Below are 288,358 nucleotides of genomic sequence, written 5' to 3'. Positions count from 1 at the left end.
TTTTGTGCGATGAATGCCTTGACCCTTGGAGCGTACAGGGACAGGGGAAGATGTGCTAAAGATGGGGTGTGGCCTGCAGACATTTGTGACATCTGTGACCAACATGGGGTGCCACCAAGTCCCAAATCTCAGACACAATTCAAAGACTACCGTTGTGAGTTCAAAGTGCAAGGTTTTTTATTCACAGACTGAACCTTTACAGGCTTCTTCTTTTTAATAGCACAATATCCTTCCACTCCTCCCAGGCGAGCATTGTCCTGCTCCTCTCCCGACTCCCACTCGCCCAGATGAGGTCAAGTGGCTTTCTTTATGCCAGACCTGGGTGTACTTCCGGTGTCACATGATTACACTCAAGAAGCACTTCCAGGGTTAGGCGAAATGTCTTTAAAGTATGAGAGGCCTCTTCCCACAGCTTCTACTGGTGGCTCTTAAGTACCCCAACAAAGCTGTCAATCAGGACTACAATTCCCAAGATGCCTTGCAGGTGTACAAATGAGCTCCATCACAGGGGTGGTGCCACCTGGCATGCTGAGGAATTACATGACCCCAAGAGACAGTCCTTCAATGTCTTTCCATTATGTCTTCCCTACCAGGAAAGGTACCAAGGAACCAACTTGGCTGGGATACCTGTCCATGCCTTTATGGCCTGCTGTCCTGGTAATGGACCACCCACCATCCTGGTCGTACATGTCATTTAATGCTGTTAAAAGCAAGTGTGTGCTTCATGGGGGAATCATCTACATTGATTATGTTTCACACATCACACACGTTTTATGCAAACTTGTCCAAGAAAACATCACGTAAAAATTGCATAATAACATCAAAACAAATACCCAGTTTAGAAAATTACCAGCTATGAAATCTTCCTTTTTCAGCAGCCATACAGATCTGTGTGTTGTCCATAACTTGTAGCAGCTTCACAAAACGAGTGGTTTGAAACATTAGACACGGTAAATGCCGTACGCGTACCCCAGTGTTATTAATGGAGGACTGCTTTTCACAACAGCAAAATACACAAGTAAGTCAAATGAGCTGAAATGACTGCAGAAGGCTGCAGATGTCTTAGCATCCTGCACCTTCCCCTGAAGTATGTGATGTGTTTGTGTTGGTCACTCACTTCTTCAGGGTGGTGAGATACTTCTGGTCCACGGTGCTGATTTTGTCATATGCATTTGCAGACCCCAGTAACCCAGAAATAGATTACATGGGTTGCTGATAATGCGCAAATTAATAAATACAATCTTTTGTCAAGTACCTTCTGACCAGTAGCTGCTTCTGCATGTCCAGTATGGGACGAGGCTTCTCCTCTTTCTTGCTCTGATCCCCAAAAATGTTATGATTTGCTGTTATTCTAATATATCTTGGAAATTCGTCACAGAGTTGGTACCCCGCTTAATGGAATATTTGATTACCCCAGAAACCGTTAAAATAATCACAAAAAGAAGGACTGTCAGGCTGATAAATGTGAGGTTCTTCTGGCAGGGCTGATTTTTGGACAAACAAAAACATCTTTAGAGCAAGCTGATCCTCGAATGAACACCGATGTTTGGTCGTCAAGCTCTTTGTGTAACAGATGTTGTGATTATTTTGGTCTATAATCTTTTTACTCCTTTTTTTTTAATCAAGTACTGGAGCCCAATACTCACGTTTTTGGTTTCTCTTTAGTTTTACCATTGTTAGAATTTATTTTGTGTGTTCTTTCATTGTCACCTACTGCTTGTAGTAATTGCACTTTTTTCTTTTTTTTAAATATGAAGAAATTAACGCTCATACAATCAAATCAAACTCAACAAAACAAAATTCAACCTTCACCCGAGGCAGTAACACGTTTCTGTACATGATTTTTGTGTCTCGTTAGCTTTTGTCTGACGTAAAACCAGAATTTGGAGGTTTATAACCATTTGCGTTTTGTTTTCATAAAGCTTATTTCTTATTTCATTTCATTTTGTTCTTTTGTTTATGCAACAAAGGGGATTTGTCAAGTGACTGCCATTGGCGCATTTGTAACATAAGTGGTAGTCACGCTATAAGCTGTAGCAGCAGTTCCATTTTTTAGTATCCATCAGTTAGAAAACTCCACAAATCTTTAGAACATTAGGAAAATCTGGATAAGGATGGGCCATTTAGCCCAACAAAGCTCGCTGTTCATTTCCACTTAATTCTTCTAAAAAAACAGCAAGTCCTGTTTTGAGGGTCCCTAAAGTCTTACTGTCTACCACACTACTGCTCGCTTATTCCATGTGTCTGTGGTTCTTTGTAAAGAAACACTTCCTAATGTTTGTGTCAAATTTCCCCTTCACAAGTTTCCAACTGTGTCCCTGTGTTCTAAATGAATTCATTTTAAAGTGCGTTCTTCTTTCCTCATAACTCATCCCCCGTAGTCCTGGACTCAGCCTAGTCGCTCTTCTCTGGACCTTCTCTAGTGCTGTTATGTCCTTTTTGTAGCCTGGAGACCAAAACTGCACACAGGACTCAAGATGAGGCTTCACCAGTGCGTTATAAAGGTTGAGCAGAACGATAGACTCTTGGTAGTGTGGTAGACAGTAAAACTTTAGGGACTTTCAAAACTCAATTTGATGTTTTTTTGGAAGAAATAAGTGGATAGGACTGGCGAGCTTTGTTGGGCTGAATGGCCTGTTCTTGTTTAGACTGTTCTAATGTTCCTGTGACTTGTACTCCACACATTAAGGCGCTGTATTACCTGACATTCTGTTAGCCGTCTTAATGGCTTCTGCACACTATCTGGAAGTCGATAGTGTCGAGTCCACTATGACTCCTGATTCCCTGATATGCAGACCTCCCATTGTGTATTGTAGTGGTAGACAGTTAATTTACAGTTCAAGCGGGACAAATGCTAGGTTTCCTTTCATTTTTTAAAAATCTTTTTGGATTTTATTTGTTTTGCCCCAGTGCTGAGTTTGTTTGTATTTCTTTTTTGATCTTCCATGATTGACCTGTTCTGGCCCTAACTACAATTCTCATTTCACTCGCATTATTCCCTGGAGACACTGTCTTGTAACATGAGTGACGACATAAGTAAGCAGTGTAGATAGGACCACGTTTTGTGCTTGAGGATAATTATGAGCAAGAAGATGTAAAGAAAGCAAAGGGTCAAAACCACAAAAACAATCAGAACTGAAGGAAAAAACGAAAGCAACGGTGAAAAGCCAGGAAACAAGTCATAGCCAAAATGTCAGTTGTACCATTAGGGCCTACTTGAACCCACTAAGGAACACACAGATGTGTTATCAGCTAAGAGATTAAGTGATGAGTGATGGTCGCCCCTTTATAATGTCTGCTACAAATTTACTGTGTAACTAATGAAGCTTCAGCTATTGGGCCCCTTGTCCTGGGTGGGGGTGGGATGGCCAGATACGACTTTTGTCCACAGTGCTTAAAAATTTTTAGGTGTCTATTGTATATGAGGGGGTTTTAAAAAATAATAATAATTCCGTTTCATGCTTATTTATAAAGCACTTTAACCCAAAGTGTTCTACAAACATATGCCAGATGACACAATAAAGAAAAAACGTAACTAGCAATAAATAAAAGAAATGACAGCCAATTTTAAAATCTGGACAAAGGGTGAACAAACCACTCTCAAACTGAGTTAAAAGACAAGGAATACAAGGAACTTTAAAGATGAGATTTAAAAGCAGGTGGTGAGGTGGGTATCCTAACATTCAGGGGTAAACCATTCCACACTTACGGAGCCAGGACAGAGAAAGCCCGCTCTCCTCTCTGTTTCATCCCAGGCTTTCGGGCAGTCAGCAGAAACAGATCAGCGGACCTGAGAGACCCTGCTGGGGTGTACAGAATAATCCGGTCATTAAGGTAGGTAGGGGCCATTCCTTTTATAGCTTTGAAAGTATAAATGAGAACCTTAACGTTTATACTAAACTGTGTTGGAAGCCAGTGGTGGGATGCATGTATTGGGGTGATAAGTCACGCTTCTCAGTGCCTGTTAAGAGATGCGCTGCAGCGTTGTGTACCAGCTGAAGGTGGAAGAGGGAAGCCTGACTGACCCCAGAACAGAGGCCATTACAGTAACCGAGCCACGATGAGGTAAAAGCATTGATCACTCTCTCAAAATCGTCAAGAGACAAAAAGGGCTCTACTTTGGATAAAAGTCTTAGCTGGAAAAAGCTTGACTTCATCACCAAGCTAATTTGATTGTCCATTTTAAAATCGTCATCCATAATCACACCCAAGTTCCTTGCATAGGAGAAAATAATAATAATACAGTGGAACCTCGGGTCACGAACGTCTCGGACCACATACAAATTGGGTTACGACCTAAAAGTTTGCCAAACTTTTGCATCTGTTCACGACCACATACTCGGGTGACAAACAAGCCAGTTTCCCTTCCGGTTTGTATGCGCCGATGATTTCCGCACGTGTTCAGTGTCTCCCTGTGCAACGAACGAATGAGCGAGAGAGAGAGAGAGAGCATATATACAGTATATTTACATACAGCTCGTACAGTCCTTAACGGATTAATTGTATTTACATACAATCCTATGGGGGAAATTACTTCGGGTCACGACCAAACTGGGTTGTGACCAGAGTTTTGGAACAAATTACGGTCGTGACCCAAAGTTCAACTATATAGTGTAATTCACTACTACAGCAATTTAATCAAGATCTGAGATGTAGTGGTTAGATTTAAAACAACAAATTTGTGCTGATTGCTATTTTTACAGTCCCAATGAAGAAGATCCCAGTGGTTAACCAGACCTCCCTCCGGTTCACAAAAGGTACCCCCATAACAGTTCAAGCTTCAGGGCCCCAAAAAAACGTAGGCCCACCACTGACATTTTGGCATCAGATCCTTGACCAAACTCAAGAGGTCATTGTCCTTAAAATATTAGCGTGTGGTAACAAATGTAAGTCTTTAAATAATCCAACTGACATTGTGTTTTGCTACAGCTTTATTTACATATTTTTTTGCTGCCAGCAACTCCGTCTGGTTTCGTAAGTCGGACAGAAAGAGAAACCAGCAGTGGAGCATCGACTTTCATGGAAGTCCGTTGGGATTTGATTTTGTTGCTGTTTCTGTCTTACTGGACTTCGTCACGTTTTGTTTCTTGGATTTGCCATCGGATCAGTTGCTTTTTCTCTTTTCAGCCTTTTATCCTTGTTTTTTTCTTTTGTTTAATTTGTGACAGATGGGTATCAGCAAGAGTAAACGGGAAGGCCTACAGGATGGTAGTGAGACCAGCGATGCTATATGGGTGGGAGACGGTGGCACAGGAGACAGAGCTGGATGTGGCAGAGTTAAAGATGCTAAGATTTGCATTGGGTGTGATGAGGATGGACAGGATCAGGAACGAGGACATTAGAGGGTCAGCTCAAGTTGGATGGTTGGGAGACGAAGTCAGAGAGACGAAATGGCATTGGTCTGGACATGTGCAGAGGAGAGATGCCGAGTATAATGAGTGAAGGGTGCTAAGTATAGAGCTGCCAGGGAAGAGGAAAAGAGGAAGGCCTAAGCAAAGTTTTATGGATGTGTTGAGGGAGGACATGCAGGTGATGGGTGTGACAGAACAAGATGACGAGGACGGAAAGATATGGAAGAAGATGATCCACTGTGGCAACACCTAATGGGAGCAGCCGAAAGAAGAAGAAGAAGAAAGAAATTCTTCCTTATTAAAGATACTTTGTGTGACTCCAGGGTTTGACTGTTTTTGGTCATATTTTGGATTTTTTTTTTGTCAGTCAGTCAGTGATGTCCTAACCCACTTTCTCCTAAACAGGGTAGCCTGTCCCAGCCAGCATAGGGTGCAAGGCAGGGAACAAACCCTGGACAGGGCACCAGTCCATCGCAGGGCAACTTTCTGTTGTGTTTTTTAAACATTTTAAGTGAGCTCTCCTGGAAACCTTTTCTTAAAGGAATCACCCTGTGACTTTTGAAAGGGGAAAATAGCATCTTTTACATTAAACGGTTAAAAAAGCAGATAGGAGAAAGCAAAGTGAGGGTCACTATGGACAATAAAGAGTAAAGGGGGGGGGGGGCACTCTGACAGAGAGAATCCCAAGAGCTTCCTCTTTAGAGGGCTCTGTCAGAGACGGTTTTAATTTCAAATTAATATGTCGTCAGCCAAACTAAAGGTGGCATGAGGGTGCATGGAGACATAATCTGGGCCAATAAATCATCTGGTCATCACGGCAGCACTTAGCTCATTGAACAGAAGGTGGTGTGTGTTTATCTTGCTGGCTCACTTGTGCGTGCACACTAAAGATACACTCCGGCCTGCTGACTTGGGTTGTTTTTTTTTTTTTTTTAATATTAATTTGCTGATTAGAATTTTCTAGATTGAATGTGTGGGTTGCACACACCGTTACCGGTTTGCCTCCTCCTCCTCCTTTTCTTTTCAAAGTGTTTGCTTTGCCGGCAATTTGTGCCTCTTTTGGACAAATAAACAAATTCATATTAGAGATTGAGCTGATTTTAAGTACGAACAGGACCCAAAAAAAGAGAAAGAAAAGGAAATTCAAATGGGCCTGGCACAATGGGAATGAAAACTATGCTAATTGGGATAAACGGCATCTCAGAAGACAGAGGTGTAAGCATCTGATTAAGCAGTTATCTTGTGTTCTGCCAACACGCGATGAATGGCAATGATAAACAGAAAAAGGAAAAGTGACGTGCAGCTGCATGAGCACTTGAGGATGGCACCTTCTGTGTAGGCACAGATAAGTAACTGCGCTTAATGCATGGAGCCGGCGCTTTATGGAAAGACGTCTCCGGCATCACCTGATGGGTGGGAGGAGGTAGCCAGGTTTAGGGTACTTACCTTCACCACAGATGCCATCTGCTACCTTTTATACTTTCTTTTTTCTTTTTTTTCAACACTGTAAGCATGTTGACAGTGTTCTTCTTAGAACTGGGAACAGGAAAAAGCCTCCTGAGTAAAACACATCCAACTGTTTGGAAACTAACTATGTCCATGAGGACAGAATATACCTGGTGGATGTGTAAGGCAGAATGTGCTGGAGAGGCACTGGTGGATGCAAACTTGGCATTTCACCAATCATTTCAATGCACTGTCAGCAATACCTTTACTATGCCAATCACTCAGTTTCTGGTATGTATGGTACCTTTCACCATGTGCAACCATCAGCCAGGCACTGTAGAAAGCAAATAAGAGTCAAGTTGGAGACAGCATTTCGCATTGACTCGTAGTAGAAGAACATTTACAAACAGGGTGTTGTATTCAGTTGGCTCACCCTGTGTCATATGATGCACTCTAGACAGCTACTTAGGGTCATTGGTGTCATGTTCATTTTTGCCTTTGAAGTTAATTTAGAACCAGGGGTTCCCAACCTAAAGTGCTGGCATTTCAGGGGGTGTGACAAAGAGGAAGTCTGTGTCGCAATTTGCTATTGTGTTGTGGTTGATTTGAGGTGCTACTGTCATTATTTGTGTCACTTCTGTGGCTTGGTGACAACGTTATAAGGTTAATGACCTTTCCACAGTGTGGTTCCCAGCAATGAAACTGGTCCATCTGTGGAGGTAATGTCATTCCTGTCAAACACAACAGGAAGATAGGAGACAAGGCAACAGTTAACAGATCCGTCTAGTTTGATAGTGGGCAATCCTGGCCCTGTTTGTGGTCCCTGGCTCGGCCTTAAAATCCCCTTCTGGTTATTTCTTGCTGTTGGAAGGATCCAAGTGTTCAACTAAATGGAGGAAGTCATGCCAGGGTGTTCAGGAAAACATAAAGAAGAGGTGAGACAGAGGACAGCAGCAGAGCTGTATTTCTGGTGGTAATAGACAGCTAAGTGCAAAAGACCAGGCTAGTGTGACATCCAGGATAGTCTCTTTAATTTATTCTTTATTTTTACTTTTCCCCTTTACTTATGTTTATTTAGTTTGATCAGAGTTTTAATAGCTTAGGTCTCCTGTGCTTTCAATCTGGATGCAGAGACAGCTCATGAATACCTCCTGTTATTCATAGCAGACAGACAGACATACAGACAAGACAAACTGGTAAATAGATGTGAAAGACACTATATAAATGATGGGTGAATACATAGACACAAAAGGAGACCGATAGATAGTGTAGTGGGCAGGATCAGATAGATAAATAGCGTAGTGCGTAGTTGGCAGGATTAGATAGATAGAAAAGGCACTATATGATAGATAGATAAAACTTTATTTGTCCCAAGAGGGATATTTGGCAAGGGTTTACAGTTTGGAAGTTTTATCTTTTGCTTCTTTTCTTGAATTTTTCCATTACCTGGAGTGACCCACCTTTCTTTACTCTCTTCAAATACACTGTTGTCCAAAAATGTGATACTAGCAACAAAAACGTATAAGAGATTTGTTCTAGTGTTGGTATTTTGAGGGGAATAATATTTCTTAATATCAAGTCACCAGGCCAATAATCAAAAGTCAAGGGACGAAACAAAAAAATGAAAATGAAGTCACAATCAGAACAGAAACCTTTCCTTCCTAATTATTTGCGCAAAATCAATCTCGTGATGAATCTTTGATTTAAGGTATTTCTTTTTAAAGTTCAGATATTAGATGTGGGCGGCCATCTTTTTTTTTTTAATCATGACACTACTGGTGTCCTGCTCATCAACCATGTAACATCGTAACAATAAAATGGCAGTGTCTATGAGGCACAACAAATTCACAAAATAACAATGCCATGACATCACAAAAATGTTCAGTTTTTAGATGGTCCTCCAAGAATTACCCGGGAAGCAGGCTGGAATTCCCACATGGCTGCCCAGAGAGTGTTAACTTGAAGGCAGCTGTAGCTTTTAGTGTAGTGACCAGTTTTGCCCTAAATTGTGCCAAAATGAGCTTAGCTTCAAATGTTCACAAATATAAGTATTGTTTACAAAATACAGTCTAAGCCCCAACAGGAGGAGGATGACTGTAAACTTCTGGTTTGTGGATGGAAGAACAAGCAGTAATTCTTAATAAATCAAACAAAATGGGTAAATAAAGAAGAAAACCTCAAAAGGGCTAAAAAAGAGCAAACCACAGTAAACAAGTCCCCATACGTTAAACAGAAATACAATATTACAGTGCAAAAAAATGCCACAAAGCCGGAATATCCAAAGAGATGCGCCTACACCAGACACATACGGCGTTCTGCTAGAGACTGCAATTTCCGTGGTACAGAGCTGTCCCTCAATGGAGACTGACAGGTGGTATGGCCTCTTGGGGGAACCACCCACAATACACAAGGGACATGGCAGAGCAAGCATTGACACACAGAGACCCAGCAATTAGCAAAACTGACAAAGAATCGATATACAAAAAATGAACATAAATAACAGTGTTAGCATAAATGATCAGAATAGATAAAACTTTATTAATCCAGTGGGGAGATAATAACCACAAAACCAAAAATGGCATGGAAAAAGGCCTTTAAACATATGCCAAGGTTGACCCTAGCTGCAACACAACAGCATGATCTTGGAAGTAGATGCCATGTGACGGTGATCATAATGCTTTCCATATCAAATATTACGCCTCTCAACGTTTTGTGCGCATTTTTACTGGCCATTCTGTGGATGAATGACTTGATGGCATTGATGTAAGGCTTTGTTAAAAGTCACCGTTAAGTGAGTAGCTGCCCATCTATAAACACATCATATCTAATGCACCATTTTCCATTCTCATGTCCTTTCGTTTCCTCCCAAGCACACCTTAGTGGTCCAGCGCTATTGGCAGACAGCATTTTTGAGAGGCTCAAGGTGAGTCTCCAGACCAAGACTCATTTTTCGCACTTTTTTGCCATCTCACTTAACACGATATTCCTCATTAGACGGCCGGCCCGGCATTTGAGCTACTCAGCATTCAGTGTTAACATGGGTGTCATCTCAGTGTGCCTAAGTTTGGAGATTTTCCACACCCTGGCGCCTTCTTGTTGGCAGACTGCTACATTTCTTTTCACCTTCAGGCTGAGAGCTCTGCATGGAGATAAGAGTGTTATCTGTCAGCTCCACCACACATCCACACTTCCAAAGGCCTGTGAGTGTCCCTCAGGCACAGTGCCGAGGGCTGATGATTAGTCCGGAGAGAAGCCTTTTTGAAACTTTCAGCTCTTATTTACCATAGGAGCCCACATCATGATGGCTAGTGAGTGAGCAAATGACAAAGAGACTGAAACAAACAGAGGCTACTCTTGCTTCGGGTCGGTACCAATACATGTTAGACATACAGTACTGTGCAAAAATTTAAGGCAGGTGTGAAAAAATGCTGTAAACAAAGAATGCTTTCAGAAATATAAATAATGATTGTTTATTGTTATCAGTTTACAAAATGCAAAGTGAGCGAACAAAAGACAAATCTAAATCAAATCAATATTTGGTGTTCCTACCTTTTGGCTTCAAACCAGCATCAATTTTTATAGGTACACTTGCACAAAGTCAGGGATTTTGTAGGATTCTAGTCAGGTGTCTGATCAACCAATTCTACCAAACAGGTGCTAATGATCATCAATGTCACACGTAGGTTGAAACACAGTCATTAACTGAAACAGAAACAGCTTAAAACTGGGTGAGGAACAGCCAAACTCTGCTACCAAGGTGAGGTTGTGGAAGACAGTTTCATGTCATGGCAAGATTGAGCACAGCAACAAGACACAAGGTAGTTGTACTGCATCAGCAAGGTCTCTCCCAGACAAAGATTTGAAAGCAGACTGGGGTTTCAAGATGTGCTGTTCAAGCTCTTTTGAAGAAGCACAAAGAAATGGGCAACGCTGAGGATCGTAAATGCAGTGGTCGGCCAAGGAAACTTAGTGCAGCAGATGAAAGACACATCAAGCTTATTACCCTTCGAAATCTGAAGATGTCCAGCAGTGCCATCAGCTCAGAACTGGCAGAAACCAGTGGGACCCAGGTACACCCATCTACTGTCCGGAGAAGTCTGGCCAGAGTTGCAGCCAAAAGCCATACATCCGACGTGGAAACAAGTCCAAGCGACTCAAGTATGCACGAAAACATAGGAACTGGGGTGCAGAAAAATAGCAGCAGGTGCTCTGGACTGATGAGTCAAAATTTGAAATATTTGGCTGTAGCAGAAGGCAGTTTGTTCGTCGAAGGGCTGGAGAGCGGTACAATAATGAGTGTCTGCAGGCAACAGTGAAGCATGGTGGAGGTTCCTTGAACGTCTGGGGCTGCATTTCTGCAAACGGAGTTGGAGATTTGGTCAGGATTAATGGTGTTCTCAATGCTGTAAAATACAAGCAGATACTTATCCATCATGCAATACCATCAGGGAGGTGTATGATTGGCCCCAAATGTATTCTGCAGCAGGACAATGACCTCAAACATACAGCCAAAGTCATTAAGAACTATCTTCAGTGTAAAGAAGAACAAGAAGTCCTGGAAGTGATGATATGGCCCCCACAGAGCCCTGATCTCAACATCATCGAGTGTGTCTGGGATAACATGAAGAGACAGAAGGATGTGAGGAAGCCTACATCCACAGAAGATCTGGGGTTAGTTCTCCAAGATGTTTGGAACAACCTACCAGTCGAGTTCCTTCAAAAACTGTGTGCAAGTGTACCTAGAAGAATTGATGCTGTTTTGAAGGCAAAGGGTGGTCACACCAAATATTGATTTGATTTAGATTTCTCTTTTGTTCATTCACTGCATTTTGTTGATTGATGAAAATAAATGATTAACACTTCCATTTTTGAAAGCATTCTTTGTTTACAGCATTTTTTCACACCTGCCTAAAACTTTTGCACAGTACTGAAACTCACGTTTTTATGGCCTTGTCCTCGAGGTACCTCCAGCCTTTTCCAATTGCAAACAGATTGCTTCCTAAATTATTCCATGGTAACATTTTTTGGTAAAAAGTCAATGGCTGTCTGGCTTTTGTCAATTATTTGTGCCACAAAGTGCTGCGCATTGCCGTTACCTTAGAACCATTCTGATGTAACACCAGGTTAGACCTCAGTGAATACAGTATATCAGTTTGCTAAGCCAAATGTTCGTCTCACTTTGTCAGCCAACCGATCGTCCTTAGATCTTTTTTACAATACCAATGCCTAGTGATGCTCATTTAGCCTTGTGGCTCTGGTCATTTCTCACTCTGTCTGTGAGGGTCTGTCAGTGGTCACTTGCAGATCTTCATCATACACACGCTGTGATGTTGATCTGCTCTTATGTTGAGTTAGATCAGACATTCATTTGGCTCATTTTTGTTTTTGTTTGCTCTTCTCATGTGAATGTGAATTTAGATGTCTGGTTAAGTGCCTTGTCACACTGTTAGGGATGTCATGATAGCAGAATTTTTGTATTCAATACCAGTGAAAATGTACACTTCTTAATACCTTTCAATCTCACAGCAAGAACACAAATGCCATTCAGTGTTTGTTTATTACAAGTATGCCCATTATTCAAGTAAACAGTATGGCGTCTTTTCTGTAATACAATACCCTGCCAATCACCACCAGCAACTGCTCTCTGCCCTAAAATTCTGGATTCGTCTTGCGCAGATCCTGGCGGTTCATTCTGAACGTCCTGGAAGTGGTGCGTTCTTGTGCTTTGTATTTCTTATGTGCTTTCCTCTTCTTTTGTGTATTTTCTGAAGTTCATGCTTTATGATTCCCAGTCACAACAGGTTGAAAAATGTTAAAGGTTTTAACGGAAATTTTGTACTGTAACTTGTCAGTTTATTAAATGGATTTGCCTGCTTGCTCTGCAATCCGCATAGCAGGTCCGAACCGGTTGAAAGAGGGACTTGGGCTCATGTAAGATTAAACATCGAACCGTTGTCTGTATACTTTCGAAATGCATCAGAGATAAAGAGGATTCTCAGAGAAGGACTTGAACAGAAAATATCACTATATGCAGATGATATGGTACTGTATATATCTGACCCACTGCATTCTGGGCCAGCAGTCCTGAAAGCATTAGCATTAAAATCAATTTGAATAAAAGTGTGCTTTTTCCAGTGAATTCTCTAGCATGTAAAAAACCCTCCCATTTTTATCTTAGCAGATCAGTTTAAATATCTAGGGATAAATATTACAAGTGAATATAAAACTCTTTTTCAACAAAATTTTGTTGTCTGCATGGAAAAAATTAAGCAAGATGTAAATATATGGTCTACCCTCCATCGACATTGTTAAGATGACCATTGTTCCCAAGTTGCTCTTCCTATTTCAGAGCATCCCCATATATGTTAACAAATCATTGTTTTAAGAAATTAGACTCAATCATAAATTTTTTTTTTTTTTAATTCAAAATATCCACACAACCAAAAGGGTCACTCTGCAACGACCTAGAGCAGAAGGAGGCATTGCACAACCATCTTTCAATTTTATTACTGGCTGGCAAATATACAAGCTATAACGACCTGATCAACAACACATATTGATGAATATCCATAAGCCTCATGTGCAATAGAAATAAAATTTTACGCTACTTCATTATGTTCCTTGCTCGGTGCCCCCATTAATACAAACTACAGTTATTACACTAATAATCCAATTGCCCGTCATTCTCTCAGAATACAGAACCAATGTAGGAAGCACTTTAAGACAGAGGAGCCTTTATCTGTTGCACCTCTACATAACAACCACCTTTTTTCACCCTCTCAAACATAAACTGTTGAATGTCAGGGATTAAAACACTTAGGGACTTGTATATAGATAGTGTCTTTGCATCCTACAAACGATCTCACTTCAAACACAACTTCTCATCAACACAATTCCTCCACTACTTTCAAGCTGGAAACTTTGCTAAACAGAACCCGCCCTCACCTTCCACCTTGTCCTATTCCAGAAGAAATATTGGTCAGCCTTGAAGACTCAGATAGCATCTCTACAATTTATAAAAATATTTTAAAATCCCTTCCTTTCAAAGACCCCTGAGTATATTGGTGAAAGGATCTGTCACTTAATATTTCAGAAAAGGAGAGGAAGGCAGCCACAGAATATACTTGAGCTCTATATGTGCAGAACATTCTGTCATCCAGCTTAAAATCTTGTATCGAGCACATCTATCTTGTTATAATTGTACAAAATGTTTCCAGGGCAAGTGACCATTACAATCGAGCTCCAGCCTCACTGGGCCACATGCTCTGGGTGTGCACCAAGTTAATGACATTTTGGACACAAATCTTTACATGCCTATCAGACCGCCTTGGTGTCCCAATCACTCCTAACCCATTAACAGCAGTGTTTTGGTGGACTCACAGATGGCCTTAAAGTGGAGAAGTAATTGCCTTTACTACCCTACTACTTATCTAGCTCAAATGGAAGAATCCCACCCCACCACTCTTACGTCAGTGGGTAATTGTTTTATACTACAGTAGAGTCTCACTTATCCGACATAAAAGGGCTGGCAGAACGTCGGATAATGGGAGGTGTTAAAAAAAACTGTGTTATAATTTTACACATTATGAGCCTAATACAGTGGAACCTCACTGAGAGAGCGCGAGAGAGACACAGACAGACACATGCACGCGCAAGAGAGAGAGAGAGAGAGAGAGAGAGAGAGAGAGAGAGAGAGAGAGAGACACGCACGCACGCACACACACACACACACACACACACACACACACACACACACACACACACACACGCGCGCGCGAGAGAAAGAGAGACACACGCACGAGAGAGAGATGCACGCACACATGCACGAGACACACACATGCATGCACGAGACGCACGCACGCGAGAGAGACGCACGCACGCACACATGTACACACATGCGCACGAGAGACATGCACACACACACACGCGCGTGCGTGTGACAGACACGCACGACAGAGAGGGCCAGCCACATAATCCACTGTAATCATGTTTTACAACAAAACAACAGAAAAATTTAACTGAAAAAATGAACTTAGCAACAAAAAATAGACTACGCTCGCAACTTGCAGTTCTTGTTGCCGATTGATGCGGTTTTTTTTTTGTTTTTTTATTGCGGTGGGACGTGGGATAATATAGAATGTTGGATAAGCGAAGGTTGGATAAGCGAGACTCTACTGTACTTGAAATTGGATGAAATCACATTCACACTTAGAGGATCTCCTCAAAACCGTTTTAAGGTATAGAAGGATCTAATCAATAACATTTTAAAATCAGCCTACATTTTGGGCAAAAGGATACCCTTCCTTTCTTGTTTCTTTCATAGAGTAGCTTCGGTTGCTGGCTTTTCTCTCTTTCTCTTGGGTGGGGGTTGAATTTTGCTTTGATTTGTTAAATTTGACTTGACTGTAAGGAATGTTATTTGCTTCTAATTAAAATCAATAAAAATATAAAAATATTAAATAAACATTAACAAAAGGTTCAGGGCTGCAGGACAAAATGAAATGTTTTATACTACGTCAATGCCACAGTTGAAATCCAGATTGGTAGAAGGTTTGAGAGCGAGGGTTGTGCCTAGCCAGGACTTGTACACCGAACATGAGAAGGGACTTGTCCCTTAAACTACAACACCCCATTGGTCCAAGGGGTACCGTAGGGCTGGTTTAAATAAGGGGGCAAGTTAGCAGTTGCTCATCTCTGCCAATCCATCAACATTCATGCAGATGCTACGTCGCACTGAATAGAATAGCACAGAGCCACCTGCTATCCTCCAGGTTGTGCGGTTGTCCCATCCGTTATTGCTTTGCTTTTCCTTTAGACACATCTTGAATGCCAAATCTACAATGAGTAAGCTAAAAGTCTGATCCCGCTGCCTGCTTTAGTCAGTCTTACTGTTTGAGAATATGACGCTTAATGGAAAGGCATATAAGAAACTTCATCAGGGCAGTTACCTCGGTGTGGTCTGAGTGCGTACACAAACAAGCCGAGGGACGTAGACAGAAGAAACCTGTGAACGCTGATTTTGAGGTTTGATATCTTGGCTGGTGAGTATAAATACGAGACACGACACGATTTGGTTTTCAGATATTTAACATTCAGGGCTGAAGACAACCCCTCCACGATAAAACAGTGTGAGTGCCCTGTGAAAGTCTGGGGTCTCTTTCGCGGTGTATTCCTCCTTTACACGCCGCGCTTCTGGGACAGACTCTGACCCCTGTGAGAACTGGATTAACCAAATATGATAAAGAGTAGATAGGTGGTGTATGCGATGTCCATTCACTGATCCACAAAAAGAGGAGCGCCTTTTTCATTATTATTATTATTTCACCCCCCCCCCGGAGGAGGTAAGAAAGCAAACACAGAAATTGGAACTGTAAGCCAGGCAAGGGTTGAGAGACTGGGTGAAGCAGGAATGGGAGTAAGAAGATGCAAAGAATTAACACCAGAAGCCCTCGAACAAAATAATTTGCATTTAACACAACGTGATAACAATGTGACGAGAAACAATAGGGAACAAAACATAAATCAAAATAAAAAATACATCTTAACTGCTAGGGATCCTGACACCTCCCTCTTACGATTGTATGTTTTGCCTTTTTTTTTGAAGCTGCCAGTCTCACAATTGCATTGCTTATTTTACTGAATGTGCAAAAAAGAAAAGAAAAAAAAAAACAAACACAAAGGTTTCAACCTTTATTTTCTTCACCAAATGTGTTCTCATCGCACGTCAAGCCCTTAAGAAATTCTTAAATAGGGTGCCCACAATTAAACACTTATTGTGAGGTTTAAAATATGTAACTGTAAATAAACACATGCTAGCTAAATACAATGAACACGAATGGTGCCATAAAAATATGTAAACAGCTGCATGTGGAATATGAACAGAGCAAGCAGACATGGAAGCTGCTCTGTAAAAGATAAAAATGCACCTATTCACCCGCTTGGACATTTTAGTGGTACACAACATTTCATTTCGCTTTTTTTTTTACTCTAATCGACAGAAAAAGAAGTGAAAAGAGACTCCCGCAGAATGGTCTAAAATAAATAGAAACATCCATCCATCCATCCATTTTCCAACCTGCTCTATCCTAACACAGGGTCACGGGGATCTGCTGGAGCCAATCCCAGCCAACACAGGGCAGGGCGCCAGCCCACCATAGGGCACACACACACGCACCAAGCACACACTAGGGACAATTTAGGATCGCCAATACAGCTAACCTGCATGTCTTTGGACGGTGGGAGGAAACCCACGCAGGGAGAACATGCAAACTCCACACAGGGAGTCCCAGGGAAGTGAACCCAGGTGATTATAAACATAAAACACAAACTCATTGATCTCATAAGTACCCCCCCCAAAAGTTCCAGTCACTATTTAGTCAGTAACAGCCTTGAGTCTGTGTGCTCACATCTGTGTCTTTCTGTCAGCTCTGCCATTTTTCCTCAGTCGTCTTCTTTGCCCAAGTGCTCCAGGTATGTTGATTGTCATCATAGTCGGGAGTGAACAGCCTTCGTCAAGTCTTTGAGGTCTGGACTCTGACTTGGACATTGTTGTTTGGAAGCCATTCCTATGTAGCTTCACTCTTATTCCTGGGCTCATTGTCTTCTTGCAGACTCCATAGGGTTTTCTTCCAGGATTTCCGCATAATTTGCTGCATTCATTTTCCCCTAGGCAGCCTTGAGTCTGGCTGCACAGGTCTCTGTCTTCCAGCTCTGCCGTATTCCCCCATTCATCTTTGTGAAACTCCTGTAGCTCTGTCAGGTGTCATGGTGGTCCTGAGTGAGCAGTCTTTGTCAAGTCCAGCCACAAATTCTCCATTGAATTGCGATCTGCACTCTAACTCGACCACTTCAAGACATTCACATTGTTGTTTTGAAGCCATTCATGCTTAGACTTGTTGTCTTCTTCCAAAGTGCAGATTTCTTGCAGGCTTCATCAGGATTTCCCCCCAGTTTTCCTTGTTCATTTTACCCTCACAAGCCTTCCAGGGCCACCATCCCCATAGCCCAGGTGCCACCATTCTTCATGGTGAGGATGGTGTGTTTTTAATAATGTGTAGTGTAGTCTGATAGCCAGAAAGCTCCACTGAGGTGTCGTCAGGCCATGGAATCTTCTTCCAGCTGATTTTGGTGTCTGCTGAGAAGTCCTGTGCGTTTTCTTCTTTGCTATTCTCCCCTATAAAGCTGCAACTGGTGAAGTCCCTGGGCACAATTGTTGTCTGCCCGGCCTCTGCAAAGTCAGCAGGACTAGCTTATGACTCCTTCAGAGTTCTCGGAGGTCTCTTTGTGGCTCCCTCGCTTGTCCTCTTCAGTTTTTGTGGATGGCCTGTTCTAGCTTTCCTTTTCTTCAAGATTATATTCATTGGATTTTCATTGACTTGGACATTTTCTTGTTTGCATTGCCTTTTCATGGAGTTGCTTGGAGTGTTTTTGTTGTGTCGGTCAGGCCAGCATACTCACTCACCACAAGTTGAACCTTTCAGATACAATCAGTTTAAAGCCCTGGAGAGGTGAACGCCATTGAACTAGTGATGTGATTTCTAAAACGAGAGGTCTGCACCAGTGGTGTGTCATATCAGTGATTTTGTGTTTAATATTTGTAATTAATTTAGACATTTAATTTTACATTAAAGAGTGTTTTTCTGTTGACCAATGTCAAAAAAATTCTATTTAAATCCACCGGGATTGAATGTTGTCAAACAAAAAAAAAAGTTCCAGCGGGGGTGATAAAGGCACTATATTTACAAAGCTATAGAAATAGATGGCTACATAAAGAGGTAATATATAAGAGACAAGGCTTTGCCTAATATGTTGTGAGAAATGCAAAGACGAAGCATAATGGCTGTGGGGCACAGTCGTGATACTCATAAAACTGAAGAACAAAAAGAAAATGACTGACAGCAAGTAAACGCCTTTCCAGATGGGAGTCCAAGATCAGACTGCCATGATACGCTGTAGGAGGTGCTTACTGTATATGGGATCCCTGCAGGAAGAGGCGGGTCCAGAAGGGCGTAGGACGGAAGTGATGTCAGAGTTGGAACAGGTACCAATCTTCTGTCCTGCAGAGGGAGGAGAAGAAAAGTCATTTGTCAAACAGTGCCAACCTCCCCACAGTGAACAATTGACTTCTACTGTATGTGATCAGAACTCGACGGTGGATATATTGCTTTGACACAATCAAAACTTTGCTGGGACCCCCCACTTATTCTTCTTTGTGTTTGGGACTTCATGGCTGTTAACAAGGAAGGATACACCAGGAAGGCTGGAATAAGATGGGAGGTTTTGAAGTCATTTGCTTCATAACCGTTTTGGTACTGGTACTGAGTTTTGAAAGTTGGTATCGATACCAAACAAGAAGACATTTCAAAGTAATATCCATTCATCCATCTTTTATGATAATAAAAAAATAAATCAAATGTATGTGTCTAAGCACGGCTTGATAAAAAGCCATATTTGGGCAAGTTTCCCCTCAAAGCATGGTGACTTGTGTGGGGATAAGCGGCTAAAGAGTGAACAGTAACAGCTTGATGGGATGTCGGGACAGCTTGACAGTGTAAGCAAGTCATGTGTGGATTGGAAGGTCTCCAGCCATTTGTTAAATTAAAATACGATTAATCCTCACTCATCTGCCATCTATCTCTTACTCTTAGGAGACCCTTTTTTTTGCAAAATTGTACCCCTGCCACCCTCCAATCCTCAACGCACAAACACATCACTCCTGATAAGAAAGTGTCACATGCAACATGGAGATCGAGCTGTTTGTCCTGACATGAGCAGGTAGCGCCTTTCTCTTCTGAATGACATGACAGGCACTTCATTATGAAATAAATGTAAAAAGGCTGTGGAGACACAATGTAGGTGTCACAGAGGGATCACAGGCCAAGAAGAATAAAAGAAATGGAGCGGTGACTAAGGGGGCGGGAGTCAACCTGGCCAGGCGCTCTCCATCCTGATCTGCGGGTAGAGGGTGCTGGTCTAGGGGCGCCCACAGCAGCTTCTAGACTTGGTAATGGAGGATCATTTGCATCATCCTATTCATTAATTTCCTTGTACACTTCAAATGTCCCTGCAGTTTAGGCTTTACTTGGCTGGTAAAATGTGGGCACAGTCAGCCAAGATGAGAACATCTCAGGCTTCTTGTCCTATTTAACTAGATTATTAAAAGTAAATTAATAACACAGAATCTCTTCCAGTTTAAATAACAGTTTATATTTTTACCCTGCAGGCATTCTAAATGATAAGTTGCAGCTCTGCTGCTTTATTAAAATGAACTGGATGTTTGCTTGATCCGTAATAAACAGCACAGTAAACAAATCTACTGCATTGTTCCAAAAGACATGACAAAAAATAGGCTCATATTGGTTAACCTAATGAACTCTGCTTCCAGGCTTCAGGGCCAAATATGGGATGGCAAGGAGACAAATCTCCAAAACGACTCATTCACGTGGGTGTTCAGATCCGATTCTAATGAACCCTGTAGACCGGAGATGGATGAGACCTAACCTGAGGACTTATGAACAGTGATGCATAGAACCTGGAGTGCAGTCAGAGGGATGGCAAAGGGATCAGTTGAGCTGAATCCGAGGTTAAAGCACCCATGAGCAAAGGTGAGAAGCTCCGCCATGGAGGAAAATCTCTGGTAGTCTATTAGTAGTTGACCCGCACCCTCCTGTAGACATGACTAAAATGAAAGTCTCCAAAACGCATTCAGCCACCACGAGTCCATGCTTTATGAATGGAGTGTGTTTTCACACACTGCACTTATGTTCCTCCCAGCAGTTTTTCTCTACCTTGTATTGATTTGATGTTTTATTGTTGTTTTTGAATTCTTTTTAATGTTTAGATGTTATTTATATTAGATTTGTTTATGACTCGATATCCGTATGCAGTCTTTTTAAAATTTGCATTGTGGAAGATAGTGGGCGTCACTGAGTCCCAAACCATGGACACAACTGATATAAACCCAGTCACAGGTTCAAAAATAATGATTTTATTTCATTCAGTCTTTCCTCTCTTTTCTCTTCCTCCCCGACTCTGACTCCCTGAGGTGATGCGGAGGGTTCCTTCTAAGCCAGACCCTAGAAGTACTTCCAGTGTTTGAGCAAAATCCAGAGAGAGTACTTCTGGGTCAGGCCAAAATGTCATTAAGTAGGAAGGGTCCATCCCTGCAGCTCTCCCTGGCAGCATCCACGACAACTAGCAGGGTTGCCCCATGAGACTGCAATTTCCAGTCTGCCCCATGGTCTGGAAAATGGGGGCAGTGACAAATGGATGCTGCCCTCTAGTGTGTATATATGCTGAGCAGGCCAACTCTCCCAGTTCTTATGTTATTCTGGACTCCCAGCATGGTTGGGACACCAATCCATCTCTATACTTCCACTCCAGCCTCTCTTCCTGGCAAAGGGCCACCTTACCTCCTGGGCAAGATGCCATATGGCACTTACAGCGTCCATTTCTTGTGTTCTGTAGGTGGTACCCTAAGAGGTGGGGCTGCTACTGAGACCTCCCTCTGACTATATGTTGAATCAGAGAAGAGGATCTCAGTAGTGGTGGGTCACAATTGTTAGACACAGGGTTCTGGAGTTGGTGCATAAAACCTTTGACTGCGACTCCTCAGTTTATGGTACCATTGACTCTTGACTACTCAATTTGGGTACCGCCGACCCTTGACTACTCTCCTCTATTTGGTAATTTAACTCATATCTTTACTACATTGATTGAAAGCACACAAGATACAAGACATTTTATCTCTGCCAACGTGAATCATCAGACTACTTTTTAGCACCCTAACCTGTTAACATTTTGAGTGTAAAGGCTGTATGGATGCTGCTGTCGCTAAAGGGGCTACAAACACTGACTAGCATTAAGCATAAGACAAACCGTACAACATTAAAAAAGAGGCTGTAATTTTATCAAAAGACTACAAGAAAAATAATTTAATTGTATCAGTATATGTGAAATTGGAAATTTTATCTTACTACAGTTTACGTTTAGCCAGAGTTGGTACATTCTTACTGTTTTCTCAATCAATTTCCCATAAACACATGACCATAGGTCAATTTGCTGTCTGTTATTTGCGTTTAGTAATATTCGAGGTTCAATGATCAATAAACACAATACTTTACATTCAATGCTGAATTCTGTGCCACCAGGTTGCTGCAATCTAAAATTGGTTGTATTTCCAGAACATATTAGTCTATATTCAGTATAATTCTTGCTTTCTATGCGCTTCATCATCTCACTTGATTATTCTTTGTTGTTTTTCCTCACTTATTTGCCTTCTGTAATGTGCTTGATGCTCAGCAGATGTCACTGCATTCCTTTTTCTTCCTGCCATTATGACGATTGTCACTTATTTTCTCAATCTGTTTCTCCCAAACACACCAACACAGGTCACTTTGCTGCCTTTTATGGGCACCAGGTTGCTGCTACCTAACCTTTTATATTCACGATTACTTTTTGCTTGTTGGTGTGTCTTGTCACCTCTTCTGCTTAATCTTTCTTGTTCTTCGTTACTTACGCACATCGCAGATGGTGATTGACGCTCAGCAGATGTCCCTTCTGTTCTTTTTTTTTTTGTATTATGATGGATATGACTTAGTTTATTGATCCTTTTGCTATAAGCACAAGACCACAGGTGATGGCCATGAGGTTGCTGCTTGCTAATTCTTTTTGAATTTACTGAACATACCAGGTCATAAGCTTTACATTCAGACCAAGATCAAGGTTTTAGCCCCAGTAGTCCACGAGTAATCACGTGACAGACACTATATATGTAGACAATCTAGAAGAGACGTGTTTAATTCAGTTCAAGGTAGCTGAGGGTCAGAGTCTGTTTTGACAGTACAGTACTGAGCATAAGGCCATTGATGAAATGTAGCATGTGCTTGATTTCCTGAAACAGATTAAGCCTTTTTGATAATGGATAATGGATTAACTTCTATAAGTTAAGGCTGTGCACTTGCAACGCAGACCTGCTGGTGTGGAGTCTATCATTGGTGTGTTGGTGTGTAGGGAGTTCCCCTTGGCAGCGGAAACCCATCACAAGGCATATTGCAAACCGTTCACCATCTTTTCCCATTCGGTCTTGTTGTGATTCACGACTCTGCACGACTTAAGTTCACACATCATGTGACCCAAAGTAGCTTCCTAAACACTGTACTAGACTAATCGGAGACTCCAGATGGTCTGAGTCCACATTTATGTGTGTCAGTGTGTACAGAGATGGTGCCTGCTCTATGTTCAGTAGGCCCAACAGAGACTCTGACTCCCCACAACTCAGTAAAGTTAATGCCCTTTGCCACAGCTTCATTATTTCTCTTACTGTATAACTACTGTAAATCAGTTATATTCCTACATACAAGAGAGTATTCAGAACATCCTTGACTGCAGGCTTCGCTCTTTGTAATTAACCCGTGGGAACTAAATCAGGAGTTCAACAGGAAAAGCTGCGTGCCACAAGATAAAACACTTTAATTCAATTGCTAGGCAGTTTGTGCAGGTAGGCGGCCCGACTGTTGAGAGTGCAGTTCACCACCAGTGCCACTTTTTGTGCGTTTCCTCGCTCGCAGGCTTTCAGCTGGATAAGGTCGCTTTCACTCCTTAATCCATATGAAGTGTTATTTATAGCACACAGTGCCTGTTGGTGAGCTCTACACCTTCAATGTGCTTTTGGCATGCAGGTGTCAGTGTCACTTCTGCCAGGTATGGCAATCAGGCAGTATGGTGAAGTGGTCAAGGCACTGGACTTCAAGTCGCCTGGTAGTTGATTTCCTTGTACCTCACTGTCCAAGTACAAAAACAGCCGTAATGTTTATCTTAGTGCTGTAAGTCAACGTTGATAAAGGCATCAGCCAAACAACAGTAATAATAAAATGCCTTTGATCGCTTGACTTAAGAAGGCAGCATCTTTGCCCTTCATTCTCCAGTGTGTCTAAAACATCTCATTCCTCCTTTCCCTGGCCGAAGTCCTCATGTTCACCTTCACCATCCTTTCGCCTTCTTGGTTTCTCACTTCCTCTCATCCTTTTTTTTTTTCCTTCTTCTCTCTCAGTTCCCCTCTCTCTGTCTACTTGAAGCAAGGTGCCTGGAGTGCTAATTGCGTGTCACACTAATTTCCCAAAGATCACTGAAAAAGACCAGCCACCAGCACGCAGTGTAAAATTACCTCTCGGTGTCACATTTTAATGAAGTGTGATAATGACTGAATGAGGGGAGAAAAGGGGGGCAAAGAGCCAGTGACCCAGACAGACAAATACACGAAAACACACAGATTGTACCATCCTTGGGTTTGATTCTAGCGCCACAGTGCCCACTCCTGCCTCCAAATAGTTCACATTCACATATTTTTAATTTCCTTATATTTACAAGATTTTGTGATGGCATCAGATTGCAACCTGTCCACATTTTAGGCATCTCTGAACATGCATTGGCCACTTTTGGATTAATGGTTGTCTGTCAGGGCATATCTTTCAATCCAAATCAAATCAAGTTTTATTTATCACACATAGTGCAAATTGTTGTGAAATGCTTAGTCACAAAAGATCAAGAACAATATAAATATTTAAAAAAAACCCACACATAAAAACTTCTAGCTTGAATCAGGGGGCTGCTGCTGTTGATCGCCGGCATGAAGGTGACAGAAAGTTGGTCAGATCTGCCCAGTTGTACTGCACAGTGATTAGTGCTGGAAAGTGGCGGAAACCTTTTGATTTTGGGCAAATTCTCCTCAGTAGATTTTGGTGTACGGAGATGAAGAGTTTGTGACTCAACAAAATATAATTCTTATATATTGTTCTTCAATATCTTATTGCTTAATTCACAACTTAGTGTGAGTAAAGTGGTTCCCTGGACACAGTGAGAAATGTAATTGTCAGGCAGTGCCAGTCAAAGTGCGTTTGGAGCTCTAGGTGGGGTGACGCTTATGACGGTGTCCATAGTGGGTACTTCAACAACCTTGTCTCCCTCAGTGTCTGGAATGTGTGTCCCTTCAGTTACATAATTGGGACATCAACGATGTTAATAAACCTCCTTGGAGTCTGAGGCGCACAATCCATTCAGTTGTACATATTTGGCACCCCTCTGTGTACATAACGTGGACTTTATGGAACATGTGACCGGCTCAGGCTGATTCAGACAGACAGCCATTCATTTTGACTCTTAGAGTTCTCAGTGAGAGGTGTAATCAAGCCAATCTGTCCCTTAAAAAGACCCTTAGACACCCTCAGTCTAGTCACAAGGGTTTGTATTCATAGAATAAAAGGGTCTCTGGGAGGTCCACAGCACAAGTTACATAGAGCTTAAACAAAGCACAGTACATGCTGTTCTGTCGCAGGCCTACCCTTCCCTTCCCATCTCTCTCCTGCCTCACCAATGATACTGACAGGTTTCCCTCTTTCTTCTCCTCTTCCTTATCCAGCGAGTCTTTGCCCCTACCTTGATCTCAATTCCAAGCCCACCTGGCCGATGGAAGGTGGATTCTTTTAAAGAGCAAGCTTTAACTGCTTCTAGGGTCTGGACGAATTGGCTAACCAATTGTTCTGGATTACCTCTGACCCTGTATTTGCCTGTAGTCTGAGAGTAGCTTCCTTCTGCCCCTTCGTGACTGGGAGTACTAGTAAGTTGTCTCTTGTCCTCCTTTTTTCACTTACATTACTCCATTACGGTCAGGGTCTCCAATTCCTGGATGGCTCCTTTGTGACCTGTCTGGGCAGTGGTCCTAAACAAGCGCTAGATGGCACATTGGATCAGTGTAAAAATAAGAGCAGTGCTGCTTGTGGCATGGCAGTCAGCACTGATGACACAAAACTCTAGAGACCAGAATTCTGTTCCCAGAGCAGTCATTACCTGTGTGGATTTACATGTTCATTCTCCCTGTGCTCATTATGGAACACTTCTGATCCTCAGGTGTCTCGGGTTAAGTAATTGAAGGTGCATACGTGAGTGTGCCTTTGGGAATCGCTGCTGAGGCTGCTGTGCTAGGCACCCCTTGTGTGCCCAGTGGTAATTCAACATCTGTGTCTTTGGGCTACATTTTGACATGTGGTTTATTGTGGCAGTTCGCTGCCGTCCTGGAGGTAACGTCCATCTCTGTTGATGACAGCATTTTCAGTGTCACAAGTAGTTAAGTGCTGTAGTTTTATTTTAAAGTGCTTCATGTTAGATGTAAAGCTGTTCTGAGTTGATTCTTTGGTCTCTGACTTTTGCACTGTTTTAGTATTAAAGTGGTTTGTGTAGGACTGACGACTGCCTGTCTTGGGGTATTTTAAGCCCATCCGTCACAGATTCCAGGTATTTTCACATGACTGCCTAAGTTCAGCATGTTTATCTTCTTTTCTTTCGTTTGTTTGTTCAGTCATCCGTTTGTTCTTTCTTTTTTTTCCTGAGGTAGGCTCTATTCTTTACTGCTGAAGCTGCCATATCGGTAGTACAGTGTGGATCCATTTGAATTTATGTCATTCTTTTATGTGCATCTATTTGGTCATTAATATATAATTACTGCTCTTCATAGTATTTTTTAGTAATACAGTATATACTCTGAGAAAAAGCAGACTTTATGTAATGATAAAGCACCTAAAAAACACAAACACTTTGCAACTGTAAATGCCAGGTGGTGTCACTTCAGAGACATTTTGATCCAAACTCAAAATAAGCTTGAAAGGTCAAAAGAGAAACCGACTAAAAATTGCTGTTTCATGATTTGGTATGATTGTGGGTCCTCAGTGGCTGCCACTGTTCATTTCCATCATTAGGTCTGTTTCCAGCATTGCTAGGGGCATGGCCTCTGAGGTTGGGACCCATGCGTAATTGACGGGATAAAAGGGCAGCTATGGGCACTAATTGTTATCCAATCTGTGGAAAGCAAATCTCTGAAATATTCAACGTTTATCTTGATGGTCTTTTCTAGCGTGTACTTTCAGTTTTGACCCTGTTGTTCTCTCGACCACGATAACTGTCTCTCGTATTGGGCTAAAGTTTTATTTCACTTTTTCTTTTGTTTTGTTTTTTACATACATCTCCCAGTTTTTGCTCAGAAGCTTATTTGCCAATTTGCTGATGGAACAAACAGCAAGCAACTTTTTGAGTACTATTCAAGTAAAAAGACAATTAAAAATAAAGAAACCTTAGGGACAAAAATGGAGAAATCACTGAAAGTAAGAAGGAAATGGCAAATGAACTGAACATATCTTTCACCCAACTTTTTGTAAAGGAAGAAACAAATGGAATGGTCCATGCAGAAGTCCATGCCCTCGATATGCTGAAGACATATACTGGTGGGATTTCAGCAGTTGTACTGAAAGAAATGAGGGGCATCATCTCTTAAACCCTTATTAGGCCTATTTGAGCAGTTGCTTGAGATGGGAGTACCTGAGGCCTGGAAAGTTGCAAATGTGACTCCAGCCTTCAAGAAGAGAGACAAAATGGACCTGACAATTACAGACCAGTAAGTGTTACTTCTGTCCCTGGCCTACCCTTTCCTTCCCATCTCTCTCCTGTCTCACCATGCAGAAGTATGGAAACTGTAATGAGAAGTAAATTAGAAAAATACCTCAATGACAATAACACACTAAATACCAGCCAGCATGGGTTGATGAGGGGAGAATCCTGCCAAACCAGTCTTTTAGAAATTTTTGACCATGCAGCTGCAATAGCTGACAACAGCAAAGCATACATCAGAATTGACTTTGACTTTCACTCGGTCGTCCCACACCAAAAATGACTTCAACAAGTGGACGCTGGAGGCATCAGAGGTTACCTACAAAGCTGGATCCCAAGTTGGTGACCCTGCAGGAGACAAAGGATACAGAGAAAAGGGGTTCTGTCCTTGAACCATTACTTTTTCTGATTTATATTAATGACATAGACCGGTTTGCAGCAAAAACAGCTCTTGAGGATTTGGACACACTTCAGAATTTCACAAACACTTGGAAAATGCAGTTTAATGTAGAAAAGTGCAAAGCGCTACATGTGGGCAAAAGGAAATTGAGAGACACTAATGGAAATAACCTCTGAAAAGAATTTAGGCATTTATGTTGACAAACGTTAAGGCAATGTGCCAAAGTGATTAAAAAGAGATACGCACAATGTTAGGTTGTATCGTAAAAACTGTTAAATATAAATCAAGGGACATTATGGTCAAACTATAGAATGCACTAGTGAGACGACATCTGGAGTGTTGTGTACAGACAGAGCAGCACTTGAAGCTGTGCAGAGGAGAGCAACCAAGTGCATTATGGGACTCCTACAGACTCAAAGAATTAAACCTGATTAATTTCAAACAGAGGGGACTGCGTGGCAGCCTCATCCAGGTCATCAAAATTTTGAAAGACAACTAAACGGTGGGTCATGTACACGAAGACATCAGTGGCAACTAAGGTGAAATGCGTTTAAGGACTGAAGCCAGGAAGCACGTCTTTACTCAAAGAGTTGTGGGAACCTGGGACAAACTACCGAGTTGTGGAGTTGAAGCAGAAACCTGAAGAACCTTTAAGGAGGACCAGAATGGGGTATTGGGACAGCTGAGTTATAAGCCAAACAAACAAGTCTTATGGACTGAATGGACTGCTTTCGTTTCTCAGACTTCTTATGTTCTGATTAAAAAATTAAACAAGTCAGCAGAACATTACAGTTTTGATGATATGTTGCTTGAAAAAAATCATTGCATTACTTGATGGTAACAGTTTTTACTCCTTTGAATACCATCATAAAGAGCTTTAGGTGCTGCTTATTTTTCAAGAGTGTGCATATTTTTTCTTACAGGTGAAAGCGTAGGCAATGGAAGGGTTGCTGAACGTGGTGCTGTCAGCTTTGTGGGAATTCATTTTGGTATCCCCTGGTAGTTTTCCTTTCCTAGCTAAAGGATGGACTTCTACAGCAGCTGGTATGGGGGTAGAGCTGCACTGACCCCCTCACCTGATGTTTAGGTTAAATTTCTCGCCTACTTTGATACACTACTTGTCTCTTTTGACCGGCTCTCCTTAATGTGTGTTGTTTAATACAACAGCTTGTTTTGGTAGCTTTCGGTTTGGTGGCTTTTCTTGTTCGATGTTTAACACAGGGAGGTATTGACAGTCACAGGAGTCATTATAGGACATCTACTACACAGTGTTGATGTCACATCATACTTCTTAGTAAGCTTAACATGTCGCTAAATCGGTCTTAGATGGAGCCACTCTGTAGAGCTTTAGCTTGTTGTGTTTAACAACCAAACAAGGAGAGTAGAAAAGACTATGAAGTAATGGACAAAAGGGAGATTGCAGCCAAGAACTGCAAAATCAACTGCTGGTCAGGTATTCATAATAACCAGAGAGAGAAACAAAAAGAAAAGCGTCAAGCAGAGATTTTCCTTTTTGCTGTAAGTAAAGAATTTAGTCACATATTTTGGGAGCCGCAGCACACCAGCTCTTTACTGCGTTGCACTAATGATGTCAGTTGTCACACCCCCAGCAACCACGAGGTGTGTCCTGTAGTCCAGTGGACTACAAAATAAAATAAATAGTTGTGATTAAACCTTAAGGTCTGTGTATGGCGCTCTTTACTCGTTTGATGTGCACTGCAATATACACACGATCAGCTCTGTGTGACATGGCAAATACCGGCACAATGCTCATATCGATATCCATGTTTGGATAAACAATAAAACAACCTTTCATTTGTGTTGCGCTTCTTTATTCTGTTTTTCTGGCATGTTGTATTGACTTTGAGTTTGTTTTGGCTTTTCGGCTTAGTCACTTTCACTCTCTCTCTGTCCTCCTGGTAACACATCTCATTTTGTTTGCCAACCTGACTTCATTTCCCAGTTTCAGACCCTGACTCCTTCCGACTAGTGTGGCTTTGCCATAACATAAGTGAATGGCATAACTAGATGTAATATAATATGTGGTCATCCAAGGGAACAAGGGAATCTTGAAAGACAAGATAAACGTTGATGCGCCAACCTGGCACTCTCTGTATACTTCTAAACATCTCAACAAAAATAGAGCATAGTGGCGCAATAACTACTTCTGTTCTACACAACAAAATAAGTGCCTCACTTCAGTTGGGGTTTGAAGGAGCTCCGTCATTAAATGACGCCTCCTTCTGGGTGGCTGGGCTTTTATGGTCCTGGGCTGGAGGGCCGGAATCAGTTGCTCTAATTGTTTGGTTTCTCTGCACTGTTGAGGCAAAAGAAGACAACCTAATTAAGGGGCAATAATCACTCTTAGCACAACAGGGGAACTGGGAGGAACCCGGAGGGTGACCCTCTGATGCGCATGTGTGACAAATGATAAAAGTAAACTTTCCCCATGACACGACAAAAATTACAGAACCCAACCAGAATGATTCTTTACAAGCAAAAACATCATTTCACAAAAGAAAAATTAATGCAAACCCAGGAGAGCTTTGAAATAAATTTCAAAAAACAGGTCATTCACAACATGGCGTAGGTGGATTCCGTTGTCAGCCCCCACTGTGCAGTTTGTTTATACCGTTCTTTCTTTTTCCCGTCTACTCGGGCACCACCAGGACAATTGGTGGGGTGGGGAGCCCTTGTGGACTGCAACCAGCACAGCTTGGGTGGCTGGCCTCCCAGAATTTATTAAATCCTAAATTCAAAAAAGCCACAGCATTGCCATGGGGTGCACAGATTTGCGTATTTATCACTCATTTTTGATTCTCTTTGAGGTGCTCTACAGTAGCACAAGCTGAATGAGGGGCAAGAAGAATAGAAGGAAAAAAACAGACGTAACGACCGCAAGAATGAAGGAAGATTGTACTTGCTCTTCATGACAGAGAGTGTAATAAGGAGTTATTAATTTTAAATTACTTCTTTAATGCATTGCACGATTTTAATTCCACCTATTAATATCAGATTTCATGTGATTAATGTGTAAGAAGAGGGGATGATGAAATGTGTGGATTGCTTTGCTGTTCTCATTAAATTCCTCACCCTGTCATTCACAGACTTCATAGAAATCTCACCTATGAAGCCTCTGGATACCAGTAGGCCTATCAGCGGATGTGGACAAACAACAGAAAAAAAAGAAAAAGGCCGAGGGTGGGGACACTCGTACTCTGGCTGTTTTTTGATTGATTTCCACATTAATAGTAAAGTATTTGAATGCTTTTTCTGGCAGGCCGAGTGTGTTAAATGAGAAGTATTTTAAAAAGTATTCCCCAGAAGAGATCGCTGAGAAGTAGAAACATTTACTAAACTGAAATATAGTGACTTGCAGGTGATAGCTCTTCATTAGAGCTAGACACAATGGAGACTGGAGTGAAGTATGGCATGGAAAATCAGGTGAGAGTATGTGTGTGATTGCAGGAGTTTTGAACCTGTGTTCTGTTTTTGGATTTTGTATTGAGATTGTGTTTGCCTTGCCTTCTCAGTTCCTTTTGTGCTTTGCAGAGCTGCTTGGGCATTTGTATTAAGAATTAATCTTTTATTCTATAAAGATTCTTCAAGGCCCTTTTGTTTCTACTTGGAGTTTTGATGGCAATCTGCTCCTAGTGGGTAATTTTGAAAGCATTTATGGGACTTCTGTGCTTTTGTGCAACAGAGTGTAATAGCAGATCATGGTACCTATGAGGTCAGCCACATAACGTCCCAGCATCACGAAACACCCTCAGCGTCCGTCACAAAATGCCCTTCATATGCCCAGTTACACTGAGGTCAAGCTTATGATTGCGTGAGGCAGTTTGTGACAGACACGTTACCTGACCAGCATCTATAGGTATTCCAGGCAGCAGTTAGACTCATGTTCTTTTGGGACTCCCAGTTCATGATAGATGGAGTGTTCACTGCAGGATCGATGCTACCAGCCTGATTTGTGTCACGTGTGCACACAACTTGCGTACTGTAAGCATACTCATCCTTTCTCTGTACTGCAATGCCTAATCTGCTTTGCAAGCATGCGAATAATCATTTTAGTAATCTGCACAAGAAAATACCTTTTGGTGAATTTCAGCAGGTCTTACTCACTCTGCCCAAAGAATGGTGCACTATAGTGCAACCCTGCAGCGGATCATCCATGTTTGTTTGACCTTGGCTTCAACTAGACTAACAGTACTGTACTATCGCGTGAGTGCGCAAAGAGGACAGCTGAAGGCCCTTGGTGAGGGTAATTTCCTGCCATTCCACAAGATGGCGCTGTGCATTGAAGCCATTTCTCTTCCCCCTCTGCAGGCCAGAAGACTGCAGGCTTTAAAAATCGATCGGTGTCTGTCCACCTGGATCTGCCCCTTCCTGCCAGAAGGACTTAAATCCAAAGGTGCTGCCATCTTGAGCAATCAAGATTTGGACTTGCGTGAAAAGATGTTATTTACTACACGCCAGTTGTACAATGCAGATTTGTTTTTTTGTTTCAGTTTTATGGGGTTTGTCTACTGGTGCCCTAAAACCTGATGTGTCTCTGTCTACCTCTCTTACGCTACCCATAAGCCATTGCTTCAGCTTCTATCCGTTGTGTCATTTTTAAATTGCCTTTACCTTTTTACTTACCCTCATATTTTTACTGGCCTAACTGAGACACAAACATAGGAAGAGCACGTAGGGCTGAAAATATGAAGCACTTCTTTACCTAGGTGGAGACAGGAGCCTATAATGAAGTAGCCAGCCATGTCATTAAAAGCTGTTGTATAAGACTGATAGCGCTTCCTAAAGGTCACACACAACAAGAGCATGTCCACTTCTAAATTCTGGTCTCCACGAAGGCTGTGATGAGCCCTTGGCTTACAGTCCCATCACTGTGGTAGGAATAAAGGCTGGAGAGCTGATTGTGCAAGTGAGAGTGTGACACCACGTGACGCTGCGTGTGGAGCCTGCAGCTGCTTCCCTTCTCACAATTGATCTCCCTCGCGTGCTTTCAGGCTTCCAGGCACTCGTCGTATCGTTTATCAAATATTTATCTTGAAATGGAAGATGGGAGAAACATTTATTTTTCATGTTGGGCCCCTCTGGTACTTCCCGGCATGCACGCTTGCTTTCTTTCACTTTTTTTTGTATTCATTCCCTTTCTTATCTCGCACTCTCACATGCAGTAATGTCCTCCTCTATCACTGTTTTTCTCACTTTGATTTGCTTCCTGCTACCCGCTCTTTATTTATATATTTATTTGCGTATTAACTCTACGGATATGTAATTAATGGGCATCCCTTCACGGAGTGCCGTTGCCATTTTCTTCATTGCTGCCACATTCGGCCCCCTGTTGTTTTTGTGTCCCTGACTAAGCTCCTGAACTTACAACCTCGAGACAAGTAACTTCAGTCTCCATGCGACGTGCTGCAGGTATCAATTGTGCTCGGCGTTTCTTTGAGATCTGCTTCAAGTACAGAACAGGAGAAAGAGCAAATAGGAATCTGATGACTTTAATATTTCATACCTTCCTGAAGAGACCCTGGTCTCTAAGCTGTTGGAAACGTTCTGTCAGCCCATAGTGAGCCATTGTGGTGTTCCATTCTGAGGTCTCCAGGGAAGCAACTTGAGTTCAAAGGATGTGCAACACCCAAACAAACTTATCATGGGTTAAATTGACCTCTTGGGAACAAATAAAGTATTGTGGCCTGTAGGGGGTGCTGTAGTACCCTTGACACAACTTCAGACACAAGACCCCGGTTCAGATAAAAGGCTTATTAACACATGCTCCTTGTAAAACAAGCTTCTTGTTTAAAAACACAATCCATGAAAGTCTTCCTCTCTCTTTCTCTCTTCCTCTACTCCTCCCAGTTGAGCTTTGTACTCTTCCACCTTGGTCCAGATCACCTGGGTAAAAGTGAGCACTTCCAAGTAGAGAAAGTTGGGACCATGAATCCCTGCAGCTCCACCTTAACAGCAACCATGGGCTGCTCCATGACACTATAGTTCCCAGCATGTCCTGCAGGTGTCTGTATGGGTACCAAAGCCCAGGGATGCTGCCTTCTGCTCCATGACTTTGGCCTCCTGACCAGGTAGATATCTTTGATCCATCTTTGCAGAGACTGCAGCATGTTCATTTCCATATGGGCACTTCCTACTATCTCCCACTGGCCAGGATTGGATGTTCTTTGTCTTCCTTCTTGACTATTCCAAAGGCTGGCCTTGCAGTAAGGAGCCTTCATCCTATCTATCTATCTATCTATCTATCTATCTATCTATCTATCTATCTATCTATCTATCTATCTATCTATCTATCTATCTATCTATCTATCTATCTATCTATCTATCTATCTATCTATCTATCTATCTATCTATCTATCTATCTCATTTAACTGTGTTATATAGTGCCTTTCATCCATTCATCCATCTATTTTCAAACTCGATCAACTTTGAGTCACCATTCCACCTAAACCGTGTGTTTATAGGTTGTGCTTGGTCACATGTGACGTGTAACTCCACGTAGACGATGAAAAGGCTGTGATTTGAATCTCTCTCCCAGTCCCTTTGCTGTCGCCTTTACTGTCATGGCTGTGTTTTTTATTTTGCCCTTCATGTTGTTTGTTTATTGTGTGTTCAGCCACAAGAATAACTGATTAATAAGTCCAGATTTGTGAGTCTTCGGGCCTAAGAGCCGAGGTGATATCCACGTTACCAGATTGCTTATTACAACAGAACTGTGAACACCAGTGGGTGTCCATCTTTAATCATCAGTTGAACGTGTGCCCCCTGGACCTTTTCCCGGTGCCTCTGCCCTCCATTGCCTCTCCTTGTACTTCCCTGTTTTATTTTCAAGTGGTGGAAAGGACAATTATATTTTCTGATGAGCAAAATGTGAATCCATGCCCAGAATGTGTTTCACTCTTTTATCTGGCGACCCAAGGGTCACCGTGCTGGAACGTAAGGTTTCGGGAGTGCAGGCCTTGCGTGGGGACACTTGAGCAGTGGTGCACAGATGATGCATATGGCGTATGTGTGTCTGTGTGACTGCTGCCGCTCTAAAGGACTTGGAGATGCAAGCCACTAACTGCTGTTGCTTGATGTGCCATTAACTTGTTTGTGTTTTGTTCACTTCCTCAATTCTCATCTCATTGTCATGGCCATTTTCTACAAATTGGGGAGCTGTGGAACTGGGGTCTCTCCTGGCAGGAAACAGTGCATGGCTGGTTCCTGAATTGTGTTTCACTTTGTTTGTGTGACCCCTCTCTCCTGTAGAATGTCATCCTGTCCCACCAGTCGGCGTCGGCACTGTCATGGCACATCTTTGAAGCCATATCATAGAGCTCTGCCACTGGCCGGGGTGACAGGTCACTGCTGTGTCCACTGTGCACAAGAGCACCATGTCCAGCACACATGGCTGTCGCATAACCACTTCCACTTTTAAATATCACACGATGATGTCCGGTGGCCCCTCTACTCACAAGATCTGACCAGACACAGTAACAGGACAGAAAAGTGATGTACCCAAGTGTCTTGTGGATCAAAAGGTGCAGACGCAGTGACTCACAAGGTGTTGTCACGAGGGAGATGTTAAGATGGCGGAAATTGTCTGTTTACTTGATAGTCCTTTTATTTGTTTATCTCTCTACTCGAGAATTGTACATCTGCATAACGTGAAAGGCGCAGTATTAAGATTGTATTATCATATAAGGTACAGTCATGGGCACGCGTCTAAATTAGATGACTCATCTCAAGTGTATGCCAGTTGAGTCTTAACTCGTGCCAATTGAAGGAGTGACACGCTGGAAAAATGGCCACCTTGTGGCATTGGTAAAGCAAGGAAGACCACCAGGAGGCTGCTGCCTCTGCAGTTTCACACAAGGTTGTTTGCCAGCCCACATATGATGGACAGATCAGTGCCTGCAAGTGCAGCGTCAAGCACCTCTGCTGCACCGGGTGACAGTGCAGAACTCGCCATCCCTGCCGCGTCACCAGATAGCACAAGAAGAAGACCTCCCTGCCATCTCAAAGAGTTTGGGAGCCATTGCAAGGAGTGGAAAATGGTCACTGACTTCTCAACAGGAGGACTATGTAACAGTGCAGAGTCTTGTGTCAGCCGCTGATGATCTGGCATTGAAATGAGCAGCTTCAATGCCAGCTGATAAAAAAGGGGGTGAGCCTGGCACTGCTGCACGATCTCCGGGTAGAGGGGCTAAGGTGGTCTGTCCTAAGGATAGCGACCGCTTTAAAGAGTGACGTAAAGAGCAAGCCGTCCACAGGATCAGTGCTGCTCTATTTATTGTAGTGACATTAATCCTCAAACCCCGACACAAATTGCACTGAAATCAATCTTGATTTAATTTCATCCCACGTTCCAAATATGTGCAGGCTAGGGGAGCTGGCCCTGGGTGTGTTCACACTGCGTTGGGCTGGCGCTTGAAGTTCCATTTCTGTCAGACATCCAAGTGTGAGCAGAGTGAGGAACATTTGAGGAATCCTCAAAAAGTGCAAGTGGTGCATACCAAATGTGTGCTGCTCGCACTGGGATGTTTGGCAGTCAGTCGAACTCCACACTGGCGCCCTGTCCAGGGGTTGTTCCTGCCAGATGACTGCCAGGACAGGCTCCAGCTGCCCCCCAACACTGTGAGTGATACGTGGGACATAAAGTGGTGTCCTAAAATAAATACTGCAGCTTTAACAGGGGCTTATTGTCACATGGACAGGCCACTGGACAAGTATTCTTTCTTCAGTAGAACTCTTAAAAGATAGGTGCAATCATTATTATATGACATACAGTATATGCATACATTTATGTAAAATGTACTGTAAAAATGTTTAAAGTCATTATTTTTATGATTTTATTTGAATAAATGCAATACACAGTGTCCTTTTTTATTTTAAAAACTAAATAATTGAGTCACACATTAAGTAGCCGTTATAAACAGGCTAGTAAGAGTCTATAGACATTATACCAGACTGTTAAGAGCCTATGCACTTAATAATAAATTAAGAGTGTTTTAAGATGGTACTACCCATTTCAATTGTCACATCTTTAAAATGTCTTATTCCAAGGGTGATCAGCGTCAGTCATCCTGCAGGTTTTATTCCAACCCTGTTGTTTAATTAAAAACAGTTCTTGCCAATAACACATCTTATTTCATATCCTGACTTGTTGGTGTCTTTACACAGCTGTGCCAGCTCATTCGTAGAGCGTACATGTTCTCCTTTCTAAGGATATCATATTATGGTTTGAAGACGTAAACAGATGAGCAGTTTTCAGTCCTTCACTTTTTCTTTAGGTTCCTTCTGTGTTTTATTAAACTACAAACTTCACGAGGAGTAAACACAGGTGGAAATGGAAAGAAGCGAGGTGGAGAACTGCTGGCTCCTAAGTGGTTTACTCTTATTGCTAATAAGGAGACGTTAATAACAGTGAATGGAGCAGTTTAAGAGTAAAATAAACAGTTAAAGGTTCAAAATATTAACAAGCGAGACTATTTCTACTCAAGCAGGAAAATGTTATTTGAGCAATAAATGACTTTTCATGATGCACTTTGGTTGGAACACAAAACCTCCAGCCACTGTGACCCTCCAGGACTCATCCTGCTTTAAAGAGTCTGAGTCTTAAATAGCAAATCAATTAAATAAAATTCATTATCAGCAAAAAGTGGTCACTAATTATGAAAATGTTTAGAATGAAAACCTGAAGCTACCACGACCCTCCGAGATCGGAGCTTGACACCCATCCTACTACATTTAAACTGTTAGTAAATAATGTCTCTAATTCATATGATGTGTCTAGCCATCAGTCTGTTTTATACATGTGTAATACATACAGTACAGTATATGCAGTGTTCATGTCTAGAGCCAAGGCAGGAGTTTGTTTTCCCTGTTTGTAATTCTTGGGTTTATTTGAGAGGGGTGTTTGCTGTTTGTTATAATATTCCTCAATCTACCATGAAGTGTTTTTCATATGGACAGATGTTATATAGTGCCTTTTATATAAATCTGTCATAGCCCATTATACAGTGTGTTTAATATGTTTGGAAGTTTCATAAAGTGCCTATTAATCTAATGTGTCTTTCATAACTACAAGTTTGTTATGTTGTGCCTTTTATATTTGCCTTCCTGTCTATCATCTTTAATTTATATAGTGCTATCTATCTATAGATCTACTTCATAGTGCCTTTCATATCTATATTATATGGTGTATTTCAAACCAGTCTTTTTTTAATATACTTTATTAATCCCTGAGAGAATATTGTATTTTCGCATGACCTTTTTTTGTATCAGCATATCTATTATATAGTGCTTTTCACACCTATCTGTTATATAATGCCTTTCATATTGGTGAATCATACAGTGTGTTTCATATTTACATGTTGTACATATCTGTTATATACTGTAGTGCTTTGGATATCAATCTTTCTATCATAACATGTCTTTCTTTGTTTCTGTGTCTCTCTATTATATAATGTGTCTGGATGTTTTCATGGTGAATATCTATACAATACTGTATGTCTTTCATACCTACATGTTTGTTATATTGCTCTTTTTCTATCTATCTATCTATCTATCTATCTATCTATCTATCTATCTATCTATCTATCTATCTATCTATCTATCTATCTATCTATCTATCTACAGTATATGTATGTATATATAAAACTTACTGACACTGTATATATTGTGATAGGTGACAAGGTTGTGTTGGCATTCTGGCTGGGATGGAGCAAATGGGTGGTGTTCCCTTTCCCAGCTGGTAGGCAGTCATAGTGGGGGGACACAGGGAGACTACAGCCATGTTTTCTCCCATTTCGCTGGATGGCAGCATTCCCCAAATTGGTCTCCCATTTACAGACCTGCTGTGCACCCAGTGGTTGGCCCTGTTGGGGATCCTTGGGTGCTGCTTCGGGGGTTTATCCGGACGACGCTCCCCGGTCCTTGGGAGGTTCAGCCTCTTGTTGTTGTTGCACCTTAAGTACTCTCGGGTGGTCACAGCTCACCTGGGAAGGAGTGAAGAGGAAAAGAAAAAAGAGTTGATTCGTGGAAGAAGAAGAAGAAGAAGAAGAAGCCTGTTTAAGGCATTTTCTTTACAATAAACAGTGCTTTGAACACACAGTATGTACACCTTTTGCATAATAAAAATACATTTGTTGATCAAATGGTGAGGATATACATATGTATATAATTGTCCTTTTATTGTATTATTTTATTGGAGTTGAAGCCTTATTGACAACTCTGCTTGCATTTCTGTTCCTTGGCATGGGTTTGAGTGCCAGAGTGACCTGAATTCATGCTCAGCTGCAGGTGTGAAGGTGCCCGGTTTGGTTTTGTCCTTTTCCCTTCTATGGTAAGCCCGTTTTTCACTGCACTCCCAGCCCAGTGTTCAATATCTGCACCACTTTCTATGCCTTCTTCCAGGGCTACTGCTTGGCTACTTAGGGGGGAATTTCTTTTCAGCTTTTAACAGTGCTAAAGCTGTAACAGTGTTGATTATGGAGGTATTAAATTTTTTTTTTTGTCCCTCTTTGTCACAGGGCGATTTCCATATTTATGAGCAATCCAACAAGCTTTGAGCTCCTGTCTTCATGAGCTGGCTGCCAAGCCCAGTTCTGGGCATTACACAGTTAAAGTGTGACACAAACTGAAGTGGCTGTAATGTGCTGAAGCCTCTAATTTGCCAATTTTGCCTGCTAATTACCAGACAAAGGCGTGTGCGGCATGCAAGTGTCATTGTGCACATGGGGTCAGGGCCTGGGCTCTGGGAGCTGGCACAGCTGAGAAGCATGGCACAGTACCAGCTTTCTAAGAGATGAGGAGTGTCAAGAGGGGGGCTGGCGCTTTGGTGACACTGCTGAGGGCAATGGGCACAGCTGTGTAATGCTGAGCCTTAGCAGATGCTCATGCCATCATAGAAAAATCAGTGCGCGAGTGAGTGTGTGTGTGTGTGTGTGCACGCGCGCTTGAGGGTGAGTGAACAGTTTCTACACTGGCATCTGTAGCAGATATCACTATCGAGGGGTACGCAGAGACCACACATGCTTTTCATGAGGAGGCACAGATGGCATATCACCCGCACTCTAGCGGAACAGGAAATGTGCGCTGTTCTTCAGCAGATTTATTTTGTGGACCGGAGAATGAACAATCGATATTTTCAGTCGTCTTCTGTTTTTTTTGTTTTGCTTTTATTCACATTCTCCATCTGTCGTACAGACTCTTTAGAGGAGTGCTATTTAGAATGTGTTCAGACCAACGGCGAGCAACACTTAGTATTGCAAATAAAATGTGTTTTTAATAAATTAAGCTGAGTACTCAACTCTCACTCCCTGTTCATCAGGCTTGTGTCTCTTGAAATAAAGTGTATGGTGATAGTTCAGGGTGTGGTGTGTAGATGGGTGGCTCAGATACAATAAGCAAAGGATGATGGCACGGGGAAGCTCATCAGAATTGGCCAATGTTAAGAGTGGCGCCCAGCAGGGGTCAGTGGTGGGGCTACTGCTCTTTTTAATATTTATAAATGATTTGGATAGGAATGTAAGTGACAAGCTGGTTAAGTCTGCAGATGATACCAAGATAGGCAGATTGGCAGATAATCGAGAATCTGTTGAATCATCACACAGGGACTTGGACAGCAGACAGGCTTGGGCAGATTTCTAGATGATGAAATTTAATGTCAGTAAATGTAAAGAATTACACATAGGAAGTAAAAATGTGAGGATTGAACACACAGTGGGAGGTCTGAAAATCGAGAGTCCACCTTATGAGAAGAATTTAAGAGTCGTAGTGGACTTGACAGACAGAGTTTGTCAGAAGCCATTAAGGAGGTTAACTGAGTGTCAGGTTATATAGCGCCTTGAAGTCTGGAGTACAAGTCACAGGAGACTCTGCTGATAACACACTGGTGAGGCCTCATCTGGAGTCCTGTGTGCAGTTTGGGGACTTCAAAAAGGACATAGCTGCGCTCGAAAAGATCCAGAGAAGAGCGACTAGGCTGACTACAGGGCTACAGGGGATGAGTGATGAGGAAAGATTAAAAGAGCTGAACCTGTTCTGAGATGAAGAGGAGACCTGACTGAAGTGTTTAACATTATGAAAGGAATTAGTGCAGTGGATCGAGACGGTGACTTTAAAATGAGTTCAGCAAAAACACGGGGACACAAGGGTAGATTCCACATAAACATTAGGAAGTTTTTCTTCACACAGAAAACCACAGACACTTGGAATAAGAGACCAAGAGGTGTGGTAGACAGTAGGCCTTTAGGGACTTTTAAAACTCAACTTGATGTTAATTTAGAAGGATTAAGTGGACAGGACTGGTGAGCTTTGTTGCTGAATGGTCTATTCTCATCTAGATTGTACTGAGCTGGCACAGGTGCATTGGCACGGCGTGTGGCATGGCAACCTCATGGGGTTTGACTCCTCTCGGTGGACTGCTTCGTATTAGATGGAACTTTAACCTCTATCCAAAGATGGCTAGGACCTGGAAACAGTGAGTTTGACAAATGGATTGGCAGTTGTGTTTTTTTAATAAAGAACTGGAGTTGCTCTTTGTGTTATTTCTGATTTGTTTGTTAGAAGATTTTATTACACTGGATGAGGAGGACTGTGTCTCCTGAATACTTCTGGGTATATCTTATGGATTTTTCGCCTGCTAATCGCAGACATCACCTTTACATATTCCTGTCCTGTCTTATTGAATTGAAATGGCCTATTTTTGTGATTTCCTCTCATACTCTTAAGTAAACATATCCAGTACAGCAACTACAGCTAAAATGTGTCAAAGTAGCAACACTGCAGCTCCACTGCTCTGAAGACTGCTGATGTGGTGGTCATGTCTCGTAACACTAAAAACATTTTGGCACTTAAATCTCGTGTTGTCCCAAGAGAAATATGAAACCTGGATTGATGAAAAAGTTGGTGAAAGCAATGAACAAGGACGGTGAAGGAGTTTGATATACTAGACAAAAGTTTCCATGAATGGCCGATGCCAAGATTAAGAAAGGCAGTTCTGTCCACAAACCAAGCACGTCATCAGTACTTGAAATCACATGGATGGTGCTCAGGGATGTTGTGACTACAGAGCATCCTCCAACTGCATTCAGGGAACCTTGAAGTGTCACAGTACACTCATTTTTTTGCATTCACAATGGGACTTTTTTTTTTTTTGGTCATTTTGGTTGCTTACATCATGACCATTTTGTATTCTCTGTCATTAGGCTCATCGCATGTTGTTAGGGGGGCATCTTCAGACGTCATAACCTTTGGGCTATGTCGGTGGGTTTATAAAGGTTGTCAGTTGATCTAAAGTCCACTCATCTCTCAAGCACACAAGTCAAATCAAGCAGTATGGCCAAGGCTGGCTACCATAACTTCAGAACAGAGCAAGCAGAAATACCTTTACAGGGGCCAAGGAATGACACTTTCCATTAATTTCCAAAATACCTCACTAGGGCCCAGCGAGATGCCTACTGGATTTCCTTCAGCTGTCCCTCGAGTGTACCCCAAAATGCCTGCACAAATCAAATCAAAGCAATAGAGGCTGGCGGCTTCGCTTTCTAAATCTTAGTGAGGGGCGTTAGAAGATGGCTACGTCATCGTTACCCCTGAAAGGGCTGCATATCATAACAGACCAATGCTAACAAGGCCAGATCACTACCTTTGAAAGAGCTAAACAAATTATAAGTCACTCAGACAAGCCCACTGGTGCAGATGACATCAATAAACAAGGCAGGTTTCACTGAAGAAGTATTCAGACTTTAATTTAATAATTACTTAGGCTTATTTGCAGAGACAGTAGGCATTAAATACTAGAAGACAAAAGTAGAAGAAAGGATTCAACCTGAACGTTTCATATCAGCGTCCAACCTTTGCCGAAAGAGAAGTCCGTGTGATTTAAAGCATCCGTTCTTCCTCATCCAACAAAGGCAGTCTTTAAAAATATGTACCATATACTGAAGCTGGATTGGTTTGCTTGCATTTTCATTTTGCTGCTCTGCGTTCCTCCTTAGACATCATGTTGTTTTTAGTGTTGACTGTATAACTTGCCTTTTCATAGCCGGTATGGTGTCGTCATGTTAAAATCCTGTGTCAGTCCCTCTCCACAGGTGTGTCAAACCAGTAAGCACTTTGCTTACACGTGACTTGAAGGTTATTTTTTTTTAGTAACTGACATTAGTTTACCCTTGGTTGTCATCATCTGTCAACTATAAGTTACTTTAAGCTAATTATGAGGTCCTCAAAAGGCCCCACACCACATTTCCTTACAGGTATATGTACACACTGGTTAGTTTATCTGAGCTTAAACTTAACAGGCAACACTTGTTTGCTGTACATTTGCATGTTTCTCCCAGTGTTCTCTGTGTTAGTTTGTCTATTTGCATCCCAGAATTCAATGCTGTGTTAAAATACATTTTTTCTGTCCCCTTCAGTTGTTTTAGCTGACGATTCAAAGGAATAACCAATCGAATGGATCCTGTTTTGTAAAGTTCTCTCATACTTGCCTGTGAACCTTTTAACTTTCTCACTGGCCCATCAAATAATCGTCACCTGCATCGGGCCCCCAGCCCCCCCCCCCCCCCCCTTGCCCGACTGTCCCGGACAGTGCGGTGTCATCGTTGAGCTCAGTTGCCTGCTCGTCCCCATGTCTTGTCCCCAAACCTTTCTGCTCAGCTCTTGGTTGAAGGCACACAATCGAGCGCCAGGCTAATTTTTGATTTTTGGTTTTCAGCCCTTAATTTTGTATCTGTATAGTCTGGTCACACAGTTCATTCATTTAAAAACTACCTTTTATCTAAAATAATACATGCACATTAAATATTATTAGTCTCATTACATAAACTAAATGTAGCTAAAAACATGTGTTTGTCTTTGCTGTATAAAAAAGAAGCAAACTAATAAGAATAATAATCATTTTCATTTAAAGCAGGCTCATTTGGGTAGATTTCTTCTGCTGGGTTTTCACTGTAAGCTTATGCCCCATGGATTTCATAATTCTGAAGAAATCTATTCGTTTAATTGTAAAAACAAACAATTTGATATCTTAATCAGGAAGCTTTATCCACTTCAGATGTTGTCATCAAAGCCCAGCAGGCCCCGCTGCGGGGGTCCATTCGAACACTCTGTCATCTTACAGTGGAGCAGGCCGAGAGGTGATCTCTATCTGCAGTACTGCCCGTCTGTGCGGCACCTCACGTGTCTCATGGCTGGTCGCTGCTTCCAATTCCTTTACAGGCCCAGTAAAGCACCATGAAACACAGGCTCGGTGGCATCCATGGACAATCTACATGTCTGGAAACAGCAAGCCAAAGAAAGTCTGCCCTCCTTTTAAAAAAAAGCTGTAATCATTCAGCAAATGACAATGCCATCTCAGGACCCTCACCCTGACTGGGAGGACAACATAATAGAAGGGTTGGGGAGGACTATGTACACTAGACGGCAGCACCCCTGTGCCTTCTGTACCCAAAATGGACACACACAGGGCATGCTGGGAACTGGTGTGCCGTGGAGCTGCCCTGTTGTTGGGTTCCATGGGTGTTGCCAGGATTTATGATCCCTGCTTTCAGGGAATTCCACTAGACCCCAGAAATATGGAACCGTAAATACTCCTGGGTCTTGGAAAATAGGAGTCGCTCTGCCTCACCCAGGCAAGCTGGAGTTAGAGGAAGAGAGAATAACAGAGGGAGACTTTGTTGGATTGTGTTTTTAGCAAAAAGCTTTTTTCAGAAAGTACTTGTGCTAATAAACCTTTTACGTGACTTGTGTCCATGCAGTTGTGTCTGGGGTTTGGGGTGCTGTAGCCTCCCCTAGTGGTCCCATCAGACCGTCCTTAGTGATTATTATCCCTCTGCTTAAGATCAGGTCTATCTCCTGATTTCTTCAGGAATCCAGAAACATCCACACTGCTCCTAAACCTTTTCCTGATCAATGCAGCACCAGTCACGGCGAGGGACTTCACAAAGCCCTTTTCAGATTAATGAGGTTCACTTACACAACATTTGAAGCAAAGCAGTGCCTGTGCGTCGACGTAGAGAGGAGGATATGAACGGGACAGTTGGGAACACAAGTAAAGACAGTGAGCATCACAGGCCTTTGTAGAAAATCAGGAAATGCACTGTTTGATTAGTTTATTATACCAATGCCCACAATGTGCAAATTTGATTTACAGAACCAGCCTGCAGTTTGTTCAAGAGGCTTCGTTGAAATGTTACTTTCTGTCTGAAGCTCTTTGTGTTAGATGGGAAAAGGGTTTAGGGGCCTAAGCATTCTTTTTAATTTCCTAATCTGTTTTCCCCCTCAAATTGACTAAACAGTTCAACACTTTTTATTCACATCTGTAGTCTGCTTACGTCTGGTAGGAATAACTACATTCTCTTCTGCAGCCAAGTATACATTTGAAGATTTTGCTGAAACACCTACTATTTCCCAGACTGCATTTTCTTGTTAGGGTTTCATCCCTTTACATACTGTATCTTATTGTACAAAATATTTACTGTAACTTTATATATGAAAACCAAATGCCAGCTATGCTCAGTGATTTCTTTTTCAGCATTGGCATTCCCTTCGTCCACCTTAGGGCTTCATTTTTCTGCAAGGTAACCTTTGAAGGTACCTTTTGCGAACTGATCCACATTTTGTAAAGACACAGGAAGTGAATGCAGAGAAAGGCCTTGTGGGTAATATAGGCGTCCTATGAGGACACTTCAAGTGGACATAAACAAAAGAGGTGGAGTTCATGTCCGGAGCCGCACAGCCTTGCCTGTCTCAAACATCTGACTTGGCAACGTGACATTGTCTTGCTTTTTTTTTTTTTCCTGAGCTAAAAGAGGAAATAAAAAAATAATGTGTTGCGGGGTCTTATTATGAGGCTTCTGAGATACTGAAAAAGATAATAAGGAGATTATCAGCGGCAAAGCTATCCATGAGACAAGCAAATGAGAAAAATGAATTGGAAGGCTTATATAAACCTGAGTGTGATAATTACGCTCTCCGAATGCAGGCTCGACCAAATTACTCCTCACCGATTCCATATTCCCTTCTCCCAGACTTAATTGCTCCTCAACCCATGCTATTCTCAACAAGCAAAACAGATTTGAAAGAAATCACAGTGCCATACCTGAAGAGGCCAGCGGGGGAGTCTGCTGGTAAAAGTCGGGTTTTTCGATTGGCGCTGCTGCCTTAGGAGCAGAAGACGAACAATTAGCTTGAACTTCAGCGCCACATGCGAATGAAAAGTGGGCGATAGAACTGAGAGGAGGAGAAGAAGGCAGAAGCGTCGGGAGACGTGGCAGTTTGAGGAATGTCTCAGTGGTCACCTCTACTATCAGGTGTTGGTGAGGAATGATTCACAACGTCTTCAGACCCCTTCACTATCTGCAACCTTTGTTATTTTATAGATTTCATTTTAAGTGGATAAATTCCACACTCAGTAGCCCACAGTGACAAAGTGAACACGTGTTTTTTGTTTTTAGAAAGATTTGCATATTTAATAAAAATCAAAAACTGAAATCTCTCATTCACCAAAGTATTCAGACCCTTCATTAAGTACTTTCTAGAAGCCCTTTTGGCAGCAATTCCAGCTTTGAGTCTTCTTGGTAAGTCTCTACACCCTTGGCACACCTAGATTTGGGCAGTTGATCCCATTCTTCCTGGCAGATCCTCCACACACAGATGTTCAAGTCTGGGCTTTGGCTGGACCACTGCCCGAGACTTGTCCACTCCGGTGTCATCTTGGCTGAATGCTTCAGGTCATTGAACCATCGCTCCAGTCTGAGGTTGTAGGTTTTCTTCAAGGGCCTCTCTGTATTTGGCGGCATTCATCCTTCCCTCCGCTGTCCCCATGGCATGAGGGTGCCTAAACCGTACTAATTCCTTTCATAGCACATTTGAAATGAACCGCCACAAACTATGGGAGACCCTCTGGTTTATAGGGCGGCGATTGCAGGTGACCCCACCTCGTGGGCGGCCACCCACAAAACACACTGAACATAACCCAGGTAGCTCACATATAAAGACACAGTCAAAAACAAAGAATAATCAACAAAAGTAACGTTAACATAAATAAAAAATGAATAAAAATTGAATTTGTACCCCAGCCAGTGGAGGGAACCCTGGTAGAAACACAACACTACTGGTGCAGATATTTGTGGCTGACAAACACTGGCTTAGGTGACCCACAACAAACCAGCGAGCCAGCAATAGCAACATGTGACCCACCGGTGGCATGACTCAGTGGTTGTGATGCACTGTCTTACACAGACCCTGCGCACAGACACCGAGACTCCACGACTCCATACCTGCAGTTACAGTAGGCGTACCAGTGACCACCACCAGTCTGCCCCCATCACCCTGCCACATCTTTGTGCTTCTGCCTTCTTCTCCTCTCAGTTCAGTTGCCCACTTTCGCGTGTGTGCTGCTTCATACCAGCTGTTACAGTAAGCGTACCAGTGACACCCACCCGATCCACAGTTGCAGTGACCTGTACGCTTGGTGACCATCCATCCATCCATTTTCCAACCCGCTATATCCTAACTACAGGGTCACGGGGGTCTGCTGGAGCCAATCCCAGCCAACACAAGGCGCAAGGCAGGAAACAAACCCTGGGCAGGGCGCCAGCCCACCGCAGGGACGCTTGGTGACCGCCACTCCCAAATGGGATCCTCAGAGGCCTGACCCTCATAAGGGATGATTGAAGAGCACAAACCAAACTCATAACAGATGGAAGCAGCTGACTATTTACAGTTCAAACATTCAGAGATGAAGGGGGGACACGATCCACGTATGTAAAGTTACGAGGGGATTTAATACTGTAGATATAGAGGCTGTTACTTGAAAACAAGTTCAGCAAGAAGACTAAGACACAGTTTGTAAACTTGTCAACGGTGGAGTTTGCAAAAATTTAGAATGTGTTTCTTTTTGCCAAGAACAACAGATGTTTGGAATAAATGACCAAGTAGTGTGGAGTAGACCAGAAGTTCGAATCTCGACAGTGAGGGTGAATACGATGGACAAGCTTGTTGGGCAGAATGGCCTGTTCTCTTAACACAGTTGTTCTAATCTCTGTGTATAAAATGTTTGTCTGTCTGTAGAGTCCTACACCCTTTGACTGATCTGGACCAGATTTGGCATAGTTGCTCTCTAGCACCATATGAGAGACTACTTTGGAACCCCAAGTTTTAGCCCTGGGGGTCCCAGTGTTTTTTTTTTTTCCTGTGTGGTACAGTTTGCACACCAGTGCCACCTGCTGACTCAGAACAAGTGAAATGTCCAACTGCAAACAATCGAAACTTTAACTAAGAGGAGGAGTTTGACATGACAGCATTCATTGTTACAGACCTTCCAGGAGTTGGAATCCAATTGGACTCAAAAAGAACAAATTCTTGACTGACGAGAGCAGAGACGTCGATAGAGGGGCCATGTGTGGGTGACCAATAGAACAGCTAGCAATGACAGCAGGGTCACCATTTCAAAAACACACAAACATTTGCTTTCTTTCCTTAACCCATTTTAGACATAAACCCGTTGTGAGGGCCGGCTGCCCACACCCTCAAGCTGGAAAGACAAGGGGAGACATCGTACACAGGGCTTTGTCTCCCCCAGTATGCTAGATGGCAGCCAACCCAGGCTGGGATCCCCGCATGGGTACTCACAAGGCATGCTTGGTATTATAGTCCCTGGGGGACAGCCCTATTGGGTCCCGTGGAGTTTGCCAGGGGGACCTGTGGGATTTGAGAGTCCAGCCTCACCCAGAACTGCTTCGGAGCCGCAGCCTCATATCACCTGAAGTACTCCTGGGGTTTGGTTTAGAGGTATCCTGAGTCGGAGGGAAGGAGGACAACGCTTGGGTGGAGGAGTGGAGGCAGTGACCGGGACAGAGAGAGAGGAGAAGATAAGACATAGAGAATTGCTGTGTGCTTTACACTGCTCTTAAAATGTCCTTGTGGCTGTGGTAGGAAACACTTGGCAGTACGGAGTGAGTTTCCCATGAAACACAATAAAAAGCCTTTGTTTGTGGCAGCACTTGTGCCTGAGCCTGTCTCTGTCGGGTGTTTGGGGAGCTGGAGTGCCCGCTACAGGCCACACCGGGCAATGCCTGGCACTTCAGCTAGTGTTCTAATATTAATCTTGTAACGACAATTTGAGAAGACTTTATGGACTTTGAAGTCTTGCTATTGCACACTTGTGAATCTTTCCAAACAGAGCCTTGGGACGTAGCAGTAAACTGGCTTGCAGCATTTTTTCTATGAATTATAAAGTCCTGGGATTTCTCCGTTTCCTTCCTTATCTGTGGTGTTTGCTGTCTCTCTCTCTCTCCAACTTTTGAATTCGTCTTTCTCATGGTTGCTAATCATCTTGGAGCCCATATTTACTACGAGCACCGAATGCTTTTTTGTTAACGCAGCAGCCTCAGTGGCTGCTCCTTCATTGTGGATTTGTGCGTCAGCTGTTGTTGAGGCTCTTCACCGCCGACGCTCGCCATTCGTCCTTCCACAGACGACGCACACCTGCTGAAGGGATGTTAAACATTACAAAATAATGCAGCATTTCATTCCAAGAAGAAGACACAAGTTATTCTAATTGCTATTAAAGTCTTTTGAATAGCGTGGCATTTGCCTAATTTAATCACTTAGTCAATTAGTTATGTAAATGTTGTAGCCTGGAATATTAATTTTCAAGCGTGTACATCAGAACGAGGATAGAGTTGATAAAAACATGGCATCTCCTGAAGTCGTCATCTTTAGTGAGGAATTGTGCCACGCACAAGTGGATCTACCATCGTCTTCCTGGTGCGCACCCAGGGGCCCGTGATGGCAAGGGGTCTTTTCACCAATCCACATGACATGATGAAACAATCGAGTCTCCTTGCATCAAATGCGAGAGTGGGAAATAATGTGTAGCATTAAAGTGCTGGCTATCTGCGCCCTGCATGGTTAAAAGTATGATGGACTCTCGGGTTGGCCAAGGCTCTGTGGGGGTCTCACTCTAGACTTGGCCGCACTGGTTAAAAGGTAATTTTCCATGCATATCTTATGATGCACACCAAACCTGCAGGACCGTCTGGAGTTCACTTTCCACACATCTTGGCTACAAAGCATGGATTTCTGGATTTCGTTCTCTGTAGCAGATCTTTCTTCCCTTCGCTCTCCAATTTTAATTTTGGGAATAAAAAGAAGTGCACTGGGAGTGAGATGTGGTGAATATGGGGGCTGGTTGAAGAAACATTATTTTTTGTTGAGAAACTCTTTGCAGTGTGCGAAGGTGCATTGTCATTGGGCCATATCCAGTTTTTAGTGCCAGTGCGTTCCCATAGATGTCGAAGCGGTTCAGCGTGCGAGTATTGCAGCTCGAGGAGAGTTTTGAAGTTGAACGAAAGGGACTTGCTGCAAATTTCTAATAACTTTTTCCATTCCGGGAATTTGTGGGCCCTGTCGGGCTGATACACAGATAAATTTTGGGACTCCTACCTGGTTACACCCATTTGCTCAAAAGATTGAGCAAAAATAATGCTCGATGGCGTGAAGAAGAAATATAAATTGCTGCCACAAAGTAACGTGGCTGTCTCAATAAACCCTGCTTCTTCATGTGCCGTCAGGTCGCTTGTTCCTTCTGGGCGGTTGTGCTCTTATGAGACAGGGACTGGGAGCGGAGGAGTCAGTTGCCCTCAGTGAGCTGTTTCTCTGTGCTGTGGAGGAAGACAAGACAGTCAGCGGCAGCTCTCACCTCTTGGTTTGGGGGGAGGGATTGCATACCTGGGAGGAGCTCAGAAGGTGACCCTCTGACCCGCATGCATGACACCTTGTATATGTTATAGAACAAAGGGTTTCTTTCTTCCTCATCTAAAAGATAGCGTTGCTTGAGTCATGTGATAGGTTGTGTCACTAACTTTCCACAGTCTCTTTTGTGGCTGTCATTTCTTCTCTTTGTCTATTTAAGCTTAGGCACGTCTTTGTCTTGTCAGAATGGCTGATGTAGAATGAAGAATTCACTTGCCTCTCTCCAATAAATCTATTGAATTACAATAAATATCTATAAATCAAACCCTTTCCAGTGTGACTTAAGAACATTTATTTCTAAGAAATCCACTAGAGTGCTGAACACTGTTTAGTTGGTGTGTTTAGTTTTGCTCCTTAAAATTCACTTTCAGGGGATGGGGCCACCAAACGCACACCACAGTTAAGTTTTATCACACACTGCTGAGGTCTCACCTTGAGAACTTTGTGCAGTTTTGGCCTCCATATTACACACACACACACACACAAAAAAGAACACACAAGCACACTCATAGCAGCACTAGAGAAACAGCAGGGAAGAGCGACAAGGCAGATTGAAGGGGGTCTGAGCTAAATAATGAAATTCCAGCGGATTGAGGATAACGCTTCAAAATGAGATCAACAAGAACACGAGGACACAGTTATGGGTACATTTCACACAAACCTTACATCTTACATCTCGCCTGAAGAAGGGGCCTGAGTTGCCTCGAAAGCTTGCATATTGTAATCTTTTTTAGTTAGCCAATAAAAGGTGTCATTTTGCTTGGCTTTTCTCAACATTCATAATGGCTAACACGGTACAACACCCTAGTACTACACAAACCTTACGAAAGTTTTTACTTCACACAGAGATCCAGAAACACACCAACTGAAGGAATTTAGAGACCTTCAAAACGTCTCTTGATGCTGTTATATCTCAGAAGTTGTTCCTCCTCGGCTGGGGTTCACAGTCTTGTTTTCTGTCTTTTTTGTTCATTTTTGAGTCATTGAGGTATGTCAGTGTCACTTTTGTTTATTGTCTGCTTCGTTTTCTATGTCTGTGTCACGTTCCGTGTGTTGTCTCCCAAGGGGTACGGCTACCTGCCAGTTACCGTCAAGAACTGCCCCCAGTAATATAAATCCATAGGGTCATCTGCAGTTCCTTTGAATGCGCTATGGAGTTGGTGAGCGTTACTTGTGGCTTCACCATTTTGATTCATTGTCTTTCTGATCATTTTTGCTTTGTTGAAGTCACCTTCAGATTGTGTATTGGGGACTTCTTCACTTTGGATTGCATTTACTGGCATCTCCTTTTTTCCTTGTGTTTGTGCTACAGAGCATTTTTGTGATAATAAGTCTTTTATTTAAAAAAAAAAAATCTACATCGCCCTTTTTGTGTCTAGCCAGGGTTTTTTGATTTAATTTCCCCCTTTAATGGACATTTTTGTACTTAAGTGCTTTGGGACAACCACTCTGAAATAGAAATAATTATGTGCATAGCATTGAGCTGAATGGCCTGAAAAAACTCGTAGATCCGTCCCAACTTAAATCGCTTCTTAAATCCGTTAACACCTCTCCGTCATCGTCTTTTGTCTTTTAAATGTGCAGATAAAGACAAGCTGAAAGCAGCCGGCTATTCCGTCCCCCCACCGACTTAGAACGTGCACGAACTTCTCCCAGCTCATGCCTTGATTGACTATCTGGGAGTGAAGTGGAGTTTCAGAGTGGAAATAATAGATCATTATTTGGAACACACGCATTTCATATGTGTTTTGTTTTTACAGTAATCTGTGTAAACACATTTTTAAAACAGAAACATTTTTCATATTCTAGTAGTAAATGACAAAATGTAGGCATAAACTATATAATGTATGAAGCCTGAAGTCCAAATATCAAAGAAACACTTTCATGAAAGGTACAAATACAACAGAACAAGTGCGCTTTTATTCAAAAATATAACTGCACAAAAAAAAGCCGCCTTAGTGTGCGACACTGACACTCATTTACTATGACTGCTGCCGTGGCGCAAAACAGTATCAGTTGCTGACTAGGAACCAAAAGGTCATGAGTTCAATCCTACACGACTCCCTTTTGAGAAGTGAACTGTGCTTATTTTTACTATTTTAGAATAAAAAGATACATATTTGTAAAGGTTAGCTTTGTTTTTGTTTTTTTTTTATTCACTTTTCATTTTCTCAGTCACGTTCAGGATCCTTCCCTACCCCATCTGACACTGCTGTTTTCACATAAAGACGCGCTATAGTTCACCCAAGGAGCGCCCTTCCTACATTTACGACATGTTTACGACATGACACACCTCTCTGTGCTATGGTTCCTATTACACTGAATAAGCACCTGTAATTTGCAGCTCTATTCATTATCTCAAAACACCACGCACATTCACAGTAATTCCCAGTTATGTCCACTACTCACACCCACGCTCACAACCATACAGAACTGATTCCACATCAGAGAATTTCCAGTTCCAGCATAAATTCACATCCGATCTGATGCTGTTCGTTTTCAAATAATATTGAATTAGTGCGATGATGTTTTCACATATATTGTCTTTCTTTCAGGTGTGTAATAGAAACCACAGCATAGAGAGAAGTGTGTACATTGTAACAGGTACACACGTTGTAAATGTAAGAAAGACGATCTTTGCGTGTGTGTGAACTGTTAACTGTTAACATTTGAATCTGATGATTGCATATAGCACTGTCTTATTCACTGCGCTTATTCAGTGCGCGCAAGAACATGCAGGTGGCCAGTTGCTGTGTGCTACAACATGCTGGCAGTGATCAACGCACATTTTAAAAAAAGAGACAAATATATGTGACGTTTTGAAGAAATCATTTTATGACGCGAATAGTACCAGTCACAAAAACATTGTCGAAGTAATGCAATATTATTTGAAAACGAACAGCGTCAGGTTGGGTGTGATTTATACTGTGGTGCTGTTACTTAGAGTCAGATCAGAAGCTGAATAAGCTCCTGTTCTGACTGTAAGTAAAAAAGCATGAATTAATCAACAGAAATAACCGTGATTGACATTTTAAACTTAATGATTTACAGGGCATACCAATTTACGAATTTTATGTCCGTTTGAAGCTACAAACAAAAAAAAAACACTTCCTCCCCAGCAGGGAATCGAACTTGTGTCTACGGCACGGCAGGGATGTTGTACTCTGAGTCAACAAATCTTAGCGTTACGCCACAGAAGGTGTTGTGTCATCCTTGAACCTTTTGTGAAAGTGTTTATTTCATGTTTGGACCTCAGGCTTCACGCATTCTATAGTTTATGCCTACATTTTGTAACATTTATTACTAAAATATGAAAAAGTTTCTGTTATAACAATGTGTTTACACAGATTACTGTAGAAACTGAACACACATGAAATGCGTGTGTTCCAAATAACAGTCTATTATTTCCACTCTAAAACTCCAGCAGTTCAGTCACTCCCAGATAATCAAACAAGGCATGAGCTGGGAAAACTTAGTGAACGTTCTGCGACGGTGGGGGTTGGAATAGCCGGCTGCTTGCTGCTCATCTTAATCGGCACATTTAGAAGACAAAAGAGAGGTGAGAATGGTTTTAAGGTGGGCCGTATCTACGAGTTTTTTTGTAGATTCTGGCAATTCTAGTGTTAATGAATTCCATCCATCCTTATTTTAACAAAGCTTATGGACAACTGTATAGTAGTGAGCGCTCCGTACACTGGCGGTCTATTCTGCATAATGACGTGGATATGCTGATGACATCCTCCTGTATTTAGGTGTATTGTCATGGACTCACACTGTGTTCCATCCCTGGTCGCACACTTTGCACATTTGGTAACTGAACCTTCAGACCCTCAAAAGAAATGCCTTTGGAGCAGGAGCAATAGGAGAACTTCTCTTCTTGGCCTGTGTAGACTCTCCCTGTAAGCACTGCTAATGGAGTGCCCCCCAGTGACAGCAGCTGAGCTCTCCTTCTCTCCCTTTCTCAGCCAACATTCATCATACTGCCCAGCATCATACCACACTCCACCTGCCCACGGTACAAAATGTGCAACCTGGCATGGATTGTGCCGTGATTCCATGACAGTACAGGAGATGCTGCTGCTGAGGATTTCAAAGCCTTCAAAAGCACACCAAGCTATTACATTAAGTGTATGAGTGTTGTACATAAAGGTGCTGGTGAAGCGGAGTCTATGAACTGACTGACCTGCTGGCCTACATCCACCTTCTCCTGCTTGCCAGGTCAAGGTCAATTGGAGAGTCCACCATTGGGTGTTTGCCCATCTGGGGCTGCTCCCTGCTGTGGTCAAGTGCTTGTTGCCCTGGTGAATGGAGGAACATGTCACCTTCCTTCCTTAAAGGTATGTCACTGAACTCACCAACGTCACCTTCTTAGGTTTCCTGCTATCAGGCAAGCCCCATTCTCATCCTGGCCAGGCAAAGAGAACCTAAGATGGTGCCAAACCCGATGCATTTTTCTTTTTTGACTACAAATAAAATAATTCAGACTTGGATTATGAGGAAGAGACGGACGGCAAGTGGAGAGCCAGGATGAGGCGTAACACTTGGAGACGCAAGGAAACAAAGAGAGACGAAGAAATTGAAAAGGTGGGGAGAAAAAGCAAGAGGCAGACGTGGAGACAGACAAATGGATCCATGTGGATCAACTGGGAGGAGGAAGAATAGGGCATGTAAAAAAAAAAAAATACGAAGGTAGGCTTTGAATACACATCACCACACAATGCACACACGTCCTCTTTTAATACAATATGAATTTAATAAATATATGCAGATGTGCGCAGTGGTACATGCCGGCTGTAAATCAGGCAGGAGATGAGCTTTGAGCTGTGTGCACACTGAGGCGGAGAGCTGACCCTGGGTTAATCAGTTTTTACTTCTCAATCACATTCAATACAAGCGCGTGTGCGGGCGGCGCCTTCAAAGAATGGACGGCACTGAAGCGCCGCACGCTCGCTCGCTCTTCCCCCTCGCTCCTTCTCAGACGCACACGTGGAATCTTTTACTCTTGCCGTGAGTTGCAGGCAAGCTACAGGGGATGGAGCGTATTTTATATTTATATTCGGGAGACCGAGACCGACGAGCCTACTTTTTGTTCAGTTCAATTTACTTCCATATGCAAAAAAATGTATTGTACTCATTTGTGAGAAAAATTACACACTGCAGTTCAAGCCTAGGGATGTGCACATTCTGCCTTTGCACACTCACGGCTTCTTAATATACCTGGTAGCCATACGCACTCCTTTTGTGTTGTGTGCTTCTTATATATGTACTGTACGTCCACCTTACAAATATAGAAACACGGCGGTCTTAGTCAACTGTGTGCCTCTGTATTGTCACCGCTGGGGGTGTGTAGGCAGCCGTGAAGATCGATAATATTCTGCGTGTCACTGTGCTCTGTGTATTTATTAAGGTTTGCAACTGGATAGCCTGCTTATGACATTTTATTTCTTATATATCATAAAAGGAGCACAAATAATCAGAAGAAAAATTGGGATCTTGAAGGATGTCCTGCTGAATGTCCCGGTTGTCTGTAGGACAAAATGAAAAATTTGCACTGTAACTGTTCTGCTAGAACCGGTCACCTCAGAGGAACTTGAGGTCAGCCAACTTGACAGGCTGTCTACCTTCACACCTTAAACCAGAGGTCAATGCTTGTGAAAGCCAAAAGATGTGTTTTCTTTGTGCTAGCCCCCTGATCACGAGTAGAACATTGACTACTAGAAGGCCTGATCAGGATTGGCTCGACGTCCTGCACTTTGGAGTAGAGTTGGCTTCTAAACTGCAATGCCCCATTGGTCCAAGGGGTATAGTACAGAGGCAGGGTCTCAAGGCCACCCTAAATACCTCATGTCCACCAGGGGACGTCCCAGTGCCCCAAACAGCAGACACAACTCAACCAAACACAATTTCAGGTGAGATAATAAGTAGTTTAATATATATAATAGTTTCTTTACAAGGCTCAATCCGGCCAGCACAACTTCAATCTCCTTCTACCACTTCTCCACAAATGTTGTCTGCTGCCTTCTGGCTCCTTCTATGTTGGACCCAGGATATTACTTCGGATGTTACCACACAGTGTGGCAGAAACTCTTTAAAGTAGGGAGACCTTTTCCTGGCAGCACCCTCTGGTGGCACCCAGGGACCCCAACAGAGATGCATTTCCAAACTGAATGTCCCATGGAACCCTGCAGAATGTCCAAACTGAGACCATACAGGAGTAGCCTTGTCACCTTTCACCCTGGAGGGGGGATAAACTGTCCCCGAGAACCAGTCTCCCTCAGTCCATTTCTTATCTGACCACCTCAACTGGGATAGGTACCTAGCATCATCCTGGCCATGTTGCATCTCTAGTTATGCAGTCCATCCACTATGGCCTCCTGGCTGGGTAAGGTGTTGTTCCTCATCCCAGATGTTCCTCATTTGAACTTTTCTGTGCTATCATCAAGAGAGCAGTAGAGAGATATCTACCTTTCTGCCAGCCCTTATTTTGATAACGGTAACCTGGTCCCATTTCTCTGTCTGCCATGGCCCAGTTGGTATTCAATTCTCCTGCCTCCTGGAGAAGGTTTTACATCCCAGATGAGATGCCTGTCCATCCATTATGGCGTCTACACCATCTGGAGACTTCCCCCCCGACCCCAGATTTCTGTCCATCCAGGTTGTATGGAGTGTTTGCCATGCCTGTGTCACTTTGATTTCGTTCTTGGCACATTTAAAAGTTGAAATCTATATAATGATGTGAGATAATAAAACTTTGATCCCACTCTTCTGCTTGCCTGTGAATTGGAAACTTTAATGAGAAAGTGAAGGGCAGTGCAGTGAAGTCGGAGCCACTCTGATGGTGACTGCAGGTTGATAAGTGTGACTCAATGCTGCAGTAGTCAGAGGCCTGGAAATGCTCAGGTGTACACAGCAAGTCCTAAAGACAAGATCGTGTCACCATTGGACAACGAACAAAGAGACATAGTGAGAAAGACGACGTTGTGATATAAAGTCGATCCCGTAGCTGTTTCTTACTTCATAATATAACAAAGATCACATGGCTTTATTTAACAAGCATAGCTGGGCCGATATAAAAGTCGTCTTATATAACGGCTTTGTTAGTTTAATAAGTATACCGTGCAGTAGTCGGTCTGCACCGTGTTTGTAAACAAAGCATGAAAACCTTCTGCAGGCGCCTTGCTTCTGTGCCACACACATCGCTGATTACACTCGTTCACAGCTTGGTTCTCGCATCCCAGCTTCCTCTTTACTGGAAGTGAGAGTATTCAGTACAGAGTAAAAGAAAGAGCATCCAACCGCAGTTTACAAAGCTGTAACAGAAATGAAGATGACGAAGGTGGAAGATGGCCAGTCAGCTCTCTACGAATGGTGACACAGAGAGCACAGTTTCCCCTTTCTCTACCAGGGGCCTGATTCCTCTGTGGTATTAATGTTCTACAGGAGAGCATCCGCCCTTTGCTCTTGTATGTACTCTGAGTTTGCCATGATTATCATAAACTGTAATTCTTAAATCGCAGAGATTGTTCACGGAAGTGAAGATTAAAATGACACAAGTAAATGTTAAAACAGTGAAACCTACAAGGGAAAGTTCTCCTCGTTAGACACGCCGCTCGTTGGCGTTAGATTAGCAATCAAATCCCCCCGACTGCTTTGAAAGATCTTTTGTGTGTTAATGTATCTTTTCTTCTCAGTCACGATATGTAAATGCTCTTTTTTTTTAAATTAATACGCTAGGATTATATTCATACTGCACACCTTGTTTTTAGGGTTTTGTTTAATCCTATTACGTCTGTTGATTAAAACTCTGTAACTCTGTATTTTTAAAGCTTCAGATTGTCTCTTCTGCTGGTTGTTTCACAAGCTAAGCCGATGCAAACGGTAAAAATGCAACACGAAAAGCACTCGGATTGAAATGGAGTGGAAAAAAACTAAAAGCACATTTAAAGTTTGAAAAACAAATTAATAGAATAATCCGTCAGTTGAAAAAGCTGACTAAAACCCCTCAGATAAACAAAACACTCACATTTGATTTAACAGTGCACACAGACACATTGAAAGGCCTGGTGTGTCATCAGCTCTCCCAGAATTATGGAACTAAAAGGATTTCAAATCGAGAAACTTTCCCCCCCGAGCAAAGCGTAAAATGTGGCTCTTTTAAAGCAAAAGAAAGGACTGCACTTAGCTTGCTTTCTTTGAATGTTGATCACTTACACTCCCCATTAAAATTACACTGAAAGAAGCCCATTAGAAGACAAGTGCCGATACGAAGGTCTGTGAAGTTTCCGTTTTTAATTCATTTGTCTTGTAATAAAGCAGAGAGCAAAATGCTTGATCTCATTTGAGTAAACTTTACTGTTGTTCATGAGGATGTTTATTTAACATCAATTTAATAAAAAGTCATGTGTTTGAGGCTGTTATGGTTTTTTTCATTTTTCTGTAATTTTTGTGTCTTATTGTGAGCGGATCCCGGCAGATTTTGTGTCTTTCTTGAAACTAAAACTGATGTTTAATGCGACTTTGAACTTTTAACTTATTAGTGTGTTTCCCCAGCACCGTTTTGTTTTTCTTTGGGTGCTGCCATTTTATGAATCCCGTCGTCATAATACAGGTCCTAGTTGCCGGGGGTGTGGCCTTAGGGGTCATAACTTTGTGGCGTTCATTGGTGAAAGATTGGAGGGTCATCTCGATGGCTGAGGTCTCCATATGTGATAGAGAGAGAGAGGTTAGGAGCATGGGCTAATACAGCGCACTGACGCACCCACCACAAGACAAACCAAGTCAGGATCCCAGACTAGGACCCGAGTGACACCTCAGCACCACACTAGTTCAGATGGTATGGAACTAATGTGAGGTTTTTGTTATGGTGGCTGGAGTGCCAATTCTGTCACCAACCCCCAAGTTTTTCCCTGCAGGTTGGAGGGCCTACATGCAGGGCTGGGTGCAGATTAACGTCATACCCAGGACGGAGCAATTGCAAGTTAAAGGCCCAACAAAGTAGAGTCACTTCTGGCATTTATGGGATTCGAACTGGCATCCTTCCGATTACCAGTGCTGATCCCTAGCCTCTGAGCCACCACTCCACCCATATGTGATAGTGCTGTATTTAGTCAGTGACATCATCTCTTCTTGGATTTTGCTTTGTAGTTTGCACTATTACTGTTGTACTGTTGTGTTGTGTTTCTGAGGTGGCCATGCTAGATTGGTCATCGAGTTCTGTGAAGAGGCTTACTTGTGTTCTGTGTTGTGTTCACCCCATTTTCTGACACCAATTGCACACCCAACCTACCTGAAAAAGGCGCATTCTCTCTTAATTGCCTCCCCTAAGATACAATTTCTTGCATTTTTTCCATACAAGGGTATTTTTTTGGGAGTTTTTTTCTTGTCTTCTAAGGGAGTCAAGCCTGAGGGGCAGTCAAAAGACAGAGCCTGTTAAAGCCCATTGCGGCACTAAAATCAAGCCCAGACTTAACCGCAGGAGAACTTAAACGGTAAATTGTTGTTGTTGCTGTTTTGTATCTGACTTGTGGAAAAAAATACAAAAGAGTAGCATGTCCTTGTTTAGTTAACGTTCCTGGTAATGCACTCTGCTCTGTACGTTCTTCAAATGCAATTTCAGGCTTTGGATTTTAGCCTGACGACTGTGCTTGGTTGACTTCCCAGATACCTTTCTTTGCTTGCCTTTCTGACTTTTGCCTCTTCTCGTCGCCTTCTTGGTGTCAGTGTAATGACGCTAAACACCTGACATTAGGTCCATCCATCCATTATCCACTGCTTATCCGAGGTCTGGTCATGGGGGCAGCAGCCTAAGCAGGGAAGCCCAGACCTCCCTCTCCCCAGCCACCTCCTCCAGCTCCTTTGGGAGGACCCCGAGGCGTTCCCAGGCCAGCCGGGAGATATAATCCCTCCAGCGTGTCCTGGGTCTGCCTCGTGGCCTTCTCCCAGTGGGACATGACTGGAACACCCTGCTAGGGAGGCGTCCAGGGGGCATCCTAACCAGATGCCTGAACCATCTCAACTGACTCCTCTCAATGCGGAGGAGCAGTGACTCTACTCCGAGTCTCTCCCGGATAACTGAACTCCTCACCCTATCTCTAAGGGAAAGTCCAGCCACACTGCAGAGAAAACTCATTTCGGCCGCTTGTATCTGTGATCTTGCTCTTTCGGTCACTACCCAAAGCTCGTGGCCATAGGTGAGGGTAGGAACGTAGATCAACTGGTAAATCGACAGCCTCGCCTTTTGGCTCAGCTCCCTCTTCACCACGATGGACCGCTGCAGAGCTCGCATTACTGCGGATGCCGATCTATCTGTCGACCTCCCGCTCTATTCTTCCCTCACTCGTGAACAAGACCCCAAGATACTTGAACTCCTTCACTTGAGGCAGCACTGTGCTCCCAACCCGGAGTGAGCATTCCACCCTTTTCCGGCAGAGAACCATGGCCTCGAATTTAGAGGTGCTGACTCTCATCCCCGCCGCTTCACACTTGGCTGCAAACTGCTCCAGTGAGAGCTGGAGGTCACTGTCTGTTGAAGCCAACAGAACCACGTCATCTGCAAATAGCAGAGACGAGATTCTGAGGTCACTGAACAAGACCCCCTTCGCTCCTTGGCTGCACCTAGAAATTCTGTCCATATAACTTATGAACAGTTGGGCAGCCTCCATCTTATGACAAAGGGCAGCCCTGGCAGAGTCCATCTTCAACAGGAAACGAGCTCCTGCTCCTCCTTTACAGGGACTGAATGGCTTGTAACAATGAGCCTTGTACCCTGTACTCTTGGAGTACACCCCACAGGATACTTCAAGGGACACGGTCGAATGCCTTCTCCAAATCCACAAAACACATGTGGACTGGTTGGGCAAACTCCCATGCCCCCTCCAGGATCCTGGCCAGGGTGTAGAGCTGGTCCAGTGTTCCACGGCCGGGACGGAATCCGCATTGTTCCTCTTGAATCCGAGATTCGACCTTCGACTGAACTCTCTTCTCCAGCACCCCTGCATAGACCTTACCGGGGAGGCTGAGGAGTGTGATCCCCCTATAGCTGGAGAACATCCTCCGGTCACCCTTCTTAAAAAGGGGGACCACCACCCCGGTTCGCCAATCCAGAGGCACTGCCCCCGATGTCCATGCGATGCTGCAGAGACGTGTCAACAAGGACAGCCCCACAACATCCAAAGCCTTGAGGAACCCAGGGTGAACCTCGGCCACCACAGCGGCCCTGCCACCTCGGAGCTTTTTAACTACCTCGGCTACCTCTGCCCCTGTTATGGACGGGCCCCCCCGGGGTCCTCCAGCTCTGCTTCCTCTAAGGAAGACATGCTGGTGGGATTGAGAAGATCCTCGAAGTATTCCTTCCACCGGTGAATAACGTCTACAGTTGAAGTCAGCAGGGCCCCATCTCCACTGTACACAGTGTTGGTGGAGCACAGCTTTCCCCTCCTGAGGTGCTTGATGGTTTGCCAGAATCTTCTTGGTGCCAACCGAAAGTCATTTTCCATGGCTCCCCAAACTCCTCCCATGCCCGCATTTTTGCCTCTGCAACAACCGATGCCGCCACACGCTTGGCCTGCTGGTACCCCTCAGCTGCCTCTGGAGTCCCACTGGTCAACCAGACCTGATAGGACTCTTTCTTCAACTTGATGGCCTCTCGAACCCTAGGTGTCCACCACCGGGTTCGTGGATTGCCGCCACGAGAGGCACCGATAACCTTGCGGCCACAGCTCCGTTCTGCTGCTTTGACAATGGAGGCTCGGAACATGGCCCATTCAGACTCAATGTCCTTCATCTCCTTCGGAATGAGATTGAAGTTCTGCCGGAGGTGGCAGTTAAAGATCTTTCTGACTGGTTCCTCTGCCAGACGTTCCCAGCAGACCCTCACTATACATTTGGGTCTGCCTGGTCTGTCCGGCAGCCTCTCCTGCCATCTGATCCAACTTACCACCAGGTGGTGATCAGTTGACCGCTCAGCCCCTCTCTTCACCTGAGTGTCCAAGACATAAGGTCACAGATCCGATTACAAAGTCAATCATCAAGCTGCAACCTTATGGACACCCTTATGCTCGAACATGGTGTTCGTTATGGACAATCCATGACCAGCACTGAAGTCCAACAACTGAACACCACTCGAGTTTAGATCAGGGAGGCCGTTCCTCCCAATCACACCTCTCCAGGTTTCACTGTTGTTGCCGACGTGAGCGTTTAAGTCTCCCAGCAGGACGATAGAGTCCCCAGGAGCTGCACTTCACAGCGCTTCCTCCAGGGACTCCAAGAAGGCTGGGTACTCTGAACTGCTGTTCAGCGTATAAGCGCAAACAACAGAGTCCTTCCCCCAACTCGAAGGTGCAGGGAAGCAACCCTGTCGTCCAACGGGGAGAACCCGAACATGCAGGCCTCGAGCCAGGGGGCCAGAAGCAAGCCCACTCCTGCATGACGCCTTTCACCCACAGCAACTCCAGAGTGGAACAAAGTCCAGCCTCTCTCAAGAGGAATGGTTCCAGAGCCCAGACCGTGCATAGAGGTGAGCCCGACTATATCTAGCCGGTACCTCTCAACCTCTCCCATCAGTTCAGGCTCCTTCCCCACCAGAGAGGTAACATTCCATGTCCCAAGAGCCAGTTTCGGTAACCGAGGGTCGGAATGCCAGGGCTCCCGCCTTCGGCCACCACCTACATCACATTTCACCCAACCTCTATGGCCTGTCTTGCTGGTGGTAGGCCTACAAGAGAGCGGAACCACATTGTTCCTTCGGGCTGATCCCATGGTCAAAGGTCCAGCCACCAGGTGCTCGCCAGCAAGCCCCTCCCCCAGGCCTGGCACCAAGGTGGGACCCCGGGTATCCTTTCCCGAGCAAGGGAAACGCTGATCCTTGATTTGAATCCATGTGGGATCTCAGGATCGAGTTAGTCTGGATCTTCACCTCAGACCTGTTTGCCTTGGGAAGCCCTACCAGGAGCATGTAGCTCCCGACAACATAGCTCCAAGGATCACTAGACTGTGCAAGCCCTTCTGCCACGGCAAGGCCTCGATCCAAGAAGGGCTGACATTTAGATTATGTACGTAATTGGAGATGTTTTAACGGATGTTCTGCTATTGTTTGGTGGTGTTCAATTTGATTCTCCATTGAAGCCCATTTTTATCAAGATTTTTGTCAACTCCGTTCTCCAGGTGTCATGAACAGGGCAGAATTTTGGGGTCTTATCGCCGTTTCCTATTTTAGAAGCCTTTTTGCTTACCATTGTTAGGGTCATGTTCCATATTTCTGGGGCTGTGGTCTCTGGGGTTGTGACCTCGATTACATCAGCAGACGGTGTGAAAGGTCAGCATTTGCACTGATCTTTATCTGATCTGCGGATATATCCTTTACTGAATTCTCTTTGTGATTTATTTTTGTATCTCACCTGAATTTTAACTGTGATTTTTGCATCTCGTCTGGGGTTGTGGTTGTTGTCTTTCATTTTATTTTCGTTTGTTTTGCCTTTTGTAGGCAAATCTGGTTGAAATCAAGAAATTAGCTATCAGGTTTAAGAGCAGCACAACTAACTGTGCTCCTCCACTGAAAGATTTTTACTAATGGAAGTGAGCAGAGAATGTGACATTAAGAGCTCCTTCATGTCTTCGGAATCCTCAGCAACATCAACAATTTAATCCTACAAAAATTCTGTCATCGATGAACTGTGTGCTCACAGACAAGCCGACTGCTGATCACCTGCCGTGGAGGTCACATGAGGTATTGTGTCACCAGGCCGCCTATAAAAGGTGGCCTAGCAGCGCTCCAGAATTCTGGATTTAGGATAAAATTAAAGTATTTGTATGGTTTATTGTTTGAACAATTACTTTTCTAAATTAGTATTTTCTTACCTTTGGCAGAATTTTTGTTCTTAAGTGGTTAGTTTTGTTTTGGCTTGGATGCTGGTCTTTGTTCCTTTTGGGATTTTGAACTCTGATTGTTTCCAGATCACAGTTAAGCCTGCTCCTTTTGCACTTTGTCTTCCGTTTTGATTTTTATTTTCCACTCAAAAACAACACCTTGTGGACATCTTGTCTTCTGAGGTGTGCGATTACACAGGCCTGTTAAAAACACTAACAAGACTATAGTTTGGAGGTTTTAAAAAGTAGGAGGTGATAAGAAAGCTGAAAGACATGGCCAGAAATGAGCTGTGGGTCAAGGCCAGGACGTCAGTCAGAACAAATCAAACCAAACCAAAGGATAAAGACAAACACAAACTGAAAATCCTGTAGCCGAGCGGTGGTCATAAGTTAGATGAGATGTACAGGATGGCAATTAAAAATTTGTATGTCTGAGAAAACACTGGATTTCGTACAGCTCAGTAAGTTATAGAGGCATTTTGAAGACCCCCTCCTGTGCAGGAAAAACATGGAGATTTGACTGTTGTCATTTACTGTAGAAGGGTCCCAGTTCCAGAGGCTTTGTCAGGAACCTCATCCAGCAAGCTTAAAGTGATTAAGACCTGCTCTGAGGTCAACGCTGGACCACTATTGACAGACGAGGATTTCCGTCGAACACAAGGTGTTGCTTGGCCTGCCTTCTTTTCAGAAGTATTGGACAAATTGTCAAAGGAAGTGAGAACGTCGAAACGTAATTGTGTTCTTGTGAAGCGTATTATGTGGTATATTGACATGTGGACAACTGCTTGGTTTCATTCCTTTTTGCCTTCTCTTTTGATCGTACATTTAAATTGAACATGTAAAGTGATGTCTGCATCACACGCTCTGAGTGGTTAGTTCCATTCCTAATGTAGCATTCAGCACTTCTGTTGTGTCTGCACTCCTAATCTCCCTGGCTAAGTGCTGTAAAATCACATCTAATAGTGGGCCCTCCCTTGTCCTCCAGTTTCGCTTCAAGTTGACATTTACAATGTTATGCTCTTCCAATGGTCCTTTCAGTTGGTGTTTCTGGTGAAAAAGTAGTCATGTCAAACTTCTTCCATTTTAGAATGATGAAGGCAGCCAAGCTCTTGGGAAGCTTCAATGCTGTAGCCTTCCCGTGTATCTCAGTTCTTCAGGCAGTTTTAGTTCCTTTGACCTCATGGCTTGGTGTTTGCTCACTGGTGGGACCTTCTGTAGCTGTGTACTTTTCCTAATCACGTGCAATCAGTTGAATAGACCACTGGTGTACTTCAAACATCTCGGTCATGATCAGCAGAACGGGGTGCACCTGAACCAAACTAAGTGTCAAGTGTCAATAGGATATTTCAGTTTTTTATTTTGAATACTTTTGCAAAAATGTCTAAATTCCTGCATTTACTTTGTCATTCTGAAGTAGTGAGTGTTACTTGATGAGGGGAAAAAATGAACTGAGGTTGTAAAGTGAAGGGTTCCAAAGGCTTTCTGGAGGCGATGTATTTGTTCATTCTGTGATTACAGAGCGACTTCTTCATTCCTCTGACATTCATTTCTATGTAAAGTGACTTTTATTATTTATTTATTTATTTATTTTTATGGTTATTATTTTTTTTTACACACCGCATGGCATGTGTGTTGCGCCTCTCTCAGGTTTAGACTAAACTTGTATTTGGCACCCGTTTTGCCATCAGGAGCGGCTGTCAGATGAGTGAAAAGAGATCAACAAAATGAAGTGACCTATCGCAAGTCAAATTTGAAACGGTAAAATAACCTGAAATTGAATTCGCTCTGTTTTAAGACGGACCAGTTTGCAAATTCACCGTGTCTTTTCAGTATGAAATTTGCAAACATTGTACAGCACACTGTATTAATCAAACATTGGACCTTTCTGACAGATTTTCTTGAAAATGTGCAGCAGATTTCAACAAAATGGGCCCACAGGGAGCTAAGTGGTTTCATACAGACAGACGGCTAGAGATATAGCAACTGCAGTAGGTGCCTTTTGCATGAGGTGTATACACTGACCAGTCACAACGTGGAAATCACTGCCAGGTGAAGTGAACAACATCAATTGTCTCATCACAATGGCACCTCTCAAGGGATGGCATACTTTATGAACAGTCAGTTTTTGAAGGAGTTGAGGTGGAAGATGCAAAAACAGGCAAGAGTAAGGATCTGAGCGACATCGACAAGGGGCCATTTTGCATTTTTTTCTACACATTTGTGCCCCATTTCCAGCACCATATATAGCATTTTACAAAAAAAGATTGTTTGGTTTCATTTCACATATTCACCTAACTGTGGGGTACTGGAAAACCTCAGCTTTATGTGGGACATATCTTGTGCTGCACATATCTGATATATTTTTTTTAATTATTGAATGAGCTGTGATGGTTAATTATAAATACAACATGAGAGGACGCAGCTTCTATAAAGCTTTTAGGGGTGTACGCTGATGCAGCATTTTCAGCATCTATGCAGAAGCAGTGAAAAAAAAGACAAATAAAACGTTAGATTAGATTAAAAAAAAACAAAAAAACTGTAGAATAGCCAAACTCCGGAACTTGATGGAGCGTGCGGCCCCCTTGTGTTTGTCCAGTGTTTTGTGTTTTTATAAGCGCCTTTCCCATTAGCCTCCACTAAATGTCCCTAAAACTTTTGTACAGTACTGTATATGTATAAAATGCTAAAGGTTGTGTCGGTCTGTCACATGATTACCCATGAACAACTGGGGCTAGGACCTTGATCTTGGTCTGAACAGAAGTCCTCTGCTCTGGTATGCACTGGTTATCTTCCTACAGCAAAGTGCATTGGTAAACTGGTCAAGAAGGTGATATGGCAGAAAGCAAATGAAGAGTGGTGACATCTGCTGAATGGGAAGCAAATTTTACGAGCTGATTATGTGATAGGAAAGAAGATGAATGAGAGCTCATCAACCGGATGCAGCCCAGCAACCTCCTGCTAGTACTCACAAACTACTGGGGCTGGCACCTCCATCTTGAGGGGCACCAGTGTGTTTCCTAGTTGTCTGTAAGCAGCATTCACACCTGATTCCCTCTTGTGTGGTCCAGGTGAGCCAGTGCAGTAGGCAGGATCAAGGCGATGGCATCCTCTGTGGATCTACAGCAGCAATAGATGAACTCTAATGGATTAGGTGCTTTGGGAAAATTCAAGGACATTTCTAAAAAGGCAAACAAAAAGAAAAGGACACGCAGGGAACTAAATCTGATATATATACTATAGATTTATAGGATGTAGAATAAAAGAAATAGAAAGGCAGTGTGATATATTAAATAAGGACAAGCTACAAGATAACTTGGAAAACACACGTTATTATCTGTCCCATTGTATTTGCATTTTTGGTTATAACTTACACCTCATTAGAACCTCAGGTATCCAGCATTTCACAAATGTCTTCTGATGTGAAAATATATTTGCCCCTTCCTGATTTCCTCTGCTGTTTGAATTTGCTGACGCTGAATTTTTGCTGGTTTTCTTCCAGATTGTAATTTTTAGATAAAGGCTACCTTAGTAAATACTGTATGTACAACATTTTGTATGTCCGGTTCAATTGGAATTCACCCAAAGTAGGAATCATTAATCCCATCAGCACCTACTGGTGGCCCCTACAGAACCCAATAGGTGCCCCATGGGACTACAAGTCCCATCATGCCCTGCAGGTGTCTCTGTGGGAGTCCAGACCCAGGGATGCTGCCATTTGCTTTATTGGAGGACCCTGTCAGGACTACAGGCTACACTTTTGGGATGCCAGCATGCCTACTTCTGTACTGGCATCCTCTGCTACCCTCTGTCTTTCTATTATATAGTGCTTTTCGTGTCTGTCTGTCTGTCTGTCTGTCTGTCTGTCTGTCTGTCTGTCTGTCTGTCTGTCTGTCTGCATCTCACATATCTATCTACCACCCCTACAGTATATGAGCTTGTTGTGCATCCCATTCCAAACCCATGGGCTCTCTAAGTCTGCATGGTGGACCACTGTGTGGCTGAGCTGCTGTTGCTCCTCAACACATCCATGTCACCATAATGGCACTTACAGTTGACCGTGGCACACCTAGCAGGGCAGACTTGTGGCAAAGGTGACATCCTTTGACTGTGCCACACTGAAAGTCACTGAGCTCTTCACTAAGACCCCGTATTTGCCAGTGCACATTGCATGGCTATGTGCTTGGTCTTAACAAAGGGAGCAGCTGAAACAACTGACCTTAGTAATCTGGATGGGTGTCCACAAAGTTTTGCCCATATAGAGAGCAGTGTTGGATTGGGCACGCGAGAGACTGAGTGAGGAGTCTGAGTGTCTGGGCTAGCGAGTGTCCTGATAAAAACCAAAGACCCAGGCCTTTAATGACTTCTTGGGCACGGCCATCAGCAGTGTGTCTGTTTGCGGAGAGAGTGTCGACCTTGTTGAGAGGTTTACTTAACTTGGCAGTGACATTCATGTCTCCCGTGACTCTTCCTATGAAGTCAGTAGATGGATTGGGAGAGCATGGAGGTCATGAGTTTGCTGGAAAGGGGTGTGTGGCGCTCCCAATATCTATGCAAAAGGACAAAGGTCCAAGTCTTTAGTGTCCTGGTGCTTCCTGTTTTGCTATATGGTTGTGAGACATTGACGCCATCCAGTGACCTGAGACAAAGACTGGACTCCTTTAGTACTGTGTGTGTCTCTTCGGAAAATCCTTGGGTACCGTTGGTTTGACTTTGTGTTGCTCATGGAGTCCCAAATGAGGCACATGACCTGCAATGTGAGGGAGCGTCAGTTACGGCACTACGGCTATGTGGCGCGTTTCCTCGAGGGTCTGGCTTGTAAGATCCTCATTGCTGGGGACCCGAGTGGCTGGACCAGGCCAAGGGGTCTCCCACGTAACACCTGTCTGCGGCAGCTAGAGGGTCATTTCCGGAAGGTGGGACTGGACCGCGTGTCTGCCTGGGGGTTGCCAACCGGGATCCCGAGCTGTTTCGACGTGTAGTGGGTGTGGCAACACGCTGTACCAGTGCATGCTCCCCAACTTGACTTGACTTGTTGGATTGGTACTAAAATTTTGGCTTTGGCGTTGATGCCAGCTTTTAGACTTGAAGAAGAGCCTTGAGCTCACCTTGAAAGCGTACCACGCAGCCAGTGAAAGGTGTGATTTTGCTTCACTTCTTATTATTTTTATAAATGCCTAACACAGTACATCTCTCCCCTAGCACCTAAAGTTTGGTAAATGATAGTTTTCAAGCCCCTCATGTTGAGTCATTCATTAGTGCAATTGCATTTGCCCACCCCTCCACCCAAGCTGCTTGAATAGATCTGCGTAAGTGTGGTGTGGCAATGGGGCGGGGTGAGGTGCTGCCCATTATTTGTCTCGGTTTTCATTTTAGTATCGGTGCTATCTTCTGACATTTTAATGCCGATCCAACACTAGTGCCAACTACAATTTTTATGTCACTTCCTGGGCTCCGGTACTCCATTCTGGCTCCCCCAGTGCTGACCTCAGTAGCTCATTTTACTGTGTCCATCTCCCGCTTCCCTTTCTCTGCCTTGTGCAGTCAGAACACTCAGTATCTCCTGACACCTGCCCTGCCATCCTCTGTCACTGAGTGGCTCTTTCAAACTTTGGCTGCAGCAAGGACTTTCTTCTGTTGCCCACAAAGCATCACCAGTCTGCAGGAGCCCGCTGTCACACCTTCACATGCCCCTTTCTTTCTTCTGTGACGCATTAACAGGTCATTGCAGTGTCTGAACTGACCAAGCACAAAGAGGCCATGACACCTTCATGTCTTCATCTTTGAAAGTCATGCCCTCATTTCTGTGTGAGACCTTGTGATGCTCAGATGGTGCCCACCTTTCCCTGTGATGTGGTTATTTTATTTTCTAGCTGGCTCTTGGATGTCAACTCGGCCGCGCTGTCCGTCTGCACTCGTTGTCAGTTTTGAGCACACATTTCCAAGATCTCCTCATCCCGTTTAATGGCATGCTGATGGGCTGTTTAAACGTTCTTTCTGAGAGGTGCTCTGTCGAAGAAACTAAGCAGTCTGCCCTGCACCAGTCCCATTTTTTTGGGGGTAGTCACATTAGGATCACTGCCCACCACCACATTCAAAGGGATTTCTCTGGTAAGAGAGCTGACAACACTTGTAGGCTCTTGACGCTAAATCACTTTAGTCAACACAGCTGTATGACTGAGGGCCGGATTTTTTTTTTTTTTGAGATGGCAAGGAAAACAGCATTAAATATAAACAAAAATAAATAAATAAACAGATGAATAAAAGTCCCGCTGTTTGCTTGCGAGTTTAGCCCCCTGCTGGAGCGCCTGTGCCTGATTATCATCTAGCTTTTCCATTCCAGCAGATTGTGTTTACAGTTTGGCTTTGCTTGTGAGATGTGGTGTGACACTTTCTAATTCCAAGCAATCTCCCACACAGCGGTCTATGTGTGTGTGCGCGCGCGCACGTGGGTGAGCGGGCAGGCGGGCATGCGTGTGCAAAGCAGCGAGGCAGACGGCAGGCAGGCACGTACATCTGCAGCGTCGCGGCTCAACCTCCTTCCTGGGGATCTCTCTATATCTTTCCGTTTCGCCAGTGTCCACATTTGCAGGTTGCACTATTAGAGGAGTCCATTGCGTGGCCCTTGGGAAGAAGACTTGAGTGGGAATCCTGCCGGTGAAAGGTCTTCTTTAATCCGCCGGCCTTTGTTTTATATCATGTCACTTGTAGCACCCACTATCATGTGGCGAGTGTAATTGGTGAAACGTGTAGTCAAACATTTAACAGCTGTAAAGAAGTAAAACGAGAGTGCATTATTTATAATCGATAGGGAGTGCTGGAAAGGGCGTCATACAGAGGGGATTCAGGTGACATCAGGGGAGCTGTCATCAAGTAAAACGCAGCAGAGTCCTTCATAGAGAATGAAGGCCTGGCAGACAGTGCCAGAAAGAAGGGGGGGTGGGTTACAGCCACCATTAAAAGATACATTTAATGAAGCCTCGGCCCACATGCCACAGATGTGCCTTCCTTCTCATGATACGGTGTGGCGTAGGCCTCAACGGCTGAGCTCGTGAACCTCGTTCTTCACATAAGTCTGCCAGTGGCCACGTTCTTCTGGTCCTGTTTGCTTTTATATTTTAGTAAGGAAGCGTGCGGAGTTCCAGTTAAGGAGCTGTTGATGTATCTCATGTCTTCTACATAGTTACTTGTTTCAGTTCCTCCAGAAGTCACTTCTGGTGGCTCGTCTAGAACACATTCTTGGACGGATCTTCTGTCAGAGCCTTCAGGGGTCTTTTCAGTAGTACCTCCCTGCAAGATGAAAGAAATGATCGTGTATCCACGATTTGGAATTTGGGCACCACCGGATGAAACAATGTGAGTATCCGTGTGCCAAAATGACCAAGGTGGGAGAGGGGGACCACCTGAGGGGCAATGAAGCTACTGAGAAAATGCTGTACCACATTGAAGAAGGTGGTGTCCACATGCTGCATTGATCAGTTTAGGACCAGTTCTCTGTTAAGGGGGCCTGTCGGGGTCTTAATCCAGCCTTGAAAACATTCTTTTAGATAGACAGAGAGACCTTTACTGTATTTGTCCCCAGGAGGAAATTTGGCTTTTTACAGAAGATTATTTAAATAAATACATGAATAGGTAGATAAGTAAGTAAGTAAGTAAATCAATAAATATGCACACAGACTTTGGTCTTGGTTTTCAGTGTTAAACAAGTTGGCTTGTCCTCGATCACATCGCTCATGCAACTTTGCCAAAGAAACATTGATGAAAGGATGTAAAAACAACGCTTTCATAAGGTGGGAAGTAAATTTCGGCATCGTCTCGATCGTCGTCGCGCGTTTCTGTCACTTGTTCTCGTTGTTGCTTTGGGTATCCTGGACTTTGTCATGCCTGCCTATGAGCCATCGTTGCTTGGGGCTCAGGACTACTCCTTGTTTGTCAGTGTGGTTCAGCGACTTGTCGTCTCATTCTTTCTAGTGCTTCGTGTGTTAACTGGCCTTCTGCGATTTGCAGCAAATGGACTGAGCAAGAGGACATTTGGGAAAAAGAAGTGCTATCCATCCGCAATGTGGATAAGGAAATTCAACTCCGGCTGTCATGTTGATTACCCTCAGGTCACGACCTCTAAGGACACGCCCCTAGCAACGTGGGTAGTTGTCGTAACGACAGGACTCAAACATGGAAATTGTAGTCAAAATGATGCCAAAAAATTTACAGCCGTTAAAGTAATCAGAAATAAAAAAATGAAAAAATAAATATCATTGATTGGATACAGAACCTCAAACAAAACCAAAACGAACAGCTTGAGCAAAACATATAAAAAACACAACGATTTCAAATCACAGCATGTGCAGGACATTGAAAATAAGAAGTTGACTAAAGAACATTACACCTAAAGACTGATCCGTACTTGGAATTGTAACCTTCAGAGTATTTAGAAAGTGACATTTGGCTGCCACCTGCAGTGTTCACATGAGCCCAGTCACATGTGTAAGCCAGTCTGCTGCTCCAGAAACACAAAGAGCTGACTGAGACTTCCTGTTGCCAGCTTCTAGAAGCTGCTTTCAATAAGGGGGAGTCTGCCGCCCTGGGTCGTTAGATACTTCAGTCAAACACCCTGCCTCCACTACCCCCCCCCCCCCACCAATCAAGCCAGTCTCCCCCCATTTTACAAAATGAAGTCTCTCGTTAAGTAGTGTGCACACTTAATACGACGAGCTGATCTCCTGTATGGAAAGGTCGTGTCACTTGTACTGAAGTGAGTTATGTTGCCAAGCCGTGTAACTGACTAGCACAGGCTACACTTACACTAAAATATTTTATATTACTCCCATGAAAAATCATTTGCAATGTTCACGTGCATTGTCATACGCCGTCCGCAGAGGTTTTTGCATTATGTGGAGGATGTTCACAAATGACGGGTTAAAACGCGTCACTTGAAAAACAAAACACAAAATCATGACATTAAAGTTTAAAATTCACTTGCTGCATATAAACTTCTCATAAGACACAGTCCAAGGACGTACAGGCAAGTTGGATTGGCATTGCTAAATTGTCCTTACTGTGTGTGTGGGGGGCACTGACTGATCCAGCCTTGTGCCTGATGCTTGCTCACATTGGCTCAGGCTGCCCCCCCCACCCCCGATAAGCGGTTTACGAAGTGGATGGAAATAAAACTCTATGTATACCCCAAAATACTGTATAATATACAATTACAGTTACATTTAGCAGTCAAAAAAATGTAGAACAGCGATTGTGCAGTAGAACCGTGGTTATCTGCGCCCGACGTACCGAGGTTCTGCATTATAAGAGGCCAACCTGTAAGTGTAATGCACTACTTTTCCGTGAACACTCTACCCAGCGTGTTAATGCCACACTTTTCACCTCGACTCTCCCGAGTGAGCTGTTGAGGAGCAGGTGACTCACTCACTCACCCCCCCTCATCTATTTTCATTTGACCCTTGTCAACTGTGAAGTGTTGGGGCGCCCGTAGTCATGCCCCATATAATTTAAATAAAATGCAGGTTTATAAACACATTGAAAAGAAAAGATGTTTTTGCAGATGTGAGTCTCCCAAGTAGTAACACAAGCTGAGAAGGACCTCCTGCAGCTAAAGGGGAGTCCAGGGAGGTGGGCACCAGAACTGACATCAAGGGTGGCAAAACTATCAATCTTCCGGTCTGCAGAGGCGTTTGTGAACACCGCCCTCTTGTGGACTGGCAGGAAGTTACCATTATCGGAGCCTTTAAGCTGCCCCCAGTGTGCACTTGTGGGACACGCTCTACTGTTTTGTGCTTATACATTTCAGTGCACTGTTATGAACTGCCAGCGGTTGAACTGCGTCCATCAGCCATGCAGAGTCCGTTTCAGACCGCTTGGAGTAGTGTGTTTCCCAGATGACTTCAGCTGATCTTTCTCTGTGCCAGCTGCCCACCTTCTCTGCGTAGTGTTGCCCAACAGTTTTCAGCTATTGGAGGTGGCATTGGTCTACATTACCTCAGATAATTAGGGTCCTACCAGACACGGACTATAAACTCTTGCCGTGATCTCCATTTAACACTGAATCTCTGCCTGCACCTCGATGCTTTAGGAGTTGTCAATAACAATGACACCGAAATACACTCAGAAAGGTTTGATTCTAATCTCATGAGGCTAAGACGACAACTCCAACTCCACGGAACTCTCCGTGTTAATGCCAGCCTTAGATTTGCTTTCATGCTTAGCTGGAAGTCTAAATCTTTGAAATAAAATTAGAAGAATGAAGAGGAGGAGCACAGAATGGGGCGGGAGAAGATGGCCATCAGTCCTAAACCCCTCTGACCCCATACCAATTATACATGAGCTTCGAAGTGAGTAGGTGGGGCAATGACGGGTGCCTGCTGCCTATTGCTGACTTTGCGATCATTTGAAGGGGGTGTGGGAGGTATGAAATCCTATTTAAATACAAAGGTAACTCACATGGAAAAATCTAAAACTGTTCCCTCCATGGACCTGATTTCCCCTGATAACCCTGAAGCCAACATTTATTGTCCATCTTCATTAAACCTGGAGTGTGACGGAATGATGCCAGTGGTCCTCCAAAGCGTCATTCACCTTTCTAGAAGCAGACAGTGAAAGGGAGTTAAAGCGCGGGTTCAACCCTCAGCCTTCCCCTTGTTTCCTACCTCTTTAGAACCCTCCGGGCTCTTGTGTCTGTTAAAGTGGCGCATGTTTCATGTGTGGACTTGAATTTTCTCCCTTCCTCTAATTACCTTTCTGTTAATAGAAGATTCTTCTTAAAACATTGGGACTTGTGGAGCATGGAGACACGGACATGCTGCCAGTCTACTGCCCACAGGACGCTGAGCACTTGCTGAGCTGTGCCACTGGTCATCTCTGCTCCTCTCAATATGAGACGAGAGGACGGAGCCTGCAATCAATGAGAAGAGTGAGGCGGCTGAGCGGAATTGACAGTTGCAAAGATTTGCCTTCTGCAGAATTCAGACTGACAGCAAAAAGAAGAAGAAAAAAAAAAAGAAAGACGAGCAGAGGGGCCACTCCGGGAAGTTATCGATCCGCAAAATTCAGCACAATTCCCTAAGATGGCCAGATGCCCCCTCTGATGAATTCAAGGGAGTGAGCGTCAGCAAAGCAGCGAGGAAAGCCGAGCGAGGCGTCAGCTTCAATTAGAAGCCTTCAACCAGGAGGGTGTATGGTGTGGTCAGGGGTCTCGTGCCTTCCGCCAGTTGTGTGTGTGTGTGTGTGTGTGTGTGTGTGTGTGTGTGTGTGTGTAGTGTGGCCTATAATACTCTGACAACATGGCCCTGGTTCAGAAGGGTGTTTTATTTTAGAGCAAATACCTTCCACAGACTTGTTCCACACTCAACAATACAATATTGTTTCTCTTCCATTACCTTTCTCCTCTTCTTCTTCTTCTTCTTCTTCTTCTCCTCTTCAGGTGAACTTTGTTAACCCTTCTCTCACAGCTCGCTGAATGAGGGAAGGCCCAGGAGTATGTGTGGCGCCACAACATTGCACTAAGGAAGCACGTCTATTATAAAAATAATAATACATTTTATTTATATAGTGCCTTTCCGATGCTCAAGGGCCAAGCAGGGGCCCCCTTAGAATAAGCACATCCATTCTTGGCAGCTCCCTCTAGTGGGACACTTGACAGGACTACACATCCCAGAGTTCCATGTGCGTTGTGCACATTGGGTGATCTGGCAAAGGGGTCCTGCCACCTAATACACTGAGGGAGAATACAGCCCTCATAGGCAGTATTCTCCATCCATACAGTTTATTGCCCCAGTTTTGGTCAGGCAAGGAGCCAGTCCATCCCTGACTTCCATTACAACAGGAAAAAATCAAAAGTATGGGAGTAGTTTGTGGGATAATTGGAAAAACTCCCAGAGATCAGCTGGAACTAACAATTTGGGATTACAGGGTGTGCTGAGCAGGAGCAGAGCATGCCATCCAAGTCACGGAATATCCAGTTAAATCAGCCACGAAGAAATGGAAAGAGATGGAAAAAAAATGAAGGTGTGGAGTGAGGGAGGCCACCAAGAGACCTCTGAGAACTCGGAAGGAGTCGCAAGCTACAGCGGATAACATTGGAAAGGCTGTGCAAACAACAACTGTGCATCATCAGTTGCAGCTTTATGGGAGACCAATGCACAGGACATGTTGGCAGAAATCTCAGGATTCAATGTAGAGCCCAATGTTAACATTTACAGACCACCAAGCAAAGCTTATGTCTGTTATATATTATTTAGTATGGGATTCATAAAAACAGTGCTAATGTGTGTGATACGCCAAAGTAAAGGCAGATCTCTATAAGGTGGTCAGAATTAATTACAGATAGGAAACACACAGTAATTGTTAGCATAAGTGTTCACCCCTGTTTAGTGTCATCACTAGTTTACTGGAGGTCACCAGTCTGGGGTCCCAGTTGATTGTTTCTGCAGGTCCATCGTGTGGTGAGTCAGTATGGTGGCCTGACCTACACTATGAAAACAAAAGAACACAACAAAAAACTCCATGAAAAGCACAAGTCAGGGGATGGAGACGAGAAAATCTCCAAGGGACTGACCATCCAGTTAAACCAGTCATGAAAAAACAAAGACGGTGGCACAACGAGAGCGGGCCATCCACAGACACTGAAGAAGATGAGTGAGGGAAGCCACCAAGAGACCTCTGAGGACCCTGAAGAAGTCACAAACCATGATGGCTGACATTGGAGAGGACCGGGCAGACAACAACCGCGCTTCACCAGCCAATGCTTAATGGGAGAGCGGCAAAGAGAAAAACAAAAACACGCACAGGACATGTCAGCAGAAGACAAGTAATGTGAGCAACTCCGAAGTCAGCAGGAAGAAGGCTCAGTGGAGCTGATGGCCATCATGTTATAATCCACATTAAAAATATGCAGTCCCCACCGTGAAGCATGGTGGTTCCAGGATCAGGCTGTGGGGGTTCTTCTCTGCAGCAGGACCTGGAAGGCTTGGCGGGGGGAAATGAATGGAGCATATTGCAGGGAAATCCTGGAGGAAAACATGATAGATACAAGAAACCTGTTCCTTGGGAGAAGATGAACCGAAGCTCCACAGGAATGGCCTCTAGACAACAATGTGAATGTCCTGGAATGGCCACGTCAGGGTGGAGACTTCAGTCCAATGGAGAATGTGTGGCTGGACTTGACACAACCACGATGACACCAAACAGAGCTTTAGCAGTTTAATGGGGGGACATGGCAGAGCTGACAGAGGGAGGCCTGAGCACCAAGACTCATGTCATGTCATGTCATGGCTGCCGTCATCTTCCAAATACTGACTTGATACTTATGACATCAATTATTGTGTCATTCATTTAGATTACAGTGCAGACATCTGTTCTCACTTTGACATTAAAGAGTCTTTTTCTGTTGATCAGTATCAGTGTGGTAGAACAAGAAAATTTACAAACTTCCATGGGGGTGGGCACTGTTTACAGGCTCCGCATGTTCTGAGATATTTCTAGAAAGGAAGACTAAAGTCTCAAGGTTGTCAGTTGTTTCAAGCAAAGAAAGCCAAAGTTGTGAGGTCAGGTACTTCTACCCACTGATGATGGCGCCAGAGAGAGGAGACGTGTTGTGTGTTGATAGCACATGCATGGAAGTACTTGACTGTGCGGTTTGCACGTGACAATAAGGACCGTGCAGACCTTTACCAAATATTCACATCAAGATCCTGCGCTGTGTCTAATAATCAAATCTCTGAAAACAAACCAAAAACAGTCAGCCCAGAGGGTTTGGGTACCCCCGTTTCATGACTGAGAACAGGTGGATCAAAATAAAGGGCACAAGAAGAGGGCAAAAGGACAGCTAAAGTCGAAAATGAAATGACATTGGCATGTGTGAGAGCATTTCTGCCCTCTTCTAAAATGAATGACCACTTCCTGTGGTGGATGAATTTATATGGTGGTTCTCCTGTGAGATCAGTCTTCTTCCGGCTGACATCCTTCTGAAACCCCCATGCAAAAAGACAGTGCCCCCCCTGCACTTGGCGTGGCAGTGCTTACCTGCTCAGAGCCCTGAAGGTATCTTGACAGCCATCATATGCAGGGTGTTAAGCACATCTTGTAAAAATGAAAATTTGATGATCATAACATGACCTTCTCAAATCTCCATAATCCAGATCCAGACTGTGCCTTCCCCAGCGCCATGGGGCACAGGACAGGAGCAAACCCTAGAATGAAAGCAACTACATTGAGATGTTTTAGAATTGACTGGTGACATACAACATACGTGTGTCTTTGGAGACATGGAAGGAAAGTCAGAGAACCTTGACATCCCCACTTGCAGACATCTGCCCAATGGAGAACTCAATGGGGCACTGCATCCTTATGTGGCAAGGGGTGAAGGAATCAAATAGCCAGGAGTATTAGATGATCACCACAATGGACTTTATATACAATTCCTATCAATTTAGCTTTTAAATTCAGCTTTATTCTTTTAAGCTGTAGAATCACTTGTGTTGACGGTCTAATCTGTATACTGCCCATGTAGCCATAAAGGCAAGAGTAAGGACCACCCCAAGTAGTTTAAACATCACGAAATATCCAGACTGACACATTATCAACAGCAAAGGGGGAACATCTAAGACGCAGTTCTCATCATATGTGTTGGTGCATTTTGAGGGCATTCATTTGAATGAATTCCTTGTAGACGAAGCTTTATTAAAGTGTGAGGAAGGACCCAGAAAGCTCTGGTCAGTCCAGCGGGGGGGCCTCTGAGCATAGTGCTTGTGGTGGTAGTGAGGTTTGACAGAGTACCCCACATGTCGTTGTGTTCCCCCCTTTCATTCTAAGGAGGCTTCCTTGAAATTTTCAATTTGTTCTGCTATAGTGGCTGAGTGTAAAAGGTTAGTCACAGTGAAAGTTGTAATAAAACTTATTGTAAACGAGCAGGCCGGAGAGCAGCAAAGAATGAAGCACATTTGCATACAGAAAATTGGTTTTGCACAAGGCGGGCCAGCGTCGCTGCTTGGGCTCAGCCGTGCAGAGAGATTTTAAATGCAAAGTCAACGCACTTAAGGAAATTTTATGACGACAAACCCCCCCCCACCACCACCACCCTGCCAATACCCCGTTAGCAAACAGAGGAAGTCCTCGTCGTGTAGTGAATTGACCTCAACCTAGAGCAGCGCAAAAATGGGACTTCTGCATGACCTGAGTCCAAGTAGCGGTGCCAGCTAACACACCTCTGCTGTGGTCAGTGGGCTTTTATAGGTTTGTCACATTCTAAAGAGACATTCTTATTAAAGTCATTTGTTTAAACCTATAAGAAGCCTCCATACATCTTGACACAAATAAGATGTCTTCTGTCTATCGATCTACCATATGGTGACTGTCTATTATTTATATAGTGCCTTATCTATCTATCTATCTATCTATCTATCTATCTATCTATCTATCTATCTATCTATCTATCTATCTATCTATCTATCTATCTATCTATCTATCTATCTATCTATCTATCTATCTATCTATCTATCTATCTATCTATCTATCTATCTATCTATCTATCATATAGTGACTCTCATACCGGTATCTATATCTTTATCTCTCTGTGTTGCTTACTTGCTTGTGGCGGTCTGTCAACAATACAACAACACTTTTGTCTCTCCAATCCTCCATGACACAAGTGAATGTGGCTGAATAGACTGCCTCTGCTGCAGTCTGCACTTTCTGGAACAATCGGGACACCGAAAGGTTTGGTTCATGAGAGCTTTCAGCTGTTGTCAGAAATGCTCCTCACAAAGTTGTGTGCTTGTGGTTTCAAAATCCAAAATCCATTGTGTCATTTTGCACAGACAGTTTTCCAGATTTTATGATCTGCTGTGACTGTCTGCAATTCTTCTGATGAGGCTTTACATAATTTCAGATAGTGTTTGTTGTCCTGCAGGTCTCCTGTGGCCATATTTCAGTTCTCCATACAAAACAACATGAGGGGGATGAGACTGAGGCATCCTTGTGACACGTCCAGCCCACCAAAACAGGCAACAGATGATCATTGACTCCATACTCTGAGATCCTGTTCTTCTGAGCACTTAAGTATTCCAATAGTATTTTGGAGGCTACGACTATAGAAAGCCTCTGGAAGTTTTTTGTGGCAGTGATTCCATTGAGAGCGTGCTTACGTATGGACTGTGTGTGTGGTACGGTAGCTGCACTTCCTCAGAAAGGAAAGCGCTCCACAGGGTCATCAGGACAGCGGAGAGAACAACTGGTTGGACCCTCCCAACTCTGGAACAAATCTACACCACCTGATGCCGCAAAAAAGCAATAGACATTTCACAGGATTCATCACATCCTGGTCATTGCCTCTTCCAGCTTTTGCCATCGGGCAAGAGATACAGAGCAATGAAAACTGGGGCAAAACACCTTAAAAAAAAATAAAATAAAAACAGCTTTTATCCAAAAGCAATCATGGCCCTGAACTCAGAATAAAACTGCTCCATATCATTCTCCCAAAGTGCAATATAGACCTTAAGTCAACCAGTGCAATTTGTATATTTTGTAAAGTACAGTACTTTTATTACTACTGTGTTCAGTTTGTTATTATTTTCTCTCCTTGTCTTTTTAACTCTGATGCCTCACACTGAGTCGACTGCACCTTCAGTTTCGTTGTTCCTTTGTAAAAGTGACAATGACAATAAAGATCCATCTATCTATCATCATCATCCATCTGTAAAAGGTCCAAGTCACTAAGGCATACAGCAATGTGGAGATTCTCACCGCAGTCGTGGTTGACAGATGAAGGTCTTGGTTTGAAAACGTCCAAAGGAGAAAGACACAAGCTTGAACCTATCTATCTATCTATCTATCTATCTATCTATCTATCTATCTATCTATCTATCTATCTATCTATCTATCTATCTATCTATCTATCTATCTATCGTATAGCGTCTTTCATACCTGTCTGTTTTTCTGTCTTTCACCACGTTACTCCTTTCCGGTGCCATGTTTAGTGACATAAAATATCAAAGCGTCTACCTCAGTTGCCTTTAGGGTCTCAGTGCACATTTATCAAAGCCCACTGCCTACAAATTGTTTACCAGATGTGCTACTGCATTCTGCTACTTCTGCCCCTTGCTCTTTAAGTTCCTTAGTCACCCTAAAATCTGCATAAGTAATCAACACCAGTCTGAATTTGAGCAAAGTAAATCACAGTGCCGCCATCTTTTCTTTTAGAGAGACCATCATCTGACCCTAAATTCTGTAAGCAGGTTGGGAAAGTAAATGAAGGAAATTTATATTGTACTGTTGTTATCAAAAGCACTGACTATGTCCAGTAGGGGTATTGTGTCATCCTTTTTCCTTTTATCCCAGTCAGGGTTCTTGCTTATGTTAGAAATCCATTTTCTGTTTATGTCATGTAAAGGCTGCTGGGATTGGCTTCATCTCATTGTGTGTATTTAATGAAAAAGGCAGCTTCAGAAAACCAAAGGTTGGCTTTGCCGTGTGTCCTCCAGGATGTGTATATATAGTGACCTCTAGGGGGCATGTGGGGAAGTTCAGCCTCCATGCAATCCATTATTTTCATTCTGCCCAGCGTATTCTTTTGCTCATTTAATTTTGTGTCTTGGACTTTATTATGCCCCTTTCTCCGTGTCCTGTTTTTCCAGGTTGTCCTTTATTCTATAGGCTGAATTTTTCCTGTTCTTCAACAAAATGAAATCCTGGTGTTGGTGTTAGTGATGTGCAGTATGCAGGCCAGACAGCCTCTCAGAACTCGGCTTTAAGGTGTCTGGCGTTTCCCAGCAGCATTCCAGTCCAGGAAGTGAAAGCTGAGTGTGGCTTGAGGGAAGCAGACGCACGCTATTGGGTGACGGTAGTTGTAAGCCACTCCTCTTTTTTCACTGTGACTGTGTGATGTACACACACTGCAGTCGGATGCAGCAGACATTACACACATTTGAGTATAGTTGTAGTTACATTAGGTGGCTAATGTCTGCTACTAGGAAAATTAACAATTGGTGTTATAGTAGCAATGATACTATAGAGTAGCAATAACTGAAAACTGTTTAGTTATTGAAAAAATGTTTTGCACCAATTCTGTTATCATTTTGAGTTGCTACCATCGTACCGCTGCCATGTCTGCAAAATAACAAGGATTTCAGGGGCAACCAGAAGACAGACGTCTACACAAGAAAGGGTTAAAAGCAGGAGATGACAAAGATGTGCATCAAAGCCAAAAATAACGTGAGCAGCAGTCAAAGGAACATTTATTTTAAAAAGATTGTAGTGTGCTTTGAAAAACTGGTTGACGTTTAAACCCATCGCGTCATTATTTAAGTAAGTGTCATAGCCCTCTAAGGACACACCCCTTAACAACGGGAGACCCTTAAAACAAAATGGCAGCAGAAAATACATTAAAAATAATAAATGAAACTTAAAGTAAATGAGGGATCCAAAAATGACAAGGTGAAGGTGGTCCAGAAAGACCAGTTTGTGACAGACCAACATTGGTCTTTACAGAGCACGGTCCCTGAAGTGACACGATTGACATCATTGGGACTACACTCTCAAGATCAGTGCTTCAGATGCTGTGAGTGTGGGAAAGGCACTATATAAATAAAATATATTATTCTGTCAGAGAAGTGGGGCAGGATTTTTTTTTTTTTAGTAAAGGATCAGAAGAAGAGATTTGAGCCAAAGGACAAGCAAAGATTTGTAACCAGGATACACCGTGTTGTCACTCCAAAAGTCACAATAATCACACACTAAACTTTTTATTTTGGACAAATAGAAAGACTTTTCTATCCTCTGCTCTGCTGTGCAATTCCAGGTCGATCACCTAGGTAGAAGACGGCAACAGTTGCTCCACAAAATGGTGGCGCCTGCGATAAAGAAAATGGCATCACATAAAAGAATAATATTTGATGTAAACCAATGTCAAATGTGGCTTAAAGAAACCCTAACTATATATCGTAAGAAGTAAAGGCAGAGACGACTGTTCATGTTTAGGTGAACAACTGAATCTATGAATTCAAAAGAAGCGCGTGACAAAACACCAAGCAGTCCCCTCACACTTGAGCCCTTGTCGAGGCTGCCCAAGGATGGCCGGTTCTTGCAGTCATATGGCAGCTGGGCAGGAAGAGGCGGGCGGATCCCGGTTAGTGACGCTGCTGGAGGACAGCTGTCGATCTTCAGGCCTACAGAGAGAGGAAAAGGGAGATTGTTACCACACAGCGCCACCCCTTGGATTGGCGGACAGTTACTGTCACCTGAGACCCCTAAACTGTCTCCCATGCGCATGTACGTGATGATATTCAGAAAACACCCCAGGAAAGGCAGAAAACATTAAGAATAAAGGCATTGTCCGAGTTTGTGTGTGTGTGTTTTCAGTGCTCTTTACATCTGAATACTTTACTACCATTTCTTGGGTTGAGATTTAGTTTAGGACTGACTGAAGGTTTTGGTTTTCTGGCTTGTTTCACGTTTCCCCTCCTCGTCACCCCCTTTGTCATGATGACCTGCGCTTGATTTTTCATTTTTATCCTTTTCTCGGCCTCTAGCATTGTGGAGGTTTTAGAGGTCAACAAATGTAACTGTCTGGACTGCTGTTTGTGAAGAATTTTAATTTTGAAATATGTGTTCTTGAGGTGCCATTTTGTTTTTAGCGTCGACAACACTATCGTTCGCTATTTCTAATGCAGGTTTGCCAGGCTTTTGTTAGGTGAGGGAGTGCGTGACGTGCGCCCTAATTACCACGCCGGTGTAAAGATCAGTGTCATATACTCCTTTGCTATCTGAGTTTGTGGCTAAGTCAAAACATCAAACTCTAGCTTCATCGTTGTTAAAGGTCTCTCTGGCAAACAAATTGTTTTCTGTTGTTCGACTTGTGTATTGGCTTTGGCTACGTGAAGAAATGTTCTGTTTTATCGACTCATGATTTGTGATTTTGTGTCCAGTCCTGGCCATTTGAATCTTCTCCTACCCGGTTTTGGCCTTGCCTTGTTATTCCTGTTACGTTCTGTCTCGTGATTCCATCCTGCGTAAATCTGCTGCCAGTCGTTACATCTGTTAACTCTCCTTGTGCAGGGCGTAATAGCGCAGAGTGACGAGATCAAGGGACACGGATCATCTGACGAAGAAAGCAAGCACGTACGGAAAACGGTGTGACAGATGCGACCATAGTAACGACAGAGAGAGAGAGAGAGAGAGATATGAACGGGCAGCAAGTGTTGAAAATGACAGGGTCAGTGGCCCGCCACAATTAACCTGTACTGACAAGGCTAACTTAGCACCCTCGCTCCAGCTCAGCACTCAGAACAACGGCGCCACTGATCTGCATCTTCGGACACTCATTTCCTGATCATTCCTGGAAGTTGTTTGGATTATTGGTTCAACATGCAGTGAGACATCAGAAAAGGAAGCCCCCTACTTTGAAAGCCTTGCTCCGCCACTTCCTTTTACTTATAAATTTAGCAGACCCTGACAACGGTGGAGCACGTCAGCCAGAAAGGTGGGAGCGTTTCGTTGCCACTAGGACAATGTGGGCCCCAGAATATTAGGATCAGGGCTGAGTTTTGCGGTCTGCACAGTGAACTCCATTTTGGCTAACCGTTGTTAAGGTTGCGTCCGGGGTCGTGACCTTGAGTCCATTAGCGAGATGGGATAAACGGTGAGTGGTTGCACTAAGCTTTATCTGCCCTGCAGATATATCCTTCAAACTCCAATAGAAATGCTCTTCTTGCTTCAATTTTGACTAGGACTCTTTCGTCTCATCTGGTGCCATCTTTTATTTCTTGTGCCCCCTCCCGTCTAAAACAGACCCTGATAGGTGGGCGCCGGGGGGCACGGAACAATCTCCCGAAGAGAGGCCGTGTTCTCCTGTGAAATGCGAATCCAGAGCATGCGTCGGCTCACCACAACACTTAATGGGTTAACGCCATTTGTTTTTTTTTTTTGTTTTTTTTCTTTTTCCAATTCCAGAAAGTTTTGCAAAATCAAATGAAATAACAAAGCCTTTTATTCAAGGGTGACTGTTGCCTTGTATTCAGTTAATAGCAATTAGGAATGCTTAATTAGAGATGCAGTGGAAAAGCAACGTAACGCCACGTCTGCTTCGGCACTCGAGCACCCGTTGTTGAGAAATTTTAAAAATAAAACATTTTATTAATTAAAACAATCTGAATGCCTGCGTCGACACCGTACTATATTTCATTTTAGAAGTCGACAAGGGGGTCATATTAATTATCATCCAGACTAATTATTAAATGAACGGAGGGTGCAGTCGTTGCCATCTATGTTGTGTAAGTGCTCGGTGATGGCTGCACCCCAGAAAGAAAGAAAGAAAGAAAGAAAGAAAGAAAGAAAGAAAGAAAGAAAGAAAGAAATGGGGGTCTCACTTGAAATTTGGGCCTGGAATGGGCCAGGTGGTTTTTTTTTTCTTGTCTTTACCTTTCCTTGCTTGTGGTGAAGACGAGAGAAACTCGAAGGTCTCTGTATGCGCATGGTGGTACTTTACAAACGAACAAATTACCTGTTAAAAGCAATGGGGGGCATAAATTGTTATGTCAGGGAGTGTGAGGGGGCTTCATCTGACCCATGACACTCCTGCTCCTACTGGGTGTTTTGAGCCTTCACTGGGCTGCCTCTTGGTGTGTGGGCAGCAGGGCAGATTGTTGGTGGTCTGGGTGCCACTTTGCATTGATTTTTTTTGTTTTCTGTGCTGGATGAGATTTTTCTGTTGTTGGGAATCCATTTTGTGAGCTTTTGACATACTTTTTTATGTATTGGAACACAATTATGTTTTTTATTTTGCGGTTCCCCTCTTTTGTTTATGCAATATGCAGTTGCGCCATCCCGTGACTGTGACCAGCGCTTTGATTACATCTCCCCCTCATTCATTGGTCAGGAGTCCTGTTGATTTCAAAGCACACACTTTTTCTCTTTGTGCTGTATGCTCAACTGTCCAGAAATAATGCTTAGTAATGTCAGTCAGTTACTAATGTCCAAGGTTATGGGGAGGGTGCTGGAGGTACTCCCAGCTGGCACAGGTCACAAGGCAGGAGCAAACCCTCGACAGGGTGCACGCACACACACACACACACGCACACACACACGCATACACCAAACACTTTGCCAGTTTAGCGTTGCCAGTCCACCCAAACTGGGTGTCTTTGGATAGTGGGAGGAAATCAACACAGACACGTGGAGAACATGCAAACTTACGAAGGGAGTGTCCCCAATGCCAGCCCCGGTCTCCTTTAACTACGTGGCAGCAGTAGTAATTTTTGAGCATCTTCTCCAAGCCAGAAGTTTTTGTGTGTGTATTTGGGTGCTGGTGTTGTTTGTTTTTATTCTAATATTTATGAAATTATACTATATATATCTCATGTCATTTTCTTACCTGCTTAGTCCAGATCATGGTCATGAAATGTGCCAGAGCCAATCCCAGGTACCACAGGACGCAATGCACACACATTAGACAGTGCGCCAGTTAAATATTTGTATGTGATATATATATATATATATATATATATATATATATATATATATATATGGGGGTTAAAGGAGCAGAGGAATCCCAAAGAAAAGCTGAGGGCCTCCCCATTTAATGCAAAGCACCAAAAAAGGGAATAAAGACCACCACAGAAAGCAGTCGCTGCTACCGCCACCACCAGTTTGTTTTCTTCCAAATTGTCAGCCCTCACGAGCAGCTCTCTGTGACAGAGCTCCTGCATAGAGGGGTATTCATCCCAACTGAGACACCTTCTTCTGGGGATTTCTTTTTTTTTCTGTAGGGGTCCAGCCAGGAGGGGTGGAGTTTCTTGGGATGATGTGGTCCCTTTATTGGGCGTCTTCTCCGTAAGGGAGAAGGAAAAAGAGACGATACTGTTAGCTGCAGCTCGGCAATATGGCGCAGTGTGGTACTGCATGCCTTAATAGAGTCTGGAAGGTGATCTTCACACACTCATGTGTGGCAATTATACAGTGTGTGTGTGTTTATATATGTATAAATATCGTAATAAATAATCACTCGTAAAATACTCAAAAAAGAGTTGGGGAATGACCCTGTATATTGTCTGACGGACAAAGATAAAAAAATGCGGTCAAATTAATCAAAAATAGATCACGGAAAACATCGTATAGTCAGTTTAAGGCGTTTTTATACACAAAATGGAGGAAGGAACCATAACCAACCCTCTACCTCGTGAAGTAACACTCACCTTTGGACTTGATGGCTGCTTCCTAATCGCGTGTGTGTGACAATATGTATATATACTGTATTTATATGTATGTTTATTATACATAACTTAATGTTTGGACTTATTTGTTTTGGTTTCTTTATATATGTGGATTACTTGGGTTGTTACCGACATCTGCTGAAAATTTCATGTCAATAGCCCCATTAGAAATCTATTTACTGACTAAAACATTGACACTTTTTTTCCCTGCTGTATATCTATACTGTATGTATATATGCTCTTTTTTTTTTAGCTTATGTAAAAATAAAATTGTCCATTGAGGACAAATAAAATATAATCTAATTATATAGTCTGCCATTCTACAACTGGATAATGGACAAGTGCATTTTGCAACATTGCTATTTTTTTCTCTGTGGACGTTTTTCACATTGCTTGCTGTTGCACAGCTTCGGGTGCCATTGGCGTCTATCATATCATAAACATTTTCCTCTTGTTTGGCCTGAAGACAGTAGATTAAAGGTTTTTCTTAGCCATCACTACAAACTGTGGAAGATTATTTGTGCCAAAATGAATTGCACTCCTATGTGTTAACTCCATTGCAGTGCGATACGTATGTATACATGAGGTCAGTCAGTCAGTCATTTCCCAACCCGCTATATCCTAACACAGGGTCACGGGGGTCTGCTGGAGCCAATCCCAGCCAACACAGGATGCAAGGCAGGAAGAAATCTCTGGGCAGGGCGTCAGCTATACGTGAGGTGGCACGGTTTAATTGTGTCGACAGCGACAAGACATCATTGCAGACTTTGTAGAAGTAATATGAACAATAATTCAAAATTGACAATGAAATGTAAAATACAGACACATACATAACAGGCAGCAGGGTGGTCCCCTTTCTTGGGGGTCCACCTGCAAAATGCAAGCAATGTGTCCTTTAAACATATCACAATATTAACAAAAATGGCATACAAACAGCAAACACATGAAAATGATAATTCAACAGCAAACTCGAGGCCCGTAACCTAACAGGTGCCACCCCTGCCTTGGTGTCCTGCTGAGCGCCTCATGGTCACTGTTATGTGGTATGAAATAATCAGCCTCGACGTACACACGAAGGTTTGGGTCAGCCACCTGTATGTTATCCCTGGCTGTAAAAGGACATGAAAAGTCATAGTGACGTGTATTGTATGGAGTCCATGACTGAACTGAGTCCGATATTTAAGGCAGGGAACCGGAAGTGATGTCATTGAGGGCTGGAACCGGAAGTGGCATCAATCTTGGGCCAGGAACCAGATGTAGCGTCTTCGAGGTTGAATCAGGCAGAATTTCCTGTATTTGGTCTGCAGAGACAACAGAGAAAGGTTTACTGCACCCTGCCACCCCCTGGCCTGGCGTGGAATTACCTTCACTTGGTCCATTCAGTTTCCAGCTATGTGCATGTGTGTGACAGCGGTCAGATGGTATAAAGTGTAGTGTTGGGTGGCGCTGTCTGTGTCCTTTTCTCTGGCACTTGTCCCTCTTTTCTACTTCAGTGTTTAATGTAAAAGTCGCTATAAACACACTGGATCAACTCCCCTTCCTCTTTGATTTGCTTAGGGACGGCCAGCAGAACATGCGAGGGGCCTCTCGGCTGTGTTGCTAATATCAGTTTGAAATGAACGCATTCTTTTTATTTCTTGCCGAATGGCGGCCGCCGAACACAAGCCACAAGCGCTGGCACTCACTTGGGAGTTTACTCATCACCTATGGAAACCTTGTATTTGTTTAAAATAATTGACTTGAGATACAGCAGAATTGTCGCTGATTGTCACTGCCTCTTCGGACGCCTACGGAAGGCACCGAGGGGTCTCCTGGGAAGGCTCTTTGAAGGCCGCCTTTTTAATCTCCCTGAATAATCTAACAGGACACCTTGTTGAAATGCCTGACAGGAAAACTGCAAAATGCCACAGAGACAAAGGCGGTGAAGATCTCAATTGGAGCTGTTGTTTTTTTTTTCTTTTTCATTTACATGAAATACAAATATCAACATGAGTCCATGAGTTATCTGTACTTCTTCCTCCTGACATCTCATGGTGGCCATGCTTTGTCTGAATGGTTAAGCTGCGGGAATCAGCAAAGACACTATATATCAGACGTGGACTTTTTCTTCTTTCCTCACCTGCCGTGACATTCTTTTGTCTTTTCGTCAGTGTGCCGCACATGCGGCTCTTTGCTTTCAGTCTCGTCAAGTTTTGCCAAAGTCCTTTTTAGGCTCCTTCATGAATAATACAATCGGCATGTCTGTCTGCTCCCAGTGGACTGCTTTTCTTGAAATGGTACAATTTTTATTGAGATATCTTGAATAGATATGACGTCCAAGTTTTCAGAAATTTCTTACCCCCTCCCCTTTGAAAAGCATCACCGAATTAACTACCGTACATCTTTAAACATGGTGGTGAAGAGAGAGCTGAACCAAAAGGCGAGGCTGTCGATTTACCAGTCGATCTACGTTCCTACCCTTGCCTATGGCCACGAGCTTTGGGTAGTGACTGAAAGAACAAGATCACGGGTACAAGCGGCCAAAATGAGTTTTCTCCGCAGGGTGGCTGGACTTTCCCTTAGAGATAGGGTGAGGAGTTCAGTTATCCAGGAGAGACTCGGAGTAGAGTCGCTGCTCATCTGCATTGAGAGGAGTCAGTTGAGGTGGTTCGGGCATCTGGTTAGGATGCCCCCTGGGGGGGTGTTCCGGGCATGCCCCACTGGGAGAAGGCCAAGGGGCAGACCCAGGACACGCTGGGGAATTATATCTCCCGGCTGGCCTTGGAATGCCTCAGGGTCCTCCCAGAGGAGCTGGAGGAGGTGGCTGGGGATAGGGAGGTCTGGGCTTCCCTGCTTAGGCTGCTCCCCCCGCAACCCGACCTCAGATAAGCGGTGGATAATGGATGGATGGATGGACATCTTTAAACAGAGAAACATTCTGTGTGGCTTTGATTATGGATTAGTTCATCTTGGATCGTTGCCTAATTTTGTTTTTGTTCACTCGCCCAACAGCCACTCCTGAGTTTCTGAGTTCTTCAGTGGGCTCCTACTACCCCTTGACAATGTCCCCCATTGAGGCTGACATTTTCCCGACTCTTGCTGAGCACTACCTGTCCTTTTTTTACAGCTTGCTTCACTCATTTTTGACTCTCTTGTTTATGTTACTGTTGTTCATGTTTATGGTTTGTCGGTATTATTGCTCATTTACTTTCTACGTGTCTATGTGTCTTTCATTGTGTTGCATGGGTTTAACGAGTGCCACTCCAAGAGGCAGGGCCACCAGCCTGTCACTGTTTAGGAATGCCCTCTGCCCTGTAAATGCTGAGGAAAACCCTCAGTGCCTTGAGGCACATTATATGCACTGCCGTTGGTGACTCCTTGTGATTTTTATTATTATCGTACCAATGGTAAGATTTGCATTGTGTGTGACAAGGAGGACAAGATTAGAAATGAGGACATTATAGAGTCAGCTCAGGTGGGACATTTGGCAGACAAAGTCAGAGAGGTGAGATGTGTTGGTCTGGACATGTGCAGAGGAGAGATGCTGAGTGTAACGAGTGAAGGGTGCTACGGATAGAGCTGATAGGCAAGAGGAGAAGAGGAAGGCCTAAGAGAAGGTTTATGGATGTGGTGAGAGAGGACATGCAGGTGATGGGTGTAACAGAACAAGATGATGAGGAGAGAAAGATATGGAAGAAGATGATCTTCTGTGGTGACCCCTAACGGGAGCAGCCGAAAGAAGAAGAAGATCAGATGAAACTTTATTTGACCTTTCTCTTTATTTGTGTATTGGCACAGGTTTGCCTATTGTGAGGAAAGCAACTCCTTTTGTACTTAACCGAGCTTCCTTATGCTACAGAGAAGTTGTGCAAAGTGATTCTTTTTATTTTATAAAGATTCTTCGATTGCCGAATGTTTTTTTTTTAATTTTTTACAAGCTCCTACCGCTTGTGGGGCTTTTGGTTATTATTTTCGGTACTAAAGTACTACAGTTTTGACTTTGGTATCGATACCAGCTTTTAGACCTGAGTACCGGTATCAAAACGTTACATTAGCAAGTAACATACAACCGAACCCCCCCTCCTCCCGCCTCTCATTACAGCCTCCACGTCAATACAAGAAGTGTTTTCCTTTTGGAGTCTCAAGTGTGGTGAAGAACACAAAGGTGGGTTGGGGTTCCACCAGCCCCATGGAGTCTCTAGCACATTGAAAGGCCAAGCGGGGTGTAGGTGTGGTTGATGTTGGATAAACAAACTACATGTAATGCCTGAGTATTACCGAAAATACCAAAATGCATTAACCGTACTGTACACCCTACTGAAATTTCGTACTTGCAGGGTATAAAACAAAAATGTCAATAAAAACAGCAAACACATGTAAAATAGTAATTCAACAACAATTAAAAAGGAAATAAACTGAAGGCCTGTAACCTAACAAGTGTGACGCAGTCTGTTTCTACCTGGAGTGAAATCTCGTAACTGCGGGGTATAACATACGCCGTCTTGATGGGTAGCATTAACCCCATGTAGACGATTGTCGCAAAATTGGTTCAAACTGCTTCCGGCCTGAATGCGGCCGAGGTGGCGTATGTATCCTGCCAATGTCAGTTGAGGTGTATTCAATACGTACTAAGGATTGTATTGGAAGCACTGGTCATGCCATCTAGCAGTCGTAGTGGAAACTACATCCGCCCGATGGAAGTAAAATGTTGGTTTGGTCGTGCACGTGGATTTTGGCTACTAATTTTCGAGAAATTGTCCAAATTAGAGATAAGTTGTGCTAAGATAAAAATATGTACCAGCTTATTGTTTGCTTGTGTGCTATATTCAAATTAACAATGTCCACTTAATTTCAACAGAATGTAATTGCAGACCGCAGTGCCTGTGAGGTCAGTTATCATGAAACGCCCATCACTTTAGACGATTATTAACATTAGGGCCCTGTTACACTATGGTTAAGGTTAGGATTGTAGGAGGGTTATCTGACTCAAGGGCGTTTCGTGACTGACGTTGTGAGGTATTGCAGGCTGCAGCTAGACCCTTCACCTTAACTTAGCATCTGCTTGACAGCAAAAACACAAATAATTTATTTTTTTATATAATTGTAAATAAATTTAGGCAACAAGCAGTTAAGGAATTGATCAATTTGAGCTAAAGATGCACTGATTTAATAGGAGCGCTAAGTGGCTATCAAGAAAATAACAGACAACTCCTGGTCTTGCTTCAGCCTTCATAATGTATCCAGATCCAGATTGCATCAAAGTCCTAATTCTGTTGAAGCAAGGGTGGTGGGGCAGTTGGTTGGTCCTTTGGTCCCCCATGAAGTTCTGACCATGCAGTTTCATTACCTGAACTCTACACAATGGATGTGTTTGTCACAGCTGCAGTTGCGAGAGTCGAGGTGGATTGAGAGAGCCTGTGCTGAATTTTTGCTTTTTACATTTTTCGTATACATAGTTGTTTTGTCTTGATAGAGTAATATTTTACTCTCCTTTCCCCTTTTGTATTATTAATATGTAGCCTTTGTCAGAATGCCTCAAATCTCCCAGACTTACCACTGTTTATAAGGTATTATAGTACATAACTTCTCCCCACCTTCCCTTCTACATCAATAATCTCAGGCAATTAGGTGCAGTAAAAGACAAGCAGGAGTTAAGTTACAATTTAAACAATGTATTATTGATTGATAATATTCATAAATAATAGCAATATGCAAAGTACATTTGAATATTGGCAACCATCCAACCTGATAAATAGTAATGTGTAGTTTCAGGCGGCACACAGACTTGTTAGTTACTTAAATGTCTCTAGTTAAAGCATCATTGGTGGTCAGCTTTCTTCAGAACAGGCCGCATGCCTGTCTCAATATGGCTGCCGAGCTGTGCTCTTCATTGTGTTGTCCTTTTCAGTTCATGGTGTGTGAGATGGTCATTCAGCTCTTTGGTAAGAGAGAAAGAGTGAGGGAGGAAGTGAGCAAATTTATAGACTTTCTGTCCAACCCCTACAACCAATAGGACGTTGTGGTACTAAAGAGCTTTTGATACAAGCCAGTTTCAAACAGCCATACTTCAGACCAATGGGGTGATAGAACATCTTCACACCTGCCAGCCCAGACCAAAACCATATGTAGGTAAAGTTTGGCAGTTAGGCAGCCTGGCTTTCCTGCGGGGGGTTGAGAGAGAGACTTTAGCAGAGAAACACTCACCAACTTGTTTCAAGCACTTCCCCCAACTCTGTTTTAAAATTCACTTTTCTGACTTAGTTTTGCCCAAGTTACAAATAAAGACATACAAAATATTTATCAACTTGTATGCAGAATATCACATCACAACACTTACTGAAACTCCCAAACCGCTGGTGTCACACCATTTTAATATTTGGGTTTTTTGGTACTTTTTCAGGGCCAGTATACCACACAAGCCTAGTTGGGACTTGCACTAGGGTCCTCCCCAGGTCACGGCAGTACCCTGAGTTGCTGAATGGCGTGCCAGAACTTCTTCAAGGCCAGGTATGTTCTGACACAGATGGGTTATTGTGAGCACCTGAACTGACCAGAAGATTTGTAAAGAAAATGCAAAATCTGTGTCAGTGCGCCAGAAGGACCATCAGGAAGACAACAAAACCCAAGGGGCAAAACGAGGAGCAAAGTCAAAAACGAAAAAAAAAAGGTCAACAGCTCCTCGTCTCAAAGCTCCGATAGACCAGACGAGAAGTGTCTAAGAACTGCCATCTTCAGGGTCTCTCCACGTGTTCTATGGGGTGGCTGGGTGACTTGGGGACACTCAGGGACTTGACCCAAAGCCACGCCAGTATTGTGTTATCTTCAGGTCATTGTCTGGCTTGCTTTGAAGAAGAAACTAACCGACACTAACAAGTTGTTTTCTTTATCCAACCGAGGGACAATTCACAATGGAAATGCTGCCGTATTTATACCCCAGTATGTACTCATGTGATGTGACGCTAGTGAAGTATAAACAAAGAACGGGACAAAATGAGAATAACAATAAAACACAAAACCTTTGTTATGAAATCTCCTTTAATTAAAAATACATAAATACAAACATTCTAATGTGACATTGTCAGAGTCGACGTTTGTGGCCTCACACATGGGCTTTCATTTTTTGACCTCCTGGTCAGATCTGGAGATCCTTCTGCTCACTCACACTGTGTGGAAGACCCCGCCTGTACTGGCAGTGCCCACCTACCAAAGACTCAGAAGATGTGCAGGTGAAGGAACTCAAAGGAAACAAAATGCAGTCCTGAGTGAGGATGAACAGCACAGCACGGCCATGACAAGTGTCACACGCGCACAGGTGACAGCATAAAGGCTCTAGTGGTGGTAATTCCCTGGCGCTCCAGGGGTTGGCGCTGTCTTTTAATGCCTTTTCTCTTCCTCCTTCTTCAGACCAGAAGATTGACGGCTTTACTCCACTTGATCTCGCTTTTGGTGTCTGTCCACCTGGACCCGCCTCTTAAAACCAGAGGATCCGCCATCTTGAGTCAGTTGTGTTATGAACTCGCGACTGTGAAGACTTTTCCGCACTTGTTGCTTGTTTTCTCTGCCTTACAATCATTCAGTTATAAGGGGTTAACAGGGTGGTATGCCCATTCTTTATTGTGGTGTTGTCTTCCTCTTACAAAGAAGGCAAAGAAGAAGACAGCACAGTGGATTCTGAGACTCAAGGGAGAACCTCAAAAGTCATTTTGGAATTGATTTTTTTATAACCACGATCATTACGGTATTCGATAATGTGCAGATGAAGATCAACAAAGGCTTTCTAGTGAATGAAATCAGACGAACGCCATCCCCAATTCTGGGGGTCCTTTCTGTCGTACAGGGCAGGCTTTGGCTTCTAATGACGCTGGATTAGGTTGTGCATTGCCGAGGGTCTGATCGTGCGTCATGGCTCTGGTCATTGGCAGGGTGTGTGGTCCCCTGGTTTTTAAATCACTGCGGCCGCAGAGGCCTCTGCTTCATTCCTGAACCTGTCAGCTTGGTTTTACTAGAGGGCTGTGATGTGAGGCTTCTGTATAAAATCACACCTTTGTTTATTTTGTTCATCTTTGTAAAAATTGTAATTAGAAATTAAACCTTTAAGAAACAAACAAACTTTGTGAAGAAGGTTTAAAAGAGTCGTTTTTTAGGTAAAAATGAAGAAAAAAAAACGCCATCTAGACAATCAAAACCTCACCCGGCAAGCTGCCGACTTAGAATGATATAATAGAGTGCTGACGAGTCGATTATGAGGCAGCACTGCTAGAAACGGCTGAGCAGCAGCCCTCCATGTGGGAAGGAAGGAGTGCTTTGGCTGTAATAAATGTGGTCATGGCGGAGTGTGGGGCTCAGCTGAATGACAAGATCAATATGCAAGTTACTCCTTCAACGTCTGGACAATCGCAGGTGCTGGGCAAGCACCTCAGCAGATAAGACGTGTGGAAGTGTGCGTCTGGTTTGAGAAATGCTGAAAAGCTGGTGGCTGGTCCAAGGATTTGGTGTGCAGGGGGCTCCAAATGACCCTCGAAATGAGTATGGCCAGCCAGAGAGTACCTCAAAACAATGATGGTAATGGAGGGCCGCAGCGAAGCTGCGTGCCTGACAAGTTGAGGAGCGTCTCGTGTGATTGACGTTCTCGCAGAAGGACCCACCATTTGCACCCAAAGCTGGCAAATTAGACAGGACCATTAGCTTCATCTTTTCTGTATGATAAGTTCACGGCATTCTGCACATTTACAGAATTAATATGAGCCTGTATATTCTAATTTGTGGTCAGCAGGAACCGTCCCTAAAGAGGATGCCTGCCAGTGTATTTACCTGGCACACCACCATTTATATGGCACCCCTTGGAAGTCTCCATATTTTATTATTACGATGGCAAAACAGACCATTCAGCCCCAATCCTGTGCGTCTAATTTCACTAAAATAACATCAAGTCCAGCGCTGAAGGCCCCTGATGTCCTACTGTCCACCACATTACTTGATCTTTTACTTCACGTGTCTGGTTTTTAGTGTGAAGAAAAACTTTCTAACATTTATGCCAAGTTTACCCTGAGCAAGTTTCCAACTGTGCCCCTGTGTTCTCATTGAACTCATTTTAAAACAACAGATTTGATCCACTTGGCATAGGCCAAGAGACACCAATGAGCACACAGTGGCGGTGTAAGAGCCAATCTTAGAAAGTTCAAGCTTTGAGTGAAACTCATAATAGTGTTTGCCTAATTTGAACAGAATATACATTTCTTTCATAGTCATAGATAATGGTATAGTCTCTTCCCCCTATAAGTTAATAAATGATAGACCTAAGATACGGTGTGATAATTGAGTCAGTTGTTGTTTAGAACACGTCCCAGTACACAGGGGCTTACAAGACCCCTTTACAGCATAGAAATGGGATAGGCTTTTGAAATGATTTGAAATGTAACAAGATTTAAGCATTGAACAAAACTTTTCTTTTTTCTTGCTATTTTAATTTTCTCTTTTTTGTGTGAACTGTTTTACTTTCAGTTTTAGCTTAAACCTTTTAAAAACGAAGATATTTTGTCTGTGGAATCATTTCAGTGTGTCAGGCTTTTGTTGAATCTCATTTTTTAAGCTAGAGCTGCCGAACTTTGGTAATTTTGTGAAAATGCAGCTACAGGCGGTGTTATGTTCTTGCCATTCTTGCCTGTGGTCACTGATAGTTGTTCTCCTGGTCCTGACCCTCACTTCTGTTATTTTATTAAATCTCGTACGTGCTGGCATAACGCTAAAAGTGTAACAAACTTTGCTGCGGGTGGGACTCACTCTCTCCATGCTCCTCTTAAGGTGACTGTTCAGGACATAAATGTCTTCTCTCTGTCGCACTCATTGATCATCAGCTAAGTGAAAACAAACAATCGGAGACATTATCTCACTCATTAGGTTCTCACTGATCCAAGAATATAACAGCGGCACCACACTTGCAGCAGTCCATTCAGTTCTGGTCACTGCACTGCTAAGAAGACGCAGAGAAGTCAGGCACTGGTGCATCACCAAAGCCAAATGGCATACGTTATTCTGTCAGATGATATAAACTTAATTGTCTGCCTCTTAGACTCTGACTTCACGGAGCTTTAATCCCCAGTGTTGAAGTCAGTCAGTCAGCCGTTTTCTTACCTGCTTAGTCCTGAACACGGTCGTGGGGGTCTGCTGGAGCCTATCCCAGACAGTATAGGGTGCAAGGCAGGAACAAACCCCAGACAGGGAGAAAGCCCATTATAGGGTGAACACACACACACACACTAATGCAATTTAGTGTCGCCAGTCTACCTAAACCTGCGTGTCTTTGGACTGTTGGAGGAAACTGGAGCAGACCTCGGGGAGAACATACAAACTCCACCCAGGGATGACTCAGGATGCTAACCCAGCTCTCCTTATTGCGAGGCACCAGCACTACCGGTGTGCTGCGCCACCATGCCACGCCCAGCGAGAATTCAGTGGCGAAGCAGGCAACTGAGTATTGCATCTAAGAAGGGGGAGTCAGGAAACACTTCTTTAGACTGTTGGGTCTGGAATCTTTTGAGCATCTTGATGAACTTCCTCATCGTCTTTATGTAAGCTTAACAGCATGAGCCGCGGGCACAAGCCGAATGTGAAGTGTGGATCACTTGGGGGTCAAAAATCAGCACTGGCCAAGCTCAGAGTAGCTTTGGGCTGACAACACTTCCACATCTTCTGCTCGACATAATATAGCGCTTGGCAGATTCAGCCTTAATGTTGTCACAAATATAATATTGTTTTCTCTTTTAGTGCCATTAGATGATGAAAAGGTAACTGAAGAACATTAAGCTGACATACGCGCCAACGTTCACCTCCACAGCCCAATATACAATAATGCTGATTTTTGCCTGTTAACATTTTGGACCCTGGCACCAGTACTCAGGAGCAGCTTGTCCTTCCACGGGCCCGTGTCACCTCTTTAATCCATTCCGGTCCCATCGGCTGCTTCGGCTGTGACCCCAGGTCCCTCTCTGACAAAAGGCCTGTCTTCCCTCCGCCTAAATGATTTAAGTTCTAATCAAACATCATTTAGGCTCCATCTCCGAGTGCCCTCCTGGGAGCCCCTCCCTCGTGGCTTGTTGCCCTGGCAACCAGTGTCTCATTTCAGAAGTGTCAGTTTGCATTATTGTCTCCACGCTTCCCTGTGATAACCCAGGCCTGCACTGTCCCCTGGAGAAACAAGCTATTTCACATGTTCCCTCCTCTCGCCATCCCGAGCTCGCGCACACACACACTCGCACACACACACACACACACACACACACACACACCTTTCGCCAAATCAGCGCCACCCGAAATCACCAAATTCCCTTTAGACTTTTCATTTAGCCTGATAGGAAAATTGCACACAGATGGATTGCTTAGCAAGCAGTATGGCGTAGTGGTGAGCGTAAGCAGCAGGGAGAGACGAGTGACCTACTAAAACTCCATTTTAACGACTGTTTTAAGCCGTGGGGCTGATCAGAGACGACAGTTTAGCTTTATCTATCAACTTTTCCCTCATCTCACGGGCATCTCGCAGCTTCTGCTTGCTGGCTGCGCTCTGGTAATGGGGACAGGGGAGCAGGAGGAGCCCGAGTGTGGAGCAAAGAACTTAATTTGTCTGATGTTGAAAAACAAAAAAAGCCAAAAGTTCCAATTAAAGGCTCTGGGCCCAGAAACTTAAAGGGGTGCTTGGAACAAAAATCGAGTCTGATGTGGACCACAGGATAGAGCAATAAAAACAAGACCCCGTTATGCTATTTGGGGGCCACTAGTCATTGTGTTTACTTTGACTTCTGCTTTGTGTCTTTGGAAATTGATGGCCATCGATGTGCTCCTTGGGGTTAAGCTGACAGCCCTACCGACAAATGACTCTGAATGCAAATGTATGTAAAAGAAATAAAAATATTCTACCGTGATAACACAGTGGGAGTGCGGCCTGGGAGAGGACTTGTGCCATGAGAGGAAAAGGCTGAAGGGATCACAAGAACAGGAGCAGAAGGAGAGGCGCAGACAAACAAGTGCGCCAAAGTCGAAACCAGGCACCGTTTGAGTTCTGATGAGCTGTTGTGATTGCACTGTTGGGTTTGATTTATTTCGTTGTTTTCTGGTGTGTTTTTAGCACTGAGATACAAATGACTGATAGTCCCCAGGGATGGATCTGCCATAAGGGTGCACTTGGTGCGCACCCAGGGTACTTTTCACCCATTACTCCCCACCTTGTCCCTGATGAAACGATTGAGTATCCGTGAGTCGAAATGACCAAAGGTAACAGGGGAACACTGAAACAATCGTGTATGTGACAGTCAAAATGACCAAGGGGAACCCACTCCCACTCCATGAAACTATCAAGAATCTGAGAGCCAAAATGACCAGGGGGAACCCAGACCCCCCTGCCATACCCCTGCCCCTTGATGAAACGATCGAGTATCCGCAACTTGAAATGAACAAGGGAGACCCGGCAGCTTGATGAAATGTTCAAGTATCAGTAAGTCGAAATGACCAAGGGGAATGTCAACCCCTGCCTGCTCAATGAAAGGATCGAGTATCCACAAGTCACAATGACGAAGGACCCTTTATCAGCAAGTTGCAATGACCAAGGGGTACCCCTTCACCCTGCTCAATGACACGATCGAGTATCCACCCGTTGAAATGACCAAAGGGGCCCATCCACCTGGTGGCGGTGAAGTACTTGAGTCTTGCACTGTAATCTAAACTGAGCCATGACTCGGGCACAGGTCATGAGAACCAGCTGTGTGGGCACGGGCCACGGCAAACAGGAACAGAGCCACGGCGACATCTCCTGTCGATGGTGTGATGCACAACTCTGTACTAGAAAAGCACACTAATGGACAAAGTGACGTTGCAAAAAGAAAAGTGGTGCTGGACCTCTAGACATTTTCATTCATAATTCATATTTTTAAAAAAGTGCCGTTTCTTCAGCTAGAATTTTTTTTGCTTTGGTTTGAAACACAAAAGTTTGAAAGTGGACAAAGTCCGTGGTCAAGCGGGCTTGTTGCTTCACACAGCGTATTGAAGGAAGTCGTCTTTGCACTGCAGTAGCTCACTGGCTTTGCTTTCTCCCAGTGAAGCCCCGATGTCATTTCCATCTCCTCCAAGCTGGCTGCTCCTCCGATGGACCCCCTGCTTTCCACCTCAACAGAAGAGATAGACGCTCATTTTGCACGGCTGCTGTGCCTGCCCCAATCAATGAGGCTGTCCCCGGGTTGGCGCACTGATAAATTTAGCAGATATTAATGAAGAGCCGCAGCACTCCTCTACACTCTATCTAAACCTGCTGCAGCCCACAAGGTTAATATTTGAAGGAAGAGGCCATAAATACGGGAAATGGGACTTTTAATTAAATAAGCTGCCTTTAAAAGGGCTCCCGGGCCCAAGTGCTTTTGTTTAAAGAAGATTGATTGAGCGCTATCTCGCAGCAAAGGGGGCTTCCTTCTGCTGAGCATGTCTCTGTGTGTGTGTGTGTGTGTGTGTGTGCGTGTGTGTGTCTTTGGTGATCCCCCCCCTCCCTTTGCTCAGCCCTGACCTGAGCTTCCCTTCCTCATGATGGCCTGCCTTTTTCTTTTGCTCTTTTATGACCATTTGACAGGGAAGGAAGTGATAACCTGGGTGGGGGGACCTCATTGCCTGGCCTCTGCTCCTTCTGAAGCCATTCTGCCGATTCGCTTTCCGCCCTTCTGCTGCCCATTGGTGTGAGGACTGAGCAGAGTCTGCTGAAAAGTGAAGGGCAGTGGCGACCCCTGCTGGACATTCAATCTAATAGCTGATGGTGTTTCTGTAGCTCGGTTGGTTTGTTAGCTTGCACTCATTGGCTTGCGGTGCTCACTTTGTCAAATTATATACATTATAAAACAATCTCCATTTGTGACCACAGAGTACACGCGCATAACACGATATTATAATATATATCTTACTTTCTTTTTCAATACTCTGATTCTAAAGCGGGTGTTAGTCTTCTGTTAAATGTATTTAAAGGAGCTCAATTATTTTTCTTTTGTTCCCGATGCCCCCATTTGTTGTTGTGATGTGTGGCATGGCTTTGGTGGTGTTGTGGCAGCAGGCTGGCGAGGCTGTTTTGAGTGAATCGGGAGGTGGATGTAGACCGGTCTCAGTTGGCTGTTAGTTAATGCAGATACTGAATACGGTTTTTATTTGAATTATTTCACCAGTCTTTTAAGCTAAACAGTGGAATAAGGGTGGGGATCTTTTATTATTAATATTTAAATATTACTTTTACTATAAGTCAGCGTTTCTCAACCTTTAAGTATTTGCGACCCGAGTTTTCATAACAGTTTTAATTGTGCCCCCCTAACGTTTTTTTTGAAACCCTAATAAAATTTATTCCTATATTTTTTGCTGCCGATACACTGCCACATATGGCAACATTCGCACCCCCTTTTTTGTTACTTTGCGCCCGCCCCACAGTTTGAGAACCGCTGCTATAAGTCATGAATTGATTACAAGTTATCTGTGATGTTTGAGTTGGCATTGATTTTCTTCTGTTTACGGCGGTACTGAACCACTGTGAGATAGCAGGAATTGTTGGGGTGCCACCCCGGTAGCCTGGTTTACTTGTCTGAAAACAAAAAACAAAACGGTGGGCGACAGCACAAAGAGAAAGTCATCCACATTAGAGTCCTTTGCCCTCGGAGGTATCGATTGGATGTCACATGCGAGTCTGTCTTCTCCCGACTCCCAGATCGCGAATGAGTTGCCACCGTCTGGCGTCCCAACTACAAGGAGCGAGGCTTACTCTGAGCATCACAGTTCGGGGCTGGGGGACCTCACTGGGCATCTTCTGTGAGCTGTGGGAAAAGAAGACCATACTGTTAATGACAGCGCCCCCTCTCACCCTGAAGTGGTATCGCTTTCCTCAGTTGAGCCTTGCATGACAATACTCTTAGAAAGAAATACGGCAATGGCTAATAGTCGCCTTCGACTGTTTATGTAACTTTAGAGGTTCAGCGCCGTCTAACTAGCGTGTGCTTTATAGTAAAACCTCCGAGGTTGAGTAGCTCTTTAGCGTGTGTTACATGAATAACAGTTCACTTCAACCTCTGAGGCCAAGCGCCATTCCTTAGTGCGCCTTTCAGGGGTTAGGCAGCCTAATTTATCGGGTGTTACGGTCAATTCAAAGAATACTCGCCAATTAGACCGTGGCCCTCAGAGGCTGAGTGTCCAGTGTGTGCCCGCCGTTTTAAAAGGTTAGACCTTTATAGTGTTAATACTCTTGATAGATCAGGCACAGCTTACAGTAATTAGCCATTTATTAACTAGCAAACTCATGAAAAATCAAATTATGAAAATACAGTGTACAGTGAATCATGGCTTAGAACCACGGTTTTCAAACTTTTTTGAACAAGTACCACTCCGCGAGGACCAGTAAACTGAAGTACCACTGTCAATGAATCGTTAATTTACGCCCGTGTTGTTTTGAAGAAAAAGTCACTATAATCACTATAATGACTATAATTATGACGTTAAAGTGATATTAAACTAATTAAGGAAATGTGTGCCCACGCTAATAAAAGCCGGCTTGGAGTCTTCCATGCATTTACAGTAGTATACTTATACTATATATGATTATATGCAACATATTGGCATTCTAGCAACATCGATTCGTGGAAAATAAAGGACCACACAAGTACCATTTGACATGACTTGAAGTACCACCAGTGGTACGCGTGCCACAGTTTGAAAACTGTGGGCTTAGAACACAGACATCTGTTCTAGGAGGTTGCCCAGGAGTCGCCCCAATTCTCTTGGTGTTCTGGTCTTCTTATATTCTGTAGTGCAGCCTTGAGGCAAGTTTGGGAGCACTAAGTGAAAAGAATACAATTGTGTAACCCTTGGCAGATTGAGGTGGCATGAGGCCTGCATGTCATAGACGTGCAGCTGACGTAACAGACTCATCATCTCAGAAAACAGCTGGGCTGTGTAATCAAACAGTTGCTTTGAAGATTGAGGGCTGAAGACAAATAGGAAGATGAAGATGGAATATCTGAGGTGTAATGATGAACAGGATGCAGAAGTTAGCCAGCAGGAAGATCAACTGAAAACACCGGAAAAGTTTAAATATCGGGGATCAGTGGTAGCCCAGGATGGACAATTAGATGCAGAGATGACCCATAGAGTGAAGAGAGGATGGAACAATTGGAAGAGGATATCAGGAGTATTGTGTGATCGAAGAAATAAGACGGAGGTTCAAGGTCAGGCCTTTAAGACCAGCGATGACATGTGGAGCAGTAAAAGGAGTGAAAAGTAGCTGAGGTAGATGTGTGGAGGTACAAAATAAGAAATGAGACCAACAGAGGGACAGCCAAAGTGGCAGAGACAGCTAAGAAAGTAGGTGGAAGTGGTATGGACATGTGGTGAGGAGAGACAAGGAATAGAGTGATGGAAGTGGAGAAAAGAAAGTGAAGGAGGACAAAGTGGACGTGGAAGGATGAGGTAAAAGAAGGTCTCAAGGAAAATGGTCTGACTGAGGAGGAGCAGCACCAAGCTGTGTGGAGAAGGTCCATCAGGCACGCTGACCTAATGTAGAAGAAGAAGACTTTGTTTATTGTGTTATTTATTCTTGATTGTGCCAGTTATTTCAGTGTTACTATTATTATTGAGATGACACTCGCAGGCTTCTAGGTGGTGTTTCTGCAAAGGTGTATCCTGAGTCCCTGGCGTTACAGAAAGAAGCCTGGGTGCCCTCATTGTTGTTTCTGAGCACCCAACATCCAGAAATAATGGAGGTGACCAGGAAGAGAAACATCCGAAAGTCAAAAATCTGTCTTAACCAAACCACTTTTAATAGCAGCTCAGATTTTTTCGTAGCATTTATTTCAGGCCTCCACCCTGTAAACTTCCACAGTTCCTGGTGATTCATGGTCAGTGTCTTTCGCTGGCTTTGGTACTTTTTGTAAAATTCTGCATTTTTTTTCGACCAGTCTTTGCTCTATCCTAACTACAGGGTCAAAGGGGCTGCTTGAGCCAATCCCAGCCAACACAGGGCACAAGGCAGGAAACAAACCCCGGGCAAGACGCCAGCCCAACGAAGGGCACACACACACCAAGCACACACCAGGGACAATTTAGAATCGCCAATACACCTAACCTGCATGTCTTTGGACTGTGGAAGGAAACCCATGCAGACACGGGGAAAACATGCAAACTCCACGCAGGGAGGACCTGGGAAACGAACCCGGGACTCCTAACTGCGAGGCAGCAGCGCTACCCACTGCGCCACCGTGCCACCCTGACAAAAAATCAACAAAACGAAAGTGTTACGGGCAGACAACTGGACAATAAGCAGTGTGAAGCTTTTTGCATGACGTCTCTGTCAGACATGACATGGTCTGCCAACAAATAAGAAGCATGAATGCAGGTGTACAATATTAAAAACGTGAATGCACGCTTGTGATTGGATAAGACTCGTTTGGGCATCATCAGGAAATCATCACATCAGCCAGAATCCTGCTCCACTCCGCTATGTCAGCCAGGTGAGAAAAGGTGGTCAGACATGTGGACCAACTTTAATTACAGCACTGACAAAAATAAAACCCAGTGAAACTCACAGGAAAGAGCACCACAAACCTGAAGAGGCATCTAGGGGTGCGCCATCCTGAGATTCGTGCCAAGGTACATAACGTTATCGCATGTGGAAGTGACCCCAGAGAACGACCTTTATACCCTGTGATCCTCCCCAATTGCTTAGCAACCATTAAACATAGTGTCTCATGAAGAAACCAAAATGGTGTTGCGGGAGAACAAAAAAAAATTATATCTTAATTACAAAACATAAAATCCCTTTCAAAATAGCCAAATAATCATCCAAAAATGATACATTTTGGAGTATTTGTAAGAAAAGCACCCAACATGGTGACTTTCAAATCTCGACTTAATATTATTGTGGAGAATCAAAGTGAATTGGACAGACGAGCTCACTGGGCTGGACGGCCTGTTCTTGCCTTCTGGCCCCCTGGGATGGACGACATCCTGCCTGCCTGGACCTTTGCTTGTTGATGAAAGCAGATGCTGTTTCAGTAATGGAGCTGAGCGTGTGACACACACGCTGGCTCAGCAAGTTAGGCCCACCAGACACTCGTCGAAATGGTGTTGAGAGGCTTCAGCGTGTACTGTAAAAGCAGCAAGGCCAGGACGTGGAGGTGCAGCTATAGAAAGCCAACGTTCTTTATTAGGAGGACACAAATGACAAACATAATCACCACTCGTGTTGGCTGGCCTCGTCAAGGCTGCTCAGGGTCAGATTTGCACAGCTCCTTCGGTTAGCTTAATCAAAATAAGACACGTTGGACTACTGAAAAGGTCGGTGACCTCCTGTGAAAGGCAATGGCAGCCACCAAAACAAAAAAAATTAACAATAAATGAAGTGTGGTGTTTTGTGCAGGATTGCCTTGAGGCACGGGCACAATGTGTGGACTCCAGGAGTGTTCCTGTGGCTTTATCCAGGCTCACAAGAGCTCTTTGTTGCATTGTTAACACCAAATTGCTTTCCTCCGTTTAGCTTTTTCTGAAGGTTCAGACATTCCTGGATTTGAAGGAGGCCTTTCATAAAAAGGGGGGTACGTGGATTCCGGACCTCGCTGTAATTTTAGTGGTGATCTGTAGGCACTTCATTATGAGAAACATGGCAACCATTCACATCCTTTCAAAAGCGGAAACTGATGTCACTGTCTGAGGAAGCGGCTTCATGGGGCGTCAGGGGTGCTGGGAGCCTCGATTGGTCCAGCCAACTAGCTGGTGATTCTCAGTGGCTTATTGACTGGTACAGCTTAATGAAGACTGAGGGGCATGATCAATTAGATAGATGATGTGACCTGGGGGAGCAACACAAAAGGGATCAGTTAAGTTAATCATAACATCACAATGGCCATCTGCTCTATGAGAAGCAGACACATGACACTGCCACCCTCCACTAAGCTGAAGTTTAGGATTTGATTTTGTGACTTTGCTGATGATGACAGGAGGGCACTCCGACACTTTTGGCCCTTGGGGGTCTTTTTCTTACCTTAGTTTGACAAATAGATATGAAAGGTTCTGTATAACAGACAGATTATAAGATATGAAAGGCACTATATAACAGATTATTAAGAAACATCCAATATAATATACACATAGTTAAGAATGGCACTGTAGGGACAGAGAAAGATAGGAAAGGCTCAATATAAACAGATAAATTGAAACTCGATTAGCCCCGAGAGAAACGGTAGCATTACAGAAGCAGACAAAAGAGGCGCAAATCAAATACAGTAAGTTTCACCCACTGTGTACCTGTCCCCTCGGTGTGAGGTGACAAACATGGTGCACAGCCTTATGAGTTTCAGTTTGACGCTCTTAGGTTACGAGGTTTTTCATGGAAGGAAGATGGCGGTTTTGAGGCCTGGTTTTTACTCCCTAATCGTTGTGCCAGAGATTGATTAGCACATGGGAGGAAGAATTTAAAAGGATAATAAGGACACAGTAAACCTATATATATATACAGTGTGTGTGTATATATATATATATAATATAAACTAGCCATCCTCCGCGGGTCCACCCACGTAGCAGTGAAACACGACAAACTTTAAAGATCAATAAACAAACAGGTGTCACTAGCTAAGCGGAGGCAAGGTACACTCCAAAACACAGAGGTAGAGCGACTCCAGCGGAGGCTGGCATGTGAGTGAGGAAGTCCCTGCCCAGCTCCCCACTCCTGACGTCACGCTTCCCCCTTCCCTTGAGCCTCTGTTTCGAATTAGCGCAAATACATCACTCCAGCAAGCGAACTCTGATTCATATCGCGATGAGAGAAGTCACAAAATCAACTGTAAAGTTCAGGCAAATTCTAGAAAAAAACCCGATTTAAATCTGTTCAGTAGTTCTCTCATTCGCTAGCTAAGCAGAGGTAAGTAAGGTACATGCCCTGAGGCTGGCATGTGAGTGAGGAAGGGACCGCCCCACCCCCGCTTGACCCACAGCCTGTCTCTCAGATTAGCGCAAATATATTGGTACCGCAAGCAAACTCTGATACTTAGTGCGATGAGAGAAGTCGCAAAATCAACCGGAATGTTCAAGCAAATTCTAGAAAAATCCCAATCTAAATCCGCTAAGTAGTTCTCTTGTGAAAAGCAGACAGAAATACAGACAGACAGATGTTGGATTTTATATATATATATACACAGGGTGAGTCAAACTTATGTTAACATTTGAATGGCGGAAACAATTTATTCACAAAACATACTTCATATGTACAAGATGATTTACAGGACTGTCTCATAAATTGTCCACAAAAATTGTATGTAAGTGTATACATAGCAGTACCATTAGTGTTAACATAATTTTGACTCACCCTGTATATATACACACACACACACACACACACACCCCCACTTGTGTCTGGATATATCGCCTTTCGTGTGGCCCTTGAAGGCTTTTTTCAGGTGCATTGTCCTTGTTTCCCCATTTTTGCAGGTTAGATGAGCTGGCGGCGGGACATGCAGGGGGTCAGAGGGGCAGCGGTGTAGAAAAGTGACATTACGCCTTCATGGTGTGTAGTATTTTTTATTATAGAACTCTACACGTGTCTCACTGCCCTTTCAGGACCTTTCATTCATTTTATTGCTTCTAATGCTGGCTAGGCTGCCAGTGGGCATTGGGTGGGCAGTACAGCGTTGCAGTGATTTAAATCCTGCACCAGGTTGCTGTCTGTGTGGAGTCTGCATGTTCCCCCATGTCTGTGTGTGGGATTCCTCCTCCTAGACCCCAAGCACATGTGCGACCATTAATTTGATGACTTTCCGCGGGTCCCCTTAGAGTGTGGGTACAAGCAGGCCCAGGCATGCCACCCAGGGTTGGTTCCTGCTGTACATCCCATACCCTGATACTTGAGATTTTAATATCTTATTGCTTAATTTATTTGGCTGACTCCATTTTTTTTTTTTTTTTGGCAAGGTGAATTATAACATCTGCCGAGAGTGGTTAGAAAGGACAAGGATGACAAATTGTAACAGTTAGGCCAGTGTGCCATGCTTTTGTTATATACAGTAGTTGGTTAGCCTTTTGTTCTTGCACTGTCCATTGTACACCAGGCTCAGGAGTTTGTGGCTCAGCCTCCACTTGAGCTGACTGAGGATTTGTTTGCTACAATTAAAAAAACAGCCTCACCACTCAACACCAATTTAAGATTAGCGGGTTCAAATAATCCCACTTAACGGCTGCAAATCATTTCTGAGTTGTTATAATTCCGCTGTCTGCGTGGCTTGTTTTTAATTACGTGTCTCTCTTCACTCTGCATGTCCAGACAGGCATAGCAAAATCTTTTGACGGATGGAATGCTGCCACCTCGCTTGTGCACTCTGTGTATGTGAGGACGCCACTGCACACACATGACGCTCACTCGTTTTTAATTTCATTGACCTCATCTTTTTCCCTGATGCAGGCCATCAACAAGACTCTCCCAGCATGCATCGGTATTTAAACAGCGCCACCTACAGTGGGTATCCAGCTGGCACTTTAATGCCAGGCTCCTTGGATGAAGGATGAACTCTCAGCTGGCAGTCTGTTTGTTTCTTTTCATTTGAGTATATTTACAGGTCAAATTGTAAGCCTTTTGATTGTCTTTTCATTCGCCAATCATATAAAAATGGCTGAACAAATTTCACTAAATTTAGCATGTGCCTTGCTCTCGGTCCAACTTAAAATACAGGGTATACTTCATATCAGGGAGAGGGGTCATAATGGAAGGGGGGCAACCCAAAAACCAGCGCTGACGTATAGTTCCTATCAGGCAGCAGGAGTGCACTACGTGTGGACTTTAACTGCCAGTCAGAGTGGCATCTCATGTAGGACGGCAGGCACTGCATCTTCTTCTCAGTGAGTCTGGAAAACAGCACATTTCTGTTAGAATGTTTTATGGGAATTGTTTTAAACAGAATATTTACAGTAAACATATCATGAAAGTAAATACGTTTAAGTGCCTTTGTGCATTCAACAAATTAGTCACACAAAACTGAACCTTATAAAAACAACAGTTCTAATTTCTAACCGTTGTTTTGCTTTCACCTTTACTGTGGCATACACTTTTTACGGCTCATTGAATGCTCCAAGCACGTATCATTCATTTCAGTTTCCAGTGATATCATTACCTGAGAACAAGTCATAGGAGTCTTGTTCGTTTCATCTACAAATGAGTCACATGATTCTCACTTATCTGGCTAGCGAACGAGGCACACACATCACGTTCATTTGATTTGCAAATGTGGCGCGTGGTTCTTATTCATTTGATTCCCGAATGAGTGAAGCGCTTCTCGTTCATTGGATTCGTGAATGAGGAGCAAGATTCTTACTCATCTGATTTGCGAACAAGTCACATGATTCTCGTTTGTTTTGTTTGGCAGACCAAGTCACAGCGTCCTCGTTCATGTGATTTACGAATGAACTCACACGGCTCTCATCCCTTTGATTTACAGATGAGTCACGTGATTCTCGCACATTTGATTCGAAGACCTGTCCCACGATTTTCATTCATTAGACTTGCAAGTGAGTCACATGGTCCGTATTCATTTGATTCTCCAACGAGTCTCATGATTCCCATTCATTTGATTTGCGAACGGAATCTCTAAATCATTAATTTAGAAAAGTCTCACAATTTTTGTTTACTTATGATTCTCAAACTTAGTGTCTTATTTTAATTGAGCATTTTCACTATATTTCCATGCTTCTAGCTTTCAAAGAGGCTAATATTATATGAAATTATTATTATATTTCTCAACCTTTATAACACACTGGTGAGGTCCCTCATCTGGAGTCCTGTGTGCAGTTTTGGTCTCCAGGCTACAAAAAGGACATAGCAGCACTAGAGGTGGTCCAGAGAAGAATGACTAGGCTGATTATGGGGGGGCTACAGGGGATAAGTGATGAGGAAAGATTAAAAGAGCTGAGCCTATACAGTGATGAAGAGGAAACCTGAAAGAAGGGTTTAAAATGATGAAGGGTATTAGTGCCGTGGATCGAGACTGATGTTTCAAAATGAGTTCATCAGGAACACGGGGACACAGTTGGAAACTTGTGAAGGGGAAATTTAACACAAACATTAGGAAGTTTTTCTTTACACAAAGAACGATAGATACTTGAAATAAGCGACCAAGTAGTGTGGTGGACAGTAAGACTTTAGGGACCCTCAAAACAGGACTTGATGTTATTTTGGAAGAAATAAGTGGACAGGACTGGCGAGCTTTGTTGGGCTGAATGGCCCGTTCTCGTCTAGACTGTTCTAATGTTCTTTTCTTGGAAATGCATTACCCACATTTTGAATATATAATTTAATAAATACAAATAATCTTCTTATATAATACGCTACCGTGGCTGTCCGTTTGTCTGTCCAGGATTTTAAATCACCTGTAGCGCGCAAACTGACCTGAAATTTGGTACACATATACTACGTGACATCTGCTATCCGCTTTCGGGGTGATGATGGACCTCCAAGGTTATTCCTCTTTTTTTTAAAATTTTATTTTATTGTAGAATCAACTCTCGGCAGCAGGGCGATCATGTGGATCATGTGTACGGGTGCCGTTCTCATCCCTACCACCTTCACCGTCACCGTCACCTCCCCTACCTCTTCATATCTCAAATCATTCTTGAGGCACACTGAGGACTTAGTACATTATCTTTAATTATTTACTTAAGTAATTGCAACACAAAAACTGACTTAATCAGTTTTAATGTGAGAAGATGCCGATGGAAGAAGAGAAGAAGTGGGCTGCTAGGGTGGAGAAAAGGAGAGCCGCTCAGGAAACAGCAAGAGCATCAACCTCTGAGCAAACAAATGATAAACATACAGAGAAAGAGGAGGAAAACTAGAAGTCAAGTGAATTCACTGCACGTTATTGTGCAGTCCGCCGCTACTGGTAAATTATAATTAAACAATTTGTGATTCATTCATAGGGGACTATGACCATTTTTATTATTACTATTGTTGTTATTATTATTATTGATGAATAATATGAATGGATTCACTTAGTCGGGTAATCTGAAAGAATCAAATTTACTGAAGGGTCTGCTCCCAGCTTCAGACTATAAAGGTGGAGGGTGGTCCTTCAGTGGTGACATCAAAGTTGCCCCGCCCACTAAGCACAAAGACCTTAAGAGAACACAGAAGCACAATACATAGATACTAAATAATAAATAAACAACAATATTAACAAAACAGACATAATTACAATAAACATATGGCAAATAATAATTTAAAATAAACAAAGAAGTCACAAAAAAGGAATTAAGCTGGGGAACAAACCCTGAGTGTAACTACACAACAAGTGGATGGCATGAGCCTGGGCCAAGCAAAGGAAAGTAAATGGCCAGGTGGCATTGGGCAGTTGTCTCAAGTAGTGACAATGCACAGAGGCTGAGCAAGTGGCTAGGCAGTAGGGGGCGCTCAGTGTGCCTCCAGTCATCTCAGTGCCCCCTGTTCTGCCCCCTATATTTTATATTATACACCCACTTTCCATTTGTCAGTGGGCAGTCTACCCAGAGTTAAGCAAACTGAATGAAGAGGAATAGGAATGAATACACACCAGGAAAATAAATGGAAATAGAAATCGGAATAAAAAGTACAGCCAGAAACATCCTGGGAAAAGAAAGCAGGGCTGTGTGGCACATGTCCATGAGGCCCACATGAAAAATTCAACAGCCGGGAATTTTCCAGGGATTTGCAGTAATTAGATGACAAAACGGCAGCAAATGTGAGTCGCCGCGGAGATGTTACTGCGGGGTCAGCGGCACGCCGCTCGCGGCTGGGTAATTTGTAAGTGTCAATCACAGCAGAAGCCGCAGAATGAACTGCGATGCCACGCCGGGCCCCTGGGCTCCCGGCCGAGAGGAGCGCCCAGAGAGTAGAGGAGTGTGAAATGGACAGAAATGAGAGGACGAGGCAGGATCAGCAACCATGGGCCTGGGGGGAGTTGTGCTCATCGCATCACAAAGAGACCACTTTATATAGTGCCTTTCACCATCAGCATTATTTCTAATACTCTTCATGATGTAGTGTCTCCTGCAGTATGCATCAACGGAATGAGTAACCCCTTTAATTACAAGCTACTTAAAAGGGCGGGCACAGTTATGACGCCCACTCTGGACCCCCTGGGGGTAAGCAAAGGAAAGAATTAAAACAAAACTGAGTGCCATTATGAACAATGCTGCACATCCTCTCTGTGACACACCAACACTGAGGAGTTTCAGACAACAGCAACAGCACATCTTCATACAAATGATGTAACTCAAAGTGCTTTACAAGATGAAGAAAGAAAAAAAAATAAAAATAAGATTAGGCAATACTAAATAACAAAGAATAAAGTAAGATCCGATGGGCAGGGAGGACAGAAAAAAATAAAAAAACAAGCAGAGGTGTGTCAAGAAACGTGACTGGGGGGGGTCCGTCAAACCAAGCAGCAGTATGCCTGTATAGCGCCTCACTGGGACTGCCAAGTCAGACATTTTCTTTCTTTTTAGTCATTCTTGTGTGTCTTCAGACCATAGTGTGTGTGTGTGTGTGTGTGTGTAATTATTATTCGATTTATCCATCCATTCATTATCCAACCCGCTATATCACTAACTACAGGGTCATGGGGGTCTGTTGGAGCCAATCCCAGCCAACACAGGGCGCAAGGCAGGAAACAAACCCCGGGCAGGGCGCCAGCCCACTGCAGGGCGCACACACACACAATTTAGGATCACCAGTGCACCCAACCTGCATGTCTTTGGACTGTGGGAGGAAACCCACGCAGACATGGGGAGAACATGCAAACTCCACGCAGGGAGGACCCAGGAAGCGAACCCGGGTCTCCTAACTGTGAGGCAGCAGCGCTTCCCACTGTGCCGTCTGCTTTATCAATTTATTTATGTAAAAGCTTCTGTGAAAAGCCAGATTTCCCCCTGGGGAAAAAATGAAGTTCTATCAATCTTTACAGTGAAAAAGAATCAGTTCTACCAGATGACTTTATATAGTGCCTTTCACAGTATTACCCAATAAGAATTCTAATATACTTTGGAAAGTGGACTTTTATATCGTGCCTTTTTAAGGTAACACCAATATAGTTGGATTTTGGTGGTTTGGAAATTGTAGAGAGAGAAGTGCTGCAGGGATTAAAGAAGCTGAAACCTCACAGATTACCAGGACCAGATAACGTGCTGGAGGAGCTCAGTCAGTGAGTGCAGATAGAAACCCTTTGGCACGTATTTTAGGAAAGTCCTCAGGCCTGGAGGCTGGAGAATATCATCCCTTTATATAAAAAGGCTGATCAGGGTGATCCAAGTAACTGCAGGCCAGTAAGCTTAGCATGCATTAGAGGTAAATTAATGGAGGGAATTATTAAGAACAAAGAGGGAGCAGCACAAAGCAAGAACAGTCGGCATGGGTTCAGACAAGAAGGTCGTATTTCTCTAATATGCTGAAATTCTATGAGCATTCTAGAGAATTCCAGAGTGGTGCACACGAGGTGATTTATGTGGAGTTTCATGGGGCTTTTGATAAGGCACCACACGAGAGGTTAGTGATCAAACTAAAAGGGGTGGCCAGTCAAAGCTGGCTCAAATACAGCAAACAAAGGTGTGATGTTAAGAGTGGTGTCCAGCAGGGGTCAGCGCTGGGACAGCCACTCTGTTTAATATGCGTAAACAATCTGGATAGGCATATAATCAATAAGCTGGTCAAGTCGGCAGATAATGGAGAATCAGCTAAACTGTAGCAGAGGGACTTGCACTGCATACAGGTTCGGGCAGACTTGAGGCAGATGGAATTTAACGTACTGTAAGTAACTGTAAAGTATGACATGTAGAAAATAAAAATGTGAGATTTGAGTCCACAGTGGGAGGTGTGAAACCTGAAAGTACCCCTTATGAGAAGCACCTGGGAGTCCCGGTGGACTCGTCACAGTCTATATCCAGATATTGGACACTAGCGATCAAATAGGCTGTTTGATTATGTAGTGCCCCCCAAAGCTTGCAGTACAGGGCAAAGGAGGTTAAGCTGAACTTATATGACATAATAATGAGGCATCAGGTTAGGTGCATTGGCGATTCTAAATTGTCCCTAGTGTGTGTATGTGTGTGCGCACCTTGTGGTGGGCTGGCGCCTTGCCCGGGGTTTGTTTCCTGCCTTGCGCCCTGTGTTGGCTGGGATTGGCTCCAGCAGACCCCCGTGACTTTGTAGTTAGGATATAGCGGATTGGATAATGGATGGATGGATGGAACTGGAGCTCTGTGTTCAGGTTTGGTCTCCGCATTACAAGAGAAAGTTTGGAGGAGAGCGACACAAAATTACCCTGTGAGCACGAGAGACAAGGGAGGTCCTCTTTATTAATCACCCTAAAGGTAATTGTAGAAATAAATCTTTAAACAAAACTTTGAACAATCACTAAGGAAGATTAAATACAGAAACACGACCAGAGTAAACATATTCATTTAGAATTTGGTCATAATTAGCCATAGACCACAGGCGTGGTTAAGGTCTCTGTGTTGTATTATGCAGATTCTAGCAGGGTATCTGGCTAATTTAATGTCTATTATCGGACGTCGACACACAGTTTCCAGATCTGAGGATTGTGTTTTTTCCATTACAGACCCTTTAGCATTTTTCCGTGATACCATTTTGCGAATCCCGTTATGCTGATGCTGAGGGTAGGTGCGTTCACAGAAGTCATCTGCCTATGCCGGGTCAATGGTTTTAAAGGTTGGCTGGAGCAGCCAGGTTTTGTCTTGAGTTTGATGAATAAACCCCTGAGTTGCTGTTACAAACATTTTCTTTTTGTTTATTTCGTGGTTAACAAATCCTTGTACGTACTGTTTTATTTAATCTGAATTTTTGAATGTGTTTTGGTTCTAACAAAAGATCCTCTTTTTTTTTTTTTTTAACGTTTCCTTTGTTCTCTCTGATTCCTGGGTTTAGTTCTTTTTGACCTCCAGTTAATAAAATTGCCACAAATCTTGTTTTAGGTTCAACTCCAGGTCCTCTCTTACTTAAAATATTATCTCTAGTCTTTGAGATGGCACAGATGCTCTCGCGATACTCCATTAGAGGATGTGAGGTTTGGTTAAAGCTGATGTCATATTAAACGACTTGCCAACCACAGTTGCCGATCTCGACGCTGGACCGTGTCAATTTCAATGATTGAAAATCTCTGCCCTCATCACATTTATCGGCCGGCTTTCTAATTTTCCAAACAGCCAATAGTATGCTGCCTGATCAAGCCAGTGCTGTATGAAGGCTTTCCAAGTACGGTGGGCTCAGGTGCAATCTCTGCTCTTTTTGTTTCTTTTTTCCATTCTGTTGTAAGTTAAAGATGAGACATCAGACAATCGTCCACTTGCATTTCTTATCCCTCGTTGCTGCAGTCTATCCAAATGATCACTCAGCAGTTGTCAGCTCCTATGACAGGTTGGAGTGAGTCGCTGGGGACGTCACATGACATGACGGACCTTCACAGAAGCACACCGCCAACTGTCTCCAACTTGCTAAGATTATGTAATTGAAGTTTATGCCCGAAAATCCCTGGAAACGTCACGTCATGTGACTTGGCATTGAGGGATGGCAGTCTGCTGTTCTTCACCCTATGTCAGCTGACCAGGCCCTGCTCCAATCACATTATCTGGCAACTCCACAGCTGGCCAGTATGAGTAACCAATCGTCTCCAGTCTTTTGATTCAGTCAGCCAGGACTGGTTGTTCCTCTCTGAGGTGACCATTCTGTCCACTGCACTCGGTTGGTTTATTCCAAATATCTAAACCACAGAGATTTAAAATTTGCAATTCCAACTCCAGGACTTGACATTCTCATTGTGGGATTTAGCTACATTACCTTATTTCTTTTTCTCCACTGATTTCAGCAGGAGCTCCTCTCATGTCTTCAGACACAAAGCTAGGTAGAATATGACTGAAGTATGTGGCGGTCATCCAGCCCACCTGCTTACAACAAACAGGCTGACCATAAGACATAAGAATTACGGGGCTAGCTGTCCTCGAGCTGCACAGACGAGCGCCGTAGAGCAGGTCCGGTGACACAGTGGTTCGCTAGGCTGCTGTTGCCTCTTCATTCCCGCATGAGCTCGGCTGTTAACATCAGACAATTTTCACTTTTTAATTTCTTTTCAGTTTTCATTGAAATGAATGTCAAGTTGCCACGAGGCAGTGACTCGGTGGTGCTGACTGCAGTGCTGCGTTAGAGCAACACGAGGTAACAAGTGTGACGTGCTTCACGAGGCTCGGGGGACAGCTGAGACGTGCCAACTTGCGGATCTCAGACTATTTTTAAAACACATTCGGAAGTGAAAACTTCTATTCAAATGGCGAGTGCATTTTAACGGCACTTTTGGTTCTTTTTTTTCATGTTTTCGGAGAACGCTGTGTCCTACAAACATCCACAGTGGTTGCTGACAGGTGTTGTGTTAAGCTCCACCCTTGCATGCCACAGACCCCACCCACCTAATTATACATGCAAAATGGAAAAAAACCCCACAAAGAAATCTGCAAATCAAATCAAATTAGCAAATCAAATTAGTAATACACTGAACAATTATTAGAAAAGTAAAGTTGAATAAATCAAACACATCTGGTTAACGGAAATAGCGCAAAAGTTGGTAGAACTCCACGTTTTGTACCAAATACTTGTATGCACAATTTGGATGACCGAAGTGAGAACGTACTCGAGTTATCGTGTTTACACACACATACACAAAATGCTAAAAATGGCATTTTCAGACTCCGAGAGGTCCAAAATGTTGAGATTCATTAAAATCTCGAAATGGGATTTTTGGAAGATTCCGATACCTATACTTTATATACAAAAAAGTCAGGCAGGTCTAACACGTCGAGATTCATCAAAATCTCGACATCAGATTTTTGGATGATTACAATACTTTGTATACGAGAAATTTAAAAAAAAATGTCCGTCAGAACCCCAATACAAAAAGCAAAGCACGACGTCATAAACTTGAATCTCCCAACAATTTGTGCGTATCAAGTTGTTTTCTACTTTAAAGGTACAGCCACATATCTGCACAGCATTGCCCCGTCTGAGCCAGCTTATAAACGATAATCAGGGTCATACCTTTAGGAAAGGTGAAATGTATCACGACAGTACAATGGTGGGCGCTCACAGGAAAGACAAGATGGTGTTGCGGAAAACAATAAACCTTTTCCCGAAAGCGGAAAATAAACTGAAGAAACTGACGAAGCAAACTGCTCTCTGACCTTACGGAAATTTTGCAAATCCACAAAATATCCATCCATCCATCCATTTTCCAACCCGCTGAATCCGAACACAGGGTCACGGGGGTCTGCCGGAGCCAATCCCAGCCAACACAGGGCACAAGGCAGGAACCAATCCCGGGCAGTGTGCCAACCCACCGCAGGACGCACACAAACACACCCACACAGCAAGCACACACTAGGGCCAATTTAGAATCGCCAATCCACCTAACCAGCATGTCTTTGGACTGTGGGAGGAAACCGGAGCGCCCGGAGGAAACCCACGCATACACGGGGAGAACATGCAAACTCCACGCAGGGAGGGCCCGGGAAGCGAACCCGGGTCCCCAGGTCTCCCAACTGCGAGGCAGCAGCGCTACCCACTGAGCCACCCACAAAATATCACCAGGAAAAAAAAATTTAATTAGTCAGTGTGCAAAAAATCCATAATCATAATGCAGTCATAATGAATCGAGGCGGAATCATAAGATGGATCATAAAAATCAATAAATATCCAAGGTTGAAACCAGACAGAAAAGCTTTAGCCAACACAGCCCAGGATGTGAGACAGAAATCGTTTGTATTAAATCATTTAATAGCACTAAAAATCAGAAACCAGAACAGAGAAAAACCAAACCAAAGCTCAAACAGTAACACTCGGTATCGGGTTGAATCCCCAAACTTGGACGAGGACCCTCCATGGCTTATAAATCATCAGCCAGCATGACCTGTGGGAGTCACTGTGTGAGCACATGCCTATCGACAGCTGAGTGCCCCAAACAGTGGTGTTCCTAAAGACCACGCGAGTACAAACTGTATGTAATTTTCAAAACCATTAAAAAAAAATAAAGCAATGTGATGACCAAATTCTTTGACTTCTAAAACTGCCAAACAAATCCTCCATCACGTTTCGAGACAAAGGAGAACCTTTAAGAAATATAAAATGAACGGCAGATCATGACAATGCTCTTCTTCTGTTATTCCCTGATCCCTCGCATCACGTATATTTAACTGGATGAGACTGGAGGCTGGCGGCCAGTGAGTGGCAGGTACTACAAGAACCAGTAGGCACCTTTTGAGTGGACCGAATTCTCTTAGCCGTCTGGCAGTTTTTTGTTTTTGCCTCTAGGTGGCAGAATCTGAAGAGTTTTGTTGGGTGCTTCTCAACCACGGGGCCTCAAGTTGCGACAATCGCACTCGATCACATCCTACTCCAACGATTCTCCATGAGGGAGCTCTCCTCGCTGCTTTGACTTTCATGCTCCAATCCCCAAGTGGGATTTCAGGCGACTGCACTTGATTCACCATGGAAATCCCACCCTCCCTTGGTGGGTCGGGAAGACACCTAGCGATGGAAAAAGTGAGTCATGACACAAGAAAGGTTGCCTTCTTCCAACCTGCAGGCCTTTGTGCACAACCAGTTGCTACTGTTCATCCATCCATTTTCAGTTACCCTTGACGTTGGCTAAGAGAGGGGCTTAGATGGGACAGATGGCTATGAAAGGCACTATAATAGATACCAGTGCTACAAGTGGGCAAAAGGAACGTCAAATAGGTATACAAGATGGGAGACACTGGACTGCAGGAAGCGACCTCTGAAAGAGATTTAGGGGTTTAGGTGGACACAACATTCTCATCATGGAAGCAATGTGCAGAAACCATTAAAAAAGGCAAATAAAATGTTAGGATATATCGTGGAGACTGTTGACTGTAAATCGATGGATGTTAGCCTCTGCACTGGGGAGATCACATCTGGATGTTGTGTGCGGCTCTGGTCACCATGCTACAAGAAAGACACTTGAAGTTGTGCAGAGGAGAGCAAGCACGTGCATCATGGGACTTCAGGTCGTGTCCTACTGTAACTGACTCTGAGAATGAAACCTGTTCGGGCTCAAACAGAGGAGACCACGTGGGGACCTATTCCAGGTCTTCAAAATCCTCAAAAGCATCAACGAAGAAGATTCAGCAGAATTCTTTCATATTAACGGCGAATGATGTAGTGGAGTGCAAATTAAGGGGAAATGCATTTAGGACTGAAGTTGGGTTGAGACGTTCTCTACACACAGAGCTGTGGGAATCTGGAACAAAGTACTGAGCCACAGAGTTGAAGCAGATGCCTGGAGAACCTTTCAGAAGGATGTGGATGAGATGTGGGGAGCTATTAGCTAAACAAACAGGTGGCAAGTGGACTTGTACTTGTGAGGGACGGAGTGCAAATTCACCTGGCGTTCCTATTAGGGCTTCATCTCCAGCGTGGTGATGAACATCTGCCGCCGCCGCTGCCATCTCCATCTCGTGTGCGGCTCCTAGGTGTCGGCACTGACGCGTGCGCACAGCCCAGCCCCTCCACAGCTGTTGTTTGTTTTGATGTTCACGTTCACCCCAGAGCTGTCAGGCCTGAGATCGAGTAATTAGATGTTAAATGCCAAATAGGCTATTTGTGATAACAGTGTGGGGTTTTTTTTTTTTTAGTTGACTTTCTACCGTTACGTTTTCTCACAGTTGAGAGAGGATAAAAAAACGAAAAGGATAAAGCGCATCCTATCCTGCCATTGAAAGCCAGCCATGCTAATGAGATGCTCTGCTAGCCGAGAATGTGACGGACTTGGGGCAGCTCAGCAGAATGGCTACTGGGGCAAAGTAGACATAGTGGAATCACGGCACAGGGAATGAATGAAGGGCACTCGATGTAGCAAACCTCTCATCACCGCCTCTTCGCAGTTCTAACTCTCTAAACCAGGACACCCTTTGGACCTCAGCCAGCAGTGGGGGTCTCCAGTGTCAGGTGAAGGTTGGAGTTGCTTCCCTTTGTTGCGTCAATATGGGGATGGTGAACACACATTCACTCTGGATTAACAGACTACATGGAGTGCAGCCTGCAAGCAGACAAGACCACAGGCATGGACGCTCAAGACCTCAACAAAGCCACCCACTTCAAAGACCTTGGCTCGCTCATCTGTTCTGATGGTGACACTCTGTGACTCGCAAGCCCAAGTCATCTCTTCATGACGACCACATGAGGCCAAACCACCACAAGGAGAAGATAAACTAGACAGTCGTCTGCCCTGTCACCTTGTACAGTGCGGAACGTTGGCCAGCAACAAGCAGACTTCACACCACGGTAATGCAAACACTTCACTGGACTCTCGGCCTGACCCATCTCGACTACATTATGAAAGAAGGTGTGAGAAGGATCATGGGAGTCGTGCCAATCACTGAGAAGATGTGTGAAGCACGACCCCAGTTTTAAGTTTAGTAAATTAAAATTGGTAGCGAAGGCAGCCCTGTCCTTCAGTCCAGAAGGATGGAGACGAAAAGAACAATGGCTGGATCAGCTCAAAGAGGACATGCAAGAAATGAGCAGTGCCTTTGAAGACACTTTAGATCAGAACAAGAGCCAGCATACTCAAAGCGACAAGACAGTTAACAATTCCATTTAAATGATAATAATCAACATCGGCAAAAGGGAGTGATGGTCAGTGGAAGAGGAGATGGAGAGCGGAGTCCATATCAGGAAGGCAGAGAGAATAAATGAAACAGGGCTGGCTGAAGTGGGTGAACACGGGAATAACGCTAAACACAGAACTCGCCAGATGACGCGTGACAAGAGAAGATCGAGATTTGGGCAGTGGTGACCAGTGTCCAGTTGTCCAGTGAGGTGGAAAATCAGAACAGCCTGTTTAGCCCAATGTGGCTCAGGCCCTGTCCTCTTGCTAAATCTCACCCATACAACTTTTACATGTCTAACACCTTACTTCACAATGTAGTCCATGTCCCTTCCATCAGTCTTTCCTCAGAGTTCCTTACCTTATCATCCTAGTCAATCATCTCCGGAGCTTTTATAACAGGGAGACCAAAAGGTCTGAAGAATCATGTTTGCTTTTAGATCACGTGAATGGCCAGGTGTGTGTGTGTCGTCTACCGGGGGGAAGAGATGGTGGCAAGAAGCACTCAGGGACTAAGGCAAGCTGGCGGAGGCAGTGTGGTGCTCTGGACAATGCTCTGCTGGGAATCCTTGGGTCCAGGCACTCGTGTGGATGTTACTGTGACATGGAACACCTACCTAAAGACTGTTGGAGAACACATACACCCTTCATGGCATCGGTATTCCCCGACGGCAGTGACCTCCTTCAGCAGGACACACTGTTTGAGAAACATGACAAAGTGTGACTTGGCTTCCAGTTTTCCCAGATAGATAGATAGATCTCAGTCCGATTGAGCGTCTGTGCAATGTGCCATGCAGGCCCATCCTCACAACTTACAGGACGTAACGTTTTGGTGCCAGACATCACACCAAGCAATGCCAGTCCACCTCACTGCCATGTCTTTGGACTTCACTAGGAACCCGAGGAGAATATGCAGACTCCACGTAGAGCGTGGCCGGGACATAAATGGCGGGCTTCTTCTTGTGAGGCACTAGAGCCACCATGAACATAAAAACTGTATGAAGTGAGACCCAAAAGTAACCAGACTGGGCTTGGGGCTTTCCTGGAAGCTGGACGTAAATCATAGAACTGTACGTGTCGACATGTCGTCTTAAACCACCGACCGGCTCGGTATACCCTGTGAATAGCACACTCAGTATTTGCACAACAATCGCTACTCGAGTTGGCGCAATAATGTCGGGTGAAAAAAAATCAAACAGCGAATCAACATCAAATTTCTTGCATATTTTCACTTTTTTTTCCCGTAAAGCTGACAAAAAACATTCCTGTCCTCGATCATCCTCTCTATTCACCCGATTTAGCTCCCTGTGACTTTTTACTTGTTCCCGAAAATCAAAGTGACCTGAAGGAAACACATTTTTCTTCAGTGGATGAAGTGAAGACAGAAACGGCAGGCCTGTTGAAGAGCTTCAAGCAATAAGACTTCCAGCGCCGTTTCACTCAATGGAAGATATGCATGGAGCGGTGTGGAGATCGGGAGGGGGAGTACACAGAAGGTTTACAATGCAGTAATTCATCAATAAATATATATATTTTTTACCAATCTGGTTATTTTTGTGTCGGTGATGGACCTTTGTGACACATTCTTCATGAAAGACAGCAGTGTAACGGGGAGGGGTGGCATCCTTGAGTTTTTTTTGCTTTTATTCAGAATAAAACTATAGCAGTTAACTGCAATAATAATAAGAATACAAAGAAAAAAAAAGTCTTTTGAGCAGTCTTCTTCCATAACTTAAAAAAGAAAAAAAAAAATCAATTTTACAAAAATAATTAACTCTCACATTGCATCTTTGCTGTTGCTTACTTGAATGAAACCAAAGAGCAGAGCACAGAAAGCACAGATGAAGCTGCGCCTTCCTCACCACCTTTGGACTCAACTTCTTTGCATGGCCGACTTCAGCGTTCTTGGTTGTCGTGAAAAGGATCCATGTGATTGGGACCTTCAGAATTGGTCTGTCGAAGGCGGCCTGTGGGGGGCTCTCCTTGTGACCTGAGGACATAAAAGGTACTGTTAGAATAAGCCATTTTGTATTCTACTAGATACTACTTGAAAAATCAACACCTGTAATAACGGATGCGTGCGCAGATGACGACGCATGGTGCCAGGTTGTGCGGTACACCGGTACTAAAAACACCCCCATATTTCAAAATGGTACAATTCGGTACCAGGATTACGGGATTTACATTACCAGCTTTCCTCTCAATCCCACTCCCTACCCCCTGTTCCCTCGACGCTCGCTATTGCAGTTGTGGGAAAAATGTCCATTTTGTGGACTTTGCAAAAAGAAACTACACTCTCTTCTCTGTTATCCCCACACCCCGAACCACGTCGTCATGTACCCCTTAACTGACCTCTGTTTTGAAGACCCTCCATTTTTTCCCCACAATGGCTTACATATCAAAAGTGTGAGGTGCAAACATCTTGATTGTGAATCAGGAGTGTGGACTGTTGTTTTATATGGCGCCTGTCACAGTCAACACTGTCCGAAGGCAGGTGACGTCTTAACCACCGGCGTCCTCTGCACATTCATCTTTGTTTTCTGCACTGCCTTTCCATGCTGGACGGCAGCTCAGAGTCACCAAAGCACAGGTGGACTCGTCCCATGTTCTCAAATCGTCGGCGCTCGGGTCACACAAGTCCATGGGGAGTGGGAGGACTGAGCCAGAGACCCAGGGGGGCTTAGTCTCGAAGGTCATTCCCAGACCAGTTTATAGGTACAGGCAAGAACAAATGGTCTCCATATTTGAATGGCATGAAGTCCATCTTGGCCTCCTGAACTATATAGTGCCTTATCAAATCGGCCACCATTACATGAACAGTGCAGTGAATGTGAGCACTGGCAGTTGAAGGAAGGAAGTACAGACCACCACCGGTGCAAAATTGTTTGGCCTCTAGGAGGTGATAAATAATAAACGGGTTAAGAAATTAAGGATTCATTCATACGTTTACAAAGAAACACACTTCACAATTTAATTGCCTGACCTTTGTAGTCATGGAAGGGACTTTTCTTGGGTGTCTTCCATTTTTGTTCCACTGCTTGGACAAACACTGCCATGGTGAATCTTATGAAGTACCAGATGAAATGCCCACTCGTGAAGACACTGCCAGCAATTACATCGGCATTACAAGCCTTAATGATTTTTTAATTACGTCACATTCTCAAGCCTGCATGATCCAGTTCAGAGTTGTGACATTGAGAGGGTGCCACTCAGTTGTAGGGCACACTCAATAGGACCCTATGGTGCCAAATCAGAAATACCAGTCGACCCAGCAGGTAAGTCTCTGGGGATGTGGCAGGCAAATTGCTGGAAATACACAGAGACGTGCAAACTCCACACTGACAACAAGCGGGCGCGTGACTGAAACCCCGGATACCGGATGTGTAAGGCAGCGGCGCTACCCACTGCTGCACTGTGCCACTCTAATGACAAATTTAAATAATTGTGGTGCAATTCACAAGGCTGCCACTTAAAAGTGTGAAGCACACTGGAAGAGCAGCTGGACGATGAAGCAAAAGTGTAAAAAAAAAAAAAAAAAAAAAAAAAACACCCAACATTTCAGCGGGTCCCGTACAGCAGCCAACACTTGTCTGGCATCGTGATGATTAACAGTTTGGTTGCCTTTTCCCTTATCAGCAATAATTCGGGGTGGCCATGTAGAAGATTCAATAATTTACCGTCTCTTATGGCATTGTGGTGGTGCGGCAATGTCCCCTTCACCCGCACACAACAGACAATTCTCCTCGCTCTCCTGTGACTAAGAGGATGGCAAACAAAGAATAAAGCGTCAACGCAAGCTGTTTCACAGCTAAGGGGCCGGTCCTGTCACAGGTAGAAACTTCACGTCCCCCCTGGGGAGGAAAGTCAAACGTATTTTATTACATGTGCAGGCGACAGACAGCAAGACGTGCCAAAGGAGTTCTACCTCCATATGTTAGGGAGGCTACGTCTACAACAGGACATCTGGAAAGTGGAAGGAGAGGACGGGCTGTGAAACAATGCTAACAGCTTCATGCCGTCACACGTCCTTCTTTTAATGGTCTCACTTGTGAAGGTGCGGCGTCGACGCTTGTTCTTTTTGTTCTGTCGGCGTCAACATCTGGGAAAGTCTGGAGACTGACGAAACAAAAGCCACTGCCGGAGTACACGGGGTTTGTACTCGCTAGTGGCAGAGTGGCCGTGGTGTCAGGCAAGCAGTTTCAAGATGGATGTGTAGATGCAATCGGATACGAAAGATGGGGGCTTCAGACTCCATCCTACCCTGTTGTGAAGACGGTAAGCAGCCACCAAGACAAGTCAGCCTGGGCGGAAAGATCAATGTCAGCCAGCAGGCAGGGTTTTCATCCCCTATTGGTGATTTCTCAGGAAAGATCCCCCTTGGGAGGAAGGTGAAGACCACACATGCCAGCCTTTCATGATGGGAAGAGACCTTTCATGGGCATCCAGTTCGCTGGAAGAAAATGGAGTGACCCTGAAGGTGACATATCCCTCACTCTAAGGACAGTTTGTTGTGCCTCTGCCGCCCACACACACACACACACACACACACACACAGTCTCTCTCCAGCTTCTCCTTCAGAGGTTACAGCTTCAGCAGTTTATAAATATGTTGGCCCCTCGACAACACACAGCCCATTGTTCAGGGAACTGCACAAGATAAAGAAATGTCATGTCCTTTGCATGCTTTATGTTGAGCGTCCATTTGAGTGCATCTCCGTTTGTCGGCCATTTTCTCTTAAGGTAGCCTCCGTTTTTTTGAGGCCTTCAAAATGGAGCAGAGCAATTGTAGCCCAAGTCCGCTCCACTGTTTCTACAGTAGGTAAATGGTCTCAATATCCCATTCCAGCTCCATTTTGTGGTTGGACTGCGATCGCCTAAGGGCGGAAGTGAATGCATTCAGTAGGAGTCAAATTCTGTGAACCATCGTTCATCACCGGGGCGCAAGTTACTATTGTGATCAATGCTAGTGGGTGCTCTTGGATTTACCAAGGGAAAGACCATCACACCCACCCTGGTCTAATGATCACACTTGATCCACCAAGGAGAAGCCTCAAACCCCCATCTCCCTACCACGCCCACTCTGATGATCACGTTAGATTTGTCAGGAGGCCCCCCAGAGGATTATATCCAAAACTGTGGGTTGAGAAATGCTGCTCTGAAGTACGTGGTACTATGTCATGGGGTATTCACCTTCCGACGTTGCACATACAGAGGAGGCATGTGTCTGATCAATGATGATGATGATGATGATGATCAGCTCTCCTATGGCGCGCACGCCCTTATCAGGGGACCCAAAATTAGCACCACCAACACACGGCCATGTATGGCTGGTTCCATAAACTCATCCTGGTCACCGGTTCATACCAGTGACAGTTGCCCCTCTGCCCATCTCTTGTGTGAGGCTCCATCCGGTCTGCAGCTGGCTGGTGGTCTGTTCTCAATGCACTGGGGACACTGCTGTACAAACCAGTCTACCCTACCAGTGGGCATGTATGACAGAACCAAAGGCTCAATGAGTCCTAGAATGCGAGGAAGTGAAGTCTGGGCAGTCACCCTTCAAAGATCAACTGGTTGACACCTCTGGAAAGTCCCTGCTCATTTACTTTACTGCATTTTCTTTCCCTCAGTCCTTCCCTCAGTGACTGGTGCTTGGGCTGACGGCAAGGGGAACGTTTCTTATTTCTGTCAGCCACTGCAATGGGGGGCTGCCAGCAGAGTCAGATCTTGGATGCAGTGGAAGGTTTCTGTGAGCCTGTCATGGTTTCTTTTCCATTGCAGTATCCTTAAAAAGGAGTTTGATGGCATTTGGCAGACACGACCCAGCCATCTCCAGGGATGCAACACAACAATCTCTGAGATGGTTCCTGTTCCGGTCCTGCTTGTGAGGTCCTCATTTCAGATGGTGCTTGACCAGAAGATCCCTGCTATTCCGACAAGGACACTTAGTCTGGAATTCCTCGACTTTTCTTCCAATGGAGGTGGTGATCTTCCCACGTTCCAAGCCATAGAAAAAGTCAATGAAGATGCTGCTCTTAAATATCCAGTTCTTAGGTTGGTATCTCTAGACGTTCTTCAACACGGCAAAGGCTTGATTTGCTCTGCTAACATTATTTTACTTAACTGCAGCATACATTTTATTACAAAGTCCTCAAGACCATGGAGTGAGGCTTTGAAATGAAAAAACGCACAAGTAAAGATTAGGACAGTGGCACAGATGTGGAAGGCCAGTATGGAATGGTCAGGACTGCTGCTGTTCCACGGCCAAAGGACATCAACCTGGCAGGTTTAGGTGTGTTTGATGGCGACTCGATAATGCAGGCCTTGAGGGGAGCTGGAGGGCACAACGTTACATGTAACTGTGCTTCACAGCAAGGTGCGTCCCCTTTTTGGAACAAGGAATGAAAGTCAATGACGACCCCTAGTGCAGGCTACTGAGAATGTCCTGTGAGCAAAGAATACTGGGCAACCAGCAATGCTATGGGGGAAAAAAAGAACCAAACACGGAAGTACAATAAGATTTTAACAATGGGTTTGCAGCCATACCATAGCGGGATAACAAGAAAAAAGGAGAACAATCCAGACAACAGCAGGCCATCCAGCCCAATAAAGGTCACCAGTCCTAACCTCCAGTTAATTCTTCCAAAATAAAGTCGAATTTGAAAGTTCCTAAAGTCCTCCTTTCTACCATCTACTTGGTCACGTATTTCAAGTGTCTGTGGTTCTGTGTGTGAAGAAAAACTTGCTGATGTTTCTGCAGAATTTCCCACTGTGTCCCCGTGTTCTTGATGACCTCATTTTAAAGTCACCGTCTCGATCCACTGGACTAGTTCCTTTCATCATTGTAAACACTTGAGTCAGGTCTCCTCTTCATCACTGTAAAGGCTCAGCTCTTTTATTCTTTCTCATAACTCATCCCCCGTAATCAGCCCAGTCGCTCTTCTCTGGACCTTCTCTTGTGCTGCTATGTCCTTTTTGTAGTCTGGAGACGTAAACTGCACCAGGACTCCAGATGAGGCCTCACCAGTGTGTTATAAAGCTTGAGCAGAACCTCCTGGGACTTGTACTCCACACGTCAAGGCGCTATATAACCTGACATTGTTTGCTTTCTTAATGGCTTCTGAACACTGTCTGCCAGTCCACTATGACTCCTAAATCCTTCTCATAAGGTGGACTCTCGATTTTCTGACCACCCATTGTGTATTCAAACCTCACATTTTTACTTCCTACGTGTAATTCTTTTCATTTACTGACATTAAATTTCATCCCCTGTAGCCCTGGAATCAGCCTAGTTGCTCTTCTTATCTAGTGCTGCTATGTCCTTTTGGAGACCCAAACTGCACCCAGGACTCCAGATGAGGCCTCACCAGTGTGTTATAAAGCCTGAGCAGAACCTCCTGTGACTTGTACTCCACACATCAAGGCGCTATATAACCTGACATTCTGTTAGCCTTCTTAATGGCTTCTCAACACTGTCTGTGATATGATCTGGAAGTTTCAAAAAATCAATTGTGTTAGTTAGTTAGTTTTAGAGTTATGAGACTTGATTCTGAATCCAACGTTTATTTTTCTGTTTAACAGACTTTGAGAAAGTTTACAAGTTTTATTGTAATGATATTTTGCTTATTCTCTGGGAATGGTCACATTAAACTACTATATCAGACATTTCCACGGTAAGCCTTCTGAGAATTCCCCGGAGTGAGCTCGTTTATGATGGTACAAAGATGGTTATCCAACTCTGATGAATAAGCCTTGAATTCCTCGATGGATGCCTTGGTTTTTCTTGCATTTCCCAGTTAATGAATCACTGCTTTTGTGTTTTGACCTCAAATTTTTGATCACGTTTTGGCTTTTCTGATTCCCGTTTTTGACCTTGGCTTGTTTTTTTGACTTGCGCATCTTCCTGTTATTTTCATTTTATCTCCTGCTGTTTCTATCTATCTATCTATCTATCTTGCATGAGTCAGGCAGTTGAGAGTGTCGAGTCCACGACGACTACTACATTTTTCTCATATGGGGGGGTACCTTCAAGTTTCAGACCTCCCATTGTGTTTTCAAACCTCTTTTTTTTTTTTTTACTTTCTACATGTAATAGTTTACATTTATTTACATTAAATTTCATCATCCGCAGATCAGCTGTGCAAGTTCCTCTATGATGATTCCATGCAATCTCGATTATCTGCCAGTCCACCTGGCTTGGTATCATCGGCCCACTTGACCAGCTTGTTATTTATATTCCTCTCCAAGTCATAAACACTTTCTGGATGGTTCACAAGTGACCTGCAGCATATCTAACTCTAATGTGAACATGTCTGACCTCTGAAGCGGCACGCACGTGCACACATTTGATAGGTCTTTACACGAGTCATCCATGTTACCAACAACCAAAAAGTTAAGACAATTCGTGGTACTAAAACTGACACAATGGATGCGCCAGTAGCCGATGTACACATTTCGTTTTGCTCGGGAGGACGGCTGTACACGATCAGGTCAAGAATCTGAAAAACAAGCCAAACGGTGAGTTTTTACGGTCTCTAAACCTGGCACTGCTGCACTAAGATGTGTGGTTTACAAGAACAGAGCCAGCAATGGGGGGACCAGGACTGTCGTCACCTCCACTGTTGTTTTTTACTGCGCTGCCAGTGCTGGCTGATGATGACCACACTCAGCCCCTGCTTAGAGCCAAAATAACACCTAAATTCAGATCTGACCGTTCTCATCCATGTCACATAGCCACGAATCAGAAACGTATCTGATCTAAGACCACATGTGAAAGTGACTCCAATCTGATTTGAAAAGATTGGATTTCTGTGTCCACACCGTCAGACATTAAGGCCAAAAATTTGGACTGGAGTCACTTGATCACCTTATATACGCTGAAACTAGCAACAGCCCCAGTACTGACCCCTGCTGGACACTAGTTTTACAGCCTATTGCTGTTAAGGCTACTCTCATCATAACGGTTATCGAATTTACTTTCTTCCATCCATCCATTATCCAACCCGCTATATCCTAACTACAGGGTCATGGGGGTCTGCTGGGACCAATCCCAGCCAACACAGGGCGCAAGGCAGGAAACAAACCCTAGGCAGGGCGCCAGCCCACCACAAATTTATTTTCTTTTAAGAAGATACAGGTGATGGTCGACCTCCACTCGTAACAAGAACAGAAGGGGTGGAAAATGCGAGTTTTGTACAAATCCATGTTGTTAACTGATAAGGCACCATTGTGTGTCCTCGGTGTTGATGTGTGGAGGTACCAGCACAGCTTTACGGAGACGAGGCCAGTTGGGTGAGTGGACACTAATTAGAAGTAAATGGCAGCTTTTAATATTTGGTAACTTTGTACATCTGATTAACTGTTCATATTCACTCATTGGTTTAAGTGCCACTTCCAGAGGGTGTCTCAATCTTAACATCAGTTGTTCATAAAAGCAGCAATAAGCTACAAGACACACTCGGTGAAACAACAACGGAAAAAAAAATAGACACACAGGACAGGGCATGATAGGCCGGCGCTGTCTGAAGAGGACACAGAGAAAAGGAGCCTTCACTTGTAGATTTCAAGTATCAAAAAGGAGCATTCTCAACACAATCGCTTTTAAAAATGTGTATGCCAGCTGTAAAACATCTCGGTGTTGTAAGAGGAGGCAACGTGACTTGCGGACTGACACGATTTAAGTTGGCTTCGGGCTCCTGTAAGGTGAAATGATTCATGGAAGCTCGGCACCTTGTTCGTGACCATAAATACGTGCAGCGATGGACACAGTGGGCCCTTTGAGGCCACACTCCTACCCAGCACAGCAACACGATTTTAATGAGACGTTTGCTTTATCGCTCTTCAGTTTGACAATATTTCTGCTTTTAGGGATCGGACTGTGTGCCGTTACTCTACGTGAAAAGCAGAAAACGTTTACTTAATCTGGCAAACAAAAAAAGTCAAAAATCATCTGAATGGCACAAAGGTAAACAATGACATTTACTCAGATTCGAGGACAGGTGATAAATTTTATTAATCCCATGGGGAAATTCAGATGCTAACAAGCACACCAGGATCTATTTACAAGTTATGTGCCCTTAGAACAGGAGAGAGATCTATGTTTTTAGATTGTGGATGCTCTGCCCGAGACGTGGTCCCTTAATACCCCTTTCAGAGTCTGTAATTATATATTAGACACAATCTATTTAGCTTCAGTTTCCACTTTGTCCGGCCCTGAAGAAGAGTGGATTCCTGAAACGCGTCGGCCTGAATATTCATTGTTAGAAGCTTTAACTCTGGACACTCTGGTGTTTCACCTGATCTGACTTATGTTTTTAGAACTTGTTTAAAATGTTAGAAGCTGTGTGCTCCAGTTGTAATGTTATATAAAATATTTTTGAATGTTGTAAATATGAAATGTGTTATACAGGGTTGGGTTAACTAAACTTACTTATTTGACAATTGGCCTTGCTGCTTCATAATTGGTAGACTGAATCTTTGCAGCCAGTTTAGTAGAATTTGAAATTCGGCGTGTAAACAGGATTGAATTCCCACATAAACTACCAATGAAAGAAAGTAAAATTAATAATGTAATGCCAGCTTGGAGGGGCCAAAACCATATGGGGGTTCTATAGGATTAAACAAAATGGCACTCACCGTTTGTTCCTTTGCTAATCAAGTTCACAGGTTCTTCAACTTCCTCCTCCATTTTGCTCCATGATGTCTTCCATTACCTCAGAGTGTTTCTTCTTCTTGACCGTATCTGAAATAAAGAGGGCCACATCTGTTAATTACTCGACGGTCCGTGAATGTGCTGTTTGAGTCCTAGTCTCAGCCGACTGTGAGTGGGTCAGCAGCATGTGGTGGGACACTTCACTTCTGAACTGGCGCTTATGGTGCCGACTTACCTGGCACTCTATAATACCTGTAGATATTCACATCACATCACTTTTTCCACATTTTGTTATGTTACAGCCTTATTCCAAAACATTAATTTTTTCCCTCAGAATTCTACACACAACACCCCATAATGACAACGTGAAAAAAGTTTACTTGAGGTTTTTGCAAATTTATTAAAAATAAAAAAATTGAGAAAGCACATGTACGTAAGTATTCACAGCCTTTGCCATGAAGCTCAAAATTGAGCTCAGGTGCATCCTGTTTCCCCTGATCATCCTTGAGATGTTTCTGCAGCTTCATTGGAGTCCACCTGTGGTAAATTCAGTTGACTGGACCTGATTTGGAAAGGCACACACCTGTCTATATAAGGTCCCACAGTTGACAGTTCATGTCAGAGCACAAACCAAGCATGAAGTCAAAGGAATTGTCTGAAGACCTCTGAGACAGGATTGTCTCGAGGCACAAATCTGGAGAAGGTTACAGAAAAAATTTTGCTGCTTTGAAGGTCCCAATGAGCACAGTGGCCTCCATCATCCGTAAGTGGAAGAAGTTCAAAACCACCAAGACTCTTCCTAGAGCTGGCCGGCCATCTAAACTGAGCGATCGGGGGAGAAGGGCCTTAGTCAGGGAGGTGACCAAGAACCCGATGGTCACTCTGTCAGAGCTCCAGAGGTCCTCTGTGGAGAGAGGAGAACCTTCCAGAAGGACAACTATCTGTGCAGCAATCCACCAATCAGGCTTGTATGGTAGAGTGGCCAGACGGAAGCCACTCCTTAGTAAAAGGCACATGGCAGCCCGCCTGGAGTTTGCCAAAAGGCACCTGAAGGACTCTCAGACCATGAGAAAGAAAATTCTCTGTCTGATGAGACAAAGATTGAACTCTTTGGTGTGAATGCCAGGCATCACGTTTGGAGGAAACCAGGCACCGCTCATCACCAGGCCAATACCATCCCTACAGTGAAAGATGACTGCAGCAATGTACAGAGACATCCTGGATGAAAACCTGCTCCAGAGCGCTCTTGACCTCAGACTGGGGTGACGGTTCATCTTTCAGCAGGACAACGACCCTAAGCACACAGCAAGATATCAAATGTCCTTGAGTGGTTCAGCCAGAGCCCAGACTTGAATCCGATTGAACATCTCTGGAGAGATCTTAAAATGGCTGTGCATCCAACCTGATGGAGCTTGAGAGGTGCTGCAAAGAGGAATGGGCGAAACTGGCCAAGGATAAGTGTGCCAAGCTGGTGGCATCATATTCAAAAAGACTTGAGGCTGTAATTGCTGCCAAAGGTGCATCAACAAAGTATTGAGCAAAGGCTGTGAATACTTATGGACATGGGATTTCTCAGTTTTTTTATTTTTAGTAAATTTGCAAAAACCTCAAGTAAACTGTTTTCACATTGTCATTATGGGGTGTTGTGTGTAGAATTCTGAGGAAAAAAATGAATTTAATCCATTTTGGAATAAGACTGTAACATAACAAAATGTGGAAAAAGTGATGAAGTGCTGGGAATGCTTTCCGGATGCACTATAGATATATATAGTATACTAGCTATGTTACCAGTCAAAGACAAGTCATAGAATCAATTAAAAAATACTTCATATCTCTTTCCATATATTCACCTTCAATGCCTTTCCTTGGTATCCATGTGCATCTGAAACATCTCTACACCGGCGCGCCTCCTCTCAAGTGCATTCCCTTAAAGTCTGCTTCTCATTTTGAGGAGACTTTCTCGCCTCCTGTCCCCTTGTATAACTCCAGTCTTTGAAGGCAACTCTCCTGCACTCATCTGTGTGTGTCTCACACTCACACCTCTATTTTAATGGTGTCTCCAAGGCCAAACTGACCAATCAGATTACTTAGCGGAACCAGACACAAGAAAAGACCATACACACTCTAATGTGTGCATTTAGGGATAGACAGATGTGAAAGGCACTATACAATTGATAAATGGATAGATATGAAAGGCACTATATGATAGATAGATAACAGTACAATCCCTCTTAACTGGCCTTGCATTAACCAGCCAACGGATTAACCAGCCTGTTAAAATAAAATTAAATTTAAAAAAAAAATTTTTTAATCCCGAGTTCTTCTTTATATTATATGTATGCACTTCCTTCTTTCCTGGAAGGTGAGAGGACTCCTACTTTCAGAGTCATTTCCATTTACATATTCCTTTATGAATTTTCCATGGTGCCACCTTCTTTCTACCTGGCAGCTCCCCTGGTTCTCCCATCGGGCTTCGTAACAGGGGAGTCGCCCTACCTGCAGGTGCAGCTGCCTTCCACACTGGTCCGGTAGCCCTCCAATCCCTGGCTACATTGGGCTCCATCCGGGCTGAGACTTGGGTTCTTTCCCCAGGTGGCCAAGGCGCTCACGCTGGGGCTAAACCAGCCCAAAGCCTCCACGACTGCCCGCTGCCTTTCGACAGCCAGTCGTCTTCAATACTGGTCACTCCAGCTCCGTGATTGCTCAGCTGGAGCGACTGTTTTCTTCAGCCCCACCGAGTGTCGGCCAAACACTCATCTACAGGGGCTCACCTCCCAGCTGCCTGCCTTTGCTCCATCGAATCTGCTCTCTCACACTCTCTCGCTCTCCTGCCCAGGCTTTCCTGTACCTGCTTCCTTCTCCATTAACCTCCCATTCTTTCCTGTTCTCCCCCTATCCGCCTCGCGCTTCTATTTATCACGGGGACATGGATCACATGTGGCAATTAGCAGTTCCCAGGAACAATTACGGATGCGGACGACTCCTCACCTGTGCACTTAAGCTAGGATCGCCTGAACGCATCACGAATTCCCCGGGAACTGCCACACATACTCGCTAAGCCGCAAGTGCAGCGATTATTTATTTAAAAAGTGGCCTTTTTGACTTGAGCTGTGGACCCCGCTACACACACACTGTCCAGTCGTTGTATGAGAAAAAAACCCGTGTGCGAAATCGTGGATGAAGCCTTGTGGATATGGTTTCTTCAAGAACGTCAAAGAGGTGCAGTACATACCTTAGAAATATTTTTCTACATAAAAAATAGGTATGTGTTACATTAACCATCCAAAAAGGGCAACCGGCCATGGGTCCAGTCCCGAGGTGGCCGGTTAAGAGGGATTGTACTGTAGATAGATAGATAGACAGATGTGAAAGTCACTAAACAATTGATAAGATATAGATATGAAAGGCACTGTATGACATTTGTCCCCGGTGGAAATCTGCAAATATTAAAAACAGAGGACACTAGGGCTTTGCCAATGCTTGATGATACTGACAAAAGGTTCCCCCGGGGACAAAAACATTTTCATCCATCTTATCTCATCTACCCACGTATCTGACAGCTGGCACACTTTAAAGTAGTCCGTATACCTGGGCGTGGTGTTTTTTAGTCATGCAGTTTGCACAGTAAGTACGTATTTGGCACAAATGTACTGGGCAGAGGATATTTAACAGAGAACCAAATGAAACGTTTGTCTAAATACCAAAATGTCTTTCATCAAATCATAAATGCAATTTTAAATTCATAGTTATTAACAAAGGAAATAATAATAAAACAGCGAAAACATTAAATCTCATAACAATTCAGTCACGGATGACAAGGAAGTACACTACACTGTCTCAATGGTGACGTCTCACATTTCCACTTTGAATCGTATAATCTACTGCAACACAAAATGGATGAAACGAAATGACAAAAGCAAACAGCAGGCTGATGTTAGAAATGAAGTCAGCAGCTCTTAACACCGCAGTATCGATTATCACGTGTGCTCATCGGAGGTCCCGGACACCAGGGGGCGCTGTTGCAGACAGTATCGTCTCTTTTTTTTTTTTTCTTCCCCACCCACTGAGGTCAACTGAGTCCAGTGCTCCCAGAAGGGTCATCTCATTCTGGAGAGAGCAGACCACAGAAGGAAGCTTCTGCCAGTGAAGTGCCCACTCCAGTTTGTTACTACCGGATGTGCTTATTTATTTCTGGACACTGCAATTATTAAAAGCGGTGACCCAGTAGGTGCCCCAACATTTCCTGTGTAACCCATGGGTTGATGACGCTCTATAAATCTATAAAATGAGGCAGTTATATCAACATCTCTGGTAGTAAATGAAACCAAAAAGGCCATTTCCTGGAGTTTTCCTTTTATGTCAGGACACAAGTCATCTTGGTGACACCCTACTAGATAGGCGGTGAGGACAGAACCTGCAATCTCATGTGTTCAGCCCCACAAGCCCCAGCCGGCCCACCACCCACCAGATACTGTTATTTAACAAGTGCCAGCTCTCCATGAGGAATCCACGGCTTAGCAGCAGCATCTGCAAGTCTGAACAAGATCTTCACATTTCCAAGGGATAAGCCGTATGTCTTGAGCGGGAGATCTCGCTGCTTTTTAAACCTCAGCAAGGGGAACAACTTGGAAGAACGGAGTGAACCCAGACGCTTGAAAATGGTGCGATTTCAACAGAAGTTCACAAGCACAAAATGTACAACTTCAACCGCTGGTCATTACTGTTCCATGCAAAATATGCCTGATGTCAGGTTTGAAAATAAAATGAAATGTTGGGCAGTAAGCTGCTGTGACCTGCACGGGGCAGGTGGATGAAATGAACAGTGGGGCGGGCGGCGGTGGCATCGTCCTAATCATAAAATAAAATAAAACAAAGTCCACTATTATTGCCTTTTTTTTTTTTTTTTAGCCCTGTGGTGTTCCTTTCCCTGCAGGCCTCATCACCCCAAACCCCAAACTTACTTTTCAAATCTCATTTGCTTGGACGTAATGAACACAGGCGCACACAGGACAATAGGGCTGGAAATTGGATTTGCACAGAAGTAATAGGCAAGCATCTCGATATAGAACGGCAGCCAGCAAAGCATGAACTCTCAATCACTGACATCATTAACAGCAACAATAGCGGCTCAGACAGAGCGGTGAAAGGGGGGGGGGGATGTGGGCACGGCGGAGGGGAGACGGGCAGGAGAGAAAGGCAAAAAAAAAAAAAAGACTCAGCTGGCGATCAAAACTGGAGGCAACACAAGGTTAGCAAAGCTCACCGAAGAGTCGGACGGCAAATGAAGGAGGAAAACTACAAGACAGCCATCGGCAGCCTCAAGGAGACCCTCAAGTCGTAACTGCATTTAAAGACAAAAAAAAATACGCAGAAATCTGCAAGTCAGCAGCTGCAGCCGTGCCCCCACACGTGGACGTCAGCACAATTCTTTAATTTCTCGATGCAGAATTTATTTATTTATTTTTTAACCACCTCTAAATATCATTCAGCTGTGGGGACAGGCTGGTGCAGAAGACCACCGAGAACCCCTGAAAAGCATTCTGGATTGTTCAGTGGGATTGCCAATAGCACGAACACCAGTTTATAGGTAGTGCCATTTCCCTGCTGCCCCTTAAGGTGATGTCACGTTTCCGCGACTTCTACTTGTAGGGTGTGACGGGCTTGTGAAATCGCTGCTGGACCCACGACAGTTAACACGACTACAGATCACAGGGCATGTCAGATTACGAGACTGTGTGCTGACTTTCCAGCAATGTGACACCTCACCGTTTTTCTGGCAACCAATGGCGTGCTGCTTGATGGCGGTGCAGGAGCTGTACAAAGGGTTAAAAATGTACGGCAAGCTCAGCCTCGATCTCTGCCCCTTTGTATGTCAAAGACAAGGATTCAGGCACATGAGATTGTCTTCTGTCTGTGAGATCCAAAACACCCATGTTCCTTATTCCTCACCATGGCTTTCTACATGTTGTACTTCTGGATGAGCATTCATTTGGTTGTCAGCTCTCATGCACACACAGAGACAACCGCTACAACTAAAGACAAAATCGAACCCGTCTAAGGGGGGGGCGAGTAGGCGATTGGCCTTCATGAGTGCGCACCGCCGACGGCCTCTGACTCACTACAATTGTGTAGACTGCGCAGTGGTAGCACTACTGCTTGGCAGTAAGGAGATTGGGGGTTTGCTTCCTGGGTCCTCCCCTGTGTTGAGAGCACTCGCAATATAAATGTAAAGAATTATTATTATTGTTAAATAAGGGCTGCGTCTGGAAACTGCTGGAAAAGTCGTCTAATGTGCTTTGGCCTTTAAGTGACCAATGAAATGTTTCTGAACAAATCCTGGGCGGTCTTTACCACGCTCCATACTCACCCCACATATTAGCCCGTTACGGGGGCCAAGTCTCAGAGTCTTCACAAGCTCAGCGCAGGCCTGTTTAATCAGAATGCACCGTTTAAACTTCACAACGTCCACACAGGCAGGCGCGTCAGACCTGCGGCTGCTCTACCGACCATCCAGCGAGCTCTCGATAGGCCAAATCTTCATATACAAAACAGGCAGTGTAAAAAACAACCATTTTGGTAATGAGAGCATCATGTTAATTCAAACACCACACTGGCCCCCTGTAGCAGCACGTACAAATCCTTGATGGCTGCCCACTAGGGTTGCGCTTTATACCAGTCTGGAAAAGAACCAAAAAGCCCAAATTTTAAAACAGTATGGTACCAGCATTTTAGGATGTATGATACCATAAGTAAACGTCAACTTTCCCCTCGATCCCACATCCCTACACCTTTCCATCTTTCACACTCCCTCACTAGCGCAGTTGTGGAAAAAACATCCGTTTTGTTGAGATGCTTAAGCGCAGTCAGGGCATCACAGGTATCGAGAGGATACAATACAATACAATACAATACAGTACAGTTTATTTGTATAAACCCCAAAATCACACAAGAAGTGCCGCAATGGGCTTTAACAGACCCTGCCTCTTGACAGCCCCCCAGACTTGACACTCTAGAAATCAAGGAAAAACTTGTAGGGAAAAAATGGAAGAAACCTCGGAAAGGCAGTTCAAAGAGAGACCCCTTTCCAGGTAGGTTGGGCGTGCAGTGGGTGTCAAAAATTAGGGGGTCAATACAATACAATACAATACACAGAACAAATCCTCAATACATATAAAAAACATTTTACAAGTATTTAGCAGAATTTAACAGTAGACGATATCCCATAATATGATTTGGATTTGTTTAGTGTCCTGGAGACCTCAGCCATCAAGCTGCCTCCCCCTATTGGCCATTCCACAGCTGAAACAGCGCTGAGCCAGCCAGTCTGATGAAAGGACCCCCCCCTACCCACAATTCCTGCTATCCTCCATCAGGGATGACTTTACCTTAGGCAGGCAAAACAGCTTTATAGCGGTGTGCAGTGCACCCAGGCAGGCTGGAGTAAGACTGGGGGGGGTATGAGGGGGGTTGGTTGAAGTTATCCGTTATTTGCTTTGTAACCATTTTGGTACTGAGGTTCAAAATCTGGTATTGATACCACCAAAGTCATAATTTTAGTACTGATCCGTCACTATTCCAGAGGAGTCAACGGATCGAGCACCCATATATATATATATATATGGAATCAGGGGTGAGGCCCTGTGCACCTTCTTGACCACTCATTGTCTGGTGATGCCACCTCTTTGTGCTATCAAATTTCAATTCAGGCTCTCTCATGTGTGACTTCTAGCTGGTGGAATATGCTGCTCACCTGCATTTGAACTTCCAAGTCCCTCATTGTTTTCAAGAAGTACTTCAGGACCCTTAATGTCTAAATGACATTAGCTGTTAGGTTTTGTAAATCTGGGACTTGTACTCAGCTCTTTGCTTGTCAGTTTTTCCACCTTGTCCTTTCACACTTGTCCCCAAACAGTCTGTAGACTGATGCTACTCAACTAGGTTGATCTCTTTTGTAAGTCACATTGCATCTGCTAAGCAAATAGATGTACATTTTAAATATATATATATATATATATATATATATATTCCTCAGACTTCTACACACAACAACCCCATAATGACAATGTGAAAAACGTTTACTTGAGGTTTTTGCAAATTTTATTTATTTTGCTAATTTTATTTATGTGTGGAATCTGAGGAAAAAAATGAATTTATTCCATTTTGGAATAGGCTGTAACATAACAAAATGTGGACAAAGTGATGCGCTGCAAATACTTTCCGGATGCACTGTATATATACAGGTGCTGGTCATTAAAATTAGAATATCATGACAAAGTTAATTTTATTTCAGTAATTCATTCAAAAAGTGAAACTTGTATATTAGATTCATTCATTACACACAGACTGATGTATTTCAAATGTTTATTTCTTTTAATGTTGATGATTATAACTGACAACTAATGAAAGTCCCAAATTCAGTATCTCGAAAATTAGAATTTCAATTAAGACCAATGCAAAAAAAGCATTTTTTAGAATTGTTGGCCAACTGAAAGGGTATGAGCATGTACAGCACTCAAATTTAGTTGGGGGCTCCTTTGGCCTGGATTACTGCAGCAATGCAGCGTGGCATGGAGTCGATCCGTCTGTGGCTACTGGTAGCTTTGGCACTGTGTGCAGGTGCCAGGTCCTGTTTGGAAAATGAAATCTGCATCTCCATAAAGTTTGTCGAGCAGCAGGAAGCATGAAGTGCTCTAAAACTTCCTGGTAGACGGCTGCGTTGACCTGGGACCTCAGAAAACACAATGGACCAACACCAGCAGATGACATGGCACCCCACACCATCACCGACTGTGGAAACTTTACACTGGAACCTCTTCGCAACGTGGATTCCGTGCCTCTCCACTCTTCCTCCAGACTCTGGGACCTTGATTTCCAAAGGAAATGCAAAATTTACTTTCATCAGAGAACATAACTTTGGACCACTCAGCAGCAGTCCCAAGGTGAGACGCTTCTGACGCTGTCTCTTGTTCAAGAGTGGCGTTGACACAAGGAATGCAACGGCTGAAATCCCATGTCTTGCATGCGTCTGTGCTGGTGGTTCTTGAAGCACTGACTCCAGCTGCAGTCCACTCTTGTGAATCTCCCCACATTTTTGAATGGGTTTTGTTTCCCAATCCTCTCCAGGGTGCGGTTATCCCTATTGCTTGTCCACTTTTTCTACACATCTTGTCCTTCCCTTCGCCTCTCTATTAATGTGCTTGGACACAGAGCTCTGTGAAACAGCCAGCCTCTTAGCAATGACCTTTTGTGTCTTGCCCTCCTTGTGCAAGGTGTCAATGGTTGTCTTTTGGACAAATGTCAAGTCAGCAGTCTTCCCCCATGATTGTGTAGCCTACAGAACTCGACTGAGAGACCATTTAAAGGCTTTTGAGTTAATTAGCTGATTAGAGTGTGCACCAGGTGTCTTCAATATTGAACCTTTTCACAATATTCTAATTTTCCGAGATACTGAATTTGGGACTTTCCTTAGTTGGTCAGTTTATAATCATCAACATTAAAAGAAATAACATTTGAAATACATCAGTCTGTGTGTAATGAATGAATCTAATATACAAGTTTCACTTTTTGAGTGGAATTACTGAAATAAATCAACTTTGTCATGATATTCTAATTTTATGACCAGCACCTGTATATATTTTATATTTGTAGCTGGAGATCCACAAAGGGAGAAAATGAATCACATATCATAAAAGTAGTTTTTTATTCCTGAGCTTTCAGCTCCTACCAGGAGCCGTCATCAGAGATAACGCTTAGACCATACAAGAGATCAAAAGCAATATATAGTAAAATAAGGTGGGGGGGGGGGGGTAATCAGGTGGGGTTGGGAGGGGGTATTGTTTGTAAAGTTTTATTTATTATGAGGGATGTTCTTCTTAAGTTTGTATATGCTGGGTTCATTATCCTCTGATGACGGGCTCCTGGCAGAAGTTGAAAGCTCAGGAATAAAAAACCTACTTTATGATATGTGATTCATTTTCTCCCTTCATGGATCTCCAGCTTATAAATATGCAAACCGTATCACATACCATATAAATACATAAAGTCCAACGTCCACTTTTCACGAGAGAACTACTTACGGATTTAGATTGGGTATATTTTCTATAATTCGCGTTGAACTTTCCAGTTGATTTTGTGACTTCTCTCGTCGTGCTAAGAATCAGAGTTCACTTGCAGGAGCGATTTATTCACGCTAATCGAGAGAGAGGCTGCGGGCTGAAGGGATGGGGAAGCGTGACATCAGGAGTGGGGAGCTGGGCTGGGCCTCCTCGCTGTCCTGCTTCACTTCTACACAGGCAGAGTTGCGAGGGATGGCTAGTGTGTGTGTGTGTGTATATAAAATATTGTACCTAGAAATCCACAAAGGGAGAAGATGAGTCATGTATCTTAAAATAGCTTTTTTATCCATAAGCTTTCGCCAACCTACCAGGTGTCATCAGAGGAAAATGATTAGACTTTCAGGAATCAAAGGTAATATATAGAAGTGAAGGGGTGGGGTGTGGATCAGTTAAGGTGCGGGGGGGCTTTTTTATTAATTTGGATGATGTTCTTTTTAAGCCTGCAAATGCTAGATTCATGACCAAGTGTCTGTTAATTGTGGTTTCATTTGAGAGCCATGATTCAGCCAGCTCTCTGGTCACTTTTAGAATTAGCCCTGAATTTTACTTGCACTGTGTCCCAGTTAAGACGTGTGTCCAGATGAACTTTAATCGTGCCCCTCAAATTAAAATGTGCATACATATATACACAGATATATATTTTTTTCCACTCTCTCTAGAGTCTCTGTAAACAATAAACATGTATATTTACAATACAGATGTTTTAAATGAAGGGCCTTTTTGCCCCCTTCTCAAATATTAACTTAGTTAGTCTTCATTTTTGAAATGTGCACAAAAATAAAAAAAAAAGACTACTAAATAGAAAAGGCAATGATAAGAGAATGAGCTTCAGCACGGGCCAGACATCCAGTATCACTGTGTAATCTAACAGATCTGACGGACTCTGGTAGATGCCGGTATGATGCATTTACTTCTCAGGCTCAAACGTATTTTTTAACAGATGTGCTGGTGACGATTTTGCACACAGGGGCACCTTTTATCTGTCAATGCACTTCACAGTGCTCTGCTACTCAAACAGAATCGTCTCAAAGCGATGTAAGGACTGCGTCCTCCTCACTCATTTGTTCGTTGCTTGGTCAGCTCGTGGTGCTGCTGCACAAGCCACCGCTGCCAAACAAACACACCACTAAAATCCAAGCTCAGTGACAACCAATTGACAGATTGGGACAAATAAAGTTCACTTTTCTTTGTTTCTCTATTTGTATGTCTATGTTATAGCGTCTTTCACATATCTATGTTCCTTCTCTTGTGGGTCAGCTAAGGTTTATTTTCATGTAAATCAGGTTTTTTGAAAGTGGGGCTCTCAGCCACCAAAACAACTTTCCAAATTCCACCAGTCCATACTGTCAGACTTGCTGATGAAGAAGTCTGCACAATGTACTGAAGAGCCAAAACAAGGGTACAGTATTCATCCAACCCTCCATTTCTAACATCCATACCCGGACAGTTCCCTGGCCATTACCCCGAAACACACACACACACACACACACACACACACACACACAACTACAGCACATATCCACAAAAGACAGCCTGCATTGACATCATTTGAAGTTGGGCACAGGGTGCTTTGAAAGGTTCAGAAGCGGGGGATTGTGAAATCAACAGGCCAGAGATAAGAGAGAACTTCAGTCCTACTGGTAGGACAGGTGTGAAATGATGAGTAATGCTAATAGCACAAGACCCTCTTCCAATTGTAACTCACTGTGCAGCTGGACACAGAGGTGGGCTTCACCCTTTGCGGGATGAACTGATGATCCGAAACCTTTTAATCCTTGCACCCCAATACTCCACTAGTAGACACATCTCCCTGCTCATCTCCCTCAAAGTGCCACGTTTTTTAATATCCACCTGCCAGTCCCACATGCCAATCTGAGTTCTGCAAAGCACTCTGGGAGATTGACATCAAGGGGATCTGTAGCTAACTGAGGCATTCATTGCCTTCTTAATAAGCATTATGAGGTGTTTTTACAAATTGGGTCAAGCAGGGAGCATGCATCTGGTACGGCACGTTGCTGCTCCACCACACAATGAAACAGCTTGGGATCCTGGTTGGCAACCCCCCAGGCAGTTGTTTGGTCCGGAAATGACCCTCTATCTGCCCCTTAATTACACATCCTGCCTTGTGCTAAATGCGATCAGGTAGGCAGTAAAAACGCGATTCCTGACTCACATCAAAAATAGAAAATAAGAAAAACCCAAGAGATGGGCACAGTCAAAAGCTGAGCTGAATTCATCAACCAGAAAGTCAAGATCTTTCTTAAAGCTTTTTAAAAAAAACAAAAATGCAACCAAGAAGTCGTTATGCCAGAAATGATTTTTCGTAGAGCCAAAAGAAAAGTAAACACTACGGAGCTGCTTAGTCACATAACCCACTTCGCCATCTCAGATACTTGAGAATGCACATGCCCAACTAGTGATGCCACACGCTGGCATATTCCCAGAGCCTTCTGGGTGATATTGTCATGGGTAAACCACCTATAGAATAGCATCGACAGGCTGCGTCAGGGCAGTTAAAGGTGCACTCAAAGGGTGGCGCTTCATCCGTCAGGTAAGTATCCTTGAATGAAGGCATCAAGACAGCCTGGACCATAAACCCACAGAGTAACTTGGGAACCTGTGTGGAGTGAGGCCAGCATACGTAGGATACACTACTGTACATCATTCCTGAGGTTACATCCAGAACAGCTGGGACTGACGTCTACACGCTGGAATCCGAGGAGGGCAGAGAGATGAAAGGCTTTCCCTCACTACCAGTCTCTACTCAGCCAACATCAAGGCTGAAGTACTGGCTGTCCAGACTGGTGAAGACCAGTGTCAATATCAGCCCTGACACCCTCCAGTAATATGGTCTTCTTTATGGATGCCCTGCTCTGTCTTGAAGGCACTGAAATCTGCCGGAGACAAAGAAGTGAACATCCTGCCCATTGCCCTCACCTTTCCCATGCAGAGCTCACACAGTCATCCTGTGGTGGATTCTTTCCAGGGCAATGTACAAAGGCAACCAGGCTGTTGACGTTCTAGCAAAGGAAGGATCTACAAAAGGTGCAGGAAGACAGGTCTACTACCTTCAAAGAAGCCAATACCGTCCTCAAGGCAAGTGGGGGCACCAGAAGCGACGGAAGAGAAACAACCCATAACACCCGGTGGGCCATCTTTAGGCTGTGGACCGGGCCACAATCACCGTAAATTACCGAGTTTTTGGATTGGTCGAGTCAGACCAGTGCCCGTGCCAGCCAACAGAAGTAGACTGTCTCTTCAACTCCAGAGGTGCCAGATCTGGACAGAGGAGACTGGATCTGGCAGCCTGGAGGACCTTCGGCTACACTGCAGCATTCATCAGAGAGGCCGGTGGGTCCATTTGAGTGAACGACAAGAAGATAAATGGGAGAGTGCGATAATGGTGTCGTAGTAGAAATGATGAAAGGTTTCAACTTTATTCCCTCAGGAACACACATGTTAAAAATGGGGCAGAACAAAACCAAAATGGATGCCTACGCTTTTAAAAGAGACCTTTCAAATCCATTCAAAAAAAAAAAATGTAAAGGAAATGGCAGATGATACTAGCGACTCACAGACACAGAGTTAGGGGTTCATCATTGTGCCCTGTGAGCCTGCTGGCCACTTACTAGCCGGGGCACTCATCCGGTCGGTGTCACCAATGTACAGGCACACAAAGTCTGTTTTCACAACACGTTAGGTGATAGTCCCATTCCACACTACACGACGCCCATCTGAAGGAGACCATGAATAGGCTTGATCGCGTTGTCACCCGAGTTCTGCACATGTTTATAATCGGGTAGGCACGGACTGCCCTCATTCGCGTTTGGAGTCCTAAATGAGATGTTAAGATGGCCACATTTAGTTCACAGCAGAAAGTAAAGGGACATAAAAACCTGAAACCTTCTCAAAGGCTAAGGAAAGATCAGGAGAACAAGACCCCAAAGCAAAACAAATCATCTAATCAAACACAAACAGGGCATAGATTTTCAACCCGCTACGATAATGAAGCAGGAAAGATAAGCAATCTGTGTTTTAGCCGAGGAGCCGCTGCAAGTTGGCAAGCTCCAAGGGAGCGCCATGAATATTCACGAGGAGGTGTCGCGCTTGCTCGTGGGGATGCCTGCTGTAGGCCTGCAAACAGCCTTGCTAGGGTCTCTCTGGGAGGGAAACAAAGCTGTCAAAACAAGCCCCTCGCTGTAAATATTTATTTAGTGTGCAAGGCAGCATGTTCTCAGCAATGCAACTCTGCAGATCTATTTGCAGCTACGAAACTTGTAGCCTCTGGGTGAAGCCCCACCGAGCTCACTGATCTACCTTCAGAAAACCAGCAAGAAGTCAGGAAACATAATGGCAAATTGTCGAACTGGCATGAGGGAGCCTGTGGCCAATTCACACCAGCAAGGGGCTTCCTCTGAATTCTGCTCATATGGGCTTAGTTAAAAATAATATGTTTTCAAAAAATCTGGCATGTGTGCTTCTGAATTGATGACAGAATGAGGCAAAGAAAAAAAGCAAAGGAGAGGTTTAGAAGAGGCGAGGGGAAAGACATCTGCCACCAGTCAGCTGTGCCCAATGATGCTTGAAGGTCTGCTTGTATGAGCGTCATTTCCATGACAATAACAAGAACCAGGTTTACAGATATAAAGTACATGTTGAACCCGAGTGTAAGTGACCCTAAATGTCTCGTCCAGCTGTCCGGTAAATGCCAGTCAGGAGTCCGACTCCCTCACTTTTCATGGTTAGGCTACGTTTCACCGCACTACGTTTTTGTCTCAGGCTCAGTTTCCGACATATTTAACCTTTTGATAATGCTCTCCAGAGCTTTATGGTCCTAGAAACGTCCAGTGCGAGTGGGTGAAAACGGAGTGTTTTGAAAACGCACACACTGCTCACTCTGATTGGTTCATGCGTATCACATGTCCCCTTCCCCGAATGGATCCCGCTCATGATCTTTTCTCAACTACATTGCTTGCCTCACACTTGTGTTACGCCCAGGAAAAATTCCACCTCGGTGTCGGTCCGTTTTATCGTATGTGCCATTGTGTGTGAACACACACTGCAAACAACAATGACAGCAATAACATTTATTTCTAGAGCAAATGATGTAGCTCAAAGTGCTTTACAAGATGAACAAACAAAAATATAAAAATAAGCTTAGTCAATACTAAGTAACAAAGGAATAAACGTAAGGTCCGATAGCCTGGCGAGGACAGAAAAAAAAGCACTCCAGAGGGCTGGAGAGAAAAAAAAAACAAAATCTGCAGGGGTTCTGAGGCCACGAGACCACCTGGCCAGCCTGCACATCAATGATCTCAATGAGTCCTTTAAATGGTTTTCAGGCTTCATGTTAAAGAATTAGATGACCATGGTCATGTGGACCTCAGTCTAGCATGAAGGACTCGTCCCGTTTCCGTTCCACTGCCATCCAGTGTAGGTTAGCGGTGATTGCATACGCATTTTCGGTTGTGTTAGTGTGGGTGGAGATGTTTCATAAATGACGTGAAAGTGCTAGCGTGGACAGAGCTCACTTTCACTTGAAAACACCTAAAATGGAGTAGTGTGGGTGAGGGTTGTCTTGAAACCCAAATTTCTAAATTCGATGTGATAAGAATTGAAATTCAATACCAATACAGTATCTGATGTACCTCAATACTAAACTGCACTAGTGTATGCATTCAAATCTTTACTTTAATGATAAATAATAGAAATTTTAATCATAAAATGCAAACACTTCAAGCTGGGCCGAAGGTACAAGGTAAGAGTAAAGCTCGGTAAACCATAAAAACATTAAAAGAAGTTTAAATCCCGACAATAGTTATTTTTTCTTTTCACTTTGCTGATACTGAGGTCACACAATAAAATGCTACAAGTGTCATTAAATGTTATTTGAATAATTATTGTAATCTTTTGTAAACGTATATATAAAAATATTAAAAGAAACATTCAAGTGCAGAAAATAATGTTAAAAGCGATACTTACTGATAATTTCAAGACTTCTGACACCCTGAGTGTGGACGTAGTCCTTCATTAGCGTAGGTGAAATGCCATGCAGGCCGCTGTTGACTTTACGCACTTGAAACCACATTGTGCCTCCTCTCCATCCCTGGTCATTCCCATCATTTATCTCAGCCCATGAGTGAAGGGAAATGAAAATGTTTTCAAATCTTTCTCCATTGCTGACATGTAATGGGCCCTGCCATCACAGACCAAGCCCGGCCTTCACCTTTGCAATCAATTTACAAATACGACAAGTTAGCCTAACATCTAGTTTTAGAAAAGTTGACTTGCTTGTATGGAATGTTTTTTGATTTTAAATATATTCAATAAAATGTTTACAAAAAACAAATTAGTGTAACATCCAGGTGTGTTTGGGGACTTATTAATATTCTTTACCAGTTTCCCAAAATAACAAGCGTGAGTAGAATGGAATTACAAGCCTTTGAGTTTATTATCTTCTTCTATAATACGCTAGTGTGGCTGTTGATTTGTCTATCCAGGATTTTAAATCACCTGTAGCTCACAAACCGTATTACATCTCGCCTGAAGAAGGGGTCTGAGTTGCCTCGAATGCTTGCATATTGTAATCTTTTTAGTTAGCCAATAAAAGGGGTCATTTGCTTGACTTTTCACTACATGGCTAACACGGTACAACACCCTAGTACTACCTATGGACCTGAAATTTGGTACACATATACTACGTGACGTCTACTATCCGCTTTCGGGGTGATGATTTTTATTACTGTTTGTATTTTATTTTATTGTATTGTATTGTAGAATCAACTCTCGGCAATGCGCAGCAGGGCGGCCGTGCGGGCGCATGCATATGGGCGCCGTTCTCATTCCCTACCACCTCTGCCGTCACTTCCTCTACCTCTTCATATCTTAAATCATTCTTGAGGCAGATTGTAGACTAAAGTGCCAGCTTAAGTGAAAAATGAAAGAAAAACGTACTTGCAACACAAATGCTGACTTAATCAGTTTTAACGCAAAAAGATGCCGACGAAAGAAAGAGAAGAAGTGGGTTGCTAGGGTGGAGGAAAGAAGAGCGCATCGACCTCTGAGCAAAAGAGAAAGAAAGAGGAGGAAAACTAGGAACGCTCAAGTCAAGTGGATTCACTGCACATTACGCCGTTACTGGTCTAATATAATTGTACAGTATCCTGCCTTTAAAATCAGGGCTCATGAAAGTTTGCGGTGACTCCATAGACGGCAGATGACAACAAAAGTGATGTAAAATGTTGTTTGTTTGTTTGTTAGCGGATGGTTGTTTGTATTTATTTTTATCATAAAACTTTTGAAAGAAGCACCCGCTGGAGAGTTAATATCAAGGTTGAAGTCATGAGCTGAAATTGCTGCCTGCAATGGGTCAATAATGGAAAGAAGGCGATTGTGGTGCTGAATGACTGAATTAGGATGTTTTTAGTGTAATGTCAATACTGAGGGCGCATTTACTCACTGTATGCATACTGGCTTATGGAGCTCTTCTCCTTTTCCTTTTCCTGACTTTTTTCTGCTCTCCCTATTGTGTTTTTATTTTTCTGGTTACGAAGATCATTTACCTGACCTGGTGGGACTGCAGGCAGCTGGGGATGTCAGCTGGCATTACCGAGGTTTGCTCAAGTCGCCGCTGCTGTCAGTGTTTCACTGACTTGTACTGGGGATCTGTTTAACCAGCAGTGCACATCAAAGAGGAAAACATAGCAAAATGTGCAAGCTGAAGTCATTTAAAATGGCAAATAATTAAAGTTGCACAGAATGTTTCAAGACAGATGATTTTGAAATTTTGGAAGTATCTACAGTGTGTTCTGCTGGAGGTATCTCATTGACAAACTGAAATTGCCTCAAAGAATAAGCACATCAAGCTTCAACACAGTTGGCTCACCGAGAGCCGAGCGGTTTTCATGCAGACACACAGACGTGACAACGACAGTAGGCGCTTTTTGCATTACAGGTGAACATGGCTAAAAACGATCGGCCATTGTTAGATGTAACTTACTTAGTGGGGTGCTCAGGATTTGGGGTCACGTGCAAGACAAGTTCAGAAAGGTCAGTTATGGGAACACGAAGGCGAAGTTGTTTTTCCTGTGACTACTGATACGTATTCTTGCTCCACATGCACGTGTTGTTTATTCCATGATTCTTGTTGTATACGCTTTTACATCATCTCATGGAAATCCACATTGTTCTGGGTGCCTGTCTTCACTCTGTAGATCACTTACATGTTCCTCTAACATTAATGTCATTAAGCAAAAGCAAGACCCCCAAAATAAACATCTCTTAAGGCAAATGCCTATTTTCCGTCAGCACATGACCTGTCTTTCCTTTTATTAATTTAGCAAAAATTTTATCCAAAATATCTTAGAAGTTACTTCTTGGTAATTTTTGGTATCAGACTTCCACAGTCTGGCTGTAATGGATCTGAAAGGCCGAGGCTGCCTCACCTTCTCAGAGATCACTGTGTCGTGGCCATCTTGGAAGACGCATCCTAGTTATTTATTCATCCTTTACTTGCATGAGTAGTCACATCAAGACAAAACAAAACAATTCGGACGTGAGCGTCAGTAGGCTTTGTGCCCTAAGAACCGAGTTACCCAAACTATGCTCTAACGTTTCAGTCATTATTTACTGCTCTGATGCTGATCTTTCAGATCATAAAGTCGGTTATTACGATTGCCATTGATGACAAGAACTCATAATGAATTGCAAAATGATGGCTTTTGATGGTATTCTCTTACATGATTTGACTCAAAATCTAAACAGCACATCATTGTCTCATAACAGGCTTCAGTTTCAAGTTTGCTGTTTTTCCGTCCAGTCGTTTTAGCTCTAGAGCCTCCTCAAAAAATAAACCGTGACACACACCCATCATTGAGATATCAAAATTTTCTATCTCAGGGGACCCTAAAACATTGAGATCCATCGAAAACCGAAGACTGAAATTTTTGAGGAATCTAAAGCTTTCACTCCTCCTACGTAGACGATAGGTTATGGTGGTGGGGAGAATGCAAAGCAAAAAACATAACCAGAGACTTGATCCAGCAGGAGATGGCCATTTGAGAATATAACAATGTAACGCAACATAAAGCACCTCAAGGGAAACTAGAAATGTTGTCAAATTTCACTCCATCTGTGTTTGGCAGACACGGACGTCCATGTTCACATCATCCCTACCACACCGCCAGTGTTTTAGATGCTGGACTGCAAGCCATTGACTCCCCATGTGATTGACACAAACTCGTGTCCCCAAAACCAACTCAGAGATAATTAGAATATGAAAGTCACCTCGGGCTGCCAAAGGCAATACAGGCAGACACCTTGGCTGGCAATTGATGTGGGGAGCAAGAACACCCCAACTCTCCAATCTGCAGTATCACATCCAGTCAGCACTCCTGTTCACTGCTGCAGATGGACGCCTTTTTCTGTGTTCCTTCTCCCACTAATGTTGCCATCTGCTAAGCAGAACCGAGCCCAAGAAGGTGAAGGGGTCCCTGCTGTTATGATCTGACCTTGCTATTAACGTTTTACGTGTTTAAGGAGTTGTCTTTGTAACTATTTATAAATCAGTGCTGGCTTATCTGTGGGGCACAGGATTCACTTCTTGCCATTACCTTTTAGCAAGGATCCAATTTTAAGTTTTCAAAAATATTTTGCAACTGTTTTGTTTTTTCCCTTGGAGGCTGTAGTTGCCACAATGCTTCTTCTACTCCAAAGTCTACTGAAGTGCAACAGCACAGATGTCACGGTCACGACAGGATAAGAGGTTGGCGTTGTGCACTTACTGGCCTATCCAAGTTTGTGGATTCAAAGCAAACACAAACCTTCTTGTGAGAGTGTGGTGGATGTTCAGGTTTCTTTTTACCATACTAGACTTCATGTTTCTGGCCTTGGGCTACCACTTCTGGGTTTTGCTTGCGAGTTGGTGAAAGGTAGGATGGGCATTTTTGATAATGAATTTCTGTCCAGTTTCTGGTCAGCCTAATGTCTCATGTTTCCTTGCCTTTGTCAAAATCGGTCAACTGAAATGACACCCTACATGTGCCTGCCCGTCTGTCTGCTCCACTGTTTTTCTTTGTATGCACCCGAACTTGTGGAGCAGGCTCACCGTGCAACCCTGATTTATAAGTAAATACATAAATGATAAAAGTTTTAGATATTGGCATTTTGGGTTATGATGGATGGCCAGCGTTTCAGTCTGGCCGGGACGTCCCTGAAAAAAAAAAAGGAGGAAGAGCAGGCTTTTCAGGGCACTGTATCCCCCCGGGACGCTAGGTGGCAGCTCCCCTGGACGGAAATGGTTCCCCGGATTCCCTCAGGGCATCATGGGACATGGAGTCCGTTTCCTCAGCCCTGTTGGGCGCCGTGTGTGCCGCCAGGGGGAACTCACAAGGAACCTTGGGCAACTCTACTGTTATTACGACCCGGAAGTACCTTCGGAGGCACGAGGACAGAAGCCCGGGCTACTTGAAGGATGATGTGGCATTTGACCCGGAGAAGGAATACTTCTGGGTCATGGACTATTTAAAGGACTGGTCAAAACCCAGCAAGAAGAGCCGGAGTTGGGTAATAGAGGAGGATTGTGATTATTGTTTATTTATTATTATTGATTTGAGAATTGTGCTTTGTGCACTATATTTGGAGAATAATAATTAAATTCTTCTTGGTGCTTTTAAAAGGTGTGTCTTGGACGTGTCTGGTGGGTTAGTGGGGCAACAGCACCTCTAGCGTCACAGGGTATTTTAAGTATTGGCGCCGTCTACCATTTTGTTTCTGTGTATTTTTCGCATGGGAGGTAGCGGTATCTACCCCACAACAGTGCTTGTAGTGTTATGTGTCACCTGTCCGTTGAACCCTGCTTGATCTCCCAGCAGGCTGTGGGGTCAAACCAAAGAGAGTCACTACATGACACACACACACACACACTGTGAGAGTTCTGCAGTGTTATTAAGGTAACACAGTTTCTTGCCATTACAGAACTCTACAAATTGGGACAAAGATCCTGCTTAGACTACCAACAGGCTAAAAAAAATACAAATTCAGATTACATACCTTAAAGTATGTAGAAAATACTCAATAGGAATAAATACAAAAACACTAAAACATAAAATTGCACCGCCAACACAAAAATGCATTTCCAGTGCTTCATCGATCATTCGGGCCCGCTTTCAGAAGTGCGTCACTGTTTACAACAAATGGCAGGCGTAAAATGAGAGGACTGAAGTTGGAGGTGAAACTAATTGCAGAAATAAAGTTGCTCTGCTGGTTATAAACAGTTTGGATTCGGCTGCCAGCCGATTTCTTCCAAATTGTGAACTGGGGCCCACGCTCAACGGCTCCCAACATTCCCAATATTCACTGCCTGCATTTCAAGTGGCAGCAGCTGTGAATGCAGCGCATGGCAGGACTAATCCATAGCCAAATCTCGTTAGGTTTCCTCAGACTTGCAAAGAGATGGATTTGAAATGCTATAAAGCTTCGACAACCTTCAGCCTTCCACAAGGCAGGAAGTGAAATTTTGAGGTTGGTCTTTCATCCAAATTGAGGGCAAACAGCTGCTTAACACGTCGTGACCTTACACTCCTGGCAGAACGCATCTGTGCTTCAAACGAGCGTTCGTATTGCTCGTTTCAACTCACTTTAAACACGCACAGCTTTGTTGCTCAGCACCGGCGTGTGGAGCCACAGCCAGATGATATGACTGGGGGGGGGGGATCACTCGGGGCCCCACGTGTGTGAACCACTCACAACTAATTACTATCAATGGAAGCCAAAAAAGGTAAGACCCCTGGTGTAACGGCACATCACAAATGCCATAGGGCGGACTACTAACACGGCACGGCCCAAACTTTACACTAAAATATCATGGAAGTCCAAAGCAGCGACAATGTGAGCCCCTGAGATAGTGGAGTGGGGAAAGAAACTTCAATTGAGGGATCTGCTCTGTTCTGAAGAGGCAATTTTTTAGATTTAAATGTAAATATATTTAGAAAAAGAATTCTAGATTAATTCCAAATGCATCCATCTTCAACAAGCAACTTTTCATTATTAATCAAATAAAGACATGAACAGATTAACGATCCTTCAGTCAATGGCCATACTGAACCTCATGCAGCTTCCAGTCAAGAATTAAAACCGTTTAGCATTAAACAACGTGCTTCTGACTCCGCTCACGTCACGGCCCAGTCAAGTCTTAAGTCGCAGCGAGCAACAAAGTCAGCGCGCCGGCCATCACACAACGCCGGTCTCAGAAATGCTGTGTGCCCCTCAATCAGCAAAAAGATGATGGAAGCCCTTAAAAGCTTAATAATCGCAAGAAATGGACATCAACAGGAAACAGTCGCTTCGCAAGGATGGGCGCAAACAGAAACCGAGAGGACAAAAAAAAAAAAAAAAAAAAAGGGTCATTTTTATAATTAAGTTTAACATTTTTTATTTTATACCAGATTTTAATTCTGTCTGTGCAACATTAGTATTAGCTTCTCCAAAAGCACTTTTCTTCTTATATAATGATATTATTTGGTGGCATGCTGGCGCAGTGCAGCGCCACTACCTCACAGCAAGGAGACCATGGTTCACATCCTAGGTCCTCCCTGTGTGGAGTTTTCTAACACTGTCCAATGACATGCTGAATTGGGCCGTGTGCGTGTGTGTGTGTGTGTGTGTGTGTGTGTGTGCCACACTATGAACTGGTTTGTTCCTGCCTTGCACTCACGTGAGATAGCAGGTCTGTGGCACGTAAATAGATAATGCGATCACAGTTTTGGGTGGGGCATAGGTAGCATGACAGAGTGGCTCCAGAGGCAGGCCATACCAAATCCAAGTGTACACATGTAGGATTGTCCCTCAAGAAGCGCCTTGAGTATGGGAAAGGTGCTATATAAATAAAAATGTATTATTATTACTATTCGTGCTGGAGCCATGATTGCCGTGCCTGCGTACCACAGGGTTTTTACAAGAGAACTGAGGCATAGTAGAGAGGAAATGAAGAGACGAATAAAACTGTGAGCAAGTGCGGTATTGGGACCGCCACAGCCCAGTGCTAGCTGGGATCGGCTCCTTCGCGAAACGACCCTGATCTGGAATAAGTGAATTGGAAAATGCCATGATGCGATTTTAATGATTTGTTGACCCACCTTTACACATCCAGTTGAGATAAGCATGTCTTCTGAAAAAGTAACAGAGCTGCTGATAACTTTAGAATGCTCATCTAAAACAGCGCCCGCAGTTGTCACACACACACTAACCCTAACCCTGTTTATGGCTGATGCATTCACAATTACAAATGGTTAAGTGACATTCAGACTTCCCGAGCCTGTCACCGACCCCCTCCTCTCCCCCCCGCCCGATCACCTTGATGGATGTGGTGTGCAGTTGCTATGTGTCCTCTTAAACATCTGCACCACTGCTACATAACTCTGAGCTCTGGGGAATGAGTCGTACCAGCGACTGGAGTCACAACCCAAGAGGCCAGCATGAGCTTCAAGTAATCAAGACAGGGACACCCACTGCACGGGCTGGCGAGAGCAACAGACTCTCATGGGCTTCGCCTTTCATCGAGTGCACAGACCTCCACCTTGAAGACTCTGCCATGTGGAGGTCTGTTCAGAGGACCACTCACTTACCGTGAAAGTGCTCGGCAGTCTTTCTTCGTAAGGTTTCCACGGTCTCTTCTGAATCCGCCCACCTCAAGGACCAAGCGGCGCCCATACAGATGGGTACTGTGGCACAGGGCAGTGAATGCTTTCTGTCAAAACAAAGAGTGTGACACTTTCAGTGTTTCTTTATTAGTCGGCTGTTGGCTTTTGCAGATGGTGACTGACTTTGTACAGTTGAAATGTGAAATTAAGAACACTCTCTATGTTTGCTACGTTTTTACACCTAACGTACAATATTGAATTTCTTTAGTCATATGATATTTGCAATTATTCTGTGAGCACTGGGCACTTAAGTGGAATTGCGGTAAACAGGAATGGAACGCATTGCACTATGGAATTTAATGGAGATTTTGCATGACCCATTACCACAACTGTGTGGCGGTGACGTCATTAATGTCACCGTATTAAAGTCACATTACACTTGTCTGTGATCTGGACATTAAAAGAGATTGCAATGTGATTTACTTTGTGACTTCTGGTTTAGACATTTACTTTGCGGTTAGTGTTTTTGGCTTCGATTTTCTCAACCCCTCGTTTTTAGCCTAGTCTTGTGTTCTTGTCATTCTCACAGAATCTTTACTAACGTCTCCTCTGCAGTTAATACAAAGGCTTTCGGTCAGAATTTCCATACCACCCTCATAAGAGGGCAAAATGGAAAAGCAGGAGACGGGCCAAGAGTGCAGCTGTTCTTGGACAACATTTGTACAGAAAACTGGCACCGCCAGGCAGCACTTTTATTAGCGGTCCACAATGCAGAAGCTCGCAATACTTATGGGGTGAAAGAGGAAAACTGACGCTATGCTGCAGTAGTGCATCCCACCATGCCCTGCAACACCTAGTCACATAATCGGACATCTTCAAGGCAGCGAGACCACCAGCTGGCATGACAAGCTCTGTAACGTGGTTTTCAACCTTGGCTGAGTGACGGTGTGGGTTTTTGGCTGCTTGATCAGTGACAACAGACGGTCTACCCCTTGAACTTTCAAGCAGCTCAATTCAATTACAAAAAAAGGTCCGGTTGTTGGTAGATTTATGGCTTTTGCAATCTTGGAGTTTTTGAGCGCCTCAGTCTTTTTAATAAATGCACGTTGCTTTCAGGATTAATACGCTGTGACATTTCATGTACAGCTTTTAGTGGACCAGTTGTAGACAATAACTGCATTAATTTCACAGCCACGCCTGCAATTTCGTGGGCCGATAAAACTTTTCTGCAGATCTGTGCCAGTCCACGGGCTGGCGGTTGGGAACCACTGCTCAATAACTCGCAGTCATGTCATCATGGTGGAACATTTTGATGAGAGCAGGCCATTCAGCCCACCAAGCTCTACAGGTCGGTCATCTTTATTTTTTTTTTGGCACCTGCACACGAGTGACACAGTTGGAAGCTTGTCAAGGGCAGATTTGACACAAATGTTTTATTCACCGCACAAACAAACAGAATAATCGACCAAGTAGTGCGGTGGAGGGGAGGACTTCAGGGACCCTGCGAGTGCCACCTTGATGTTATCTTAGACGTTCTCAGGGGATAGGAAGGAGGAGCTTGTTGGGCTGAACGGCTGGTTTCTTGTCACAAGTCCATCATTATACAACAGTGCACTCGATAAAGCTGAGCTAAGATTAACATTAAGGCAGAAGAGTCGCAGTGGCTGGTGCTGTATGCGTCTGGGAGCAAAACTGACCTTAGCATCCTGCTTGGTGAGGAAGTCAACAAAACCAAATCCTCGATGCGGGCCGGTCCCGCTCATCTTTTTGGGCAGACGGACCGTCTTCAGCTCTCCAAAAGTGCTATGGGGAAATAACAGAGAAAAATCAAAATATATAAAGTAAGTAAAGTCCAGGGCAAGAAACCTCAATGCACATTAAAGAAAGAAGATCATCTAAAATGCAAACCAGCAGCAGGGGATTGTAATGCAGTCTAGTCGTGAAGTCGTCACTCCGAGTCCGAGGGAGGGTTTGATTTCATCTTAAAAGATATAAAGATTCATCAAAGGGAGCCGAGCAGATGAGTCGCTCCCTGTTATCACCACTGTGCTCGGAACGAGAAGCGGAGCTTGTGAAGAGTTAAACACCTGAGCCTCAGCGCCACATTACTTGCTCTCCTGTAACACAAATTGATGTGTGTGCCACCACCCTACTGGCCAGAGCGCACTCGAGCGAGTTTACTGTGTCCCAAGACCTCTGTTATCTATTATTTGTTTCAGTGGTGGGAAAACAGGCCACCGTGGCTCAGTGCGAGTCGGCATTCATTGTGCACATTTCCAAGGACTGACAGTCACTAGGCTGATGGCTACCACAGCTGAAGCAGCACGGCTGACCCTGCGGGGGGGAAGGAGAGACGGGGGAGAGGAGGGATTTGGGGGTGGGAGTTGAACAGCACAAATCTAAAAGCACTGGTCAGAATATGCTTTGAAACAAAAAGCGACTGTTAAAAGGGGACTTTCAAGTAGTGACGTTCTCATTTCGGTATCCTCCATGAAACCGTGTAATGTGCTGCCAGCGGACGTTAACCACATAGGGATCACCTGCTATTTTTATATGTGTACAACTAACAGAAGTATGAGCAAAATGTGCCAATGTGCCAGGGCGTCATGAAAAGAATAAATCATCACAGCGCCACTTTCGTAGTGTTTGATTTTTGGAAAGGTTATATCATAAATTATTGGCAATCGTCTTAAATGCGCTATATTTTACATGTATACAGTGTTTACCTGGGGGACAACAGACGACAAACCTCCGGACAGCATTTAATCTTTACAAAACAAAATAAAAATAAGCTGACCTAATTCTAGAAATTTGAGAGTGGTCTCCGAAAGGAACACGCTGACCGAAAAAAGTGTGCCCTTTCACTAAGTTCACCGAGTCTGGCATCACTGATATCTGGTTGGGGGAACTGCAAGAGGACAATTTTCAACTGTCAGTGCTTTTACATTAAAAGCAAAAGCACCTACTGTTGTCGCCACGTTCACGTGAAACAACTCGGCTCCCACGGGACAGAGTGTGTTGAAACGTCGTCAAGGACATTTGTCGGGATATCTCGGTGAGACGTCTCGAAATGTGCAATTTTAAAAACTCTCATAAAAAAAGAACCCATCTGTCTTAAATGGTGAAAAAATTCTATGTGACGTCAACTATGGCATATGGCACTTCAACTTGAGCAGCAAAATAGTGAAACGCCAGCAGAGTTGTGCCTGGTAGCGGCCCAGGCTGTGGAGTCGGCACGTCAAACCTTCAACTCGGAGATTTTTATCACTCTTTAAATTATTGTTTTTTTATCAGTATGCAAAATTCCCCTGGGATTAATAAAGTTATCTATCTATCTATCTATTGTACCGTTCATATCTATCTATCTATCATATAGTGCCTTTCACTTACCTGTGTGTCAACGCGGGTACTCAGAGACCAAAAATCCTGTTTGCCTAACTAGAATGAGGGATCACATGGCATTTTAGAAACCAGGATTTCTGTACACAACCGGGTTATTAAAGCACATGTAAAGATACTCACGGCTGCGTTAAATCGACATCACAATGATTCAATACTTCTTGGACATCAATGACGTGCTATCCTGCTCAAAATTTGACCTTGAGACTTTTCCACTTCATCAGGTGCTCCTTTCCAAACGTTCATGTATAATAAATTTGAACAACGATTAGCTGTAGCGCTTCCACGATGAACACGAGAATGACTAATTCTATGTCAGTCGATGCAATTTTTTTTACATCACATGGGGTGAAAACTGTGTCCACGAAAGCCTTTTTAGCCATCGCACACCTTTACATCATATTGTAAAGTCCAATTCTTACGTTCTCTACTAATACGAGTAGTTACACTTTAATCTCACTGCTGTTTCAGGTTATTTTCCATTATGACAAAGTACCAATTAACCAAAAATGGAATAATAAATGTCTCACTAACCATTTTACGTTACTTCTGTGTATAAATTAATTGTTGGGGTGAACGATATACTCCAGTATACCTGAAGAAAGTCTTCATCTGGTAAAGCTTTCAAGAAACACTTTAATAGTGCGCTAAAAACTACTGGAAAACTTGTGAACACATTTAAAGTTTTTAAAAAAAAACGATGCAAATGTAGCATGCAAGATGACACTTGAAATGTGGGTTTCTGTTGGTGCATTAATGTCTTAAACATATTGCCCCGAGGGCTTTGTGATTCCACCCGATTGTTGAGTCGACACAGGCCGTTAAGTCAAGGGGAAAACCCATGTCTTGTGCTGTGTTTGCTTGGTGGCGGCAGCGTAATCGAAGTAGTAAGAAGCCGTACTTGAATCAGTTCCAGGGAGGTGAACCAGAAGTGTTGAAGCTGTGTAGCCTCGAGCAGAGGAGACCATATGGAATCCTTATCCAGGTCTTCAAAAATCCTCAAAGGCATCGCTAAGTAGATGCAGCCGATTTCTTTCAACTAAAATGGTGTATCAAGCATACAGTGACGCCCATAGAAATGAAGGGGACCTGAGTTCAAAAGTGACGCCAGAAGCACTTCTTTACATAAAGGGAGTTGTGGGAATGTGGAACAAACTACTGAGTAATGGAGATGAAGCAGAAACCTCGACAACCTATAAGAGAGATCTGGATGAGACACGGGGATAACTTAACTGAAGAAGTGGGCTGGATGGACAGAATGGTCTCCTCTCATCTGTCAAATCTCTCATGTGAACACCTGAGTGGCGGAGCGTTAACAAGCATTCGAGTGGCGACTGTGTGCCACAAGGACCTAGCAGCACATTAAAACATAAGAAATGTGACCTTCGGTCTACTTGTCGCCTGTTTGTTTCACTAATAGCTAAGCTGTCTCAGTAGCTCATCCTGGTCCTTCTCAAGGTTCTTGCATCAACTCTGTGTCTCGGTAGTTTGTTCCAGAGTCCCACACCTGGCTTCAGTTTGAAAGGCACTTGTCCTTCATGATTCACCCTTCGGCCGAAAACAATTTAGCTGGGTTGATTTTATCAAGGCCCTTGTTATTTGTTAAAAAAAAAAAATACATTTCAGTCTAAAAAACGGTATCTACTGTAACGGTCAGAATGTTCAGTAAGACTTAGATATGAAGTTGTTGCCATGCCGCCCACACCTAGCTGATGGTTGACTTTTTGTCTGCAGTTGTTTTAATGTGGCATCCCGGTGTCTCTACCGTCAAGCTAAGTTCCCCCTTTGGGACAATAGGATTGAAGCTGAATTGAAGGACAATTCAGACAGAACTGAAGCGCTCACCCTTCTGATGTGTTCTTGTTTGAGGTCCCATGTCGGATTTTAATGAGAGAACAACACGGGGTCCATACCTGTGAGCTGCTTGGGCAAAAGTGAATGTAGAATGGAGTGCAAGGGTCAAAGTTCAGTGGGCAATATGGCACCTTAGCTAACAGTTGCTGCTCTACCAGGCAGAAAGTTACACCAAAAAAGGATTTTTTTTTTTTTTATGTAACGTACAAACAGGAGGATTCTGCCAACACTACTCACATGGAGACGAGCCAATTAGCATTTGGCTGCTCAAAACAGCTGTCTCCTTTCTTTGTGTTGTTTTCCTCTCTTATTTGCTCCCCGGTTTTTAAAGAGCCTTTAACACTTCACTCAGCTCTGGGAAAAAAAAAAAAATCAAGTCTGCGTACCACTGCTGCGTACATTAATACAACGGCAAGACAAAGAAAACTGCAAAGGAAAGACAGCAGACGCTTTACTCACAAATGCTGCTGTCTGCCGTTACTTTGAGGTAACACGTCCAGGTGAGGAGGGAGAATGAGGGCAAACGACTGAGCTGCGTTTGAAAAGCTGTCCAGTAATCGGTGGCAAGAGCAAGACAGTGGCGTCCTCAGAGGGTCATGAAAGAGCAACAGTGAGTGAAGACAACATCACAGTACGCAACTTCTAGCGGTAGGGGATGTGCTTGTCGCAGGATCGTATCGATTTACATGACTGAAATTACACGACCGGCTGCCAACTTTCCAGCACAGTCCAGTTTGACCCTTTTTACTGACAGCCAACAATGTGCTGCCTGGTAGAGCCGGTGCTGTATGAAGGTTGAACAGGTACAGCGAGTTTAAACACAATCTCAAGTCCTTTACTCATTTTTTTTTTCCATTCTGTAGTGGTACATAAAACATGAGACGTCAGACAGACGAGCTTCTCCTCCGTTTGTGAGGTCCAAACGTGCCTGTTCCTTATTCCTCCTCCTGTGCACTGCCTGTACTTCCGACTGAGCCTTCATTGGTTGCCAGCTCTCAAACACCCAGAGCCCACCCCAGTAACTAAAGACAAAAACAGACCTGTTTGAGAGGGGAGTCGTGGCCTAGTTGGAATGAGTGGCTGGCGAGTGCACTTCCTGATAGCCCACCACCAACTGCCTCCGACTCACTAAGATCATGAAAATGAAGGCTGAAAAAGGCCATCCAACGTGATGTGACAATGGTATGTTCACGGCTGCCCCGTCTTTTCTTTCTTCCACATTCTTTATCTTCAGTTGGCACAGAATTAGTCACGACGGTTCACTCACATATTCTAATATACAAGGGTGATCAAAAACGATCCGCACTTCGCTTATATTAAAATGTCTGTCGGCAGCACTGTCTTTCTGTACGAGGTCCCCGTCTCCCCAGTCACTGCTGTGCAGGTGTGAACGTCTTACACGTCCGATCATTTCTAACTGCGGTGCGAGAAACAATGGCTGCCCCACTTGAGATTTGCATGAAAGAACAGCAGCGTGCAGCAATTCGTTTTTTTTGTACCCGAAATTTATCGAAGACTTTGGGCACAGTGTGGAGGGAGTGTTTTGTTGCAAAGAAGTGTGTATGAATGAACAGAGAAGTTCAAGGAAGGTCGCACCAGTGTCAGCCATGAAAAAGGAGCTGATGACAACATTGAGTGCGCACGTGAAATATGAAATAGACAAGTGGCATATCATCTATGCAATAATCCACTTGGGTTTCGAGGACAAAGATTCACGTATGATGAAGACAGCGGTGCACTTGTGGCCCGCAGCTCAGCCTAAAACATTTTTTAATGAAGGAATACGAAAGCTTGTTGACAGATAGACAAAGAGTATTGAAAAGCAGGGAGATTATGTCGAAAAAAGGATGGATTTGTCTTTTCTGAAAGTTGATTTAAATAAATTCTACAGCTGGAGTGCGGATAATTTTTGACTCACCCTTGTATAAATCAAGTCGTTACTAAAGTTCAAGGGGCAATCCGGGTTCGAAGAATGATTTACACAAATGGCAGCAAAATAAAGCAAGCAAGCGCTTCCTTCTTAACAATTTGGAGATATTAGAAAACCCCTAGAACTGCCGTACACAAGTCAGTCAGTCAGTCAATTTCTGTCCCGCTCAGTTGCTGAACTGGGGCACGGGGTCTGCTGGAGCCTTTCCCAGCTAGCACAGAGCACAAGGCAGGAACAAGGGCGCCAGTCCATCTCAGGGCAACAAACAAGTCAGTCTGCACAAACATCAACTTGACATAACATTTGTGCAAGAACAAGAGTTAACAAAACGTGTTCTTCACACAAAGAACCACGGACACATGGAATAAGCGAGCAAGTCTAGTGGTGGACAGCAGGACTCGAGGGACCCTCACAACTCCATTTTATTTTAGAGGACATTGGTGGATAGCATTACTGAGCTTTGACAGGCCTGTTCTCATCAAAACTGCCCAAATATTCGAGAGTTTGTGATTCTAATGTCTGTCCCTTATGCTGCAGGCGGGCAGTGTCTACCATCCCCTAAGAAATAAAGAGTTTTTAAATGTCAAACATGTAGGAGGGAATTCCTTACGCTACTGGCATGGCACAGCAGGACAGAATATGCCAGCTGCTGCAGTGTTGATTAGTGGGCAGCTTGGCTGGCAATGGTGGGGCATTAATAAGCCTCCCCTGGCAGGACAGACAGGCGGTGTTTGTTAAACTATTGTACCTAGCATAGGGAACATACAATAAGTAACCTTGTAACGTTAACATGATGACAGTGGGACAAACAAGTGACATTTTCAGCAAAAAGACATGGGAATGATGGGGGGGCTAAAAGTGCGTCTGAGAGGGGGGGGGGGGGGGGTAGTATTGTCTTTGAACTGCAATTACACTCGGCACACATCAAAAGCACCGTGAGTTGTGTCTCCATCTGTGCCAATCATCTCAAGTGTCATTGTGCGATATTATCTCTCTCCTGTGCGTGCCAATCCTCAGCTGCTTAACATTGCCAGTCAGTGCTACAAGCACACTTGAAAGCATCGGCACATCTGGGGCGCGGGAGCGCTGCGGTCGCTTCCATGTGGGAAAGAGACGACCTGTGGCTGTGCCCGGTTTGGCATGAGAGGCTTCTACCAGTTTCTCCATTTCTTTTTTATGAGGGTTTTCTTGATAAACATGCTACTGTTAGTCATCGTGTCCATTTGTTCATTTTTATTTTTATTATTACTTTTGTTAATTTAAATGAAAAAGAAGAAAAAAAAAAACCCTAAGGTTCTCAAGACACTCGAGAGCACAATTTATTTCACTTCAAACTTAAGAACCATTTCTGCCAATCCTGCTTTCTCATTGGTCAAAAGTTACTTTAGTGGTTCAGGTCACTCGCTTGTTTGATCGCCGCATGGTGAAGGTTAAGACCCAGCGACTGCAAAGTGAAGAGCATAAGCAGCACAAACGTAACTCGTCCCGGAGAACTGGTTGTGGACTGAGTTGGTCATGGACCGGGGCAATTTATCTCATAAGAAATAATAGAAATAGAATGAATCTGTTCCAAGCTCCCAAGACTCCCATACCTAACCTATTTAATACCCATAATTGAGTTTTCTGCATATTAAAATATTGTTTTATGGAAAAACACATGAATAAAGAATAAATTGTACACTGCAACAGATTGACATAAGAATAAGCATAGCATAGCCTACACAATTTACTGAAACTGGACATTCTCTATCAGCACTCCCAGAAGGATAATCATTCCCAATATCAGCACGTATTGCCCTAGCAGGGCCGTCTTAACGCACGGGCACCCCATGCCAATCTATGTATGTTGTGACTTGCTGAGTGGTTGTGTAGGTAGGGGGCCTATAATGCTGTTAAGACGGCCCTGTGCCCTATAGCCTTTTCACAAATAATAGCCTCCGATAGCCTGTCACCTTTTTTCAACTTCATCAACTGTTGGTCGTCCCGTTTTTAGAGAGTACACGTGTCGCACCCTTAGAAACTTCAGCTTTTTTAATTTCCTCTTTGTTTTTCAAAATCGTGGATAGATTAGATTTACTCAGGCCATAGGAAGCTGCAAGATCAGTCACCCGTATACCTCTCCTGTATTTTCCAATCATTTCTTTCTTCGTTTCTATGGTTATTGATCATTGTACCTTCTTTGGTTTTGTGCTTGCCTCTCTAGCTTTGTTTGGACCCATTATTATTTAGTAAAAAGCACAAAATAAATCACTGAATAACAGTAATATCACAGGCACAGTAAGGAACGTTGTTTACAAAGAACTGGGTAATGGCGCACTTTTAACAATTTAAGGCTTTGTGAGATCAGAACGTGTTTACTTCTTTGGTCGTTCGGATGGAGTTTTTGGGCACAAAAAACCGTTTGTGCTGCAGGTTGTACGTGCATAGGTACGTTCGCGCTGCAGGATTTTACTGTACATTTCTATTACAAAAAGTCTGAATTGGTGTAAATATAAAGATTTACTTCATGAGGTAGACATACCTAATAATGAAGAAGAGCTGCATTATAGTATTTGAAATATTAAAATATCTCCTTCAATCTAACTGTCTAAAAATCTCAATAATCTTGATTCTAATAGAAATTTGTCCATTTATCACTCTCTGCTAGAGGTCCATAGAGGGCTAATAAAGGATCCAAACTCAAAAATTGCCTTGTATTCATAATCAGTGACCTTGAAATAGTCTAAAACAGCAACTCCACATGCTTACGTTTGAAATTTGCAATTCTGAACAGTCTGGTAGTGGCTCTTAGAGGGTGAGGACCACCGCTAAAGAAAGCAATAGCAAAAATATCAAATTTATGATCAGCACCCTCCACTCCACATGCCGCTATTACCAATCCTCCTCAAACTTCTGAGACGTTCACAGGCCAGCTGACAAACCTCTCTCGAGTGTGGCCTTTGTCTGCCCCGAGGTCTCCTCCCGGTTGGACGTGCCCACAACACAGGGAGCTTGAACCACCTCAACTGGCTGCTTTCAAAGCGCAGGAGCGGACGCCCCTTTGAACTCAAATGTCTGCCCTCCTCACCTCATCTCTAAGGCCCCCCGAGTACAAACAACCTTCGAAGAAAGCTTGTATCCACAATCGACTTGTTACAGTCACTACCCAAATCTCGTGATCAAAGGCGAGGGCAGCTCAACCTGGTACATCAAGAGCTTTGCTTTTCAGCTCAGCCCCCTCTTCACCATGACTGACCAGTGTATCTACTCTGATCCACCAGTCGATCTCCCGTTTCCTTCTAAATTCACTCATGGACAAGACTACGAGACACTTAAATTCCTCTGCTTGAGTCCCTCCAGCCAAACTCTGAGAGGGTACTCCACCGTTTTCCAACTGACAACCATGTAATCCTGAAGACGTCCCTGAAAAAGGAGGAAAGGACTTCTCGTTGAGTGGAGGTTAATGTTTGAGGATTCAGGTTTTGGAGTTACAATTAGTGCAGCCAGTTCAGGGTGTCCACCTCTCTCGTCAGCTTCTCAAAAACACAGTTGATTTTTCTACATCCTCAAGCCCTTCCTCAATTTTGCTTCTCAAAGTTGTGTTCATTATTTTCGTGATTATTGTCACCAACTTTTAATCCGCTCTCCCCAGTTTCTCCCTTTTGATTGCCGTCGCTTCAACATAATTTCATTTTTGCTTTATTCACATCCCTCTTTCAATATATCATCTACAAACCATCAAGGATGTCATCAATGTGCCGGGCCTGGCACAGCCGCCACATGGATTTATGCTGGCTTTATGCAGAACCACTTGTGGTATAATTCAGATGATGTCTCTAAAAAAAGAGAATAATAATTTTTTTTTTATATATATATATACAAAAAGAAAAAAAAAACGATTCTCACTTAGTTTTTTTCCACTTTTCTCTTTGTGCAAAAAGTCTCATGGGTTCATGGAAGGAAGTGCTTTATATCTGACTTAATGGTATCCATTATGTTTAAAAACGATGGAAATAAATAAGTCAAACTTCGTTTAAAAGAGACCTTGTCTTTCATCCGTCACCCATTTTCAATTACTCCAAAACAAACAAAAAATGGTTTTGTTACGCAGCGGCATCACAGCACTCTCTCCTCCTGGCAGCCGAGCGTGCAGGCCTGAACTTTGTTCCATCGGGCTCTTATATAATGAAATGAAAATATTCAAATTAGGGGGCATTCAGCCCCCTTTTTCGTTGTTCCTGTAGGTGGCCTTGTAGTTGAAGCTGCAGCAATTTTAAAACGAAAGCGAAGACATTGCTAAATACACAAACCACTGTGCAAGTCTCGCCACCTGGTACAAGAAGCCCCGACACGAGGAACGCGGCCCTTCAAACCCAACTTGTTCACCGATGGCTTATTGTGGGTGGACAGCGCCTTGGTGTGTCTCTCCTCTTTATGTAGATCAGACCACATCTTCAGTATTCATTTCACTTCTTCTTCGGTTTAATCAATTGAGTGAAGAAAGCTCGCCATTTCATCCATCCATCCATCCATCCATTGTCTCCCGCTTATCCGAGGTCGGGTCGCGGGGGCAGCAGCTTGAGCAGAGATGCCCGGACTTCCCGCTCCCCGGCCACTTCTTCTAGCTCTTCCGGGAGAATCCCAAGGCGTTCCCAGGCCAGTCGAGAGACATAGTCCCTCCAGCGTGTCCTGGGTCTTCCCCGGGGCCTCCTCCCGGTTGGACGTGCCCGGAACACCTCACCAGGGAGGCGTCCAGGAGGCATCCTGATCAGATGCCCGAGCCACCTCATCTGACTCCTCTCGATTGGCCTATATAATAAAAGCAGAAGCTTTGAATTCATTAATAACGACGAACTCCTAGAACTCGACTTGACCCTGTAAGTAGACGTGGTATGGCAATACAAAATGCAAGGCAGAAACCAAGGGAGATTTAAAAGCAGGGAAAAAATTATACTTGTCCATTACAAAAAGCAAAAACAAAAATAAAAATCCACACGAGGATCGTGAACGTAACTGAGAGAATAAAACTGAATAACAAAAAAACAAAGCCAACCTTTCCAAGTATCATACATTTACACCCGCTGGTACAAACTGAAATCAAATGTATGCTTTTATTCTAAAATAGTAAGAATAAGAGCAACTCACTTCTCAAAACGGAGTCATGTGGGATTGAACTTGTGACCTTTTGATTACCCATCAGCAGTTCTCATCTTTACACCACCAAAGCAGCCTTGTTAAAGGCGTGTCAATGTCGCACCCTAACGCGGGTTCTTTTTCTGCAGTTATATTCTTGAATAGAAGCGCACTTGTTTTGTTATACTTGTACCTTTTGTGAAAGTATTTATTTGATATCTGGACTTCAGGCTTCACACATTATATGCTTCATGTCTACATTTTGTCAATTATTACTAAAACATGACAAACGTTTCTGTTTTAACGATGTGTTTACATAGAATGTTGTAGACACGGAACACACATGAAATGCATGTGTTCCAAATAACTATATAGTATTTATAAAAGGTGTCATTTTGCTTGACTTCTCACTCTATACAACTGACACGCAGGTAAACAGACTTGAGCTGAGAAAACTGTGCGGCAGTGGGGGATGTGATAGCAGGCTGCTTACTGCTTATCGACACACTTAAAAGACAAAAGACGCTGATGGAGAGGTGCAAAGCGATTCAAGGTGGGACGGATCTACGAGTTTTTTCGTATGCTCTGGTAATTCTACTGTTAAGCAAAACTCGCAATAAATATTTATTTTTCTCTATTATAAAAGGAAATCATGGAACAAGGCTTCCTCGGAGATAATTTCAACTCCCGCGAGAGATAATTTCAAGTTCCTTGTGACGAGACTTTTTGACAAGAGATTTTGACAAGTCCCGCCCTCCTCTAAAAAACATTTACAACCACGCCCACGGTCCAATCACTTTTCATTTGTGTGAATGCTATTATCAGGCACAGATCCTGCGCTCTCAGCTCCAAGCGGGGTCGGAAATAAAAGACAAAGAGTAGACGACAAAGTAGAATGTCGTAAAGAGGTTCAAAAACGTTGGCGCAGTACACATGCAGAGCAGGTTAGAGATAATGAAAGTACTAAAATTCAAAAGTCTCAAAAAAACTGATAGTAAAGATCGCTTTAGCGCAAACAAATGGAAATTATCACTCGGTGAAATAACGGAACAGCAAAAAGAGATTGAATATATATGTAGGTATTCTTTGGCTTTAAAGTTGAAGTCGGAGTCGTCTAATTTGTGTTGCCATCAGGGAAAAGTAGTGTTTCTTCCCAATGAATAGGCATATCTGCGAGAATTAATAGGTTTGTTGTTTGGTGAAAGTGAAATCCACATACGCGAGTGGCTGAACCACAAAGTGGCTGAAGCATAGCACAGGCAGGGGGGTTGGTGAGCGAAGCCCCCTAGTTTTCTGTAAGAAAAAAAATCTGGAGTTACCTTCTAGCAGGTACATGCCAACTGAGCAGTAACTCGGCTGGGTCTGCCAAATTCAATCTTGCACAATCCAATGCAAATAAATGTCATGGTTTCTGCTTGAACTTCGTCAATTGTTTAGAGATATTCAGATGGTGGTGGCTCTACAATTATTTTTGTAAAAAATGTTATCCAAAATATAGGTGATAAAAAAAAACTGAGAATGAAATATTCTATTCTGTGACACCATCATAAATCCAAAGCATTGGTGGAAACACAGCAAAAAAAAAAAATCTTTACATTTACATGTGTTAACTCGTTGTCATTTGACACAATTATATACACTTGAAATGTACTTACAAAGTTTCCAATTTTTGATTTTTTGTGAGGCCCATCTATGATTAGTAAGGGTCCTGAGCTGCCTTCTTACCCCAATTATGCGAGTACCCTTTCAGTTTAGTTGGTGGGTCATTATTAGAAAAAGCATTCTTTTGTCAGAATCATAAGCCAGTCAACAGCAATTCTTCAAAACCTACTGACGAGCAGTCAGCGTCAAAACAGTAAGACAAACGTGTAAAATATGCGATACACATGAGGAGGGACCCAAAAAATCTCGGAATCGGTCAGTAGCATGGGACTACGGTGTAGATCTTGTATGCCACTATGTATCGCGTGCCTGCAGGCCCGTCAATCAGTCCTCTGAGAGCCGAGTTGATCGAGTGCATATTTCTATAATTTAATCTACACGTGATTTGGACATTTTTTGTCTCTTGGTACGAATGGGGGACTGCATACAAAGAAAATCACCCGTTGGTGAAATATGGTAGCTGATCATTGATGCTTTGGGGTGGTTTTGCTGCACTTGTGAAGATTACTCCTGAAACAAATTCCACCAGATAGCAAGAAATTGTGGCCTAAACTCTGGCTGCCTCTACCAGAAGGTTGAAACTTGGCCATGGATGAGCCTTTCAACAAGATCAGGACCCCAAATGCACATCACACTCAGTGCAGGAATGGTTAGAAGAACCCCAAGTCAAAGTTTGGAAATGGTCATCTCCGTCTCCAGATTTGAACTCAATCAAAAACCTGTGGTGAGAATTAAAGACGGGCAAAGCCAAAAATATTACAAAACTGGAAACATTCTGCATGGAGGTGTCAAATTGACTGTTTGAAACTTTTATACAATTCCCTGTCGTTTAGGATGATCTTAGGGGTTCTGAGTACTGTGGAATTCAAATCTACCATTAGTTTTGATATTAATTTTACTTTTGATGTTCTTATTTCTACCATCTTTGTAGCCACCTTACATGGGCACCATTTTTCTTTCCGGTTAGCAGGGCTGCACTAGCATCTCGATGAGTGCGTCTTCAGAGCTTAGAAAGGTCACGTTATGTTCTTTGACTACGTTTTTAGTTTGCTTACTTGGTTTGGTTGCTGATTGTAAGTCTTCCCGATTTCGATCCTGTTTTTGGTATTTCTGACCACGTCTCTTCTCCTGGTCACAAATATAAAAAAAGCTTGCTAGTTTTCCTAGCAGAACATGAGGACTGGGCCAGGATACCTCGACAAGCGATCTCCGTCATGAATTCCGAACAAACATCGTTTCTGAAAGCAATAAAATTTCTCAGCAAATGAGGCTACGTGGGATGTTCTTCAATTTAGAGAACATTCTGGTAAATAGAAAGACCAAATTTTATACGTTACTGTGAATAAGTGGCCTTGTCTTCCTCCTCGTTGGCATACATCTCGACCTTGAATTATAAACATATTAAGCACAGGCACTGGCTGACATAGAAAAAGGCCATTTTACACACTTGGCATGTAATGAATTGTTACTTTGTCATGTCGGATGAAGACTAGGAGAGCCTGGTCTTGCATTACACAGCAGAGCCAGCGCGTGTCCTCTGCCAGAAGATACAAGCGCACACCAGCAAGCATCATCTGGACATAAACCAATGAGGAAGAGCAGCCATAAAGATGTGATGTCACAAACCAAAGGTCCCACACTCAGCTCTGCCACACTGGGGCTTCCTATTCTGTTTGAATAATGCCAAAGACATAGACAACTGGCATCTCTGTTTTTTGTGAGAATGTCGTTTAGTAGTGAAAAGCTGAGGGTGGACCTGGCAGACCCTTTTCAGATTGTAAGAGCTGAGGGGACCGGGACACAAACAAAGTCAGATAGGCAAAGATTACAACTGTGAAGACTAAAATAAACCGAGTGCCAACTTAAAAGAGGAAACCAAAAAGAGGGTTAATCTCCCAGCCAAAGCCTAAGCCAAAAACACTAAAGAACCCTCTCTACTGGTTTGTGAAGGCTAAGCTACCGAGAACTGCAAGGATACGTTTCTTCATCCACTGAGAGAATAAGGAAGTCTGTGAGGTGATGTCACTGGAGGAGTCACATGACTACCAAATGGTATTGCAGAACCCCATAACAACATAATGATAAATAAATAATATATAATGAATATAATATATATATAAGGCAGACTGTAACAATCTTGTGGTTTTGTATGTATGTTATCATCTAGATGCTCGGAACATTTCTGGTGTGCTCCGTAAAACCAGCCGAAATTCAGTAGAATTATTTGTTCGTCTTTTAATATTTGTTTTTGTTAACTATATTTTCATCTTGCATTATTCTTATTGTAACAATGTTGTAGTGGCAATAGAATTAAACCAATCTAATAATAATATCAATTTAATTGACTTTTTTTGTCGTCAAAAATTCTGCATGTAAAAACTTATTACTACACCACAAAACAAAAATTAATCTGTCAAAAAAAACCTTTGCTTTTCCCATCGTTTTTATACGACCTTGAACGTATTCCGTGATTATATTTTGATGAATACAGGCTATCTATTATATTTAAGATAAGTAAGCAATTTGATTTTTTATCTACCATAAACATCCTGTGTTTATTTTGTGGATTCAGCAGCTCTGTTTGCGATTTTTATATACGAACGAAATGTCATTTGTTTCTCAGCATCGTAGCTAACATGTTGGGGTTATACTTTTTTCGTAAAAATGCAATAGGAATTTTTTTTTTTAATATGTTCATAATCAAAAAACTAATTTAATTAAGTTATCAATATCGAAGGTAAAGTATAGACTACATATTTCCGGTTCATTTGGCTTTTGCCAGATCAATAAGTAAATCTTAAACACAATCCCTGAAAATTGCTGGAATCAATTTGGGCACAGCCTGCTTCTTACATGGACAGCTTTATGTGGCGTGCGTGTTCAAGGCTGGCAAGTCCTAAGAACTTTAGATATTGGCTAAAGATGGAAAAACTAACAACATTGTAGAGAACAAGGGCCTTCAGTGAACAATACAAGCACATTAGTGAGTCTTCATTGTTTGTTAATTTATTTTTAGTTTTGAAATTGTGTTTTTTTTTAATTATATTTTTCTCAAACAATTTAAAAAAAAAAAAACAAAACAAAACAAAAAAAAAAACGTATTTTCTTCCCAGGCAACGCTGGATATTTCAGCTAGTGTGTGTGCGTATATTTTATATATTATATATACAGTATATATATATATATATATATATATATATATATATATATATATATATATATATATATATATATATTTGCAGCTGGAGATCCACAAAGGGAGAAAAATGAATCACGTATCATAAAGTAGTTTTTATTACTGAGCTTTCAACCCCTGCCCCTGTGATGGGTGGCTAAGTCAGTATGATCGGGTGTTGTATAGTTTATTTATTATGTACATGTTCTTCTTAAGTTAGCATATGCTGGATTTATGTCCAAGTGTCTGTTGATGGCGTTTTCATTTGACAGCCAAGACTCGGCAAACTCTCTGGCACTTTTAGTACTGGCCTTAAATTTTACTTTTACATTGTCCCAGTTGAATGTATGTCCTGTCGATTTAGTATGTGCATAGATCAATGATACCTGGCACTCACTCCCTTATCACCACAAGGTGTCAGAAGGTACAGCGCGCATCCTGACCAAGTGGGGCGTCAGAATAGCACACAAACCCACGAGCAATCTGCGCACGGTCCTCTTTAATGCCAAAAACAAGAAATCGACAGCAGAAACACGAAACGCAGTTTATAGTATCCCATGCAATTCTTGCTCAGCGGTACACATAGGACAAACTTCAAAAAGAATCTCAACACGTGTGCAGGAACATTGCAACGCCGTCAGAAGAAAGGACACACTATCATTGATCTATGCACATACTAAATCGACAGGACATACATTCAACTGGGACAACGTAAAAGTAAAATTTAAGGCCAGTACTAAAAGTGCCAGAGAGTTGGCCGAATCTTGGCTGTCAAATGAGAACGCCATCAACAGACACTTGGACATAAATCCAGCATATGCTAACTTAAGAAGAACATGTTCATAATAAATAAACTATACAACCCCCCCCCCCCCCCCCCTTGATCATACTGACATAGTCAGCTCCCCCACCCCACTTAATGTGTTGCTATATATTGCCTTTGATTCTTGTAAGTCTAAGCATTATCCTCTGATGAAGACCCCTGGTAGGGGTTGAAAGCTCAGGAATAAAAACTACGTTATGATACGTGATTCATTTTTTTCTCCCTTTGTGGATCTCCAGCTGCAAATATATATATATAGCATTGCTAAATAAAAAAAGAACCAGATAAACAACAAAACTGGGCCCTTCACAAGAAAATTATAAGAAGGGTGTACATAAATGGCCAATAATAAACACAAAATAAAGCACAAACACGTCATTTTCACTTTGGTTGTGTGCTTGCCAGTTTACTTTAGTGCCATGCTTTGAATATTGTCATTGTGCCATCTTGTTTTCACTATTCATGCCACGTCCATGTCCAAGACGATGGCTGCCAAAATCGCCACACCTGACATATCTGTGTCTACTTTCTAAATCAGCCACAGGAAATGCAGTTAGTAAAAGACCTTCTGGTATGCCAGGATTTGTCTTACATATTAGGAAAGGTTATTTGGTGTTTGACCCCCCAGTCTGTTTTTTCATTTTACGATTTTGTCCTTCGTCTGGTTGTCCATTTCCCTTGCAATTTTGGGTCTGTCATTCTTCCCTTCCTTGTGGCAGCCCACTTGAATTTACATGGCGCTTTCCTTCCTCCGAGGCTCTGATGACATGCTGTCCTGTTGGCGGGCATTTCTTCAGAGTCTGGGTGCACCCTAGGCAGCCTGACCCTCAGCAGTCTTCACCACCTCCACATTTACTGCCAGCAGTTCCGCACTTCCTTCACTAACACGTCCAAGTTCCATGTTACTACTGCATGTTGTGCCCTTGCTTTCTAAATGTGAATTCTGATTACAAAGTGGCCTCATTTACACCGCCTGTAATTAACTGGCTCATCCAAATCTGTGTGCGGGTTGAGGTCTGGTCACCTCCCAGTTCCGGCTGAACACGTCAGATTCCTTGTAGTGCTGCTCGTTGCAAGGACCAGCACAGAACGCTGCTTCGGTGCTGCAGGGGTTAACCCCACCCGCCGCACAATCGCACGCTTCCTCAGGGTATGCCAGTCGAGCTATCAGACGGGATACATCCGGCTGGGCCAACTCATTCTGCCTGATAAGTTCAGACCAAATTAGCCAGTGAAATTTAAATGGGGACAAACTCAAGCCAGAGAATTGAGATTCATTTTCCACTTGAGAGGCATTAGAGCAGACCCACTGATAAGGGCGCATCGTCAGTCAAAGCACAGCAACAGCCCGGCCTTTCTAACGCAGAATGTGAGAGCTGCCAGTCAGAGTGAGTGACAGCGGTGGCGTTCATCACTGACGAATTGGAATCAAAGCAAATTAACGGAGAGACGCATCCATTACCTGCCGACTGGTGCTTTGGCTCTAACTGCAGCTCTGTGCAAGCAGCCAGGAGCTCTCGGGCAGTGCCAGGCCAGTGCTGCCACCCCAGAGTGGACATAGCCACATGTCACAAGTAGTAATTCTCAGAGAGATGTTTTTGGGGGGGTTTCATATGCCCCTCTTATTATTCAGTACCAAGAAGGGCATACTTTGAAATCTACTTCTACTTGGCAACCAGTAAAGCTTTCTTCTCAAAAGGTAGAGATTTGGAGAATCCTGTTGGTGGGGTCACCAGTCATTAAGACATTCTTTACATTTAGTGTTTAAGAGTGGGCCGTTGAGGTGAAATCGACGTGTGAGGGTCACACCGGCTAAGAGCGAACAGATCAAATGTTTCGCATCTGCAGACTGGAGGAGAGCAGACCAGCCCATGACGCTCCGTTCTCAGAAGTGCTTAAGAAACTAGAAAGGCTTGTTAAAACCGTGCATCAGTTTCATTTGTGACATAAATAAATGAAGACAAAGAGCCAGGTATAACAAGCTCGGAGGCTACATTTGGAGACATTAGTCTTCGTTTTTGCCTTTTGTCCACACTACCCAGTCGAGTTTTGAAAACATGGCCTCTAATCGCACACCAGTTGGTTTGTGCTTCCTACATGGCCCGTCCCTGATTGGATCGGCTCATTACAACATCTCATTCCCTGACTGGCCACCCTTTGTCGAGGTAAACCACATTCTAGCATATTCCAGGACACAGAGGAGTTGCTTTCCATGGTGCTTGTTGTGTTGCTTACCTGTATGCATCTAAAGCTTTGGGTTGTTTTTTCATATTTGCCTTTGCCATTCTCCTCATACACACGCAAGCTGAAAACGGATGTCTAGCATGGAGGACTCGTCCTCTTCTTGTTTAGTGAAGGTGAATGGCTACGTCCTGTGCACTTATGGCCATTTGAGTGAAGACACTTTAGTAAACTATGTGACAATGCTAGTGTGGAGACACATCCCAGGGAATTCTGGGACAATTACCAAGACACTGAGCAACACAAAACTCCTGAAATGGCTGCGCCCACAAAAAACTAAGATGGCATAACGGTAACCTCAACCTCAAAGTCAATGTATATATTGTAGAAATCCATAACTCTAACCCAGAATTTCTCACAAAAAATGAATAATCACGGTCTGACCTCCAACAGGACAGTAAAGTTTTCCTCAATTTTGCATGCATGTTACCACAAACGGGGAAATCCACCTAACCCCTCCATTTTCATTCTTCAAAGTATACGTGTATTATCGCGCTTGACAATCCAGCTGCAGTTTGTGTGTATCGTACACCACATCATGAGGGAAGAGAGGCTGACAGAAACAGAGAGAGTACTGCATGTTCAGGTCCTTCTGCCTTAAACTGCATTAACAGGCCCTCCTCATTTCTCTCTGGGCACTCAGTGGAAAAAGAGAGGTGGTCCCCTACCCACTTACAGAATTACTATTGACAAATATGCACAAATAAATAAAACACGAGTTGGTTTTCTTTTTTCTACAACCTCATCAAATATGAATTAAATTTGTCCAAAAAGAGAAAAAAACAAAGGGCGATCACGTCTGATTTGTCCCATCCAGGACACTGCCACCCTATTGGTTAGCGTGGCCCGTCAATCAATTGTGCGGCTTCCTTAATTTACTTAAAGCCCCGGGCACGTACGGTAACATAATACAAAAAAAACAATCAACAAATACGAGGGACGTTCAAACTCTAACTCTGTTTATTAAGAATTTCAAAAACAAACATCATCACTTTTCTACAGTCACCTCCCTTTGCAATGCAATTTTTCCAGCGTCGTACCAAGTTTTTAATGCCAGCAGCAAAAAATGTTTTTCCAGTGAAAATATAAAAGTATGGAAACTTTTTGAACATCCCTCATAGAAAATTGATCAACACATATAAAAAAAAAAAAAAAAAAAGGGACAGGCAGCTAATATTCTTTTATCTATAATGTCTCCAACTTTTAACCAAAACAGTCCAAGCACTTTTCGTGTAGTGGGGTTCTACTTCTAAATACTGATCTATAGAAATGTCCTTTCTTAGCGGAGAGTTCCTGTCACCTTTGCTTTATATGACCAGACGGATGTAGATTATTGTCACTTGGGCCCAGTGCTCGAGCCACTGGGACCCTGAACAGGAGTGAGTGACTTCATTTACAGACAGACATGCAGAGTTCAGTTCAGAAGGGATTTGTGTTGACGGAGACTCTGGCTTTGATATAGCGCCTTCCCGTAGTATCAGCTCAATGACATATGTGGTCGCATTTCCACAATGCTAAAAAGCATCTTAAGACAAACAGACACATCCAGCTTTATATATAAGATAAGATAAGAAGTTTATTCATCCCGAGGGATATTCTTTTGTCATTGGCATGTTCAGTGCACCAAGAGAAATAAAGATAGTACAATGAAGATTTAAAAAGAAAAAATAGTAATTGTGCAAATGTACAAAAATATGACAGCATATGACAAGCATATGACAATTGCGCAAATATATAAAAATATAACAGATAATTATTAAATACAGATTATTAGTGTAGGTTATGAAAAGTGACTTAGTACTTGTGCCTAAGTAAAATTAGCTAACGCTTGTGATGACAGGATGGGACTAACATACCGCCATAAAGGCTGAAAAAGATCACCTGCAGAACGAAGAGGAGTTATAAAGTCTTAATGCCACAGGTAGAAATGATCTCCTGTGGCATTCAGTTCTGCATTTGGGGGCAATGAGTCTTTTGCTGTCTGTGCTCTGATGGTCCCTCAAGGAGGCATGCATGGGATGAGAGGGGTTGTCCATGATACTGAGGAGCTTTTTCAGCACTCTACTCTCGGACACCTCTGTCAGATCCTCTAATTTGACGCCTAGGACAGAACCAGCCTTTTTAAATCAGCTTGTTCGGCCTGTTGTGATCAGCTGTCTTCACCGCACTGCCCCAGCTCACAGCTGCAAAAACACCACACTCTCCACCACAGAGTGATAAAATATTGTCAGCATTTTCCTGCATACATTAAACGACCTAAGCCTCCTCATTAGGTAGAGCCGGCTATTCCCTTTCATGAGCACAGTGTCTGTGTTCTTGGACCAGTCAAGTTTACTGTCAATGTGTACTCCCAGGTAACTATAGTCCTCAACTACTTCAACCTCCGTTCCTCTGATAGTGACAGAGGTGGGAGGAGGAGCCCGCTTCCTAAAGTCCACCACCAGTTCCTTTGTGATGTTTAACTGTAAATAATTCTGCTCACACCACCTAACAAAACTTTCCATCACACCCCTATATTCCTCCTCCTGACCATCCCTGATACAGGCCACACCGGCAGAATCATCAGAGAATTTCTGCAGGTGACATGACTGAGACCTGTACCTGAAGTCAGACGTGTAGATGGTGAAGAGGAAAGGTGATAGGACAGTTCCCTGCGGCGTCCCTGTGTTGCTCATGATGCTTTCAGAGCGGCAGCTCTTCAGTTGGACATGCTGTGGTCGATTGTTTAGATAGTCCGTAATCCAGGCTACAAGTGGGGCGTCTACCTGCATTTCTGTGAGTATACATATTAGACAATGTATACTGTATGTCTGTGTGTGTGTTTATATAGCATAGACATAACGATGTAGTAGATGGGCGCCTCATCCGCTGCCACAACCAACTCCTGCCTTGTGCCCCCAATTACTGTGAGTGGATTTTGTTGCAGTTCTGTCTCTTTCAATAGCAAACAGCCTTCACATACAGGACACACACCTGCTACATGGATCTGTGATTTTAAGGTTTCTGTTGCTGTCGGCTCCGTTCCCAAAGGCCCACTTGGAGAGGTGTCAGTGTTCTTTACCGTTCACTTGTGCTCTGTCACATTATCAAACCACTGGTGCAAATACTCTGAAGAACAAGGCAAATGACACTAACTACACTGCCATCGTCTGTGGAAGAACATCGCCTGACCCTTAGACAAGTACGCTTGTCCGCACTGCATGGTCCGGCAAGTGTGACCAATTATAAAATGAACAATTTATATTGTTAATGCTTTCCAATGTGCCAGCTTGTCATGGGGCTGTGACGGCAGACCCTTCTGTAGCAGAGCTGTGAGCCCAAGGGCTACAAGTGAGGGACAAGGGGCACAACCTTGACCTCGCAAGCTTAAGATGCACTAAACAGCTGCTCAGTCTGGGGTCGGGTCAACAGGATGCAGTCCACCAGATCACGTCTGTAAAATTATGGGTGGAGATGAGTGTCAGGAGTGATTTGTGGCAGATGGGTATCAGCCAGAGTGAAAGGGAAGGTCTACAGCTATGTCATATGGGCTGGAGATGGTGGCACAGGAGACAGAGCTGGAGGTGGCAGAGTTAAAGATGCTAACATTCACATTGGGGGTGATGAGGATGGACAGGATTAGAAATGAGGACATTAGAGGGTCTGCTCAAGTTGGGTGGTTGGGAGACAAAGTCAGAGAGGCGAGATTGCATTGGTTTGGACATGTGCAGAGGAGAGATGAGGGGTATAAAGAGTGAAGGGTGCTAAGGACAGAGCTGCCAGGGAAGAGGAAGGCCTAAGAGAAGGTTTATGGATGTGGTGAGAGAGGACATGCAGGTGATGGGTGTTAAAGAACAAGATGCAGAGGACAGAAAGATATGGAAGAAGATGATCTGCTGTGGCAACACCTAACTGGAGCAGTCGAAAGAAGAAGAATCATAAACACTCCCTGTGTCAGTGTGCTCACCAGCTATATGGAGGCCTGGCATGCACATTAGGGCTGCCCAGATGTTTTATCACAGTTTCATCTGAAAATGAATTTTCTTTTGTTGTAAGCGTAGTGCATCAGCATTGGTGTTACTCTGAATAAACAAAATGGCCAATCATTGTGATGTGACAATACGTGAGCCGCTTAGACATGAGCTGAAACTCAGTGGAGGCACTCCAAGATGATGCTACAAGTGGAATGTACAGGACGTGGTACACACACGGTGTCCATCTTAGCGACTTCACTGCGGCTCAGTCTGTGAGCACAGAGCATGGAGAACACGTCGCTTTATTGAGGGCATCACAGCACTTGTCTGTAAATGACACAAAAAGTCTCACGTCTCAAATAAATCAATAAAGCACCTTCCCTTCATCCAGTTTCTGACCTGCTCATCCATGGCAGGCATTTGAAAAGTTGATACACAAACAGGACAGAGGACTTGAAGAGCACCAAACCCACAAGGCACTAGGATGCCAATTAAAGGTGACTGCATCAGATGACACGCTTAGAGGAATCGCACCCACATCGGTGTCGTGCCTCATCTCCATCAGTGATGTGTGCATTGACTGCAAGTTTCTCAGCTCCTGGGGGGGAACGGGGTCTGCCAAGAGCATCACTTAGCATCTATGGAGACGACATTCTACGCCATGTCTTCAAATTGCTTTCTCAACTCACCAGATGCATCTTAAGGACTAAGCACACCACGTCACATTTTCTTTCTGTTCTCCACATTTCACTCCTAAAACTCTACTCTAATGCAGAGGCCAGTACTTGTGTGGGTACAACAGAAATACACGAGGAAGAAACTTTGTTTGAATTACACACGAAAAACACATCATACACTTGTCCTGCCGTCATTTCACCAAAAATCAGACCGGCCAGACACGAGTGACTATCATCAGACTGAGGCGATTCAGGTGACAGGTCAGCCATGAAAAGGCCTTTTGTCAAACACACCAAAGTGACCGGAGGTGTCCAGCTATATTTGTACAAATGAGTTACGGTAAGAAAGCAAATATTTGCATCTTTTAAAACGTTGACCGTCGTGTCACTGCTGGCTACCCAATGCATCATGTCCACTACCTCCGTATCAATTTATCTGCTGCCAATTTGGAATTTCTTCGAATTTTTTCATTTCGTGTGTGATTCGATTCCATAATTGTGCTAAGTCCTTGTTGGGTTGACCCATGAGCCTATGTCTCCACGACTAGAGGTTTAGTCCCACATTAATAAACAGGAAGGCTTCATGGAATTAAGGATGTGGCATGTGTCCTGGGAAAAACTCAAGTGAGCCCCTTTGAAACTCCATAAACTCTCCATGTTACGTACATGCGAAAGGGCACGAGCATCCACTCAACCTCTGGAGCAATGCGAGATTTTTATGGTGTTGGCCCTCCCTGTTACAAATTCCCAGTGAAATTGTTGAGCCGACATTTGAAGTTTTGTGAATACTAAAGTTAGGTTAGGGTTTGAAGAGGTACTGCCCCCTAGAGGGCAAAGCACTAGCACACGGACTATGTAGATCCAAGTCTTACAACATCTCTAACCCCACTTCCATCACTAACTCTAAAGGCCTAAAAACGCAAAACCAACTGCAATAGGTTGTTAATAAAAGTTTAAAATAATTATTTTACAAGCCAGACACCCATGAAGCACGCAGGACGGAGCCACGCCCACCAACTCTAAGACCATTGGATACGACGACAACTCGCAGAGCCACGCCCACCAACTCGGACGCAGCAACTCACAAAACAGGGTGTCATTCGCGTTCGTCTCTGCTACACTCCACATGCACCTCTGAGCCACGTTGACTTTTCATTATTCTTTTTGGTTATGACGCACGACCGCGTCCACCATCGCAAACTGTTTTACACACCATGGTCTTAGAGTTGGTGGGTGGGTCTCCGTGAGTTGCTCTTGCGACCGGGCACATGAGCAGGCAGTGTGTATGCTTCGAGTGCGAGGGTGGACGCGACAGGACCATCTAAGAAAAATCATGTTTGTCGCGGATGTGAATCGCTGAATGAGCGTGCAACGGCGGTCCTCCAATTGTCAGTCGTGGACAATTGTATGCTGCCCTCTCCAGAGTTCCATCTTTTCATTCACCTACAGTCGTATCCTCAAACCCACCCCATTTGGACCACTGTGTCTTTCAGGAAGTGTTCACTGATCAATACATAATTATGCGGCATAGGTTGGCTAGTATGTATTATTTCTCTTATTATTATACTGTGCATAGCTTGCTTTTATTATTCACTAAAAAAAATGCAAAACTGAGACAGCTAAACCAAAGTTTCTAATAAAAACTCAACTTAGTTTCAAAACAACCAAAAGCAGTTTGAAATAGAGCATTTAAAAGCCCATATTTATTACAATTAAAATTAGGGTTCTTAGGGATACCTTCCATTATAGTTAGTGTACGTTAGGGTTAGCCCTTTTTGAGTCGGCACGGTCCCCCATTACACTACGCGCCATCTGTTCCATTGAATCCCTGACATGGAATGGAGCCGACCTTGTAAGTAGGCCCAAACCTAGCAAGATGCCAAATTCATTACCATTGGCTGAACTGACCCTAACCCCCCCATTACAATTTGAGATTTTTAGCTGCGTTAACAGTAATATGCATGAAAAAGTTCATTAAGTGGGAGTCATGCATTTTTGCCACCTCCAGCCCCCCCTCAGTTCCAACTGGCCTTCCTGATTAATTTTTTTTTATGTAGCCACACATTTAAGTTGGTTCAGCTTTACTAGAAATGCAACACTCATTTAAGTTTGGTATAGCTGGCAGCTTTTTGGGTTGTCCCCACCATTCAGACCACTCTCTCTGATTAAATATTTGAAATGCCATACAGTCGATAATTCAACTCAGCCCCATGCCAGCCTACATGCAAAATTTTGTGAAAAGTCGGTTTAGCAGTTTTTACTAAACAGGTGGGCGAACCGCAAAACAGACAAGAGTAAGCAAAATGGAAGGATATTAAATGACGGTGAGAGATTCAAATGACAGACAAAGGAGCGTTAACGTTATTTATTAATGGAGATGTAGTGAGGTGAACAGTATCCTAATTAGGTCTGGGGTCAGTGGCTCTCACGTTCGCATAACTGAACAGGTCCTCTTGACTTCTAAACTCACAGAATCCCAGAAGTCATCCTGGAACTGTGATGGTGGTCGAGTGCAGGACAGAGTGAGGCCCCTCCACAGTGAGCAGGACCCCAAGAGGCTGGATGTAACGGCGAGCTCAGCAGCATCTTCATCATCAGGGTTTGGTATCCATTTACTCCGCACATTCAAACAAATTCATTTCTGTACACCTAAAGCGGCAATTCCTTAATACAAATCTCAGCAACATTTGAACGCTTTCACCAAATAAGAAGAATGTTGATGATGATGGGGTGGGGAGGAGTTTGTGTGTGGGGGGCATGGGATACAAACGAATACAGGCGTCCGTCACAAATGTGCAAAAAATGGAGCCCAGGCCTAGCTGTCACTTCACAGGATTAACAATTAGTAGAGCAAACAGAATGCTGCATACGCCACGAGCTTTAATTTTTTATTTTGAGTGACATATCAAGAAATGACTATTAACGAAAAAAAGATTAAACACATTTCAGAGGCTAACATAATTTAAACTTCACTCTGCTATTTAAAAAGAGAAAGCAAATGTGGAAAAAATACAGCCAGCTGCATATTAATGGACACATTTAGTATCTTAACGCTGGGCGCTGGACACGTTAAAACTGTTGAGCTTTACCTTTTGAGTAAAGACGGCCATTTTAAGTCTTTAGAATTTCTTCAGGACGTTATAATGGAGCCTAAAGAAAGAGGGAGTCTGGCAATTTTGATAAAATAATGGCAGCCACTGTTCATCACGGTAATTGGCCAGAAGACTATAATTACATTTCAGAATTTTGGCTTTAAAGACTCTAGATTGACCGACAAGCTTTGGCCCATTTCATCTTCTGCTCTCTCATTATACTGAGCTGACTTCCAGCCTGGCAGAATACTTTGGGATGCGGGAGGAAAAGCCATTCAGGCACGAGGGAGACGTGCAAACTCCACACACACACACACACACACACACACACACACACACACACACCCCAACCCAGGACATAAAATCTATTATAAGGCCACCACACGAACCACTGCATCGCCACGCTGGCTCTATGAAACTTGTGAGGTCCAATTGCATTTTCAAAGAAAGAATGTCGGTTTCAACTTTACATTACGGCACGTGCCAAGGTGTGCGACAAAACATGCCGTACACTTACGGGGTTGGGGACGGACAGCTTTCCAGTGTGTACCCTCGGCCCCCCAAGTCATGAGGCGCTTGAAGGCGCACACGTACAGCAGGTTTCATTTGGAGACACAGACACACACACAACATGCTGCGCATTAATGGCAGACGTGTCTACAGACGACTCCATGCGCGTGAATTAATACCGCCACACATGCAGTCAGTCTATTCAGGCCCACCGCCGTCCCAAACATGTAGCAGCTCCATTGTGAACTGTTTACTCTGACACCTCGGTGACCTTGACCGTTGAAGTAATGAAGCTGCGAGTCTGACAATTTGCTTTCATTGAATTGCAGAATTAGTGACATTTCTTCCCCGTGGATCCGTGTGTCACGGCTGCCTTGGCTCCGAATCGGAGAGGATTTCTTCCCGCATTCCTTTCTTTATTCTCATGCTGCCAGCTACTAAAGGCCAGTGCTTATTACACTCCACATTTTCTGCTATCAGCCCTTTTCAAAGGAAGCGGTTGAAGCCGTGGGGCACTGGTGTCAAGTGTTTATTGTGCATAACCTTTAAATTTAGATTTTTATTGGAATTTTGCTTGAAGGTGTAATTATTTGGTATTGGATAGAGTTGTGTGTTAAATTAATAACAGACACAAATATAAAGAGGCCTGCAAACACACACACACACGCACACTCACTCACTCTCCTCAGTCAGTAATTAAGCACACATTCCCCGTCTCTCTGGCCGCACGCTACATTTAAACACTATTTAATCTTCACATCTTCATGCTGTGGCGCACACCATTTCTGCACAAATACAATATTGCAGGCACGCCTGAGAGCGCTGAACCGTGGCAGTGCCATTTTGTCCTCCACTATTCCCTGGGCTCCGCTGGCTAAGGTTCACTGCACAACGTGGAGCTGCACTGCCCCCCTCATGGGCCTGCCCGACAGACACACGCACACACTCGGGGCAAACTGACTCGGAAAAAATCCCACACAGGACCGACTCGCTTGGGTCTCTCAACCAGAAACTTACACTTGGGGGCCACTGGAGAGAAATGCAGTTTGGTGTTAAAAATATTTCACCGTTCTTATTAGCCATTGAAGAGCACCAGGAATGGCCCGGCAAAGACAGAACGACAGCGTGGGGCTGGATGTGACGTGCTGGTGTGAAATTCTGACAAACTGATGCAGCTTCACCATGTGGTGCTGGTCTCTGGGCAGCAAATTAAACAACTGTGTATTGCATTTTTAAATAAAATTAACTGGGGGACACACGGATGATTGTGGGTAGCTTGGCAGTTTTAAGAATCTTTAAGCATCTCGGCTCTCTCTGTGATAGTCCTGATGGGTTGCATTTTTGATGTCCTCTATTGTAATGTACAAATCTGAAATACATTAAAACATATCTAACCTTTTATCCATAGCAGAGTCACAGGGGCCATCTTAGCATTGCCAGTTCCCTGGATCTGTAGCAGGGCCATCAGATCGAGCGGCGCAAATCAACCAGAATTCAAAGTTATTTAAACAAAAAGGTCGCACTTGAACGCGAAAGCGGACACTCGATTGTCAAAGTACGGCTGTTTGTTTTACACCGAGTTGCTCCAGACATGCTGGGCAGAGCTGTTATTTTAGTATTTTCACTTCCCATGATCAGCCTTTTGCTAATTCTGAATGGCGAGCTTGTTATCTTCTTTAGTGAAGACCCTTTCACAGAGTATTTTCTTTGTACTAAGTGCTTTTTCTGGTTCCCCGAAAGTCTCATTTTGCATCGGATTCAGTCCCATTCACTCCAGGGGTGCTGTACAATGGCTCTGACCACCCAAAGGTCATATGAAAATATAATGTCCTCTCGGGGATTAATAAATTATATCAAATCACAAAAATTACAAAAAAACCCTGAGGGCCCAGGCTATCGTTTAATGCTGATGCTACTGTTTTATTAAACAGCCGACACACCGAGTCCCACAATTAGTCTCTGTCTAACATGGATGCCGGTTTGACACTTAATGCCTAAAACAATGAGGGGTAATTAAAAACATTCAGGCTACCTTTATTAACATCTTGCTGTATCTGCTGAGAGATTGTGCGGACCCTGACTTGATACCGCGATGACCCCATGAGCCGTTTTTCCAGGTGAGTCCATTGACTGTGAATGCTGTGATGTTAACATTACCCTGCTGCTGCCTACTGGACACCTCCAAAATAACAAAACAAGACCACCCTCAGATTGCCTTCCTTTGTCACCTGCTCTTTTACTTCACTTGTCAACTGACCCGTGTTGTCCTTTTTGATCCTGGGCAGGACGGCGAGCCATACAAGTAGCTTATACCACTATGAGACACACGTGGACGGTGCTCTGCTAATTATTATTATTCATATTTTTTATTCTCTTTTTTCTGCAAATCACAAGTGGTTATGACAATGTCACTTTGGGTCTTGTAGCACTCAGCTGGAGTCCCTGAGCTGTAAATGTATTGTGACGGATATTTGAATTAAGTACTGCTTGAATAGTTTTTTTTGCTGCTGCTTATTCCGGCTGTGAAGCCGTAACTATAATAATAAGGTATTACAAAAGCACATGTAAAGTCCACAATTGTTTATATAATTGAACATATGTAATCTTTTGTCTACTTTCATAGCCCTAAAATCAGCAGTACACCCGCACAGACACAGGAGAGCACATAAACGCCAAACCAGGAACACCCTGGACGTGAAACTTGAGGCCTTTTCTTAAGTACCATGAGACTCTGCGGTCCTGCGCATGTGCTAGACAAGAAAACGTGACCGCATTGGAGGAAGAGCAGTGTGAAGTGATTCATTGCTACCCGCACCTACACAATCCCACATTAAAAGCACTCAGAGATGGCCAATTGTGCACAAAACTATGGCGAGAAGGCACCCAGACCCGATGACCATCTGTGCAGGCAGAAATGGACCAATAGGTAAAGGCAAAGAAAAAAAGGGAAAGTACCAGGATGAACTCTTAACAGAGCAGTGCGACCACATCGGGCCTGAGAGGGAGCAGCACCACCACCGCACCACCGTGCTGACCTCATTTCCTGTCACGGTCACCATCTGTGTGGAGACCTCAAAATGTCCAAGTGGGTTTCTGTCCACTTTTTCCAGACATCCAAGAGTTTGCTGAACTTGGCGTGACTGTGCGTGGTGTGTGCATCACAGTGTCATTTCCTGCCTTACACTTGATGGCCCAATGATCATTTAGATTATGGAAGTAGCATGGACAGGTAAAATCAACTTTTTGAATAACTTACATATTACGGCTGTAGCTGAAGACTATTTTGCTAATGCATTAGTTGCTTGATTATCCTTTTGATTAGTTAACAGCCATTGGTGAACATTTTATTTAAAAAAAAAAGGAAATAATTTTACTATCTGTTCATAACAGTAGTACATATACATTCCTAAATTACATTTGACAAAAACAAACATAATAAAACCAAGCCTTGCCACAAAACAGAGTCCAGCTGCAGCCTCCCAGAGCTCCACTCGGTCCAGGAGGCTGTTGCTTTGCACCACATTGCATACACAATGGGGGGGTCGGAAAATTGAGAGTCCACCTTATGAGAGGTTAAGGAGTCGTAGTGGACTGGCAGACAGTGTTGAGAAGCCATTAAGAAGGCTAACAGAATGTCAGGTTATATAGTGCCTTGATGTGTGGAGTACAAGTCACAGGAGGTTCTGCTCAAGCTTTATAACACACTGGTGAGGCCTCATCTGGAGTCCTGGGTGCAGTTTGGGTCTCCATAAAGACACAGCAGCACTAGAGAAGGTCCAGAGAAGAGCAACTCGGCTGAGTCCAGGGCTACAGGGGATGAGTTAGGAGGAAAGAGTAAAAGAGCTGAGCCTGTTCAGAGATGAAGAGGTGACCTGACTGAAGTGTTTAAAACGATGAAGTGAATTAGTGCAGTGGATCGAGACGGTGACTTTAAAATGAAAACACGGGGACACAGTTGGAAACTTGTGAAGGGGAAATTTCACTTTAACATTAGGAAGTGTTTCTCTACACAAACAACGATAGACATTTGGAATAAGTGACCAAGTAGTGTGGCAGACGGTAAGACGTTAGGGACTTTAAAAACTCAACTTGATATTTTTTTTGAGAAATAAGTGGATAGGACTGGCGGGCTTTGTTGGGCTGAATGGCCTGTTCTCGTCTAGAGTGTTCTAATGTTCACAGGCCTGTGATGTTACGCCAGCGATACTCTACGGCTAGGGCTGTCAGAGGGGCATCTGACTCAAGTGAGCGTCATGAGCATGCAACCCAACTGGCTCCTCCATTGTGGAGGTCTGCAGCTGGACCCTTCTCATGACTGTAAGGAAAGCACAATGCTTTTAACGTCAAAGGATAGAAAGCTGAGACCACTGTTAAAGGAATACTCCCCCCGAAAATGATGTTTTGTTTTTTTTTTTAATGTTACTTACTCCATGTGGTTTGTAGTGAAAGCTGATAAAATGGATGTCTATGGAGACCAACACTGAACAGCAGCAAACTTGAAAAATCTCACATTCCCCGTGTTGCATAATCCAGACGTATGCTCACAACATGCAAAAGGCATGAATTTTTTGCCGGAATGTTCTTAAATAGATACTTGAGGGTTAAAATCAGCAAACACACTGGTCTAACGTTGTGGTTTTGAACTGAATATCAGCCTCTCCCCCCTTTCACTGCTCCCTTAGCCCCAACATGGCAGACCACTAACAATTACTAAATCTGTGACCTGAGGTGCTCTGTGGTGAGAGGCCACGGCAATTAAACACAATTAAGCCTGAACAAAAAAAAAAACGAACCTGCTTTTATCACCTGATCATCCACACTAAAAAAAAATCAAATTCTAAAATGCAACACGACATCCAAATATCGTACAATAACTAACGCCTCGACGAGTAACATTCAAGAACATAAAAGAATAAAGGCCAGTTAAGCGACAGTCGTACGGGACGAGCATCACCGGAGGACAAATGTAATGTGATTATTACCAGAGCACCGCAGTAAGTCAGGTGCACAGTTCACGCGGGACTTTAATTTACCACGGCTCCTCTGTAATTAATTTTTTTTTTTTTTGTAATATGGTGGGCTGTTCCCTGATGGGGTCTGTTCTAGATGTGTGAGAGAGAAGAAAAAGCATCACCGATGGGAGACAAGGCAGCAACTGGCCTCTCCTCGCATTCGTCTCTGCCATGTGTTTTTTTTTTTCTCTGTTTTATTAAATTGCTATAAGCTGATCGATGCTGTATCAGAAAAAATGGTTAATTATAAAAGAATAAAAGGTTATTTCAGAATTTGTTAGAAAAGTACTACATAAAAGAAGCATAACTGTCAAAGCTTACCATTAAAATTCCCTTTTTTGTTCTCTTCGTGGGTACAAGGTGTCCAGTTTGAGTTGTGGAATCACCAGCAGATGTAAACATTTTCCAAAACCTGGCCATTTTTGACAATTTCTGATTATTACAGATGTATAAATTGTACAGTAGAGAAGCACCGGTCATAAGAATGTTAGCAAAACCCTAAGGCTTAAACCAGTGTACTAATTTGATGTTAAAGTGTGAAAACAATGCAGTGAACGCGTTGGGTCACGTGTTCTACACGCCTCAAGAAGTCCGAGAGTGACCCCAAATCAGCACCTCGAAGTGGCTTTGTACATTCAGGAGGTGACACCGAATGGTACACGGTGACAGCAGACCTTCAATGACCAGAGCACTTCCGTCCATTACGCTTGTTAATGCCTGCCCGAGTTTTGGGGTGAAGCCTCTCCTTTGCAGCTTTACACAGATGGGGGGGGACCCAACACTGGATGGGTAACTAGGCACATTCACACACAAAGCGGGCACAAGCATGGGCTTGAAATGTGAAAAGAAATGAAGTTACCGAGAGAAAGACTCACAGAAAGACTTGCCGCTGGGCCAGGGACTTGAACCTAGGGATGCACCGATACCGAAACGGGTATCTGGTATCGGCCTCGACACCACATTTTCTAAAGTACTCGTACTCGTTAAAAGTCCCCTGATACCGGGGACCGATACCACGGTCTGAGAAATGTCTATGTTTGAGCGGCGTGTAAGGGGTTAATCACAGGCGCCGAGTGCCCACCCCAGCTGCAGCTCAGAGCGGGGAGAAGGCGAGGCGAGACATGTCAGCCGTGTGGAACTATTTCAAAGTGAATAAAGACGACAAAACAAAGGCGGACTGCAAATTGTGCTCAGCGAAATTGTCCAGAGGAGGCTCAAAAGGTAGCGCATTTAACACAAGTAATTTAATCAAGCACCTAAAATCCCAACACGACAACGAGTACAAAGAGTTTACCCACGCTTCTAAACCAACACAACCCACGCTGCAGCAAACTCTTGCAAGACGAGAGAAAATGTCCAGAGACAATCCACGTGCTGTGAAAATAACACAGGCAATTATCGAGTACATTGCATTGAGTGACCAGCCACTCTCGGAGGTAGAAAATGTGGGATTCCTGCATCTGCTCCATGTTCTGGAGCCCAGATATGATGTCCCAAGCCGCCGCTACATGACTGACACGGAGCTGCCTAAACTACACGACTCCGTGAAAAAACATATCCACAGCCTACTGCAAGCCTCCTCTGCGTTTAGTTTCACCACGGATATTTGGACAAGCAGTGTTAGCCCCGTGTCGCTAATTAGCCTAACCTCCCAGTGGATAGACGAGAGTTTCTTGTTTTTTTTGTTAAATTATATGACTAAAGCTGTTACCTGTAAATTTAAATCATGTTTTTATTAAGTACTCGGTATCGGCGAGTACTGAAATGCAAGTACTCGTACTCGTTTTCCAAAAAAGTGGTATCGGTGCATCCCTACTTGAACCCATGACTCTGGAGCTGGGAAACTAATTAGGATTCTTTATCACATGGCTTCAGAGCAGAAACACTGACCCACCAGGTCACAAAGAAAAGGCTGACCTCCCTGTTACCTGTGCATGTTTATCTTAAGCTACTTACCTGGGCAAAATTGATTATTTTGTTCTATTCAACTTTGAAGCCATAATCAGCCGCCTTCACTGACGTGCCCGTTACCTGCTTGGCTGGTCTTTGTCCCAGTGCTTTAGCGATGATGCAGTGAGCAGACAGTGAAGTGCTCTTCTGGGAAATGCTTCACCATGTTGTGCTTGGCAACATTCAGTCCCGGTATGACACTAGAAATACTTCTTAGGCACTTTCAACATAATACCTGCTTTTCATTGCTTCTCATTTGGTGTTAACTTTCTGGCATGGACTGAGCCATACACTACACGGTCAAAAGTTTAACAGCACCTCCGTTTTTTCAGTTTGACTTCAGATGTAATCAATTGAAATGCAACGAATGACCTAAAATGGTGAAAAGGTGAGCAGTAAACTAACCAGAGGTTTACATTTAAAGTTTAGGTTAGCAAAAACTGAAATAAAAAGGAAATGTCAGGAATGGGCGTTCTTCAGGGAACAACTCCTAGGTTACAGCTATGGAGGACGGCTGGCTGCTCAACCCGGCCAAGACTACCAAAGACGAGATAGATGGGGGAAAGCTGCTACAGAGGGACACTGTCTCCTCCAAGACGCCAGATGCTGATGTCCCTGCAGCATGGTGGTACCCCAGGTTACCGCAGGGCACCATGGGATTTAGAGTTTGGCTTCTCAGCCCTGCTGGATGCTGTGGGTGCTGTCAGGAGACTTGTATCTTTTTCATAGCCCGGATTTTGCGACTTTTCTCAGTTCGCTTGTGGTAGCGATCTGCTTGCGCTAATCTGAGACAGAGGCGCGGGTCGAGTGGAGGTGGAAGCAGTACCTCAGGAGTGAGGAGGCAGACGGGGGACCTCCTTAGTCACGCGCCAGCCTCCATTCCAGTCGCTCTCCCTGTGGCCACGTTTTGGAGTGTACCTTGCCTCTGGTTAGCTAGCGATACCCGTTTGTTTATTGATATTTAAAGTTTGTCCTGTTTAACTACTACACGGGCAGAGCGTAGTTGGCAGGATTAAAAAGATAGATGTGAAAGGCACTATATAATAGATAGATAGGTAGGTTCAAGCTTGCGTCTTCCTCTGAGACAGATAGATATAGGAAAGGCACTATAAAATAGATAGATATTTAAGTATGGTAGGCAGGATTAGACAGATATTAATTAAAACTTTACAGAAGCTCAAGTGATCAATCGATCTATTTTATAGTACCGTTCCTATATCTATCTATCCCTGCCTACCATGCTTAAATATCTATCTATCTATAAAATGGAAGGGTGAAAACAACTGAGGACAGCGTTCGTAGCCCTTACTGTTTCTTGATGGTAGCCATTTATTCAGGTCCATTTTATCAAGAGGCAGGTATGATTCTCTGCTTTGATGTCAATACAGCTTTGTAGTATATTTAAAGAAATATTGAATAAATCGACACTAAATCATCTCGGTAACATTACTGAATATTGTCACTGTTAATGATAACACAGAGAGCTGCAATATCCCTCTAGTCCCTTCTAATGTCGATGCTTTCTGCAGTCCAAGGACTCAATTATTCAGCAAGCTGTCCAGTTTATTAATGTGTGTTTAGATATCTATTTGTCAAACCACACTAAACCAGATAACACAAAGAAGTAGCATTCATGGTGCCAACCTGGCAATTGTGGAAAGCAATCAGACAAACAGCCGGCAGGTTCACATGTACCTCAGCGATTTCTACAATGCCATGTAAGCCCTCATTCCGGTTACAGAAGTCAGGTAATTGGCCTCTGAGAAGTCAGGTTAACATCTGTAGATTTCACCTCAACCCAAATGTGTGGCCATGTTAACCCTTAACCGGGTGACTGTCTTTGCATGTCCGCTGTGCTCTGTTAGCCCCCAATGTATTTTTCTTTGCGCCACACTCACTTTCAGCAGCCATGGGAAGAAGCATCCACAAAATACATTTGCAGAGGCCAATGATCAGCTGATCGCTTTATACATTCCCGTTGTTGTCTCAATATTTCAGAAATTGATACATTTACATGTTGGGGAACTGAACATGCAATGCAACACTCAGCAGTCGGGTATCAAGTTCAAAACAATGTGTGTTGTGATGTGGTCAGATGTGCGGTTATGAATCGAGCAGCACTGGGTGTAGGACACCAAGCACACGTAAAAGAATGTGCTGTGTGACATCCGGTAACACAAACCTATAAATAAAACGTCAGTTTGACTAAACATATTTATGAAAACACAAGACAGTTCTCGCAGGCGTCATGCTTATTTTCAGATTCATGGCGGCCGATGATAACATTTAACACCTTTTTTTTTTTTTTGTGTGTGTGAAGAGGACTTGTACATGTAAACACAGATTACTAAGACCCCCAGGGTGCTGCATTAACCAGGTTAGGTTTGTGCATACAGAGAGATAGCGGAGATGATGGATGGGACAGCCAGCTGTGACAAAAGGGTCACAGTTCAAAAACATGTACCTGTAAATATTTGCTTTCTTACCTTAACCCACTGTGCAAATATACCCGGGTGACACCGGGTACCACAGTCACTGCCAATATACATAGAATAGCTAAATGCTGAAAACTCTCAGCTTTACTGTTAAAAGGAGAGGATAAAGGTTCAGTGCCCATTTAAACGTCTTACAGCAGATCATAAGACACAAAAACATTTCAGCCTTGGCACCCACTTGGACTATCAAGTATTTCTGAGAGTGGAGGCTAAATGTGCCAGTCGGTATACAGCATACAGTAAATCAGATATTTTTCATTTTACTTCACACTCTATTAGAATTCTGCCTTTGTGGTAAGGTAGGTATTTCAGATAAGGAAGACCAAAGTCTCGGGTTAAGGTCGTGCTGCTCCATGATCGTGGCACCAGAGAGCAGCAAAGTGCTGCAGGTCCATTAGCACAGGGGTGGCACAGTAGGGAGGTGGCTATTGACGCCACCTGAGTTGGCACATTTCCACGAGTTTCTGTGGGTGCTCCTGCTTCGTGGCAGGTTAGGCTCGTGGTGACTTTAATTCGTCCCTAAGTGTGCCCTGTGAAGATCGCATCCCATCCAAGCTCAAGGACGGGCTACAGCCCCCCTGTGACCCCCAAGATATTTTAGAATATAGACTGACGTCATTTAGAATGGACGACTGGACTGCCACATTGTCTGTTTTTCTTTTTAAATAAATCTTCCTCCTGCGTCACTCAGAATTCAGCCGTCAAATTTAATTTCACAGCTTCAGAGGACAACGCGGTACACGCAGCAGGCTTCGCTACCAATAGTTTTCAGTTTCTCTCTTGAGAATCAGTCACCTTTTTAAGGCCTCGAGTCTTCAGTTCTCCATGTCTGAAAGTCATTTAGCCACTGAAAATGTTGTAACAATAAAGTTGCTCTTACCTAAATAACTCCCGGATCTCGCGTACGGTGGCCTGGAACGGAATGTTGCGCACCAGTATCTTGGAACTGGTCTGTTTCTTGGCCGTCTGCTTTTTCTTTGTTGATACGACTGTGGGTCTGTCACACAAAAAACAAAGAAAGCGTTACAAATTCTCTCAGGTGACAGCACAACATTCTCACACTCCTTGAGCAACGCTGCGCCTGATGGATTCCTTTCTGTGGACACACATGCAGTGCTTAACTTGGCAACCGTTAAAATGTGTTATTAGGGTTGTTCTAAAGAGAATTAAGATGGCACTCGTGATTAAAGGCACTACACAAAAAAGACTAATCAAGTTCACGGAGAAAGACAACTATCTGCCTTTAAGCCATCTTGGAACGGCACTTTGGAACTGTCAGCTGGTCTCTTCTCTCAGATTTTCAGTAATGCAAAACATCAGACAACATCAGGAACGTTGGTACGCATTCATAAAAATAAAAAATCTAAATTTCTCTCTGAATTCAGTTTCTTCTTCACGTTATTAGTTATTTCCAGATATTTTCTAACCAATTAACTCAGTGTAGCCACAAGGGCAAGTTGCCAACCCACACGTACTGTATGTATTGTAACTCATTCAATGTGAATACCCAGAATGCAAGGGGAGAGGGAGGAAGAAGAGATCCTGCCATTGGATAACAGAGAGAGAGAGAGAGAGACACTTCTGGTCACTCTGTGGAGTGGGCAGTGAATCAAAGTGCACCCCACAGTAACTGCTGGCAGGGAATGACTATTAAAAATGCATTAAACATTTGGAGCTTAGGTGACACTACACGACAGGGGACATTGCGGATAAAGCACTGAAACAAGGCGGCAGAGTCCCATAAGCTGTTAGGTGACAAAATGTGCTTACCCTGGGGAGGCCATTTTGGCTTTGCTGCCCACCGGCTATGACAGGCAGCACAGTCTTATTTCTAGGTATTTGTACTTTTAACTGAACATCAGAGATCAGGGGTCATGATGGGGTTGTGACCTGCTGATTTTAAGAAAGTGCAGAAGTGAAGCCCCTTCAGTAAGGTGGGGTTTAAAATGGATGCTTTCCCCAGAAAGGCTACATCAAGGCAGGAGCCCAACCGCTGTCTGATGGGAAGAACAGAAGAAGGCCCGAAACTGAAGTCCCCCAAACACCAAAAGGTACACCGGCAGGAGGTCGGAGGAGAAGGCAGACTCACTGCATCTGCTCACGCAGGCCCATGAGATTATTTAGCATTCAAAACCCCGTTTCTTGGTAGCTGTTAAATGTCTGCACCCCTGAGTCCATGTCACGTTTTGAGAGGCTTGGGTAAGCGCACCTCTGTGGCGGTATTTAAAAATAAAGAAACAGAATGGATTCCTGAGCATAACACACACAATTTCCTAAAGTCCTGTTCTCTCTTTGTCATTCTGGGGTACTGACTGTTTGATGAGGGGGAAAAGTGAATTTGAACGATTGTAGTGCAAGGGTTCAGCATCACAAAAAGTGTAAAAAGTGAAAGGCGCTGGATGACCTGTTTCAACTGACACGCTATAATAAATAAATCCTGCTCAAAATGTCAGCAAGTACTTACTTTGTAGCTCTCTCTGATAACTTCACCTCTAACTGATGATCGTCCACTTGGCAATGCTGTGGGAGACACAAATACAAATGTAGATAAAGGCAGCAGCCATCTGCACAGGGCGCGTTCACAATCAGACATTCTTACAAATTATTTCTGTTGCCTCATCCCATTGGAATCTTTCCCCCCTTGACCCTCACCATACTTTTCCTTCAAACCTTCCTATCTTCTCACCCCATTCTCTCCTTACTCCAGGCTGATCACCGGCCCCCAGACCCAGCATGTTCTGATCTCCTCAAGTCTTGCTAAGCTGATCCTGCTCCATTCAGGACAGACATGGCTCCTTCTAACCCCCCAGCCCTCCAGCAGTCTTCCTCTATGCTGAAGGTGCCAGGTCACGTCCTCTTGTTTCTGCCCTGCTTAGCTGGTGTGTAGCTGAAACCTTTTGCTCCAGTCTGAGCCAGCTTGTTTGTGATATGAATGATCTCCTCCGCTGTGACATTCCTGCTGCTCCCACTTCCTCCTTCGCTCACCCAGCATTTAGTTTTACTTTTGACCGGCCTGACACTCCTGCTGCTTCTTTATTTATCTCTCGCTACACTGGCCCACATTCCAAAGGCTCAGTCTCCCCTTTATGGTAACAATTTGTTATCAGTGTGCACTGCAATCTTCAGTTGTGCGCCCTGTAGACCACCTTGTGGTCACGCCATTTAACATGAGGTCTCACTGAGCTCTGTACTGACATCAGTGGGTGACGTCCTCAAACTCGGTTTGGCCAAAGGGTCTGTTGGTGAGCGGCTGTGGTCACCGCAAACACCTCCTCCTCACGACCAAGGAGCCGGTGAAGCTGGGCAGGAAGAGTCAGCAGCTATAGAGAGCCCTGCCTCAGGGCTGGACAGGTGGGCCGTATAAGCGTTTAAAGGAAGACATACTTTAAATAAAATAAATATACAACAGCCTTACACACACACACACACACACACACATTTATGAAATCATTGTCCAGAATTCAGATCAGTGTGCACACTCTGTAGCAGCCCATAAACTGACCTCCACGCTCTCTGATGGTTCACAGATGTTTTTGGACTTCACAGATTGCTGGTATTTGCTTCCTAAAATCTCTTGTGACCTTAATGTGATCTTTTTAGATCTATCAAATATGGATGCTGGATCATTAATTGTGTTTTCACTGCCCAGATATTTTACAATTCTTGTCCATAAAATTTCAAATTCAGCCTTTTCATAGGTTTTAATTTAATTTGGTTTGCTCAGATGTCCGGAACAACAGACATGAACACCTGAGCACTTTGGCCACAGCACACGTCAAGTAAGCACACCTCACCTGGAGCTGGCGGAGAGCCTTCTGGGCAGATTCGGGTTTCTTGTACTCCACAAAACCATAGCCCATCGACAGCAGGTTTCCTAGTGGGGGAGAAGACACCAGGATGAAAACTGGAAACAACTTTATCCCAAGGTGGAAGAAGTCAGATTTTAGATTTGAATCGCTTGAAAATTTTACAAAAAACAAAATAGAAAGGAGCTAAAAATCTCAATTGAATCACATGGAGATGCAGTCTAAGTGTAGCCCACACCGTTCTCAACAGTCTACCAACTGGAGAACATAAGAAAGAAGTTCAAAGCCCGACCTTGCTCCTTAAATGCTGCGTCACCTCTCTTCAGTGCTCTTCCTCCACTAAATATTCACTTTAATATTAATATTAATCAAAACAAACTGCCGCAGCTCCAGTCCTGAATAATCAAACCCAACAAACTCGTGACCCCCAATATCAAATCACCGCCATTGCACTATAAAGCTGTGAACTCCCCTGTCATTGGGTCTCATCCCATACCAATGTGTTAGACAACAGAGACCCTCCTGGCGTGGCCTGCTCAGTTAGTTTACCTTGGCAAGGACTCCCTGAGGTTAGTGGCTGCAGCTCTGTGGACGTCTTCATCACGGCCAACTACTTCCTTTTCTCTTTTGCTATTCAACTCTGCTCACTGGACACAACTTTCCCAAGATGGAAGATGTCAGTTGATTCAGTTGTTTCATTTTAGAGTTTAACAGTATTTTGAATATCTCAAGTGTTGCTCAGTTTGTTTAACAAGACTGAATGCATCTTCATCAAAACAGCTACAACAGCAAAATGAGGAAAAATAGAACTTCCAACAGGTCAAGCCTGATCGATTGCTGACAGCCTATGAATTAGACCTGTCAAACTAACGATGGGACGTCAGAAATCAGAAAATGGGGCCACAAATTAAAGATGTGTTTACTTCTCGTCCATATTCTTGCCTCATTACACGTTATTAAGTGTTTAAGTTAAATGAAGTTCTGTCTTTGACAGTTTCCTGGTTGTGAATTTTGCTTGTTTTCAGAGTATATTATTTCCTGGTCCCTTCCCATCATTCCCCTTACTTTGACAGAACACTTTTTTTTTTATTTTATTTTATTAAAATCTTAAAATCAATTAACATTCCATAGAAATAACTCAAGTTTTACAAAAAATAGATTTGAAACAAATCAACACGCACCCCTGAGAAAGAGAGCTAGGCCAGCAGAGTAAAACTTTAAGCTAGTAAAGATAAGTAAAAAGATAAATTAATAAATGAAGCTGCTTCCTCAATTTAAAAGCTTATTCTAAAATGTTGTTGATTAGATCCTGCCGGGTTTAGTTACAGGTTTGCACAGATCCTCTAAGTGAGAATTTGATTTTTTCCAGTTTGAAATAGTATATAGCATCAGTTCCCCACTGACTTGTATCTTACTCAACTGGAGGAATCCTGTCTACGTGCCAGTATGTAGTGAAGTAAAGGCCATTACAGTTTGTTTATCCTTCTCCACTGTAAGCCCCTCTGTGAGCCCACCAAACACAACTGTTAGTGGATTAGGAGGGATTGGGACATCAAGGCTGTCTGAAAGGCATTTAAAGATTTTGGTCCAAAATGATGTTAATTTGGTGGACACTCAGCACATGTGGCCTAGTGAGGCTGGAACTTGATTGCAACGTTTGCATGTCCTGAAAACATTTTGGACAATTTTAAATGAGAGAGATGCGCTCGACATATAATTTTGAGTTGAATAATTGTATGCTTTGCGCATAAGGAGCTCGAGTGAAGTCTGTGCATTGCTACCTTCCACTCCTTTTCTGAGATGGTGAGTGAGAGATCCTTTTGTCCTCTTGGATCTTTGAAAGGGAGGGACTGTAAAATAGTTTTACATATTACAGAAATACTGTCTGAGTCCTCAAGACTGAGCAATATTCAACACCATCCAACCTCTGCTCCTTAGGGACAAGCTGACATGGATGGGAGTAGATTCATACATGGTGGCATGGATCGTGGACTATCTTACAGACAGACCTCAGTATGTGCGTCTCAGGAACTGCAGGTCTGACATTGTGGTCAGCAACACAGGAGCGCCACAGTGGACTGTACTTTCTCCGGTCCTGTTCAGCCTATATACATAGGACTTCCAATACAACTCGGAGTCCTGCCACGTGCAAAAGTTCGCTGATGACACTGCTATCGTGGGCTGCATCAGGAATGGGCAGGAGGAGGAGTATAGGAACCTAATCAAGGACTTTGTTAAATGGTGCAACTCAAACCACCTACAACTGAACACCAGCAAAACAAGGAGATGGTGGTGGATTTTAGGAGGCGTAGATCCCTCATGGACCCTGTGATCATCAGAGGTGACTGTGTGCAGAGGGTGAAGACCTATAAATACCTGGGAGTGCAGTTGGATGATAAATTAGACTGGACTGCTAATACTGATGCTCTGTGTAAGAAAGGACAGAGCCGGTTATACTTCCTTAGAAGGCTGGCGTCCTTCAACATCTGCAATAAGATGCTGCAGATGTTCTATCAGACGGTTGTGGCGAGCGCCCTCTTCTATGCAGTGGTGTGCTGGGGAGGCAGCATAAAGAAGAGGGACGCCTCACGCCTGGACAAACTGGTGAGGAAGGCAGGCTCTATTGTAGGCACTGAGCTGGACAGTTTAACATCTGTGGCAGAGCGACGGGCGCTGAGCAGACTCCTGTCAATTATGGAGAATCCACTGCATCCACTGAACAGGATCATCTCCAGACAGAGGAGCAGCTTCAGTGACAGACTGCTGTCACCGTCCTGCTCCACTGACAGACTGAAGAGATCGTTTCTCCACCACATTATGCGACTCTTCAATTCCACCCGGGGGGGTAAACGTTCACATTATACAAAGTTATTGTCTGTCTGTTATACCTGCATTGTTATCACTCTTTAATTTAATATTGTTTTATATCAGTATGCTGCTGCTGGAGTCTGTGAATTTCCCCTTGGGATTAATAAAGTGTCTATCTATCTTAGAGGTAGGTGGGAGGAGAGGGAAATCAAGCAGGTTCTGTTTAACAAAGTTTCTGATTTAAAGGTAGTGAAAGAAATGTGTTGCTGGAAAGTTAAATTTGGAATGTAATTCTTCGTAAGATGCAAAGACGTTGTCTATGTACAGATCTCTAAGTGATTTAATCCCAAATGTTTTCCAGACATTGAAAACTGCGTACATTTGAGAGGGTCGAAAAAGGTGGTTATCATGTTAGAGGTGCCACCGATAAAAGCTTCTCCATCTTAAAATGCTTCCTACATTGGTTCCATATTCTGAGTGAGTGAAGCACAACTGGGTTGTTAGTATATTGGCGATGACTTGTATTTATAGGGGTACAAACAAACAACATTTATTTCTAGAGCACATTTTCACACAAATAATGTAGCTCAAACTGCTTTACAGGGGCGGCACAGTGGGTAGCGCTGCTGCCTCGCAGTTGGGAGACCTGGGTTCACTTCCCGGGTCCTCCCTGCGTGGAGTTTGCATGTTCTCCCCGTGTCTGCGTGGGTTTCCTCCGGGCACTCCGGTTTCCTCCCACAGTCCAAAGACATGCAGGTTAGGTGGATTGGCGATTCTGAATTGGCCCTAGTGTGTGATTGGTGTGTGGGTGTGTTTGTGTGTGTCCTGCGGTGGGTTGGCACCCTGCCCAGGATTGTTTCCTGCCTTGTGCCCTGTGTTGGCTGGGATTGGCTCCAGCAGACCCCCGTGACCCTGTGTTCGGATTCAGCGGGTTGGATAATGGATGGATGGAAACTGCTTTACATGATGAAGAAAGAGAAAAAGACAAAATAAGTAAGAATTAAAATTAGGGAACACTAATTAACATAGAATAAAAGTAAGGCTCAATGGCCAGGGAGGACAGAAAAAACAAACAAAAAAAACTCAGACGGATGGAGAAAAAAATAAAATCTGCAGGGGCCACGAGACCACCCAGCCAGCCCCCTCTAGGCATTCTAGATCAGTCCTCATTGTACTCAGGGTTGTGTGCGTTCATCTATTTGTGTCCATGTCCAGGTTTTTATAGCTTGTATACTTGCTGCCTAGTAATAAAATTGAAAATTAGGTGTTGACAGAACACATTTATAGTTGGTGACCTCTCCTCGATTCATTCATTTATTCCAGTGAAAACCAAGAAATGAAACAGAAGTGCAAGTCCTCCACACTTCACTAAGAGGACACTATGAATAAATACACAGAGGGGTCTACAGGAGCACAAAAAGGAACAAACCTGATCGGTCTTTCTTCTTGGAAATGGTGCAGCTTTTTATGACTCCACACTTTGAAAATGTCTGCAAAAAGAAGACAGCTTGTTATATCAAAAATGTAAATTGTATTAAACAAAATAAGGTTATTCAGACTTTTAATTTGCAACTTAAACAAAATATGTATGGAATGGTCCAGTTTAAATTTCACCTTAGTGATACTGCAGATAATCGCTCAACGGAAGATTTTACAATACAACTGATTGTACTGTAGAATAATACAGAACCAAGTACATTAATCTATATAATATTTATTACATACTAGCGTACTAGTGTTGGATCCACACTAAAACTCAGACTTGGATATTGATACCAGCTTTCGGGCATTAGTACTGGTACCAAATAACAGCAAATAACGGCTAACTCTAAAACCCACCTCTCACTACAGCTTACCCGGTGTGGCGCGCTATTACATCACACTACACGCCGCTTCGCTCTTGGCAGTCATGAAGTCACAATTGCCTCAAAGCTTTGTGGTCCTTCCCTGTAAAGCTCCAGTCCATGTACTTTTTGGTATTTGAAATTTCATTTTAGAAGCAAAAACGAAAATAAAAGAAATTTTCAGATTTTGTTTTTTGATTAAAGAATAAAATGAAGGAAAATACAGTATTTTTTAATTCTATGGTAACAAACAGCAGTCATAAACTTAAAATTACACATACTTTTCTAGATTTGTGATTCAGATAATGAAAGTGTTACAGCTCAAAAACAACAAAACAGAACCATTTTCGATGTCTGACACCGGAGGTACTTGTTCTTCTGCACGATTTCTGACGACACGTGCGAACAGTCCTCCTCCTCACAACACATCGAACGACGGCCTTGAAGTTACACTGCATGGCATCAGAGGAGGATGGACCATTACGTTGTTTTTCGGAACAGTAAAAGAGTGACACTGCGGGACGAGGACATGACTGCAGAAAAACTGACTCGCATGTTTCAGGTAAAAATACAAGCTTTGCAAACTTCACTTCACTGATGTAGCAGTTCTTTTATGAACGTTAATGTTGTTACTTACTGTGAAACAGCTAACATTTGGTGATTTCATTTACTAACGCCAATTTTATAGTGCTAGCATTTTGAATGTGTGTGAATGGCTGCTCATTGACAAGTGTAACACATGTTAAGAAAACTTTCTGTAAATCATGTTGCTCTCCTAATGTGTTACACTTGTGCGCACTGTTAATACTCGAAACGGTTACTAGCTATAGTAGCCGGTAAAAGTCAATGAGCAATCATTCAAAATGCTAGCACTATAAAAATTGCCAGACTTAGTGTTAGTAAATGAAATCACCAAATGTTAGCTGTTTCACAGTAAGTAACAACAATAACATTCATTAAAGAACTGGTACGTCAATGAAGCGAAGTTTGCAAAGCTTGTATTTTTATCTGAAAGATGCGACTCCGTTTTTCTGCAGTCATGTCCTCGTCCCGGAGTGTCACTCTTCTCCTGTTCTGAAAAGTAACGTAATGGTCCATCCTCTGCTGAAGCCATGCAGTGTAACTTCAAGGCTGTTGGCCGATGTGTTGTGAGGCGGACTGTTCGCACGTGTCATCAGAAATCGTGCAGAAGTACCACCTCTGGTTTCAGACAACAAAATTGCGTCTGTTTTGTTGTTTTTGAGCTATAACACTTTCATTATCTGAATCACAAATAAATCCAGAAAAGTATGTGTAATTTTAAGTTTGACTGCTATTTGTTACCACAGAATTAAAAAATACCTTATTTTCCCTCATTTTATCCTTTAATCAAAAATATAAATCTGAAAATTCCTTTCATTTTCGTTTTTGCTTCTAAAATGAAATTTCAAATACCAAAAAGTACACGGAGCAGCTCCAATCACATGGACGCATGTAGTTTTGTTTCATGAAGTCTACAAAACTGACGTTGTTCCACAACTCCAAAAGCGAGTGCTGAGAGAAGTGGAGGGGTGAGGGACTGAGAGGAGAACCAACGTTTACTTGCAGTACCCAAAATCCTAAAATGCTGGTACTAGACATTTTAAAATGTGGGTTTTTCGGTTATTTTTCCCGTACCGGTATAAACAAACGTAGAGTAAAATGAACAGGACAAGGAATCAAGTGACCGACTTCCGTAATATTTAGTCTGAAACTAAACCCACTGGGTCACATGACGTCAACAAGCTGCACGGGCAGACTGACTGATTGGTATGGCGCCGTCTTCGGGTCTCTGTGCGGGTCTACTGTGGCACATCTGTGTGTTTACCCAGCATGTGCTCTGGCAGGCAAACAAGCCGGCTGTTACCTTCACTCGGCCATTTCTTTTGTGTACAGCTATCGTTGGACATACTGTGGGTCAGATGGTTTTTGAAGGATTAGGGCCTAACTACTGGAACAAAAACGACAGGCCTGGAACCTGTAATGACGCAAACTCGATGCAGTCCAGAAGTTATCATTGCACTTCGGTCTTTGTGTTCAGGGCTGATATCTCAGGACAGGCTTGTTCTAAAATGTGTTTTCTTTGCTGCGATTTAGTCATCCAGGAGCTCTACACAATGCAAAAAGCACTGATAATATTCTGACGAAAAACTGTCATTTTAAGAAGAGAAAATCGATTTTCATTTTCTACAGACTCATAGACAGACAGGCACCGAGCTAAACTCAACTTTGTTCAAGGTTTTCATCATCATAGAGAAGCAGATTTTGAATTTTGCCCCCATCACCTAAACTTGCACTTACATGGAAGGATCCACACTCCTCATGTCACTCCAAGTCATAAATATTGCTCTGCTGTATTTTAATTACAGGTGGCACAGTGGTAGCCCTGCTGCCTCACAGTAAGGACACCAGGGTTCACATCCCGGGTCCTCCCTATGTGGAGTTTGCATGTTCTCCTCATGTCTGCGTGGCTTTCCTCCAACAGTCCAAAGACATGCATGTTAGGTAGACTGGCAATGCTAAACTGAGCCCTGTGTGTGGGTGTGTTGGCCCTGCGATGGACTGGCAGCCTCTCCAGGGTTTTGTTACTGCATTGCACCCTATGCTAGCTGGGGTAGGCAGACCCCCACGACTCTGTTCAGGAGTAAGCGGGTTAGAAAAGGCCTGACTGTCAAACTCACAGATCCTGCCAGACACGTCTGATTCTTTGCTCTATAAAGCTGTGCCTAATGAATCTATTTTCACATTACAAGATAACACACATTCGTCCCTTCACTGCACTACTGCACGCTCTCCGTCATGTCTACCTTCTTCAGAACATCTTCAGTTGTTGAGAAATTGAGATTCTTAATGAAGAGGGTGCACCCTGGTAGACTCTCTTCTTCCTCTTCCTCCTCCTCCTCCTTTTCTTCCTGATCTTCGACACTTTCGCCACGAGCGACTTCCTCTGTTTTCTTCTCTGACTCCTCTGCACCTTCAGAAGATGATGACATTGGTTATGTTTCCCATAAAAAACATTTCAAATGAGACTGGGCCTTTTTTGAGTAGGCTGGTTACCTTGAGCGATGCCAGGTTTCTCTTTATCGTGTGGCCTTTGATAAGGTTCGGAGAACACGTCCACGGGAGCCCACTCTAGATACAGTGGCACATGCTGGAACTAAAACAGGGAGACAATCGTCAAGTGACTATGGGGGAAAAACACCACATAAAAGTACAGAAAAACAAATATATATATCAGTGTTATATGGCTTGGAACAGCTAAAGGAAATGCACTTGTGAACAGCGGACCCGAGGAGATGTTCTGCCACAAAGAGACCGAAGCAGATCAGGAGAAGAAACAAAAGTCACATCAAGTTAGTTAACCACAAATTAAAACCAACCTGTCATCAAGTCATAAGCAGACAATGTCATAAACACAAAAATGTGCTCTGTAAACTCGGATGAGCTCACCGCTGACATCAGGTCATGTCATCTGAGCCTAGCCATGTTGTAGTTACTGAAACATAATGGCAGCACTCTTAATAAAATACTGGATGATGTTGAGGGAGATTTGTTTTAAAATATTTAGTGAAAATTCAAAGCAAGCAATCCACACAAGAATAAAGAAAAAAGGTTATTACACATGTAGAATAAAATACAAAAAAAAGAAAAAAATGTATCTTCTCTAATCTTAGCTTTTCTTGTAAAACTTTAGTTGTTTCTTTACTTAAAGATTCACAACTTTGTCTTCTGTACACTTTAAACATATGGCGCAGCACTTACAATTAAGTGTTTTGTCCTACATGTTACTTGACACACAAAACACGCACATAAGGTATGCAAGGCTCAAAAGGCACAAGAGGCCCGGTTTAAAACCTTGTGCCCTCTAAACCTTACACATGGCAGGGCTGATCACTAACTGAGAATAATGTTAAGTCAGAGAAATTAGAAATAGTTAGAATATACCAATTCAATTCAACTTATGGCGGTTATAAGACCCTCCCATAGATTATGCGTTATCATTTAGTAAACATTTATGATTCTTATGTAACTAGTAAATGGCTCTTACACTCAGATATGGGGATGGATATTTGAGGAGTAAACCGCAAGACAAGGATTATATTTTTATATTATGTACATTAAAGAACCATCAACAACAAATCAAATTAATAATATAAAAATAAAGTCAAATAAATTGGACTCTGCAGCTGCATGAATAAAAGGTAAAGTACCAGTTCCGGTTTGTGGAAATAGCCCAAAATCTGATAGAAAGCTACGTTTTGTACCGAATACTGGTATGTAAAATTTGGCTGACCTAAGTGAAAGCTTACTCAAGTTATCATATTTATACAGACACACACACACAATTCCAAACATGGTATTTTCAGACTCAGGGAAGTCTAATACATCGAGATTCATTAAATCTCAAAATGGAATTTTTGGAGGATTCCAATACTTTTCCTATTCTTTGCATATGAAAAAGTAAAAAAGGGTTAAAAAGCACAAAGAATGGATTGTAACTCATCCAACGCACACACATTTGTGCTTCATTCAGTAACAACTGAGCAGGTTGTGTTTGTAACTTGTGGACTGATAAAAGAAATACATAAACTGGAAATAATTTGCTTAATTCAAAAAAGAAATTGCTTAAGGGATAAATGAAAACCTGCAGCCATTGTGACCCACAAACCCCCCAAGAGACCAAATCTAAGAACCACTGATTTACAGGACTCCATTTTTGTATGTAACGTTAGGCTAATGTAACAGGGCTTACTGCCGCTTTGCTGCTTGCTCACAGACTGTCCGCTTGTCACGACGGTGTCATTTCTAGCTGCTGTCCTTTTTGAAGTCACTCAGCCATCGAGCCTTTGAACCATTTTCCACCAAGCAGACACGGCTGTAAAGATAAAACCGGAGACTCAAGCACTTAAGTTGCTCTTGGTCCTACTGTTTGGTGGTGATGATGATGATGAGCGGGCGTTGCGGCTGCTTGTTCCAAGACATTAGATGAGTGGTAAAAGACGAGCCAAGTGCCATTACCTTCTCATGCTTAAACAAGGCACAAGAGTACGAGTGCAACATAATGTCCATCGCTTTCCAGATACGAAGTCATGGATTAATACCCTCTTTCACCAGAACATTGCCAAGGAGGAATTTCATCCAGTGGATACTTGCTGGCTTGACATAACAAAAATGCCTTCCCTTCACCATATTTTAGTAAGTCTAAAGGTGGTCCTGCCTGAAATGCTGAGCTAGACAAATAAGCGCTACCTAGATGTACGTGAGATTTCATTCTGAGCTATGAAGGACAAAAAGTGAATAAGTGTCCACTGCAAAAATAAAAAGGGGGAAAATTTATTTAAAGGAGCTCGACTCCTTTAAAATCTGGTCATGTTGGAGGTAGATTACGATTTGGACGTTTTCAGTAAATGCATGTCACGTCTCTGCTGTTAAGAACATAAATTTGACAAACAAGGAGACCATTCAGTCCATCAGTCCCATTGTTACTGGCCACATGTGTCCGTCTTCTTCAATCAGAGGATATGGCAGCCTTTACCACTAACCGAGGTTACCCTGTTATTAAATCCAGGAAGATTAGCGGAAACAGCTGACCTAAGGCTCCACCAACACCAGCGTTTGCACACCATTTACTTATAAAATACATGTGTATAAACTAAAATGACAAAATCTGCATGTGACGCAGCCATTTGCCTGCACTGGGCGTGTGTGCGTAAGCATATAGAGCAGGGGCCAATCAAGGAAGAGGCTTGTAATAAGCACGAACCAATCAGAACACAATCCATTTTCACCCTCACACACTGCAGTACTGAGCCATCATTTTCAGAAACACACAACTCTGGACTGCACTTTTCAAATGTCTCCGTTCTTGGAGGTGAAAAATCATTTGGGGTCATGTGGACAATGGAGACTAATGTAGTAGTATGGACATAGCCTGGTGTTCTTAGTGCATTAAACCGATAGTGACCTGGACATGACAGCAGAACACCACTGTACCAAGTTAAGAAAATTACAGGGCAACTTAAGTTGCTTGTGGGTAATGGACGTGTGCCAAGCAACACCAGTAATTAGGAGGCGCCCGTAGCATTAGCTTTTGACAGCATACACGGGCAGAAACTGAATGGAAGAACACAAACCTTCAGCTGAGCCCTTCACTATCGTGATTACAATGTCGGACTGAATCTGGGCCTGCCTGGCGTCCACAAAGCCAGCCCTGATGATCTCACCTTAGTGTATGCCAGTTTAGTGAAGGTGTGTTTTGCCTCAGTGGGCTCCAGGAACTCGACGAGAGCAGTCAGGCCAGCAGGAGGAAGCAGGACTCGCCCAAGAGTGCCAAACCGGCCAAATACCGCCTCCAGCTCAGATAACTGCACGCCCGCTGGAAGGTTCTTCACCAATAAGACCGTCTTACTACGGGGGCCTGAAGCCTGCAAGAGAAAGGAATGGGATTGACTGGAAATCAGTGTAAGCAGTAAAGACGACCCGTGGAACTTCAGGAGTGGAGGAGCCAAGAAAGAAAGTGTTCAGGAATATGCATCAAAAATCAGTTAGGGGGCTTTTTCTAAATATTAAAAAGATATTTAATTGTATAAGAGCTTATTGATTGTTAAAAAATTTCAAAAAGCATATAACCCACCTACAAATGCAATGACACGAGCAAAAACAATCAAATCACTCTAAGTTTGTGTCTTGCAATTCCTTTTATAGCAAGGACCCCCAACATGAACAAAGTACCACACCAAAAAGGACTTGTGGACAAACCACACACGTGTGTCGCAGATAAAATGACAGCATGGAGAGCCACCTGTGTACTTCCCGCCAGACAGATAAAATGGTGCAGCTATACAATTGTCCTAAACAGAGCAGCCCCCACACACTCTGAAAGAAAAGCGTCTGCTAAACTATATATCTCTCTGTTATAAAAAAAATCTTGGAAGGAGGCAAGACGTGATTTTCTCGGAGAGACACTTGTACATCCCGCGAGATGAGTCTTTGTGCCAAGAGATTTAACAACGCTCAGGGCTGGAAATAAAACACAAAGAGTAGATGACAAAGTTAGAACGTCGTAAAGAATTCAAAAATATTGGTGCGGTACACACACAGAGCAGGTTAGAGGTAATGAAAGTACAGTGGTACCTCTGGACGCGACCGTAATTTCCCCATAAGATTGTATGTAAATACAATTAATCCGTTCCAGACTGTACAAATTGTATGTAAATATATATATTTTTTAAGCACAAAAATAATTATACCATAAAATGCACAGTGTAATAGTAAACTAAATGTAAAAACCTTGAACAACAGAGAAAACTAACATTGTAAGAGTTCGCGCTAGACCCTTACGAACCACTCGCTGTAAACTTTCTTTTAATAAGTTTTAAGCACTGGGAAAAAAAAATTAAATGCCAGGGGAAAAAAAATTAAATGCCACTTCTCTTGCAAAACTTTTCAAACCATCCTCTACTGGCTTTAAATTCCTCAGATTTTTTTTTTTCAGCAAATCACCTTGAATCTTCCTGGCTTTCGTGCATATGATCGTCTCGCTTATGCTATCCCCTGCAAGTTGCTTCTCGTTCAACCACACTAGCAACAGTTTTTCCACCTCTCCCAGCCCTTGAGGCCTTTGCTTGGTTAACATTATAACTCCTTTTGCAACATCAGCTGCTTTGTTAGGCCCTGAATACGCAAACAAAAGAAAATGGGAAACAGAGAATGGGAAATCATTAGCACGTACGAATGTGCGTAGGGAAACTGGCCGCCAGTGTTTTTGTTCGCCACCAGAGCGTGTGGTTGTGAACAGATGCAAAATTTTGGCAAACTTTTTGATCGTAACCTGATTTGTACGTTTTTGGAAACGTTTGTGACCAGAGGTTCTGCTGTACGAAAATTCGAAAGTCTCAAAGAAAGGGTAGTAAAGACCACATTAGCGCAAACAAACGGAGAAATTATTACTCGGTGAAATAACTGAACAGTGGAAAGAGATCGAATATATTGTTCAGATTTAAACTTTAAGTTGGAGACTTGTAGATCGTCTAATTCGTGTTGCCAGTGAGAATGAAAAGATTCCAAAAACGTTGTTGAGGTATGAAGCCCCGTGAGACGGAGACTTTTAACGTGAGATTCTTTCAAGTCACGCCCTACTTACAACTATTTTCAAACAAGACCGTGGCCATCTAACCTCTCAGTTGTGTGAATGCTTTTGTCAGACACACTTCCTGCGCTCTCAGCTCTTATAAATTTTATCTTATAATATATATAATATTTCATACATTCTAGATGACCTGTCAATGACAAAGTGAAGAAGAAACAGCATGACAAACATTTGAAAAAGTCGTTTTATTTATTAGAGAAAAAGAAACATGGAATCAAAATTCAATGCGATCTTGAAAAAAGTTAATTCCAAATATTGTTTTTACTAAAGTTTTAAAGTAAGAGTGAAAATAATGAAATGTAACAATTCCCATGAAAATAACAATCTCTTAAAATTGTATATCCGGGAAACCAAACTCGGAGGTGGGCAAGTAAAGCGGGCAGGGGGTGGAGCTCCCTAGTATAACTATATAAAAAAGGCTTTTCTACTAAGTATTAGATAAAGCTCAGTAAGCATATTCAATACGTATTCCCTGTGTCACTCCACTTTATTACGCATAACTTCATTTATGGACTGATTTGTTTTGATGCCTTTATATGTGTGGATTACTTGATTGTTACCGACATCTGCTAAAAATTTCATGTCAATAGCATCATTAGAAATTTACTGACAAAAACGTTGATGCGTTCAATACTTCTTTTCCCTGCCGTATGGTCTTTCTCACATTCTTAGGTTGCTTTTATGTTTTACTGACCCATAATTGTATCTGCTGGTAATGGTTACTGGTCATTTCCTCCTCTCACTATTTTATGCATACATCTCCAAGGACCTCTCCTGGTTAGATAACACCACATCACTGGCCAAGAAAGCTCAAACCTGCCTCTACTTTCTACGCAAACTGAGGAGAGCACAAGTTCCACCTCCCATCATGTGCTCTTTCTACCGGGGCACAATCAAGAGCATCCTCACCAGCTGCATCTCTGTGTGGTATAGAAGCTGCACAGCCTCCTGTAGGAAATCCCTGCAACGCACACTGGATGTGGCCAGTAAGATCTCTGGTGCCCCACTGCCCTCCCTCAAGGACACACCTGTCTCACCCGTAGAGCCATCAGCATTGCTGGTGACTCCTCCAACCCCTGTCACTCCTTTTTTAGCCTCCTCCTCCTCCTCCTCCCCTCAGGGTAAAGGTACTGGAGCCTCTGGGCCCGCTCCACAAGACTGTCAAACAGCTTCATCCAGCAAGCTGTCAGGATGCTGAACTCTGTCCACTACCTGCCCCCTGCCCCTGGTAACAAGAGTCACCATCTACAAGTATCCTACTTCAGCTGGTATTATGTAAAGACTCCATATTACATCTGCTGCTAACTGTTCGTCTCATAAGCTACTCTAGAATGCACCTTCTCATTTTTTACTGTAATTGGCTTTTGCACTAATGACTATTGCACATTGTGCACAGGTCTACTTTAAAGTTCTAATATTATTTATCTTATACTTTTATACTTTTTATATTTTACTGTACTAAGAAGATGAGAGAGAAACAGTATTTTGATTCTCCTGTATGTTCTGCACATATAGTGAATTGACAATGAAAGGCTATTTGATTTGATTGATACCCCGCTCAATTTTTTTGTTCATCAGGCATAAAATATGCTTTCTTTGTCATGTCTGTGTCCCTTAATTTCAGATTTAGTGTGAATTATTCAGCTATTAATATAAAAAAGGAATTGTTAACATTATACAAATCAAATAAAAAAAAAACTTTACAAATGAATTCTGGTATTTAAAGCGACTTTAAAGTCCTCATTTGCATTAGTTTAGTGACCCATTTCCCATTTGTTTGTGGCCCACCATCATGTGATGTTCTGACTATAGTAGAATAAGAGTGAAACAGAGTCCAGGGGCCACACGCCATCCTGAGGTTTCTTCTGAAGGCGCGTTACCACAGACCCATTTTAAACCTACTGAGCCTGATATTATGGAAAAGAAGTACTAAAATGTGTCCATTAATAGTTCATTGTTTCCTCATAAGCATTTTAGATTAGGAAAGCTAAAATCCAATTGACACATCGATTAAGATGACACAGCACTGCATTGCATCAAATGGCAAATGTCCACCCATGCCAACAGGTTACATCCCAAAATGTCTACATACCTGGCTGAAGGAATCCAGGCTTACTTTGTTGTCAAGCAGGAACTGTCGGGTTTCCTGAACAATCTGCGTTTCTCCCAGTGCCACACGCACAGCCATACTTCCTTTGGCTTCCTGTGATGGAGAAGTGAGAAGGGAGTGAAAATAATTCAATGACTTCAGGCAACTCTCCACTTTAGTGTGGACCTCCTGCAGGACGGCTGAAGTTAAGCTCTCAAAGCCCCTAACATCTTTCAGTTACGCATTTCACCTTCAGTTGTCATTCATGTCATATTTAACATTTTTATTCTTTATTATGTTTTGAGATGTTGATGTGACAACCCTGAGATGATGAACTTGCACACACTGCTTTTAGCATCGCTGTTTGGGCGAGAGTCTCTTTTATATGTCAAGAGGATGGATAGACGGCAATCCAGCCACAGGGGATGTACAGACCAATGTATAAATGGGGAGGGTTACGTCAGGAAGGGCATCCGGTGTAAAATTTTGCCAAATCAATATGCAGACAACAATACAAATTTCCATACCGGATCAGTCGAGCCCCAGGTTAACAACGACCGCCACCAGTACTGTTACCCAAAAGGGTGCTGGCAGAAATTGGGTTACTGCAGACCGAAGAAGAAGAAGAAGGGAGATGTGTCTGGAGGCAGGAGGAGAGGAAGAAAGTAAAGAGAGTGGAACTGAGGGTAGGAACTTTGAATGTTGGCAGTATGACTGGTAAGGGGAGAGAGTTAGCAGATATGATGGAGAGAAGGAAGGTTGATATATTGTGCGTGCAAGAGACTAAATGGAAAGGGAGTAAGGCCAGGTGGATTGGAGGGGGATTCAAATTGTTCTATCATGGTGTGGATAGGACGAGAAATGGAGTAGGAGTTATTCTGAAGGAACAGCATCTCAAGAGTGTCCTGGAGGTGAAAAGAGTGTCAGGCAGAGTAATAATTATGAAGATGGAAATTGGAGGTGTGATGATGAATTTTGTTAGTGCATATGCACCACAAGTTGGGTGTGCAATGGGTGAGAAAAAAGATTTCTGGGGTGAGTTGGATGAAGTGATTAATAGTGTACCCAAGGGACAGAAAGTGGTGATTGAAGCGGATATCAGTGGACATGTTGGTGAAGGGAACAGAGGAGATGAGGAGGTGATGGGTAGGTATGGTGTAAAGGATAGGAATGAAGAAGGTCAGAGGATAGTGGATTTTGCCACAAGGATGGACATGGCTGTGGTGAATACGTATTTTAAGAAGAGGGAGGAACATAGGGTGACATACAAGAGTGGAGGAAGAAACACACAGGTAGATGACATCCTATGCAGAAGAGTTGATCTGAAGGAGATTGAAGACAGCAAAGTAGTGGAAGGGAAAGTGCAGTTAAGCAGCATAGGATGGTGGTCTGTAGGATGACGTTGGAGACCAAGAAGAGGAAGAGAGGGAGGGCAGAGCCAAGGATAAAATGGTGGAAGTTGAAAAAGGAAGACTGCAAGGGTAAGTTTAGGGAGGAGGTGAGACAGGCACTGGGTGGCAGTGAAGAGTCACCAGACAGCTGGGAAACTACAGCAGATGTACTAAGGGTGACAGCAAGAAGGGTGCTTGGTGTAACATCTGGAAAGAGAAAGGAGGAAAAGGAAACCTGGTGGTGGAATGACGAAATACAGGAGAGTATACAGAGGAAGAGGATGGCAAAGAAGAAGTGGGATAATCAGAGAGATGCAGAAAGTAGATAAGAGTACAAGGAGATAAGGCGCAAAGTGAAGACAGAGGTGGCGAAGGCTAAAGAAAAGATGTATGATGAGTTGTGTGAGAAGTTGGACACTAAGGAGGGAGAAAAGGACCGGTGGGCTACAGAGAGGGGCAGAGCTGGAAAAGATGTGCAGCAGGTTAGGGTGATAAAGATGGAAACGTACTCACAAGTGAGGACAGTGTGGTGAGCAGATGGAAAGAGTACTTTGAGACACTGATGAATGAAGAGAACGAGAGAGAGAGAGAGAGAAGAGGTTGGATGATGTGGAGATAGTGAATCAGGAAGTGCAACGGGTTAGCAAGGAGGAAGTAAGGACAGCGATGAAGAGGATGAAAAACGGAAAGGCCATTGGTCCAGATGACATACCTATGGAAGCATTGAGGTGTTTAGGAGAGATGGCAGTGGAGTTTTTAACCAGATTGTTTAATGGAATCTTGGAAAGTGAGAGGATGCCTGAGGAGTGTAGAAGATGTGTACTGGTGCCGATATTTAAGAATAAGGGGGATGTGGAGGACTTCAGTAACTACAGGGGGATAAAATTGATGACCACAGCATGAAGTTATGGGAAAGAGTAGTGGAAGCTCAGTTAAGAAGTTAGGTGGTGATTAGTGAGCAGCAGGATGGTTTCATGACAAGAAAGAGCACCACAGATGTGATGTTTGCTCTGAGGATGTTGATGGAGAAGTTTAGAGAAGGCCAGAAGGAGTTGCATTGTGTTTTTGTGGACCTGAGAAAGCAAATGACAGGGTGCCTGAGAGAAGCTGTGGTATTGTATGAGGAAGTCGGGAGTGGCAGAGAAGTACGTAAGAGTTGTACAGGATATGTACGAGGGAAGTGTGACAGTGGTGAGGTCTGCGGTAGGAGTGACGAAGGGGGGATTACATCAGGGATCAGCTCTGAGCCCTTTCTTATTGGCAGTGGTGATGAACAGGTTGACAGATGAGATTAGACAGGAGTCCCCCGTGGACTGTGATGTTTGCTGATGGACATTGTGATCTGTAGTGATAGTAGGGAGCAGGTTCAGGAGACCCTGGAGAGGTGGAGATATGAGAGGAGAGGAATGAAGGTCAGTAGGACCACCACGACAGAACACGTGTGTGAATGAGAGGGAGGTCAGTGGAATGGTGAGGATGAAGGGAGTAGAGTTGGTGAAGGTGGAGGAGTTTAAATACTTGGGATCAACAGTATAGAGTAATGGGGATTGTGGAAGAGGTGAAGAAGAGAGTGCAGGCAGGGTGGAGTGGGTGGAGAAGAGTGTCAGGAGTGATTTGTGACAGACGGATATCAGCAAGAGTGAAAGGGAAGGTCTACAGGACGGTAGTGATATCAGCTATGTTATATGGGCTGGAGACGGTGGCACAGGAGACAGAGCTGGAGCTGGCAGAGTTAAAGATGCTAAGATTTGCATTGGGTGTGACGAGGATGGACAGGATTAGAAATGAGGACATTAGAGGGTCAGCTCAAGTTGGGACGGTTGGGAGACAAAGTCAGAGAGGCGAGATTGTGTTGGTTTGGACATGTGCAGAGGAGAGATGAGGGGTATATTGGGAGAAGTATGTTAAGGATAGAGCTGCAGGGAAGAGGAGAAGAGGAAGGCCTAAGAGAAGGTTAATGGATGTGGTGAGAGAGGACATGCAGGTGATGGGGGTGACAGAACAAGATGCAGAGGACAGAAAGATATGGAAGAAGATGATCTGCTGTGGCAACACCTAATGGGAGCAGCCGAAAGAAGAAGAAAGAATAAGGATGGATAGCCGGTGAGGCCCTCACACCTCCAATCTCCACACAGCTGTGTGGCAGTGGATGCAATGGGGATGTTGGAGGGGAACATGCAGCGTAGTAAAATGGACATGTTCTGCATATTAACTTAAAAATTAGGTCATTTTGAAAGGTGAAAGCCCAAGGCGTGTTTCATTTTTAAACCAGGCATTTCTTGATGCTCTGGCCAGGTGATGGCCATGTTGTAGGCTTCAGACATGATCTTCTAAAGTTGGACTTAATGAAGAAATGTGTCAGTAAATAAATCAAAACACAAAAAAAATCATTAGATGGGAGGCCTTCCAGCCGTGATGTCGCCGTGGCCTTGTAGTATGTGGATCTGGAGTGGAGTTAAGAGCATTAAGCCTGCAGCAGATGACACCAAAATACGGCAACAGCATTTGGCAGTAGTGGAGACTTTCACAAATAATCTTTTCCAGTAAGGACTCCTTCAGCCCTCTGCACTGATTTGGCCACAAACGAGAGAAAGCGCACATTAGTGGGCAACAGGACCACTGTGGGTTATTAGGAACAGAGTGGAGAAGGACAAGACATGGTTAGCATTAGCTGGACAAAGAGTAGCGAGGAACTTCAAAGAGGAGTTCTGGGGCTGGCAAACAGTCTTTACGCCTTTAATACAAATAAATGAAGGCCTGAAGCATCATTCGGTGTGGTAATCCTGTTTTCCATCCTTGTTCGGTGTAATAAGAAGAGGGCAACATGCAGAAATAAAACAAGAAATTGAATTGAGACGTTGCAGATATGGTGGCTCAACAATAAGTGACACTTTTATGTTAGCAAACAGTAGATACATACTTAAGTGATTTTAAAGCTTAAGTATAACTGACTAAATTAAATGTGGCCCCACAGACCACCTGACTCGAGCATCAGGACCACCGTTTGAGGAGCTCTGATCTGATTGTGGGTTAGGAGAGCCCTCTAGAAGATCTAGACTTTCATGATTTTCGCCACAATTCTTTCCTTATCAAACATTTACTGGTTTATTCCATTTTTCCTTTCATTTTATTCATTTACAAGATGCCCTCTGTCTTCCATACAGGCCCATTCTATTGTTGAATAGTCAAGAGTTGATAAAACCTGAGGAGTCGTATGTCATTTTTTTCAATGGTCAAGGTGGTATCAAAGTCACTTCTGGTCATTTGTTAACTTATAGATGATTTGTGTCACATGTCAACTGCTTTATTGTGGACTGTGAACGCTCCGATAATGTTAATGTTGAAGACTTCACCAACACCTTCAAATCTCGTAAACAAGTTTCATTTTCACATTTCCCGTCTACTGAATGAAGGTCAGACACGCGATGAGGGCCATTTCACAGGTTAGTCAAATACACAGAGTGACGCTACTCACGTGGTCAAGAACTTGGATCTTTGTGGTGTTGTACTTCTCAGCAATGACATCCACAACCGCATTGGTGCCCAGAAACAGAGTGTTCCAGTTATGGGAGCTGAAAGTAAATTAACAAAGAAATGGTCACCTTGGGTATTTTGTTTGTAGTCGCGGTTTAGTGTGCATTGTGCACGGGCATGAAATGAAATGAAAGGGGACAAAGACGTGACTGAGTGTTAAACATCCCTCCATTCCTTACAGTACAAGCACAGTGACGCACAGAAACACAGGACAATCAAAAACTAAAACAGAAATGACAATTACAGGGAAACCTTCTGCACAGTAGGCACGTTCCCACTGCAGGAACTTTGTTTTCACGAACCAATGTGTTCCGGTACCACGTGAGCCCTGGCCACTTTCTTGTGTTGTGGTCCCAGTGCTCAAGAGGAACTCCAACCTTTATGCAAAATTTGTGATGTGCAGTGAAGAGTGAGAACTGATGCAAGTGCAGGAGTTCATGGGGGAGATTACATTTCTTCAAAGTGATCGCACCTTCACATGGGAGATCACTGCTTCGATGTAGTGTGTGGCGGTCATGCAGGTGGTGCAGTGTCTCCAGAGTATGATGGTCTGTGACCAAGAATAACATCCAGCATGCAAGACCATGTGTTGGTTTTTCTAGCAGAACCACTTCCAATATTCTCTTGTTTTAGCTTTTCACAACACTACTTTGCCCTGCGGTTAATCCCCAGTTCAGCCAAACGTGACGACATTTTTAAATAAATGTTATCATTTCAGATGGAGGGTTCCAATTCCCTTTGAATATCACCATCATCATCCCCAAACACAATTAATAAGGCCTGAATCTTGTTATCCTTCCATTTTGTTGCATTCAGCTCCATCAGTTCAAATCCCGTTACTGTCAGAAGGGATCCTACTCTGTTGGACCTTTGAGCAGGACCCTTAAGCTGAAAACTGCTCCGGGACTACTGTACAATGGCTGACCCTACGCTCTGACCCCCAAAAGTCATACAAAAAAACACTGTAAGAGCCAATCTTCAAAAGTTAAAGCTTTGAGTTAAACTCATATTAGTGTTTGCTTAATTTGAAGAGAACAAACATTTCTTTCATTGTCACAGACAATGGTATCGTCTTTTCCCCAATGTAAGTTATTAAGTGATAGAACTTTCTTGCTATAACTAAGATTCAGTGTGTTAATGGAGTCAGTTGTTGTTTAGAGCAGGTCTCGGTGCTAGCAGGGACTCAAAGACCCCTTTACAGCATATAAATGGGATAAGCGTACAGTTTTCTGACCGTTTAGAAATGTACTAGCAAAATACCCGCGCTTCGCAGCGGAGAAGTAGTGTGTTAAAGAGGTTATGAAAAAGTAAAGGAAACATTTTAAAAATAACGTAACATGATTGTCAATGTAATTGTGTTGTCATTGTTATGAGTGTTGCTGTCATATATATATACATATACACACACATATACAGATATATTATATATACATATACACATATTTTATATATATATATATATATATATATATATATATATATATATATACACACATACATACATACATACATATACACACATAGATGCACTTACAATAACATAGAAATCAATATAAACAACATTAACATCATTATCATATGAGAATATGAAGTAATATATAAGAAGCACATTTCATATAAATATAAATTATTAAACAGTAAAATGTTCTTCTATAATTTGCTACCGTGGCTTTTCGTTGGTCTGTCCATGATTTTAAATCACATGTAGCTTGCAAACCGTTTCACGTATTGACTTGAAATGTGGTACACATATAATACGTCACGTCTGCTATCCGCTTTATGGGTGATGAATGTATTACTCTTTTTATGTTTATTTTATTTTAGAATCAACTCCTATCTGCGCACACCAGGGCGGCCGTGGGCGGATGCGTATGGTGTATTCACTCCATGTTATCGTGCATTGCGCTGTCACTGGTATTTTGATAAAAGAATTTGAACAATATATAAGAAGCGTATAAATTATTAAACAGTAAAACATTAACATTAACATTTAAGAAGTAAAGTTACATTGAGTACTACTGCAGTGCCTTCGGGTATACCTCATGTTTTCTTTGCCCATTACATGCTTAAATGTATACATTTTTTGGTGTACCTACCCGAGAACACGCGACATATAACCGACCGTGGGAGAAGCATGGATTTTAAACACGCGTTGAGTTCATCTGCTGGTCTCCCTCGTGGAATAACTGGTACTGTTTGAGTAAAATCTACAGCGAGTAAAGAAATGTATAAGTAACTTAAAGAAACAAAGCAGGATTTTTAAGCTTTAAACAGAACTTTTTTTCTTTGCTACATCAATATTTTGGCTATTTTTTTGTGTGAACTATTTTACTTTGAAATTTTACTACAGTTTTTGAAACAAAAGACATTTGGTCTGTGGAATCATTTCACCGCGTCAAGCTTTTGCCACAATCCCATTGAGCATAGTGAAGCGGCAGAACTTTACTGATTTTGGGTAAACGCAGCTACAAAAGACATCTACCCCTCAGGGATTAACAAAGCGTATCAAATAAATAAATAATTAAAATCTTCACTGCTAACTGTCCAACGTCTAAACTACTAACAGATTTGTAGGGTGGCACCAGTGCATGTAGTCAACCAATCAGCACAATTCATCACCTAAACTCCGCCCACCATACTGAACAAAGAGAAACTACAAAGGGCCCGAGTTCCTGAGGTGGGAATGCTGCAGAAGATCCTGCAGTGGGAAACACCTAATCAGCAACTAATGAAGGCCTGATATGAAGATGAGGGGAAATTCAGATATATAGGAAAAAGACAACAGTTTATTAAAAGAATGAAACAACTTTGGAGTTTAAAAAAAAAAAAAAAGACAAAGCATGGAATGAATTACACTGTGCAGTTAACTTGTTAAACTTCAGTGCCAGTTTTAGTCTCTGCTGGGTGAGTAATCATGCAGAATTAAATACCATGTAGTGCTTCCATACTGTAACAAACAAACACAAATAGCCTTAGAAAGTGATCAGTGTGCAGCGGCTCTACATGTGAGTAACGTCCTGTCCTTCATAATGCAGCAATTCATCCACACACAAGATGGACTGGCCATTTGGAAGGTACAAGAAATGTACAGGTTATGACCTGCCATCAATGATGTACATTGGCACCAGGCAGAAAAATAAAACGTCTGGCCCACTGTAAAGAATTCCCTCAATGATGACTCAAACTGTTGTCATTGTGAGCAGCGCAGCATCAAAACTCCGACCACTTAGCTTTAAGGCTTTTCGTGTCGACTGTCCGACTCTTATTTTAACATGGAGACTCAAGTGCAGGCCTGTCCCAATTTACAGTTGACCGACGGGAGGCAATTCATACTTATGGCTGAGGGCCCCAGGAACACAATGGGGTTAAATAATGTTCTAGAAATTGCCAAAAACAGTTGAACTAATACATCTTTAGTTTTTATTATTTCACAGGGTCTTGTGTGTTTTCTCACTCTTGAGGGGGCCCCTCAATGGTGAGTTTTGATCACACCAGAGTTTCTCAACTTTGATGTTCCCAAAACCCAGTTTTGCTTTTTTTTTTTTTTTAATTCATTGATGACCCACTAGCAACAAGTGCAAACCATCTCCCTGGTGAAATAAGCGCAGTGGGGGGTCCCCCTCGGTGAAAAGAACTGGGAAACATCACACAGTGCCGGCAAGTGCTTAGGCGACCCAACATAGCACACTCGTCAAACGGCAATGGCAATCTGGGTCACTCGAGCTTTGTCTTGCGCCAGCAGTTCAAGTATGCGTGTGTACCAGTGATTGACACCAGACCACCAGAGTCTTAACACGTTGTGACCACCATACGGCCAAATGACCAGTCCTAAATGCTTCTTTTATTATTATTATTACTTTCCATAATACTAGCAGATAGCGACTGCAGGCAGGTAACACTTAAAGTCAGTGAAAGTTCTTGACACAAATCAGCAAGCCAGTTAGAGGTTGTTGCTCGGCCAAATGGTCCCATTCCAATCAGTCAGTGCACCTCAATAGTCATCACTGATGTGTTCTTTTGAAAACTGTACAAGTCCATACAGATGAAGGTTTAAACAACGTAAGGAGGTCAGGTGTCAAATTTGTACTGACAGCCTGACATTTCTTTCAAACAGGGATTCACTTTTATAACTCAAGGCATTTGTGCTAATTTGATTTGGCCCTCTGCTTCTGCACACCTCCATGTCTATGTATCCATTTTCATTTCTGGCCTTTAATCCAGTTTTAGTCTCACACAGTACCTGGGCCTGTCAGGACACACACACACATACTAAGTACCCAGAGCAGGCCAGTTTAGTCCTTAACCAACTGTGGTGGACAGCTGGGACACCTGGAAGGACCGGGAGAGGGACAATACCCCCCCCCCCCCCCCCAGGACCACGAGAGGGCAGCCACCCTGGTCTGCATTGGGGCCACGGGATCAGAGCTTGAAAGCTCAACCCGGTTGGGGCCCGTGGGCACCCAGAGGATTGTGGAGCCCTGGATTGCACCGGAAGAAATTCCAGGCACACCCAGAGTGCTTCCGGGTGCTCATGCGGCACATCCGCCACACCAAGAAGTGCCACCGGAAGATCACCTCTTAGCACCTGGAGCACATCCGGGACGTTATAAAAGGGGCCGCCTCATTCCATTTGTCGAGCCGGAATCGGGAGGAAGAGAGGACGGAGCTTTTGTGTGGAGGAGTGAGGGCAGCAGAAGGAAAAGAAGAGAAGAAAAAAGGGACGGAGTATTGTGCGGATTTATGCATGGTGTAATGTAAATAAGGGAGAATATAATAAACGTGTGTGTTTTGGACATCTGGTGTCCGTCTGTCTGAGTTAGGCGGCTGATCTTCCACACAACATAAACCACACATCGCTGGCACTGGGAAGGTGAAGTCCACGCAGTCGTAGACAGAAAGTGACTGGGCCAGAACTCAAACGTACTCTCCTGCAGTTGGACGGCCCAGGCCTCAACGTGAACGTTCTTACTTCAATGGTATGGTGAAGACAAACACGCTCCAGTGCTCAGCTAATACGATGAACAATATTAGGAAGGCTGAAGCCTTTCAAAGCCATGCTGGGAACTCGGCTCTATGTCTGTGACTGCTCACCTGCCACTGGTTGCTTTCTCCTTCAGAGCTTTTTGCTTCTTGTAGGAGGACACCGCCAGGTTGCCAAGAGTCTCTTCTGCTTTCTCTTTCTTGATTGTTGAAGGAATAAGGTGGATCATTCGGCCCTAAACAGAAATAAACAACATAGCCCGTTACAAAGTATAGAATATGTACTTGGATTCAGAACGCTGCTGATGTCTCTAAAACGTACAAATGCACAAAAGACGTGTACTGGCAAATTGAGCCCACCAGATAAGCCAACGCTGCAGTAGACATGGCCTACCTGAAATACGTGTCCGTCAAGCTCTGCAAAGGCCTGCACGGCATTCTCAGGGATCATGAAGGTGACAAAGGCAAAGCCCTTTGGCTTCTTGGTCAAGTGGTCTATAGGGAAATGGATTTCTGAGATATGGCCTGCATGAAAAGAAACCATTTGTTTTTACTCCAACAGGTGTTTTAACACATTTTAACACGTAAAAAGTAAGACTTGGCCCCACTAGAATGACGTGCGTTATGCTGAGCACCATTACTTTACGAGCCTTTAGATAAAACAAAGGAATCTGAGGGAGCTGTGGTAACGTAACATTCTTAACTTTAAAGCAGCAAAAGTCAACCTATGCAGTGTAAAGTTTGTGTTGCATTTCAACATTCATACTTTCTCACCCATTTGTGTAGCAGTTGATCTTCGTGGCACCGCTACTAGAATGTGAAATACAAGAAAATACATCCAACTGTATACCTTCAGTCCAGATGAGGGCCTTGGCAAGATTTCCTTTTTTAGAATATAACAGTGTCATCTACAACAGATGGCTTTAAATACACAAAAAGCATTGCTGTATAGAACTGTGAATGTTAAAAATGCATTTAAACTGTTTAATGAGGGAGTCTCAACAAACAAACACTTCTCTGGTAAAGACAGTCCTGCTAGTGTTTGATCGTCTTTTGTAAAAATGGATACTCGGCTGGCTTAACTGGCTCTCTGATAATTGAGCTCTATACACCAACGTCCGAAACATCTTATATAAAAACATGCATGTTATAAACAAAAAACTCACAATCCAGTAAAATGAATTGCTACACTGCTTCAGTGACATTTCAGCACTCCGCTAGGGATGAGTTTTTATAGACAGCCATCAACACGGGCTCTGCACCCCAAATGAAGACGACCACCCCTGTGGGACCCAGCGGTTAGGGCTCAAGGGTCTAGTATGACATTATATAGCTAACTTCTTACAGACGACACCTGCAGTTTGAGAGTTTTGGATTACTGCTCACAAGAGGTGCATTTTGTCCCCATTGTCACCATTTTGGTTACATTCCCATTGGCACCCATTTGTGTGACAAGAAACTCAAATTAATGTGACATAAATCCAAAAAGTTACTGACTGTGAACCAGTGGGACGCTGTCAGGATACAACGAGACTTCTGGTGGACACTCTGTATAATGATCACTACTGAGAGAATGTGACAAAAGTAAAATGGATGGTGACAGCCCTTGAAATATGCAGAAGTTCATCATGTTAATAAATGTGGTTGAATTGCATCCCAGCCTCTGGTAAGAGACGGCCTGCTGGACACAACAACAACAACATTCATTTCTAGAGCACATTTTCATACAAACAATGAGCTCAGAGTGCTTTACATGATGGAGAAAAAAAAGACAAAATAATAATTAAAATTAGAGAACACTAACTAACATAGAATAAAAGTAAGGTCCGATGGCCAGGGAGGACAGAAAAAACAAAAAAAAACCTCCAAACAGCTGGAGAAAAAAATAAAATCTGCAGGGGGTCCGAGGCCACGAGACCACCCAGCCGGTCCCCTCTAGGCATTCTACCTAAACATCAATGACCTCAATCAGTCCTCATGGTATTCAGAGCTCTCATGGAAGGACTTGATGATGACGGTCACGTGGACACAGTGAAACTGAAGATGCTCGAGTACCACGAAGGAGACGGGCAACCTCCTCTGCTGCACGGCAGCCACAAATGAAACCAGTTTGTTTATGGAGCGCTGACTGCAGGCACCCAGCAAGTAACTCAGTCATGTTGGAGCTGATCAGGGAGAGTCGGGGGGTCCTCTCTTGGTATAGGATCATAGCCAAGTCACTTGAGGAATTATTTCTGGTGGTGGCAACAGACACGTCTAACATTTTAAAGGGCAGAGTCAACAGCAAGTCCCCGACACCTCAGTGGTGGCCGTAGTTCAGCAGTGATTTAACGGAGAGATGTCACTGGGCTCCGTTTACGTGAATCACTTCCAGAAACCCTTGGTGTTCCCGTGTGTCTTATATGTACTCGGGGTGTATTTTAGTAACTTGTAAAGTTTGTGTTTGCATTTACTTGTGAATCTGTCACAGCACACTGAGCCTGCACTCAGTCAAGGGCGCTACAGCTGAACTCAACTGGTAGTAATCTGTTTGGTTCATAATCAAACTTCCCTTTTACCCCCAAACTATCTTTTAATAAAAATCTGTTTTAACCATTAATTTTCTAAATGTTTATCTAAAAAACTTTAACTCAACCCACTGCATTATTCCCCTATCAATATAAACAGTGCATTATTTTTCCATCAATGCAATCACAGCAGTAGTTCACCTTACGGAGATGTCCCAAACAAGATAAAAAGACATCTTAAAAAGTGCACAGCGAGTGGCAAACTTAACCCCTGCTCTTGGCTGCGTACTTCGCTAAAAGAAACAAAAGTCGAGTATTGTCAAAATGCATTTCCGCGATCTCCTTGGACTCATAAGGACTTGACGCTTATTCTTTCCACCCAGCTTCACACCCACCGTATTTGCTGAACAGGTTGGACACATCTTCTTCTGAACATGTATACGGAAGGTTCCGGACAAAAATCCTTCCAGATTCTGCCAAATCCTCCTCTTCCTCGTCTTCCTTCAAATTTCGACTAAATTCAGTTGGTTTACTTTGATGTTTACCTGCACCACTATGTTTAGGAGCAGATGCAGCAAAAATTTCTATATAGCGCCCACCTAAAAACACAGAGAATGTGTAAGAAATGCAGGGCAGCACTGTTAGAATAGCTGTCACGTACGATTGTATATGGGTTTATATTCGGCTAAAAGGACTCACCCATATAGTCTTTGTTTCTTTGCATAGCCTTCTTGATCTCGTCTTCAGATTTAAAATCAACATAGATACAACCTGGAGGTAAAAGAAGAGGAGGAATACATGAATGACAGCAAACAAGGCAATACAGGCCATCTCTTTGGGTTTTATGCAGTCTTACACAGCTCTGTAAAGTACGTATTAGATGTTATCAGAGGAAGATAATAAAGAAATGCAGCCTGCAGTTACCAAAAGTGCTCAGGCACCACCTGTAGATGAAAAGAGAGCCTGCTGTACTGGACCTCTCTGTTTAGAGCGCGGGTGTCAAACTGTGAGAGCCGCAGTGGCTGCTGGTTTTCATTCTAACCTTCTCCTTAATTAGTGACCAGTTTTGGCTGCTAATTAATTTCTTTTTCCTTTAATTAACTTGACTCGGACCCCTTATTTGTTTCTTTTACCTTAATTAACAGCCAAACAATATTGGGACACAAAACGAGCCCCCACATGACCAGCTAACCTGTGCCCATCACACAATATGTGAAAATAAAGAAAGGTGGAGGTCTCAGTAAGGTTGACAAAACATTCTGACGGTCTTCAAAACAGAAAATCAACAGTTTTAGAAATGTCTGCCGTAGCAGAATGAGAGCAGCAACAAGCCATAGAATTAAATAAAAGGGTTTAATTAACAGCAAGAATCAGCTTCTCATTAAGAAACTGCTTGGAGTTTGAAGCCCCACTTTAGCTGGTCACCTGTCAGCTCATTTCATGTATCATTTCTGTTTGGCTACCATTTAATGATGAAAAGAATCAATTCAGAGGACTGAATCCTTAAAACCAGGCCTGTTAAACTGAAGGGAAAAGAAGTTAATTAACAGCAAAACCTGGTCACTGATTAGGAAAAGGGTTAGAATGAAAACCTGCAGCCCACCAGGACTGGAGTTCGACACCCCTGGTTTAGTGCAATCTCTAGAAATGTATTTCAAATATAAATTAATCAAGCAAGAGGGGATCATTCGGCCCATCACAGTCACTTTACAGACTGATGGTGAGATGGCAAACTCTGCTACCTCAAACTCCCAGCCCACCACACTTGTATGGTTTTGCTGTTCTCCCAGTGTCTTCATGTGTGTTTCTTCAGTTTTCCTTCCAGTTTGGTTGCCTGGTGAGTGTAAATTGGCCCCAGTGGGGATGTGTATCCTTATGATGGGCTGCCGTTCTCAGTTCCCACTGTTCCCAGTGTTTGACGGTGTGTCTGTGTATTAGGGTATCTATATAACCCTGTCATTTCAGTCACGTTAAAGCTCCGTGTTGAGTGAAGATGTGCGTCTTGATTTCTGTCACAACTGCAGTATGGAATTCACTATTTAAAAGAAACAGTTCTGCTTTGAAATTGGAGATGTTTATTACCTGCATAATTCACTCGACAAGTTCCTTCTCCTTAGCCTGCCAGAGACTGACGATTTGATAAGTCAAAGGATGTACTTTGTTGCTCTTCTTTGCATGGCATCAGTTTGTAGGGTCAGTATTGTTACACGTGGGGTGTACCGTCAAATTCGTATACTCCTGTTATGACCTCATTATATTTAAAACCATTTTCTTGCAATCTTGAAAAGGTAGGAGTGGGTGTGCTTTGTTTGGAGTAATTAAGTGAATAGGTTTTAGCTCGTGGAATTCACATATTCACTTATTACACCAAACATATCACACCACCTCCATTCCTACCTTTTCAGGATTGCTAGAAAATATAATGAGATCATCCCAATGTTTCCAGGACAAAGTCATAAAAACGGCACAAGGCACACTTCAGTTAACAATCCCAAAATGGCAGTTTATTATGAACAGTTCAGCCAAAGTGTCTCTGGAGTGTTGGCAGTGGTGGCTTGGAGGCTAAAGATACCTGGCAGGTTGCAGGTTCAAGTCCTGTTACTGCCAGAAGGGATCCTACTCCATTGGGCCCTTGAGCTGTATAATGGCTGACCCCCAAAGGTCATGTGAAAAGACAGTTTCCCCTCGGGGATTTGTAAAGTCTATCAAATCAAAAATAAAAAAGTCAAACGGAATACAGAAATAACATGCAAAATTCATAGGGGAAGTTGACCTTCGTGGGACAGAACCCCAGGGCCAAGCGGTGCAGTGCCCCCCACTATAACACCAGGCTTTGTTAGACTGTAAGGAAACAAAATGTCACTTAACTCACCGGTTTTGTTCCCATGATTATTCCTGACAATGCGAATATCTGCAGGCTTTAGAGGAGTAAAGAATTCTCGGACCTGTTCCTGCAGAGGGGAGAAGCAGACATTTACAGTCATATGAAAAAGTTTGGGACCCCCTCTCAGCCTGCATAATAATTGACTCTCCTTTCAACAATAAAGATAACAGTGGTCTGTCTTTCATCTCCTAGGAGTACTGCGGTGTTTTCCGAAACTAAGATTTTTAGTGACGCAGGATCTAGTCGTATGAAATTAAATCAAATATGAAAAACTGGCTGTGCACAAATGTGGGTCCCCTTGTCATTGTGCTGATTTGAATGCCTGTCACTGCTAAATGCTGATTACTTGGTTGATGAGCTCATTAAGCCTTGAACTTCATAGACAGTTGTGTCCAACCATGAGATATAAAAGTATTTAAGGTGGTCAATTACAAGTTGTGCTTCCTTCCCTTTGACTCTCCTCTGAAGAGTGACAGCATGGGATCCTCAAAGCAACTCTCCAAAGATCTGAACACAAAGATTGTTCAGTCTCATGGTTTAGGGAAAGGCTACAAAAAAGCTATTTCAGAGGTCTAAACTGTCATTTTCAGCTGTAAGGAATGGAATCAGGAAATGGAAGGCCACAGGCACAGTTGCTGTTAAACCCAGGTCTGGCAGGCCAAGAAAAATACTGGTGTGGCATATGAGCAGGATTGTGAGAATGGTGACAGACAACCCACAGATCACCTCCAAAGACCTGCAAGAACATCTGGCTGCAGATGGTGTATCTGTACATCGTTCTACAATTCAGCGCAATTTGCACAAAGAACATCTGTATGGCAGGGTGATGAGAAAGAAGCCACATGCTGTGGGACTGTGTGGCTAGTTCAGGGACTGGGGCCCTTGTTAAAGTCGAGGGTCAGATGAATTCAACCCAATATCAACCAATTCTTCAGGATAATGTTCAAGCATCAGTCACAAAGTAGAAGTTACGCAGGGGTTGGATATTCCAACAAGACAATGACCCAAAACACAAAGGCATTCATGCAGAGGGAGAAGTACAATGTTCCGGAATGGCCGTCACAGTCCCCTGACTTGAACATCATCGAAAATCTATGGGATAATTTGAAGCAGGCTGTCCATCAAACTGAACTGAACTGGAGAGATTTGGTATGAAGAATGGTGAACAATACCTCCATCCAGAATCAGACTCTCATCAGAGGCTATAGGAGGACAGCGTCTAGAGGACAAAAGGAGGCTCAACTAAGTATTGATGTCATATCTCTGTTGGGGTGCCCACATTTATGCACCTGTCTAATTTTGTTCTGATGCATATTGCATATTTTCTGTTAATCCAATAAACGTAATGTCACTGCTGAAATCCTACTGTTACCATAAGGCATGTCAGATATTAAAAGGAAGTTGCTACTTTGAAAGCTCAGCCAAAGAGAAACAAAAATCCAAAGAATTAAGAGGGGTTCCCAAACTTTTTCATATGACTGTATACAAATGTAAAGAATTATTATTATTACGAAGACATTTCAGTACTTTATTATAATTCTTCACCTACTTACTACTTATTGAAATACCACATTTTCCATCATTTGCTAGTGGTTTTTCCTGGGAACGCCAGGAGAAGCTCAGTCTGAGCCGCTGTACATTTTTACAAGTGGCCTTCTCTGTGTTAATGTTGAAGAAGGTTAGAGCTTCTCAAAACATTCCCAATAAATGTCCCTGTGTGCAGCAAAAGTGGAGTCGGTAAAAAAGGAAAACTGTCTTCTGCAGTGAAGTGCACTAAATATAACGGCCAGGTCTCACGTTCTAGTATCTGGGTAAAAAGCACCCTATGGCATGTATAAAAACAGACTGGGACAGAAAAAGCATGGACTTGTCGTTTAATCATTCTTGACAATCACAGGCCTTTTAGAACTTAAGAGGAGGTGATTGGGGAGTAAAGTTTATTACAGTCTGTGCCCATTTCTGCAAATCTCCAAATTCTCTCTGAAGACTCTACTTTACCAAATAATGAGTCCCAGAGGGTGTGTTACCCTTTCAGCATGTCTGTCTTGGACTACTGCAGTCTGTCTCGGTTACGAGTCTGTACTCAGATGAACCACAATGACCTGTAAATTGTTTTTTATAAAACTGGCAGAAAGTTCATGTTTTTATGTTATCTAAATATATGCATACATTCTTTCATTGATATCCAACTGTTTAATCTTCATTTAGAACGACTAGACAGTTTACAACATTAACAATCAAGGGAACAGGAGACAGCAAGAGGTGGCACAGATAAAGCACCCAGGAACAAAGGTTTTAGGCAGAGCTGCTGTCCATCCCCAGTAATTTTTATACAGGTCTTTCATCTGCTACTATTGGTCTATCCTTAATAAATGCATCTTTGCTTCAGTTATTCAAAATATGCAAACAACGTTAGATAAAGGGGCACCTGGGCTGGTGAGATCGCCACTTACTTTCACACAGGATTAGCAGGCTGCGTGGTGTAAGTAGCACATCTTTGATTGGTAACTGGTGTTGTAAGACCTCCTCTGCCTCGGTTATTTCTGGGGACCAAAGAATATCAGCTTTTAGGTTCAGGTCATATCCCAGGACGCCTGAAAGGATATTAGCCTCCATGTGTCAGGGAGACTCAATTACAGTCCTAGAGGGCCGCAGCGGCTGCAGGTTTTTGTTCCATCCACTTTCATAATTAGAAGCCAGGCCTAACAGATTAATGGCTAGTTAGTGCTTTCATTCCTCCAAGACAAAAATTGAATATTTTTGTTTTCAAAGAACTTTACCCGTATATTTTGTGGTTCTTCCCTTCTCTTTCATTTATTTCAAACCATTTCATTAACACAGATACCTCATGATGCATGTACATGGGTTAAAATGGAAGAACGTTAGCAGGAGAGCTGCTGGTTCCTCTGTCATCCGCACCTCATTGTTACCCGACGGCAGGTTAAGAAAATGGGAAACAAGTAAAAGCCAAATGTACCTCTTTAAACTTAAACAGGCAATTAAGAGTTCTGAATTGTAACAAGTGAGTTAACTCCAAACTGATCTCAAAATATACTGTGTATTGCTCTATTGGCAATTAAATAAGTTGTAGTTAAGAAACTGTAAAAGCAAAAACCTGCAGCCACTGCTGACCACCATGACTGTAATCGAGTACCTCCGGTCAAGATTACCACCAGGGACCAAACTATATCAGCCTTTAGGTTTAGATTTCATATGGGGACCACCCCTGGGTTGTTTGTGCCACAGCTAGTGAAACCCTACATGGTGCTGAAGAGAGAAGTTATGGAGGCATCACTCATAATCAGTGCTTATGTGGAGAGATGTGTGTGTCTGTCTGCCTTTCTGTGTATGATTAGTGTAGACCAATCCAAAATCAGACATGTCGAGTTCCACTCGCTTCACGATAATACAACATCATTTGAGAAACCAATTAAATGTAATATGTGAGCCACTAGCAGTGCTGCATACTGGGAAGATCCAATGGAAATGTCATCCTGAACGTGGCAGAGAGAAGCAGCAGTAAATTGGACTACTAAGGAGGTACTGGGGGATTTGGAAATTGTAGAGAGAGAAGAGCAGCGTAGATTAAACAGGCTGAAATCAAACAAATCACCAGGACCAGATAATATTTACCACAGAGTTCTTAAGGAGGCTAGCGAGTACAGATAGAATCCCTTGACTCAAATTTTTAAGAAATCACTGTGCACTAGACTAGAGAGATTCCAAAGGACTGGAAAATGGCAAATATTATCCCATTATATAAAAAGGGTGACCAGGCAGATCCAAGCAACTCTACGGCAGCAAGGTTAACGTGGATCACAGGAAAATTAATAGAATGAATTTTTAAGGATAAGATTGAGCAGCACATGGCAAGTACAAGAGTTTTACTGAAGAGTCAGCAGAAGATGGAGGCCGTGTTTTACTAACATGCTGGAATTCCATGAGGAAGCTACTGAAGTATAAAAACAGAGTGGAGCACATGATATTATTTATCTGGACTAAAGCATCTGATAAGGTGCCACATGAGAGGGTGGGCATCAAACTAAAAGAAGTTGCAGTCCAGGGTGCTGTGTGCAGATGGGTGCAGAATTGGCACAGACACAGGGAGTAGAGGGTGATGGTGTGAGGAACCTCTTCAGAACTGGCCGATGTTAAGAGTGGTGACCAGCAGGGGTCAGTGCTGGGGCTGCTGCTTTTTTAATATTTATAAATGATTTGGATAGGAATATAAGTGACTCTGGAGATGATACCAAGATAGGTGGATTAGCTGATAATCTGGAATCCTTTAAATCATCACAGAGGGACTTGGACAGCAGACAGGCTTAGGCAGATTTGTGGACAATGAAATGTCAGTTAATGTAAAGAATTACATGTACAGTTGTGCTTGAAAGTTTGTGAACCCTTTAGAATTGTCTATATTTCTGCATAAATGTGACCTAAAACATCATCAGATTTTCACTCAAGTCCTAAAAGTAGATAAAGAGAAACCAGCTAAACAAATGAGACAAAAATATTATACTCGGTCATTTATTTATTAAGGAAAAGGATCGAATATTAAATATTTGTGAGTGGCAAAACTTTGTGAACTTTTGCTTTCAGTATCTGGTGTGACCCCCCATTGCAGCAATAACTGCAACTAAACATTTCCAGTAACTGTTTATCAGTCCTGCACACCGGCTTGGAGGAATTTTCTCCCATTCCTCCGTACAGAACAGCTTCAACTCTGGGACGATGGTGGGTTTCCTCGCATGAACTGCTCACTTCAGGTCCTTCCACAACATTTCAATTGGATGAAGGTCAGGACTTTGACTTGGCCATTCCAAAACATGAACTTTATCCTTTTTTAATCATTCTTTGGTAGAACGACTTGTGTGTTTAGGGTCGTTGTCTTGCTGCATGACCCACCTTCTCTTGAGATTCAGTTCATGGACAGATGTCCTGACATTTTCCTTTAGAATTATCTGATATAATTCAGAATTCATTGTTCCACCAATGAGGGCAAGCCGTCCTGGCCCAGATGCAGCAAAACAGGCCCAAACCATGATACTACCACCACCATGTTTCACAGATGGGATGATAAGGTTCTAATGCTGGAATGCAGGGTTTTCCTTTCTGCAAACAACGCTTTTCATTTAAACCAAAAAGTTCTATTTTGGTCTCATCCGTCCACAAAACATTCTTCCAATAGCCTTCTGGTTTGTCCACGTGATCTTTAATAGCAAACTGCAGACGAGCAGCAATGTTTTCTTTGGAGAACAGTGGCTTTCTCCTTGCAACCCTGCCATGCACACCATTGTTGTTCAGTGTTCCCGATGGTGGACTCATGAACATGAACATTAGCCAATGTGAGAGAGGCCTTCAGTTGCTTACAAGTTACCCTGGGGTCCTTTGTGACCTCGCCGACTATTACACACCTTGCTCTTGGAGTGATCTTTGTTGGTCGACCACTCCTGGGGAGGGTAACAATGGTCTTGCATTTCCTCCATTTGTACACAATCTGTCTGACTGTGGATTGGTGGAGTCCAAACTCTTCAGAGATGGTTTTGTAACCTTTTCCAGCCTGATTAGCATCAACAACTCTTTTTGTGAGGTCCTCAGAAATTTCCTTTGTTCGTGCCATGATACACTTCCACAGACACGTGTTGTGAAGAGCAGACTTTGATAGATCCCTGTTCTTTAAATAACACAGGGTGCCCACTCATACCTGATTGTCATCCCATTGATTGAAAACACCGGACTTGAATTTCACCTTCATACTAACTGCTAATCCTAGAGATTCACTTTTGCCACTCACAAATATGTAATATTCGATCATTTTCCTTAATAAATAAATCACCATGTATAATATTGTTGTCTCATTTGTTTAACTGGTTTCTCTTTATCTACTTTTAGGACTTGAGTGAAAATCTGATGATGTTTTAGGTCATATTTATGCAGAAATATAGACAATTCTAAAGGGTTCACAAACTTTCAAGCACAACTCTAGGAAGTAAAAACAGGAGTTCTGAATGCACAGTGGGAGGTCTGAAAATCCACCAAGTCCACCTTATGAGAAGGATTTAGTAGTCACAGTGGACTTGACACTATCAACTGCCAGGCTGTGTTCAGAAGCCATTAAGAAGGCTAACAGACTGTCAGGTTATATAGCGCCTTGATGTGTGGAGTACAAGTCACAGGAGGTTCTGCTCAGGCTTTATATCACACTGGTGAGGCCTCATCTGCAGTCCTGGGTGCAGTTTGGGTCTCCAAGTTACAAAAAGAACATAGCAGCACAAGAAAAGGTGCAGAGAAGAGCGACTAGGCTGATTACGGGGGGCTACAGGGGATGAATTAGGAGGAACGATTAAAAGAGCTGAGCCTTTACAGTTTAAGCAAAAGAAGATGAAGAGAAGACCTGACTAAAGTGTTTACTACCAAGTAGTGTGGTGGACAGTAGGACTTTAGGGATTTTTAAAATTGGACTTGATGTTAATTTAGAAGCATTAAGTGGATAGCACTGGCGAGATTTGTCGGGCTGAACGGCCTGTTCTCGTCTAGACTGTTTGAATGTTCTAAAAATGAACCACTGTTACACACTGCTAGACTAACAGCGACTCCAGTCCAAAAAAGGCATCAGCTCTTTAGCCAAAATTTGTTCTCACCTCTGTTACATTAAATGGTGCCCCTCTGAGCTTCACAGTGTAAAGTGTAGTAGGTGCCATCTGCTAGTGAGAGAAAAAAATAGATATAATTAGAATTTACTAATTACAATGACACATGCAAACAGAACCCCGTCACCGCACTCTTGGTTGACGTCCTGTGTGATTTTAAAGAGACATGTGCTGCTGCCTTTTATTTGTCAGACAACAGAATTGTGCCCACGTATAAAGTGTGCCACCAGGCCGGTCCACAGCGCTGCACACACCTGTTTGGCTTTGCTGCCCGCTGTCTTTTTCTCCGGCTTCACTACAGATGGAGCTCCTTTTCCACTCTCACTCTCCTTCTCTGGCACCAGTTTCTCTTTTTCATCATCCTGTTCACTGTCGCTCTCGTTCTCAGTGTCACTGTCACTCTCTTCAACAGTCTTCACAACCTTTGTGCGTAAATACTGCATATCCGATAGGGCCGTACTTTTAGCTTTACTGCTATTGGAGTCGGCTAAAAAAAAAAAAAAAAAAAAAAAAATCAGAAATACATTTTTCACCAAATGAGCAGAAATTCTCCGATTTATCAGGCTGCACAGCAGACAACAGACAATCTCCTCTGCTGAATACACAATAACGTATCTCCCCGTGGTTTGTGTTTAGAGCCAGATTACCATTCCAAAAAGATCTACAACTTCTTCTCTCTTACCATTCACTTGTGTATCCTCATCTTCATCACTTTTCTCCTCAGAGTCGGAGTCAAAGTTCAGGTAATCGGATGCAGCTGCCTCCTTCGTGGGCCCCGTCTTCAGTGTGGTCAGGTTGTCGTTGGCCCATGCTGGGGCCTGTGTGCGATTTTTGTGCACCGCTACAAACTCCTGAAATTCAGTGGAGGCGTCCAACTGCAGGGATACAAACAGAGTCAGTAAAGCCCACCAAAGAGAAGAAGGAGACAGAAAAATGGTGTCCATGTTAGAGCATTCATTAAACCAAAAACAAATATTCTTTACAGAAAAAAATGCAGAAGATGAGCTGACATGGAGAGAACAGATTGTTTCAAAGGTATTGAGACCCCTGAACCTTTTCCTTTTGATGCTAAAACTGCAAGTCTTAAGTGGCTGCATGATTTGAAATCAGGCCTTAAACTGAACAAAATGCTGCCTTCCGTAATTAAAACATTCTTTTTGTGCGTGCTGTCCTTGTCAGGTCTTGAGTGTCTGTCTGTCTGTTTGTCTGTCTTTGTAAAATGCACTGAAGCAGCCCCAAGTATCAGGGGCTTCAGCGAGCGGACACCCCACTGCTGTCTTGGTGTCTGCAGTTTCATACATCACGTTTAGAACATAACTCTGCTAAGCCAGCCACGAAACTCAAGTATGGGACGGGGCACCAAGACAGAGTAGTTTGAAGAGCTGGAAAATCTGCTTTACTTTGCCTTAATTGTACTATGGAATGATGTTACTGTGTAGAAACACACACAAGCTGGTCAGACTGCTTCATCGTAAGAGAAACCAAAACTGTAAATAGATGAGTAACGTCACTTGACACAAATTTACTAGTAACTAGCCATCCCCTGTGACGAAGTGAAACAGGACCGTAAGGAGGGCCCTGCCCGGCTGCCCACCTCTCCGATTAGCGGTAATAAATCGATACTGCAAGTGAACTATAATACTTAGCACTATGAGAGAAGTCACAAAATCAACTAATGTTCAAATTATAGGAAAAAAACCCGATCTAAATCCGTTAAGTAGTTCTGTTGTGAAAAGCGGACAGACATACAGACGTTGGATTTTATAGAGAGAGAGATGTTACAATAGTTGAGAGCAATGTCAGTTTGGTAAGTCAGTCACGCTGAACTGCAACAAGCCAATGACTAACAAATGGAAAGCGTATCATTTCTTGGCACCATGGAAAGTGCATTCGTATAAAATCTTCACACATTCCAACATTCAGCATCACTGCGACAATTGTGTGGTCTGCTTATGTGGCAGCTTTATTACAGCACAACACAGCATTCTCTTACCCACTCCCTCCATTTCAGGGCCATGGGCAGCTCAGGCCTATGGGGGCCAAGTGTCCACCTCACACAAGAGAAAGCAGGAGAAGAACCATAAACAGGCCAGCGATTCAAAGCCTAAAGTCAGTCCGATAGTCCGTCTACTCAGAGTCAACACCCAATATTGTAGTAAGGAATTCAAAATCTAAAGAGCAATGTGGAACTAACGCATGAAGCTTGCATTCTTAGAATACAGTAGACCCCCGCCTCAGTCGTTCGCGGACTTTTCCTGAGAACCTAACTAGTAATTGTTAGCGGAAACAGCAAATATCCTCTACATTTTTTTTATGACTTTTTTCGTGGCAATACTGCACTGTAGAGAGAACACAAGCAACCACAGAGGAAAACACGGCTTATGATGGTGAAATTAGCCAATCCGAGAGTGTTATTCGTTTCTCCTTGCTGCTCATTGGCTGCTGCTCTGTGACGCATCTCTGGCAGACGTAGCCCAGCATTCCCCCATCATAACAGTTTACTGCGTGTTGCTATGTCGAGTATTTCTCTGAGCGTTCTCGTGTTTTTTGTTTTGTTCGTCTTAAAGCCCTAAGATGCCACCCAAAAGCCCTGCACCTTCTAAGGCTTCTGACCAATGCATCGAAGCGCCAGAAAAAGTTTAAGACACTCCAGAAGGTTGAACTACTGGATTTGCTCCCGGAACTAAAAAAATTAGTGCGGTGCGCTGGCACCCTACCCGGGGATTTGTTCCTGCCTTGCGCCCAGTGTTGGCTGGGATTGGCTCCAGCAGACCCCCGTGACCACCCAGTGTTAGGATATAGCAGGTTGGATAATGACTGACTGACTGACTAAAAAGTTATGCCGTAGTAGCCACCTGAGGAGCTTTGCTGTGCAGTCATTATCTTCATTACATACCTTCATCATACTGCACAGCTAATTCATCATCATCATCTTCAATCAATATCATTCATTATTGGTGAGTACCCGTACATTTTACTGTAAATTAAATTATTACATATTTACTCTACTTATACCAAAGACTGACAGCACATACCAAAGAAAACGCGCTTGCATGAATGACGGTAACATCGGTATTTAACATTCTAGCACTGCGGGTGACATCAGTACGGTACTGGACAGTAGACGGCTTTACCTTTACATTCTTCTTTTTAGGATAATGTATTAAGCTGAGGTTGAAATGAAATTAAAGTGTTTTGGGAGCTTTAGGGTTTAAACTATAAAAACAGGCATTTTTTTGACCACATCTAAAATTCACGGTTTTTCACAATTTGTGGGTGGTCTAGGAACGTAACCCCCGCGAATTTCAGGGGTCGTCTGTATTCATAAACTTGGACAGTGATGCATTTGATACGCTCATCGCATCCACCGTCTAACTTCCAGGACGTCATGACAATGGCAAAACTAAAATGGCAGTGCCTCCATTAAAAAAACAAAATGGCAACCAACACAACACAAAATAATTTTACTAACTGAAAACAATTTGTGAAATGAAAATTAATGGAAAAAGGGCCGTTTAAGAAAACTACCAAACATAAGTAACGGCAAGGATGAAGTAAGCGAGGAGCCGACTCCTCTAGGTGGCACAGTGGTTAGCTGCACAGTCCTGGGTGCAAACGGGGTTCTTTCCTTTAATCTACCTTGGGCAGTGGCGTAGCTAGGGGCGGGCGGAGGGGGCAATCCACCCCGGCCGGCACATTTTCGTGTCGTTAACAATCTAAATGTGTTCTTGCTCATCCCCACCTATCACTTGTACACCACACCGGTTGTGGTTTTAATTATATTAAACTAATAATCAGAACATGGCTTATCAGTGCGTCTGTACTATATTCTTGTCTAGTTGATGCTTATAAATAATTATATGTGAAAAAAATATTGCTGTTTCACTCTATATAAATAAATCTATGTAAAATGTATCTTCATTTTTTTCTATACGTCATTTTAATTTTCCATTTAAATAGGTTAACATATTCAGATACGTTGGAGTGCGGCAAATTGAAGCCTCGCCCCGAGTGGCGCGAACTCGAGCTACGCCACTGACCTTGGGCACTGCAACTCTGGACATATTTTGGCCTTCATGAAAGCCTTCCCTGAATGCAATGACGAGACGCTTACACAGATTTGTCTTGCTTTACACCATCTGTGACCCACCTGTGTTTAGACGCTAGAAGCAGAAAGCAGTCAACTAATAACAACAACAGTTGGATCGGAAAGAATTACAAATTCTGCACCATGAAGATACCAAGTGATGTTAAAATGGCATCGACTGATGTGCTGCCGTCAGGTAGTTGGCTGGTTATGGAGGATCCATACTCTTGTTCTGTAGTGCACACCAGTAACACAGTGGCCCACTGCTGCCTTCAGGCCAGCTATCACGACACTCTGTAGGAGAACTGAACATCTGCTCCTCGCATAACACGCTCAGAGCAAAAAACATTTAAACTGGGAACGCACTAAAGGAGGAGGTCATTAAAGGGACCTGGACTTGTGTGACGTTGATCAAATATTTAAATCACAGCCCCCCTCTAATACAAGAGGACATCAGAAAAGGTGATAATTTAGACCTGGAATTTGTATCCATCCAGAGTGGACATCAGACCAGTGTCCTCCACGGGGTTGGTGAGAGGCACCAAGGCCTTCATATAATCAGACCCAAACCCAAATAATAGAAGGGCATAAAATGACAGCTTTGTATTCTGATATCATTTGCTTATCTATCCCCACAGTAACATTACACACAAAGTCTAAACTCAGTGGCGACAATGCCTAGGGATCTTAAAAGCACCAGTTCTCAATACATGAAGTTGGTGAATGTTGACTTGGTATCTTCCATCCATCCATCCATTATCCAACCCGCTATATCCTAACTACAGGGTCACGGGGGTCTGCTGGAGCCAATCCCAGCCAACACAGGGTGCAAGGCAGGAAACAAAACCCAGGCAGGACGCCAGCCCACCGCAGACTTGGTATCATCATCACATTCATTACAAGAACTCTTTCATGGGCTTGACACGCCGTTTAGGCACTTCACCCCTTACCTCATTGGTCTTGTCCTCCGACGGCTGCTTCTTCGTTGGTTTTACGGACTCCCTGACGGTGGCTGAGCCGACGCTGGGTTTCTGAGAATGCTTGCTCCAAGGTTTTGCTTTTGTGAGGTCCCCAAAGGATTTGCAGTGTTCCACCTGAAGAATTAAAATGTCTGTGAGAAATCATTATTGGTCACTTCACTTGCGACGCAAACATTACAACAGACCACTACAGTGCACTTCGTGGTGTCTTATTTGGAATACTCTGTACACAAATGTGTTTTTTATTTGTTACTTACCCCACGTTGTTTGTAGTTATGGACAGGAAAGGCGTTTAGTCTCATGTGTTTTGAGTCTTATTTAGTAATTTGTAAAATGTATACTCGCATTTTGTTTTTGATTTTACCCAAGAGCTTCTCACGGCACTCAGTGAAATGCAGTATTGAAAACAAAAACAAGAGTGGGGAGCAGTGCTGAACAACAGCAAACCAAACGTCTATGAATAGGTTTTCTGGGTCATTACAACAACATGGAGTCGGTCTCAGATTTAAGAGTCAATTTTTGGTGGAGTATTCACTCAGTGAATGGGTTTAATGTCGATTGTTGAAGCACAGAACTGGAGAGGCAGCGGCGGTCTGGTGAACCCATGGCTGTCATTACTCCCACTGTATGTGCTAACGCGAGACCTCATCTAACTGTGAGCCACACACATCAATATCACAGGACGTGTGACAACCGAATACGTAAAGACGACTTACGGTTATATGACCGGTCAATATAGTGTATACAAAAAGAAAGCTCTGCTTATTGATTTGCCCACTACACACAAGATACAAAGGTGCCTTCCTTAAACATCTGAATTAATTCTCATTATTCACCAAGTACGCCTGCAAACTCAAACGACAAATGTACTACTTCATGATGTCCATCACCCTCACTCAAGACTGCCATGTGCACCAAGAGTGCCGTTTACTCTCACTCTGCCTGCCGTTGGGGGATCTCCATTGTGGTGGTCTAACCCCACGGTTAATTCACAGTATCTGCCATATCATCTAAAGCACTACAAACGTCCAAAACACCCACCTTTCCACACACGTGAATTCATTCACACACAGGAGGGCAAACTTTACCACTTTCAGATGCACTGCATGAATGCGGCTCATCGTCAGTCTGTCATCTCTGAATGTCAGTCAGTATCAGGCTACCCAGTGTGTGAAGTTTTATGGGGCACTGGGACTGTAAACTACCTGTGATTAAATAACATGAATATACAGTATGAAGAGATAAAACTGTCTCCAATGCAAATTCACAGCCTATTACAGGTTTACTGTTTAATGCTAATTATCGGAGATTTTTCAGGTAATGAAAACAAAACTTTTTGAGGTCAGGCAATTCTACTCTACTACTGCTATGCCAGCAGGCACGAGACTTCGGAGGGCGACTAGAAGACAAGGGCCAAGTTAAAAAACAGTAGCGAGGGTCAGAACCAGGACAGACAAGCCAAGGATCGCGAGTCAGGAGGACTCACCTGGTCCGGGCACAACGACGTCTCTACCACCTCAGGGATTTGAGGCTGCCCTCCCAGATACTAAAGACTTTCTATAAAAACTCCACTGAAAGGATCCCGACAGAATGAAGGGTAAGGTTAGGTAGACTTTATTATCCCAAAAGGAAAACTGACACATGCAGAAAAGTACAAAAAACATGAGGCCTCGTTACAGAGATACAAGAAAATAAGCCAAGCAGCACACACTCGAAATTAGCATAAAGAGAAGTAATTACCTTTATCAGAACACAAAGTAATAATACTGCATTCAGCAGCATCCTTACAAGTAACCAAATTCAAAATGCTTACAGCTCTGGATATAAACAATCGGTTGTTCTTTCCCCTGAAAATCTGCTGCCTGACAGCAACAGCAGAAATGTAGGAAAAACAAGGATGGCGTCACTTAGACAGAATCAAGTCGGGCCTTTTTCTACCATGTTAATGATACAGCTCAATGACAGAGAGCCAGTCACTTTGCTGCTAATCATTAAAATCTACAATATACTAAAACACGAAGGTCTGCGTGCGTGTGTGTGTGTGTGTGTCTCTGGTCCCTTAGAGCAATCCGATTAGTCAGTTTGGCTTTGAAAAGAAGTGTGAGACGTGCCAGCAGGAGAAATGGCATAAGAGGCACACAAGGGTTGAGCAAGAAACCTCAAGAATTAGGACAGAGTCTTGGCAGGCTTTACTGACACACACTCGACAGAAGGAGCGACCGTCCAGAGAGATTCAGACACATGAGGATATCGTGGAAAGGTGCCGATGATACTTATAGGGCATGAGATAGCAAGTACTTTTAAGTTATCACCGAATAACTATTACCTGTCTATGATGGGTAATGTGGCTAGTAATTTAAGTTTTTAATGTCAAGTTTGCCAAAGCAACATATAAGAAGCAAACGTGGCAACCGATTTAATAAAAAGGAACCATTAAAAAAGTGTCACTAAGAAACTACTGAGTTTTTTAAGAATGCCCATCCTGCCGTGTTAAGTTCAAAGTTTAGCCAGTTGTCCCCAGATACCCTTTAATTAAAACTTGATCCAGTACAGTAGAATTACCGCCTGGTCTGGACACGGCCCGCAGCAGGACCACAAGGCTCTGCACAGACCGCTGCGACCACCAGCTGGCTGTGCCCTCTCTAACCTTCCAGAACTTCTACAACAAGTCATAATAATAATAATTCTTTGCATTTATATAGCGCTTTTCTCACTACTCAAAGCGCTCAGTAGTTGCGGGTTAAGGGCCTTGCTCAAGGGCCCAACAGAGCAGAGTCCCTACTGGCATTTACGGGATTCAAACCGGCAGCCTTCCGATTGCCAGTGCAGATCCCTAGGACCAGGACAAAGAAAATGATCGGAGATACCAGCCATGGGTCGCGGCTGTATGGAAAGCATTTCACTACATATTATATAATTGGATGTAACAAATCAAATTTTACTGGTTCCTGCTTTACCTAGTATTAACAGCATACTGCTATTCAAGGAGTGAGGCCTACTGGCCCATGTCTGTCCATACTGTACTCCCGATATCTCGTGATCGGTTTTACTGTTGATTTTGTCCGCTTTCTAAACGTGAGTGTGCAAGCGGCGACATCCGAATAATGCTCCGTCGCTTCATAGTGGCACGTCGGTGACAAAAGCAGCACAGCCCAGTCATCCATCTGCGGGTGGCCCCAGTCCCTCAGTGGCGAGTCCTCCCGTTTCGTTTACCTACCGTTATTCGAGAGGTGTCTATGAAACTTTTATTGAAATGCTGCAGCGCCTTCTCGGCTTCCTGCTCCGATCTGAAGCCCACAAAGCCAAACTTGCGGAACTTTCCGTCTGCCGTGAACTTCAAGCAGCAGTCCGTCAGGGTGCCGAAGGCGGCGAACATGCTGCGAAAGCGATCCTCCTTCAGCTGCCCGAAAAATAAAAAAAGAAATAAAAAAACATTTAGGATTGAACAAAAACTGGAGCATTTCGCAAAACAAGAGCAGACGATTCCGATGCAGTTGTTTTTACATTTCCAGGGTCTGAAACATTACATCTTGCCTGAAGAAGGGGCCTGAGTTTACATGAAAGCTTTCATATTGTAATCTTTATAATTAGCCAGTAAAAGGTGTCATTTTGCTTAACTTCTTACTGCAGTAAATCCATAATGGCTAACACGGTACAACACCCTTAGTACTACAGGGTCTAATAGGGGCGAGCGAAACAGCAAAGAGATGGCCGCTCTCACTGCTCTTAACAGTTTCTGAGAAGTACTTACGCCATTCGGCAGGTTCTTCACGATAAGACGAGACATGTTTCGCCCGTTCTTTCGCACTTCTCAACTGGATGGAAGTGAGAAGGTTCACCATGTAAACAGCAACGCACGTTACACACACACCGCGGCCATATTGCTTACGCAACGTCACTCCCGGCGGCGTACGTCACGCACACCACGAGACTCCGCCCATTTACGTCACGAGACAAGCCCCGGTTCAGAGCGAGTCCGAGAGGGCTGACGTGTTTTCGTGTTTTTTTTCCATAAATAAACAGTACGTGAGCAGATACACTTTGCTTTTCAGAACGCACATTTGGGTCAATCGAATGAACAATTTAGGCAAAAACATCCCTAGAGCAGGTTGTATAGCGCCTTTCCTGGGAGTTTTTCAATTCTGTGCTGTATTAGAAAGAACAGGTGAAATGCGTTTTTATAACTTTATGTTTATTGTCCACAATTGGAAATTTCGACAAGAGCGCATTACAAGGCATGTAATAAAATACAAATTAATGACATATTATATACATAAAAAATAGAATTCTAGAATGGTTGCTCATTTCAACAAAATTGAATTTGGCCATTGTAAATGTTTTATTACACTGAAGAAAGTATAACATTGATGTTGTTCATTCAACGTAAATTTTCTCTTTCAAGCAACTTAAGATTAGTCATTTAGTGTTGTAGCTTGAAATATTTGGTTTCAGATCTCAATCAAAGTAAAAAAAAATTGTACCAAAGTAAGTTATGGTGGAGGGAATAAACGTAGAAATCCTAGTTCAGTTAACTTAATATTTTAGTTTGTTTGTGTGCTGTGTTTGAGGGGCCGTTTGTATATTCTTCCAGTCGAACTTTCCAGAGTGATGGCTTTCCAACTGCCAAAAAAGAAGAACAACTTAAAAAATTGATTTAGTATAAAACAAGTGAATTGCACCAATCACTCTAAATGATTTGCCTCAACTTAAAAATTGTAGGATCAATAAGCTAAAAAGAATTATATTGGTTCAGATTGAAAATATTAAGTGTGAATCATCACCCTTTTTTTTCAGTGTACTGTCATTAGTGTAAAACCATTTCTACTTGCACACTTCATCCATCCATTATCCAATCCTAACTACAGGATCACGGAGCCAATCCCAGCCAACACAGGGCGCAAGGCAGGAAACAAACCCCGGGCAGGGCGCCAGCCCACCACAGGGCACACACCAAGCACACCCACACTTGCACACTATTTGTGTTAAATTTTGGGAGCAAGTATGGTCTCCCAGAAGGTCAACTTTGGAAACAGCAGTGTATCTGGTCCTTTACAGTCTTAACTGCTTTTCTTTTTGTTCGTTTTCTGTCCAGTTCTAGAAGTCCATATTGTGATGATCCACAAAGAGCAGACCCCCGTTGGGTTATTTTCATCAGTTTATTTTTATTATTCACAGACAGACCTCCAAACCAGACCAGGAATGACCGATATGACACGTTATCGTAGTTCTGTTTGATGCTAGTCGAGATGTTCGTTTTCATTGACCTTCTTAATAATTAGCTGTGCTGATGCCATTTTTTGTAGATGTTTTGTGAGTTTTCATTAAAGTTGAAGCTGCCATCCAATACGTACTTAAAATGAACATCTCTCCCAACTTCTTCTCCCTTGAGGACCACAGATTGTAATGGTTCAGCATTCTTCCTAAACTTAAGGAGCTTTTGTCTTCCTCGTATTTATTTGGAGGTCCTGCTGCTGGTACCACCTGCATGCCTCTTGGACGCTTCCTCAAAATATGCCCCATTGTTGGAGGTAGTCAGTCAGAGCTTAATCATCTGCAAACCCGATCATCTCAAGCTGTTAGCATGGACAGAGAAGAATTTAGGGGTGAACACTGTGCCTTGTGGAGCTCCTGCTGATGTACAATGGACTCTTCTTCTGCTTCCTAGTGTTTGTCCCGCTTTGCTGTAGGGTCCGCTGAAGTGATGTTACCAGCCCAGCCCACCACAGACTTGGCTTTAGAAGATGTGAAGGATGTCACTTCACACATTAAAGGAGTGCCGTCTCCTAAGATAAAACAGCCCACTCTGCCCTCTTCTCTAGTTTCCTAGTGTTATGTGTTAGTCCAACCTGTCATTGATGCGGACCCCCAAACCACTTGTAGGAGTTGACCTCCTCCTCTACATCCTCCTGCTGAACAGTGACTGGACACAGAGAAAGTCAATAAGCAGTTCCTTGGTTTTGCTGATGTTGATTTGCAGACAATTCTCCAAGTTCTCCCCCTGACTCCTCTCCACTGTCTCGTGCCCCTTATCAATACACTCCTGAAGAGCAGAATCATCGGAGAATTTCTGCAAGTGATGTGACCTGCTGTAATCTTTATAGTCAGAGGTGTCCAGAGTGAAGACCACAGCAGACAGGCCTGTTCTTTGTGCTGCTCCCATCCTTGAGTCTCACAAACTGCAGTCTGCCTGTCAGATAGTCCATCATCCAGGAGACCACTGGCTCACCCACCTGCATATCTCTGAGTTGACCCCTTAACAGGGATGGCTGGATGGTATTGAAGCCACTGGAGAAACCAAAAAACATCCTCCTGACAGTGTGGCCAGCTTTGACCAGGTGAGAGTAAGTCTTGTGAAGCAGACAGATAATTGGCCCCCTGGTCCTCATATAGTCCTCATAGTCCTGGAGCAGCCAACATCACAAAGGTCTTCATGATGTGTGATGTAAGTTGTCACTGGTCTGTAGTCATTAGGTGAAGAGCAGATAAACCAGTGGCTAGACCTTCAGTATGTGGCAGCAGAGTTGGACATTGTGAAGAGAAGAGCTAATGAGCAGGAATCACCCACAAGTCCAATTGCTCGTAGATAAAAACTGCTCCGTGGTCTCGTAGTCCTTGATTTCTCATTCTTGTGGCATCTGCCTGACGGTAGGACTGTGAATTGACCGTGTGCAGGGTGGTCTGCTGTGAGACCTCCTGATGATGGCAGAGCTGTTCCTCAAGTCCCTTTGGAGTCCTGTGCAGAGCAGTGGCCAGTCCAGACTGTGATGGCATCGGTAAGAGTGCTCTCGATTGTACCCCTCTGAAAGCTACCCCAGATTCTGGTGGGCATGCCAGGTTTCTTTAGCCTGTTCCCCATTGAGATTTCTTTACCAGCTGAACGGTGTTGTAGGACCACTAGCGGTGAGAAATGTTAAAGTTTACACGTCCTCCACCTCTGCCTCACTGTGTGGATCCACAATCATCTCCTTTTCCACTGTATGAGATTAGACCCCCCCTGTACAGTAAGTCGTCCCATTCGTTGTCCCAGCATATCTGATGGTACTGGTGTTGTTCTGGGTGGCAGCAGGGTGCGTCCCCATGGATCCCACCGCAGTGTCACAGGTGTCGTCTGTTTTCCATGGTGTTTAGTATGATGCTTCATTCGTAGACCCTGCCCGGCTGTGCCATGTGGCCGCTCTGAGTTCAGTTCATATGCCACCACCAGTGCCAACACATCTGCTTGGCTGTAATTATTACAAATGTGGCCTTGAAGATCACAATGGAGTCCACCGTCTCTCATCTGCCAAGGGGTCAGCTAGACAGCCCCCTGTTAGTTGGTGCCAGTAAGCGAGCTGCCCTTAGACGAACTGAAAGAAAGCACCACAGCCTGGGGTCCCGGGTTCAAAGTCTACTTTGGTGGGCCTGTTCTTCTTATGTCCGTGAAGCTTTTTCTTTTCCTCACACACCCTTAAGGTTTGCTAGTTTATGACACTGGACTCTCCCCACGTGTGTGTGTGTGTGTGTGTTTGTGTAAGCGTGCCCTGCGATCAGCTGGCATCCCATTCAGAGTTATTCCTTCCATGTGGTCTCAGGATTGTCTCCAAACGGCGTACCCACCTTCAGCACCAAGCTGTTCCCAAAAACAGCAGGCAATGGAATAACAGCACCCAACCATCAATGCATGCAGTCGGCCACAGGGAGGCAGTACAGGGGGCCGGGCAAGAACTAAACGACGTACTGAACTTGTAAAATTAAGAAATACACGAAGCACCCTCCTGCCCTACCTGTCACCACCCTCTGGGTCCCTGGAGGACCTGTGGTCATCAGCAGTGATTGGCCTTTTGTGTTACACTTGTAAGGTGCTATAAATAATGAAAGAATGGCTGTCACCCTACCCCTGCCTCGGGGGCAGGTTTGGTCTCAAACTCCCGTTAAATGGTACCTGAGCACAGTGGACACCCCACCGAACACTCAGTAGACAGCAGCCCCTCAAAGAGACTGCCGAAGTGGCCCACACACCCAGACGATGTCCCCCTGGGCTCACGTCACTGTCGTCTGCAGGTTTTTTTCTCCATTGTGTGTTTGTGATTGATGGCAGCCCGGCCAGGTGTTGTTGTACCCGAAGGTTGTGAAGGTGCGCTCCAGACCTGCTACTCCCTACCCTGCTCCCATAAAGCGTTCTTTACGAGATGTGCGGCCGGATAATAAAGGTCTGTAGTTGTAGAAACGTCGCCAAAGCGCAGAGTGTATGTGCGTTGACTCTCAGAGACCGCCAGATGGCAGTGTAGGACCACTTATTACGGTGACTCCTGAGCTGCCTTTCGGTTTTGTTCTATTATTTCGTTTTAAACTGGAAAAAGAATCTGCGACGGCTGTTTGGACGAACAGAGTTTACAATTAAAAGAGAACAGGTCGCTACTCTACTGACTGAGTGGTGGCTCCGAGGCTAGGGGTCTGCACTGGTAATCGGAAGGTTGCTGGTTCGAATCCCGTAAATGCCAGTAGGGACTCTGCTCTGTTAGGCCCTTAACCTGCAAATGCTGAGCGCTTTGAGTAGTGAGAAAAGCGCTATATAAATGCAAAGAATTATTATTATCTGGAGTAGCTCAGATCCCCAGAGTCAGCCTAATTGTTCTTCTGGGGACTTTTACTAGCATTATTATGACATTTTTTATTTTTTGTAATATGAAAACCAAAACTGCACACAGTATTTCAGGTAAGGCCTCACCCGTGCCCTATAAAGCTTAAGCATAGCCTCCCTCCACACATCAAGGCGCTATACAACCGAATATCCTTCTAGCTGTCTTGATCAGTTCTGTTCACTGTCTGCAAGTGGGCCATGATGGGTCCAATGTGACTCCCAGCTTCTTCTCATAAGGAGTCCTTACAAGTTTCAGGCCTCTTGTCACAAGGGTGGGGGTGACACCCAAGTGACTGTCTGTAACATTTCTGTACAGTTGATCAGGCTGAAATTACCAAGGTGGACTAACCACCCTCTCCCCCTCCTTGATGCAGCAGTCGAATGTCTGCAGGCTGAAATCACCGAGTGGGACCCCAATCTGCTCGATGAAGTGACTGAGTGTCCAAATACCATTAACAGTGGGAATTACCTCCCTGCATTAATCAGCCTCTGATTAAACCTGGACTGCTTGTGTCCACCCAGCTCAGTGTCCTAAGAGCTTCTGGTTTGAATCGTTCCTAATGCTCTTCACCTCCTCCATCACTTTTCGTTTACTGCTAAACTATTGAATGAATCTCTTTGGGTCGTCTTTCACCTTTTCCTCTCCATTGCTCTCCAAATGCCTTTTAGATAGATAGATAGATAGATAGATAGATAGATAGATAGATAGATAGATAGATAGATAGATAGATACTTTATTAATCCCAAGGGGATATTCACATACATCAGCATACTGATACAAAAAACAATATTAAATTAAAGAGTAATAAAAATGCAGGTAAAAACAGACAATAACTTTGAATAATGTTAACGTCAGATATTTTAAAATTGCTATCCAACTGTACTCCCGTCGCAGCTCTGTTGCACAGATCGGCCCGGTGGCGCAGTGGTTAGCACTCAGAATTAGCGGTGCTGCGCCCCTGAAGTTCGGCCCCGAGTTCGAGTCTTCATTGTTGTTATTCGACTCTCGATCTATATTTTCATGTGTCAGCAGCACTAACTCTGCGAAATCTTCATTTGTTTTTAAAATGTGGCTTTAGTAAAATGTGTGTCTGTAAATGAATACAGTATCTATATACCGTATATACAGTATAAGCCAAATACCACTGACCCAGTCAGTAAGTCAGCCATTTTCCAACCCGCTATATAACCTAACACAGGGTAACGGGGGTCTGCTGGAGCCAATCCCAGCCAACACAAGGCGCAAGGCGGGAACAAATCCCGGGCAGGGCGTCAGCCCAGCGCAGACCACAGACTCACTCATCACGAAATCTCCCGAACCATGAGACTGGGACTTGAAATTTGGAATGTAGGTTACCCTTGGCCCATAGGTACTCGCTGAGAAACTGCTTTAAAAATTTCGTGGTCCAAGCGCGAAATTTCCAATAGTTTTTTTAGACCCTTTTGTATGTTCACGAGACTACTTAACGGATTTAGATTGGGGTTTTTTTCAATAATTTGCTTGAACATTCCGTTGATTTTGCGATAAGAATCAGAGTTCGTTTGCAGCAGCGATATATTCGTACAAATCCCCCCGAGCAGCTATGAGTCGAGGTAATTCTTGGTAGCGAAAACCAATCAGATCGCTTTCTGCTACCAAGAATTGAAAGCTCGGGCCAATCGTACCCCGCATCGGCTACCAAGAATTGACCAATGACGGTTTGGTCGGCTACCAAGAATTGGCGAATCACGGCTCTCGTTGGCTGCCAAAACTCAGAAAGGGCGGGCCAACCTCTTGTCAGTTAATGTATTCTGCAAAAGCTTGTTCGAGTCTGCACACAGACGCTTTGCGATTTGCGTTTCATTTTGAACTTTCTAAAAATATTACTCACGAATGTCGGTTTGTGCAGATATATTTACATTCACGTACACATTTTTTGAATGATTTTTTAAAACATTATTGGTGCAGTTTATTACATTTATTAAATATGTGTGCAAAACGTGTAAAGACATATAATACAGTAATGTATAAATATGATAAACATTGAATTGTATAATCATAGTTTCATTTTTTATACTTAACACTAATTTCACAAATCGTTCATATCAATGCTAATACAGAATAATAATAATTATAATTATACTCCATATTAACATTGATGTTATAAAATATGCTTATAAAATAGACCTACACCTTTAATACTCAGACGATTCTAATCGTGCTGTAGAACAGCATATATATTATGAATTAATATTTATATATATAGATAGATAGATAGATATATACAGGTGCTGGTCATAAAATTAGAATATCATGACAAAGTTGATTTATTTCAGTAATTCCATTCAAAAAGTGAAACTTGTATATTAGATTCATTCATTACACACAGACTGATGTTTAATCAAATGTTTATTTCTTTTCATTTTGATGATTATAACTGACAACTAATGAAAGTCCCAAATTCAGTATCTTGGAAAATTAGAATATTGTGAAAAGGTTCAATATTGAAGACACCTGGTGCCACACTCTAATCAGCTAATGAGCTCAAAAGCCTTTAAATGGTCTCTCAGTCGAGTTCTGTAGGCTACACAATCATGGGGAAGACTGCTGACTTGACAGTTGTCCAAAAGACGACCATTGACACCTTACACAAGGAGGGCGAGACACAAAAGGTCATTGCTAAAGAGGCTGGCTGTTCACAGAGCTCTGTGTCCAAGCACATTAATAGAGAGGCGAAGGGAAGGACAAGATGTGCTAGAAACAAGTGTACAAGCAATAGGGATAACCGCACCCTGGAGAGGATTGTGAAACAAAACCCGTTCAAAAATGTGGGGGAGATTCACAAAGAGTGGACTGCAGCTGGAGTCAGTGCTTCAAGAACCACCACACACAGACGTATGCAAGACATGGGTTTCAGCTGTCGCATTCCTTGTGTCAAGCCACTCTTGAACAAGAGACAGCGTCAGAAGCGTCTCGCCTGGGCTAAAGACAAAAAGGACTGGACTGCTGCTTTCTGATGAAAGTAAATTTTGCATTTCCTTTGGAAATCAAGGTCCCAGAGTCTGGAGGAAGAGAGGAGAGGCACAGAATCCACGTTGCGTGAGGTCCAGTGTAAAGTTTCCACAGTCAGTGATGGTTTGGGGTGCCATGTCATCTACTGGTGTTGGTCCATTGTGTTTTCTGAGGTATAAGGTCAACGCAGCCGTCTACCAGGAAGTTTTAGAGCACTTCATGCTTCCTGCTGCTGATGAACTTTATGGAAATGCAGATTTCATTTTCCAACAGGACCTGGCACCTGCACACAGTGCCAAAGCTACCAGTACCTGGTTTAAGGACCATGGTATCCCTGTTCTTGATTGGCCAGCAAACTCGCCTGACCTTAACCCCATAGAAAATCTATGGGCTATTGTGAAGAGGAAGATGCAATACGCCAGACCCAACAATGCAGAAGAGCTGAAGGCCACTATCAGAGCAACATGGGCTCTCATAACACCTGAGCAGTGCCACAGACTGATCGACTCCATGCCACGCCGCATTGCTGCAGTAATCCAAGACAAAGGAGCCCCAACTAAATATTGAGTGCTGTACATGCACATACTTTTCATGTTCATACCTTTCAGTTGGCCAACATTTCTAAAAATTCTTTTTTTGCATTGGTCTTAATTGATATTCTATTTTTCCGAGATACTGAATTTGGGACTTTCATTAGTTGTCAGTTATAATCATCAACATTAAAAGAAATAAACATTTGAAATACATCAGTCTGTGTGTAATGAATGAATCTAATATACAAGTTTCACTTTTTGAATGGAATCACTGAAATAAATCAACTTTGTCATGATATTCTAATTTTATGACCAGCACCTGTATATATATATATATATATATATATATATATATATATATATATATATATATATATATGATCCACTCTGGCAACCCCTAACGGGAGCAGCCAAAAGGAGAAGAACAAGATATTTATATATATATATATATATATATATATATATATATATATATATATATATATATATATATATACAGTATATATATATATATATATATATATATATATATATACAGTATATATATATATATATATAATGAACTAAATGGTGTGTGTGCTTTTTACTATAAGTATATAACCATTTCCCTTTGCAATATTTCCAAATATTTATTTTTACCTACTTCAAATTAATTAAATGTCAGCATCAACTAGAATATATTACTTCCCAGATTTTATAAAAACATACAAACACAAGGCTGTGCACTATTATTATTTATTCATTTTTATTGTGCTTTCATTTTTATTGCACCCCTCTTGATTATCAGTGCAGCCGTCTGAGACCATGGTAAAGGTGCTATATAAGTAAGTGAAATGCATTATTATTTGTTATTATTATGATTCAATAGAATGGGCAGGCAGTTTCTTTAAGTATGATTTTAACTCTGCGTGTTGTCCATGTGTTCCATGACAAATCAAAAATTCATTGAACAGTTTTTGTTTAAACAAAAAAGAAAAACAAACAACTACATCTGCAATGTAGGATTCAAACCACCGTTCGTTGAAGGGAAAGTTTTAAAAATAAAAACTATTTTAGAGACATTTTCTTCCATTCAGTAATGAGCGGGATTCGAACCCATTTCCCTACGATAAGTTCTGGTGGACTGTCTCTCAAGCATCGCAGATATACCTCGAGTAACACGCGATATCCTTAATCTAAGACAGAGGCTGTGGGCCGAGTGACGTCAGGAGTAGAGAGCTGGGCGGGGCCTCCTCACGGTCCTGTTTCACAACTACGCGGGCGATGGCTACTTTACTAATAACGAAATGTCACATGCCGGGCAGGCGGCACCAATCTGATAGGAGCCGCAGTGGTTAGGTGACAAACATGAAAATGTGATGAGCAGGCAGACGCTCCAAAGAGGCCATCGAGAACGACCACGGGGGTTCAAAATGTGGTCAAGAATGCGCAGTCTTTCTTTTAATTCGACATCGTGGCACCATCGAAGAATACCAGTTAATGAGAAGATGGCCGTTTGTGTTTTTCTGGAGTGTGCGCGTCATGTCCCGATAGATCAAGTAGACCCCCAGGATTTCTTCCAATTTTATCTGGCCCGTCATTTATTTCCATCCATTTGATTTGTTACGATTGAGGCGCATATGACACTCAATATACACAGGAAATGAAAGAGTGATTTGACATATGGATAAAATACAAAAAATCATTCACACCAATACCTATAAAATATTGACCATATTTAAAGTAAACAGCAGAAAAAACAATTTATAGAGCATTCAAAACAAGCACAAGGGCATTTATAAGCATATGTCAACATATGCATAAACGTCGGATATTTTAAAATTGCTATCCAACTGTACTCCCGTCGCGGCTCGGTTGCACAGATCGGCCCTGTGGCGCAGCGGTTAGCACTCATTACTTGTCACGCTGACGGCTGCGGTTCGACTGCCACTCCCGTGAATTTCACACTTTCTTCTCCCCACTTGTGGTTTCCTTCTGCTATTCCGCTTTGCATCCTCAAACACCTTCACACTTAGTCCCAGGACCAACACCCCCGTGGTTGCAGGTTTTTAAATTTTATTCCTGTTTTAATCATTTCTCAGTTTCAGTATTTTAAGGATCAAGGTAGACATGAATAAACTAAGTTAGGTCTTTTTTATTTTTGACTGTGCTATGTTAGACAGACAGGTAATATGGCTTAGTGCTTAAGGCTTCGGACTACAAGCTCTGTGGTCGTGACTTCAAATCCTGTGTGACCCTCAGAAAGTCATTTCGCCTGCTTGTGCGCCACCTGGCAAATTCAACGTATAAGCATTTTTTTCTCAAATGTTGAATGAAGGTGTTAGCCAAATAAGTAAACTGAAACGCTGGGATCATTTGTCTTTCATAACCTGGGGTTTAAGGGAGCAAACTACACAGATGAAAAAAGGAAAATGAACAGGAAAACAACAAAAGACAGCTGGAAATTTAAAGCGACGGCAAAGACGCAAATATTTTTAAATGTCTTATGAAACGTAAAAATCGAACCACTGCACTCTTCTAAATATAAAATAAAAAGTTAAAGACATGCTAATTATAATTAAGTGAGATCAATTAGTGCAAAAATGAGTGACCGATTGTGAAAGTGTTGGAACAAGAACCTGCAGCCACGGGTGGGGTCCACAGGACTGAGTCTGAGACCCGCAGGTTTAATTAGCTACAGTATGTGTGCCTCCGTGTCTCTGTATGCGCTCATTTCCGCTCAGATCGGCTTCGGTCCAGCCTGAATTGGATTAAAACGGTTGGAAAGGTTTTATAATAACGGTAGTTATTATTGATAAAATAATAATAATAATAAGGAATACACGTCGAGATGTAGTGAACGCGAAGTACCGCGAATCCATTGAAAACAATGGGCGTGGCTATGGCAATACGGCGGACCACCACAAACGAAGTGACGTTACGCGGATCGTCCAATTGAAAAGCCACACACTTTACGTAGCGCGCGCCCATTGCTGTATATAGCGCGGAATTTTAGGAGCTAGCGTTAATCTATGTATGGAACCTGCGCACTTTTACTTTCATGAACGGCGCCCGCTCCGTATCCTCAGACCTTGTCGACTATTGGTCCCCTCGGTTGTTCAGAGCGCGCGCCTTTTTTTCTGTACGGAGCATGCGCCCTTTTACTTTCCTTCGCGGCGCCTGACGTTTCAAGCGAGCCGCTGCAGCGCTCCAGCTTCTCCATGACCCTGCTCAGGATAAGCGGCATTGAAAAATGGACGGATGGATGAATGATTTGTGGGGTTTTCCACGCTGTGACTGATGATGTGTTTTTATTGCGTTGATGTCTGGCATACTTTAGATATTTTAAGTACGTTAGCTATAGTTACCCTTTAACTAAACACAAACCACACGCGACTTTATATGGGTTCCGTTAACATGAAGTTGACAAATGTTCATGTTCATGAGTAAAGCTGCCACTTTTGCGTTGTCGAATGGTAGTTTAAGTTTATTTTTTCTTTTATTCTACTTAATTCTTTGTATATCCTGGAGTTATTTGTTTATGGTTCTGTGCATTAAATATTTGTATCTTAAGCGCCTTGAGCATGGGAAAGGCGCTATATAAATAAAACGTATTTTTATTCTTTGTTAATTTTAAGAAATGAAACAAAAACAATGTTGTTTCTCAACCTTTAAGTATTTGTGACCCGAGTTTTCATAACAGTTTTAATCGTGTCTCCCCCCCCCAACGTTTTTTTGAAAGGAGCCCACTAATACCAATTTGTTCTTTTTAAATTAATGATATATCATAGATGCATATTTTATTATACCTACTTAACTTTTATCAACATTTATCTAACTGTATATTTATTTTTCTAGTATCAGAATGTAGTTTAAGTTAATTTGTTTTGGTTTCAATAGGTGTATTTTTCATATTTTTGATTCGTGTTTTCTTTTTTTCACATCTTTGCGCCCCCCTAGGGGGGCCCACCCCACAGATTGACAACCACTGGTATAAGGTGCTTGGTGGATTAAAAATCCATTGTATTGACTGTTTCGGGCATTTGGGGCTCAGTGGCGCCCCTACTGGTTACGGGACATAAGATATAAGATTGGACTCTGGGCAGGAGCGGAGCAATGTCTGAAATGTAAAAGTTGGTTATTGGGAGTTTTAGATTTTATGATTAAAAGGAATAAAAAAGCGACAATTAGTCAGAGACCCTGCACAAGTATTAACACACAAGTTGGCATCGCTTGAATTGGGATCTGCGTTACTGGGCCACTGCAGGCCTATTTAGGCTACAATTGTAACTCCACAACATTGTAATAATAATAATAAGCGTTGTGTCATTACATTTATAATCGGTGTTACTTTTAAATGTACAAACATATTTAATAAACAAATGTGTGCTAAGTGACTCTTTGATGACATCAGCTAAGTCCCCAAACGCACCTGAATGTCACGCCGCGGCACACACGTGTTTTCTGCCGTGTTCATAGTTGACATGGCTCATGTGCTCTGATGGCCCTCGAGTCACACTCTGCCCCCCTCGCACTGTCACTCGTCATGTCACAGGCTGTTTCCGCTCCATTCACCTTTTTATTGCTTTTGCCTCTTTGGGGTTTAGGTGACCTGCTAGCACCCACTGCAGGTAGTCCACCCGTGCACATCTCATGGGCTGATCTGCCATACCCTCGCTCTTCCTCACAGAGAACTGCAAGCCGAGCCTCCTCTTTGTTGTGAAGGCAGCTGTCACGTTCAATGGCAGCGCCGCTTTCTCCTCGTCTTTTATCTGACGGAGTGACCTTGGCCGTTAAAGCCGATCTGAGTGCTATGAATTTTTAATCGTGCAGCCCCTGACACTCGCTGTCCTGTAGCAGGTACCTCATTGATCTTATCAGTTTAATTAAATCAGCCACACTGTCATCGTCGGGTGGCAGGCTGACAGGGAAAAGCTGTGCTTTGAAGCATGTCGATGCCATCTGAAGACACGTCGAGTTCATTAACACTGCGGCCGGCTTTGGGTCAGCTGAGATCGGACGCTTGTTCATTTGTAAAGTGCTTTGTGCTGAAGGGCTCAGTGCAGGATGCTATATATAAAGTAAAGTTTTCTTGATTAGCACTTAGTGGTGCTTTGTCCGCTCTGGGCTCCACCCCACCATAAATCCACCAAAGGGTAAGTTAAGTGCCTGTGTGTGTCCTTCCAGTTGCCGTGTTTCCGTCATTCCAATAGATGGTGCATCACAAACATTATCTAGTAATAAAATGCCTTGCATTTGTAATTCCAACAGAGGGTGCATCACAAACATTAACACTGCTTTTATGAATCCCATACCAAACAGAATGCATTTGTCAATCCAACAGATGGTGCATCCCATACTAAATGGCATATAACAGAGACATATGCATTGCATTTGACATTCCAACAGATGGCACATCACAAACATTTGTACTAATAAAATGTCTTACATTTGTAATTCCAACAGATGGTGCATCACAAACATTAACACTGCTTTTATGAATCCCATACCAAACGGTATCCATTTGTCAATCCAACAGATGGTGCGTCCCATACTAAATGGCATATAGCAGTGATGTACGAATTGCAGTCGTCACTGTAACAGAAGCTGCATCCAATATCAAGTGGCATATAACAGAGACAAGTGCATGGCATTTTTCATTCCAACAGATGGTGCACCCCATACCAAATGGCATATAAAAGAGAAGTGTGCATTACCGTTGTCATTCTGACAGATGGCACGTCACAGAAATTTCTATTAATGCATCAATGCAATGTATTTTATTGTTACAAATATTTTTGATGCACCCTCTATTGGAATGGCAATATTAAATAAATAAATAAAAGTATAATGAAGTAACTAAATAACTACTTGCAATGGAAGCATAAATACAGAAATGTGTCACAAAATATCTTTTGCTGTTTATTTCGTTGTGTTTTGTTCTCTTCATTTATTTAATTCAGTGATGGCACAAAATGAAATGAAGGGTGCCACTTTCACTCATCCAAGGTGCTAAGAGTTACTGCTGTAAGCTCCCTCTGTCCCAGTCAGCCCACCCGAGCCAGGGGAGAGCGCTTCGGGGGGAGCAGATGATTGGCAAAACACACGGTGGGTCGGGACATTAGGGAGGGAGAGGACAGGCACACATTCGGCGACAGGCGATGGACGCAGTGAACTGTGGTGGCGCGTCAGGTTTGGACCACATCACTAATTCACATCTAAAGCGACGTTTGCCGCGGCCTAAGCATTCGCCCATCGTGCCCTCACCGACTCCACTCAGTGGTAAGAGCAGCAACCTTCATGGTTTTCAGACAATTTAACTTCTCTGCATTTTTGTATCGTTTGTGTGGTAAGGTGCATTGGCCGCATTCTCATTACTGTTTGCTCAGTAAGTGAACTGAGTTTGTGGACATGGACGGCGCTGACATCGGGGTGACCCAGTGAGCGCCCTGTGGTCTCATCACCAACGGGTTTCAGAAAAAACGAAGCAAAATTCTGTTTCAGTGGCACGTCACGCTCAGACCTCCAATGGCAAATCACTCCACGCCTCACTGATATAACATACTGTGACCTGTAGGGGGCATCACAACAGCACAGACACAGTAAAAGGCTTCTTTTCCTCTAACAACCCCAAGACAAGCACAATCACGATTCTTCTTCTTTTTGTCCTCCTCCCGCCCAACTCCAGCTCACCTGGGTGAGACCTGGCAGAACTTCTGGTGCCAGGACATTGCAGGGGCATTGAAGGAAGCACTTCTGGGTTTGGCAAGTAAGGACCAGAGATCCCTGCACCAGTAGCAGCACCCAGGGCTGCCCCACAGGACTAACAGTTCCCAGCATACCCGGCGGGTATCCATATGGGTGCTGTATCTCCGGGGCCCCTGCCATGGAGTAAATAGCCCTGCCCTTCTGTTACACTGGCCTCCCAGCTAGGTAAGGATCTTCAGTCCATCCATCCCTGCTGAGATGCCAGCATATTCATTCTGAGGTTGGCACCTGGTAAACGAAGGGAACAGCTTACCATTCTTCACAACCATTCAGTACGGAGGCCTCCCAGCCAGGTAAGGAGTCGCCAGCCCGTGCCTGCTGTCCACCACATTGCCAATAATATTATTAAAAAAAAAAGAATATCAGTGTGCTTGAGACCACCCCATCCCACTCTGGGGGTACCAAGTCCAAATGTGTTTCATACAGACCAAAATATGGGTGGCGCATATGGGACCCATCAAACTGTCCCTGCAAGGACTGCATGGAGCCCTCATGGGTCAGTATGTTCTTACTGATTGCCTGGGAGCGAGCAAAAGCCTGGACACTTTAGGGGTCCCTGAATGACAGGTTGGGGACCCCTGGACTAGATGACATGTATTGTAAGCTTAAAGCAGTCATTTAAAATGTGGCTGATGCCTTCATCCGAGGCGACTTACAACCTTTAAGATGCCATGGGTTTCATTCTTTGGGAGGTGAAGTCACTTGCTGAGGGTCACATAGTGTCACTCGTCACCGTCCCTGAGGTCCACATTCTTAAGCACAATGGTGCCAGACCAGCCGGATGACATACTCATTGTTCACTACTAATAATGGTACCCTGTCGGTTGCGCGCCCGCGCGGCCACATTCAGCTTTTCAGCTTTGCCCCCCAAACAGAACATGACAGATAAGCTGCGTGAAGGAGGACATCATTCTAATTATCGACTTCCGAGGATGGCGTTACCCGAGAACGCGAGTTTGGCTGCCGTGATCCGATCCGTATCGATCGAGGTCCCCGTGTTGACAAGTCGTGCGTTGCCTCAAGCTCTTCTCACACAGGAAGCTGGGAATGTTTAACAGTGAGCCGTGCCGGGAATGTGTTACATCTGACGCCTCCCGGCGGGATGGGAAAGCGATCCCCCCTATCCGTCAGGTGTAAGAGCAGAGCCCGCTCGGGATGAGGAGAGCAGACGGCACGCTGACAAGCCATCCATCAGGGGGAAGGCGATACGGAGCCATGAGTCCGGGGGGCCGGGAAGGTCAAAGCCAGCGTGCGGCCCGCTGCGCCCCCTACCGGCCGTTACTTCAGTGTTTGTTCTCAGTCAGCTGGGGGTCTGATGGGGTGTCCTCTCCGTGATGGTGGGGCAGTCAGCTCAGCATTTGGATCATTTTTCTAGCTGGATCCTCATTCAAGCCCAGTTTGAAGACAAGACCCTAAAAGCTCGGGTGACCGATACGAGAGTGGTCCTTTTTGGGTGGGGTGTTCCTTTAAACTAACGTTCTTAGAATGTAGAAGCAATGCAGGCTGTGACCGGGATGACAGTGGGGTTTAAGCACCACTTGAAGCGGGCAGACCCTAAAAGTGAGAGGTCGTTGTTGTTTATCTATAAGGGGGGGGGCTGTCTGCCCCCACTTGGTCATTCTGTTTGTCATTTTGGACTCGTCTGTCGCTAAGAAAACTCACAGTTGGCCTCCCTTTACGAATGAACACTCGTCTCGTGTGATGCTTCACCTCATTACCCCGAGGAGAGATGGCACTGCCCACGGTCTATGCCACCAAGCAGGGAGCCTCGATGAGCAGCCACAGGTCTGCGGTTGAAAGCCGAGGTTCACAGGCCTCTGAGGATATTACCAATAAAAAAAAGCTACGAAACCTGCCTCATCGAGACCGAGATGAAGAGCTTAATGAGCCCGAGGTGCTGGTCACCGCGCCCGTTTGCCAAGAAACACACATTAACACTCCAATAAAACGCTGCTTCCTACCAAGAGTAAACCCCAAAAGTTTCTTTGCCTTCTTATTAAAAGGAAGGTGTGAAGAACATGAGGTTGGAGTCTCGCCGGAGCCGCAGGGTCTTTGGAGGGCACTGCAATGGAATCTCATGAACTCTTGGCACTGTGCAAGGCGCTATATACACGTGCGTGTTCGCTGGATACACCGCAATGAGGGTCTTGCTGTAAAAATGGAAACCACAAGGTGACAACCTCCACTACTGGCTAACCAGCAGAGACAGCAAGGGGTCGCTCAGCAAGTCCCCCAGATGGGTATACTATAAACCACGCCTTGCATGGCTGCCATTTTACACTTGGGTTTGTGCCCACATATCGATGCCACAGCTGTGAAGGTGTGAGATATTTCAGCAACGCGAACCATGCAGGGCTTTCACTTGAGCTGGAATTGCCAGCCCTGATTAGCGAAGGAGTTTGGGACGCTCCCCTGGAATGGCGCCAAGTCATTGTTCAGGTGAACTGGGAGATGGCATTGTAAAAACAGATGGCATCAAGGACAGCAGCTGAAAGCAGACGAAAGTCAAAACCGAAAAAGACGCCAAGAAAAATGTCACGATTAGAGCTTTTGTTTTGAAGGAGTTGTACCCGTGGGTCGATAAGGAAATGAGCGCCCAGGTCAACCGGAGGTCACAGCCTCGTAGGTCACACCCCTAGAAACACGGGACATGACCCCTAGCGACAGACCCAGCATTTGTCGGGAATAGGAGAACCTCAAAGTGGCATTGAAGGTGGCAGAATACCTCACAGAACTGCAGCCTGTGTGACACACATGAGCGTCTGAGGATCACCTGGACTCTGCTAAGGTATGCAGGACCACCCCGGCCACTAACTGCGTCGTCTCTTTCTCTCCCTTAAAATGCTGTGAAGACTCCCATGAGTGTAACTCCACTTCGCCCATAGCATTCTGCCCAGGATGCTACAGAACCAAGATGTCCCCACACGAGGAGGACGCCTCATTTCAGGGAGAAGCCTCCACATGCCTGCCCCTTTTCAACGAGTGAATTATAAGGGTGAGCCGAGGTGGCTCAGAAGGAGGTTAAGACGCCTCATGTCTGCTGCGCCACCGAGTGCGTGTTCTTGGACTTCTGCATTAAACATGGTGGCACCATGGCTTTTATTTGGGAGTCCAGTTGTCCTGCCATCCTTTAGAGCTGATCATGGCAGTGATGTGGCAGGTAAAGATGAACGGAGTTCAGAAAACATGAACAGGGCGGCTTGGTCTGCTCTCACCCTGACGACCATTTCTTATTCTTCATCTTCGTCTTCTTCATCATCTTCTTTGTCTTCTTTTTCTTGAGCTCTTCTTTGTCTTCATCTTCGTCTTCTTTGTCTTCTTTTTCTTGAGTTCTCCTTCTTCATCTTCTTCTTTGTCTTCTTCATCTTTTTCATCTTCTTCTTCGTCATCTTCATTTTCTTCATCTTTGTCTCCTTCTTCTTTTTCTTGAGTTCTTCGTCATCTTCATCTTCGTCTTTGTTGTCTTCTTCATCTTTGTCTCCTTCTTTGTCTTCTTTTTCTTGAGTTCTTCTTCGTTCTCATCTTCTTCATCTTTTTCTTGAGTTCTTTGTTTTCATCTTCTTCGTCTTTTTCTTCATCTTCTTGTTCTTCTTTGTCTTTGTCTTCTTCGTCTACTTCTTTTTCTTGAGTTCTTTGTCTTCATCTTTTTCTACATCTTTGGTTTCATCTTCTTCTTCTTTGTCTTCTTCTTCATCTTCTTTTTCTTGAGTTCTACTTCTTCATCTTTCGTCTTCATCTTCTTTGTCTTCATCTTCTTCTTTTTCTTGAGTTCTACTTCTTCATCTTCTTCTTTGTCTTTGTCTTCAGCTTGTTCATCTTTCGTCTTCTTCTTCGTCTTCTTCTTTGTCTTTATCTTCGTCTTCATCTTCTTCTTTGTCTTTGTCTTTTTCTTGAGTGCTGCCAGGTCAGATCCAATATAAAGCTGGTGCTGCATTGGAGTGGCCCAATCAGATTCAGCGACTCGGCTCTTTGATGTTGAAGTGCGCCCTTGTTTCTCCATTCACATCCCTTGTGTTCCTCGTGACTGCTGAAGCAGCCTCTCTCATTCCATGACCATGACAGGCCATTGAGCCCAACAAGCAAGTCGAGATCTGAAGACCCCTAAAGTCCCGCCGTCCCCCACACTACTTGCTCACTTGTCCCACAGGTCTGTGGTTCTCAGCGTGAAGAGACCTTTGTAATGTTTGTGTGAAACAGACCCTTCACAAGTCCTTACTTAGCACACTCCATTATCGCTTGCTCTCCTCTTTCTAAGTTGTCACCCAATTAAACTTCATGTCTCCCTATGAAGGCTCAAGTGGAGTGGCAGGCCACATGTCGGAACTTTCTAGATCTGCCCGGAAAGTGCTGAAGTTGTCTCTGTCGTGATCCACTGTTTGTTTGACATTTTTATCCAAAAATATTTGAAATCAATTTCGGGGTTGGGGGGGGGGGGGGGGGGTTGGAATTTACTGTGAATTCACTGGCAGGTGATGTTTGCCTTTTAGTGTGCTGGATTTGTGACATCGTTAACAATAAGTCACGTAATCAAAGAAAGCAGGTGAGGTTCTCAAGGGTGGGATTTGTGTCCTCCCGTGTTGGGTCGGACCTTGGCTTGGCTTATCGTTACGAGCCGTCGATCGACTCTTCAAAACTCGGCAGCTGACCTCTGAATTTGTTAAAAGTTGAACTCCTCTCCTTCACCCCCTGCCATTTTCTAATCCCCACCATCTTAGTTCTTGGTTTACATCTTCTTTCTCCATCGTGTTAAGGGTTACGTCAGCGCAGGGACAGTTTTGTGACAGAGAACCAGGAGATAGACATTTAAAGGTAAAAGGCTCAAAATCGGCCAAAATGAAAGACAAGAATCCTGGGGGAAAATTCGAGAGCCAAAAAAGTCACAAACCCCAAAAAGGTATTTTAAAGAACACGACCTCTGAGGACACGCCCCTAGCAACGCGTGAAGCTGCCTCTAACGACTGGAGCTGAAAAATATCGTAAAAATACAAAATGGCGGATGAAACTTAACATTGCTCTTTAATATTGTTTTTAGTATCAGTTTGCTGCTGCTGGAGTATGTGAATTTCCCTTGGGATTAATAAACTTATCTATCTATCTATCTATCTATCTATCTATCTATCTATCTATCTATCTATCTATCTATCTATCTATCTATCTATCTATCTATCTATCTATCTATCTATCTATCTATCTATCTATCTGAAACTAACCAAATACTTTAGAACTACTAAAGGGAATGGAAACAGCAAAAATAAACACCCAAGAGTAAAGACCCCAAATGAGTGTCAGATTTGTAAGAATGAGAGATGAAGTCCAGTAATCAATCCCCTGTCCTTGTCATTGTCCCCCTCATTAGTCCTGGCATGACACGCGTGACCTCACTCTGCTCTTCCAATGGGGTTTGTCCATTCCAGTTTGGGCAGATCACTGGAGGGGACATGAAACAGAGCGGTGGTCCACATCAGTGAAATCAAAAGCCAAAATGTTTGTAATGTGGAACCCTTAAGTAAGCCCTTGCCATGCGAGTTTGATAAAATATCCACAACCTCGGATGACATCTGTCTTAAATAGAGACACAGTGTGACTTGCCTATTGGACAGTGGCAGTGCCCATGAAGCTGAGGTCACCCTGTGCCCACTCTAGCCATGTGGTTTTCTACACAAATCACCGAGCATGACGGGTTATGTGACTGTGTGCCAGTTGTGTTCGTCAGAGCCGGTGCTGTGCGAAGGGTTTGAAGGTTTAGCTGCAATCTCGCCACCTTCTTCTATTTTTTCTTGAATCCATTCTGTTGTGGACGTAAAACACGACAAGCTGCTCTTCTGTTTGTGAACTGTGCTGCCAGGTGGGCACTAATCTCAACTCTCGCACACACAGCTGCCCATTTGACTAAACACAAAATCACACCAGCCTGGGCGAGCTGGAGTGCCAAACTACACGACTAGAAGCAACTTCCTCTGATCAGGTCAGTGAGGGCCACGACTGAAAAAGTCACAATAGGGGGGGGGGGGACTAGTGGTCATCCTAACGTACAGTCCGTGAATTAAGGTGTCCTTCATTTCACAAGGCAGCAGAGGTGACAACATGTCAGTTGGACGTGCTGATGAAACCTTCACGGAAGGAGTTAGCGCTGGGGGTCCTGGCTGTTCATTTAAATCTTCAGTTCTTCATCAAGAACACAGCCGGAGGCTTGTCAAGGGCAGATTTCACGCAGAAATTAGGAAGTTCTTCTTCATCGATGGAATAAGTGACCCCATAGTGTGTTAGACACCCAAAGTCCCCTCCGGGGGGCTTGCTCCCAAAGCTTGCTGAAATTGGCTGCAGCTTCCCCGTGACCCCGCTCGGGTTTGGAAATGAATGGATGCCTGATGTCTTAGACAGCAGGACCTTAGGGACCGTCGAGTCTCGACTTGATGTCATTAGGCAAATTGGCCGGGTGTGCTTTGTTGGGCTGAACGTCTCGTTCTCGTCACAGTTCTGCAACTGCTCTAATGACCGTGCCGTCATGCATACAGACAGATTAATAAAGTATATCCAGTAAATAAAAATACTGCTGCTGTTAAACGTTATTTGATAAATGGACACGCTGTGTTGAGAGGTCTTTGAAATGTGGGTGCCATGCCTAAACTGGCCACTAGTGGGCAGTGTGACCACATTCAAGTCACAACAGGAGCCCTTAGTCCTCGCTGGGTGCGTTCAGCGCCGTCTTTTCATATTCAATGCACTTTACGTAGGAGTCCATCACAATAAGGAATAAACAAAAATAAACGCAGTTTATATAAATGATTAAATTAAATGCTTGTACACTTTCAGGAGAGCTGCCAGGATGGAAAGATTCCTCACACGCCTGATGACACAATGACACAAGTTTTTGCCATTTCATTGATGGACAGACACCGCAGAGTGTCTCATGTGAAGGCGCTGCTGTCTCTGCGGTGGATTCTGAAAGGACTGAGAACCCTTCACTGTCTGCACGCTTTATTGTGTTGTAGTTTTCATTTGAAATGGAGAAAGTTCACATCTTTGCCCTTCAATCTACACTCAACAGTCCATAATGACAAAGTGATGGTGACATGTGACTAGAGAGGTTTACAAATGTACTAAAAATTCAAAACTGAAACCTTCTCCTACTTTGGGCTGTTCAGACCCCTTTGTAGAAGCCCCTTTAAGCAGTAATTCGAGAATCTATAAGCTTTGCACGCCTGGATTTGAGCAGTTTATTCCATGGTTCCTGGCAGATCCTCTCAAGCTCTGTTTGATTGGATGGGAAGCGTCTGTGAACGGCCATCTTCAGGTCTCTCCACACACCGACTATGGGCTTGGTCGCTCAAGGACACTCCGATACTTGTCCTGAAGCCACTCCAAAGTTCTCTTGGCTGTATGCTTTGGGTCAAAAATATGCCATTTTGCCCACCAGTCCTTACTCATCCATCCATTCATTATCCAGCCTGCTATATCCTAACTACAGGGTCACGGGGGTCTGCTGGAGCCAATCCCAGCCAACAAGATAGGAAACAAACCCCAGGCAGGGCGCCAGCCCACCACAGGTCACACACACCCAGGACAATTTAGGATCGCCAGTCCACCTAACCTGCATGTCTTTGGACTGTGGGAGGAAACCCATGCAGACACGGGGAGAACATGCAAACTCCATGCAGGGAGGACCCAGGAAGCGAACCCGGGACTCCTAACTGCGAGGCAGCAGCGCTACCACTGCGCCATTGTGCCACCTAGTCCTTACTCAATAACCGATAATTACAAAGTGAGCACATGTTTCCAGAAAGGTTTGTTAAAAAAATCAAAAACTGCAACCTCTCATTCCTAGACGTACTCGGCCCCTTTGCTGTGTGCTCAGGTGACACCTGTTTGCTTTAATTCTCCTTGAGATGTTTCTAGAACTTTATTGGAGCCCACCTGTGGCCAATTGAATTGAGTGGACGTCGTTTAGAAGGACACACGTGTGCCTGTGTATTGAAGGTCCCACAATTCACACTGCAGGTCTGGACAACCACCAACAGCAACGCTCTGTAGACCTCCATGATCAGAGGGTGGTGGGCCACAGATCAGGGCCAGGGGGGATCAAACCATTTGTAAAGCTTTCAGTGCTCCGAGGGCATGGTGGGCTCAAGAACTGGGAAAAGGAAAATGTTTGGGACCACCAGGTGTCTTCTTAGAGTTGGCCATCTGGCCAAAGTGAGTAACTGGGCAAGGGAGGTGACCAAAAGAAACAAATGGCCATTGTCACAGAGCTTCAGACGTAGGTGGGAGAGGACAACCACCTCACCGGCATTCCATCAGTCAGGTGTTTATGGTAGAGCAGCTGGACAGAAGCCACTCTTGAGTAGAAGGTACATGACAACGTCAAGGACTCATGGACTGATGAGACAAATATTGATCTCTTTAGATAGACCTCCAAGCACTATGTGTGGTGAAGACCGGCAGACTCGTTATGGGGGTGAGGAGATCAGTCAGAACTGAGAGAAGATGACTGCAGTCAAATACAGAAACCTCCACCAGAGGCAGTGCAACCTCAGCCTGGGGCGACGGTTCAGTGACCAGAAGCATGCAGCCATGATAACGGTGGAGTGGCGTTGGGACAAGTCTCTGAGTGTCCCTGAGGGGCTCAGACTTCAACTCCACTGATCGTGTGTGCAGAGCCCTGTAGGTGGCAGTTCACAGGCGCATCCCACCCAACGTAACGGAGCTCGAGAGAACCAATGGGTTCAACTGCCCAAATCCAGGGGCTGCAAAGCTTGTAGAGACTTGATAAGAAGACTTGAAGGTGGAATTGCTGCCAAAGCGGCTTCTACAAGGTTATTGATTTAAGGGGCTAAATGTTTCTGAGAGCCTTTCTGGTCACACATTGTCACTTTGTCATTGTGGGCTACTGAGTGTAGATAGATTTCAAATGAAATCTGCAACCCACTAAAGTGTGCAGAAAGTGAAGGGCTCTAAATCCGCTGCATTCTATCCACACAGGTGGTCTTCTTCTTCTGGATCTCTTTATGATCTTTCTGTTGCCGAAGCTCTGCAGGCTGCTACAAGTAAACTTGTCTTACCACAACATGAATGCGCGTCGCAGGACTAACCACAGATCCAGATGAGCTGTCAGTCACTCGGCCCCAAAGTCTTCAGGCGTAGGAGTTTGTCACCCAGCTTGGGCATGAAATTACAGACCTAGGCTGGCAAGGGCAGTCATCCAATGAGACGAAGCTTGCCAGCTGCGGCCTGTGGTGGCCCAAGTGAGTCCAGAGTGACACTCGGGGTTGTGAGCCAAAGTGACGCAACGATGAACGCCATTCTGGGGTGACAGTGATGAGTTCTGGGGGAGCAACTGGCCTGAAGCCCAATGGGAAGTAAACGCTTTGTTTATAACACACAAGAGTCAGACGGGTTCAAATCTAAATGATCCACGTAGACCTCGGCGACCTCAGTGTTAACATTTGCACTGTGCCATCCGTTGGAATGTACTTTGTAGTAATAAAATGCATTACATTTTTCATTCCAACGGATGGTGCACAGTGATGGAGGGGGCCACAAGCATCCCTTTAGTTACCGGAAAGGCACCCCTCGGGGTCCATAGTGTGGACGGAGCAGGGGAGGTGGAAAAGTCCAGAGCACCCTGTAACTAACAAAAATGGCAACCCTCCAGTGTCCATAGTGTGCGTTCAGTATTATTGGACTTTGGGGTCCATGTTAGGGGTGTCCCCTTTGGTGTCCCCTGACTTTCCAAAGCACCACCTCCTCACTGTCCCGTCACGGAGCTCTCCTTCTGAACTAAAGACGACCAAGTCACATCTCCCAGGGCTCTTTTCTTTGCCCGTAACACGCGGCATTTTGTTTTCATCCTGTCAGAAGTAAAAACGGGACGACCCCAAATTTTTGCATCTCTGGGCTGCGTCATTTTCCCCCGACTTGACGCGAAAGTTTATAATTGATTGATATTTGAATCAAGAGGGATGTGTGTCTATAATATACACAGTGGGCTCGTTTTCATTTCATGGAGTGGGCCAATGAGAAAAGCGGGTGGGCCCGATACTAATGTGACATCGGCATAAAGTCGCCTCGTGAACATTCACATAAAAAGCTCCCCTCGAGCCTCACATCTCGTATTTCGGTCACATTGGAGTCGAATCTTTAAGGCACATAAGCTCCCTGAAGGGTCCGGTTGAGGGTGTGTCACGTTAAACGACTTTTCCTGTGATTTCCGGGCGCTGCCTTCGGTGACGTGATCTGAGGCCAAGCAGTCGGCGACTCCCTGTGATCATAGCTTGACCCTTTAGTGGTGGGCTCAGGCGCTGTGTGAGTGGAAAGCCGATGAAGAGCAGCGCCTGGGAGGTGGGTGTGTTTGAACCCCACAAACCGAGGAGAAGCTCATCTGTCTGGCGTCTCGTATTTTAGAATTAGAGCAGGGAGTGCTGCTCCGCTGTTAACCCTTCGTACAGTGCCACGCCGTTCGGGCGAGCACAACTGCGCCGGAAGATCGGCGCTCAACCAGTAAAAGGTGACGCGGGCGGCGATATTCAGTCAGGTGACGTGACAGGCCTGCCCACACGTATCTGCGTCCCTGGAAGTCACCCGCCTTGTGAGCGTGATGGCGATTACCTGCCTTGTTGTTTATTGGCTTGCCTGTCCACCTGATTCGTTTCTTTCAGTTAAAGCCTTCAGTAAAGCTCACCCCAAGGCCAGTCCCCATCCAGTGGGCTCAATCAGGAACGGCTGCCAGCCTTACTCTCCTAGGGTCCTGTGTAATGTGAGCATGCAGTCACTAGAGGGCACTGCTGCACAACACGCTCGCCATTCTCTTCTTTTTAACACAAGGCAGCTGGGGTCCATGTTTCAAAAGGACGTGGCATCCAAGGCATCTGAGTTTATGGATGTGTATGTGTGATTATACACAGATGGATGCGGAGGCCCGCCGGACGGCTTACCACGTTTGTTGCATTCACTTGAGTCTGAAGATTCCTACCGTTAGTGCCTGCACCCGTGTCATGCCATGTTGGGGACGGCTAATAATAATAATGCATTTTATTTATATAGCGCCTTTCCCATGCTCAAGGTACTTATAGAGCCTGTGACCCTCAGGGCACCCGCACCCACTCCACAGTCAGCCTAAACCAGCCGCAGCTGCCAGAGGGGGAGCCAGTCTTTCTGTTTAAGACAACCAGGGACCTAAGCTTGGGATTTGGGAAAGGTGAACCGCATGCAGGATGTGAAGTAATGCCACCGCCTGCTGTGCCAGTGTGCCACCCCTCGCCAAGTTAAGTATTCTCTTTCAAATGCAAGGTGACAGGGAGCTGGAGCTGATCCAGATGGCATCAGCAACAGGGTAAGACGCCAGCCAATCACAATGCACAGCAAACAATTTAAAATACACATTGACATGATGCCATGTGAAAGAGGCATCTGAGGTGGCACCCGTGTTATACTATCGTGTCAGTGCCGTGCCCGTTAATCTTGGATAGGACGGCTCAGAGGTCACCCCACTCTGGGTGCGAGAGATCTGGGGTCCTGTGGTTCAGAGTGATGGCAGTGGTGCACCTCATGATCTACGGCCCCCGGGAGCGTTTGCCACAGCGATCCGGCTGCCATTCAGGCATGTTTGTGAGGGGCCGCCGCCATCTTGGTGTGCCTGGAGGCCTGACACACAGCCTCGCCCGCCAAACAGAGCAACGATTAGCAGACGACCCGGACGCGGCCCACCGCCTCATTGATCATGGTGGGGTCGATGACTCGGCTTTACGTGGTTCACTTTGTCCACCTGAAGGCCGACTGAACTTGGCCACCAGACTCCTGCCTGACGTGCTCAGGTCTTCAGGACGGGTGACAGGCTGTCATTTGGGCAGGACAGGAGGAAGCCCACCCACTGTGTTGGGAAGAAAACAAACAGAGCCTGGGCGTGTGCCCTCCTTATCTCCTACTCATCACTGATAGCGTCCCCTCTTAGCTGCTAAAGTGATGCTACGTGCAGCCCCCTCTTACAGGCCAGCAGACAGGAGCCTGTCGGGTCTCCGTTACCCAGCCGGCCATTCTGTCCATTTTCTCGTCTGGCTTTTCCGGTGGAGGCTCGTGGTGGGAGGGCTGACGCCTGTCACTGGGGGGAGACGTAGTTAGGCAGGCAGCGGCCATCTCTGCACGGGACACCAATACATCTTCAGAGTGACAGACGGCCGCTTCCCTTAATTGTCAGGCTGTCCCGGTGATAACGTGAAAGAGATTGGTGGTGGTGGCCGTTATCAAACATGAAGGAGCTGCTCCTTAATGGACTTCACCTCGTTATTAAATTATACAGTAAGGGGTCGCCATTGGGGGGAGACACACTTCATGGCCTTAAGAGAAAAAGTAATAAAAGATCCGATACACTGGCGTTATAAAGTGGACGGAGATCGTTGCGTTGTTTCCTCCTGCGTGTTTTGCATTCACTTTGAGTGAGTCAGAATTATTTCCCATGATGCAATTTTGTTTGTCACATTCATTTGGTGGCCAGCTGCCTTGGACGTCAGTGTACGGCACACAGGATGATAGAACAGCTTGGTGTCCTTCCCATAACTCACCAATTGTGTGAATTTAGTGCAGTCGTCTGAGCCGAGGGAGTAGGGTGGTCCCTCTCGGTGAATCAGGCTGGGGGGGCGGGGGGAGGTCCCATGTGATTACCAGTGCGTTAGATGAATCAAGCGCGACCATCAATGCTTTTCCTCCTCTGTCAATCTTGCACGAGAGAAAGAGGGGGTTGGGGAGGTGGTCCGGGGTCGTTGGTGAAACACCTGTGTGTATTTGTTTGGTGGTCCCCCTCAGTGAATCAAGTGCAGCCATCAGTGCTTTTCCTCCTCTGTCAGTCAACCACGAGTGAAACAGGGCGGTGGGGAGGTGGTCCGGGACCAGTCGTGAAACACCTGCCATGCTGCTGCTGTCAATCAAGCACAATCGTTGTGTGTTGGTGGCATCAGGCTTATGGGGTCCCATGTGACCTCCAGAGCGTCAGAATCCCACATTGTTCTGGTCAGTGCTGTTCCTCCTTGGTGAGTCCGGCATGACTGTCACAGAGGGGCATGGGGAGGTGGTCTGGGGTCGGTCACAATTCACCTGTGATGCTGTCAAATGCAATCATCAGACGTTTGGGGGGGTTTGGATTTCTTCCGGGTCCCACTGGTTGGAAAACACTGGTATAAGCCATTCGGCCCACCAAGCTCACCAAGTCTGTTTCAGCTCCACGCATTTGTTGCTCTTTCTGGAGTTCCTGTTCCTTTCTCCGTTTGTTGTTTCTTAAGCTTTTCGGCCATTTGCAATTTCATTCTGACGTTTGGATGTACTTATTTCTTTTTGCGATTTGATTGTGGGGTCACGTGACATGATTAGAGGTTGCACATCATGTGACGCAGATTGTCACACTTCAGAGCTCATCAGATATCTGGCATGACTATGGGTGCCATAAGATGACACAAGGACCCGTTAGTCCAAATAAAGGTTGGGGGGTACCAACTGGGAACCCCATTTAATAAGGTGAACCAGGGTGTAAAAAGTAACGGTGCCAGTCCTCAAAGGAGGTCCACTTCTGGTGGCTTTGGGCATTTTATAGGGCTTTGTGGGTGAGCCTCTGACCTGCAGATGAAGAGGGTGCCGGTGGCAACTGAAAGAGTTAACCCCGTTATATAACTCTGTGATTCAGAGACGGTCCAAAACCCAAAATGGGTATAAAGAGGACGAAGCAGAAATGAAAAACCTGCCTACCCTGACCTCCTCATGTCTCCCAATTCCAAATCCTTAAATCGCGGGCCGTTAAGAGGTGAGGGGGGAGAGAGAGCAGGGTGGTCCGGCAGGAGGAAGGTATGGGGGTGAGTTGAGAGTACAGTCGGAGTGCTTTTGTTAATTTTGTGCTCGTTTCCTCCATTGCCACCATCTTAAACTGGCGCCTACAGACCTGAGCCACCCGAGGTTGCATTGAATGAACCTTTCGTGCGATTCCTTTTTCTTTTGCCGTTCATCTGCTTGATTCCACTCTCACCTTTGTTTCTGGACTCCACAGACCCCCTGGGAGAGCCACTCCAGGGTAGTAGCAGACGGAGGCCTTCCTGTGAGATCCTACGCTCCTTAGCTCTGCTAAAAATGGCGTCTGATGATGCCACCTCTACGTGATTTCAAGTCTCTGAGCTGATGGAACGAGCTGCCCACCTCCTTTGGAAGCGTCTTCTTCAGTGGTAGTCTGATCGATTGTGGCTTTGATGCCCGGTTCTTGATAACTGAGATAAGAGTTGCTGGTCCTGCTGGGAGCTCCTCACTTGTGAAGGTCAGCCTTGCTTCTTGACTCTGATTTTCCGATACCATTAGGAGTTGATGAATGGTCCTCGTTGTCTTTTTTTGACTCCATCTCATCATCCATCAAGCTTTTCCTCTGTCTCTTTTGAGAAAGAACATGGAGATGAGGAACCAGAAGGATGAGGTCAGGGAGCTGAGATAGCAGTCGGGGTCAAAGATCTTACACTTTCAGAGTGTACGACACACACCAGTGCATGGGGGGCAGCTAAAGGGCTCACAGGAGGGTCATTCCACCCCAGACCAGGGGGTGGCGAGGTGCACTGATCCCTTCTCTTTTTCCACTGCAGACCCATCACAGGAAATTCCGCCTGGCCTCCATGACGGAGGCAGAGTGGTGGCTCTGATGCTAGGGATCTGCACTGGTAATCGGAAGGACGCCAGTTCAGATCTCATAAATGGTAATCGGCACCCAGCCCGGCATGTAGGCCCTCCAACCTGCAGGGAAAAACCTGGGGGTGGGTGGCAGAATTGGCACTCCAGGCACCATAAAAAAACCTCACATTGGTTCCATTCCATCTGAATTTGTGTGGAGCTGAGGTGTCACCCGTCGGATGGCTGCACTCGGGTCCCAATCTGGGATCATCATGTGGCGGGTGCAGCAATGCGCTGTATCAGGGCCTGCTCCTAACCTGCTCCTCCCTCCATGATGTCACTTCTGGTCCACAAGGCGCCCCTTCTGGCCACATGCCCGATGACGTCACTTCCACCAGCTCAGCCTCACCAGTTTGTTCTGTTTTGGACTCTGACCTGTACACATCTGTACTAAAAAACTCCAGGAAATATTTTTACAGGTGGCTGCCCCAAATCTTTTTGTGGCTCTTGTCTCATCTTTGACAACACATAATAGAACACCCCACGTCTCATGGGAAAGAGGCAGAGGAGACCAGGAACGTGGGCTGCCACCATTGTCCTGCCACATCAAAGATGTCTCCAAGCATGCTGATGAACTGGAAAGAGATGGCGCGTACAGTGGACTTCATCAGACTGAGAGCATACAAAGTGTGAGGAGCGAGGTTAGGGAAGGACAGGGGGACAGCGCTGACCAGTCGGCCCAAGTCTGGATCTGCCAGAGGGTGTAATGGAGAAGATAATGGAGAATGCTTGATGCAGGCCTTCTAGTATTCCAGATACAACAGGAAAGACGGGGGGCCGACCTCAGACCAGAGCCTTAAGGGGGCATGGAGGCCGAAAATTGGGGAAGAGACGCTGAGTTTTTAATGTGGTGAGAATCATTTAGAGAAGAGAGCAGAGGACTGTGGCACACAGGATGGGTGACTTGTCATTGGAGCTGCTTGTCTACTCATCATCAGTCGTCATGTAGACTTTTATCAAATCCTCTTGATCCGAATCAGGAGTGTGGGGCGCTGCAGCCTATCCTGGCATCACTGAGCATAAGGTAGGCACCAACCCTGGACAGGGCGTCACTCAGTGCCACGTTAGCTGTTAAGGGTTACTTGAGCTCTCCGAGGGCTAAGGCAACTCTTTATTTTAGTTTTCACAACAGTCATTCATTTGGTGCCAGTTCATCTAAACTGGAATAAACTGGGCACCGGTAGGCCAGCAGGAGCTGAACTCAGGCTCTGCTCACTGAGCCACCATCCCAAAGTGACAGATCCCGTTTTGAACTCAAGTATTCAAAGACTATTGGTTTCTGACCCTCTTGTTACTTTTTCACAAGTGCCTGGACCCCCCAAATTACTTCTTACACAGAATTTCCCCTGAAAAGGACTTCAAAAATAACAATGAAATGTCGCAGTAAATCCACACAAATTGAACTGCGTACTGCCAGGCTTAGCTGGGCCTGCAAAATCCACCTCTGCCAAAAAAAAAAAGGCGCTGGGGTCACCGTGCCGTGTCAGGCGAGTTATTTTGGGAGCAAAGGTGTCCTCACTTACAAGTGGAGGCCCTTATAAAGCCAACGGGCTTGATGGGATGGAAACTGGTTATCGGTTAGACAGGAGAGACATGTTTGTGTCTTGTCAACACCCGCGCCCCCCAGGAATCACAGCGCAGAGCCACTTCCCGCCACATTGACTCATTTATCTCTTTGAGGTATTCGAACTGAAAAGCAACAACCAGGACAGGCTGGCGTGCAATAAGAGCAAATAATAATGAAATAAAAGAAAGTGCCGACAAAAGGGATAACACGCACTGAACGAAGACACACACATACACACACACACACACACACACACACACACTGGCATCAGGGGTGCAGTCTAAGACGAAGAAAACAGTTTGGCATAAAAAAAAACTGGAGACGCAGGTACTGCCATACTGTGCTGAGATCGCAGGCCACAACTGGCATGGGGCAGAGTCAAGGCAGTGTTTGACTGCACATTGGGTACTGTGTGTGTGTGGCGTCCTTCAGTGCCAGGCCAGCCAAGTCACACCAAAGGTTTTGGACAGACTTGTGTGCTCTACGACATCTAACTGTCTATCTATGTGTTATATAGCGCCTTTCACTCATGTGCTATCTATCTATCTATCTATCTATCTATCTATCTATCTATTATATAGTGCCTTTCACATCTATCTATCTATCTATCTATCTATCTATCTATCTATCTATCTATCTATCTATCTATCTATCTGTCTATCATATTGTGTATTTTGTATCTCTTTATTCCTCTATTTATTATATAGTGCCTTTCATATTTAACCCTTTACTGTCACCTTGTCAGGTGTGCCGTACTCTGAGACGAGGACGAATGCCACAGCTAAGCCATCCTGCCCTGTGTCTTTATTCAGTCCTCCCTGCTCAGTACTTTGCCTGCCAGGCTCCTTGCACTCCATCACGTTCTGGGTGGTCTTCTCTGTCCTTGTCACCTGTGCTGTGACTGTTTGGCTGTTTATAGACAAGGTGGGTAGCGCACTTTCCTAAGGTGGTGAATCTAAAATCCAGCAAATGTGAGCTGACCTCCGTCTCTCCGGTTCCAGGTCCCCTGTGTGACGTATCGTTTTGGTCAGGGGGTCCTGAGTTTCCGTGTTGTGGACCTCCTGGGATGTCTTTACCCACAGATATTTCCTTGACCCTGTTGGGGACATATATTCTGCGGTGCCTGAGGAAAAGAGAGGGGGCATTCCATGAGACTTGTGGAGGTGGCCCCAGGACTCTGTGCCCTTAGTGTGCTGATCAGATGGGGGGTGGGGGTGCGATTCTGTGACAGTACTGTAGCGCCTTTCTTGTATTGTAGTGCCTTTTAGTTCTTCTGCTAGGTACAGTATTTACTATCTAGTGCTTTTCTCATCCCACCAGGTGACCGGCTCGAGCGACTCTGTTTGTGGCCCTGCCAAGTCTTTTCCTTTTTCGCCAATTCAGACGCTCGGCGAGCTTGTTGCTCCTCCCCGGGTTTACTTGTGAGGCTGTGCCTTTCCGAAGCCGGTTTTCCTTGGGGGGCTGTCGTCTAGCGCACTCAGCCGTGATTTATTGCTCACGCCGTCAGCGGATTTTCTATCCGTCTTGATATTTTCTGATTACCTTCTCCCGTACAGGACTTGGCACGTTGAACACAAGACGAGTGGTGGCCGAGGGCCGGGCTAGGCCGGAGCCTCGTGTGTAGCGTTCATTTAAATGCCATGTTACTTTTTCCCCCAGCTCCTAAAAAGTAATCCTCATACTTAGTCTAGTTTATGAAAGCATTTGAAGCAACAAAGGAGAACATACGCTTCGTATTAGGTTGGGCTTTACGGGGTGCGCGTGAGCGAAGGCTCAAGGCGGGTTATGTGTGTGTGTGTGTGTGCGTGTATGCGCTTCTTCCTCCATGTCCCCTTCGTGAGTTCCCGTCTGCAGACCGCAGCCCATAATTTGCCTCTTTCCCATTATTATTAGTCGATTCATTTCCCTGTTACGTGACGGAAGGCTCTTGCGCTCCCACAGTGTGGGTGGCTTCTCCCCGCAGACCCCAGCCCAGGATGGCGATGGGCTTTGGGATGCGTCATTTTGGCGTCCCCTGTTCATCTTCATTTCTTGGTCGTGTTTTTTGTATACTTGTATATTTTTTGCCCCCCAGCCCCGGGGTCTGCTCGGTGCATTACGGCTGAACTCTCCCCCAGTCGCTGCGTCGTATTAATCCAAACACCCTCTTTTTTCGTCCGCACCAGCACAGTATATTTTTACTAACTTTATTACTCTAATGTTTTCATTCTTAGGCCAAGCACTTCATTTGTCAAAGCCGGCGCTCACAGCTCATGAAACGAAGTCATGAAGCTAAAAGGGATTTGGAGGGCTTCTCGTTTTTTTTTCTCCTCTCTTTTATGTCGGTTCTGAAGGCCGGCCAGAGGAGACGTAGCAAATGTCTTTCAGATTGTAAAATGTCAGGCCTGGGATTTACTCTTTTTTCTGTTCTTTTTCTTTTTGTGGGTTACAATTTACATTTCAGCTCCCATTATATTTGTTTTTTTGGAGAAGGCCCACTAGCTGCAGACACACCCCCCCTCCACCCCTACCCTGTGAGAAGCTCTCTGAGAACTTTAAAACTACGAGCGTGGAGCAAACTGAAACCTTCAGACGTCCCGAGACATGGTTTGAAACGTCCCATTTCAATGCCAGCACGGCTTGAGCCTATGGTGTGCAAAAGTTTGGGCACCCCACTCAATATGGCTGCGCGCATAAAGGTAAGGAGGACACATCCATCCATCCATTATCCAATCCACTACATCCTAACTACAGGGTCACGGGGGCCTGCTGGAGCCAATCCCAACCAACACAGGGCGCAAGGCAGGAAACAAACGCCGGGCAGGGTGCCAGCCCACCACAGGGCACACACACACACACCAAGCACAATTTAGAATCGTCAATGCACCTAACCTGCGTGTCTTTGGACTGTGGGAGGAAACCCACCCAGACACGGGGAGAACATGCAAACTCCACGCAGGGAGGACCATGGAAGCGAACCCTTACTGCGAGGCAACATCGCTACCACTGCGCCACCGTTCCGCCAGGAGGACACATTTCTTCCATTATTTATTTTTTTATTTCCATCATTTATAATTCCAAAATAAGAAAAGGGCCATCCTGCAACATAACAGCAATAATAATAATAATAATGAATTATAGTTTTATAGCGCCTTTCTCGTTATTCCGAGTTCTTTACATAGTGAGTGGGGAGCCACTTAATGTGCACCACACCTAATGAGCTATTAGGAGGTGAAGAGACAGCCCGTTCGGGACAGGGAGGTGATTAGGGGGCCACAATGACCAGGACCCCTCGATACACCAGAGACGCCCAGAATTCTTTAATGACCATAGAGAGTCAGGACCTCGGCTTTACATCTCATATTATGGATGGTGTCACATTTTACAGGTTCAGTGTCCCCATCACTGCACTGTTGTCATTGGGGTCGACACTCGGTCCGTGGGGTAAGCACCCCCCTGCTGGCCTCACCAACACCCCTTCCAGCAGCAGCCCAAGCTTTTCCTAGGTGGTCTCCTATCTAAGTCCTAGCCAGACCCAACCCTGCTTAGCTTCAGGTGGACAACCTGATCTGAAAGGTGGATAGTATGGAGTAGTTAGTGACCACCAACCCAAAACACACACCCCCTTTTGGAAGGATCACAGCTTGTATTGCCCATCCTTCATCACCAAAGGCTTCCAGTTTTGCGAGGTTCTTGGTCCGTGAAGTTTAGGGCAAAAACCTTCTGCTTGCACCCCTTTAGGTGGTCCCTTGTGGATTCCGAGGTGAGTTTCAGATCACGACCTTCTTGTAGAAGCCGCCCTCCTTTCTTCTTCAGCTTTGTGTGATGTTCAATTCCAGACTTTGCTGTCTTTTAATTGAATCCGTTCCCCATTGCACTGGCTGCAACACAGGTCCAAAGCGCGATCAGTGGTCCACCACTGTGCTTACCAGTAGGAGAGTTGTGCTTTGCTAGGAGTTCTGTGCCCTTTTTCCCCTCAGTCAGTACACCGGTCAGTCCACTGGTCATCCCACCAGTCAGTCCACCGGTCAGTCCACCAGTCAGTCCACCGTTCAGCCCACCAGTCAGTACATTGGTCAGTCCACTGGTCATCCCACCAGTCAGTCCACCGGTCAGTCTACCAGTCAGTCCACCGTTCAGCCCACCAGTCAGTCCACCAGTAACTCCACCACTCAGTCCACCGGTCAGTCCACCGTTCTCCAAAGCACATCAGGCTGGTTTAGATGTTCATTTGCGCACCTCAGACGCTGAATTTATTTACTGAGGACACTGCAAAGGTTTTCTTCTGGCGACTCTTTCGTGAAGGTCCACTCCAGACTCTGCCATCAAAGGGGAGGCTTCCACTTGCCTTTCTAGCACTTTCCTCAGAACATTTTCCTGGCCTTGCAGAGCTCAGCTTGACCACCAGTGTTCCTGCTATCGGTCATCATGAATCGAGTGAACTGGCCCCCTGAATACGCTTTGCTAGCTTCTTATCGCCTTCTGCTGCCTTGTGGGCATCAGTTCTGGGGTTTCTGGTCAGGGTGTGGGATGAGGTTTGAGGAACCCGCGAGTATTTATATGGCTTTGAAATTTTGAATCAGCTGGCCTTTCCTAATGATGATTGTGAAGGGGCTAATGAAGGCAATGAGACCTTGGTAAACGTTACATGAGACCCCCAAACTTTTGCATGCCTCTGTATAAACAGGACTACGGTGAGGGTCAGATTCTGACTCCCTGAGGTGACGTGGAGGGGGCTCCTTTCTAACCCAACCCGGGATATACTTGTGGTGCCAGGACACTGCCAAAATGGATGCACTTTTCGGGTCAGGCAGAAGCCCCCCCAATCTCCCAGGGGATATATGGGCGCTATATAATGGAAAGACAGATAGGTAGGATGCCAGAAAGGCACAGAAGTGCACAGATGAAGTGCCAGCGGAGCACACAGCCATCCCTTCACCTTCTTCTTGTGGAGAGCCCGCCAGGGTGGTCTCCGGCAGCTTAGTACACCAGTCCGTGTCACTTGTTGTTGTCACTGGGCCAGTGCAGGTCAATGTGTTGCATGAGAGATAAAGTGACTCACTAGACTCGGGGTTAGGGTGACGTGCAGATGTCACATGGACAGCGAGCCCAGGTAGACGGTGCGTGTCACTATATGTCCAGTACACCGTACATAAAGCAATCACTGTGCTTCTTAACACAGTGGGGGGGCTTGGGACTGTTGACAGCTCACAATGGCCATGACCCTGTAGTGTTTTTCCGAGTCTGCCCGTCTACTTCGCCCAGAGCGAGTGTCACCCAGGTGTCATTCCTGATACTGTGCATGAGTGAAGTGGCACGTTGGCCCAACCCCGATATCTTTTAATGACACGCTCGGCTCGTTTCGACAGACGTCACCCTGAGAGGCCCTTTCCCATCCAGCTGGGCCTCCTCACGTTGCCGTATCGAGTGCCATGTCTTCTTGGCTGCAGATCTCAGATGCTTTGAAGATGCCTAGCGACCCGAACAAGTAAACGGAGCCGCGCTATGTATACACATCTCGTTTCAAGTTTATAGCTCTGTGTGATTCACCGACCATGTCTGCCAGCCCCCCAGCAGTCCACCCATCCTCGGCATGGCCTGAACGGCGTGAAGTGGCTGTTTAATTGCATTTGCAACACGGGACCAGCGGCTGACCACACCGACGGGACATTCAGTCTCGTGGTCCCCACTGTGGATGGTAATAGTGGGCGCTGTAGGGGGCGAGTGCACCACAAGGTTGATGGCTGATGCGTCTTCATGTCAGCCTTGGCGTCAGCCTTGGGTGGTCTGCTTCATCCTTCAGGTCGTCTACCACAGGCAGGTCTTTGTCTCTCCACCCCTCGGGTCATGTGAAATCCTCTGGATTTCTTCTTCCAGTCCCTTTCTCCCCAGTGGGAATTATGGGATTTGCAGTTCTCTGGAGAAAAGCTCCTAAAGTCAAGGTGACGTGTGACAAATCCATTTGACCAAAAAAAAAAAAAAAACAAAATCAACAAGAAGGCCATTTTCGTACTTTGAACATTCCAGCTCATCGTCTGGTCTGGGTCTCCACTTGGACCCCCGCTGGCGGGGTCTCGTTGTTGTCGTGGAGTAAACAGGATGAAAGGCTCAGAGTCTGCTACAGTGGTGGTCCCAAGTCTGACTCGATGCTCATTTAGATCACAGTTTGATTAAAGAAGTGAGTTTTATTTCCTTTACTTTCCGGACAATTCCTCAAAGTAATCACTCCATGAACTCTGACAGTCTGCTTGTCCTCCAATGGCATGAGACACGTCACGTTATTATAAACCAGCGCAGGCAAAAAAACGAGAGCAGCGCAGTCGGCGGGAAGAACTCACAGGCCGAAAGGACGCCCGGTCATCTCGGCACACCTGAGGGTCTTGCTGGCTTTGTAAAGGCGCTATATGAAGTGATGTTGAGCAGGTGGAGTGAAGACCTCACTGCCCTCTCATGTCGTCTGTCCTCGCAGGGTTCAGCACCCGGTCCACTTCCAGCAGGACACCATCCATCCCTTTAGTTTACACTTATTTGCTTAGCAGACGCTTTTATCCAAAGTGACCTCCAAAGGAGATCAATGTAAATATATAAACGTCAGTCTTTTACAGGACAACGAGATCATCAACAGTAGTTGGAGCCAACATCAGGGTCTTGAACACCCCCCCCCCCCCTCCAAACACTTTGAGGGATTCCAGTGGAGGTGGGCAGGAGCTGCACCAGAAAGGAGTCCGGACTGAGATTTGATACCAGGCGCCCTTCATCAGCAGACCTGAGTGGTCAAGAAGGAGAGGAGGACCCCATCCATGGTGGTGCTCACCCCACTGCCTGCTGTGTAGGGGAGCATCAGGGATCTGGACTTAGCATGTGCCGCTACAAGCAGCCAGTGTAGTGATGTGTGCCCACTTCGGCCGGCTGAGTGCCACATGTGCACCTAGATTTGGAGTCCTCCGCAATGGCTGGGTGGCACATGACGGCTCTTCTGCCAGCAGAGATGTGTAGTACACCTGGAGCTGGGCTGCGTAATTCTTTCAAATATGATCAGATGCGATACGAGTGAACCTGCAAGACCGTGAAGGACAGGTGGTCATCCATCACCACCCCAAATTTGGACACCATGTTGGCGGGTGTTAACAATAATGAGCCAAGCTGAACAGAGCTGGGGATCTGGAACAACAAGAAGGTCCATCATTGTCAGGTGGAGCTGGAGGTGGTGCTCTGTCATCCAGGTTGAGACTTGCAGAGATTCTGTGGTCCTCGGGGTGGTGGGGGGACATATCATCAGCACAGCAGTGGTAAGAAAAGCCATGGGGCTGGATGATGGGAGAGAAGACGAGAAGAACCAGCACCAGTCCTTCAGGTACTTCCGCTCACGCCTGGTGTATTGTGTTACATCAAAACCTGCACTGACACTGTCGCAGTGGAGAAACGTATCCGTGTCTATCCAGACCAGAAGCCCTGGATGACAAGAGAGGTTCAGCAGCTGCTTAAGGAAAGGAACACTGCCTTTAGGTGTGGTGACAAGGCTGTCTACAGCACGACACGGTCCAACCTGAAGAGAGGCAACAGAAAGGCTAAGAGGGACTACAGGAGAAGGATTGAGGAGCACCTGGACAGTAATAACAGCAGGGAGTCCAGCACTTCACCAACTACAGGACCAGCCATGGAGCTGCTGAAGGTGACACCTCAATGGCAGAGGAGCTGAACTACTTCTTTGCTGGCTTTGAGATGAAACTACCAGAGGCAGCTGTCATACACGCAGCAGCAACTCACAGCAACATCACCCTCTCCCTTAGGGTGGAGGAACACAAGGTGAGACGCTCGCTCCAGGCTCTCAATCTCAGGAAGGCAGCAGGTCCCAACCGTGTCCCTGGACGTGTGTTGAGGAGCTGTGCAGAGCAGCTGGCTGGGGTCTTCACAAAGATCTTTAACCTGTCACTGTCCCAGGCCTCAGTTCCTCCCTGTCTGAAATCCTCCATCTTACTCCCTTTACCAAAACAATCACCCATAACCTGCCTGAATTACTGACTGTCGGCCAGTAGCGCTCACCCGGGTGTTGATGAAGTGTTGTGAGAGACTGGTCCGGAGTCCTATCATGTCCTTCATCCCTCCCACCTTTGATGCCCACCAATTTGCTTACAGGGCTAACTGGTCTACTGAAGACGTTGTCGCTGCTGCTCTCCATGCTACCATGCTGTCCCACCTGGAGCACCAGGGGAGCTACGCACGTCTCCTCTTTATTGATTTTAGCTCTGCTTTTGACACCATCCTCCCTCACAGATTGGTGGGCAAGCTGCTAGCCCTGGGACTCCCGTATTCCACCTGTCTATGGATTAAAGACTTCCTGACAGACGGCACACAAAGGGTTAGGGTGGGCCCTCACATCTCCTCGGCCATCAGCATCAGCACCGGCTCTCCTCAGGGCTGTGTGCTGAGCCCCCTGCTCTTCACGCTGTACACACATGACTGCGCCCCCGCCCACCACAGCAACACCATCGTCAAATTTGCAGACGACACCACTGTGGTGGGGCTCATCTCTGGGGAGGATGAGTCCGCCTACAGGGATGAAGTGGAGCGGCTGACAGCAACCTGGTCCTGAACACAAGCAAGACCAAGGAGCTCGTTGTGGACTTCAGGAAAAAGAAAACGGGCATCAAACCACCCTGTGGAGAAGGTGTCCTGGGAGTCCACATCACGAACACAGCTAAGCTGGCCAAGAAGGCTCAGCAGAGACTTTACTTCCTGAGATTCCTCAAAAAACTGCTGGTGTCCTTCGATGGCTGCTCAATCGAGAGTATCCTGTGCCACTGCCTCTGAAAACACTTCAGCGGATCGTAAAGACGGCCCAGCAGATCATCGGCTGTCCTCTACCCTCTCTGGATAAACTGCACAGCTCTCGCTGCCTCAGGAAAGCGGAAAACATCTTAAAAGACTCCTCACACCCCGCTCATGACGTCAGGCAGAAGATATCGGAGCATCAAAAAAAAGACGAATAGACTGAATAGCAGTGTCTACCCTGTTACTATCAGGGCACTGAATGCCACCTCACCACCTCCAGTGCAGCAGTGCAATAGATGACATCTTGTGTAATAAGGTCTTATGTTGAATGGCTGTCTTCTACCTCATTTCTTCTTATCCTTTTGTAATTATATTTATTTATATTTTGACACCACAGGGACTGCACCTAATTTTGTTGTATTTGTTACAATGACAATAAAGATATTCTGATTCTGACATTGCTGCCCTTCAGGACACATGGTAAGATCTGCCCAAGAGGTAGGACTCGGACCACCTGAAGGCAGATGTCATGGTCAAGGCAGAGGGGATCTCTTTTGTGCTATTGGTAGTGTAATGTAATCAGAATGAACAAGGTAAAGGCCCGGGGTTCCCCACTGAAAGATAATGGCGAAGACCTTGAAGGTAAAGGGGCCTATTATGGGGTCCCCTTTTTCCCAGTTGTGAGGGTGCCGATGTTCTGATGTTAGAGTTCCTCGGTCCAATCATCGTCCACTGTGAGGGCTCAGGAGGAGAAGCACTTAGTGACAGTGCCAAGCCATAGTTGCACGTGGCCAACCGTAGTCACAACTGAGGAAAACAGTGTCATCAGATCTGCTACCTTTTGAACAAATGACAGCGTCCCACAATTGACCCCTCTAAGGAAGTGCTGTTATGATCGCAGGGCTCCACAAAACACCAAAACAGGCTTTATGTCCAGAAAAGTGGCTCCAGTGAGGCCTAAAAATACGTGATAGACCAAAACAGACAATCATAAGGTAAGTCTGACCCCAATCCCCCCAAATTCAAGAAGCAGGCTTTGTGACCTGCACAGTGGCTCCAGGTTTTCATTCTAACCATCTTCTTAATTAGTGAGCCGTTTTCGGCGCTGATTAAATTGTTTTGCCTTCGTTTTAATTGACGTGACTCGGACCCCTCAGCCAAACAATAATGGGACACGAAATGAGCCGCCACATGACCAGCTCACCTGAAAATAAAGAAAGGTGAAGGGGTCTCGGTCATGTCCGTCTGCTGAAGTCACCAAAACATCTTGACGGTGGTCTTATAAAAACAGAAAATCAAGTGTCTGCTGTGGCAGAACGAGGACAGCGACAAGTCCTGATATTCAATGACGGCTTCTCATTAAGGAACTGCTTGGAGTGAAACTGGCTGGACTTTGACGTTCCAGTTTAGCAGGTCATCTGTTGGCTCCTTTCACGTCTCATTTCTGTTTGGCTGCCATTTAATGAAGAAACGACTCAATTCAGGAGGACCGAATCCTTAAAAACAGGACTATGAAAAGGAATAGAAAAGGAGTTAATTAGCCATGAAAACTAATTAGGGAACGGGTGAGAATGAAAATCTGCAGCCACTGCGGTTGGACACCTCAGCTTTACAAGGATGGCAGTCCGGTTGGCATCCCAGTAGACACGGCCTCTCCAGAAATGAAGGTGAGGTGCGAGGAGACCAGGAGATGTCACATCAAGCCGATGGGTCAAAACCGAAAGGATCTTTAAAAACAAAACACAAAGGCAAATTGAAAGAGAGGTGAGGGACAGAAGGGCATCGAAAAACTGAAACAGCACCAAGTTCTGGTCCTACTCGATGAATCAACTGAACGTTCTACAAAGGTTTTTATCTACTAAGCTTTGAGGCTACGTCATCGAGCCTCCAAATTTAGAGCAAAATTTTCTCAAATGTCATCGAAGGGCCACTCGCGGTCACGTGACACCTGACAGTGTGCCACGTAAACAAAAGATGGCATTGGCAAAATGAAAGGTAGCCCAAATTTCTCCAAATGGATTCTCCATAATGACATAAAAGAAACAACATTTATTCATGAGCACCTCCTCGTGCGGGTGATGTGACAAGACCCTCGTCACCGTCACGTTAAGGAGCGCACCTGTGTCAGTACATCGCTCCTTAAACAGAGCCGTCCTTCCATTCCAGTTAAGTAAAGGCCGATTGAAACTCTTGTGCTGTGCCATTCTGCCTCGCACCGCCTGCCTGAACGATAGCTGGCGCCGTTGGGAGCTCACCAGTGATCCTTTAAAATGTGGGCAGTTTTTGCCCCCCAGGACCACCACTTGCCTTGCTACACCACTCGTCTTCTGCAGGCGAATGTATTTGTCCCTCTCATTTTTCCAGTTTTTCATATTTTTGCCAACCTACAAATGGAAGACGAATGGCAACGCCGTTCAGGAAATGCGTAATTTACCAGACTGGCCAATCGGAATTGTCGATATGACGCATAGTCACATTTTTGAGGAGGTGCGCGTCGACGCCGGAATATAAATTGGGAGACTAACCCCAAATCTAACACAGCTTATCCTGACAGTCACATTGAAATATTATGGTCTGTCTGGAAAATGCAAATAAGCGCAGCAACACTCATATTTCACCACTGAAGTCCTCAAAAGGTGAGGTTGACAACTTCTATATTTTTAGTCCCAATTTTTTAAAAAAAATCTTCTTTTGCAGTTGTCTGGCAAAAAATGTAATCTGTTATATTTCTTCACCACTGGGGTAATTCTGGTACATGTCCTTGAATGCAAAGTCCTTGAACAAATCTCATCTTTCAGGGCAGCTTCTGTTGAACGGACTGGTAAGGGTGAAGCTCATCGTCGAGGTTTGCAGGACCTGAGGTTCAGGCTCATCACGGAACGGAGAGAGAGAGGTTGGCGTTGACGCACCCACCACACGACACACCACCTGGATTGAGATCCGAGTGCCACCATACAACGGGTGACACCGCAGCACTCAAACTTTTATTTCAGTGGCTGGAGTGCCAGTCCTGCCACCAACCCCTGAGATTTCCCTGCAAGTTAGCGGTCCTGCTTGCAGAGCTGGATGCAGATTAATGTCATGCCCAGGATGGACAAATTACAGAGCCTTACTCAGGGGCCCAACGTTGTGAAGACAAATAAGAACTTCATTGTATTCTTTACATTTAACAATACTGACCCTGTGAGCCTGTGGCAGCGGTAGGACATTTAACACCAGTGTCACTTTTGTGTTGCCTCAGTGTGTCAAAGCTTCTACCAGACTCCCATTACCACGTCGCTGACAGCGTCTGCAGCTTTGAACGTCACTGAAACACCAAAAATGATTGGATTGCTTCAGGGTCTGCGCCATCCTGCAAGCTACTGGATGTTCTGTTATGCAGAGAGCACATTAAATTAAATATGGAGAACAGAAGTGGGCAAAAAGTGAGCAAAAGTGTGGGGGCATTTTGTCCTGATACCCAAAACTAAGCTAACAGATAGATAGATACTTTATTAATCCCAAGGGGAAATTCCCATACTCCAGCAGCAGCATACTGATAAAGACAATATTAAATTAAAGAGTGATAACAATGGCGATAACAATGCAGGTATAACAGACAGACAATAACTTTGTATAATGTTAACATTTACCCACCCGGGAGGAACTGAAGAGTCACATAGTGTGATGGAGGAACAATCTCCTCAGTCTGTTAGTGGAGCAGGACGGTGACAGCAGTCTGTCGCTGAAGCTGCTCCTCTGTCTGAAGATGATCCTGTTTAGTGGATACAGTGGATTCTCCATTACTGACTATTTATTTAACTACTTTGCTGTTGTTCAGTAGTGGAGTTTACAATGCGTCATTAACACTCGGGGCATAATCCCTAACCTCTTTGACTTGGCCTGGTTCCACAAGCACTTTCCCTAAACCCCATTTGCCCCTTAGTATTTCTATTTCCCCAAACAATGAATGGAAACTATGAATCTTTTACATTCCCTCAAAACAAAAATTCATTCAATCCATCTAAGTTCCAATCCTGCTTATCCAGAGAACAGTTGCGGGGAAGCTGGAGGCCATCTCAGCAAACGATCGGTTGCAAGTCGAGTACAATCCTTGGGCAGGATGAACACACACACACACACAGACATCAGGGCCAATTTAGCATCACCCTTAAATGAAAACGTCACTCAGTTATGAGTCAGTGGTGGCTTAGAATGTATACAGAATGGCTGCTCTCATGGCAACAAATTTTATCTTTAGGTCAACACATTTAAATATTTGTATTTTCACGACAACGCAATTATCATCTGATCAGTCTTACAGATTAGTCATACAGTACACCTGCCGGATTGAACCCATCAGTCCACAACGGCTTGTCCACGGGCAACCAGCCCAAGCGTTGTCTCGGGGTATTAGCGGCAGCGATTTTTTCTTTATTGATTTATTTATGTTTTATTGATGAGATTATTTTGGAGAATCCAATCCTTTGGCATAATCAGGATGAAGCTTCCAAAACTTCACGGAGCTCCGTTCGCCTAAATCTGACGACTGCGTTTAAAAATAAACGACAATGCCTCTAGTAGGCGAGGTTAAGGTGAGGGGCGGGGCCGAGAGCCCGCCCTCTGCGGAAGTTGGGTAGCCGAGCTGGCTGCCTACTGCGCCGAAGCCCTGTCAGTCAGAACGGGGGCGGGGCGACCACAAAAAGAAGAGGAAGTAGGGGGTGGATTAGAGACAGTCACGTGTAGTCCAAAACAGTCAGCAAGGTGTCTTGTCTCTGAGCTAGAAATATTGACAGTACTGAGCGATTAACGTGTATCGTTACACCTTTAGAGGAAAGCGGTGTATTCTTAGTTCGACTAGCAGCATGTGAAGCTGCCCAGCGTGAGTACAAATTCATTACTAATTGGAACAAACGAATGTGGCGGCCTTTTTTAAAAGTTGAGAGCCGCTCACCGCGCTTCTGCCTACCTTAGCAATAATGGCGTCGCTTAAGGATATAATGCAGTAAACTGGCTTCAGCCGATAAGTCCAGCCTGTTAACGCGCCTGTGGCCCAACGTCCCCGTGTGTACGCTTAAAAAAATACGCTTACACAAAGTTTAGCAACAAACTCCAACTTTCTTTGCCAGCTCTTTTGTGTTCTCTTAAACCAAATACGTCTCAGTGCCCGCACTCTCAACGAGTGTTTATTCATAGCGAGTGTCCTCACATTCTCCCGGAGGGCATCACCCACCCAACACGAAGCGCAAGACCACCTTGTAACTGTAACCACTGTAACCCACCCACGCATCCATTTTATGCATCCGCTTTGTCCAGTCCAGCATCGGAGTCCATC

The 288,358-nt window shown here is 44.0% G+C and overlaps 2 protein-coding genes across 2 annotated transcripts in view; one reads left to right on the top strand and one right to left on the bottom strand.

Moving 5' to 3' along the window:
* Positions 1–122,844: 122,844 nt before the first annotated feature.
* rbm19 (RNA binding motif protein 19) lies at positions 122,845–243,059 on the bottom strand. Its single transcript, XM_028824397.2, is given in 25 exon segments — positions 122,845–123,128; positions 131,770–131,875; positions 155,523–155,583; positions 155,585–155,644; positions 157,235–157,340; positions 194,303–194,419; positions 195,887–195,942; positions 197,217–197,296; positions 201,466–201,526; positions 204,706–204,872; positions 204,956–205,055; positions 208,123–208,323; positions 212,140–212,250; positions 217,003–217,099; positions 222,153–222,277; positions 222,436–222,566; positions 224,944–225,147; positions 225,248–225,319; positions 227,421–227,499; positions 234,074–234,136; positions 234,337–234,569; positions 234,765–234,957; positions 239,120–239,263; positions 242,367–242,549; positions 242,901–243,059. Coding segments are annotated over 24 exon segments (2,751 nt in total). The 5' UTR covers positions 242,937–243,059; the 3' UTR covers positions 122,845–123,128; positions 131,770–131,804.
* Positions 243,060–287,765: 44,706 nt separating this feature from the next.
* The window catches only part of LOC127526277 (mediator of RNA polymerase II transcription subunit 13-like), a 257,111-nt gene continuing 256,518 nt past the window's right edge, over positions 287,766–288,358 (top strand). The window contains exon 1 of the mRNA XM_051921384.1: positions 287,766–287,905. The gene's annotated coding sequence lies outside the window, so the exon portion shown is untranslated. The remainder of the gene's footprint in view (positions 287,906–288,358) is intronic.

This window comes from Erpetoichthys calabaricus, chromosome 18 (genome assembly GCF_900747795.2).
Source record: "Erpetoichthys calabaricus chromosome 18, fErpCal1.3, whole genome shotgun sequence".
NCBI lineage: Eukaryota > Metazoa > Chordata > Cladistia > Polypteriformes > Polypteridae > Erpetoichthys > Erpetoichthys calabaricus.
This window is presented reverse-complemented; position numbering and strand designations above follow the sequence as displayed.